At 46.4% G+C, this 255,376-nt stretch overlaps 1 protein-coding gene across 1 annotated transcript; it reads right to left on the bottom strand.

Annotated features, from left to right (window-relative positions):
- Positions 1-26,326: 26,326 nt before the first annotated feature.
- On the bottom strand, positions 26,327-250,218 carry STOM (stomatin). The gene is made up of 7 exons (XM_078641864.1): positions 250,009-250,218; positions 107,788-107,891; positions 85,268-85,340; positions 67,936-68,018; positions 66,944-67,147; positions 34,900-35,034; positions 26,327-27,494 (listed from the first exon to the last, which is right to left on the bottom strand). Exons 1-7 carry the CDS (start codon positions 250,073-250,075, stop codon positions 27,300-27,302), a joined length of 861 nt encoding a protein of 286 aa, XP_078497990.1. The 5' UTR covers positions 250,076-250,218; the 3' UTR covers positions 26,327-27,299.
- Positions 250,219-255,376: the final 5,158 nt, after the last annotated feature.

Raw genomic sequence — 255,376 nt, 5'->3', positions numbered from 1 at the left:
CACTTCCCTACCAAGGCCCTTGAAACCATCTGGTGTTGACAGCAATGTATTACTCTACCAATGGATCTCAATCGATTAATCGTAAGGATAAGCACATAGCTTGACAAATGCACCTTATCCACTTTAGAACAGAGACCACCCTATCTGCTCTGCCAAAGTATGTTTGCACTTCCTGTTCTGGGTACATCATACTACTCCGTGAGTGCACTGTAACACATTTAGGTGTGGAAGTTGGGATCTCCACCTTGCTCTCTCAGTGCACCTCATACCTCTTAAAATTGGAACCTAAATGCTACTCCCTCACTTCACTTCAACCCATGTATCAAGGGTTAGGCATAGCACTCAGCCGCCTCGGATTGGTAACGCGGGCATTCGGGTAATGCCCGAGGGGCCGGTGTCAGAGGGCTGCTGTGGGCTGTTTTTTTGAGCAGTCTGGGGGGCTATTTGGGCGCTGTCTCTGTTCTTCTGATAGTCAGCGGCCCAGTGGGTGTCTGAGTGGCCTTTCTAGGTGCAGATGGACGCTCATTACCTCAGTTTAGCACCAGGCAGAGGTGTCAGTCCCTTTGTCTCGCAAGCCGGCCCATTAATGTGTGCACATACTGAGCGGGGCAGGGGGCCTGAGTAGAAGTGGCCTCACTTGTTGGCTCAATGGTTAGAGCGGCAGACCCTGATGCAGAAGTCTAGCCCGGGACCAGGGTTCAATTCCCCGCCTCGGCGGGTCTTGGGCTCAAAATTCCACGGACCTGAGAATTCTCGCCTCGGTGCCTATTCCAATCATGGGTCCCACTCTGCAACTCTGGGCAATAGCTTGCTTAATCTCCTCAACGGCCCCCACAACGCTAAGGATGCCTGGCCTCCACCTTGGGGGTGCCCAGGAGTGGACACCTCACAGGGAAAGCCAGGACGGGTTCCACAGCGGTATTCGTACAAGCGCCTTGACCCTTGCGGGTGAGTAGTGTGCTATACAAGTATCAATTTTACTTGTTTCACCAGTCTAAACTAACGTGTGCATTTTTTTTACCCCCCCTTAAAGTTTTTTTTATACGATTACACCAATGCAGTGATATGAGGAGTGATTATGCAAATGTGGGCCGATTTTTTTTTTTTTTTTTTTTGTCTTGCCCGGGCCGAATTTCATTCCCAATCCAACCCTGGCATTCAGCCAATGCACTTGAACCCATCAAGGTCCAGGGATCTCCACAATGATCCGCCATTACAGAATGCACTACTTTACAAATACACATCAACATATACAGTGCTAGGCACCCTATACAGGTCTGCCAGTACTTTTCAACCCTTCCAGGTCGGGGATCATTTTACAACTCACTGCATCATATCAACCAACTGAACTTTTACAATAGTGTAAAAGAAAGCAGGTCTCCCTGAGCAGAAAGCTTCCCAAAAACAACAAATACAATTGCTTTTCAGCATCAGGTAGGCAGTGCCCAGCACAAAACCTTGTCTGATGCTGCTAAGTCAGAGAAATTCAGATAAACATCCTGTGGTTCAATACAAAATGTGCGATGAGGAAAACTGAGATCTTATCCCTGGACTCAAAGAAGCCAGCTAGTGTCTCAGCTCTACCTTTCATTCTCTTTGCTTATCTGTATCGATAAATAGCCCCTGTGTTGGAGCTGTTGCGGTCCCGGTGTCCACCCAACACAGACCAAAAGCAAGGGGATAAGAAGTGCTTCGGATGTAAATAGGACCCCGGAGAAGAGCTTTCAAAGTTGCAAAACCTCTACACTTTATTACAGTAGCTGCAAACGTTATTAAGGTGTATAATGTATTGCATATGCTCCCTCACTTATGCTACAGCTTTACTTTGCATTTTCTCAAAAGCGAAGTTAATCACCTCACAGCCTGATATTGTAATTTCACATACCTTGGCTTTAGCACTTTTAACAGGACTCTTCTCTGCTGCTGAAAATGTCACAACAGTGCACATGTGCTTACTGTAATGATTCCAGTCTTGAACAATGTTACTCCTTTCCTATTAGAGCCATCAATTGCACGCGCCTCCCACTTCAGCCACCCCAGCACAGCTGAGGCCTTTAATGTAACAATACTTTTCTTGAGGCGTGCGTGTTCACTTGTTGCATACCATCAGAGGGAAAGGCACCCATCACAAAACACATCCCGTCTGCAGTCGCGGGGGCAGGGGTGGTCACGCGGGTCGGGAGCGGGGAGTTAAAGTTAAATATAACAAGCATTAGAAATGCAATCGGGCTCGGATTTATTTGAGTTTGAGCTAATGGCATTGTAAATGCCAATGTATTGTTGCTATGTGTTATGGAGTGTGTTCATGTGGTGTGTACTGCCAGTGATTTCATTGTGAGTGTGAGAATATTGCACCGTTACTGCCTGTGTTGTCCTTCTTGTGAGTGTGAGAAGCTTGCACCTCTGCTGCCTGTGGTCTCCTTGTGAGTGTAAGAAGCTTGAACTGCTGCTGCCTGTGATGTCCTTCTTGTGAGTGTAAGAAGCTTGCACTGCTGTTGCCTGTGATGTCGTTCTTGTGAGTGTGAGAAGCTTGCACAGCTGCTGCCTGTGAGTATGAGAAGATTGCATTGTGCATCTCTGTGCTGTGCCTGTTCTTTATAAGGGACTCTTGCTCTGTTGCTGCTGCTGCCTTGGCACAGTACCTGCTGTGAGTGTGTGAGGGAATCTTGCACCGCTGCTGCTTGTGATGTCCTTCTTGTGAGTGGGAGAAGCTTGCACCTCAGCTGCCTGTGGTATCCTTGTGAGTGTAACAAGCTTGCACAGCTGCTGCCTGTGATGTCCTTCGTGTAAGTGTGCACTGTCATCGGTAGCATGTAGAAATGCGCTGTCATCGCTAACATGTAGATATGCTCTGTCAATGCTAGCCTGTAAATATGCACTGTCATCGCTAGCCTGTAGATATGCATTGGCTTCAGTAGCCTGTAGTTATGCACTGTCATCGCTAGCCTGTAGATATCCTCTGTCATCGGTAGCTTGTAGATATGCACTGTCATCGCTAGCCTGTAGATATGCATTGGCTTCAAAAGCCTGTAGATATGCACTGTCATCGCTAGCCTGTAGATATGCTCTGGCATCGGTAGCCTGTAGATATGCATTGTCATTGCTGGTCTGTAGATATGCACTGTCATTGCTAGCCTGTAGATATGCACTGTCATCGCTAGCCGGTAGATATGCCTGTTATCGCTAGCCTGTAGATATGCAGTCATCGCTAGCCTGTAGATATGCATTGGCTTCACTAGCCTGTAGATATGCACTGTCATCGCTAGCCTGTAGATATGCACTGTCATCGCTAGCCTGTAGATATGCACTGTCATCGCTAGCCTGTAGATATGCACTGTCATCGCTAGCCTGTAGATATGCTCTGTTATCGCTAGCCTGTAGATATGCATGGTTATCGCTAGCCTGTAGATATGCATGGTTATCGCTAGCCTGTAGATATGCATTGGCTTGGCTAGCCTGTAGATATGCACTGTCACCGCTAGCCTGTAGATATGCTCTTGAATTGCTAGTCGTAGATATGCACTGTCATCGCTAGCCTGTAGATATGCATTGGCTTCACAAGCCTGTAGATATGCACTGTCATCGCTAGCCTGTAGATATGCTCCGTCATCGCTAGCCTGTAGATATGCACTGTCATCGCTAGCCTGTGGATATGCTCTGTCATCGCTAGCATGTAGAAATGCACTGTCATCGCTAACCTGTAGATATGCACTGTCATTGCTATCCTGTAGATATGCACTGTCATCGCTAGCTTGTACATATGCTGTCATCGCTAGCCTGTAGATATGCATTGGCTTCACTAGCCTGTAGATATGCACCGTCATCGCTAGCTTGTAGATATGCACTGTCATCGCCAGCCTGTAGATATGCATTGGCTTCACTAGCCTGTAGTTATGCACTGTCATCGCTAGCTTGTAGATATGCTCTGTCATCGCTAGCCTGTAGATATGCACTGTCATCGCTAGCCTGTAGAGATGCAGTGGCTTAAAAAGCCTGTAGATATGCACTGTCATCGCTAGCCTGTAGATAGATATGCATTGTCATTGCAAGACTGTAGTTATGCAATTTCATCGCTAGCCTGTAGATATGCACTGTCATCGCTAGCCTGTAGATATGCTCTGAGCTAGCATTTAGATATGCAGTGATCGCTAGCCTGTAGATATGCATTGGCTTCACTAGCCTGTAGATATGCACTGTCATCGCTGTCATTATTTCAGCCACTCTAGGGCATCACCTCTAGAATTCACTGCATTACAGCCACTGTAGTGCAACTCATTGTGGGTCACTCTCTTAGTGCTGCGCTGAGAAGCAGCGCTTGTTAAATCAATGCAGTAGTTCCACCCTTAGGAAGCACCTCATGTAAAGTGGTAGTGGAGAGTGGAGAGTGTTAGTGGAGAGTGTTAGTGGAGAGTGTTAGTGGAGAGTGTTAGTGGAGAGTGTTAGTGGAGAGTGTTAGTGGAGAGTGTTAGTGGAGAGTGTTAGTGGAGAGTAGAGTGCAAAGTGCAGAGTGTTAGTGGAGAGTAGAGTGCAAAGTGCAGAGTGGTAGTGGAGAGTAGAGTGCAAAGTGCAGAGTGGTAGTGGAGAGTAGAGTGCAAAGTGCAGAGTGGTAGTGGAGAGTAGAGTGCAAAGTGCAGAGTGGTAGTGGAGAGTAGAGTGCAAAGTGCAGAGTGGTAGTGGAGAGTAGAGTGCAAAGTGCAGAGTGGTAGTGCAGAGTAGTTCCAGAGTGCTAGCACTTGACAGATGTATGTGCTGTCTAAGGCGGGAGCAGTTTGAAATCTGGCTCAGCCTTTCATCATTCTGTGTGACATATCAATGGAAATTCCAAAACGCGTGCCCTGAGCTCCACTACTCTCATGTCCACAGTTCAAGTGTTTTCGTGTCTGTGCTTAAATGACGCCCCCCCCCCCCTTTATTTTCCAGTTGTACTCGGAACCGTCTATGCTTCCGATGAACTTCCACTATGATGTGTGACCCTGGGCATATACGTACGGCCACCACGTCTGACATTAAAATAGTGCAGAGTTTGCATAGCGCTTACTAAGGCAGATTTCAGTGCTGTAATTAAAAGGTGCTATTTTCATCCCAAACAACTATAAATACAAACCGCTGCGCCTATTTTATGGAAGGCAGAGACGCTTGGTTCTACAATAGCAGAGAGAACGTGCAGCATGCTCTTTCACCCACTGAGCTATATTGTGACGGTGTTTGCTTTGTGAGGCCTCGTGCACACTGTGGTAGTCGGGTGGTTTGATGGGATTGACCACAGCGTTTGTTAATTCATGTGGTTCTGTTTTTAGGTGTATTATTTGCTGTGTGACTGTATTTGCTGATGAATGTTTTTGTTAAGGAGACGACTGCTTTCGACACAAGTTTTGGTAGGTTAGAATTTGGCCAGTCTTGCCTCGGCAGTAAATATTCTGTGCTTATTCTCATAAAGTGCACGCAGTGCTATGAAATTCCAGAAAAAAGCTTTGCACATGGGTGTGGGGGGTGGGGGGGGGGGGGAGTTGTGAGTATTTGCAAATGTGTTATGGTGGTCACAGAAACAGATTAGTGGTTAACCAAGAGCAGCTTTGGTTGGGTGATTGAAAGACTCCTTGTAGTCAGGTGATTGGCAGCAGGGTTATTGGAGAGCAAGTAATACTGGTTTCCTTAACAAAGGACACATTATGTTAAGCACAATGCTTTTGAATGTGCCTATTTTAAATTCGTCTTGTCTTTGTTGGTGCAAATTGCTTGACATTGCATTTTAGGAACGTACTTGCTTGTCTCGAAGTTCGTCTGTGACTCAATTACGAAACGAAAAAAAAAAACAATATAGCTTGGAGTTGCAGTTCGGTTTACATTACCTGAACTTTGAAATAAGAGTTGCGTCTGGAAGCCCAGTCTGAACTGGAACAGTTTAGATCAGCAAGGGGTGTGTTCCATCATGGTGAGGATCCGAGTTTGTGATCCGGATGAGTGAGGCTGATGAAGCCCTTTCCCGGCCTGGCATGCAGCAGCTGCGCGCTGAGCGCTGCTGAATGGTGAACGCGCCCGGCCATCTGGATTCACTTACGGAGGCACCCTGACAGCTCCTAATTATAATTAATGTACTTCTTTGCGCGAGCACGAACGAAATATGCCCAAGATGGCGGAACAAAACTAAATTTACCCTATCACTTCAAGCCTATTAAAACGACAACACAACGAAGACGAATCACTGGCCAGATGACAGAACACGCTAAGGAATGTGTGGAATTTGTCTCGGCCAAAGCCCTAGGAGATACTTCTTTTTTTTCTTCTTTAACATTAGTTCTCGAAACTCCTCCCACTTTCAGTGGGGAGGAGTCCGAGCCCTAAAAAGGAAAACTTACTTACCTCACAGCCGGTCAGCGCCACCTCTGCTCCCCTTAGCGCCCTCACGTCTGCCCTGGAAGGGACTGGCAGCCCCTCTCAGGCTTAGAGCATGGTTATTCTTCGCCCGCTGCCTGCCCATTAGGAGACCGAAGGGCTTTATAAGCACTTTCTCAACATACCTATCCATCACTCTTTTGCCATCTTCATGTAGAAATGCCCTGACTGGTCCTTACCACATCCCTCCTCTGGTAACTTTCACATGTTCTCGCCAGACCTTTCTGACCTGACCGGCCCCCCAGAGTTCACTCACTCTCCTGTCTCTTACTGATCCACCTTGCTACACTGGGCCTTATAATCAGAAAATTATCCATTCTCAGATCCTTGTATGCCTTTGCCCATGCTGCCCTGAATGCCTCCTAGAGTATTACTGAATATTACTCTGAACTACAGTTTCGCAGGCCAATGTGTCCACAACTTTCTTCCATGTTGATTATTCGTAACGTTCCAACTAAACGACTCTTTGGCTATTCAGACTCAGTCCCCTTCACCCCGCCTCCGCGCTCCATTCCCATGCCATCAATATCCGCAACATAACCTGACCCCACTCTGCTTTTCTCCACACAAAAACATGCTCAAAAAAGGCTATTATCACCAATTTTCCTGCAGTTGTGACACATGATAGCCTCTTGGAACTTCACTAAATGCACTGCCTCCTCTCTGGTCTTCCAACCCAGCCCTATCCTCCTTTCTCCTCATGCCTCTAATGAATTCTGTCCATGCCTGCTACCTGTCTGTCCCCAAGGACCCTTCCTCCCCCAGATTCCACACACTCGTCCTCCTCTACCGCCAATTGATTCTATGGTACCTTCTCCCCTGCAGGTCTGACTCCAGATGCAAACCTCAGAACTGCGACTACTGGAAATAAGACCAAGCTTCGGCAAACAAAACATCTAGGCATGGGATGTGCCAGATGCAGAATATTAAGCTCAAGAACTTAAGCACCAGTTCTCTTAAGCACCCATGAGTCCTTTGCAGGAAACTTATCAATCGCACTGGGCTCAGGTCAGCGCACAGTGCGACACACCAACTGTACTCACGCAGTCCCATTATTACCAGGCACGTCTTGCGATGCAGTTATTACTAGATCATGCCCTGGCAGAACCAGCTCTCACATTTAGGCTGCTGGTTGTGGGATTTAAGATTCTCTCTGTTCGGTGTGGTTGGAATATGAGGCAAAACCAGTCCTTAACTCTTCAATTTCATGACTTTTTAGTTTTAGTTGAGAACCCACTATTGACACTTAAGTCAACCATTAATTTTCAAAAGTAGTATTTTTTTAAAAGGAATTTCACTGTATTTTTTTGGGTGCATTTTTGGTTTTGGCATGTGACTGTGGGTGTGTATTTATAATGTTGGCTTTGTCAATGAAGGATTGTGCTGCTGTACTATGGCAATTTTGTGTAAGAGGACTGGATGTATGATAGTTGGTGAGCCATCCTTTAATACTGGGTTTGGTTGCGGTAATGGAGTATGTGGTGGTAATGTGGTTCACGGTGGTACTGGTGTAATTGGTGGTTATGGCTGCTAAAGTTCATTGTGGTGATGTGGTAATTATGATGGTGGTGGTAATGGATATTGTAATGCTTTTGGTAATGGTAATGGTGATAATTGTGGTGTGAACTATGTTGATGGGAATCACAGTAATGGTGCAATGGTTGTGGTGCTTGTCTTGGGTAAACCATAGAAAGTAAGGCATCACACCCCTAAATATGTGGAAGGGTTTTTAAAATTGAGACTGGGGCTCAGTGTGGCATTTCTTTCACCAACCAAATAGCCAATCTGTTTCTTTTTCTTTTTTTGTCCTCCATGTTTGCTGAGGAACGTTTTGGATGGGGGAATAGCTAATATAAACTCTTAGAAGATGCAGTAAAAGCCTCTATTGGTGGCATGGGGATTTGAATTTCTTGTCACATCTTGTCCAAGGGTGAAGGTAGAGTGTGCCCCATTCTGCCTTGTTTGACCATTGGATTGTGTAGTGTGTTCCTCTATTTCTTTCTCGCCTTCGGGAAGGGAGCAATGTTTCTAAATTGAAAGAATCCATGTTTTCCCCAAGAGCGGTGTATTATAGTATTCGCTCTCAGCTGAGCCGGGAGAGCCTGCACCTTGAGGAATGTTTTGATATTGGATACTATAATATTCACTGCACTCTAGAATCTCGTCCCATAATGCTTTGCAGGGCCTTTGGTGGGGATTGTATTTCTGCCCATAACTGTGCTTGGGGTGGTCCTAGGAGGATGGGACCACCACCACCAATCATTCAGCATGATGTGCTATTTGTGTTCAAGGCATCTGCTTGGTTCTCTCCCTAGGTTAGTGAGGACCCCAAAATCATCACCTCTCTCACTGCTTGCTGTATTTTTCTTTTCCTTTTGTGAGAGGACTATATTATCAAAGGTATGTGAGGTTTCTGTTTTAATTGGCATGAGACGAACGGAATGTGGAGCGGAGTTCACGGAGGTTTTGTTCAACTCCGCAGAATTCCTGTAGTGGTACTCCGACAACTACGCCCACCCTTAAAAATATGAAACTCATATGGTGAAGACATTGTCTCACAATAACATTTCAATAACACAAAAGTAGTGTGCAGTGTAAGTTGAGCGCTACTTGTTTGAACATTTACCGAGTACAATATGTCAAGAGTTGTATCGGAGATGCTGAATAATTGTTCAATTTTCCTGCAGACACTGAAACGGACACTTCCCAAAACTCCAATCTCATTGCATAGCACCAGATCCAGACATCACACAGGTGTTCCCTCCCGGAGTCACTCATCACTTCACAAGGAGGGAACCGCACTACACTAAGCACAAGGAGCAACACAGGGTTTGTTGAGATCGGAGTATTACTGAATCCCAACGCGTCTCATGCAGGCTCCTCCCTTGAAAGTATTCATTTTTATTTTGGAGTTGTAAGGGAGGCTTTTCTTGTGATGAGTGTATTGTCCACTTTATTTATTGAGGGTGGTGTGCCAACTTTCAAGAAACTGCCATCAGAGTACACTTAAGCAGATGGATAACTACTAGTTTATTCACATTTGTGTAGAACAATTCTACCATTTGTATGACGTTGTGGTGTTTTGGGGAACTTGCTGTGGAGTCCACATGCTTGTGGGGTGTCTCGTTGCTGCAGTCGGTGTGCGCTGGATTTCTTCTGTTTGCCAGTGAGAACACGATGGCGCTGCTTGATTAATTTCTTGGGGACAATGAATTAAGAGTGTGAGTCGCTGAAGTAGGGTTTTAATGTTCAATTCATACCATCCGGTTGGGTGATTGACCGTTGCCCAACCTTAAGTTTAAGATTGTTGATTGATCACTTATTTGCTGTGTGTTGCTGTGGTGTTTTTAGATTGCATAGCCTACGGTTTGTGTTGTGGAGCAGTTGCGTGAGGGAGTGCTGTTGAAGTAGAAACTCTTTGTCGAACACATTACTGGTGTTTCTATTGCAAGGGTGTGCTGTGGTTTGACTCTTACGCTCTCTTGCTTATTCAGGAACGGTTGTAAGGGATTGCTGCTGGGAGATTAGATAACATTTATGGAAGCCTCGTCACCGCTTGGCTTACAGGTGGCAACACACGCACGCTCTAGAGTAAGGCTCTTGGAGGTAATCTGCAGGCGTCCCAACAGGCATGAGGGCAGAAGTGCATTCTAAAGTCCACTGATCACGTGACTCGGCCTCCTAAACCTTGTTCAATGACAACTGTGTAAATGATTTAAAGGGAAAGCCATTGCCTTGGGTCATTCAGAAACAAATTGTCTATTAGCAGCTGCAGTAATCTGACGGGCAGATGTTAGTCATTTACTAGCTGTTTTGTCCTTCGGTCACAAGCGCCTTGAGACCTGCCGGTGAGTTGGCGCTATATAAACCGAAGCTAACAATAACAATAAATTACACCAATGAGCCAATGCCCAGAAGGATCATATATTGTGGTTTTTAGGGCACTGTGTAATTACCTTATTTTTAACATGAGTATGTCTAAACTCAAGACATTTAAATTATTAACAGGAACGAGTAGAAGCGAGCTCCCTAGGGCGAGGCCTCTCTGAATGTAGGTACTCTCTAAAGTAGAAGGGCGAACCGTAAGGTTTTGTGATAGTTGGTGCTGCTGTCTCCCCTCTTCCCTGCCTGCCCCCCTTAAGTTTTCTTCCCCCCCCTTTCCCTGTAGAGTCTACTGTGTAAGCAAGAGCATGTCTACTTTTTAACACCTTTGCTTCGGTGCGAATTCCGCCGCAGTGTTAGACATTGCATTCTTGGGTGTGGTTCGGACGGCCCCCTGCCGTCGTGTGCACACGCCCACCGTGACTCATGATGGCCGGGGGCTGTCATGAGCACCGAAGGGGTTAATTCACAATCTGAATGCAGCAGAAAACACTCCCTTAACTTGTCTGTAATGGGCCAAAACAGTTTCAGCCAAACAACCTGTCACCAGAGAGGTAAATACTTAAATCAAGACACTGGCACACAGCATGGCCGCAAACGTTACACTTGCAACAAAAATATCGCCGTCCTGTTCTGTTGAGAGACCAGAGAACATTCTAACTCATATATGTTGATTAAAGTGATTAGGTGCGTTATGCGACATGCCTGTATGAAGAAAGTCATTGCCTCCACTTATACGGTTAGTGCATTTGAGAATGATGAAAATAGTGATAATGAAGAAATTAAAACTGAAATCATACACTTATTTGCCAATGAATTGTAGGGATTAAGGGCCGAATTTACATAGGTTTGGTTTTGCGAATCTCAAATAGTGAATTTTTGCGATTCCCGATTTGGGAATCGCAAACGCCCAGGTACCACTGCCACTAAGGCAGTTTGCGACCCATTATGAATCGGGATGGTGGCCTACTAGGGTCAGCAGCCCACCATGTCTGTAATTAAGGCTGCATTCAAAAAGGTTTATTTAATTTGGAAGCAAAGAAAATGGGACGCATTTCAATAACAAAAATGAAAAGTTTTCTTTCTATTTTTGACCACTCCCTGCTCTTAAAAAAAACATTTTCACAACTATTCACAAAGGGGAAGGGGTCCCTTGGGGCCCCCATCTCATTTGCAAATGGGTTACCATCTACTTTAAGTAGGTGGTAAATTGTGAATGTTTTGCAACCGCATTTTTGTCGCAAAACATTTACACATACCACTCCAATTCGCTATTAGGAAGGGACACGCTTAACACACTCCTTCCTAATACCGAATCGCAAAGCCGTTTTCATGGTGTTATTTTATTTCCCTGCTGCCACTGTTTTTTAGGTGAGTGTGTTGCAGTGTTTGTTAGTGGCTATATGTGGTGCTTGACTTACTCCAAGGAAGGGCTGCAGTAACTCTCAAGCCTGTTTTGGAAATCTTCCGGACTGTAGTAACTTTAAGAGGTATAGTTTCTGAATATCTATGGTCTTATTCTTATGATTGCATTAGCATATTCTGCAAATTTCCCATAATACTTTCCCCCCCTGGTCCCTCCCACATGTACTACTAACCATATACCTGTGTGGAGATATCAACCACTGTGGTGGTGATCTCTGTACAGAACAGATAGGAGGTGCAGAGGCCTCTGGCCATAGATTTATAATTAGAATTGTGTACTGTGAGTAGTACTATTTTATGTGCTACAAAATACACTTTGCAAATAGGCTCCTAAAAGTAATGGAGCTAATATATAGGTATGTTTATCCTACATTCACATTATGTCTCTTTCCCGTGGGCAGCCTAGGTAAAGTGTCTGACATTCAGAATTTGACATTGAGAGGAGATGTCTGACTTCTATAATAGTCTCAAGTCATTCTTAGATCTGCTGGTTGTCCAGACCAAGCCACAAAGCCTGGCCATGTATACTTCTGCCTGCAGATTAAGCTTGGGCAAGGAAGCGAAGCAGCTGCCATGTTGTCCATAGGCACTATCACACTAGGGCTGCCCCCTGCCACATCTCCATAGCATCTGTATTTCAAGAAAACCGTGACTGCCCACTTTGTTAGTTTTTCATAGATTCACCCCTTATTAAGTTTATGGCTGTTTTATTTCCCATTGAAATATGGCTGCCTGGTCATAATATTTTCCTTAACACTCAATGTGACTTCCTAGTGGGGAGTCCTAAAGCATATACATCCCGTCACTGGTGATTAGATGCGCTTAACAATCGACATAACACTAAAGAATGGAGACCAAACATTTTTACAGATGCCACAGAAAGGGAATTCTGGATTTGCTAATTTTCCTTGGGAAGAAAGATTAGATGACTTAGGATGGGTCAATGAAAGCTCAGTGTATGAGGGACTCAATACCAGAATTTCTGTTCCGCATTCCCCTCATTCCCACTGTTAGACCTGGTACCTTTTGGCATGGTTCCCCCTGAGTTTTTGCCTTCTGGCCTACTGTTTTTGATTGTGTGCTGAACCTAGTTTTGGGGCTTTTTGGAATCTGTGTGCTTTTTCACTGCTGACCAGTACGAACGTTCAGGTTTTCTGTGTCTAAAATGTAATGGCATTTAGTTTTGTTTTCTCCATGATTGGCATATTTGATTTACTAACAAATCCCCAATACAGTGCCCAACATGTGCCCAGGGCCTATAAAGGAATTGCTAATAGTGGGCCTGCAGCACTGGTTGTGCCACCCACATGTGTAGCCCTTCAAACATGTCTCAGGCTTCCCACTGTAGAGCCTGTGTGTGCAGTTTTAATTAAATTGATATTTCGGCCTTCCTTTTTATTACACATAGGCCACCCCTAGAGTAGGCCCTGGACAGCCCATGGGCAGGGTGCAGTGTACTTAAATGGTAGTACATGTACCTTTTATGTTTTACATGTCCGAGTAGTGACATTCGTTTTTCACTACTGCAAGGCCATTGATCCCACAGGTAAACATTGGAACTGCCTCATAACATTTTACAAGTGTACCTTTCAATTGGGAAAAGATAGGAAAAGTAAGTTTGGTGTCTCTGGACCCACAATTTAAAAACACATCTTTTAATGAAGTTGATTTTTAAATTGCAGGTCTGAAAAGGCACTTTTTAGAAAGATGTAATTTTCTTACTTTAACCATTCTGTGCCGTCTGCCTGTCTCTGGAATACACATCTCAACAGGCTGGGCTTTGTGCATTCCCTCTAGACAGTCACACACAAAGAGTTGAGGTGTGCCACTCGCATCCTGATGGCCCATCTCCAGGCTGATGGACCTTCCTGAGCTAAAGTGAGAGCGAGGAGCTGACACTTGCTCCTGAATAACGCTGTGCCTGCCCACATTTTGCATACCCTCTGCAGTGAGTCTGAAGCCGGAGCAGGAAAGGGCAGGGTATTGTGTACAACAAAGATCTTTCTTTGAAGTGTCTACTTCAAAGGCTAAAATGTGTATATGTAATGGATCTCTGACATCATATGCTCAGAACACTTCTGGAATTGAGATCATTCTGAAGAAGAGGTGTTGTGCTGCCAGGCCGGACTGCCACTTTGCTGCTTGCTTTGCTGCGTTGACCTGCTTCCTGCTGCTTCTTGTCTGTTAGTAAGAGGATTGGACTTGACTCTCTACAGCTAAAGGTTCTCCAAGGGCTTGTTGGGCATGCCTTCAGTTTCCGAAGTCTCAGGGATATTAAAGACTTCAACTGCATTGTTAAAAATGGGGTTTCTGGTTGGCCAGGGTATGCACCTAAGCCAGGCAGAAACCACCACTCTAGTCAAGGTAAGGGAGTTACACTCCAAAGATAATCGCTGCTCACCCCCTTGGTAGCTTGGCAGAGCAGTCATGCTTATCCCAGAGGTAATGTGTGAATCATTGGCGCAACACCCTCACACAGCAGTGACACACAAGGCACACCACAAAAGAAACTCCACACAAGTTTATATAAAAATATCCTTTGTATTACTGACAAAACACAGAACACAATCACATGAAGCACTGTGGTACTTGTCATGATGTCACGGAGATTATGTACATCGATTGGCCAATCGGGCCACTTTCATAAACATTACATAAATCACAAATCGCTTTGCATTAGATGAGGCCATTGGCACATAAGTCACCCAAAAATGCAGACAATCACTTTAGGCAGCAGTCCCATAGGTCACTGTGCCACTAGGCACATACCCCAAACACAATTGGGGCTTCAACCACAATTCTGTGCCTAAATCACACCACTGCGTAGACAGGCACAGCTTCACTCCCAATGAAAGATTCTCAGTATCTTTCAGGAATGCGGGCCCCCGGCATCAGAAAATAGGGAGTGCAGGACCCCCTGCACTCCTGTTAGGGCCAATCCTGGTAATTTCCAAAAACAAAGATGCCCCAGTTGGTGGAGAGACCTCATGTGGTCCCCCCAAAATCCACCTGCCGACGAATATCCGTGGCAGCTGCTGCCAGCTGGGATATTTGAATCCCCAAAGGAATATCCCCATGGCACCACAACTCTTCGTGGGCCTATGAGAGCTCACGGTAAGACCATCAACTCCCATTGGATCAGGGAACACGATGCACCAGGGCTCCTAGGAGCCTGCTAGTTCCAAGCTTGCCGGGGCTTGCCCCCAGCTCCTAGCTACTTCTCACAATGGTGGCCCCCGAGGGAGTGGGAACCCGCCCGCTCACCGCAAGACCCAAACAAAAGCTCCTGGGCCGCTGTCGACTGTGATACGCGGGACCAGCAAGGATTCCTACCTCTCGACTGCTTCCCTCTCTCCTTGGTGGCTGCTGTCTCATTGGGCAGCTCTGTTGTAGGCCTCCGGCCTTCTGCTGCCTCACCCCCGAGGACTCCTCTGGGCGGGGCCGGCCACTTCTGATTAAGCCGCGCTTTTCCTGGCTTCGGGGAAGTTGCTGGGCAACCAGTGTTGATGCTGCAGGTTGCCTGGCGTTGGCCGAGCGAGGCATTGATTCTTCCAGATCTAGGGCCCAAGGCGGTGAGTTGGGATGCACCCTAGGCAGGCTGCTCCCTCCTGATGGCCGGCAATGAGAGCACCTCCTGATCTCTCAGTAAACTCCTGGCACACAGCAGTCCACGCTGTGTCTTCTCTCCTTACATATGGGGTCACAGCCCCTTTACTTATAGTTCACAATGTCTTTGTTCTGGGGGCACTTAAAATACAATTACAAGTACACAACACCCCCCATTCACAGTGTAAGCCTTGGAACCAGACACACCATAGTGGAGCGGAGCCAGCATTGTTGAAGGCGGGCACAGCCCTATTCAGGTGCAACTCCTCCCACCACTCCAAATGCAGACCAGGCCTATTCAGGTGCAAGGGACAACTACTCCTGCTACTCTAAATTCAGTCAAGGTCTATTCAACCTAGAACGGAGTTACCCACGCAGGGCAGGACACACCTCAAACCCTCCCGGGGCATGGCTGGAGTAAATGCACATCCCCTTCTACCCTGTCTGTCAGAACCAGACGGTCAATACACATCCAGGCAGGGCACAAAGAAATGCCCACTTCTAAAAGTGGCATTTCTAAAATAGTAATAATAAATCTGCTTTCACCAATAAGCAGGATTTATCACTACTATTCCAAACATGTCGAACATGGTTGCACTACCCCTCTCAGGTCAGGAATTACCACTGAAGCACATATCAGGGAATTCCCCATGCAAACCTATGAGAGGGCAGCCTCACAGAAGTGAGAAAGCAAATAGGCTTTTTGTCACTACCAAGACATTCCACACAATTAAGGCATATGTCCGACCTTTTGCCTACACCACACCCTGCCCACAGGGCTAACTAGGGCCTACCTTAGGGGTGACTGATGTGTAGTAAAAGGGGAGTTGCAGATGTGGCAACCACTTTATATGCCACGTCACAGTGGCAGTAAACCGCACGCAGGCCCTGCAGTGGCAGAGGCCTGAGACAGGTTTGAAAGGCTACTGAGGTTGGTGGCGCAAGCAGTGCTGCAAGCCCACCAGTAGCATTTCATTTACTGGGTATATGGGATACCACTGTACAAGGGACTCACAGGTAAATTAAGTATACCAAACAGGTGTAGATCAATCTTACCAAGGTTACAAGAGAGAGCACATGCACTCTAGCACTGATCAGCAGTGATAAAGTGACCAGAGTCATAAAACCACCAACAATAGGTCTGAAAAACATACAGGAGGAAGGCAAAATGTTCTGGGATGACACTGCAAAAAGGCCTACTAGCACCTAGGCTCCTCTGCTGTGAGTGCTGCACTGCCAAGGGTGCCAAATCCAGCACTGGGCCCTTGGACGTGAGTGGTTGGTGCTGCAACCCGAGGAACCAATGCATCAACACTGACGCATCGATCGGAACTGCCTCATTGCTCTTTGATATCGATGCAACGCCGCTGGTCTGCAGAGAAACTGAACACTGCTCACTGACTGCGCAACGCAACCACCACGAATTACAACGCAGCGCATCCGCATCACTTCAGTCAGCAGCCCTCTTCCACGGAGTTCGGCCACGCCCCCTGTCAAAATTCTTTTTTGAATTATTAGAGTTTTAATGATGCATGGAGTCATAGCTGATAAACTGATGAAATTGCACCTGAAATGAGTTACCTAGGTCATTTAAAAGGACAATAAATGCTATGAATAGTTATGCCACATTTCCACGTAGAACACCATTATTATAAAATGGATGAAGTTTCTAGTCTTCTGTTCGGCGTCTCCTGCACATTCCCCTCATAATCAGTGCCCCACTGCAAATTCGTCTCTTCTTTTATCTGCAGAGCATCAAGTGGATGACATCAACTTCATAGCGGTGTATAACATTTGTTAGAAAGTGTGTATTGTGTTTGAGTCTTTCATGATGTACCCAAGGTATCATTTTTAAGGCCTTCCGCTGGAAGTTCTTCTGGAGACATTCTGCTGTTACTTCTATGAGCCATTGTTTAGGAAATGTTTCATTTGTTTTATACATCTCCGGGATGCAGTTGCTGAGGAAGCAAGTGGAAGATTTCTCTTACTTTAGTCTTAAATAATTGCTTAGTCAAATAGTATGTTGTTGTGTCTGATTTGCCGAATGCGACCCTACTAACCATGATCATACCATTCAGAATTTGCAGAATGTATTAACAGTTTGTGTGATTTCTCTATAAAACGTCTAAGATTCTGTCTTTTGTGGAGATGTTGGGATTTTTGTGAGATTATTTTCCGTGAGATTTTTCGGGATTCTTTTGCCATTTCCCTTGTAGGCGACTTGTCATGCTGTTTCTCTTTATCAGTTAACACTTCGGCATAATCTAATCAAAAGAAAATTCTAACTGGGGATGATATAGTTTTATGAATTTGTACTAGTCTGTACTTCTGTAATTTAGGCCTACATGGCGATTCATGCATTTCTTTCTCTGTACAGCATTTTCATTATTCTGAAATAAATACCCTTTTTGCTCTAGAACTCAGGTCTTTATGCGTCTAATGTTTTATTCTATTTTACTCTGCTAAATTGTGTTTTCCTGATGAGGAGTGAAGTCTCTAACTGCTAGATCAACTGGAGACTCTGGAGCCAAATTATACTTGTAATGTTTTTGAAATTATCAATTATTGGCCTTTAGGTACTTATTGGGATTCAGCGACCACGGTGACCTTTACAATGTGGGCTTCACAGACGATTACCAGTGCAATATTTACATCTTCTTGTACTGAATATTTACATTTTCAATATTTACATCTTCAAAAAGGACAGTTCAATATGGAGGGCAAACAGTGCCCACAAAGAATAACCACATCCCCGTATCTTCTTTCTCACTATTCTTTGTGTGCAAGGCAGTTTGGCAGGAAACCTTGTGCATTCCTTCCAAAGCATATCCATAGTAGGTGTGCCTTGCTTCTGCATGCGGGCAATCTGTGGAGGCAGCTTTCCAGTCTCCTCTCAGAGAATGAACCAGTCTGGTTGGCTGCACCCTTTGATCAAGCCATACCGGGCATTTTCCCAGGAGGCTGGAAGGGTGAGTGGTCAGTTTTGTAAGTGGGGACTAGTTTGGTAGCAGTGAATCAGTTTTAAAATCTTTGTAAAGTTCCTTGTATATCCAGCAGTTTTCAGGCAACAATAAAAGTGTCAAGATAACTCTGGAGAATAATGTGCCTGATGGAGAGAGATGGGAGCTTATTCTAGTGGCAGTTTTGGGTCATCTAAGGTAGCACAGAGGATTAATATGCCTGCTGTAAAGAACGTGTACCATGTGTACAAAAGGACAGCATTTTAGGTGCATAGCTCAGTAGGTTACTGTGTGTGTTATAGAGATTAGTTTGTTACTGTGCAGTTCATAAGTTATAATTGTAATATAGCGCTATGAACTGCCATCAAAGAGCTGAATGCAAACTGCATGGTAAAGGTAAAAAGATTATGGTTTTCCCAGTCTTTCATAATCCTGATGTTGCTAAAAGGTTTATTTGGGTAGAAATAAGTGCCCTTTGTTAAAGTAAATCCTAACCACTGTGTTATGTTCTGAATCCTGAGTTAATGCTTCTAAAAACCAAGCACTCTTAAAAAATGCCTACCAGTATGGATGACCTGTGAATGCTACACCTGGTAATCCCCTTTGCCATATGTAACATTTTCCATACACTGATTTACACACAATTCATCGTCTCTGTTTGTGTGTGATGTAAAGTGCTCTGACACCCTGCACTGGAAGGAGAGGTGCTCTAAAACAGATGAAGTACAAGTGAGAGAGGGTATATGGAAAGATAAGAGGCACTGTTGGAGGGTGATAGTGAGGGAATCATTGAAGTGCCCCAAAAAGACTGTTGTATGGAAAGGTAATCATTTACTATGCTTTAAAAGCTAATAAAATTGAATATATGATGACAAATGTGATGTAGAATGCACATTTTTTTCTAAAATTGTCTTGGTGGGAGAACCCACCTAACTTCCCCTTTATAGTGGTCAGACTCGCTCGCTATGTATCGTACGGGGGCTGGCCTGACCAAATATTCCAGGGCCGATTTGGGTTCCCAGTCTGGCCCTGCCTTTAAATCTGGAGGATGAAATAACTGAGTGGTGGAGGGCAATGGTCCATCTGACCAACATTCTTTCCACCTTGATGAACCTGTGTGGTTTGCTGCTATTGGAGCTTCGAGATTCTGGTGTGGAGTGCGGCTTATTTCCTCATGTCGAGGCACAACTCGAAGCTCTTTTGGCATGGCTGCTGTCTCACCTGCAGGGAAGCTCCTAGTCTAGAGCAGTGGTGGCTGCTGTGGCATTAAAGTGGTGGGGTAGCGTGGGGAGGCAGTGCTGGGGGGGGGGGGGGGGCTGCTCCGAGAAAAGATTTTTAAAAATGTTTACCTGCCATCTGCAGTGTTAGTGCTCTTCTGGCCTCTGCTGCTGTATTTTCTGCATGCCACAGGCTCCCCTATGCCAATCCAGATGCTGATCTCATGCTGGTTTTACCCAGTATGAGAGCAGAGCTGTGATAGCCTAACTAGGGCCCTTACACCACTCACTGAGGGACTTCAACCCTATGCTTGCTCTCCACTGGACTGTACAGCACAGCTCAGGTGGAGATCGAAGTGCGCATGACTGTTTGTCTGGCCGTCTAATTGTCATGCGCACTTGAAGCAGTGCCACCACTACTCCTGCTTCCTGCAGCTGTGCCGTGTAAGAATGGACAGCCCCACCCTCGGCTGCAGGAAGTGAGCGAGGAAAAATATAATGATAATAACCTTGCTATCATTTTATTTTTCGTTTTTCTCTGATGAAAAGCAGTGGGGCAACGCTCCTCCGCCTCAGCAGAGGAGCCGCCGCTGGACTAGAGATATGGACAGTGCCCTGAAGCCCATTCGATCCAAGAAATCTATTGCTTACTACACCACCTTTTGCTAGTTTTATTCTTCATTGATCTTGCTGCTGTTGCAGAAGTCTGGCACCTGGTTGGCCTGTCAGCTAGCTATATCAAGGGCGGCCTCAGCAGTTGTAAGGTACCAACTGTTTCTGAAGGTCAAACAGCGGTCTGTTAATGCATATTATTAAGGCCCTTTCCCTCCGACTGACCCGGAGCCTTTAGGTTGCAAGATATCATCATGTTCGGAGACCATCACAGCTAACCCTAATCCCAGGATGTAGGCTCACCTTCCTATAGCCAGGCAACTCCCTTTTCACCCTCTGAGGCACTGGCCCACTCTTTTGCAACTGATTAGGTACATGCTCTGCAATTGCTTTTGTTTTGCACGACAGTGTTTTAGGTGTTGGCAAACAAAATGACTGCGAAAAGTAAATGCTATCATCCTGCATTGTTGTGGTACCGATCTTTGCCATGATGTAATGATCATGGACAGTATATAGTATTTATAGCCAGTAGCCCTATACCTGCAGCTAAATTATGTGATATTGTGATGCGTATCTTCTATCATTGGAGTAACCATTTGTGTGTGTGTATATGTATTCGTATGTGTGTGTATATATATATATATTACCTACTGGCGGTCGCCAGTAGGTATATATAGTTAGGATTTTTTCCCTATGGGATTTTTGAAAATTCTATGTCTAATAACTTTGGCGTTTGTGGACGGAATTGGCTGAAATTTTCAGCAAAATGGAACATTTTGTTTCTGAGCAGCCACTGGAAATTTGGGGGGAGTTGGTCCAGGGGGGGCCGAGAAAAAAGGGGGGTCCCAAAACGTGTTTTTAACATTGAGTTTTCCATAGGGCGGTTAGCCTCATTTTTAGCCCGAACGGCTGAATGGATTTGCACGAAACTTGGCAAATTTGTAGGGACTGGTAGCCCGATGTGCCTTTTGTAGGTCTCAATGTATGTGCTCCAGTGGATTTTGAGAAATTAACGTTCAAAAAAAGATATATATCTAGATCCGCGCCTGGAGCGCTCCCGGATACGCGTACGGGAGAGCGCTCCAGGCGCGCCACGCGACTTGCGCACGGCAAGCTGATTGGTTCTCGGGTGTCTATAAACATTCGAAACAGTCCGCAGCGGCCGCCATCTTGTGTCTCGGTAGGATTGAGACACAAGAGGTGGCAAAAATCAAAGGGGGAAATGAGCAAGAGGGGGCAGGGTACACACCCCCTGACCCCCTAGGTTTCATGTGGGGGCCATAAAAGGCTCCCGCGGGTGAAAAAAATAAATAAAAAAAAAATCGATTTTCGCGGGGGTGAGCGCCCGGTACGCGCACCGGGGAGCGTACGGGGGAGCGTACCATGGAGATTAAAAATGACAGACTTTAAAAAAAATAAAGCTTCTTTTTAAAAATTGGAGGTAGTTCTGAAAAGAACTTTTTTTTTCATTTTGTTGTTTTATATATATTTTTTTTTTGTTTTTTTTGTTTTATATTTTTTTAGACTTTTTAAAACAATTTTATATTTTTTTTGTATTTTTTTCAAGGGAAAAACAAAAACAAGGATTGCAAAACTGCTCAACAGGAGCAAAAAAAATTGAAAATTTAGGGACTGGAAGAGCAGCGGTGTTGCTGTTTCTTTAGAGCAATCAGTTCAACACTCTGCTCCCCATAGCAGAGCAGTTCGTCACACTCTGCGCACAAAAATTTGATGCCCGCAAACACCGGCTGAATGTTAGGGATCATTCTTCCACGGGGTGGTCCCGAAGGTGTTGCTCCACCAGTGGAGGTGCTGCCGCCATCTGTTGGTACATTCCGTGCCAGCTCTCTGACACTCTCCCTGGCAAAGTTGTTAGGGTGTCTTCTTTTGACATGCCGGATCAAATTGGCATTGCCAAAACTATATTTTTTCAGAGGATTGCCTCTGGATAAACTACTCCCACATATTTTGCATGTTACTTTGGGAGCGTTCACTTTTTTCTGTCCTTCTGGGATGTCGTAAAATTTCCAAATGAAATGGGTTTTTTTCTTTTGCTGAGGAGGGTCCTCATCCAAAAATCCCTCTGAATCACTGCTGGATGACTCTCTTGCAGCCATTGCTGGAGATCAGAAAAGTAGGAGATAGAGTAGACACAACAGCTCTTGCTCTCTCCAAGTACAAAGCAATAGTGAGAGAAATGGGTGGGTTTCACACAATTTGGAAAAAAAAAAGTTCTGAACCAATGAAAAGTGTTATTTTAAAGTCACATGGTTTGACGCGCTTACGCTACGCGCCCGGGGCGCGTCCCGGGCGTGTATCGTAAGCGCATCGGGGCGCTTACGTTGCGCGATCGTATGCGCTTCCGGGTGCGCTTACGCGGTGCGTCATAAGACGCATCTCGCGGCTACGCGATACGTGTCTTATGACGCAAGGCGTGGCGGCTACGCGATACGTCACGATGTTGTTTTCGTTCTCGACAATAGCGCTTCCGGGACGCGCATTAGTACGCGCCTCGGGGCGCGCCGCCAGATTGCGCTTACCCGTGCGTTCACCTGTCCGCGCCCCGGGAGCGCACTAAAAATAATATTAAAAAAAAATAAAAAAATTATAAAATATAAAATTAGATTTAAAATGTATTATTTTTATAAAGATTTGCTATTAAAAAACCTATGAAATTCACTGAAAAAACCATAGGTTATAGACCATATATAGTTAGGAATTAGCATTTACAAAACCTTGAAAATTCACTGAAAAAACCATAGGTTATAGACCATATATAGTTAGGAATTAGCATTTAAAAAACCTTATTTTACTCACACAAAACCATTGAAATTCCATATATAGTTAGTTGCAGTAACTATATATCGCGCACCCGCAATCCACTGCTGATCATGTCACATATTACATCATTCATGACATGGTCAGTGACATCACTGATGACATCACTGATGACATCTCAAATGACATCACTGATGACATCACTGATGACATCTCAAATGACATCAGTGATGACATCATGACACACCAATACCAGTTACTACATACGCACTCACTGATTCCTACGTCTACACACACATTCACTCATTCACCCATACAATCACTCATAAATACAGTCACTCATTATTACAACACTATCATATGCACTCATACACCTAGTCAGTCCTGTGAAGAATCAATCACACTTCGATTTCCTCATCTATACAGTTAAACACAGAACACCATACTTTTCACACATAAACTAACACATACTTACTCTCTTGTACAATCACTGATACAAGTACACATTGATATGCACAGTCACACACCTCCCAGCCAGCCACACACACACTCAGTCTTCCATACATCCACTCATTCTTCAATATGTAAAACATATTTAAACTTTACAAAAACACACAGACACTAGATGATGTCATCAGTGATGTCACTGACCATGTCATGAATGATGTAATATGTGACATGATCAGCAGTGGATTGCGGGTGCGCGATATATAGTTACTGCAACTAACTATATATGGAATTTCAATGGTTTTGTGTGAGTAAAATAAGGTTTTTTAAATGCTAATTCCTAACTATATATGGTCTATAACCTATGGTTTTTTCAGTGAATATATATATATTTCATTCACTATTTGGCTGGCCCTTCACATCGTTATTGCCGCTGGGATAGTTGTGTTCTAGTTTACCTAGATCCACTCTGCACCACCTCCTTTGAGCCAAGCCTTGACTGATCATCTTCAAGTAGCCGGCGAATCAAGGAGGCCTACTCAGGATACCTTTTCATCGCAGTCTGAGTACCCCAAGCCCTGGGACATAGGGTGCACTAGTATTCTCACTGTTTGACTGCTAGGCGGCCCGAAAGTTGTGAAACATGGGGTACAGCCTGACAAAATGCATGTACTCAACCATCACAGACATGCTATTGTGAAAACCACACGTTATGGGAGAATTTATACACAGACTTTCCTTGGGGGATAAAAACGATACACTAGGTGTAAATGGGGGCTACTAATTGCACATCAGATGAAAGTAGGGATGACCAAACTAGTCTTCCCACACGAACGTACGCCTAATCCAGGATCACTGTGTACGATATGCACACACACACCACCTCTCTCTATTATTCCACATAGGCAGCAGCAGTCAAGTACAATTGTCAAGTAGCAATTATGATCTTTCACCACTGCATCCTTGATGTCTGACTGGGCGCGAGACTGGGCATTTCTTTGCACATTTCTATAAATATAACAGTTGGAGCCCAATAGTAATAACATATGGCATATAGCATGTTACATAGAGGTACTAAGGCCTCTGAAAAAATAAGGACCAAGAGATGCATTTTTATAACACGTTATTTATTTGCTAAAACAATTATATGAAAAAGCAAGATAACATTTTAACATAAAAAACTTGCTAGATATTATTCAATTTAGTTACAGTAGAAAGTGCACCACAGTGCTGCGGAAGGCAACTTGATTAAATACAAAACTAAGGTTTCCGTCAGTTAGATAAGCATAGTTGTGAATACAACTCAGCACACATAGAAAGGCCTAGCAATGGCAGTCCCTTAGGCTAGGACTCTGGAGCCACACTTATAGCTACAAGAGACAATGGCCACCACTCTTGCATGCCAAGATTGTGAAGACATGGGCAATTCAGCAGAAATATATATCACCCACAGAACCCACCTGTGTCACAGAACTTGTTATTGTCAGCACTCAAAGTTTTGTTTGATTGTGTCTTCTGGTAATGCTAAGAGATGTACAGTTTAACTTGCACACTCAATATAAAAACCATATGACCTTCAAAACCCCTGAGAGAGAAAATAGAACACGGGTATCAAACATTGATTCATTTGGGCTTCAGCCACCACAGATTTTTAGGAGAGCTCCACCCGATAAATTTGCTAATTCTTGTGAATCTTATATTAATTGGTTAGCTATCTAAAAAATCTGAAATAGCTCCAGGACTCATGAACCAATGTTGGCCACCCCTAAAGTTGAAGGAGGTTTCCAATATCTAATGATCTTCACAGGACAAGGTAGCAGTGCGTTTACCAAAAAGATTTGGGAAAAAAGGCTATTAGAAGTATCAACTCAAAAGATATTCATGCAACATCAAAATCGCATGACCACAAAATAATCTGTGAGTAAACGTATTAGGATTGTTCCATGTTCCACTTGTATTCATGGAACAAGGAATCAGCTAGCCCTATGAACAACTTCCAATTGATAATAGCAGGAACAGACCAACTCCTACTCGGGATGTGAAAGCTCTGTGCCCTTGGGACAATTTCTAAGTAAAAGTCATAGGAAAGATCCAAGAATCACTGATCTTATTTGAGGAAGAAGCCATTTGAGTGCAGAAGAGCTTCATATAAAGTCATAACAACTATTCAAGGGATATTCCTATTTATGGGACATGGAGGCAACATGTTCTTGGAATTGGTTCAAAATAAAATTCAAATGCAGAACCTAAAGTTAAAGGCAATGCCTAAGCTTCACAGACTTTGTTGGACATCGAAGCAGTTTGACAGCTGTACAACTTGAAAGAAAATCAAAAGCAGCAGCCAAGCGACACTTATATCTTGGATGGGAGTATCCTCTGAAATCCTTCAAAGTCAAACATTTTTTTAAAATCTCTATTTTAGGAGGCTATCCTCAGGTTAGGGTGGGCCTTAGCGCGCACATACCGCTGAGGTATTGCTTTCAGGTCCTGATGAGTGCCTGGTAAATTATACCACCAGGGCAGAAACATGTCGACCCCACTCCATGGGAAATAGCTGAACAATTTACTCAGCTCCCTTTTACCCCACACTCTGTTTTTAGTGTGTCTGATTGGCCATTTAATAAAGTTTCTTTGGACACAATCCAGACATTTTTAAAACACCTTAGTACACCTTCACATCAAAGTAGAAGAAACTGGAGGTGTCCAAGCACCAATGATATGGATGGAACATGCTAGAATTGTAGTTGGGAGACCCTTGCAGAATGGTAACTTTCAGGTCCATCTTGGAGTATTGGGGTGTGTCAGTGGAGCAGTGACAAACAAATTCCAAGCATTGCAAAGAACACATAGTTGCGAATGTTCATGGGTATTAGACGCACAGTGAACTCCAAAAAGCTAAGTGGATCTGGCGAATGGTAGGATATTTCTAGGGTGTTGGAGAGAAACAGCGCACATATTTTGTGTTTGGAGTCAGTGGGTTAACAAGTGGGAAACTGTTGCAAGTCATTTAAAAAATCTGTAGAAATTGCATTTATTTACAAAAAAATAGAAATTGTGAAGGACGCAAGTATGTAATTTTAACAGTGCATATAAATATAAAGATTTGTAAATGTAAGCACCCAGGCAGGGTGCAAAGGATCAGGACACGTTTCATTAAAGTTTACAAAAAAAATAAAATGATATGTAAAAACTTTCATGTAAATCCAGATATGGATGGAAAACATTTTAAAATCATTTTTTCTTACTGTATAAGCCCTATCTTGTCACTGAGGCATTATGGCTAAAATAAAACATTTCAGAAAGTTCAATTTTCCTTCTTTACAGTCTTGTGAAGGAAAATAATTATTTTGTGTAGCTTTAATGTGGCTTTTGCCAACATTAACTTTTTTGAGGCAAAGTTCGGTCTCTCACGTGAGGCTTGACTTTGCTTGACTGAAATCATACAAACATACCAATTTATAACGTTTTAATGACTTTTAGAAAAGGTTGGTGTAGGCTCACCACCTCTTTCCACGTCAGTATAGACGCTGAGTCCTGGACTTTTATGTGATAGCCCAATGAATTATGGGTGTTGTAGTCTTCTTTTGCACCCACGAAATTAACTACATTAACATACCTTAAATCAATGATTTGTAAGTGAAACATTCAGGACAGCGTCTGTAATGACCTGGAGTGATGTAGTCACCGTATGCTGATATGTTGGAATACCCCCAAAAAATGCAAATGATTTCGGACATCAGAATCCTTATTTCATACAAATTACAAAAACAGTGGTTTAAATATTATCTCAAAGAATTTGAAGTGAAATTACATTGGATACTTTGCAATACATATTCTTGATTCACAGCCTGTACCTTCCTAGGGCTCAGAAAAAACAACAAAAACATAAAAAGACTCCACAATTATTGGCTCTAAAATTCTCTGATGTTAGGCCTTTGTTTAAAAAAATCAAGTCCTGTCACTCAGTTTGAAATCCCGCCTACTTCCTTCCAGCCATGATGCCTTGCAGCATGTCGATGGGAAGCGGGAAAATGATGGTCGAGTTCTTTTCCGCTGCAATGGTGGTCAGAGTCTGTAGGTAGCGCAGCTGAAGGGCGGCTGGCGACTCCGATATCACTATTGCAGCTTCTTTCAGCGCCCTGGAGGCGTTCATCTCCCCCTCTGCCGCAATCACCTGAAAAGGAGATAACACAGAGGAATGTCTTAAGAATCTTAGGGTGAGACAATTTAACAAGTGCTAACCCTCTGCCCTAAAACCGGGGTCACCTTTGTTACAATTGCACTCTGCCTGCTGGTGAACCAGCATATCTTGTAAGGAGTTAGACCCTTGCATCTTCTCTGTAGGAACCTCCATCACCCACCCAGAAATGGACAATAAGACAGTGCCGCAAGACATGACAGAGGACCAAACTGAAAGTGACCGGGAGACGAGGCAGCACGAAGGCTGTCGCTACGCTGCTCTTACTTGACGCAGAGCTGATCTTACTTCATGCTATCTCATTGTTTTGCTCAGGTCTGAAGCAAGCATGGTAATCATAGACAAATACAAGCTCCTCCAAATAACTTTTTAGTTTCAGGGTGGCAATCCTTGCTCGGGCTAGAAGGGGAAGATTGGTTAAAGCCACAGGTGAAAGATTTTTCAGGGACAAACAAAGGATGGGTTAAACTCAGTGTGACACTGAATGCTTCTTATCTTCAGTGCCACAGTGGACAAGAAGCGAAGCGGCTAGGCAAACATATAGCCCTGTAGGGACTGATTCAGAGTTTTGCCTGTAAAAGTGCTAACTGGCAAAATGGTGGATGTTTGACTTCCACCAAACCGGCCCTGGCTATTTCTCCTTATTTTTCTATCTCCAGCATGGCGACGGATGTTTTTCCCTCAAAGTGAGGGCCACTCTCCTGGGGGAGACACTACAGTAAGGAAGAAATCTTTTGTGGAAATTCTGTGGCTGCCTGTGTTGGATGGTATCACTTACTCTCCACCAACGTAGACACTGGAAGCGCTTTCAAGTGGGAGTATATCGCCAGCGTCCACATATCGTGCCGTACTAAGCCATGCTCCTCAATTTGTTAGATAAACAACACTCAACGTTTTGAGAAAGCCTGCCACTGGTGAAGTTAGTACCCTCACGTGGCAGATATGGTATGGTAAGGAAAAGGAGACCGCCACCATGGAAACATTTCCCAATCTATTGATTGCCATCCACTGCTGTGGCAGACAAGATTGGCAGATCCTCTGGTACCCTGCTCCAATTGATCAGGCGAAAGTGTCTGCTCAGTGTCTTATTAGTGTAATTGGAACATAGCCCATAAGAGGTTATTCCTCAGTCAAGAAATTAAGTGCACCCATTTCATATCCAGGAGCAGCTGGCTGCCTGGACAAGAAGGTCTGAGCCAACCTGACGGGGGATATTCCTGCCAAAAGCCTTGTACAACAAGATCACTGCTGAAGGGGGACAGGTAAGCGACTATAATGGTGGTGCAAGTTATCCGCGTGGATAACTCTCAGAAAAGTATAATCTATGGAGATGCACAAGGCTTTATTTGTAAAAGATTTAGTGCCGGGGACCACTATCAGAGGCCCAAGGCCGGCACTATCGAAGTTTGTGGTGCAAAAGACCAAGGTTGCGTATTCTTGGTTCCATCACACGCCCCTTTAAGTCAACACCAGACACTCCCTGCCCTTTATCGCAACACCACAAGCTCTTTTCATCCCTGCTTTCTCCCTTTGTCACAGTTTTTAACTTTTATGTTCCTCCCCTTTTTCTGTGTTTCTCTCTCTAGCTAGGGCCACAGCTCTCATGATGAGAAATAAGTGCTGCCCCCCAAAATGAGTGCTGGTGGACCCTGCAATGGTCCTGATAATCTCAACAGGAGCTACTATTAAGTCAGCTCACATTATCAGGAAACTAATACCAAAACCAGATGTGCACCAAACAGTCTTTTCAATACAGTTTCTCAAAAGAGGGCATATATTTTATTTTACATATGTATGTATAATACAATAAAAAATCATCTTTTGATTCTTTCAGACACCGGGAGTGATCGGGTCTTCAAATAACTAACATAAAATGATTTCTTAGCATGTAAAATGATTCGAGGATAAACTCTATTGGTGGTGATTGGCTTTTCCTATATATTCTGCGTGAATTGTTTAGCTTTAGGTTTGGGTTTTTTCTTACAAAAGATATTTTTTGAGGTAGCCGATTTGTTTTTAAGCCATTTTGTAGCCATCTCTGTGATTTGAAATGAAATTACATATAATTGCGCACCCTGCTTCCAGTTATGCGTCAGTACTGTGATACTACTCTGATGCTGCAGACATTCGCAAACCAGTTGAATATTGAAAGTTTCTTGCTTCATGATGAGAATGTATACATATTTTGGATTGACCAAAGCTGGGAGTCAATGATGGTATTTATTTATTTATAAGAGACCTTAAAATATTTGAAATTTGTCGCGAGCTAGAACATTGCCATCTGGATGGGGCGCTGTACCAAGATAAGTCTAGGCACTACTGGCCAAGTTCATAGGGCTATTTACACAGGTACGTTCCGCTTACCTGTGAAAATAACCTTTTCTATGAGTGAGCAACCACTTTCAGAACTCCAAAAAGCTGGTTTTGCAATCAAAATGGATTTATTCACATGTAGAGTTTTGTGTGACAACAGCTACACATAGGACTAGACAGTGGGCGTGCAAAGGTTTGAATGTCCTGTCAGTTTGCCCACACTCACAAACTTACACTTTTGTGGGTATTCCCAAACACCTCTCAGACCCATCCAACCATAGGAAAAGTCAGCAATACTCCTGATGCCAGCAGGAGTAAATCAATTTTGAATAGTGGAAAGGAACGCCCCAAAATGAATGGGGCCGCAGGAGTAAAAGGTGTGTATCACCTTTCTCAGTGGAGATAAAAGAAAAAGAATGTAAGAACTACGGGGCATATTATCAAGGGATTTATCGCTGCTTTTTTGGCTTTAAAAGCCAAGAACGCGGAGATAAAATTATCTCCCTATCAGCAACAGGGTGCTAACACGCAAATTCGCATGTTCGCACCCTTTTTCTCTACGCTTCCCCTTGCATCTCTAATGAGATGCAAAGGGGGCGTTCCAGAGAAAAATAATAGGAGAAATGTTGTTAAGCGACATTTCTCCTATTATCAAGGATTTCGCTAACACTGTTAGTGATAAAAAAAAGCAGCTCTAACCGCGGTTAGCACTGCTTTTTTTACACCTGGTATTTTCCCGACTTAGCCATGATATCCTATGGAAGGTGGATATCATGGCTTAGTTTGTGAGCCCCTATCATCAAGCTAACGCCAAACTTCGAGAGATTATCGTTGGTTTTCCAGCGATAATCTCTCATTTGGCAGTTAGCGCGAGGATTTTTATCACTTCTGAGATAAACCTTGCTAATAGCAAGTTATCTCTGCGATAATTTCCGGCGATGCTTAGGGTTAAAAACTTAGTTGCTAAGCATCGTTAGCGATAAATATCGCTCATCGTTGGTAATATGCCCCTTCATTTATAATTGTAATTTCTAGATGTATTTTATCTTGCGACAATGGAATTTACAAAAGCATTCCACGAGTTTTGCAGCCATCAAATATATTTTTGGAAACTTTTGTAAATTCCTGACAATCATAAATCTACACCCATGCAAGGCCAAAAAACCAGAGGGTGCAGATTTAAAATGTTAGGACTCAGTATCTCACAATTGGTAATGGTTATCTATGTTCTTGGTGGTTGTTGCCACAAATTATTAAGTGTAAATTAAATATACCTTATAAAAGAATGCTACTAAGTGAAGTAAGAGAGGAAACATTGATGTGGTCAAATACTCTGAAGCGCTATTGTACATCTTGAGAAAACAAATCTCTGCATTGTAATGGTTCAAATTACTGCAAAGAGACTGAACCACAGCTCTAGTAAAACAAGCATTAGGAATGCATTAGGGCTCGGGTTTGTTTGAGTTAAAGATAATGGCATTGTAAATGGCAATGTGTTTTAGGCATGTGTTTTGGAGTGGAAGCATGTGGTGTGTGTTGGAGATATGTGTGTTGGATTGGAATGTTATCAATGGTGGCATGCTGCACTTTAACGCATTATCTTTAAAAGGTAAAGTGCAGCATAGTGCGATAGGTACAATATTAATTAGTGGATGCGTTATCAATTGGTGTGTGCATTGATGGGTGGTGGATGTGTGTGCCTGTAGGAATTGTGCAGTGATGGCTGTTGGTGTGTGTGTTTGGTGGAAGCGTGTAGTGGTGGCTTGAGGTGTGTATGACTGGTGGTAGCGTGCAGTAAGAGCTGTTACTGAGTGTGGCTGTCAAGCGTACAGAGCTGGATGGTAATGCGTGTGGTTGGTGAAAGGGTGCACTGACAGCTGTTGATGATTGTGCCAATTGAAAGAGTGGCTGGTGCACTGTCAGCTGTTGGTGTGTGTGTGTGTTTGGTGAAAGTTGCACTGACATTGTTTGTTGTGTGCGTGGGTGTTTAGCGGCACTGATGCATGGTCGTGTTTGTTTTTGGTGAAAGCGTACATTGATGGTTGTTGGTGTTTGTGCCTGGTGAAAGCATTCATTGACAGCTGGGGGTGTGTTGTTGTGTGTGTTGTTTTGTGTGTAGTGGTGAGTGTGTGGTGGTGAGTCTGTGGGGGTGAGCCTGGGGGGGTGAGTGTGTGGTGGTGAGTGTGTTGTGGGGAGTGGTGACGAGTGTGTGGTGTTGAGAGAGTGAGGTGTGTGTGGTTTGTGTGTGTGTTATGTGTGTGTGGTGTATGTGTGTGTGTGTGTGGTGTGTGTGTGGTGTATGTGTGTGTGGTGTATGTGTGTGTGGTGTGTGTATGGTGTGTGTGGTCTTACGTGTGTGGTGTTATGTATGTGTGTGGTGGACTTACTTTGAGTGTTCGTTTCCTACACATTCACACACTGCTCACCCTGCACACTCACACTGTTCACCCTGCATAGTCACACACTGTTCATCCTGCACACTCACACACTGTCGCCCTGCACACTTACACACTGTTCACCCTGCACACTCACTGTTTACCCTGCACACTCACACTGTTTACCCTGCACACTCACATACTGCAGTCACTGTCACTCTGCAGTCACTGTTACTCTGCAGTCACACTCACTCTGCAGTCAGTCTGCCCTCACTCTGCACTCACTGTCACTCTGCACTTTCACTGTCACTCTCGCACTCACTCTGCACTCACTATCATCTCGCACTCACTGTCACTCTCGCACTCACTCTGCACTCACTATATACTGTTCACCCTGCACACTCGCACTGTTTACCCTGCACACTCACACACTGCAGTCACTGTCACTCTGCAGTCACTGTTACTCTGCAGTCACACTCATTCTGCAGTCAGTCTGCACTCACTGTCACTCTGCACTCACTGTCACTCTGCACTCACTGTCACTCTGCACTCACTGTCACTCTCGCACTCACTTTGCACTCACTGTCACTCTCGCACTCACTCTGCACTCACTGTCACTCTCGCACTCACTCTGCACTCACTGTCACTCTCGCACTCACTCTGCACTCACTACACACTGTTCACCCTGCACACTCACACTGTTTACCCTGCACACTCACACACTGCAGTCACTGTGACCAGTGCCTATGTGTGCGCGCAGTGCCGGTGTGTGTGAGCAGCCTGTGTGTGTATGTAGTGCCTGTGTGTGTGAACAGTGCCTGTGTGTGTGAGCAGTGTCTGTGTGTGTGAGCAGTGTCTGTGTGCGTAAACAGTGCCTGTGTGTGGACAGTGCCTGTGTGTGGACAGTGCCTGTGTGTGGACAGTGCCTGTGTGTGATCAGTGCCTGTGTGTGATCAGTGCCTGTGTGTGATCAGTGCCTGTGTGTGACCAGTGCCTGTGTGTGATCAGTGCGCCTGTGTGTGATCAGTGCGCCTGTGTGTGATCAGTGCGCCTGTGTGTGATCAGTGCGCCTGTGTGTGATCAGTGCGCCTGTGTGTGTGCGCAGTGCCGGTGTGTGTATGTAGTGCCTGTGTGTGTCAACAGTGCCTATGTGTGCGCGCAGTGCCGGTGTGTGTGATTAGCCTGTGTGTGTATGTACTGCCTGTGTGTGAACAGTGCCTATGTGTGCGCGCAGTGCCAGTATCTGTGAGAAGTGCCTGTGTGTGTGAGCAGTGTCCGTGTGTGTCAACAGTGTTTGTGTGTGTGAGCAGTGCTGTGTATCCCTGCACCTGAAATCAACCTACTTGTCATGAGGCCCATGGTTAGACACACAAGCACAACTGTTGCAACATGGCTGCTCGGACCCTCCATGCAGAAACACATTCCTGCTCTCTGAGGTTTTTGTTTTTTTGCTGAACAAGACATGAGCCCCTTTGATGAGATGAGGAGAATGCGGCAAAATGTGGGACTGTTCGTAAGCCAGTGAAAAGAATTCCGTTTCGTACCTGGACGTTACTGTCTCCAATACAAACGCACTTACATACTTTGTGGGGTAATGAAGACTGTGTGTCTCATTGTCGGCGCACGACCAAGCCAGCTCTTCAAAGGCCAACACTTACACATGAAAGGATGCAGACGAACGCGCGCCCACCAAACTCACTGCAGACTGGTGAACGCGCCCCGAACATCTGGGTTCAATTACCTCGGCACCCTGACAGCTCGTAATTGACAATTTATTGCACTCCCCTGCGCGTAACCGCACAGAAAATGCAGGAAGTGCACAAACTAAAATCCATATGGCCTATTGCGTGAAGGCTACTAGAAACACAGCACTGCGAGGACCAATTAGCATGCAGATGCCAAAATAAACTACGGAAAAATCTCGCACAGTGAGGAATTTTTACTTCACTATTCTGAGCCCCGTAACAATACGGCTCGGAGCTCCGCCCCACTTCTGACGAAGTGGTGACGTAGGCCGAGCCCTAAAAAAAAATTCTTGTGACTTCTGGGGCATAATATTCAAGACTGTTTCTACAGAATATATTTGGTTCATGTTTTAATAAGCCATTTTCTGTCAATACATTTTTTTATTAGCGGGTGCAATAATCAAAATATTTAATGCAATAGATGGCATTTTAGAAAAAAATGCACAGAATGTAAACACTAACCCATAAAGAGTGGCATTCTGTGCCCTTAGTTAACGTTTATGACACAATTTCTTGACTTTTTGAGGATTTTAAACGAATAAAACCACTGTTATAAAGGAATGACCACCTTTTCCATAAGCAAATTATAAATTAAAATGCTATCTGTCTAGAAAAATTGGTAGACATGTAGAGTTTTAGTTCTCTCTAGGAACACAATCTATACAGCACCATACTGCGAGGACTTTAAGGAAGATTTAATAACTGGTAAAGTTGAAACCATCAAGTTGGGATACCAGTGGTTTCCAGAGGATGTAGGGTTGTGTGCGTATTTCTGGGATGTTTGGCTTTGAATGAGAATCTGAGACCATATATGAATTGAAAGGCAAGTGAAGGTCCTAAATGAGATTCAAGATGGCAGATGCCAGGATATTGTGCAATGAAGCCGACATTTGGCATGGCGGTAAAAAATTGAGGAAAGACCTACGTCTTCTGTATCGGAAGCATTACCTTTGCTCTCGCCTCCCGAGAGGCCTCCGCTTCTGCAGCCATAGCGCGCTGTAGCTGGACGGGCAGCTTCACGTCCTTGATCTCCACTCGTTCAACCTTTATTCCCCAGTCATCAGTGGCGACATCCAAGGTGGACTGTGAAGAGAAAGGTAAGGTAAGGTTTGAGTGAACCACAAATACGTCGGTTCATAGCACTATCTCATGAGTGAGCAGAAAATACGTGTGTAGGGTTGTTCATTCCTTTTTCTGGTGCCAGAATTAAAAGATGTCCAGAGTCTTGGCACCTATGCTCCTCAAAGGTGAGCAAAAGCAAGGGTGTGGTTATGCTTCAGATTTAGAATAAACCCTCGTGAATACCAACTTCCTGTTAGGCAGAATGATGCATCCCCAGCTGATAGCATGAGGTGAGAAAGTAATACTATTTTGGTTGGGACCGAGCCAAAGCCCACTCTAATCATACTTTAAAGAATTGCAAACAAAATGCCATCTAGACAGCTAAACATTCAAGCAAGACTTAAAAGGAAGTTCAAACAAGCCATTATTAGGAAAAAGTTAGAAAAGTCATCCGCTAATATTTGCTGTATTTTGTCATTCACGGACATACTCTGTGGGAAGGAAAATAGGTACATTTGGCGAAATGTGTGGAAAGTGATTTTCTGTGTAGTTAATGCTACTTTTGCGTTAAGAGAAAAGTACTGTGCCTCTTAGTACCAGAGCAAAAGCAAAAATGTTTTTTACACCAATATTTGCGGAGAAGATACAGAAACCATGCCTGTATTTTTTTCTCACAATTTTTGGTAATGTCAAGGAAACTGGTAGTGGTAACAGTATTATGGTATGCCATAAAATCATCTGAAATTCAGTAAAAGACTCCATTAATGGATGTGGTGAACATTTTTTCCCCAAATGGTAATGCAGTAGAGCTCTAATGTACATAAACACCGGAATATAGTCCTGAAAGTGCTTCCACTATAGCCCTAAATTTATTCTTCACTAAAGTGAACCAGATTTGCCGGGACAGTCCCGGATGTCAACAACTGTCTGTTCCAGCAGATTTCAGCATATTAGGCTCATGTCCCGTTTTTTAGAGCGGGTCAACTAAAAACCGTGAGAGGCACTTTTTTGGGTGTTCCAAGCAGGGCTGTTATAAACAAGCACTTTTATTACCCCTTATGATGCTGGTTTTAAAAATTACATTTTATTTATTTTCTTAGTACCCCTTCTGCGTGTTTATGTCAATGAGGGCTGTTATTCTTTGCCACTTGGTTGATGTAAAATTGTAGTCCTTCCTCTATTTTTGCGAAATGGCCCGGCTTTTGGGTCACAAGATCTGGTCACCCTATCCTTCACTCCTCCTCAGAGCAGCAGCGGTGCGTCCATTGGGGCGTAGGGGCGTAGCCCCACTAAGCTCCATGGACGCACCGCATCGTCACTAAAATTATTTGTATTTTACTAAAAGAAAAAAATTCGCGAGCGCTACCACTGGTCGGGAATCCGGGAGACACCTGATGTTTCCGGAGTGCGCTGGGGGGGCGGGGTGCTGGGCCTGCTGCAGCTTGAGTGACAGTCCACTCAGCTGCAGCAGTACTGCGCAAGTAAATTTCAGGCTAGCACCTAGCGCAAGCATGCGCAGATGCAGCCCCTGCTGAAGATCCCCATGAGAGAGTACCAGGGGGCGGGCCGCAGCCCCCGGGGTTTCAGAGGGAGAAAGGGCGAGCAGTCATGGTGCCCCCCCTAGCGCCAGGATTGGCTGGTCCCGTGTGCAGGCCAATCACTGTCTCACTTCGGGATGCCCACCGCTGTGACGTCTAGTAGCCTGGAGTGCGTAGGCAGCAGACCGTGTGTAACTCCCGCCTCACCGTCACCGGCGTCACGGTGCAGGTAAGGCACAGTGTGCATTCAAAGCTTATATTTTACAGCAGGGCAAGCTTTCTGGGCCGCGGTGTACCGTCACTGCCAGAGAGCACCCTGGTCCGACTCCTGTGTAATGCTTACGTAACGTTGTATATTTTTAGAAATAGTTTCACAATGAATCTCCCAATGTTTGCGCTGGTGCACACATCTGTCTGTGACAAACTGGAGCCACCTTTAAATTCGGCATTGTGTGGCACCACACCTGCACCAATATGGTGTGTAAACAAATTCGCCGTTTTTCACCAAAAGTGAATGTTGGTTGCAGTTTGTTTTTCTGAATCCTCCCCGGGACCCCAAAGTTGACTCCTGTTATTACCCAAAACCTTGTGATTGACAGCATGTCAGTAAAACAGGCGGCAACATTATCTATGAGAAAAGGACGGCTGAGGAGGGTGTGAGAAATGAATATGCTACTTACCAGTATGCATCTGTTCTTGGCATGTAGGGCTGCTAACATTCATATCTTAGCATTAGATCGCCGCCTAGTGTTGGGTCCGGATGATCGCACATTGTTGTCCTGGAAGAGTCTTCGAAGTATCCTGAGATAGGTGGCTCCTCCCCTGGACTACAGTGCGCATGGGCATCGGCTCCATCCCCAGATTGTTTTTCGCCATTGTGGCAGAAGATGGAGTGAAAAGTGTAAAGGATGTCCATGCTAATGACTGAATACAATAGTATATCTGCAGCTGCGACAGGCACCGGGGAGGAGGGTGGGCGATATGAATGTTAGCAGCCCTACATGCCAAGAACAGATGCATACTGGTAAGTAGCATATTCAGTTCGAGGCATGTGGGCTGCTAAATTCATATCTTAGCATAGAATACATAGCAGTCCCTCCATCAGCGGCGGTTGCCCGTGCCAGCTGCAGAAACCTGAAAGAGAGTTTTGAGAACAGCCTGTCCTACAGCAGCTTGCTGCTTGGAATGCACATCAACACAGTAGTGTTTTGTAAAGGTATGTGGTGTAACCCACGTGGCTGCTCTGCAAATGTCCTCTAAAGGAATGTTCCCTAGGAAAGCCATGGATGCCCCCAATTTGCGTGTGGAGTGCGCCCTTGGGGGTATAGTTAGAGTGCGTTTGGCCTTTTGATAACATATTTGGATGCACTTAACAATCCACCTGGCTATTCCTGCTTTGGAAATAGGGTTGCCTTTGTGTTGTGGTGCGAAGGCAACAAAAAGTTGTTTTGTCTTTCTAAAGGGTTGTGTCCTGTCTATGTAGTACATCAACGCCGTCCGTACATCTAAGGTATGGAGCATTCTTTCCGCCACCGTTTGTGGGTTTTGAAAGAATGCCGGCAAGTCAATAGTTTGGTTGAGATGAAACTGTGACACCACCTTCGGAAGGAATTTGGGGTTAGTGCGTAGCACTACCCTATTTGGATGAATCTGAATGAAAGGCTCTTGGATTGTGAGCGCTTGTAGCTCACTAACACGCCTCAGTGACGTAATAGCTATTAGGAAAGCTACTTTCCACGTTAGGAACTGGAGTTCACACGAGTGCAGTGGCTCAAAAAGTGGTCCCATCAGTCTGGTGAGGACCACATTGAGGTTCCACACCGGAGCTGGTGGTGTTCTTGGGGGAATGACTCGTTTCAGACCTTCAAGGAAAGCTTTAATGGCAGGCACTCTGAAGACAGAGAGATGCTGCCTGTTCTGAAGATAAGCCGCTATGGCGGATAGATGTATCCGAATGGAAGTGTACGCTAGATTGCACTTGTACAGATGTAGCAGATAACAAATGATGTTAGGGATAGATGCATCTAGCGGGGTGATGTCATTAGCCGTACAGTAAATGACAAAACGCTTCCATTTTGCAGCATAGCATGCTCTGGTAGTTGGCTTCCTTGCCTCCTTGATGATGTTCATGCATTCTGGAGGTAAGTTAAGGTATCCGAACTCTAGGACTTCAGGAGCCAGATCGCCAGGTTGAGCTGTTGCGGATCTGGATGCTGAATTTCTCCATGGTTCTGCGTCAAAAGTCTGGGCGTGAGGCGCAGTCTTTGATGCGGCACCACTGAGAGTTCGAGGAACGTGGTGTACCATGCTTGGCGCGCCCACGTTGGAGCAACTAGGATGAGAGTCATCGCGTGCTGCCTTAGCTTTCTTGCCACCAGCGGTATCAGAGGGGCTGGCGGAAAAGCGTACGCAAATTTGCCTGACCAGTTCATCCATATCGCATTCCCCTGCGACTGTGGGTGAGGGAACCTGGCGGCAAAGTGTTGGCATTTTGCGTTTTCTCTTGTTGCAAACAGGTCTATCTCCGGATGACCCCACTGCTGGAAGTACGGGTGGAGTACAGATGGGTGCAACTCCCACTCGTGCATTTGATGGCTGTGTCTGCTGAGCAGATCCGCCATTAGATTGTCCTTGCCCGGGAGGTGTTCTGCCATGAGGAAGATGTTCCTTTGAATGGCCCACTTCCATATGCCCTGAGCCAGATGAGACAGCTGTGGCGAGTGGGTGCCCCCCTGCTTTTGAATGTAGTACATCGCGGTCATGTTGTCCGTCCGGACCAACACTACCTTGTTGCACAGATGTACAATGAAGGACTTGAGTGCCATGAAGATTGCCATCAGTTCCAGATAGTTGATGTGCATCTTCTGTTGCTGCGTCGTCCATAGTCCCTGCACAGTGTAATTGAGCAGATGAGCTCCCCATCCCTGGAGAGATGCGTCCGTTGTCAGGGTAATCTGTGGCACTGGCTCCTGGAACAGTCGGCCCTTGCAAAGGTTGTGTGGAGTCCACCAATGCAGAGAGTCGTATGCCCGACTGGTAACCAACACTAGGTCTGTTAATTGTCCTTGAGCCTGTGTCAACTGATTTGCTAAGCACTCCTGGAGCGGGCGCATATGTAGCCGTGCGTGAGGGACTATGAAGATGCAGGAGGCCATCATGCCTATCAACTGCATGAACACTCTCGCTGGAAGTGAGTGTTGTGATCTGAACTTCAGGATCAGAGACTGCATGCTGTCTATCCTGACTTGGTTTGGTTGAGCCACGGCTGTCAGGGTATTGATCGTCGCGCCTAGAAACTGCCGGACATGCGCCGGTTAAAGGTGCGACTTTGGGTAGTTCAACGAGAAACCTAGATCGTGAAGGAGGTGAATGGTAGTCGACATGTCCGCGGCACACTGTTGTTCTGACTTGGCTTGAACGAGCCAGTCGTCCAGGTAGGGGTAGACATGGATGCCCTGCCTCCTGAGGTGCGCCGCTACTGTCGCCAGACACTTTGTAAACACCCTTGGGGCTGTGGTGACTCCGAAGGGTAGGACTTTGAACTGATAATGTTTGCCTTGGATAGTGAACCTGAGGTATTTTCTGTGGGACGGGTGTAGTGGTATGTGGAAATAAGCATCCTTGAGGTCTAAGGTTGCTAAGAAGTCCCCCTGGTTTAATAAGGGAAGAATCTGTTGCAGTGTGAGCATATGGAAATGTTCTGACAGTATATACAGGTTTAGGGGACGTAGATCCAGGATGGGTCTGAGAGATCCGTCCTTCTTTGGGATAAGGAAGTACAGGGAATACACCCCTGTGCCTTCCTCCTCCACTGGCACGAGCTCGATTGCGCCTTTTTGCAGCATCACCACTACCTCCTGCTGCAATAAGTGCAAGTGCTCTGCGGACATAGGCCTTTGCCTTGGCGGGATGTTGGGTGGAGTGGATTTCACTCTAGGCAATAACCATACTGGACTAGTTGACGCACCCACCTGTCTGTGGTGATGTTTCTCCAGACGGGCAGGAACTGCTGCAGTCTCCCCCCGACAGGTGTTAAGTGGTCGGGGGGCAGTGACAGAGAGTCACTGTTTGCTTGGGGTAGAGGAGCGGGAGCTGTTGTTTCCTCTGCCGCGACCTCTGTTGCTGTTATTTCTGTAACCTCCCTTGTTCTGTTTTGTGAACGAGGATTGTGCTCCACCTTTTGAGAATTGAGATTGTTGACCCATTTGTCCTCTGGTGACTCCACGTGCACCTGAGCGACGAAAATTGTTGCCACGAAACTGTTGTGACTGTAGGGCCCCCATGGACTTAGCAGTTTCTGTGTCCTTTTTTATCTTTTCGAGGGTGGTGTCAACATCTGGACCAAACAGTCGATCAGGATTGACTGGCTGATTAAGGATGGTTGTCTGAATATCAGGTTTAAACCCAGATATGCGGAGCCAAGCCTGTCGTCTCAGCATGACGCTAGTGTTGATCGCCCTAGCTGCTGTGTCTGCGGCGTCAAGTGCACACTTGATGGCTGCGTTGGAGATCAACTTTCCTTCCTCTATAAGCAGTTTTGTGCCCTCTTGAAACTTTGGAGGCAGGTGTTGTACAATCTGTTCTAGGGTGTCATAATGCGCCCTATCGTAACGTGCTAAGAGTGCTTGTGTATTAGAAATACGCCAAAAGTTGGCAGCTTGTGCAGCTACTCTTTTGCCCCCTGCCTCTAGCACTTTGGACTCCTTATCCGGTGGAGGAGCTTCACCCGTTGTTTGGGAGTTGGCCCGTTTGCGGGCATTGGCGACCACCAGGGAGTCTAGCGGCAACTGTCCCCGAATGTATGCAGGGTCTGCAGGTGCTGGTCTGTACTTTTTTTCAATACGTGGATTGACCACTCTCGCCCTAGTGGGTTCCTTAAAGATGTCCGCAGCATGTTTGAGGACTCCCTTGAGCATAGGCAGTGTCTTTACAGTCCTCTCAGAGACTGAAAACGTGTCAAAGAGAAAGTCTTCTTCAACCGGGTCAGCATGCATGTCCACATCATGATTAGCAGCTGCCCTCTCAATTAGTGCATGAAAACCTGCAGAATCTTCTGTTGGGGATGCACGTGCACTGAAAGGCTGTGGGTCTTGCCCCACACCTTGGGTGCCTTGGTCACCAATGTCATCATATGCATCTGTGTGTGCATCTGGTTCATTTACTGGGAAGGTGTATTGGTCCTCCTCATTGTAACCCTCACCATCAGAATGGTCTGGTGAGGGAGTAGGGCTTCTTCTTGGAGGAGGCTGGATAGGCTCTATGAGGTTAGAAGCGTCCAGAGGAACTTTTTTCTTCTTTAGTGGGATAACATAGGAGTCTAGAGGCTCTGATGTGATCCTTCTTTTGTATATTGTCAATTTGCCTGTGTTGGCGTCGATGAAGTGCTCAGAATCGTCCTCGGATCCGAGTTCTCGACTTGAAGGTACCCCTGCCGTAGAAGAATCCGCCTTCTTTGGTGTCGATTTTGTAGAAAAAGCCTTCGGAGCCTCTTTCGGCGGCAGAAGGAAGAGAAGCTTGCTTTTAGGCTTGGCCGGAGCATCCTTCGGCGTCTGAGGCGACGGTAACGGAGCCGACGTAGCAGCGGCCTTTTCCCTGATTCTCTGCAGCGAAGCGGCGATGGGAGACGCTTCATCCACAGTGGCTTTTGGCGCTGACGAGGACGTCTTGACCTCCCCCTCGGATCCGACGTGATGGTGGCCCTTCTGAGGTTTGGGCGCCGATGCCGTTGACGCCGACCCAGAGTCCTTGGACCGATGCGCAGACGTGCCAGCAGTTGATCCGTGCGCTTGAGTCGGTTCCGTATCCACTACGCTGCTGGCCTTGGCGTGCTTGGACGGTGTCGCAGCGGTTGATCCGTGCCGACCACCCTTTTTAGAGGATCCCTCCTCCTGCGCCGATTTCGTTCCAGCGGAATCGATCGACTTCTTAGGCTTCTGCGGACCAGAGCCCGACGGAGCCGATGCGGCAGCGGGTGCAGTATGTTTTTGTGGGCCGGCCGCCATTTTAGGGACGCTCGAGTCCATAAGTTTCGGTTTCGTTTTCGGGTCGGCCATTTTAGGTGTCGTCGACACCGCAGGTTTCGGTTTCGGTTTCGATCCGGCTTGCCCAGCAAGTACGTCCGTGGCCGGGCCTGATGGCGGGGCCGTGGCTTGCGGCACTGGGTCTTGGGTAAGGCCACTTGGCGATCCCGTGACCCGATCTTGTTTTTCGAAACCTTCGGGGCATAGCTCGTCTCCAGAGCTATCTGCCGCGGCCCCATAAATCTCTTCGACGTCCCCTACCTCGTCGACGTATTGAAGGTCTTGACCCGCGACTCCGTCGTCGTCCTCCGGATCCGCCTCGACCTCCGTTTCGGGTGGGGAGATTTGGAGAAGATGACCCTGTTCATCTTCTTCCTGGTCGCCGAAGATGTTTTCTGGATCGGGGGCCGCTTGTCTGGCCTCCAGGCACACCGCGCGCCGAAGCTTGAGAGTCTTTTTCGACCTGAATTGAGCGCAAGCCTTACACTTGCCGTCGTCATGGTCCGGTGAAAGGCATTTGTTACAGACCGGGTGGAGGTCTATATGTGGGTACTTGGACCCACAGAGCGGACAGTACTTAAACGGACTCCGCTCCATGCTGTAAAGTTGTAGTCGTGTCGCGATGAGAATGCCTCGATGTTCGAAGAGTGTAGACTCCGTTGAATCCGACTTCAAGAGTTGGAAGAACCCGAGACCGTGCGCGAACAATACCGACGCTAGAAAATACAAGGCCTTTTGGCCTGAAAAAGTTAGTTTTTCTCGGTTCCGACAAAGAGAAGTCGGGACCACATCCGAACCCAATGGCGGAAAAAAACAATCTGGGGATGGAGCCGATGCCCATGCGCACTGTAGTCCAGGGGAGGAGCCACCTATCTCAGGATACTTCGAAGACTCTTCCAGGACAACAATGTGCGATCATCCGGACCCAACACTAGGCGGCGATCTAATGCTAAGATATGAATTTAGCAGCCCACATGCCTCGAACAGTACCGCACACGCGGCCAGAGGAGGTAAAAGTACTCACCGCAAACGTGGCAAGCAGGGGTAAAAGTACTCACCGCACACAACGAAGTACCTACCCATCGCACTTGGGAGAAGTACTTGTAGTGCGAGATAAAGAAAGCAGTACTCACCAGTCACCACACATGTAGAGAGCAGAGTAGTACTCGCCACATACATTGAGAGAAGTTCTACTCACAACGCAAACGGAGAGAAGTACTCACCACACAAGAGAAGTACCCACCGCATTTGGAAGACGTGGTAGGGGTGGTTGGAGGGCTGCCACTCACATGGTGTGTCAGTAACAAGAGCTTATACCCTGTGCGCGGTCTGTTTCTTGTCTCTTTCCATATTGTGTACTGTAAATACTTCACCTGCCAGCCTGGGGTTTCAGGACAAACACCCATGCCCTCCGTCCTAGCTACACCGAGCAGAGAGGGGAGAGCACAGACTCTGAATGGGGTGGGCTGCGCGGCCGCCTTGTGGGAAAGGATGAGGTTTCAAGGTTATGTTTGTGTTTGAATATAATTTGTAGGGTAAGTTAAGTATAAGATTTACAGTGTGCAGCGCGCACAATGTTTTATTTATACTGCAAAAGTTTATGAATTAAAGCAACATCTGAAACTGATCTTTTGAAACCATACTGCACAGGAAATCTGGCATAATTTATTTAATACTGATTTAATTGTCCTTAATTGCACCGCTCCGTCTGTTTATGTGCCGGTCCTGTTTCTAGCTACAGCTTACAGCAGTGGTGGTTTTGGCTGTTACTGGTGGCGCGCAGCTTGCCCCCACTGTTAGTGGTCTGGCCTGCACATTATGCTAAGTGACCTGTTGGCTTACGTTGTATTTACAGACCAAGGCAGTTTGAATACTGTAAGGAATGCATCAAAAAAAGGATTGGTTCAATGTCATTTGCGAAACCATGCATCCAACTGCATTGTCACGCACGTCAGACTTGGAAACGAATGTCCAATTCAAATTGACATGGTTTGCGTTCAGAAGTCCTCGGTGTTCTGCATGTTTTTTCAAGGGAAATATCGTTGCTTATATTTCCGAGTGTTAATACAAAGAATGACACGAGCGGCGAGCACCCATGAGTATTGGGTAAATATGCACGCACGAGCTGTGATGGTATTGAAAATGATTTGTCCTTTTTTTTCTGCAACTACTCTACTTCTGCAGTTTCACATACTGGTGTTTTTCATTGCCTCACATCACGATTCACTTCATGCTGAGGAGTGCACTACATCATGCTCACTCATGCAACCAGGCAGACGCATTCTGAACACTTCCCATCTGCAGAATGGATTTGCATTTGTGTTTGGACGTCTGCGGGCTATTGGTGAATCTTTCAGCTATTGATCGCTTTATTTGTGTGTGTTGGTTGCTACTGTCTTTCAGCTGGAAAGTAAATAGCAGCCGCAGCTTGCATCAATTATCTGCGCAGATTGTTTACTCTCCATAGAGCACAGGGTTATGGGAACAGCTTTGAACTTCCCTTTAATCTACATCAGTGGTTCCCAAACTTTTGACGCCTGTGGACCTCCATTAAGTCACCACTGAAAGCCGGGGACCCCCAAGCAATTTGTAGGATTTAAATTTCAAACATTAATTTGAGCAAAGTAAACACACATGTGCACACATATTTACAAGCCCCTATCTTCAAGGGAATGTCACTTTTTGTGATGTTTCCATGGCAATAGGGGCTTCTCCTTATTTACAAGGCAGCGTCGAGGCACTTACCGTGGCTTAATGCTGCCTTGCAAATAACGTCTCCTTTCATGCAATACTTAGCGTGAAAGAGGTGGGCAGTGGGTGTTGCGGTGGGCGTTCCACTGCAACTCCCAGTGATTTTTACGCTGCCTCCTATTTACAAGGGCAGCGTAAATAGAAGACCGTGCCAAAATGAAAACCAGGAAACACCTGGTTTTAACTTGGGGAAACAAGGAGAAATGCTTTATTTCTCCTCAATTTTGCTTTTTTCACGTGTGCTGCCTTATGCAGTACACATGGAAAAAGCAAAACGCCTTGGTTTGTTTATGTTCAGGAAGGCGACCCTTCCTGCACATAAACAATCTTTAAAAAAATTACATTTTGTAACTTCCATGTGTGCTGCATTAAGCAGAACACATAGAAGTGACAAAACAGCATTTCAAGATTGTTTATGTGCAGGAAGGAGGACCTTACTGTACATAAACTATTTTCCCCTGCACGCAGATGCCCTTGCACTATGGTGCAAGAGTGCCTGCATTGGCGCTACCCTGCTAAATGTAGCACCAGCACAGGGGGGGAAACGCATGGCTGCACCATATTCTTGTGTAAATATGGTGCAGCCATGCATTTCAGAAGTGGCGGAGCATGTCAAGCCAAGAAGGCTAACGACACACGCTCCTCCGCTTCTGTTGTAAATATCCCTCATAATATTTTATATTGAAAGAATTGGCAAAAAACAAAAGAATTTAAACGGAAGATTGGTGCTGCATCCCAGTGACTAACTTTAAAATGGCTGGTTTTATTTTACAGTACGAGGCTCCTGCTCCTGCCAGGGCCAAACTGGAAACCAAAAGCAGCCCTAGAAATTTTTTTCAGACCAGTCCCCATACGGTGTATACCAAGTGCAGTAAGTGAGCCTGGCGACTGCCGAGGGGGCTTTGTAAGGCTCTCCCCTAAAATATTTTGGGAAACAATGGTGCAGTCTACAACACATTTACCATTATGTATTTAATTGTATTATCGTTTAAAGAATAGTAAATGAAAACCTTACTATGCACCAGGGTATGACAATCTGGGAAGATTGCACATGAAATAAAAACATTTTTAAATGCATGGTACACGTTCTTTGCAGTAGGCATGTTAACCTTCTGTGCTACATTAGATAAGTTAAAGCTGCCACTGGACAAAACTCTCATCTCTCTCCTGCAGGTACATTAAACACTGATGTTATCTTGACACTTTTATTGTTGCTTGAAAACTGCTAATGATAAAGGAAACTTTCCAGTGCTTTTAAGACTACTGCCTGCGGACCCACTGGAAATGTGTCAAGGACCCCTGGGGGTCTGCGGACCACAGTTTGGGAAACACTGATCTACATTATACCTCTGGCTGTGTGTGTGAATGCGTGTATGCATGTGAGTGTAGATTCTGTTTTCTATTTTTATATATTTGTATGTGCCTGTATGCATATGCGTTATGTAACTCAACTGTAAGGCAATGTTTCCCGTTTTCCTTGCCCGGCCTCTTTTCATTCATTTTCCTAATTTCCAATCCTTGCCCTGGCCTCTTTTCTTTAGTTTTCCTTGCCGTCTGTTCTTCTGTTTGCCTTGCCCTCTGTTCTCCCGCCGATTTCCTTGCCCTCTGTTCCGTGTGTGGTTCATTTGTCTTGAGCCACAGAAACAAATTATTCCACCATAATTTGAAAACCATCGGACATTCCAAACCTTAAATCAAATAATCAATTAAGGCCTCACTTCATCTGAAAAGCTAAATTAAACAGCTGTGATTAACGGTTGCAGGACATCAATTCCCTCACTCAGCTTGGTGGAAGCCTGTGAGGAAATAGCGCGCGATGCAATTAGGGTATTTAAAGGCACAGTGGCCTCCATAAGTGGCCTAAAGAAATTATGGGAGTGGATGGGGATGGTGACTTTTTTCCTTCTAGTGACCTCTAAATGATGTCTTCAGAGTCTGGTCACGCCTTTATACTCAGTGAACCTTGTTGGGGCTTTGTGTGTGTGTGTGTGGGGGGGGGGGGGTTCTGTGTGTGTGTGTGTTGGGCTCTCTGAAGGATGCTCTTGTACTATGGCCGGTGCTAGTGTCAACAATGGGACCCTGCGGATGGATGCAACCACATACCACATTGTTATTTGTTTATGCTGAAACTGTTTTAATGGGATACTTCTTAATGCAGAACACAGCTGAGTTAATTTAAGTAACTGATTATGATGCCTTTGCATATCATTAGGGACCTAGTGGCCACAGCTCCAGCTGCCACCAATGCAGCTCTACTTTATCATTTATCTACTGTCACAGAGGAGTGAGGATATAGACACTGTCTATATCCTCACTCCTCTGTGACAGGTCTCTTTCCTTTGTGCTCCCAGGTCTGTCACCTCCCTCCCACTATTTCTAATTTGCTTTGTCCCAATTCAGAATTCTGTCCGTTCCTGGCCCCTTCTAACCATGCCCTTCTCCCTCTCCCCTCTACCATAGCTCTTGTCTGTCTATTCTTCAGCCCTTATCAGCTCTGTCTCCACTTTATCTATACACTTTTCTTTATCAGCTGTTTTTTTGCTCTCCTCTCCATACAAAGTCCCAGCTCTGTCTAGTCAAACAAAAAGCAGAGGCCCACAGACACCTTGTGGATGATTTTCTGACTTGGTTCCATATACCCATCACAGGTACTAGGTCTGTCTTATGACATTGACCAGGGTGACACACTGCTCATGAAGGATAAAGAGACTGAGGCTTAATGACAATGCTCATGTCCGTGAATAGAATAAATAAATACAAATAGTTTTTTTAAACCTATTTTTAAGCTTGTTACTAAACTAAGATGCAATCTTGTACATGGCAAATATCCTAAACCAAATCAGCGCTGGCTATTTTGCCAACGTGGGCATAGTGTGACAAGAAAACGTATGTATTCATGGATTTTGAGTAGCATTACGAATTTCAAATGCAGTTTGAGTAGGTTGCAGTGATACTGAATAAGCAGGTACCTATGTTAGGACCACTATTAATGTAATAACTGCACTTTTACAATTGCTTTATTAACCTTCCTGCTTTCTCAAATTTGCTTGAAAATGCATGATTTTTCTTCTTTTTTTTCAAAATTTTCTTGGGGGGGTAATCCCCCCAAACACCCCATTTGGGGTTCAGGCTCGCTCGCTGCGCTCGCTACGGTGCTGTATGCAAATCACTTTGCGCCCCACCACTTTCAAATCTCACCCACCGCCCCTGCCTCAGAGTTCCCAATACTCTCTTGTGCACACATTTCCTTTTGAAGAAACCCCGAGTCTTAAACTCCTCTTTCTTTCCTTTTTACCGCCAGCAGCCTTTGTTAACGTGTGTGAGATCCACAGAGGGAAGGGGGCTGCCTTCTGTGAGCAGGCTTTGGCGGGGTTTGCTGCGTGCACAGCAGTTGGTGTTGTCCAGGCCTCCCCAATGCTATTGAGCATGTGCGACCTTTTAAACGCCTAGACAATGTTACTGTAACATAGGCACTCTTCAAGTTTTACAATTCTTTTGTCTAAGGACATTTTGGAGTCATTCCATTGTTCCATTGATTCAATGAGCTATGGGGCCAGCTTACACAAACCAAAATGTAAACATTTAGGGGCAGATTTACAAGCCCCTTGCAACACTTTTATGCCGCCGTTGCAGCGGCGGCATAAACCATGCGCCACGTTGCAACTTATTTACAACGTGACCAATGTAGGCAGATGCGTCACGTTGTAAAGCCCTGCACCACATGAAACTTGCATCAGGTTTCATGTGGGCGTTCTGTCGCAGGGTGGGCGTTCCTTCGCAGGACAGCCCCATAAAACTGACGCAGTGAAATCTACAAGATTTCACTGGGTCAGTTTTACGACGGTGCTGCGTCAAACCCTTACACCCGCTTGAAGCAGGCGTAAGGAGTGACGCACCACATTAAGTATGGGCGGCCCCTGTGCATTGCAGGAGTTGCGTCGCGCTTGCGACGCGACTCCAGCAATGCGCCGCCCGTACGCCACAAGATGCGCCGCACGTCTGCTCCTCCTTGCACCATGGTGCGCCTCATTGTAAATGCGAAGCATCCGTGGTGGCGCAAGGGGGAATTGCGTGACGCATCTGTTCTGGCGCATCCCTGCTGATTTGCAGAGATGCGCCAGACATTGTAAATATGCCCCTATATTTTCAAGAATATCTTTAAATCCTGGCGACTGCTGAAGTTGCTGCCCCAATCTTTCCCTAACCTCAATGGATGGATGTTAATGTATGTTTTTAAACTGCGTACATGGCTTGTATATTCACAAATAAAATACACATCACCCCTACTTCAATGGAACAGCAGATGGAAGCAGTATGTTAGTTTGTGTAACTAGCTGCATCCTTCATACCAACCCGTTCGATCTAGAGCAGGGCCAAGTAATCTTTTCACTCTTGCGAAGTCGCTCAACTGGTTACCAATGATATTAACAGCTCCCATTTACTGCGCTTCTAAGTGGAATACTCGAGTAGTAAGCGCTATTTAAAACAAAATATAGCGTGTAATTTAAATAAACTGATCACCTCCTTCGTTGACAATACATTTGTCTTAGGGGAGACCTGAGGTCATGGGTCCAACTGCACTGGGCAGCAATGCTCAGCTGTTTCACTGGAGAGTGAGCCAAGCAGTCCATCCTGCCAGATGCAGTTCCAACTTTGGCATCTGAATTAAGACGTGTAGCGCCAAGGATTATGTGCTGGTTCTCTGATCATATGATCCGCTTGGGCAGCTAAACCTCCTACGAAGCCCAGATTCTTTGAGAGTCAGAGCACTGTTCGACATTCCAGATTCACAGCCTCTTCTGTGCATCCAAGTGTGAATTAGATGGGAAGTTGTATTTAGGATTCCAAATTCTGCATCCAGATTCACAAAGTGAAGAATATTAGAGTTTTAAAGTGATGGCAATCTACTAGCAGGACAAGTGTGTTTCTGTTAAAATTAGGGGTAGGAAATTGGGAGTGTGGGGCAGGAGGTAGGCCATACAAAATGCTGGGAACACGAGCAAAGTTGTTGCTTTGTGGATATTCAGAAATAATTTACATGGGCATCCTCACCCTGGAAACACTTTTTGTTGCTGTAGGTGTAGAGGCAGGGTCTGCCCTTCAGAGAAAAAAAAATCCCTTTGTGAAAAAGAAAAAAGTAATAACTTTAAATGTCCTAACACACATTTCCATCATACTCTTATGTAAACTCTAACTAGCGGAGAATGCACTTGGCTAGGGATAGAGGCTCTACAGTTAGGAATCAAAACCTAAAGGAGCAGATCCCGGCTTTTTTTGTTTTTTTTAACAAATCTGTTTTGTGTATTGAGGTCCAATTGTCTGAGGCATGGGGAAGCATGGGTGTTTTTTCCCCATGGTTATAGATAACTATGGGCCTTATTATGAGTTTGGACCGCCAAACCCATGGTGACTGTGCAGCTACCGCAGCACCCGTGTTCCAACCACCCTATTACAAGTAGGGCAGTCGGACCGCTAATCTCTGGCCGTCTTACAGCAGTCTGAGGCCCCTAATATACTGCACCGCCAAGCACATTAGGAGTTTCCTCACCGCCACAGTTTTCATGGCGGTGAGCCCGCCATGAAAAGTGTGGAATGAGGAAACAAAAGGGGAACACATGGCCCCCGGTTGCCTCTGCGCCATAGGATGCATGCGGGGGGGGAGGGGGGCACATGGAGGGCCCCGCTGGATGCCTTTACTTCCAGTTCCTGCATGGCATGAACTTGACAGTCCATGCCCTCCCGGAACAGCCTTTGACGCTCCCATTGCTATGCCTTTTTCATAGGCACCGCAGTGGGATCGCCAAAGAACCGCCCGCCAGAGGCAAAGAAAGTTGCCATCTGGCTGGCTGTTTCTTATGGCTATGGAGGTCTTGGAGCAGGGCAGCGGCGTGGCGGGCCTGCTCCAAGACCAACAAAGTCATAATAAGGCCCTATGCTGTAGAACCTCTCTAGCTTTACTTCTGGCCTAGAAACAGCAGCTTTAGCTATCTGTAGACACTTATTTTCTATATATAAAATATATATATATATCATAATATATAATAGACATAGAGAAAAAAGTATTTGGGTAAGTCTTCTTTTGACACCGGGTAGCAGGACTGTCAATATAAAGTTAGGTCTGCCTACAGCATACCATACATAGACTGTGGGAGTTACTGGCTTTCTTGGTGTGTTTAACATTTTCCCAGCGATATATGGAAATCTCCTCACTAGAGGATGTACACTGGCTCAAGGTTATCCTCAAAAAGTACAACAATGGCTATCTTGCAACATCCTAAAACTCAACCAAGTTATGAGAGACATTTTTCTCATATCAAAGACAGAGCAGTAACCCCAGATGCAAGACTGGATAAGTTCCATAGAAGTTCTTAACTGCAATCTAACCCTAGCTGATTCCATCAAATCTCTAGGAATCACAATGGACTCCAAACTGATCATGAAAGATCATATAAAGAACACTGCGAAGAGTGCCTTCTACAACCTGAAACTTCTGAACAAAATCAAACCCTACCTGCCGTCAAAGGATCTTAAACATGCTTTGCAAGCACTGGTGCTGCCCAGATTAGACTACGGGAGTGCCACCCTCACAGGCACTGCGAAAGCACTTCGTGTACCCTTTAGATCCACTCTCAAAACAGCAGCCAGAATGGTCACAGGAATCAATATATATAACCGCATCACTCCTGCCCTGAAAGAACTGATTTGGCTCCCAATGGAAGCTCGGTTCTGATCTGCTTGTCTCACTCACAAAGCCCTTCATACTGGGTAACCAGCTTACCTTGCCTCTAAACTCGAAAAGGCAAGGCAGACAAGAAAATTAAAAAGCTCAAACATCCTACTCCTTATTCCGCCTAATGCCGACAAACAATAAACCCTGGCACGCACCTTCTCAAGCAATGTCCCTAAAATCTAGAACCCCATACCAGTACGGATCAGGACCAACCCCTCCTTCTTGAGCTTCAAGAGGCAGCTAAAGGATCGCCTCCTTAACCGACATCTCAACTAGCAGAACAACCATCGCCCAAGAGACCTATTCCACCCCACTGCTATTTTTCGTCCTAATTCGTGCACATACTTTGATTTGTTTCAATTCAGCTGTATTGATTATATGAGTGATCTGTTATGAACATGTATTGATGTAAGGCGCTCGGATACCCTCAGGTCTTGCCAGCACTATAAAAAACTCCTAAATAAATTCATTTGTTAAAAAGATGTTCATTAGATGATTACCGTGTCACTTAAGTTGAGTCACAGCAATGAAAGCATTTGGACTATATACACTAGAGTAGTTTTTGATTGGCTAAAATCAATGTTTTGTTGCCTGTAGACCTGCTTTTGTCATTGTTTTTGTTTTGTTAAAATAGAATCAAAACTTCTAATCAAATGTTTTGTCTAAGCTGTTGACCACAGAAGCATTTTGTCTAGGCTGTGTTTCTGTAGTAACATTTACCTGTAAGTTTGACTGTCTTGGGCGTTGCTGCTACTCTGAGTGGTTTGTATCCTACTCTTCCATACCCTGATTATGAGTACTTCACTACTACCACAATCACCACAATTACAATACCACAATTACTGCCATAGCAACCACTGTTATTACTACAACCGATACTATTATCGCCACCATTACTACCACCACCAACATAACAACGACCATTAATCCGGAGAAGCCGGATCTATTGCTCTTGACCGAGACCTGGTTTTGTGACTCGTCCCTCCCCGTCCTCCTGGCCACCCTCCCCTCTTCCTATGTTGCCCTACGCGCTGACCGCCCGGCGGGCAGGACAGGCGGTGGTGTGGCATTGATTGCTCGAGCGGACTTAAATTTTCAAATCCTTTCATCCCCCTCTATCCCTCCCTCTGAATTCCTTGTTGCCCGATCCCTTTATTTCTCTCCCCCCATCACTTGTCTCTTGATGTATCGCCCACCCCAGTCCTCGCCCCCATTCCTACCTGCGTTCCAGGACTTACTGGCCACCCTGGTGGTCAACTACGCTTCGGTCCTGGTCCTCGGTGATTTTAATTATTGGCCTTTCGACCCTTCCGAGTGCGCCACCTCGAAAGAATTCACAGAATCCCTTCTCTCCTTGAACTTTGTGTCCCATATTTCGGTTCCCACCCATTCTCACGGTCACATTCTCGACCAGGTATGGTCCCTCAACCTCCCAATTTCCCCGGTGACTGTCTCTCCCTGCCCCTGGTCAGATCATGCCCTCATTTCCTTTTTCATCTTTACCGAACCAGCGCCTAAGATCCCACGCGCCAAAAACACATGGGCCCGAAATTGGAATAGAGTTGACTTTCCTGCTTTGACCTCCCTGCTTCGGAATTCCACCCCGACCCTCGCTGACCTTTCGTCAAACTCTCAAGCCGAGGCAATCAATGCCTGGCTAGCCAGAGGCTGTGACTCTGAAGCTCCCTTGCGCCGTATCTCCATCCGTCGACCCAAGGATTCAAATAGATGGTTTGATGGCAATTTAAAAAAACTCAAATTGACCGTCCGTCAAGCAGAGAGACATTGGAGGAAGGACTACTGTCCTTCATTAAAAACCCTCTACCTCTCTGCACTTGCCAAATATAAAACGGCAATCCTTGATGCTAAAACCGCCTATTTTTCTACCAAAATCACCTCAGCTGAAAACAAGCCCAGGGAGATCTTCAGCATAGTGAATGATCTAGCCTTCTCTGACAGAGCCTCACCCCAAATTCCTCCATCCCAGTCTTTATGTGCCCAACTCAATTCATATTTCCAAGACAAGATTGATACCATCAAGGCTAATATCCCTCCCCCCTCATCTGCCTTCGTCGATCCTCCCCCCCCCGACCGTCTCATGTTGTCTTACCTCTATCCCCCCCCTTACCCAGGAAGCCTTCTTGGAGATTCTCCCTAAGGTTAAATCGGGCTCCCCCGCAGATGTCTGTCCTGCACGCATTCTGCAACAAATCTTTTCCTTCTGCCCTGAACCCCCGTCACTTTCCTGAATAACTCTCTGACCCAGGGAGTCGTGACACCTGCACTCAAATCTGCCACCATAGTGCCCATACTGAAGAAGCCTGGCGCGGACCCATCCATCTCAGCCAATTACCGCCCCATTTCCCTACTGCCCTACTTGGCCAAGGTGCTAGAGCGCCACGTCACCGCGGTACTCAGCGCCCACGTAGAGGCAAATGGGGGACTGGCTTCCCGCCAGGCTGGCTTTCGTCCCAGGCACTCAACCAAATCAGTCGTGGTATCGGTCCTAGATAAACTCAGGAAGGGAATGGATCATAACCAACACCAGGCGCTGGAGCTCCTGGATCTCTCCGCCGCTTTTGACACGGTTGACCACAACATCCTTCTGTCCCGTGTCAGGGCGGCCGGAATCCAGGGAACAGCCCTGGTTTGGCTTTCCTCCTTTCTGAGGGACCGTACCCAGGCGGTTCGGCTGGGAGCCTTCACGACCACCCCACTCCCCGTCACCTGTGGTGTCCCCCAGGGCTCTTCTCTTTCTCCTTTACTATTTAACCTTTATATCTCCCCTCTTATTTTCGCTCTTCAGCAGCTGGAGGTCACTGTATTTAATTATGCAGATGACCTCCAGCTCATCTTCGATCTTTCTTCTTCCTCTCTTTCTGTCTCTAATTTTCAGTCCATTATGATTTTCATCAGGGATTGGATGAACCACAACCACCTCAAATTGAACCCGGAGAAGACCGAGTTGGTTCTCACTGGTGGTTCATCCAGTCCCTGGAACCCCCACTTTTGGCCCCCTACTCTTGGTCCCGCCCCCACCCCTTCAGTCACAGTAAAAACACTGGGAGTGAAAATGAACAGTCACCTCACTCTTCACTCCCAAATCAGTTCCGTAGTCTCCTCCTGCTTCCTCACCCTTCGAACAATCCGTACCGTTTCTCGTTTTTTTTCCCCCCAAGCTCTCAAATTGATCATGGCCGCACTGGTAATCTCGCGGCTGGATTATGCTAATGCCCTCTATAATGGCATTCCGGCATACAGCTTACGGAGGCTCCAGGTGGTGCAGAACCACGCGGCCCGGCTTATTTATGGTCTCCCACGCTACCATCATTCCTCCCCCCTTCTTAGGGAGCTCCACTGGCTGCCTATCAGGGAGCGCTCCCTTTTCAAGACCGCCTGTATGACCTTCCAGGCCCGGCAAGGCACTGCCCCGGCCTTCATTTCCTCGCTGATAAGCGAATATGTTCCCTCCAGAGAGCTCCGGTCCTCCTCTAAAGCCTTCCTCCAAACCCCACGCTTTAAGCGAAAAAAGTGGGGTGGTGCAAATTTCTCTACCTTGGCCCCCACATTTTGGAATTCTCTGCCTGATCACCTACGTTTTGCCACCCACTATGCCTCTTTTCGAAAAGATCTCAAAACGTTTCTGTTTAGACAGGCCTTCCCTTCATAAACTCGCTCACCCCTGCAATCCTCAGTAATTCGGACCTTGTTAGCGCCAAGAAGCCGCTCGGTGGACGTTGCGCTCTATAAATGTTTTAAATTAGAAATTAGAATTACCACCGCCACATCTTTACTCTAGCACTGCGTTCTTGCCACTGACATTCAGCATTCCGTCCATCATTTGTTTGCGTAGCACTTTTCGCCTACGTGGGATGTGTATGCCAGACATGGTACCCTTGCTCACTGTTCCACTGGATTCAAGCTAGCCTGGCTGAAGGGTGACATACCCTGAAACCGGTACAGGATGCCCATTTCCGGTCCAGGAGAGACATCGCTTGGCAGCTCGGGCTGGACTGTTCCCATGAGGCACAGGGTCAAGGCTGATTTGCATATGGCCATGTCTGAACTGGGGTGGCATGGTGAGCAAAAGAACGATGGATTTAACCCATAACTCTTGAGAATGTATGATTCATTCAGCATTCCGTCCATCATTTGTTTGCGTGGCAATTATCGCCACTCACATTACCACCACCACCATTACTACCACCGTGAATGCCATTACCACCATCACCACAGCCTCTACAACCCTGATCACCACCACTAAGACTACTGACATGCTTACCACGAAGGCCATTAACACCATCATTATTACCACCACTATAATAATTGCCACAACCCTTACACAATTATTACACCATCAGCATTACCACTACAATCACTCCAACACCATCATTGCTGCCTCATCACCACATTTACTACTGACATTACCACCCCAACATTACAACCACCATCATTACTACCACTATCACATACCCATCCCCATGAACACCATCACTTTCAAATCACTCTCACACTACTGTGATCTGTGACTATCAACACCACCATCCCTACCCCCTGTCACCACCCTCCTATCACAATCATTCACCACCATCCTCATCATTGCTACTTCAATCACCACTGCCACGATCTCACTACAACCACCCACACAATCACCAACATGACAACTACTACATTAATCAATACTACTGGTATCACCGTTACTACTAACACTTCCACAACATTCTTGTGTGTTTGTATGTGTGGAGAGCATGCATGTGTGACATTGCTGTGCGTGTAAACAAGTGGGTGACGTGGCCATGCAAGTGAGACATCGCGTGTTTGCGATCAGTAATAAAAGGCCAGACCTGTTGGTCGTTACTCTGTGACTTTATGCACTTCTCTCTGCCTACAGCATGGTCTTCTGTGCTGCACTCCAGTCACTCTTGGATACATGGTTCCTAGGTGCATCCCTGTATATAGGTGATAGCTGGAGGGATTTGAGGCAATGAGGTGGCCAGTGGCTGGTGAAGGGCCCTTGCACTGCTGGAAGCCTGGACCAAGTACTGTGGTTTACGTGCTTGCACACTTTCGCTGCTGATAACTCTGGCTTGAGCACTGCACGGAGTAGTGGGGTTCCTGGTGATGCTGTGTGGCGAGATGTAGGTTCTCGAGTGATTTAGAACTCGAGGGGATGGGAAGTGCCAAATTCACCCGCCAAAGATACTGCGCGGGATCAGCCACTGCCACCCCCTAAAAACATCTGCTGTCTGTCTATTAAGTTTCTTTAGTATTGGTTGGGGGTTCTTGCTACGTTTCACAAAGAGAAGGGTTTAAAATTAAACTTAAATAAAAACAGAGGTAATTATATATTAGTGGCAAATAAATGCCTTGGTTTTGAAATCTGAAGGAATCAAGGTAGAAGTTCTAAAGACATTTGCTCATGTGGGCGTTACCTTTCATAGCAACATAAAAATAGAATCTGAAATTCCCCACCCCCTGGGAAAGTGATTACGAAGCGACGGAATTATTTCAACCAGGCCTCTTCTATCGATGTGCAGTTCGAAAATGTGCACCATGCAAGTTGGCAGATTGCGTACTGTGAAAGGCACAATACGGCATGTCAGGGGGGCAACTATCAATAGTGCTGCTGCTGCAGCTTCAGTGGCACAGGGGTGCCAGGGTCCCTCTACTCTCCAGTAGTATTTCATTAGCAAACTAGCAGAGGGGCGCTTTCTTTGTTTGCACCAGGGTTCAATGGCACACGCACTACGCCACGGCTGAATGTATTTCCACCACGGTGGATGCCCAACCACCTTCTGTTGGTGACACTGGCAAAATCATCACCTGTCACAATTTTGTTCACTTTGAGCACTACCACTGAGGACCAGCAGCTCTGAAGCAGTTATAGCTTGATCCCATTCCGCTACTGACAAATATGTTTTGTTTTGCTGCTGACGTTTGCATACTTCAACAAACCTGCAGGAAACGTCACTAAATAAAATGTACTGCGCTTCGCTTTGCCTCTGTTAAGCTTTTCTCAGATTGGTCAAGTGGGCTCTAGAAGACACACGAGTGTTAACAACATTCTTTTTTTTTGTTTACTTTTAAAGGCTCCCATAAAAATAGCTTAACCTGTATGTCACCGAATTAAAAAAGGCAATCAATGCATATTTAAAAATGCTCTACATGTACGAAAGGCATTTGGACAATAGGGGGGTGTTCAACAGGAGAGGGTTTCATACTACAAGTGGGTTCGGGCAGGAAGGAGAGAAGGGCACGTGATAGTTGGGGACCTTCTTTTATCCAGAGGGGTGAAGGCACGTGGGACATAGGTCGTGGGACTGCACTTCTGAGAAAAGTATTACTCATAATAGCAGTTTAAATAGCACAAAACATTCAACATAATGCCATGTAGAAACTTCTCCACACAGGTGACTGGCTGATCCCTGCCTCCATTGGAAAGGTAATCTCTGGGTTATAAGTGACCTTTTCACTGGTCTGTTATCTACAAACTCAAAGTTTACTCTGTGGAAATGGAAAGAAATGAGAGCAAACACTTGGGAGTGCTTGAAAGTCACACAAACAGTTACTCAGTATGGGAGGCTGCCTCGTCATGTGGGCTGCACAAACATCTCAGGGCAGTGGTTCTTCCAGGACCGAAGGAGGCCTAAAGACCCCACTCCTGTAGGCTGGAGCGTATAAAACACAATGGTCCAACACTCAACTCAAAGTAAGCAACAATCAAATTCAACAAGATTGAAATCCATTCAGCTGGTCTGTGTATAAAGGTTCTTTATTCTTAACCTTCTTAAAAAGCACACAACCGTAGCCAACGCGTTTCGTCCCCAAGGTCTTCTTCAGGGCGAATATAATGTCAGGGAATATTTCTAAGTATTTCTCCGGATTAATACCGTGGATCAATCACTCTCTCCAGGAACAGCCAACCGAAACCTCTATAATTTCAGATATCGTGCTCCCTACATGTGGGGAATCCAATTATAGTAAGTGCTCACCGAGAGAGTTTTCGGCATTAGCCAGTTTCAGTTAGTAAAGTGGAATCCGTCTGCACCCGTCACGCAATTCTTCAAAAGTGCTGTCCTTAACCCGTCTACTGAATCTTTACAGATCTTAAGGAATGTCCCATGAAGATGGTACCATCTATAGTGCTTTTAATGTTGTTGTATAGGTTTATTATGGCACAGTTTTGCTTTATTAATGTGATGACCCCCTAACAAAGCCAGCAGGTGTGCCTTTTGATAACTACATCTTACTGTATTCTTTTTACTGCTCGTGGGGGGTATTGTTGCTGTTAGGTTCAGGGTTCGCTAGGGGTGCAAACTATTAAGAGGGTGCACCATAGGTACTTCCTCCTCCCATCATGTATGAATTCGTATATTAATAAGTCATATTGAGCAGTGTTTGAAAAATAAAATACTTTTCCTTTTTATAAGTAAAAGCACTGACTGGACCCGATTTATTGAGTGTTGTTCGTGGAGTGCCTGCGGACTAGGAGTCGGGCTTGGACTGCTCTGCCTCGCTACCCTGAGAGAGTCGAGTACCGTCACACGGTACCTGGGTCCCAGTAGATGGAATGTTGCAGACTTGTTATTTTAGAAGGACCGATCTGCTTCCCAACTAATAACCCACTTTCTTACAATGGTGGTTTGTCGTACGGCAGTATTACAGTTCATCGTGTGGCTGGCATGTTTGAAGGTCTCCCCCTATGATCTCTGAAGTCAGTGTGGGGGCTAGAAGGCGAGAGATCGCTCATATACTGATATTTGCAAACTTCCGTACAACAAAGAAATTGAGAAAGTACTGACTTGGGCACAAAGAAGCAAATTTGGATTCACACCAAATTAGCACCTTTGCGAGGGTTTTATTTGCTTTATTTAATGTGAAATATGTTACTGAGAATATCAGCAGAGCCGATGGATGAAGGTGGGGCCCATCGGCACTCATTTTTGGGTACCAGCACTTAGTTTCCTAAAATGAAGAGCAAGGGAGAGAAAAACAAACAAAAGTGGGAAAGAAGGAGAAAGAGAAGGAAAGAAAAAACAATGACTAATAAGGAAAGAAGGGACAAAAAGAATAAGAAAGAGTGAGATGAGGAGGAAGAGGCAATGCCTGGAAATGGAATAAAGAGGCAAGGCTGTGGGGTTCGGAACAAAACTTTGGACCCCGGCTATTATTCTGTTACAATCTGAGCACAGGGGGCGGGTTCGGTACTTCATCCCCAGAAGTGGGCTTCCTATTATTGCTCTCCGGATTTTAGCAATGCTGGGAACTACAAATGAATCTACTTTTTTTGGATGTTCCACATACATCTATTTTTGGATAGACTGCATCCTTCTTGCAGTTAGACCTTACTACATGTTTCTGGTCCCTCTGAAAAGTCCACAAGTGCAAGAAATTAGTAACTTTGGCAGACGTCTGTGCTTTTTCCATTAATTTACAAGTGCTATACCACAAGTAGACAAAAATAGACAAAAATAAATAAGACCTAAATTGTTGTTAATGAGCTACAAGTGTTGGCATCCTGCTTGGCATCCTGCTTTCCATATCCTATTAAAGCCATTAGAAGGTTGCTGATCAGAGGAGGATACAAACGTGTGTATATTTTGCTACCCTTGAGCTACACAGTCATGCACCTTGTCCCCCGAATCTCTTTGGCCACTAAACCAGTTTCAAATCTAATTTTAAAAAGTGTTTTTGGTGTGTTTATTTAGCAATGAAGTATGTAGGCATGCTGTGTTACAGCACTTTACATGCGCTAATTCTGATAAACATTTCCTTGTTTATGATATGATTTGTACACAATGTTAGTAGTATTGCATGATTAAGCTATAGACAGAAACCAAAAGGAACTAAATGTGACTGATTTAAAAGTAAACTATTGCATTCAGTAAACAAGGAAAATGTTAAGAATTACATTGTGCGTATTTCCGATTACACCAGTGCAAACGCGTTCACAGTATAAAGTCCCCTCTAGCACAACTGTAGAGTGCGAAGCTCTAATGCACAGTCAGTACTTGTTAAAGCGCGTGACCATCTCCAGCACTTAACATGTTGAAAATAACAAGCCAAAGTGCAAACTGCAGCCATCCATGGCCTGAACTAGGTCAAGAGACAAGTACACCAATCAGTAATGTTTGATGTTTTAACAGCCTTAGCATTATCAGTGTAACCCTTGGTACCTCATGGGCTCCCACAATCATTGAGGATTGCGTGATGTGGTTGGAGGGCTTTACCACTCAGGTCTATATATATATGAAGAGAGAGGAGGTGGCCAAGCCACTCACTCAATTAGAGATGCTGTGATCAACCCTACGTTTAGGTTTGACATGTAACACTGGCAGTGCCGTTCATGGCAAACATACTGTGCTCGATAATTACTCGAAGGGCTTTTGGGTAATTCTCCTCAGCTATTGCTTCCTTTTGTACCAGAACTTTCAGCCATGGGCTTGAGACATTGTCAATCACACCCTGGATCTTCCCCCAGGACTTTTTTCACCTGATCGTTTTTAGGTCTCGGCCTGATCCAGCACATGCGCTGGTCTGGCCGAGACATTTAGTAGCTGGCTTTTGAAAGTGCTGCCAAAGGCCATCAGCGTGCAATTACGCGCCACCATCTGTCTTTCCTCCGTCGCCAAGGGTCATTAAAACGCAGTGCTCTCACTTTTGCCGCGGCGCTCTTACTTTCGCCGCGGTTGGTGCTCACGCGTGCACCACTTTTGAGGCCCGGCTGGTTTCCTTATAATGTGCACTATTGGCAGTTCAAGTGCTCTGTGTTTTATTGGCATTAATGGCACGGAGACTTACAGGAGTGCATGTAAAGCTACTTCACAGAACCGCTTAGTTGTTTGTGTGTTTGTAATCGAGCGGCCAATGTTTTTAGTGTCATGTTGGACAAAATCTATTTTTCCATCCGGTAGTTGCTGCAGAGTGTGATTTTTGGCCGGTGCTGACCGTAGTCTTTTACCCTTCTTTGTGCTACACATGACGCATCCTCTCCGGAAACCATTGACAATTATCTTTCCTTTGTTTAACCAGAATCTAAGCAAAGGTTACTGTACACACTTGCCAGCTTTGTGTTCGTGAACCTTTTGTGAGGGGAAAGTAACAACGGGCTCTCAGTTTCCCACAGTATGCCGGAGAAGTACAGTCGCAATGTTGCCTTTTTATGGGCTTGCTGATAGTGGCGCGCTTGGCTGCAGGGGTTGGGCTGTTGACAGGAGCACACCAGTTTCCTTCACGACTCCTTAATAGAGCATCAACAAAGAGGCACGTTCCCATGAAGTTAATAGAACCTGCCAACAAAGATTTGTAATTAGGCCAGCAGAGGGCACTATGTCTGTTGACTGGCAACCAACCTAGCCCTTTCCAACTGTAATCCTCCAAATGGACTCCTAATTTAAGTGTGCTAAATTCCTGAAAGACCCCTTTGTTTAAAATTACTTTTATGTCTCCTGTGCTGCTTCCTGGGGAGACATTGCACGGACTCCATTCCCCACTGGATACAGGAACGTATTTGACTTGGAGACCGTTGACAAGGAGACAACTTGTTAATATACAGAGGAGTGGCACACTTTCCTAACCCTACTGTAATTCGTTCAAGGGGATTTTTAGAAACTGCGACAAAGCAGAAAGATAAGCGAGCAACTATCTGATCCGGAATCCATTCAGTTTTAAGAATATTTACTTTCATAGGTTCTTACATGTTACTCCTCCTCAACTAAGTGCTATTACGTTTTATTTATTTATAATGATGACCTGTAATAGCATGGCATGTGATACGCATGAAATACGATGACATTGTTTTTGGTGCAGAAAAGTAGAAGACAGAAGACAGTACTGAATAACTTGGTAGACAACTTGCTTGAATCTATTGCGAGGACTATGATAGGACAGTTTTTCAGAGCCCCAATAGGAGAGGCTGGTATTTAGTGTGTTTGAAAGTGAACCCGCGCTTTACTTTTAACACTAAAAATGAAGCGCGGGTGCCGCGATTATAGCAAAAGTAAGGAAATAGAAGTTTTTTTCTATTTCTTTACTTTTGCTATATTCGCGGCACCGGCACTTTACTTTTAATATTAAAAGTAAAAGGCGTGTGCCGCGATTATAGCAAAAGTAAAGAAATAGAAAAAAAGTTCTATTTCTTTACTTTTGCTAAAAGTGATCGAAGGGTGCATTGGCATAGCCAATAGGTCTCGCCTTTGGGACCTTATAAGTGTTTAGCCATGCAAGCATATTGTGCTGCATAACTAAATACTTATAAGGTCCCAAAACCGAGACCTATTCGCTATGCCAATGCTTGTTCTATTGGCTATTTGGATGTGTCCTTCCACCTGGTTTGAAATGCATCACCATATATTTTGGATCCTCAATCACTGGTTAAGCAGCCGAGAAGCAACAGGGGACAAGCATTGATACAAGCATCTGGAAACTGGGTGTTATAGAAAAAGAAGTTGCTTTACTTTCTGTGGCATTTTCAAAGCTCACTTCCCAGTGCGGCAGCGCAGATTGACAACTGTTTATAATAATGGTGGCCATGAAAAGACGGCATTCTATATACTTTATTTTTTTCCATGATGGCTGCTACATGCTGCTTTACTTTGTCTGAGCAAGTTTTGAAACTATTGACTAAGAAGCCCTCATCTATATCCTTTTAACACGTATGAAATTGATGACACCATCATGGATTTGTTTTATTCCCATCTCTACAACTGACACCAACTTGCCCAGATGTGAACACTTTTATCCACACCCTCATGAGTGCCTTGAGGAACACATCAAGTACCCAATCATCATGCATGTGCTCTTTAACCATCACAGGGAGGCCATCATGGTCTACCAGAAAACAGTACTCCATCTAAAAGTCTTATTAGTGAAGACTAACTCAAGTTCATCCAGGATTGGACATCGCAAGGAGGCCTTCAACTGAACCCAATAGAAACCAGAGGCGTCCTCATTCCCAAAAGAAATAAACAGGCATTCTGTGAGAAACTGGAAGTATCACACTTCAACTTGGCAAAACAATCATTGTCATTAGGCTTCTCCTCGGCCGCTGTATCTCCTTCCAAACTAATATCATAATGGAACCTCAGTCTGCCGAACATCACATAACCTTCCTAGGCAGAATAAAACAATATCACTGCATTTCTTCCTAGATATATCTGCATATTAGAAGTCCCAACCTGTTATACAGTGTTATTGGCATCTCTATAGAATACACTTCCATCAGATATAATAAATTATGATGCTAGATTTCAAGAACACTTTCCATTTAACTAATCAAAACCTAGTTCTTATGTCCAAAACACAGCACAGTTGAAAAGGTGGATTAAGACCTAAGAGACTCAAGAGCTTGAGGATTTTCAAGCTCTCCAACAACCAACCTTAGGCAAACTATCTAGTTTTCAGACAGAAGATGTACATGCATCTCCTTCAATCTGTGTCCTAACTCCATTATGGAAGGTTGCTATGGTTTCCACATTGCTCTTCTTCGCTCTAAATCAGAGTGGGTCACCACTGAATATTTTTAGGTTGAAGCCTACCAGATAGCACAGCTTGAGATATCAGAAAACATCCCATGGAATGCATTCTGTACCATTGCCTTTGTGGTTTATAACTACCATTTGCTTGCTTTTCATTTGCTGGCTTTATTTGTTTTAGGCTGTCCAGCATGTCTTTGTACCTCCTGTGTAGCATAGTCTATTTACCAGCTCTCAGACTTATACCTTGTACTCTTCCACCAGTGCTCGCTTTCTGTAATAAGGCCTTTAAATTTTGTTCTCATCTTGTCACATTTGCTGAGCATTCAAAGACAATGGTCAAATGTCAGGCTCTGTCTTCAGAGGGAGCTTGGTGTTTACCTTCTCTGACTTCAAAGTGAGAGGATTTGTGTGACAATGTGGGGGGTGGGTAAGGAAAGGTTTTTTCTAGCACACAAAAAAATTATATGTCTGTAAATGTACTGTGCACATATTTCAGAATATATCAGACCTAGGAAAGCACAAATTAACACTTTTTTGTAATTCTTAAGAGTGTTGGAAGCAAATATTTGAATATGACCAAAACAAATGAGTACACATGGTGATGCCATGTCCACACATTATAGTTTGTGCGCTGTATAGTTTTATCACTAAAACTGTATTTCTGTGCAAATGTAATGATCATTTCAATTGAAAACGTGTTGTCTGTAATGGCAGTGCACTACCACACCATGCATTCTCCACTCTACGACACTCTATGTCCCTCCACTCTATGACAGTCTCCTTTACGCCACTAACTTTTATGCATGCTCAAAAGAAGCCACGCTGGTGTACAACACAGCTAAAACACATTGGCAAAGCCAGTAGTTCTTGCATTGGCGAGACCTGTTGACTTTGGCAATTCTTGCTCTAATAAGGATGCAGAAAATGTGTGGAACAATATAAGCATTAGATATGAAGTACAGCATAGCAAATAGAATGTAAACATAAGTATTATGTTATTTTGTATGTAGTAAAATATGTAAAGAGCTAAGCTACGCTGTATCGTCCAAGCTACATGTATGGGTGTGCCAAGGTTATTTTTGATAACCTTCATCAACTTCAATGGGAAACTTTGAAGCTTCAAAAAGTTTTACACTTTTCCAACATTTGTGTGCGAATCAGCTGTTTTGTAATTATTTATGTTTTATGCGTTTTCCATCTGACTCAATATGAATAGAGTGAAATTTGTATTGCAATACAATGAAAATGATCTTGCAGTGTGCAGAACAGCTTTAAAAGGAGAGATGGATTTACTTAAACTAGTAAATCAGAAAGATTGGGACCATTGAAAAAGTTACAAGGCATAAAAGGAAAATGTTGCACTCACCAAACTACGGGCCTCATTATGATGGCAGGTGGACCGCCACCGACAGGACATAGGTGGCGGTTCACCCAACATCCAAGGTAATGACCCGACCGCCGTATTACAATACCAGCGGTCAGACCGCAGAGTGCAGGGGGAAAGATATCCGCCTCCGACACCCCCATGGGGGCAGCAGTCGGATAGTAGTCCCTACAATGAAGGTGGTGCCTGCAAAGGCACCGCCGTAGGGATTACGATGTCCATTTCCGACTGCCATTTCACCGCCATAGAAAGGCTGTCAGAAAGGGACTTTGGAAATTGTTATGTGGTCAGTGGTGCCCCCTCAAACATCCATGCACTATGTGCCAGACACCACATGGTGCCTGGCATACAATGCATGAATGTTTACAAACATGCCTTTATCTACTGCGGCTTGTGCTGCTGCCCTTTTCCAGCTCGCAGCACAAACCGCAATAGAAAAATGCATGTTTCCGCCGCCTTTACACTGGTCGTATCATAATATGGCGGGTTGAACCACCCACTACTTGTTGGGTACTCTCCATGCTTGTCCGACCGCCATTGTAATGAGGCCCTATATGTTTGTTGCTCGGTTTTCTTTCAAGAGATTTTTTACTCCCAATGAATTTGATGAGTTTCTGGTTCTATACTAAACCTGCTAGTCAGTTTGGCTTAAGCTCACAGTAAGAAGAATGCCTCAGCAGCAACCTGTTGATGTAGCACTGGCCATGACAAATGCTACTGTTTAGCATTACGTTACCAATGTGAGACATAACATTTCGGTCAATTAAAGGGAACACTCTCTTAAACTACATCAGGCAATCTAAACCTGACCCTGGCTCAGACTGACTCCATGCCATGCAGAGATTCAGCCCAAGCAAGGGGGTGCCTGGCAAAGGTGGGCAACCTCCTGTCACAACACAGCCTTCGGGTGTCATGCCGAAGGTTTCTAGCACTCTAGACAATGCTTCATTCACTCTCAGCCCTGACAATGACCACATTGGACAGCACCAGAGTTCTCCTGGTGCCCCCTACTATGCTAAAGTGTCACATACCTGCATGTTGTGGGCAATCTCTTCCCTGTCGGACAGTATCTGGGAGAGGTTCTTGGTTCCCAGAACATTCCTCAGCGTGGTCTGTGCCAGCAGCCGGGTGGCAGAGTCTGCATTGGTGATGTTGGCTACAGCCAAGGTGGCATTTTGGACTCGGTAGTAAACCACGCCATCCACACTGACCGTGACAGAGTCTTTAGTGAGAATCTGGAGGGGGAAAAGGAAATATTCAGTACTTCAGCAGGTTCTGTCCATCAAAAATACCTGGAGAGGTCAGTTACACCATCAAATAAACAGGACAACTTCAAATGTAGCCTAGTAAGGTACATTAAAGCATCTTAGGAACAAAGGGAGCATTCAAGAACTCTGGAGATTCATCATGCAGAGTAAATGCAAATGTTGATACAGTGCTCTATACATAGAGCTTAACATCAGCATCAAACCTCTGAAAGTGCTCTTAACAGCTGCAGGTATGAAGAGAGAGGCCCTGGCACACTGGGAGGTTTGCACAGGAACACACAGTGTGAACACGTGGGCAGCCAGGCTTTGATCTCAAATCCACAACATAAGCAACACTATGCCATACAGGAAGCACATCCATTTTTTGGCGGGAAGCATTGTTGTCATTGGCCCGTACAGACTAATTAAATCCAGGAACTGTGCAGGAGAAGGTAACAGGGCAAATAAATTGGCAAATGAAGAATGCCAAGCCTGCAATGTTCAGCATTTACTCTATACGTGCACAATAACTCACTCTAGACACAAGGGGCTGCAGAGTTTATAGTGAATAGTGTGAAAGGATTCTAAAACAGTTTGTGGTGCTCATACACTGCAGTCTTGTACAAGTCAGACCTGCCTCTAGAAAGGGGACCTGTGCAGACTGTATTAATAGTTTGCCAGTGGTAATCAGTTGAACCCGGTGAATATCATGGGCAGCATTTTATAAACCCCCTGTGCATAGCGCCCACAGTAGTCGAGTCTAGGCTCATCTGTACCTCTTGAGGCGGAATATCAAACGAAATTGTTCTCATGTCCACTTTGATGAAGTTGTCGGTGCAGGGCAGGACGAAGAACAGACCTGGGGATGGGAGAAAGAAAGAGGATGGTAAAAGATGGTGCGGTGTTATGTACGCTCATGTCTGGTGTTAATTTACAGGGGTAGTAAGCGAAGCGCTATATAAATGTAATTACAATACAATACAATATTGTGATGTATTCCTATAGGTTCTGTATCGATCCCCCTATTCCTGACCCTATTCTGGTTAACAAGTTAACTAGCAGCCATCCCATGATGCAGAAACCGTTATCTGATTACGCCAGACCACGGCACAGGAGCGCGTTATCTGATTAGGTCATAACGCTTGCCATCTAATTAGGCAAAGCAATATTCCTCCAGCCCCTGATAAGGCATACGGAGTTCTCAAAACAAATCAAACCTATGACAACCTGGGAAAAACCCTGCGGCCATTGTTTTGATTTCACCGAGAACTTCAGCAAAAGAATGTGCTAACGACCAGTTCGTATGACATCCTTATTGACGTATCTATGTCCATCCTTACGTCAATCTCGGCACCTTACAGGTATAAATATTACCGGTATTGCCTTAAGCAAACACACGCGGTGGTGACGAGATCGGAGCAGCCAGACTTGCCGAAGCCCAGAGCAGAGCAGACCCCGCTGGCGCAGCCCCGCCTTCCTGACGCGCTGAGAATGAGACGCTGCTTTCTCCTGCCGAGAAATCCAGCTCTGGCGCTTCCGGGCAGCCCTTGCAGGCAGCCTGGAATATCGAGACCAAAGACGAGAGATACCATCCCTCAACCATCCTAAATTCCAGGTACAGAACTGAATAACCCCTTGCAGAGAATTCTTGAGTCAGTCACTTGGCAAAACAAACTTAACTTAAACTGCTACTTTCTATTCCCGCCCACGTATTAGGCTTAGGTCAGGTACACCGGGGTAGGCGTAGTTAGAAACACCAGTTGAGTACGATTAGTCAAATGTATATGTGTATGTATCCATTTCAAACCACCATATGGCTTAGAAACCATATAAATGTTTTTACAGTATTATTTTATACTTCTGCTTTTATTGTATGCACTTTACTTAACCATAAGTATTGCGATAATATCGATTCATTTCTCTTGTATGAGAAAAGAGACTGATCAATAAATACCATGTTTTATTGAACACGCCCGTCTCTTCCTTTCCTCTACAATCTGGTGAGACTAAGAATGCACGTACTGACTGAGTAAAATAAGTTGTCTTTTGTTTTCACACGACTCTAGAGATACACTCTTGATTAGGGGAGAGCAAAGTTGTCATGTTCTATGGTTGTCAGAAACTAAATCCCTTCTTGTCTATCCAGGGAGGTTCAACTCCTCCTTGCCTATTCGAGAAAGTTTCTAGTGAACTCTGAGCTAGCTGGCAAACCCAAAACTTTAAGTCTAATATCGACAATAGAAGACCTAGTTAACGTCTGGTCTAGGCCTATACTATTGAAGGTATTATTCCAATGCGCAGAGCCTATTGGGATAATAGGAACTACACTACATGGCGCCCAAACGTTTGGAAAGGCGATAAAACTAACGCAAGACATTAGAGTAACTCAGTCGTGCTTTTTCACTCAGACCCCTTTTTTTCCCATAATACTCCAAAGACGTCTGGAGTGGGTGAAAGGTCATATCCGCCAAACCTCGCAGGAGGGAACTCCTATGTATGGTTCTTGGTTCAATCAACGTTGAAGGATACACTGTTCCAAAATATTGTGCATCTAATCTTTGTTTCCATAAGAAACCTGATCTGCAAACAAACGGAATAACCTTCTGGACAGTACAATGTCAGACAGCGAAGGAGAAAGAGAGGCAGCTAGAATAGCAGCTGAACTCGTAGCAGCTGATAATACTATGCAAGAAACAGACCCGGATATAATACTCATCCCGGTCAACATAAGAAAATCTATAACTTTAAAACTTATAGAAAATGGACTGACACCTAGAGGTGGCACAGTCATATTCGTAATAGAGGCACACGAATATCGGCAGACAGAGGTATTCTATTCATGGATACAATTTCCAGCAGCAAACGCTGTAACAAAGCACTTCCACTATTACAAAACAGAGGAACCTCCTAATGAATTCACTCCTTTCGAGGAGGTGGAAGTACCACTTAAATTTCAAGAGCACCTGCTCTTGTTTAAAGGCGCCCTAAAACATAATAATCACATCACCAGGCTCGGTCCATTAGGTAGACCAGGAGCAACGTGGCCGGTCCTAGCCGGATACACACCACATCCAGACATTGAAAGAATGTCTGCAGCAGATCTTTTAATACAACTAAAACAATTAACAAAAGTACATAGACAATTAGTCCAATATGTAATGCGGACTTCAACAATCCAACCAGCCATTAAAATTCCACAGCTGACCCCTCATCAGGGGAACACAAATAAAATTACACCACAGAACATACAGTCCTGCCTAGGTAAAGTACCAGCTAAACGGGAACAAATACCATTCTGGTTAGCACAAAAAATCACCCAAATAGAGGCGGTGTTTCCAGACACCACCCCGTTAGAAAAACACAGGATTCTGACTATCTGTCTTCCAATGGGAATCGCACCACACGTGGAGGACTGTGACACTTGGGGTACAGTCTTTGCTTCCATTTACACAAAAACGCATGGTGTTCCATTCATCTCGGTAATAGCAGATGTGCTAAAACAAATTCAAGATGAATACGGTCCAGAACCCGCTTTAACTCTTGGTATGAAATTACTAAAAGAATTCAAGCAGGTCTCGGCAATACTACTAGCCAACATAAAAGGAGAAGCAGCGAATGTGGCGATCCGCCAGAGGTTAAAAGAGACAGATTTAGCAGACCAACCAGCTGAAATTGCCAGAATTATAGAAAAATCCTATGAGGAACTAGGTAGAGATAGTTTAGGTGGAATACCAGTAAAACCCCGACTGATTGAAAGTCCTGAAAAAGAATTTTTTAATAATAATTTAATATCACAAAAAAAGAGCTGGGATGGAAACAAACAATCCAATCCTAAAGAAAAGAAATTCCAGTCCAGAGGAAGGTCTCCTCGGCGGAGAGAAATATCTCCGAACCAAGGACGCAAGTCTCCCCAAAGGGAGCCCTCTGTGAAAAAATACAACCTTAGAAATAGGGATAACATAAAGAAACCGGATAGATATCAAGATTTTGATACACGTCCCTCTCAATCTTTTCAGACTTCCTTGCAGAAATCCGAAAGAAGAGGACGATCGGAACCCAGGGAAGGGCACGTCAAGTCCAAAGACAAGGAACCTGCTCATCCAAATAAAAAATTACAGTTTCCCAAGAAGAAGGTAGCCAGCATTAAAGTATTCAACAATGCCGAGAATACTGAGGACACAGCTGAAAAACGGAGAGTGGGCTCAGACAATGCTAGACAGCGCAGCAGAAGTGAGCATAGCTCGCAAAGTCCTTATGAATCATCTGGAGACAGTGGACACGAATGAATACCTTCAAGTGGAAACTGCAGACACCAGAGTTAGCAAACCTCACAAAATATATGAAATAACTTTACGTATAGAAGGGGATAAGACTAGAAAAATAAGGGGACTATTTTGGGATAATCTCTCCAAGGGCTATGACATCCTTCTAGCTGAAAAAGACTGGCCACCAGAGTTTGTCAGGGACTGCCCTCATGGCGAAGAAATAATTATGCCTGCCTTCTCAAATCATATCCCAATTCATAAAAAATACACACTTGCTAGAAAGTGGGCAGTAGCTCAAGCTCCTGCTTTATATAAAAATCATGTAGGATGGGATGAGGACTCTCCTCCTCACAAAATCCAGTTAAAATCACAACCTACTGCACAAAGACAGTACCCAATTAAGCAAGAAGCTAAAAAACAGGTAAAAGAAATCCTAGATCAACTAGAATACCAGGGGGTGATTGAAACTTGCACCTAACAAATGAACAACCCTTTGTCTCCAAACCAGACAATTCATATCGTCTAGTTTTGGATTACAGACACCTTAACTCATGTTGCAAAACTTTTGCAGTGCAAAACTCGCATAGTGCAGCACTAATGAATAACAGTGCGCAAAAAATACAAAACAACATTAGACATCTCTAATGGATTCTTTTGTCAAAATATAGCACCAGAGAGCAGATATTTGTCCGCGTTCTCAATAAATGGCGCTCAAAAACAATTCTGTCGGTTACCCCAGGGGTACAAGAACAGCCCAGGGTTATTCTCAGCGAGAGTAACAGAGTTACTGCAAACATATGATGACGAAGCATTATCGTATGTCGACGACATATACCTAACAGACGATGACTTGGATACTCACTTGAAGAGAGTGAACACCATAATACTTGGGTTCGCAGCAGAGGGTTACAAATTCAACTTTAAAAAATCTAGAATAGCCCATCTAACAGTCCTGTTCTTAGGATATGAATTATCAAGTGAAGGCAAAAGCCTGGCTGACAATTTCCTAGAGAAATGTGCCGTACTCCAAGCACCTAGAACACTAAAAAACTTACAGTCAATTCTAGGCTTCCTAAATTTCGGAAGAACATACATTGCAAATTACGCAGAAAGGGTCAAACCCCTTTATGATCTAATAAAACCAGATTTTAAAAGAACGAATTGGACTCAAATACACACAGAAATTCTGAGATCCTTACAAACAGACATGTTAATTAAAACAAAATTAGAAACACGTGATAACACACGCAATCTTGTGATTCGAGTCATCCCAGGAAGATGCGGATTCACATACCTGACCTCTAATGAGGGAGAAAAGGTACCAATTGCATTCAAAACACACTTGTACACAGAAGCTGAAAAGAAATTCAGCATTAAAGAAAACATTGTTCATGCAGTTCAAACAGCAATAACTAGAGAAAAAGATAAAGCTGACGGTAGACGTATCACAGTCAGAACAGCAGAATCAGCTTTTGAGGCATTAACAACCCCATGTAATTTACCAACAACAGCATTGAATCCTAAATGGATACAATGGGTGAATTCAATTACAACGGACAGAGTAAAATACTACTTTGATCCAGAATTAAAAGAATTAAAAAATCTAGAATATGAAAGAACATTCCCTCTGCCAATCGACATTCTGCCATTACGACAGTACGCTTGTGTAATCTATACAGACGGACATGCTCAACCCTCCGTTTGGGGAGAACAAGCATACAACCCCACATGTGAGATTACAAAAGAAGTGTGGCGCGGAGGTAAACTAAGACCTCTATTAACAAAAACACACTCAGTAGAAACTAATTCAGAACAACAGACTGAAATAATAGCATTGAAAATGGCGCTAGATAATGCAGATCGCGAATTCCCGACACTTATAGTGTCCGATTCGTATTACTGCGTCAAATCATATAACAGCGATTTACAGAAATGGATTCAAAACGGTTACAAAGATGACACAGGTGCAACAATACAGCAAAAACTGCTTTGGGAACAAGTAGCTCTTTTACAAAAAGAACTACCAAAGACTCACGTGACACACTCACTGAGTCATCAGCGTGATGGCGTTCACGTTGCAGGGAATTCATTGGCTGAGACAGCCACAGCGGTAGCAACTAAATCGGCTTCCGTAGCTAGAAAAAAGCGTACAGTGAAATACATTGACGGTGAAACAGTGCTGGCGGTGAAAACGTCATCAAAAGGCGACTGCTCAGCGCTACCGATCAACTATCCACTCAATTATACATACATAATCGATGCAAACTCCGTCCCTTTTGCTCGAATCCCTGGAGTGGGGGATAGAGTAATTCCAAACATGGACAGGAGAACTTTGTTAATTGTAGACGCACATATAGGTGAGGGTCTTAGTCACCTCAAACTAAAAGATTCTCTGGAAGAACTACAATCAGTGTACTGGTGGCCAGGCATGAGCCTGCAGCATCACATTTTTGTAAATAAATGCCCGGACTGCAACAGAGATCGCAGTGGCGAGAGAAACGGTATACTACCGTGGCGTTTCACTCCAGAAAGGATCAACAGTAAAAAGCATAGCGTCCGATTAACATATACAGGCTAGTTTCCACTTATAATGTAGATCCCCAGCACTCGGCTGACGTCTGAACTGTTATAAAAAGATTTGCGAGTCTAAATGGCATATACGCTAGGAGCATGCTACGTTTGACCAATGTTTTCACTTTAGCCCTCAAGCCTGTGGGGAAGCATGGCCAAATGAGCATAGCATAGCGGGATTCTTCTCACTTCCTTCCTGAGGGATACGGGATGGTGTAAAGAAAAAAACCAAGGCATAAAGCAATCTATAACAGAAAGGATATTAGGTTTGGGAGCTGGGTGGGTCAAACATCTAATAAGTGTCCAACGTAGTCTAAACAACATGCCAAGAAATTCTCTGAAGGGATTCAGTCCGTACGAATTATTGTTTGGAACTAGGATGTTGGTCTTAGATCTTGACAGTCAGACTTCATTGGTGAAGGAAAAAAGCTTTGATATCAAAGATCGTTTGGCTATTTTGCAGGACTTAAACGAAACAAGAAAAGACCTGAGCAACATAAAGTTGAAACAACAGCCAACAACCACTGAAGAACCACCACCTGTCCCAGCAAGACCTGTCTGGATTCCAAAAGTCGGGGATCTAGTCAGAGAAAAGATCGCGGTAAAGAAGGAATTTGGGCCTTCTTACAGAAAAGCAGTTCCTGTCTTGTCTATCAACGGGACAAGATCAGTTGTACTACCGCCGCTTGCTGGTAAAAAGGAGAACCGAGTTGTATCCATCGACCTGGTAAAACCACAATCATGTGGCCGATAACAAACAGTAGGCCAAGTGGACTCCCAATAAGTAGCAGAACACCAAGATTTCCTACCAATACAGAGGTCCTAACTAAAAGGCTAATCACATTCGAAACGCCTACAGAACAACAACAAGGACTATGCAACAATGCAATGGAACTCACACCTCTGAAAACCCAAATAAAAACATTTAGTAGAGACACACCAACCTACAATGAAGTAACAAATGAATATGCTGAAGCTGCAAGAAACAGTAATCCTGAAGCAATTGGAACAATTGACAGAACGGCATCCGGCTACTTCATAAACTTCGATGATTCCTCTGAAGACCTCAGTGAATCAAAGACACAGCCATCAACAAAAACCTTTAAAGATAAAGCTAAAGAACTTTTGAAACAACTGAAAGAAACCTATCTGATTTCTCCATGGATTGAATTTTGGGTGGCCTTTGGTGCATTTATCCTCATACTTTGGCTCATCATGATACTATGCTTGGGACGCTTCATTGAGGGAAAATATGCTAAAATGGACACAGCAAGCCAGAAAATCAACTTGATCCTCAAGCCACACACATCTTCACACGTCGAGAAAAGAGAACTTTCTTCAGTCAACTTCACAGCCAATCCTATACCGGGTGGGGTAGCATGGGACAACACTGACTATGAAATTTAGGGTCCGGTTGAAATCCTGAAATATCCACACCAAATCAAGATCTCGTTGAGTGACTTTGTAAAACCAAGCTCATTTGCTGATGATTGGGACTTTGAAAGTATAAATAATATGATGTCTGACTTAGTGATGTCTGCTAAATTTACCAAACATGATTATTTGCAGGGTTCGTCTAATTATGATAGTATGTACTGTTACAACCACTATGGTAACCATTTTTTACATAAATCTGCACAACCTAGAAATGTTTTAAATTATAATCAATGGGAACATTGTGCAACCCCTCCAAAAGGAAGCTCAAGAACCTTTTATGACAAATATTCATACTTTTCAGGGTTCAACACAAGTAATGCTGAAACATTTTATTTCAAATTGTCAAATAAGACAGGAACAAAAACCATGCTTACAAACACGAAATTGATATATTCAGACTCATTTTTTGAACAAATGAATACCTTTGGTTTTGATTATTGGGACAAAAATGTTGAAGTAAAAAGTGTTTGGGGTACAAAAGAATGGCAAGTACAAGGTATAGAATCATTGTTTAGAGCCTGCATGATCCCAGAACAAATTATATTTTTGAATGACACTGTTCAACAAACTACCTGTCTTGGCCTAGCCAAAATCAAAGACTTAAATAAACCGTCTATTCCAAAGCCAACTATAAACAGCAATAGCTCTACAGATGAAGAGATAGACGTAAACTATGTATTAAACCAAAACAGAACACATCCTGATTGGAAACAATGGTTAATCTGGCCCACAGATACTAATAACTGTCAAGACAGATTCCTGAACAAAATACAGGGGTTCACATTGACCAGGCCAGATCCTAGATATTCCCAAAGACAACACCCAGGGATAATAACCACCTACAGTGTGGGCAAACTCTGCCTTCAATGGCTACAAACTTCCACACTGACAGAAATTAAGCAACACCTAACTTTACTTACTGATGGTGCTGACTTGCGTGATTTCATTATGGGACCACGCAAACAGCGTCAAAAACGCTTCATAGCAGCCTCTGTATATGCAGCTTACAACGAGGCCTGGAAGGTAACTCAAATTGAGACAGCAGAAAGTATACGGGAAATTGACCGTATTAATTTGGAAAAATCACTTTCTGTAGTGGACAATGGGTTAATGACTCTGTCCTCAAGAATTTTTTCTTTGGACAGCATTGTGTCTTCAGCAATCGACATAATATCGCAAGACTTACTGTTGTTACAACACGGTCAGTCTCAATTGCGTTCTATTGTACAGCTTGGCTGGGCGTTACAAAACCTGCGTTCAGGCTATGTGCCTTGGCGTTTAATCAACACAACGTCACTATTCAATATCTTTAACCTTACTGATAAACAAATCAGTATGGCACAAAAGGGTGCTGATTATACAATCCTGAGCATTGAGAAACTCGAGAGATTACCAGTGACAATGTCAGAACGACCTGTCAGTGAATGGATAATACATGGGATAATTAATATTCCAATATCAACCTTCAGGTTTCAATACTGCCAAAAATATATACAGGCTGGCATGTACGAAAAATTGGGAAAAGGGTACATTAAGACAACATGGAACTTGCCCTATTCACATGCATGTGTCAGTAATAAAGGACAGAAAGTGTTTCTTAGTGGCAATAATTGTGCGATGTCACTAAGCGGTACACTTCTGTGTAATGGAATTAGTTTGCATGGAGCCTGTGAAGGGAACTCAAATAACCTTTCATGTCACCAGCTAGGCGCACCTGCAACAGAGATAGAACCATTCTTTAAAAGACTCTATAACGGGAGTTACATTCTAATTGTGGATCGCAGATGTTGTAGTTTACTGCCCGGGGTTCCTTATCTCATAAGTACGACTGCGAAGGTCATGTGCTGTGGACGCTTATTGTTCCCCAGCTCCTTTCCAGACAGGGAGGCAAGGGCATGGCCTAACTTGAAAATTACTTCTATTCGAATAGATACTTTAAGCAGAATGAAAACAGTGCTTCTTCAGACGCCGACCAGGCTCACGTCATAAAAAGAAACGTATGATCTCCTAGTCGCAAGGACGACTGCAGAGATTCACTCTTTGTTATCAACTAATTCCCCCATACATTTCGCAGAAATCCTGAATGAAATCTTAAATATTTCTGATACCAGTGGAGTCTCAAAAGTATTTAAGACAGTATTTTCGATGGCATTAACACCATTCAAAGCCATACTGGGTATTTTTCCAGACTTCGTCCATTCGATTTTTGGCGGACTTCCCCTCATTTTGGGACTAATTGCAGGAATCCTATTCTTGGTCCTTATATTTCGTTATGGCAAAACATGTCACAGACAAAACACCTGCGACAAGGGAAGAAACAATCCGAGCCATTGGATACCGGGACCGGATATCAAAAATCCTGGGACTTTCCCGGCTTAGAGACCTAAACATGACTTGGTTTCTTTCATTTCGACCAATGTGGCATCGATGTGTTTTACCTGTATTAAGGTGCTTGCTGTGCGGAGAAGAATGCGTGTTGGACACCTGTCTGACGCTACAATCGGATGCGCCAATGGATGCAGAAGCATTGTTGGGTCCGGTAACGGCCCATGCATTGTGCTGCCCTCAACGGCTGCCAATCCTGATGACGGCATTCGTGGAAACTTCACCACTACGATTAAGGGGTAGTGAAGTTCAAGATGAAAGCAGCATCGATCAGGTACGACCTTCTGTCAGCAATACTAATCAAAACGTCAATGGAGACAATCATGCACATGAATGCATGGTTACACCTTTTTCCGAGTTAGTGGAACTTTCACAGGAAGCTGTTGACAGCTTTTTCGACAGTCTCAATGATATGATGTTCTCACCAGAGCAGAAATAACGACTTTGGAGCAAGCTAGCACACGGCGTTCCCAACACCCTGAATTTGGCCTTCAACTTTAATAACAAAATAGCATGAACAATTTTCCCTCCAGTTCACGGACAGCAATTTTTCAGCAGCCCCAAAATATTTTTACGATTTTTCGGGACACTTATCTTCTGCTTAAAGTAAGAACTATTCTTAGAGAACTGAATTTCTATTTTTAGAAACTTTATAGACATTAGCTGCCCGCTGGTATGTTCATAATTATTTTTATTCTGTGATGAAGTGGTCTCGAACTTTTCTTCTGTATTAAGAGCCATTTCATGTGTAATTCTCATATTCAAATTAGTAATAATGTATACATATGCGTGATTAATTTAGCATTATTCTACAGCTTGAGTGCATATAGTACATGTGACTATTTTTTTCCGTATATTACATAATTTCGAAATGCATTATATGTATTTTGGGGTGGTAAGGTATACACGATACTCTACAGTATGTTTTACTATGCCTAGATTCGTAAATATGGCCATAGTTAGCGTGGAGTGGGTGTGATGTATTCCTATAGGTTCTGTATCGATCCCCCTATTCCTGACCCTATTCTGGTTAACAAGTTAACTAGCAGCCATCCCATGATGCAGAAACCGTTATCTGATTACGCCAGACCACGGCACAGGAGCGCGTTATCTGATTAGGTCATAACGCTTGCCATCTAATTAGGCAAAGCAATATTCCTCCAGCCCCTGATAAGGCATACAGAGTTCTCAAAACAAATCAAACCTATGACAACCTGGGAAAAACCCTGCGGCCATTGTTTTGATTTCACCGAGAACTTCAGCAAAAGAATGTGCTAACGACCAGTTCGTATGACATCCTTATTGATGTATCTATGTCCATCCTTACGTCAATCTCGGCACCTTACAGGTATAAATATTACCGGTATTGCCTTAAGCAAACACACGCGGTGGTGACGAGATCGGAGCAGCCAGACTTGCCGAAGCCCAGAGCAGAGCAGACCCCGCTGGCGCAGCCCCGCCTTCCTGACGCGCTGAGAACGAGACACTGCTTTCTCCTGCCGAGAAATCCAGCTCCGGCGCTTCCAGGCAGCCCTTGCAGGCAGCCTGGAATATCGAGACCAAAGACGAGAGATACCATCCCTCAACCATCCTAAATTCCAGGTACAGAACTGAATAACCCCTTGCAGAGAATTCTTGAGTCAGTCACTTGGCAAAACAAACTTAACTTAAACTGCTACTTTCTATTCCCGCCCACGTATTAGGCTTAGGTCAGGTACACCGGGGTAGGCGTAGTTAGAAACACCAGTTGAGTACGATTAGTCAAATGTATATGTGTATGTATCTATTTCATCCATTTTAAACCACCATATGGCTTAGAAACCATATAAATGTTTTTACAGTATTATTTTATACTTCTGCTTTTATTGTATGCACTTTACTTAACCATAAGTATTGCGATAATATCGATTCATTTCTCTTGTATGAGAAAAGAGACTGATCAATAAATACCATCTTTTATTGAACACGCCCGTCTCTTCCTTTTCTCTACAATCTGGTGAGACTAAGAATGCACGTACTGACTGAGTAAAATAAGTTGTCTTTTGTTTTCACACGACTCTAGAGATACACTCTTGATTAGGGGAGAGCAAAGTTGTCATGTTCTATGGTTGTCAGAAACTAAATCCCTTCTTGTCTATCCAGGGAGGTTCAACTCCTCCTTGCCTATTCAAGAAAGTTTCTAGTGAACTCTGAGCTAGCTGGCAAACCCAAAACTTTAAGTCTAATATCGACAATAGAAGACCTAGTTAACGTCTGGTCTAGGCCTATACTATTGAAGGTATTATTCCAATGCGCAGAGCCTATTGGGATAATAGGAACTACACTACAATATATGCTATACTTGCTTATAGGGGCGTTCAGCCAGTTGTCTCCGCCCACTGGTCTGCTTGAGTGTCAATCATATATTAGTTAGTAGTGCCAATCATATTTTCGTTAGGTGTGTTAATCATATTTTTGTTAGGTGTGTCAATCATATTTTTGACAGGTCCACCACAGCAAACAGCACGGGACACAAGTTCAGCACAGATTTCGAACAGTGGCTTTCTTTTCTGTGAGCTGGCCTTGTTCTGCTCTTGCACAATGCACACCTCCACAGAAAAACAAGCCCCTTATACAGTTTTACCTAAAATATTTCACAGACATTGGTAGAGCCAAAAGTCGCCAGCCAACGCCAGAAGTATTGGCTTTGCTAATGCTGGTTTCTTTTGGGAGCTCGCTTGGGAGGCCACTTGATGCTTTCTGCCTACAATGGCCTTAAAGCATGGACTCTCAACAATAGCGACTTTGGTACAATAGGGGGGACAGAGCTTTAAGTGGCACTAGATGATAAAATGTTTTTCCATCACTGCTTTTTAGTCCATTCTCTTCTATATCAACATTCAAACAGGATAGAGGAGATCTCGCCAATGAAATGTTCGAGGACATGACTATCTGCGCCAACATAGTGGTAGTAAGCGCTATATAAATGTTACTCTAGAATACATACAGCAAAAGGGGCTCCTGAGATCTAAAATAACGTTGTGGAACTTCTGGTGGAACAGAGGGGAGGAGGATATAAGAGCGCGAGGGATTACCCTGGATCAGGCAAGGGAAACGCTAAAAGTGCACATAAAATGTTGCATAAATGCTGCCCATATGTCACCATCCGGATTACAGGGCTTGTTGTTTTCATGTATGCAGAATGCTCCTTAGCACATCTGGCTATTAATGTACAATATAAAAGCCTACATTCAACGGAGCCATCCAAACACCTGCCACAAACCTCTACGACACAGATGGCAGTGCCTCTCTATACAAGGCAGCAAACACAACAGAACACCAGAAACACTTTCCTACAAACACCACAACAGGAAAGGCCACGAACAAGGTATCCTGTTGCTAGGTAGCAAACAAAATGCAAATTGTCAACAGAAGGGTTCAACTATATAATCAAGGACAAGGGTGATGGGTCGCCTCACTGCCACTAATCTAAAACCCAGCAAACTCTCCCTCCCATGCTACACATGATGTACAAATACATGAATCACTGGCGCAGAACAGATCCGAATGAGAAGACAGGATGAACCAAGATAAAGTGCCATAAGGTGAACGCGGACGGCACTTACGTGCTCTAGAACCGATTAATATACACCATTGCACCATACTTTATGTCAGGATCGGGCCAACCAGAGCGCTCATGTGTCTGACATCACTCCAAAGGATGCAGTCTAGTCTGATCTGCCAACCAACAACCACCCACATGAAACACACAGCCCTAGGTCTGCAGGACTGACCTTGCTCTTCTGTGTGGGAAGGGCAAATCAAACAGTGCCAGGAGCCTCAATGTAAGACTTTTTGATGGTGCCTAGAAAAGGTGGTCACGCTTCTAAGGTTGCTTGTCATCCATGGTTTGACCAAGCTTTGGGCTGCACATTTGAGCGTGGTGGTTAGGCTAATTCGGTGATCTGTGGATAACCTCGACTGTATCAGAACGAAACATGATGGAACTAGGATGGATAATGGAACGCTAATTACAGACGAAACATGATGGAACTAGGATGGATGATGGAACGCTAATTACAGATGAAACATGATGGAACTAGGATGGATGATGGAGTGCTAATTACAGATGAAACAGGGTGGCACTAGGACGGATAATGGAACGCTAATTACAGACGAAACATGGTAGAACTAGGATGGATAATGGAATGCTAATTACAGACGAAACATGATGCAACTAGGATGGATGATGGAACGCTAATTACAGATGAAACATGATGGAACTAGGATGGATGATGGAGTGCTAATTACAGATGAAACAGGGTGGAACTAGGACGGATAATGGAACGCTAATTACAGACGAAACATGGTAGAACTAGGATGGATAATGGAATGCTAATTACAGACGAAACATGATGCAACTAGGATGGATGATGGAGTGCTAATTACAGATGAAACAGGGTGGAACTAGGACGGATAATGGAACGCTAATTACAGACGAAACATGGTAGAACTAGGATGGATAATGGAATGCTAATTACAGACGAAACATGATGCAACTAGGATGGATGATGGAGTACTAATTACAGATGAAACATGATAGAACTAGGATGGATGATGGAACGCTAATTACAGATGAAACATGGTAGAACTAGGATGGATGATGGAACGCTAATTACAGATGAAACATGGTAGAACTAGGATGGATGATGGAGTGCTAATTACAGATGAAACATGGTAGAACTAGGATGGATGATGGAACGCTAATTACAGACGAACCATGATGGAACTAGGATGCATAATAGAACACTAATTACAGCATATATCCTCAGTAGTTCACAAGAAAGAACCGAAAGCAGTATCCTCATCACCTTGTTAAAGGTACCAGAGCCATAAATTATGCTAATACTGTTAAATCCCTGACTGCACAGAAGCATAAGTGCCTTTATAAAGTAACACAATGATGAATTGCACTCTATCTACAAACGCCTGCAAATGTACCTCATGCAGAACACCTTCTACCAAGACCACTATGCTAACAAATCAGGTGCAATAACCTGCTGATGCCACCACCGGCACAGCGTAAACACATTAAAAAAAATTAATCCTGGCTTTACAGAGTTGGGGCCTGATAACCTACGCAAACTTGACAAATCTTCCCCCATTTGGGATTTCCACACAAGGTCCAGGTTACCATCTCGCTTGTTCTGTCTAAACTCAATTACGCCAATAGCCTCTACCACGGATCACCTTTAACGACAATGAAAAGACTACAACGGATTCAGAACTCAGCTGTCTGAATACTCTTACATAGAAAACAGCAATACCACAACTCCCCTGCATTGGTTAGCGGTCGGCGGCAGATCCAGGTATAAGCTGCGTTATATCACCCACAAAGTGATACATGGAACAGGACTGCTCTTCATCAGGAATAAAATCACCAAACGCATTCAAGAAAGGAATCTCTGCTCTAGAGTGGCACCTCACCTCAAAATCCCAAGGTACAAGAAAAAAACCATGGGTGACACATCCTTCTCTGTTCAAGCAGCCAAACTATGGAACTATTTACTCCCAACATAAGATCCACGGATAACCACATTATCTTCAGAAAACTACTCAAGAATTGGCCCTTCCCCACATAACCACCATACGCAAACAGAAATATACAGCATATCTCTGTGTAAATAAGCATTTAATTGTACTATAGTTATATACCTAAATATGTGTATTGCTTTGAATAAACATGTAGAATAATTATGTTTAAAAAAAAAATAGAAATTCATTAGTTCTGCTTAACAAATGTACATATTACTATCTATTACATTATTCTATGTTTTTAACATGTATATAAATGACTGCATAAATAGGTACGTCTTTTATCATAACTATTTATCTACAATTGCTTCACTATTGAATTACAAATAAATAAATAAAATTAATTTAAAGTACAACACTTGAAAGCTGAGGTTTATTTAATGCATCTTTAATCTACATATACTACCGTACTTTATGCATTTATATACCTTCCATGTACTTATGGATCTATATATTTATTTCTTTTCTTCTAATTCAGCATATCCAATGCACTACCCTAAACCGCTCTCAATATATCCTTTACCTCAAATCGGACTCCTCTCAAACCTCTTTCTACTACGCTTTCCAATGCACCATCCTACTTCTCACCCTATACCTCTTATCAATATATACTCTACCTCCACTCACTCATTCTTCCATCCCAAACCCCATACCACTAAAATGATTCCCAAAATAACTCTTTCTAGACTTTTCCTGACTCTACCCCTCCTTGCATCATCTCATACATCTTTTACTATTCCGATCTCCCAAAACAAGCCTTTCTAAACCCTTTCCTCCTACTCTTCCCCCTCCACCTCCCGTTTACTCATCCCAAGCTTCCTCCTACTGGTATGAGTTCCAAAACAAAACAAAAAATATATAAAGTTCTAAACCCTTCCCTCTTCTAACCCTCCCCTACCCAATCCAAATAACTGACTAACATATCCAAAATTGCTTTCATATTTCACTATACTAATTCTCCACTAATCCTTTATAGGTTCCGGAGTAGCGTGCTACTCACTGAAAATGTGCTTTGACGCCTCGTCAGGGGTAGTAAGTGCTATATAAATGCAATAACAATACAATACATGAACTATTCCTGTGTGACTCCATCAGACACACATGTGGATTGACACAGAGACCCCCAAACCCCAACCCAAACAATTGTGGCCACCTTTGAGCATGCCCATTGTGTTGGGTAGGTGGACAGCCGCTCTCCGGGTCAGGAGTGTGGAGTCATTGAGTACACAAACAGGGCCAAGGCGTTGGTTATGTTGTGCTATGTCTTCTACAAGCGGGGATAAGAGGGATGTTACGCCACTTTCCGAAACAATACTCACCCCTTTCATGCATGGATATTAATTTTAAGAAAGAATGCACAGACTTTTGAAGAAAAATCGACTTCCAGAGTTATGCAAAGTGTGGATTTATTACAAAAATGGTCTTTCCGAATCTGTGCACCATGTTGGCTAGAGTAATTGACATGAGTAGGTAGTTGAAGGTCCAAGAAAAGAAACGGAAATACTGCACTACAGACAAATCTTTTATTCCGCCAACAATTTCCGCTTCCTAGCACTTCCCATATAATTTTCTTGCACGACCGACATTACAAAATGGTTACCCTGGGGAGAATGGAGGTAAATTATGTATGACCCGACAGAGCAGTGACAATGATGTGCAGCGACTGCAAACGAATGTATCCGCATCTTTTACTGAGTGTGTCCACCTCACGCTCTGCCTTTTAAAAAATGTTTTCCCATCAATCTTCCCTGTTTTGTATTAAGTGGACCAAAGAATCTCATTTGAAGCCTGCTCCACTAACACTGGTTGACCAATGAGCAATCAGGAAGGACGGAAGCCATCTTGCCCGTCTGAGGATGGCGCGCGCTGCACTCACCGGGTCCCTTGGCGCCTCCCCGCAGGATGCGGCCCAGCCTGAAGATAATGGCTCGTTCATACTCCTTGACAATCTGCAAAGAGAAGTCATTTCATGAAGGTCGGCGAAAGCCACAGAGAGCTCACAGCATGGATTTTGTGTGTTTGTGACACTTCAGAGAACATTGCTTCCTAACTGTGGCAGCTATAAACACATCATCAATCAGAGGCGGTACATTTGTCAGCAACAGCAGCATATTCTGAAATGACTGATGTGCCAAAACTGAATAATTTAACAAAACATGGATGCATGCATTTGTCTATGCAGTGGTGTTTATACAGTGCAAGCATAGCTGAGCAGCAATGGATCCCAGTATAATGGTGCTTGGAAACAATGCACGATTGGGTACAGCAACGAGGGAATTACACAATTGAACAGCACAATGAGATTACATTTCACAATACAAAAGCATTATATTTCGTACATATTTACAAATTACAGCTGTAGGCAGGGGCAGCTCCTCCGCTATGGCAAGAAGTGTCACCCCCACTGCTGAAATGCAGCAGGCAGAAGAAAAATAAAATGACAATAAAACTATTTTATTCCAATCCACGAGTTTAGGGTGGGGCGGGCCATGTCGCTTCACTACCAGGGGGAGGAGGAGTGGTAGGCACTGAAAGTACACGTAGATTTGGCCAGCCGCCCACGGCCGGCCAAACAGACATGCGCACTTGGATAGCTCCAAGCTTTTCCTTGGAGATACCCGCAGTCCCCAGGGCACAGGCTCCCACTCCCTGCTGGAGAATGAGACCGGCCCGCTCCGCCCAATCCCAGAGCTACTCTCATGCTGGGAGTAATAGCATGAGAGCAGCGTTGAGAATGTGTGGAGAGTCGGTACTCCTGGGGATTGGAGTGCCGGGATCAGATGAGCAGCGTGGCGAGGGAGCAGAAGATCGCGGCAGCCGGCAGCGAAAGGTAAGTGTAGTCCCCCCACCCCCCTTCTGCCCCTTCCCCCCAGGTCAGATTGGCAGTAGCTGCCACTGGTTGCAGGCACCATGTGTGAAAGAATCAGCTTGTTGGCATGATGGCGCACATGTTTTCTAGCTCTTTCCCTCATGTCTTTCATCATGCCTCACACTGGCAAATCCCTTCCCGTTGCTGTCCCCCTTCTGTTGCAAGGTCTCTTTCATGTGCTCCCTATGTCCCCAATGTTCTATGTTGCTTTCTAGCTTGAATGCTTCTCCTCAGGCTCCCATGTTGTTCGGCCTGACGTGCAGCTTTTACCCTCCCCCAGCTACTCTTCGTAGCTTCACCCACCCCTCCTCCTTTGGCCCACATGCCCATCCTTTCTTTAAAATTATTTTTCCTAGGGAGGAGCAGGCATCAACCTGCTCTTGGCCTCTCATCCTTAAGAAGGAGCTCTGGAATCACAATTTAAAATCTTAACTTATGGTGAAGTCATATTTTAAATTGCCATTCTGAAAAAGCCACTTTTATAAAGTTGAAGTTTTTCTGCCTTATCCATTTAGTGCCTATAGCAGGTCTCTGGTCACATGCCTGGGTATGGGTCACAATTGGGTTTAGCAATTCCTCTTAGACAGCCACAAACAATAGGGAGCTTAGGTATGTCTAGATGTAAATGTATTGCGACTTATATAGCGCACGTATCACCCGAAGGCATAGATGGGCCATCCTGGCAGGATAGGAGAGAAGAGCTGGGCACATCCCCACTTACACTTGAATGGGCTGTGCCCTGCCTTCACACAAAGGGCCTAACGACCCTGCATTGTCACCTTAGCCAGCTTGTAGCCAGGGGAGGAGGGAGAGGGTATTCCATGCACTTTAAAAACACTGCCTAGAAGCTTATTCCACATTCCAGAAACAGGGCACCAGGGTATAAAAGAAGCACCACAGACACCAATTCTTCAGTACACTTCTGGACTTGTGGATGCTCTGCTAGGAAGGACTGCTGGGCTGCTGAAGGACTGCCACTCTGCTGAACTGCATTCTGCTTGACTCCTGATTTGCTCACCTGCTGCCCTCTTACCTGGGTGAGAAGGACTGAGCCTCCATCTCTTGAACCTAGTGTGACTTCAAGGGCTAGTTAGCTGTTCTCCTGACCTGAAGCCTCTGCACCTGGACTGTGCCATTTGATAGTCTACTCTCCCAAGTGGCACCACCCCACTTCTGGACACTTGGAAGTGAGCCTAAGGTCCATGCCAACCTCCGTGAACCCAGTGGAAACAAAACATGTTCTCTCCTGCACAGCGCATCCCAGAGTAGAACTCATGCATTGCTGCCGGTGCATGGCTTTGACCTGTCCCAAAGACCTGCATCACTGCCGCAGTTGCGACGCAGGCCCCCACATCTCCATTTGACAGCAGCCTTGACGACAAACTGAATTCTGGCCCACAGCCTCATAGCTCTTCGGAACTGGCGCTTCGCCCCAACCACGCACTGCCTCCTTGATGCCAGACTTCCCATCGCAAGCCCCCGACAACAGGATCTTCTATTGCAGCGCATGACCTTGTATTCTAGCTTTACTGCATCTCAGACGTGATTCTTTGGTTCATCTGTGCAATGCCTGTTTGACAAGGATCTTCACAAAACTCCACAATCAGGATTTAAGGTACTTTGTTTAGCGGACCTAATTTGGTCCCTGTAGCAGTTGGCCTGAACTTTTGACTTTGTTCCACTTGGCGCAACCAGATCTCCACAGCTGGCACTTTGTGCTTTTGACACTTCTATTCACTGAAATCTTTAAAAACTCATAACTCTGGTTCTACTGATTGGATTTTTGCCATTTTGGTCTAGTTTCATTTATTATAAATAACACTAGTTTTCTAATACTGTGGCGCATTTTCACTGTGCCACTGTTTGAAGAGTTGCCCCAAATACTTTATACATTGCCTCTAAGTTATGCCTGACTACTCTGTGCCAAGCTACCAGGGGGTTGAGCACAGGTTAATTTGAAGTTTGCTTTTGCCTTACCCCGACGAGGATTGTGGTAGCTGCTTGACCAGGGCTTACTCCCCAGTCAACCAGTAATCCAATGTTTTACACTAAGCATCTTCATAGCACACCGTAAAGATAATAAGACTATTTATTTAACATGGTTGGATTTTAATTCCTTGGTACAGCACAAGAGTACTCTCTAAAATAAGCTTTCGTGTTCCTTTGAATCGCGCGAGTGCCCATCCAACCTTTGTAACCATTGGGTACTGGAAAACTCAGTCACCTTTATTCCTAAGTAGACATTTAACTTACAATACAGAAATAAAGTGTCCTGTGTTAACTTGCCTGAGAGGGAGTCATCTGCACATAGCACAAACGAGATGTCATTCGTGAAAATGAGGAAACCAGAGTGAGCTCCATTTGAAGGCACATAGCTTCACCCGCCATCACCTGTTGAGTCAGCCTAGGATTCTCCTGGTCCTGCCCCTTTTTATGTGGCCGCCTACCAAGAGAAGTGACCTCATACGCGGATGAGCATGCCGTATCGCTTGGTGCAACTTCTAACGTTTGGGGACTATGTTGACTCTTTTTGAAACAGACTCCCCTTTGCTAGTTCCCGCCTCCTTTTCACACCCAGGGTGTGGGGTTGAGGAAAGGTGGAGAGAGAGTGCACATGGGCACATGTGTGAGCTTGACTTTGCACATGAGCATGTATAATTGTGACATTGTAAGCTCATGTGCAAAGCAGCCACTCATAGTCAGCCTCAGGTAAGGCTGCCCTCTACAATTCCTCAGATTGAAACCTGCACATTTCATTGGAGGACACTGCGTGGATGGCAGAATACAGCGCCCTGCACAATTCTCAAACATTAACAAAATGAATGCAGGTAAACCTGCACCATGTAGGTGCACGTATGTGTGCATGTTGATGTTTGCGTTTATGGATACACGTTGGACTACTGGGGTGATAAGTGCACACAAATATGCAATATTGGGGTTACACTGAGCCTGTAAGGCATGTCTCCTTTTTGGGTCTTGCCTAAGACAGGGCATGCGCTGTTTGTTGTGAGATATTTTGTTAGCTTGTAGTGGATTTAGAGCCCGCCTGTTACGGGTCATTGGCTGGCTTCATTGTTACTCTCATTTGCTTGCCGCTACTTTGTTGGTGCATGTGGGCTTCATTTCCCCTTGTTGTGCTTGTTCCAACCTAGGAGCATGGACCCATTTCTTGCAACTTTCCGCTGCTCTGCTTTCAAGCGGAACTTTTAAAAAAAAGTACTTTACAAGAGTGCATGTGTTTTCCAGCTGTCTTATTGATGTATGTATCCCCCTCCACCGCACTCGCTCATTTTGCATTTTTTCTGCCCATGTGCTTCACCCATGCCCTCCTCCGTGACCCCCTAAGGTGTTTTCCCACTTCCCACATTGCTTCTACGCCCATGTACTTCTACCCCCACACTGCGCTCGCTATTGCCCCATTGGTCCCTCTAAATTTCTCTCTCCCTCTTCGTTTGCTTCTCGCTGCAGTCCGTGTTTTTTCCCCGCACCCTCTGTGCTGCTTTACCCCACCCCCACCCACTCCTGTGTTGCTCCCTCCTTGGCGTTGCAACCCCGCTCTGTGGTTCTCCATCCTCCAAGTTACTTCCTTCTACCCAAACTACATTTTGTTTACCTATCCACCTATCCAACTCGGATTGGCAAACAAAAAGAAAAAAGCATGTGTCATTTTTGTAGGCGCGTGCCAGTGTGGCGTGTGCACCTATAAAATTATGCTGCCGGCGACATATAGGCTTTTTTTTTTTTTCTGAAAGCCATGCTGCAGAGCATGGTTTCTTGCTTACATGGTGATGTGGGGAGGAAGGAGGATATGGGGAAGGTATATGAATTAATCTTGCTAAGTGACTTGGGGCCATATGTATCATGCAAATTCGCAATCAGATAGGCTGAAATTTGCAGAATTTCGGCCTTTGCGAATGCGAATTTGCTAAATGGAATCTATGAAGCAAAACTGGTGCAAAATAAGGAATACATGACAACAAAAGAGTTCCAGAGGGTCAAGGACAAGGTGTGAGTCTATAGTGAGCAAAAAACAATCAGGAACTTAATTACCCCAAACCGACCGCTGAGGCGGTTCACAGTGACAACCCAGTGAATCATCAAGAATATAGTGGATGCTCAAAAGTACCCATCAGTCACCACTCGAGACCGCCCTTCATCATTTGGGATTTTCTGAAACCATCCATATAAATTGGCAGTATACAAACGTGAGGAGACTAGATGGTAAATAGTTCTCCCCCGCTGAATAGTAAAGGCATGGTTTGCCACTTCCTAAGACTGGTAAGTGGTAAGGCGTGGTGTGGCTGAGGGTGTGCAGTGCAAAATAACAAAAATAACGTGAGAAAATTAGAAAAATGTGTCTAAAATTGGATAAGGGAGCATGGAACAGACTTTATTGAGATAATGCTCGCTTTGCCAAATTTAAAAGTTATTATGTGAAGACAGTTTGAAAAATGCGCTGTCAAGAGATGGAACCAGGCCAACATGTTTCAGCAATTAACGGACATAGTTGTCCTTGCTTTCATCAGGACCTCATAACAATCAAATGCTACTGCACAAAATAAGGAATCACATAAATTGCGATTCCTTATTTTGCAATTGTATTTAAGGAATCGCAAATTTTGCGATTCCTTAAATGCAATGTATGTAGCAAAAAAAAATTGCAAAATGCCCTTAAGGAATCGCAAATTACCACCAACTTCTAGTTGGTGGTAAGTTGCGAATTCCTTGAAAAATGCACATTTTTGCATTTTTCAAAGTGCCATGTGACGCACATACATGCCCTTAGGGCATGTATGTGCGCCACATGTGCACCCATGCATATTTCAGGGGTGCAACAGGGTGTCCATCCTTGAAATTATTCTCAATTTGCGATTAGCAAATTGAGAATCGCAAATTGAGAATAACTTCCCATTCATTCCTATGGGCCTTCCTTAATTGCGATTCGCAATTTGCTAATTGCAATAAAGGAATTCTAAGGAATCGCAAAAAAAGTGCGATTTTGTACATACATACCCATTTGCGATTCTCAAATAGCGATTTCTTAAAAATCGCTATTTGAGAATCGCAAATGGGTATCTTGATACATATGGCCCTTGGTTCTTATTGCACACCTGCTGGCATGGTGCACTGTAAAAGATGCATGTGTGCTTTACAAGAAAGAAAACGCTCAGCACCAAGTTCCCAAAGTCTTTGCTCACGTTGTATTTTAATGTATTTACCTAAAGTACCTAAAGCGTTGTAGAAGTGCAAATTGAATAAAATACTAGACCGAATGATGTTTGTGCAGAGGCGTAACGCAAACGATGCACCCCCCTCCTCGCCAGGACTATTTCCAGAGCAGGCTTGGTAAACAGAAACACGAACGATGAATTGCAGGGATTACCCAGCATGAACAGGGAGCTTTGTTGTGTGTTGCTTGGGAACCAATAGACACAGCAAAGAGAATGCAGAGTCAATGGCAGAAGTGGAGCAGGCAACCAATCACTCCTCTGAGCAGTTCTTTAAAGGGGCTGCTGCTAAGTGCTTACAAACATGCTCCACTTGCTTTAGGAGATGCCAAATCCGGAGCAGAACACACAGGAGACATGTCCTCCACCAGAGAGATAGTCCTGTGAAGGAGGTTCAGCTTGTCAATCCTCTGGTTCAACATGTCCTGCAGAAAACTGCAGCAACCAGCTGTAAATAATAGGGACAATCAGCCTACGGGGTCTGTCACAAACGAAGCAGACATTTAAAGCTGGTTGTTATGGCATCCAGGGAATTTCGAAAACTGTCCTAGAATACCTCTGGTCTGTATGAGGCTTCTTAAATATGTGCATGATGGGGGTGGGAGCAGGAAGGGGCAAAAGTCACTTCCGATCCAAACCATACTTTTTCCCAGATCTTGAAAACATAAAAATTGTGCAATCTCATATCCTCCTCTAGACTTTTTATGACATCTGTCGTGTGGGGTTGGGTTTACTTCATGGAGTAGTATGTTAGCATTGGTACACCTTTATGTACCACCTATGCCATGTGTATTGTCTGGAACATTGAGCAGGTTCTGAGGGCTGCCGGTTGAGTCAATTACCAGCAATACTCTCTGACCTGTCTAGATGGCTCGGCTGCTGTGGGCTCTTTTTATTGGCAATTCAACAAGGACTTCTTCCAAGATGGTAGGTGTCCTCTCTGGATTATTTCTTAAACCGTTCTCCATCCACTATAAATTGGTCCCAAGAGTGGGATGCCTTCAGGAAGTTTCTACTGAGGAGGAATGGAAAGAAAATCAAAGGAGGAAAGATAAAGAAACCTGCTGGCAGGACAGAACTTGAGCCCACTGACAGCAATCAGCAAAATACTCGGGGAGCACTGGCACGCTTTGCCAAATTTGTTTGAGGCCTGAACTTTTTTTTTTTTTCTGTCACCGTTAACAACTTTTAGGCTGCACGAGGCATTGCTGGATCTGAAGCAGCGTTAACTGGCTGTGCGCCACGCCCCCACCTGCTTTGCTGATTTTTAGGTCGAGCCTAAACAGCGTTATCTTTACTTTGTAGGGTCTGACTCCTCCCACACTCTGGATTGGCTTTTCGGCTTATCTTTTAAAAAGCATACAGCCCAAATACAAAGACCTGTTCATCCAAGGCTCCTCTTTTTGAGGAGATTATATATATATATATATATATATATATATATATATATATATATATATATATATATATATATATATATATATATATATATATATATATACATACATACAGGGGTGTACCTTTAATAGTGTATCAAACACAGGTTACACCAATCTATGTGTTACCCTTACAAAAAATATGTGAAATGACAAGATGACACCTCACATGCGCACCACCACTCGAGCTTGCTGATTGGTACTCACCAGCTATGCTCACTTTTCTCATCATTGGTAATCATCTTGCCTTAAAAAATAAAGATCTGTCCCAAAAAATGTGTGCCAAAAATTATTCCACTGTGATGTGTATCTCACAATGGGGCTTTGCGGGGGGTGGCTGACCGGAGGGAGGCTCGCCCCCCCGGTGATTTTGGGGCCCCGGGAGGAAGGGGAGGGGAGGAATTTTAGCGGACACAGGAAGGGACTTTTGGGCTGGTTGGGCTGGTCGGCGGTTTTTGGGCTCCTTTTGGGCTGGGAGGGTTGATAAGCGGCCATTTTGGGTCACTGTGCACCATTTCATGGGACAGTGACCCAGCAGCCGGGGGCTCTGTTAATTTTGTGCGTAGTTTAGTTCTTAGGGTTGGTTTTGTGAGGGCAATTGTGTTTTTTAGAGCTCCTGAGGATAGCGGTAGGGATAGGGGGCGATAGCACGGGCTGTGGTGTAGAGGAGGTGGCGGGCTGACGGCGAGGTAACTGACGGATGGCGGCTGACGCGCTGTCTGATCCCCGGGTTCGGGAAGCGCTTCGACTTCTCGGCGAGGCGGGCAGGACGGACCTCCTGCGCAGCGACCTTAGGGTAAGGCCACTGCGGCGCGCTGCAGATGGCGCCGCGGCGGCAGTGGCGGCTTGCGAGCCGCCTAGGTCACGGGCGCGGAAGGGGGAGGGGGCGGGAGCGCCGAAGAGAGCAGCGCGCGGTGGCGGCGAAGAGGGGAGGGGGTCCGGGGCAACAACGCGGCGGCCGCAAGAAGGCGCCTTTGATGTTTGTGGCTGGCGCGGAGGGCCTGGGAGGGGCGGGGGGAGGCGGGGGGGTGCAGGGAGGAGCGCTGGGGAATAATGTAGAGGGTGAGGGAGTTGACGGGGGTGCAGGTAGGGAAATGGCGGCCCGCGGGGCGAAGCGCAGCAACAGGAGAGGGGGGGTGGGAGGGGGACAGGCGCTGAGAGAGGGAGAAGGAGGGGTGCATGGTCAGATGGAGGACGCGGAGGGGGCCGGGAAGGGGCCGGAGGGGGAGGAGGGAGGGGTGCCTGGGGGTGGGGCCGGCGGGGCAATGGGAGAGGGGGAGACAGGGGGGCGGGGAGTGACAGGGGGGGAATCGCCGCTTATGATTGAAGATTCGGAGGGGGGGAAGAGGATGGAGAAGGAGGTGCGGGCGAGCTGGGGGGGTGGGGATTCCGCAGATGAGGACATAGTTCCTCCCAGCAGGGGGGGGCTCTCCGCCGGGCGGGGGGCGGGGTGTGCGGCAAGGAGGGGGTGCGAGGGGTGGCAGAGGGGGGTCGACCGGGGGTCCGGGGATGCATCAGGGGTTGGGGGCGGACGGTGGATGGGGGAGAGTGCGGGGGGGGGTTCGGCGGGGGGGAATACGGGGCAGGTGGAGCGGCAGGGGGTAGCGGGGGGGAGATGCTGGGATGGGGTGAGTGTGGGGGTTCAGGGGGGGCGCGTGGGACGGGCAGGGCGGGGCGGGGAGCTGGGGGTGGGGGGGCGTCCAGCGCGGCGAGGAGGGCATTCCGCGGCGGGGGGAGAGGTGGCTGGGGAGGTAGCGGAGAGGGTTTTGCCCCGGCATGCTGGACTTCCCCGTTTTTCTCTTGGCAGGAGCAGTGGGGTAGGGGCTCGGGTGAGCAGCATGCGGCTCCACCCCGCCGAGTGGATGGGCCGGCTCTGCCTAGTACGGGCGGTCGCGCTCCAACGAGGGACCTTGTGTGGACAGATGACAGATGGCTGGGCCATAACTCTCCGACGCCCCCCTCCCGATGGGTCGATCCGGCCGCCGGGGGACGGGGATGGAGCAACGATGTGGCGGGTTACTCAGCTTACCACCAGGAGAGTAGGAGGAGAGTGAGTGTGGACTTAGGTACATTGATGACGGAGTGTAGGGACAAGGCAGGTCTAAGCAGGGTGTCCACAGGAAGGGTTTTGGATGACGGTGAAGGGAGTGTGGAGATGGAGTCAGAAGAGGAGGGGGAGCTCAGGGAGGCCGGGGGGGAGGTCAGTAATGTTGTTGGCAGTGTTTTGCAGGAATGCCCCCGGCAAGTGGTGCCGCGAGTGACGGCCCCCCCAGCGGAAATGGTTAGGCGGCGGGATCCGGTGCGGACGCCAGCCTTGACGCCAGGTAAGACCAGTACGGGGTCGGGGAGTGGCTTGGGCGCGCCTCATGGAGGCAAGGCGGGTGGAGGTAGGGCTGGCAGTTGCCAAGTGTCGGTGGGGACGGATGCTGTGGGAGGGGATGACGTGAGACTGGTGAAGGGTAGGTATGTGATAGATGCCGGGGTGTGTACAGAGGCGGACGGCGCGGCGTCGGTGAGTACGGGGCCGGGCGTGGTGTCTGGCGGGTCGGCGGCGGCGGGCGCAGGAGAGCTGCGAGGTTCCAGTCAAGAAGCTGCCGTACATGGGGGTGGCGAAGCCATTGGGGGCGCATTTGTCGATGGCAACTAGGGAGAAGATCTGGAAGGGGGAGTACGTGGAGATTTTAAAGTTGCTACACCGGGAATTGATGGCCAAGGAAGGTTCGAAGGAGGAGGAGCAGGAATTGGCGAGGCGGCCGAAAGTGCCGGTTACTATCGAGAATTGGTCGGCGGCTTTCTTGATATATGCGAGCGTGTACTGTGAGAAGTACCCGGACAGGGCAGTCGCGTTGTTTAAATACATGGATGTGGTGCAGCGGGCGCAAGTGACCTACGGGGGCAATGCTTGGTCGCATTACGATGAGGAGTTCCGGGCGCGCATGGCGTCCGACCCGGAGGCTAAGTGGGGGGAGTTGGACGCGGACCTGTATCAGCAGACGATGAGTGGGGCGAAATTTGGCCGCACTATCTACACGGCCAGTGGCTTGCCGCTGGCTCCTCCCCCCTTTTCGGCCCGCCCCACCCGTGGGGGGGTGGGGACGGGGGGAGCCGGGAGCAGTCCCGGCGTTGGGACCTGCTGGGATTTTAACAGGGGTTCCTGTCTCCGGCAGACGTGCCGCTTTAGGCATGAGTGCTCCGCTTGTGGAAAACGTCACCCGGAGGCGCGATGCTGGGGGCTTTGGGGAGGCCCCTCACAGGCTCCCGTGCCCGGCAGGGGGAGGGGGGGGAAGGGGGTGAGCGAGTACCCTGGGGAAAGGCTCATACACTGGTTAGGCTGGAACCTTTTTTGGAGGCGTATCCGCGGGCGGACGATGCGTCGGTGCTGCGTCGGGGTTTCAGGGAGGGTTTCCGTTTGGGGTACGAGGGTCCACGGATCGCTCGATGGGCTGAGAACCTGAAGTCCGTGAACGCACACATGGGTATCGTCCGGGAGAAGCTCTTCAAGGAAGTGAAAGAGGGGAGGATGGTGGGACCTTTCGAGGAAGCGCCGTTGACAGATTTGATCATTTCACCCATTGGAGTGGTCCCAAAGAAAGAGCAGGGTCAATTTCGCCTGATTCAGCATCTCTCATGGCCGGAGGGCGCGTTGGTGAACGACTTTATCTCGGCGGATTTGGCGTCGGTGTCATACTCGTCCGTGGACGTCGCGAGGAAGTTGGTGACGACGGCAGGTCGGGGGGCGCTCATGGCAAAATGCGATGTAAAATCGGCATTTCGGTTGCTGCCGGTTCATCCAGCTGATCATCAGTTGCTGGGGATCCAGCTTGATGGGCTCATTTTTGTCGATAGAGCGCTTCCAATGGGGTGCTCCGTGTCATGTGCTTTGTTCGAGCGTTTCAGCTCTTTTTTGCAGTGGGCTTTTTCCTGGCGCACAGGCTCTGAGGCGATAACGCATTACCTGGACGACTTCTTCCTGGTGGGTCGACCCGGTTCGACGGACTGCCAGCAACATCTGAGCAGTTTTACGGACCTGATGGGTTACCTGGGGGTTCCTTTGGCGCCAGAGAAGACGCAGGGGCCCAGCACGGTGCTGTCGTTCCTCGGGATTGAGCTCGATTCAGCGGCCATGGAAGCACGCCTACCGGAGGACAAGCGGGCGGCGATGGTGGAGTTGGTGAGGAGCATGTTGGCTAAGCCGAAGGTTTTGGTGCGAGAGGTTCAGGTGTTGCTGGGGCATTTGAACTTCGCGTGTCGCGTTGTGCGGGCGGGGCGGACCTTTTGTCGGCGGTTGGGATTGGCTTTGTCCGGTTTGTCGCTGCCACATCATCATGTGCGACTATCGGGGGGCGCGAGAGAAGATCTGAGCATGTGGTTGGCGTTTTTGGAGCGCTTTAACGGTGTTCCCATGGCGCCCCCGGAGGACTGGGATGTGACGATGTCATCGGACGCGGCGGGAGTCGGAGGTTTCGGACTCTCCTGGGCGGGCAGGTGGTGCGCGGAACAATGGCCGGAGCGGTGGCAGGCGGGGGGTAGGAGCATTGCCTTCTTGGAGTTGTTCCCGTTGGTGGTGGCTGTGACAGTGTGGGCGCGTGAGTTGGCGCACAGGCGTGTGTTGTTCAAGGTGGACAATATGTCGGTGGTGCAGGTGGTGAACCGGCAGTCTGCGAGGGAGCCCCAAGTGCTGAAGCTGATGCGCGTGTTCGTGTTGAGGTGCTTGGAACACAATATCTTGTTTCGGGCTCAGCATGTGCCGGGAGTGGACAATGACATTGCGGACGCTTTGTCTCGTTCACAGTGGCAGAGGTTCCATGGGCTAGCCACGGAGGCGGCGGCAGTCAAGAAGAAGGTGCCGGACGAGCTGTGGTTGGTGGGAGAGCGCGGGTCGTTCAGTTGGTGAGGTCGTCTATAGCAGCGTCCACGTGGAGGAGTTACGGACACGCCTGGCTGGAGTTTCTGCGTTTTGGAGCGGTAAGGCAGCGGGGAAAGTGGCGTCGGGAAGAGCAGGTGGTGCAATTCATGCTGGGGTTAATGGATTAATGGACAAAGGTCTGGCGAGGGTGACAATTGCGGGCAAACTGGCAGGTTTGGCGTTAATGGGCAAGCTTTGGTGGGGTTATGCCCCTTCGGCGGGAGAATTGGGAGGGCGTCTTTTAGAGGGTTGGGAGCGAGAGAGAGGGGCTCGGGCGCGGAGGAGACGACCGATTACAGAGGCGATGTTGGTGGGACTGGTGGGCTGTTTACCGGCAGTGTGCAGGGATCGGGAGGAGACGGTGCGGTTTTCCACATTGATGTCGTGGATGTATTTCGGGGCCTTTCGGGTGTCAGAGTTGGTGGGTTTGAAGGGGCGTACGGGGCTGACGTGGGGGGAAGTGGAGTTCCGAGGCAGGGAGGTCGCAGTGCGGCTTCAACGTTCCAAGACTGATCAGCGAGGGAGGGGTACTTGGGTGTTGCTGGGTCCTGGGGGATCGGAGGCGGTGTGTCCGGTGGCGTGGGGGAGACGGCTGGCGGACGGAGGGGTGCAGGTTGGGGCCGAAGTGTTCGGCAGGAGAGAGGCGGGGCGGGTGACGGCTGCGCAGTTGTTATGGGTCCTGCGGCACGCCCTGCGGTCTATGGGTGAGGATCCAAAAGACTTCGGGACGCATTCCTTTCGCATCGGGGCGGCGACGGAGGCGGCGCGAAAGGGTTGGGGGAAGGAAGAAATTAAACAGCTGGGGCGCTGGAAATCAGACTGTTATAAGACGTATGTCAGGTTGCGTGGGGTAGTGGTGGACTAAGCTGGATTTTGGATTTTCTGCTGACATATGTCTCTTTGCAGGTGCGGTGGCGGGGCCTACAGCGGCAGCAGTGTCTATATACGTGGTGGGCCATTCTTTTGTAAAGAGAGCGGAGAAGGCGGAGTGGGAAAAATACAGGAACCTTAACCTTGAATTAGATGAGCAGTTGTTTAGGTGTCATTGGAGGGGAAAAGGGGGCATGCGTTGGCACGAGTTGGTGCCGGTTTTGAATAACGTTGTGCGGGGAGGGGTGTGCCCGGATGTTTTGGTGGTTCATCTGGGGGAAAACGACCTGGTTCAGTGTAAGGGACTGGCACTGGTGAAACAGATGAGGAGGGATTTACTGGAGATCAAGAGGCAGTGGGCAGGGTGTTACGTCATATGGTCGGAATTTATACCCAGGAGATGTTGGAGGGGGGCAGAGAGACCAGGGGCTATTGACAGGACTAGGAGGAAGATTAACAGGGAGATGAGGGCCTTTTGTGAGAAGGAAGGGGTGGGTAGAATGGAGCACCCGGAACTGAGGTATGGGGCAGTATACTTTTTCATGGAGGATGGGGTACATTTGTCAAGATATGGGATGGAGCTGTATATTGTACAGCTGAAGGAGGCGTTGGACCGGGCAATAGGGGTGCAAAGGTATCCGAGGGAGCAGGGGTCCTAAGGGGGGGGTCGAAAGCGGTAAGGGGCTTTCGAGTGGCGCTTTTCCCTAGTTATAATGGGGGTGTAGGATAGGAGGAAGGAGCTTTACTGGTTGAAGGGGAGGGAGTGTACATATGGCAGATGTTAAAACAGTTGAGGCAGGCGTTTGGGTAACTGATGTTTATGATGTTGTCGGGGAACTGTTTAGGGGTGGGGGGATTGTTCAGGTATATGTATAATTAGTTAGGCCTAGTTTTGTACGGCAAAGGCCAAGGTTGGGGTATGTTTTCAGGATGCACCTGTTTTCCAATAAAAGCGGCCTTTATCACACCTTACATCTGTGTCCGGTCGGTTCTTCCCCTCCCCGTCTCCTGATGGGCCCCAATGGGGCTTTGCGGGGGGTGGCCGACCGGAGGGAGGCTCGCCCCCCCGGGGATTTTGGGGCCCCGGGAGGAAGGGGAGGGGAGGAATTTTAGCGGACACAGGAAGGGACTTTTGGGCTGGTTGGGCTGGTCGGCGGTTTTTGGGCTCCTTTTGGGCTGGGAGGGTTGATAAGCGGCCATTTTGGGTCACTGTGCACCATTTCATGGGACAGTGACCCAGCAGCCGGGGGCTCTGTTAATTTTGCCCACCCGCCCTCCCTTGAGATGGGGGGGGGGTTCTTTTTCTTCTCTTCAGGGTTGGGAAATAAGGGGTTTTTGTTGGTCGCAGGTGCTTTCTGTGTTAGGGTTGAAAATGTTGTCGCTGGGAGCAGGTGCTGGAGAGTTTTATGTAGGATGGCGCTTTTCCCTAGTTATAATGGCGGGGGGGTAGGATAGGAGGAAGGAGCTTTACTGGTTGAAGGGGAGGGAGTGTACATATGGCAGATGTTAAAACAGTTGAGGCAGGCGTTTGGGTAACTGATAAGGATGTTTATGATGTTGTCGGGGAACTGTTTAGGGGTGGGGGTGGGGGGATTGTTCAGGTATATGTATAATTAGTTAGGCCTAGTTTTGTACGGCAAAGGCCAAGGTTGGGGTATGTTTTCAGGATGCACCTGTTTTCCAATAAAAGCGGCCTTTATCACACCTTACATCTGTGTCCGGTCGGTTCTTCCCCTCCCCGTCTCCTGATGGGCCCCAACTACCACAAAGACAAGACCTAGTGAAAATAAAATTGAAATAAGTAGCACAATTACCAACTTTATTCTCTGATAGCATGCAAAAACAGATGTGTTTCTTAGGCAAACACGTCCAGCATGTTGTCCTAGGGCAATAACGACTCTTAAACGCATTTGTGAGAGAGTAGCCCATGACGCTGTACCTCGGGCACCAGAGTCATACAAAGAGGTGTCCGAGAAAGTGAAAGCACGGAATCAAAAGCAGCAGAAAGCGAGTCACTACGACAGCAGTCCGATATTTGACTTTCACTTTACTATAGTACAACCAAAAGCGCACGAGATCGCCTGGGTTCTAAGAATAAGCAGCGCCTTTCATCAGTGTGCTTGCTGCCATCATAAGAATGGAGATTCTCCCCCACAGAGTACTGTTATTTCATAGTAATATTTCCAGGACTGCCACTTCCTGCAGCCTTGTCACAGCCACCAGGATAATGTGCTGCATGGCTGAACACTTAGAAGGTGCCAAAGGAGAGACATATTGGCTATGACAATGCTTGTTTAATGAGGTGCTTGTGTTGTGTCTGGAGGAATTGTTTCTGGTGGCCCAACTCGTCCATTGTCCAGAGGCGAAGGGAGACCCGCCTTTATGACGTTTGCCTTTCTTTGGGGGCTTCACCTAGGGTTCTATATGAGGCTTCACCACATGACATTTGACGCAGCGTCAGGTCTCCAGGGGCCATATTGTATCAGGCTCAACTTGGTTTTGTGCACTGGAAATGCGTCTTTGCATGCAACTGCAACCCGTTTTTTTTCTTCTCTTCGTGGTGCTGCCATTTCAAAGCGTCTCAAAGCAAGTGCTTGCTATTTATTCCAGCATTAGGGAGAGAATTATTTAGCCTCTACCGCTTTAAAAAAATCCTGGCAAGCCTGACATTAAATGGAAAAAATGGTTGCGCATTTTTAAAAATTACATCACAGCCATTGCTGCTCTTGGTTTTTCACCCACCAGGAAAACTGCTTTGCTTTTCAAACTTAGCGACTACTGCAACACACTCTACACTGGCGTCACCCAAAAACAGCTGAGGAAAATTCCGAACGTACAAAAAGCCACAGCCAGACTGGTCTTCGACATTCCCCGCCGCAGCCACATAACACAACACCTCCAACAACTCCACTGGCTCCCAGTCAAGAAGAGAATCACCTTCAAGCACCTCACACATGCCTACAAACCACTCCATGACGCAGGACCAGCCTATCCGAACCACCGCCTCTCATTCCATGTACCCGCCAGGCAACTTCGCTACGCCCAACTTGTCCTGGCCACCATCCCACAGATTCACAAGACCAGAACCGGAGGAAGAACCTACTTCCTACCTCACCGCCAAGACCTGGAACACGATGTCCCTCCACCTCAGGCAATCCTCGTCGCTGACCGATTCAGGAAGGATCTCAAGACCTGGCTTTTCGACTGCCCCTCTACGTCCGGACGGATCAGCAGATCGCCTCCCCCCCAGCGCCTTGAGACCCTCACGGCTGAGTGGTCACGCTTTACAAACACCAGATTGATTGATCGAATCTTCTAGGGATTTATGGATAGGGTGTCTGATAATTTGTTTGTGGTTCCTGCTCCGAAAGCAGAGGGGACACCCTGGAATGAGCATTTGGAGGCCAAGGAGAGGCTGTGCAAACAGTATTCAGAGGAGCAGAGTGTCCTTCTTGAAAGACATAATTACTTTAAGTGCAAGTAGTCGTGCGAAAAGACAGTTGAGGAATACGTTGCTACATTGAGAGTTGTAGCGTCCAAATGCGAGTTTGAAAATTGTATTAACATTTACATAAGGGACCAGTGTGTGTTTAACCCCCTGGCTGCGGCCGGAATTCTGCGCCTGTGCGGCACATTCCGATCGCGGGCGTGCTCATGACGGCTCCCGGCCGTCATCAGCACACGCCCACCGTAACTGATGACGACCGGGAGCCGTCATCAGCACCGAAGGGGTTAACCCTTTCTCCAAAAAGGTGTAGGAAACTCTATTAACCTGTAGGAATCCCTCCCTTAAAGAAACTATTGATAATGCAAAGAGTATAGAGCGATCTATTTAAGAATGCAAGTTATATCATGTCAGAGGAGCAATCAGGGCGGTCTGTCACCAGTTAATTGCATATCTGAAGAGTCTTTGATTGGTGTTGTCAATAGAGGTAGCAAATTCAGGAGGGGATTCAGTTCTTGTTATAGGTGTGGTTTTAGGAACTACATCTGAAATAATCCTACACTTCCCCATATTGGTAAGAGGTGTAATCGCTGCAGGAAAATGGGTAATTTTCAGGGGGCTTGCAAGTGTTTTGGTCCTACATCTGACAAAATTAAAATGAGTAATGTGACTGTGAAGGACGCTTCAGCAGAAGCTCAAAAGTGTGTTAATAGATTTTCTAATCTGCTGCAACTATAAAAGCACCTGACTTTCAACTGCAAAAAGGGTTAAGGGACCTTTCTGTCTGGAGATGACAAATGATAAGACGCTCACAGTTATGGCAGATTCTGGTGTGCTGGTTACCATTCTAGCAGATTACACATTTTTCAAACTTTGGCCTCAAGTTACAATTCTCATTCAACCTGATATCAATCCCAAGGCGTTTGGTTAACAGGATGTGGATTTGTTGGACTATTTCTTATCCTCAGTTGAGTGTTAGGGTAGAGAAATTTGCACCAAGGTCTATGTGGCTGTGAAAGGACGGGGCATTATTGGTTGGATGGATTTAGCAAGAGTGGGCATTTATTTACGTCCTATGCATGAAGTACTTATTGTCTTGGGGCAAGTACCAATTTTGTTTATGGACATTCATTATTAAGTCTTTTGTGAAAACATTTCCAAGTGTCTTTAGCAATGCTATTGGTGCAGTGAGTGGTTTTGAACAGGTTATAAAGCTTAAGAAGAATGCTGTGCCGGTCAAACACAAAGTGTCACCTGTGTCCATGAGTGTAAGGGAGGATTTGAAGAAACTTCTGGAGAAACTCGCTTCTGAGGAGATCATCAGCTCCACGGATTCCTCAGAGTTGGTGTCCCCAGTCGTTCTCGCGCAGAAACAGTCCGCTGACTTAACTTGAGGTTATGTGTTGATCTCAGGTCACTTAACCAAAACATACTTGTGGATTGCCATCTCCTACCATGTATATGTGAAATGATTGCTTACATTGGTGATGCTAAGTTTTTCTCCACTATTGATCTTCATTCAGCGTACCACCAGATTGCTCTCGGTCTAGATTCTCAGCCTTTGACTACTTTTGTAACAACATATGGGGCTTACAAATATCTCAGACTGCCCTTCAGCCTTGCATCAGCAGCAAGTGTCTTCCAGAAAGTGATGGAATCACTTTTTAGTACTGAGACAGGTTCAAGCCTTCCAGTACGATGGATTAGTCTTCACTAAAATAGAGGGAGAACGTATGGTCGTTATGGACAGGGTTTTAAAAACTTTGGAGAACTGTGGTATGTATGATGGTTAAGTTGGAGAAATGCAATGAATACTTGGGTCACGTAATTTCACAATCTGGTATTCAACCTAAAGTTTGCTACATAGAGGCCATAACAAAATCACTCCCAGCCATGGATAAAGAGGCTTTGAGTTCCTTCCCGGGCCCTTGCGAGTATTACGCTTATTTTGCTCTTGGGTATGCCCTTTTAGTTCAACCTTTGTGACTGTTACTCAAAATAGGGACTACGTTTGAGTGGTTTGTGGAGATTAATGAGGCTTTTGAAAACAATAAGGAACCAGTCCTAAGTGCTTCCACAGTACAGCCATTTTAACCTGCTAGTAAATCGTTTATTGCCGTAGATGTAAAACTGAAAGGAATTGGAGCTCTATTTGGACAGTGGGTCTATGGAAAGGAAACCACAGTACCTTTTGCCTCCCGCACTCTGTCAGAGGCGGAGTTAAACTACAGTACAATTGAAAGGGAAGCACTTGCCTGTGTTTGGGCAGTGGACAAATTCAAGACTTAAATTGCGGGTACATCTTTTGATCTGTACACTGACCATAAACCCCTGATGTACCTGTTGAGTGGCAATGGGTTAGGTAAGGATTCTGCATGCCTAGTGAAGTTACTGTCAAAACTCCAAGAATATAATGTAAATGTCAAATATGTACAAGGGGGAGGAGACATTTTCAGGTGGACTGTTTGTCACGCTTACCGCTGCCCACTTCTAATGACCATATTCTGACTGATGAGGAATGTGTTGTGGCTGTGGTGGATGCAGTTGCCATGTATAACAGCATTATTTTTTAGTGTGAATGGGTTTCTGCTACTGCAGATGATGATGTTCTACATAACGTTTTTGATTTCAAGTGCGTTGATCAGCCGTAAGGAAAGTTGCCATCTGAGGAATTACGCAACTTTGAGCAAATTGCATCTGAATTATCTTGTGAAAATCAATTTACTTACAAGGTGATCAGGTTGTTCCTCCATGTGGTCTACGAGAACGCATAGTCTTGTTAGCTGATAATGGGCAGCTATGCATCGTGTAAAAAAGTTAAACCAGTGCTTTTGGTGGCTAGGGCTTGATAGATCTGTTTCAGCTCTAATCGATAAATGCCCACAATGAATTGTACTTCCCAGCAGTGGCTTAGCTATGGGGGAGGGGGCACTGGGGGCAGACCGCATGAGTTTTGGGGCTGGCAGCGGAACTACCCTACCCCAGCTTGTACCTGCAGCCGTATGAATAGCCAGCACCATCCGCTCTTTGATCAGGCCGCCTCGCAAACGCAGGGGCCGCCACGGGAGGCCTAAGTCCTAGCTACGCCACTGCTTCCCAGTCATAAATAGTTCCCCAAAGGGAGCTATTCAGGACTGGAAAGTCATCTTAGGAGCCCTGTCCCATTGTTTCCAGTGCCACTCCCTGCAGGTCCATGGGTCAAACTTGCAATGGATTATCCTCGGGACCCTTCAGCTTATTACTTACCGACCAGACATTCCCCATTGTGTTAGTAAACTACTTCTCGAAGTGGATCTATTATTATTTTGTGGACTCTCCCAGCACCAAGTCAGCTATACATTTTTTGAGGATAGTGTTTCTCATTGAAGGGTGTCCGCAATATCTTGTGACAGATAATGACAAGCATTTCGTGTTAAGGAAAATGTATAATTTAATTACTGATTTGGACATTAAACACTTGCAACTAGCATTGTTCTGTCCGTCCTTCAATGGTCTTGTTGAGAGTGTGAAGCACATTTTTAAAGAAGACATACAAATTGCCATTTCTGCTCACTTGGATGTAGGTACAAAGATTTGGGCGTACTTAACCACACCACACTCCACTACTGAAAAGTCACCTTTCAAAAGTTGAGGGGCAGAGAAGCTAGAACTAAACTTACACCAGGGTGCTTCTGGAAATGATGGCCAGACCTTGAGGGGAAGTAAAAAGGACCATTCCCTGAGAGCTAGGGTTTTGATGAAACTGAGCAAACAAAGAGTTGTATAATTGTAAGAAAGGTACACGTAATGTCGAAATTATTGTTAATAGTTGGGTTTTCATCAAAAGACCCACAAAGGTGATGAAAGGGGAGTATACATTTAGATATGGATACAGAGTGGTGAGTTGCACACGTGTGTAATCAGGTTTCTCCAAGTAAACCAAATTTCATGTACTCTCTCAATTAAACCTGCTCGGTGTGCTAGCTTCCTCTGCGCTCTGTCCACTTGCGCTGCAAACATGATAAGAACACAAGGGAACCGCATTTCGATTCCCATCAAGCTGCACAACCATTCGGAACGAATCCAATTAATTAAATCCATAAGACACCTTCTCCACAATTTTATCCTTTTCTGTTTATCCTTTGTACTCCTTAGTTTCCTTTAATTCATTTTACTCATTTCTGTTGTATTTCATCATTCTTCAAAAAAGCACAAGAACGCAGTATGCTTCCACGTTTCACGCTTTATTTTAAAAACACCCAATGCATTTCGGGTTATGAAACCCTTCTTCGGGGGTATCTCTATAAATTTACTCCACTTTTCAAAGTAGTCAGAACCAGTAAAGCCTCACTGCTTTTACAAAGCAGGGGGTGGTGGAACAGGGATAGTGTGGTTCCCATTTCTGATGCTCAAGGTGAGATTCACCATTACTTTGGCATGCGCGTTGGTGTATGTGACTCTATGCTGCCTACTGACGTGTGTGGTCCCGTCAAGGACATGGCTCAAGGTGTGAATGATCTTCCTAGATATTTGGAAGGTCATCCTGATCTAGCCCAAGGCCAAGTTTCTAACAGAACTTCTTTGGGAAAGAAGTTCGACTGTGGAAGAACTCGTAGTTCTAGAGCTGTGAAGTTATCTGTAAGGATACAGGATTTTGAATTGTTCCGATCTACACCATAAGTACTGCATGTTTCCAGGACTTTAGCATTGTTCACCAGTTAGGTTAACTTTTGCCTTTCAAGATGTGTTTTTAGTATTATGGTTTTAGCTCTTCATTTGTACATGAGAATTTTTCTCAATCTTCTTCTCTTCTTTCTTTGTGTATGGAAAGAGGAAGATGTAGTGTGGGTGGAGTTTACTACCTGGAGTTGTATGTTGGTACACCTATAAGTACCACCTATGTCATGTGTATTCTATGGAACACTGAGCTGGTTGAGGGCTGCTGGTTTAGTCATTGCCGAGCAGTTCTCTGACCCACCAGTTGGGCTCTTTTTTTTTGGCAATTAAACAAGGACCTGTTCCAAGCTGGTTGGGGTCTTCTCTGGATTACTTCTTAAACCTTTTTCCGCCCACTACAACATCCCACCAAAAATCTCTTAAAATCTTCTTTACATTTGCTGTCAATCAATCACTTCCACACCCATGCTATAATGTCCACATACATGAACTCTTGAGCTTATGGGTCTGATGTTGCATCAAGAAGATGTGTTTGAGCGTCCTTTTATTTTGAGGACTGATCTAGAGGCTATTGGAAAAGTGTCATTAAGCTAAGCCTCTGCTGTGGAGTTACAGGTGCACTTACCGTATTTACTGGCGTATAAGACGACTTTTTAACCCTTGAAAATCTTTTCAAAAGTCGGAGGTCGTCTTATACGCCGGGGTCATTTTATAAGCTGGCGAATATAGCCCAAACCCTATATTTCAACAGGGAAAGTAGGGGGTCGTCTTATACGCCCAGACGTCGTATACGCCAGAAAATACGGTACAGACTCCTCGTGCGATTTTGTGAGTTCCGCTGGTTTCCGTGTCTTGGAGAAGTCAACTATAATTTTCACAAATATCAGTCTTCAAAGGCAGATAATGAGGTCTTTTATGAGAAGAAGCACAATTCAAGCATATTTTTTCATAGCCAGTTCTGTGTAGGTGCAAATGATTATAATTACCTTAATGCACATCCAGATAGAGATAGGAAATGTAATCAACGTGAAGAAAAACGATATAATGACCAACATCCATCCGCAGCAGCCAAGCCCAGGATCAGGTTCATCTGGAGAGAAGAGACAAGCACAAGCTTAATCTTAGAGAGTGACTCAAAATTAAGGATTGCATTAAACAATGAGCTTCAGCAGTCGGTGAAGATCTTCACCCCTGGTACTTTTATCTTTCTACTTTGAGAATATTTAGCTTTTTTGAGACATAAAGATTAAAGATAAAGGCCAAATCGTCCAAATTTGGGAATTGCAAATTCCATATTGCATAGCTTACAGATTTACAGTTAGGAAATCACAATTACAATTTGGAATGTAAGAAAACGTAAAACTTTTTAAATAGAGATTCCTAATGGGTCGCAAATCGACCTACTTCGTGAATATTAATGAGGTAGGTCGCAATTTGTGACCCATTAGGAATGATCGCCATCATAGGGATGGTGGTCAGTTGGGGTCAGCAGACTACCATGCCTGTTATTGATTTTTGATAGACCAAACTTAATGGAAAATCGGCTGTGTTTAAAAAGAAGATATGAAACTTTGAAGTTTCAGTTTTTAAGAGTAGGCAGTAATTTTTTTTACATTCTCAAAGGGGAAGGGGTCCCATAGGGACTCCTTCCTAGTTGGGAATGGTTACCACTACCTTTTAGCAGTCAGTAAAAAATTAATGTTTTGCAACCATAATTCACTTGCAAAACATACATACATAGTACTGGAATTCGGTTTTAGAAAGGGATGCCCTAAACACTCCCCTTCTAAATACCAAATTGCTAAACCAAAGTGCGCAAAATCTTAATTTTGCATTTGTATATATGAAAAAGCATTTTTGCAGTCAGAAATGGCCAGAATGGGCCGTGTCGGACTGAAGAAATGTTTTGTACCTATAGCTCCTAGAGTGTATCCACCCTTCCAAAATGAGAGAAGAAGTGTTGGAAAAATGAAAACAATTTTGAACGAGTTGCATTAAAGAAAGTATTTACATTAAATGTATTTGATGTAGGTCCAGCTCGGCAAAGGAGCAACTAAAGATATTCAGGGGCTCCTACTCAACACCAGAAGGACTGTCACCCAGGCCCTTGTCACCAGCAGGCTGAACTACAGGAACACACTATGTAGGAATTACCGCAGACTACAAAACTCAGAGGCCAGACTCATCCTCGACCTTTCCAGATGAACCGGAATTACACCCCTTCCCAAGAAGCTACAGTGGCTCCCGATTGAGAAGAAATGCCAGTTCAAGATGTTAACCTACGCATACAAAGCCCTGCATAACAAGGAACCAGCATACATCAACAAACACATGGCCTTCCACCAACCGATCAGACACCTACAATCCGCCTCCCTCTTCTTTGCAGACACCCCCCAGATCTGCGGAGGCAACAGCGGAGAACACTCCTTCTCACACCAGGCAGCCAAAGCTTGGAACAACCTTCCCCGGCACCTCAGGAATACCCCATCGCTCCAGCAAATCAGGAAAGGATTCAAGACCTGGATGATCACCAAGAAGCAGCTAGCAACTCCAGTGCCTTGAGAATCTCACAGGTGATTTGCTGTGCTTTACAAATCCCCTATTGACTGATGGAATGACTGTACACCCTGTGGTTGGCAGCTGGTTTCCATCTCTTGAAGAAACAGCTTTTTTTTTACCTGGAGGTCCTTAATTACCTCAAAATAAACACAGAGTCTAGAAGAAAGGTTGGTTGAACTAGGCTTGTGTATATACAGTGAATTTAAAAAAGACAACCACTATCCTGCACCAGACGTGACTGTCACCTAAAACTCCCCACTCAGTGCCCGTGATCAGAAGTCCGACAGTACCACCCGGTCTCTTGTTTTTGAAAATCTCTCCCTTTCAGGTTCCATTTCTGTATGATAATACGGATGCACCTATTTTTACACATATCAAACTAGTTGTGACTATTGCAACAAATACAAGAAAAATCATAAACTTTTACAGCACAATCTTCACTGGCTGTCGGGAGGTTACAAGATACATTGTACAATCCTATATATGATACATGTTTATATGTAAAATATAAGCGTAGCATATCATAGCGAAATATTCATAAGTAATAAGCTTAACTCAAACAAACTTATCACAACGGCCTGCAACAATTGTGAAGCAAAAAAAACTATGACGACAGTTCAACATGGACATGTACCGATGTAATGAATATATACCATAAATACTGCTATATATTTAGGAACAACATACATCCCATTACATCCATTAAACATCTACGTTATATATGAATTTCCAAATGAAAGCGGGGCTTTTTCTTATGCGTTGTGATGAACAGATTGGCTACTACACTGATAAACAAGCATTAGCTAACGCAAAAGGTCTAGAGTCGGCTGACAACCTTTTGGGGTGGTCAATAGTAGTTTAGTTTTGACCAGGTTACTGTATGCCTTTACTGTTAGGGCATCTGCCGGCCTCAAGAAGAAAAACATTGCCCAAAAGCAAACAAGCATACATTGCCATAGAAGTCCCAGTCACTGAAAGAAACTACTTTGTGTTTGCATGCAGCTTTTTGTGAAAGGGAAGACTGCTATCACTCAGGGAGAAGTTAGCCAGTGGCAGAAGTGGGCTGACCCACTGACCATTGCTGTATGCTGTAGTGGGAAAATGTGAATGATACAACAGGCCAATGGTTGAAGAAGGTTGACTGAAAGCCCCTGTATGTTAGATGTATAATGTTTTTCTACAAACAAAATGCCCTAAAATACTCAAAGAAAAAGATGTTGGGAGAAGGGCTTTAAAGTTCTATGCATAAATGCTCAACTGGTCAGGCTCTTAAATATTATACCAGCATTTATGGCTATATTTAGTGACCCGGAGGTGTTTGGCACCACCACAAATGTCACCAAGGATCTAAACACTTTCTTGTTTGAAGTGAATAACACAGAGTTCTACTCCTCATAACTTCATGGTAGAATCAGTTTTCTGGCTAGGTTGTGATCTGTATATTAGGTATGTCTGGCTAGGTTGTGGTTTGTAGCTTGACTATCTCTGGTTAGGTGGTGGTCTTAGGTCTCTGGTTAGATGGTGGTCTGTAAATTCGGTATCTCTGGCTAGGTTTTGGTCTGTAGATGTGGTTTTGTAGTTAGGTTGTGGATTGCATCTTAGGTACCTTGGGTTAGGTTGAGGTCTGTGGGTTGAGTATCCCTGGTTAGTTGGTGGTCTTAGGGTTGGGTATCTCCGATTAGGTGGTGGTCTGTAGATTCGGTGTCTTTGCTTAGGTTGTGAGTGCAAGACTTTAACCACCACCACGAATTACCTGGCAGTGACCCATCACAAGATATGCTACACCTACATAAATGAGGCCACCCACAACCTTTAGATCCTAACACACACCTATCCAAGGTGCGAAGAGACAGATACATTGACGTATGTTTAGTTGCGGTGTGCACAAACAACACACCATGACTTGTCAACACACCATAGTTGATACGCCCAGTTTGCAAGGGCATCACACATGGCAGCTGTCAGGTTCTCCATACAGACATGGTAGCTAGAGCATCTGTTTTTTTCCTATGCAAACTTCCCCTATTTATTACGGAAACCGGTTCTCTTTTGGTCATTACTAACTAATACATAAAGCAAGGTTGCTTTAATATTCTCTCCCCTGTATGTTTGTAAAATGAATATCCATGCACCCATCTTGTATGCACGTTATGGACGTTAACTCTTTAATAAAAAAAACTTCTGAACTAAAAGGATACTGCTACCCCGGACATGGCTGGTGTTGAACTGCGCCTTCAATAAAGCTGTTTTAACGTAAATAAAAGGGCTTCGACTCAAATACTGCCATCACTTCCTGTTCTGTCGTCACGTTGTGTGCGATGTAACTTCCGTTTTGGAGCAGCGATGCTTATTGCTTATTCTGAATGCTATAAATGTCCTCCCCCGCTCACTGCTTGAGAATGCTGGACACATGCCGGCTCCTGGCAGTCACTGCGCAGTGCACAGGCAGCAGCTGTCGGAGGCCGGGCAGCAGGAACTGTTTATAACCCGGCGGCTCCCTCTCTCGTGCCCGCGGCAGGTCCCTCTGCCAGGGCTTTCTCATCTCCAGCACGGGCTCTTTTACCGTGCCACAACCGGTCCGGCACTGGCGCGGGGCAGCCTCGGCGCTGGGACAGGCGACCTTGGCACAGTGCGGCCTCAGCACTGGCACAAGCAAGCCTTAGCACTGGCACAGGGCGGCCTCAGCACTGGCACAAGCAAGCCTTAGCACTGGCACAAGCTTACCTCAGAAACGGCACAAGCAAGCCTTAGCACTGGCACAAGCTTACCTCAGAAATGGCACAAGCAAGCCTTAGCACTGGCACAGGGCAGCCTCAGCACTGGCACAAGCAAGCCTTAGCACTGGCACAGGGCGGACTCAGCACTGGCACAAGCAAGCCTTAGCACTGGCACAAGCTTACCTCAGAAATGGCACAAGCAAGCCTTAGCACTGGCACAAGCTTACCTCAGAAATGGCACAAGCAAGCCTTAGCACTGGCACAAGCTTACCTCAGAAATGGCACAAGCAAGCCTTAGCACTGGCACAAGCTTACCTCAGAAACGGCACAAGCAAGCCTTAGCACTGGCACAAGCTTACCTCAGAAATGGCACAAGCAAGCCTTAGCACTGGCACAGGGCAGCCTCAGCACTGGCACAAGCAAGCCTTAGCACTGGCACAGGGCGGACTCAGCACTGGCACAAGCAAGCCTTAGCACTGGCACAAGCTTACCTCAGAAATGGCACAAGCAAGCCTTAGCACTGGCACAAGCTTACCTCAGAAATGGCACAAGCAAGCCTTAGCACTGGCACAGGCTTACCTCAGAAATGGCACAAGCAAGCCTTAGCACTGGCACAAGCTTACCTCAGAAATGGCACAAGCAAGCCTTAGCACTGGCACAAGCTTGCCTCAGAAATGGCACAAGCAAGCCTTAGCACTGGCACAAGCTTGCCTCAGAAATGGCACAAGCAAGCCTTAGCACTGGCACAAGCTTACCTCAGAAATGGCAAAAGCAAGCATTAGCACTGGCACAAGCTTGCCTCAGAAATGGCACAAGCAGGCCTTAGCACTGGCACAAGCTTACCTCAGAAATGGCAAAAGCAAGCATTAGCACTGGCACAAGCTTGCCTCAGAAATGGCACAAGCAAGCCTTAGCACTGGCACAAGCTTGGCACAAGCAAGCCTTAGCACTGGCACAAGTTTGCCTCAGAAATGGCACAAGCAAGCCTTAGCAATGGCACAAGCTTGCCTCAGAAATGGCACAAGCAAGCCTTAGCACTGGCACAAGCTTGGCACAAGCAAGCCTTAGCACTGGCACAAGCTTGGCTCAGAAATGGCACAAGCAAGCCTTAGCACTGGCACAAGCTTGCCTTAGAAATGGCACAAGCACGCCTTAGCACTGGCACAAGCTTGCCTCAGAAATGGCACAAGCAAGCCTCAGCAGGGGCACAAGCTTACTTCAGAAATGGCACAAGCAAGCCTTAGCACTGGCACAAGCTTGCCTCAGAAATGGCACAAGCAAGCCTTAGCACTGGCACAAGCTTGCCTCGGAAATGGCACAAGCAAGCCTCAGCAGGGGCACAAGCTTACCTCAGAAATGGCACAAGCAAGCCTTAGCACTGGCACAAGCTTGCCTCAGAAATGGCACAAGCAAGCCTTAGCACTGGCACAAGCTCACCTCAGAAATGGCACAAGCAAGCCTTAGCACTGGCACAAGCTTGCCTCAGAAATGGCACAAGCAAGCCTTAGCACTGGCACAAGCTTACCTCAGAAATGGCACAAGCAAGCCTCAGCAGGGGCACAAGCTTGCCTCGGAAATGGCACAAGCAAGCCTCAGCAGGGGCACAAGCCTGTCGGTCTCAAAATAGCTCCGGGGTATGTAATTGTTCGCACAGGGAGTTGTTTTTATCTCAAGCCGAGCACATAAGCTGGGACGAGCAAAACAGTACTTAGTAGATGCCATGCCTGACGTCAGCGAACCAGCCTCAAACATACACAGCGCGCGCACCAGGGGCCCAGAACCGAAGGGGCAAGGAAGGCGCGCAATACTGTCCGCGGTGATGGGAAATGTGATAAAAGTAAATGTGTTTATTACACTGGTTGAACAAACGTGGCCACTAAGAACATTAGTGTGCATATAGCGCACAAGCGTCATGTCTCTTGGCACTGAAAGGGTGTGAGTGTTGAGCAATTCAGTGGCATCCTGAAAGCCTGTGAAAAGGCCCTCGCTCCGGGTGACCATCTGTCTAGTGGGGGAGGGGGCGGTGGTCCGCGCGCTTGTATGCATTATAGTCATGGAGTTCAGGGCTCCCACGCGTGTCCTTCAGACCGGGCAGCATCCACGGGGGTCCACCCAGGGGCAGGTCGGGGGGTTTAGGGGGCTTTGAAGAGGGGTGTGCTCCATCGAGGGACTTTGTAGGGACCACTCTGTACACCCAGCTGAAGCTGCACCCACCCTTCCCCACAGCGCAAGGACATTCCATGTCATCAAGCATTGGCAAAAACCCACAACGGATGATGGCAAAGCACTTTCTCCATACACCAGGTGAAAACATACTCTGTGTATGTTCCCATTTCACCCTCAGGTCCCCATGTGATGAAGTCTGTTCACCTGTTCACCCGGTACCGTGTGACACGCAGTGACGCAGGCTTGCTGGTCTGAAATGTGTTCCTGTTTACATTAGAAGTGATAATTCTAAACTCTTCTATAAAAACAAAGCTTGTGGATAACCTTATGAGTTCTGCACGGATGCAGCCAGCAGGAGCTCACCACGAGCTCTCTTTCCTATTGGATAATGAACCCTGGTACTTTGCTCACTGTGGGATGCTCTTGGCTTTCGAGAGTCACTGCAAACACACACGACATGCAGAAGGACACCACACCTTAGCGACAACGCACACATAGCGTAACCAGGTGTCCCAGATTTGCCCAGAAAGTCTTGGAATTTCACGAGCTGTCCCAGCAAATTTCACGAATTTAAGCTCATGTCCCGGTTTTAGCGCCATATGTATCAAGGCCAAATGGGTTAACAAACGCCGAAATTCTGCGAATTTCGGCGTTTGCTAACCCATTTTCGCAAAATGTTATGTATCAAACAATTTGGGTGCCAAATAAGGAATCGCAAAATTTGCCATTCCTTATTTTGCGATTGCATTTAAGGAATCGCAAATTTTGCGATTCCTTAAATGCAATGTAGCAAGGAAAAAAAATTCCAAAATGCCCTTAAGGAATCGCAAGTTGCGAATTCTTTTAAAAAAGCATTTTTTTTTTAAATCCAATGGTGCCATGTGACGCTCATACATGCCCTTTAGGGCATGTATGTGCGCCATATGCGCACACATGTAATTTTCAGGGGTGCAGCAGGGTGTTCTTGAGACACCGCTGCACCCTTGAAATTATTCTCAATTTGCGATTAGCAAATTGAGAATAATTTCCCATTCATTCCTATGGGCCTCCTGGCCGATAGAAATTAATGGGAAATATTCCTTAATTGCGATTAGCAATGTGCTAATCACAATTAAGGAATTTTAAGGAATCGCTAAAAAATAGCGAATTTCTTCATACATACCATTTTGCGATTTCTAAATAGCGATTCCTTAAAAATCGCTATTAAGGAATCGCAAAAGGGTATGTTGATACATATGGCCCTTAGAGAGGGTCAGCTGAACACGCTGGGAGGTATCTTTTTCAGTTTTGCAAAGCAGTGATAGTTAGCTGCTGTTATAAGAAGTCAATTTAATTCTCTGCCAAGGAGCACTGTCATTCTGTGCGCTGTGTGGAAGTAAAATTGTAGTCCTTCTTCTATTTTTGGGAAATGTCCCGGTCTTTGGCAAAAAAATTCTGGTCACCCTATACACACGTGACACGACCCTCCGAAAACACGCACCACCTTATTCAAGCACAGCCGAGCGGCCTGGTAAAGCAAAGCAAGATGGTGTGAGGGGGGCGACAGGAGGGGAGGAAGGGGTTCTTCTGCCCTGCAGAAAATGTCATGAAGGTCCTCTCCCTACCAAGGGCACCAGAGTGTGTTTGCACATTTCAGGGATTCTGATGTGCCTACTTTCAGAGTAGTGGCAGCTAGCTGATAGTGCGCACCCGTCTCCAAAACTCTTCAAGCACTCGCAGCAGTAAGAGGGTTATGCAAAGTTCAGAACAGCATGACGTGTAAAACAAGCACTGACAAAGTCAAAAGGTCTGGCTTGCATTTCAGGTCTTGACTAAAATATATATTTTTTAAAAACCTGCTGCGTTAAAAAACAAAAAAGTTCTTTCAGTGTACAATGAATGCGCCTGTGAGACAAAGAAGATAATGTGTGATGCTTCGGTGTGTATGTTTGAGATGTTAAATAGTCCCCTCATGCATTGAATGTAAACGGCTTAGGAGGCAAAATGATACACCTACTGCCAGTAGCATGTGGTATGAGAGTAATTTTCTTGGGGGGCAAAGGCAAAGTCCACTTTATGTGTGTATGTTTAAAGAATTGATAAAGATAATAGCTGCAACACGTAGGCCTAGGCCTTCCTGGAGAGCTGGGTTAAGGGGTTTGAACGCGTAGACAAGACACAGTGCCCTATGACCACCCTTTGGAGTTCCTTCACACCTGGCCACTGGAAGGAGGCAGGCTTTGCTTTTTAGGTCTCGCATAGACCGTGCATGCGCTGTCTCCTCGAGACATGTTTTTTACTGTTGGTGGGCTGTGAGGCCGCCCATTACTTATGTTGTTGATTTTGTTGAGTCGTAATCGCACTCGAGGTTGAATGTTGTTGCTGTATGTTAGCTTGTGTGGGTGGTGCTATCGAAGTACAGCCCAGTGTGCTCTGGGCGTGGTAATGGTTCAAAAAGCGGCAATTCCCTTAGGAGTGACGTCCCTTCGATGCACACTGAAATCAATTATTCATCTAATTTATTCAATAATGTTTCTTCAAAGGTATTTTTGTTGAGCCACTCCACAGAGTGTATCTTTCGTAGCTGGCACGGTCATCTATTCCATTCTGTTGGACATTCCCCCTCCTTCTCATTCCTGTGCCCCCACCCAGCACAATAGATGAGCTGGGAGACCAGATGCCTTTGTCCCATCCTTTGACTTTCATTTTTGTTGCAGCTTTTATATAGCGCAACCTCGACCCGAAGGTGTTGGAGCGCTCTACGCACAGACACACTCATTTTGTGCAGGGCACCCAGCTCCAAAGTTGGTAGCTATAGCCATTATGCCACATCCTCTCCCCTGGCCTGCTTGCAGATATCAGATGGTAAATAAATATGTTTATATTGCGGACAGTATTTTTTTGGCACCGGGAAACTTGCATGTGCATCCATCCCCTTCTGCTGTCCCTCATTCTTCTTCTGCCACACACCAGCCAGTCCCTGTCCACCCCACATAATTCCACTCCATGTAAAAAACAATGCCAATAGACTTACTTCAACCCCACTCCATGCCACATAATTACATACCACATAATTAAACTCTACATAATGCAATACAATGCCAGAAAGTTAAGTGACCTGCAATTCCATCCAACACAAATTCCCATCGCATAATTCCGCTACACATAACACATTTCAACAACTCACAATTCCACACCACACAATTCAGTTTCATACAACTCCACTACACATCATTCCACTCCATGCCACATAATTACAATCCAACTCCACATATTTCCACTCCATGCCACATAAATCCACTTCACACAACACAATTAAACTCTAGATAATTCCACTACACATTACACTCCACGCTACATAATTGCATTCCACATATATCCGCTTAGCACCAAACACAATCCTCAAAATTCAACTACACACCATGTCACCTAATTCCACTCCCCATATTTCCACCCCATACCAGGACACATAATTCCACACCATGCAACAGAATACCACACCACATAAGTACATTCCAGACCATACCACATAATTAGACTTCACATAAATCCACTCCATGTCACATAGCAACACAACACATAAATACACTCCACACAATGCCACATAATTCAGCTAAACACAATTCAATGCCACAAACTTTAATGCCACATACTTTCAATCCACAACACATAATTTGCCCTACACACCACATACATCCAATCCACACCACATAATTACTAATGCCAAATAATTCTACTCCACTCATGCTACTTCACCACACAATACCTCCCCACATAACTCCACTCCCTGACACACAATACCACTCGACGTAATTCCACTACACTCAATACCACATATTCCACTGTACACAATGCCACATAATTCCACTACACACAACTCCACTCACCGAACACTACACAATTTCACTAAACACAATTCCACTCAACACCACATAATTGTGCAGCATAGATTTGTGTTGTGTCAAGTTGAATTATGTGGTGTGGAACTGTGTGGCATTGAGTGGAATTATGTGGTATTGAGCAGAGTTGAATTTTGTGGAGTGCAATCATGTACTGTGGTGTGGAATTATGTGGAGTTCAATTATGTGGTATGAAGGGGAGTGGAATAATATGTTATGAAGTGGATGTATGGAGTGTGGAGTTGACATCTGTAGTGTAAATATGTGGCATTGTGCAGAGTAATGATGTTGATTGTGGAGTGTAATTATATTGCATGGTGTGGATTTACATTGAGTGGCATTGTGTGGTATGTAGTGCCATTAAATTATGTGGCATCATATTGAATTATATTGTGTGGATTGCAATTCCACACCACATAATTCTACTACACACCATATATTTCCACCCCACCCAATGTAATTCCACCCTACAGAACATAATTCAATCTCTTAAAACATAATTCCAATCCATGCCACTCCACAAAACCACTACACATCATTCCACTCCATGCCACATACTTACAGACCACATACTTTCCCTCTACACTATTCAACATAATGTCACTCCACAAAATCCCACTCCACATATTTCCACTCACCGCAAAAATTCCATGCCACACAAATGCACCCCACACCTCATAATTTCACTACACACCAAATAATGCCTCTCCATAGGAACAAAAGGAAAAGATAGTGGCAATAGTCTCGAGGCGGGACCTATTGGCTTTGACAATGCTCGTTTGCCCTCCCAGCAGAGAAGGGTTAGTAGACTGGAATGGGAGAGGTGGTGTGGGGAAAAGTTGTCAGAGGGCGAGTGCTGGCACGAGGAAGAAGACTCGGGTGTTGGGTTACCGGTGAGTAATCAAACACATGGTTAGGGGGGGGGCAGTGGGGGGGGGGGAGGGGCGTGGCTGAGCAGTTAAACCGTGGTATACGCTTTGTTGATGAACTCGGGCTGGAGACATTGTGCGAAGCGGCGCCCGGCCCCGGTTTCAGCAGGACTGCAGCTTTCGAGCAGTCAATAGTTAATGCAGGGACTGTATTTTATGGTTGTTTACATTATTCTATTTTATATTCGGCAGGGCTATCAGATGATCTGTGGAGAGTTTATGCGAGCTGTGTACACAGAATAAACTGCAACTAAACACACATAACTAGACAGGGAGCCTGGACCGAGAGAAAGGGGGCGGAGACTGTGACGGAAGCGAGAGGAAAAGCAGAGAGGAGTGGGTGAAGGGCAGAGAGGCGCAGTACTGTGGCGAGAGCACACTGAAGCAGTGTAAGGCCTTCTGCCAGGACCACACACCAAGGATTGTGCATCCTTGTCTTCTACAGCATCAGAAAAAATTCGCCCGGGCGCCCTGTGGGGCCGTGAACAACTACAACATTACTAGCAGTGTAGGGTGGCTCAGTGAGCTGAACTGACAACGGTTCTGCTCTGGAAGTCATGAGACCGACACCAACAGGGCACACTTCTCCCTTCATCTTTTCGTAAATTCAGTACTATAAACTAATTATTACTAAATGTTATTTACAGTGCTTGGAAACGCGAGGAGAGTTCTATGACACACTATATAAACATCGAGTTAGCATTCACGTCCAGACTCTTATTTGAGGACTTCCTGGGACCCCCTCTCTGCCACCTCGTTCACACGTCATCAGCCTACTCTCAGACCTCCAAGGCCAAGGCGTTGGTAAAAGATACTTAAACAGGGTTTGCACACAATGAAAAGCTGAAGAATTCACACAATTTTTCAACACCAATTCCGAATAATGCTGCAAGAATTATTTTTAATATTCAGCAAAATGTTTTAGGTGTATACATGTTTTATATATTACATTACTATTAGCTCGACTTTACAATCCATATATACGGCAGCTAAATACTTCTCTACAATATAGTTCCACAGCTAAAGCAATGCAAGGAAGGGCCTTTAATAAAAAAAAAATCACTGCTGCTTCAGTAGTTCTGGTGGACTTAACAATAAAACCAGCTGTAAGATATGCATATTTGTGACATATGAACAGTACATGCCATGGATTATAAACCGCCTCAAGTACACAATGATAGCAGCAGGCTCTGAATGTGTCCCAGCTCCTGAAGTCTCCTCTGGAGCAACCCTTTTTAAGTCTCGCCTGAGCCAGCGTGCATGTACTGCTCTGCGAGGCTTCTAGTAAGGGCTTTTTAACACGCACCACACGCTTGTGCGCATGCTTTTTTTTCCCATCACATCTATTGGCCTTTGCGTGCTTCTTTCTAAGAAAGACAGCACCCAATTGGCCAAAGGCCGGTGCATGTCCCACCTTCTCTCTCCCCTGGCATAGGGAGCGAGCAGCGGCCCCGCACTGTGCCTGCTGCATTCCTCATATTCCTTTTAGCGCGTGCACCACTACTGGGCTTGTTTAGGTTGAGCTTATACAGAGCTTGCGGGTCTGACTCTTCCCACACTTGGTTTAGGGCTTGTGCCCTGAAACAACTGATAGTAACAAAGAAATATCCCGTTCTGGTGATGGTCCAGAAAACGAGGACGCAATGTTTATTTTTTCTGATGCGCAGGGCTTTATGGTGTTAACGTGTTCGTTGAAGCCGTAACAGTTAGCCAGTTGTTGTGGTGCGCGTGGACAGAAGTGCAAAGCATCTTCAAGATGAAGTATCTTTGTAACGCCGCTTGTTAGCGCCCGATGTTGTCTTTTGTCCAGCTTTAAATATGCATGAAACACAAACAAGCAGACAATAATTGATAGGGTTTCCTTCATTGTTTTACACAGGGCTTTATCATTTCCTAGTAAGCCAGGAGAAATGAGAGGCGCGTTACTGCCACATGCAAGAAATACAGCCGAACCTGGGGATAGAAAGAGGTCAGCTCTTTTTTTTCCTTTTCTTTTCCATTTTCTTCCCCCAGCAGAAGTCTCCTGTTGAGACAGATAAGACGCCAATCCTATTAATGCTGTTATCAAAATACGGAAGGTAACTTTAGCTGCCAATGTATTGACTTTGATATATTGTCCTTGTAGGACAGCTGTGGCAGGCTGCGTGTGTCCTCGCACCCTGTAAAGGGGGCAGATGGTGGAGACGCTGGCTGCCAAGGGCACAGCTGGGCTCTCCATTTCTCTTGCAATCAAGAGCTGAACAAGGCAGAGGTATGCAGCCCATTCACGTGAGTGCAATCGTTAGATCCTAAAGGGCCTTTGCTTAGCTTTTACGATTGGAGTAGCTGAACGATCTGAAGGTCTGTTTAATCCTGATATAATGGTCACACAAGGGGGATTTGTAAGCGGTAGCGCATGGCCCCTAGAAATGTACAGAGACTCAGTCAACAACTGGAATATAGAGGCAGACCAGGACAAATGGTAGTTCCCTTTCTACACATTCACGTGACCTTCCCTCTTCTTTACCATTGTTAGATCTTGCATACAGAAAGATTTAGCTGTTGGCGAGAGCTACTGACACATTACACATCATCCACATACATACAGATTCATATACAGAATGGGCTTTTAGAAAGCTCTTTTTCAGCCATTGGTAGTTTGGTAAGGTGGCTTTAGGCATGGGCGAACATGAACATGGTTGTCTATCATCATTGATATCAGCCGGCAACATTTTGTTGATGTTAACATCCTAAAAAGTAGTTTCACTAGCATTAATTATTGCTATATCTCCAAGGGTCCCCGCCTCATCTCTCTCTCACCAACTCACTAAATGTATCACTCTCACTAACTAACAAACTAACTAAATAACTAACTAACCTTCCTTTTCCTATTATTTATACCACCCCCTTTAGTTCCCAAAGGCGAGACCTATTGGCTATGCCAAGGCTTGTTTTCTGTGGCATGCATTTTTAAATTCCTGCTCCTGAGTGCTACTGGGTTGCCTACTGACTGCAAAGTGGTGGTACATGCATTACAATGAATGTGGGACAAAAAAAATTATGTTTTGTGCAGTTTCAACATCAAATTCTGCGATCCACACATAAGAAAAGAAAAGCGGGGTTGCCAATATTGCAGCTGAAGCCCAAAAAAATAAGATACAGCATGGTGTGCATCGCGCTGGAATAAAAAATAAAAGCAATTCCTAGAGAGCATGTCTTGCAGGAGAAAGTCATTTAAGGAAATAGTGCTCACAGACTGTAATTAAAACATACTGAGTAACAACACATGTAACAGGGGCAGTCTTTATGGGAGGTTACAACGGGAGAAAAGGCAGTACTAAGGAGGGACTATTGAGCCTATTAATGAATCAAAAGCAATCATTTACAAAGGACAGTAACAAGAGCCAATTGAAAAGATGGAGAGGAAATGGGTGGAGCTTAAAGTCCATACCTGAATACAGCATATCTCGAAGAGACAGTGCAATTGCTGCCTAGGCGAGACCTAAAGAGTGAGACTGAAATACTCCTATTGGCTGAGCTGCACATGATTCACAATGTCTCAAGCTAATAGATAAAGGTTCTGGAGTAAGCCAATGCTTGAGAAATGCTAACTCAAAGTCCCAGAGAATAAGTATAGAACACATTCTTGTCTCAAGTGGCTTATGATGCCACCCCGCCCTCCACTCCCTCAGCAGTAGTAATAATTATCATGTTATACCCAGCACAACTGCATATATAGTGCCATGGCTTTTTGTGTTTTTGTTTTAACAAAAAATACTTAACCAAATTCAGGATGCAATGGGCTAAAGTTGTTCAGTAAAGTATAACCACATTAAAGCAGCCATGACTAGAAGTAGAGTTGTTTACTTTTAAGTAATTGTTACAATCGCCGAGTCAGTCAAATGCATTTTTCTCAAATCAATTCTGCTGTACTGAGGTAATAAACTTGAATTTCACCTTTGCACTTATTAATGCGCATTTATTAGTATACGCGCCCTAATTAAGATGCTATTGGTCCACATGTATGTTCGCTGCCAAGGCTTCAGGGTCATTCACACTTTTTTCCGCAAGTTTAGTTGGTCAGCTCATTTCAGGCATGGATTCTCTACACTGTGAATGAAAATTTCACTTGCACGTTCTCCTGAAAAGTAGTCCAATTCAATGCCAGTGCCGAGAGGCTAATCTCTGCTTTTGTATGCGTTTTGTGACGAGTAATTTCTTCATTTTTTTTTAAAACATATGCATGCATCCTTTCGACATCAGCATTTTTACTTTTATTATTTCTAAATATTAATGCCTTTTTCAGATGTTCACAAAAATGTAAAAACTTCAAAGGTTTGCGAAGACCTAAACTTCTGGCTTTGCCACAGCTTATTTTCACAAGTTTGCTGCTTCTTGTTCTTGTAGAACACACACAAGCACTTTTTGATGTCTATAATTTCACAATTTATTTACGGTATATTTTGTAAATGGCAAAGCAGACTATGCAGGTGGTGGCTGGCTTCTAGGCCAGGCTTTGCTTTAAGGAGAAACTCAGGGGACTATGTAGGTGATGGTTGACCACTGATCCAGGCCCTTCTCTCAGGAGAGACTCAGGGGACTATGCAGGTGATGTTTTATTTATTTATTTACAAAGTTTTATATAGCGCGATCTTGATCCCGAAGGATATCAGAGCGCTTTACAATTTGAAGGCAAGGAAGGTAACAGTTCAGTACATGAGTCAAGTGGTGAATCTACATAAGCATTGAATCAAATAGGGCTCACGTAACAGGCCGTTTACAAATCTGGGGTAAGCAAAGAATGGGCTACTCGATGAAACATAATGACATAAGGGGAGCAAATACAATAATAATATACAAGATTAACAACAAATTCTAGAGTATGTCCGATGCAATTAGAGCGTACAGTCATACAACTTATTAAGGTAAGAGCTTATTCATGAGGAATCTTTTTACTTCCAGTTTGAAAGCAACCTTGGAGGAGATTCTACGAATTTCTGGTGAAAGAGAGTTCCAGATTTTTGGTGCAGAGCCAGAGAAAGCTGGTTGGCATGTTCTCTATTTGCGAAAGATCTGAGATTTCAGGAGGAGGGAATTAGCACTCTTAGGATGTCTAGGAGTGCTAGAGAGACGATGGTTGACAACTGATCCAGGTTCTGCTCTCAGGCGAGACTCAGGGGACTATGCAGGAAATGGTTGACCACTGAGCCAGGTCCGGCTATCAGGGGAGACTCATAGGACTATGCAGGTGATGGCTGACCACTTGTCCAGGTCCTTCTCTCAGGAGAGACTCAGAGGACTATGCAGGTGGTGGCTGGTACCGGAGCCAGGGCCTGCTTTCAGGAGATGATCTAAAGAGCAAACAGGCCATACCTGCTAAATAACAGGAACCCGGGCAAGATAAATAGTAACAGAAACAATGGTTTCTTCTGAAACAAACAATCAGAACTTTCTAATTCGCTGCAGGTATGAGAGATCCACTCCTTTGTGTATATTACATTCATAGAAAGGTAAACTTGTCTAGTGACTGCGGTCGAAGGATGCACAACCTTTTTGTGTTATAGATTTGGCCAAAGTCGAAAGTAATTCAGAAGGCAACATAGCTCTGCTGCCCTTCACAGTGAGAAGCTCAGCTTCATTTGTGAAGCTCAAAGCGTCACAACCCTCTGCAGTCAACAATCTTGAAAGTGTATGCAACCCGAAGAAGCCTTCAACTCTGTGAGGCAAGGAAGACCCTTCAAAAACAACAATTGATGGACAGAATACAGAACAATGTCATACATTCACCCCAGTACAGAGATCTGGGCCTAAATCCAGCGTTTTTTTGCTCACCATGCCATTCCAGTTTGAACCCAGTCATATGTAAATCAGGCTTGACCCTGTGCCTCATGGGAACAGTCCCTTCCAACACAGGAAAGGGAGGACCAACCCCTCTTGGAGCTCCAGTAAGTGCCTTTCTACATTTTTGTAGGAACAGGTCAAGTTAAATTTCAGGTGTCACTCAACACATTTTGCACTGGGCCCCCATCATTTTTTCGGTACTAACACATTTACTTGATCACATAGTGACTCACCAGGAGAGTACTGGTGTGTGTGGAGAGTTGTGTTGAACCCCCTCTCAAACTCCACCGAAAAGGAGTAGGGCAGGGGCACAGGTTGCCTGGATGAAGACGGGACCAGGTAAGCTCACAGCTTACTCAACGTGGTCTCGTACACCGTAGCGCTGTTGGGGGCTTCTGGCTTACACATCATTACAGAAGAGCTATCCAAAATATATTTTACCGCGCCCGCCATCAGAATGAGGGCTACAGGTGAGACCTTCCTCAATCCAGGGATATTTGAGAGTGGCGCAGTATTGTACATTATCGAGACGCCAGAGCGAGGAGTGGTACTCCTTCAATCTACAGTGAATTCCGTCTCCTCGCCAGGAAGGCGTTCAGTCTTCAGCAGAACAGACCAGAAAGACACAATTTGAGACCAAGCATGGAATGGGTGGAGCTACAGACGGAAGCCCTCTGATTGGGTTTGAGAATTCTGGTAGTGGTGCTCGCGAGGCACTCAAAGAGGTGTGGTGCAGCGGCCAGGATGGCTGACTCCGGAACACAGAGGCTCACGGTTCGATCCCCGGTGCCAGCGGCAGGTTATCCCATCACCTTGAGACTCTGGGCAATAGCTCGCTTAATCTTCCGGAGGGCCCCCAGCGCCGGGACACCTCTCCGGAGGTAGCTGTGCGCTTTACAATTGCTGGTATTTAATTATTTATTTAGAGCAAACAAGAAGGATAAGAAGGTATAGAGAAGCAATTTCACCTCAATAATGCCGTGATCCCAAGTGAGATGTTCACTTTATGGGGTGTGAGAGCACATGTACCAGCCATACACAGAATATTATTGCTTCGAAGTGTTCAAAAATCGAAGCAAATGGTCGCCATTGCTTTTGCAAACATTTATTTTTGTGAGGGAATAAAAGTTTGATTAATGTTTGTTCACGACAAACACAGACAGGTGTGACTTGTTTCTTACCTGAGCTGGAAAAATCTCTCCTCTTTAGGTAAAGGGTGCGGTCTTAGCTGGACTGCAGGTACCTTGGAATGCATTTTACCGATAGTATGACACAGACATTGCCACGCAGGTCACGTGACCTCTTTCTAGGCGGATATCTCGGCCACCCAGTGGAAAAACTTCAGTGCGGGTAGGTGAAAGAACATGACACCCAACACAAACTGTGTAATGACTGCGAAACATTGTCCTGCTCCACACCCAACCAGAGACTACGTTACGTAATCTTGCGGTGCAGTTTTCTGTGAGATATACACAGAAGCTCTACAATTAAATAGACAAGTCTTGCACAATTAGTTGGATTTCACAGTGAGGACTTCTGTTATTTCAAAATTCAAAATAGCAATTTTGCGGTATCACTCTGTTTTTGCCAATGTGTTTCGTAATATTTAAAATCACTTCCTCAGGGCAAAAAAACCTGTTCAATTAGACACTACAATATATTCATGTCGCATACTTCAGCCAGGTCTTAATTCAGTGCGGGAAACCGGCGTGACTCTCAATCCAGCGGTTCACTTGGCAGTGCCATAGACTTCCTGTTGGCTTAATGTCGTTCAAGAATTGAACTTGGAATGCCAGAAACAGGGTGGGATCACGGACAAACTCATGACTGGGTTTGCTCTTCAGCGTCAGAGGGGGCGCGGCCGTCTCTATGCAGGTACCTCGTGAGCGCGCGCCCATCCTTGCACGCCACCTTAGGTTTCTTGACTTCCTGCTTGGTTGGGTAACCCGGGGCTTTTTCTCGTTCCTTAGAGCCACGAGGCAGTGTACACAATCACAAGTTACTGTTTACCGTAAAGCCGTGTCAATGCACCGCTCGTTACCTAACACAGCCAATGGCAAGCGCCCAGTAACGTGGCCGGACGGGAAAAGTACACCAGCCCACGTAAAAAAAAAACAACAAAAAAAACTACCTGTCCAACGACTATGGCAGTTTAAACAGTTTAAACATTTTTTTTTATGGGAAACAACACACCCTAATCATTTAGGATTAGACAGTGCTATCCATGCCGAGACAGGAGCTGCTAGAGTGTCTGCTGATCATGTCACATATTACATCATTCATGACATGGTCAGTGACATCACTGATGACATCACTGATGACATCTCAAATGACATCACTGATGACATCACTGATGACATCTCATTTGACATCATTCTTGTGCTAATACGATAAACCTCTTCAGACTCTAATATAACCTTAGATACACTCAGTGTATACAGACACTCACACACTGCCACTCATCCATGGAGTTACTCACACACCCAGTCAGTCATGCAAAGAAACAATCTCACCTCCATTTCTTCAACTATACAGTTAAACACACCTTACTTATTGAAACATATACTAACACATATTTACTCTCTTATACAATCCCTGATACAAGTTCACAATGATCGATACAACCACTCACTCATTCAGTGGCTCTCATGCACAGTTATTTATATATGCCAACTCTCACATGTACTGTGTTTTACATATGTACTTACTATGACATGTAGCATTGAGATATCCATTCACTCATCAATACACTCATGCACACAGTCAACTGCCCATGTAGCTGTTTCCACATGCACTCTTGAACTCATACACCTAGTGAATAAACTGCTCACACATCTATGCATAGAGTCACACACCTTCCAGCCACCCCCACACAAACTCAATCTCCCATAGAAATACTTGCGCAACCAATTAATAACACATATAGCCTCTCGTATAGCTAATGATCAACACATGCAGCAGTTTACAGAACAACAGACATAATGATGCACAAATTAAGACAGTTTAGTCACTAACCCATGCATTCAGTGAGACACATTTAATCACTCACTCATACAGTCAGTCATGCACCTACTAAATCCTTCATCCAGACACTTATACATCCACTCAAGACATATTTTAACTTTACAGAAAAATACAGTCACTGGATGTTGTCATCAGTGATGTCATCAGTGATGTCATTTGAGATGTCATCAGTGATGTCATCAGTGATGTCACTGACCATGTCATGAATGATGTAATATGTGACATGATCAGCAGTGGATTGCGGGTGCGCGATATATAGTTAGTGCAACTAACTATATATGGAATTTCAATGGTTTTGTGTGAGTAAAATAAGGTTTTTTAAATGCTAATTCCTAACTATATATGGTCTATAACCTATGTTTTTTTCAGTGAATTTTCAAGGTTTTGTAAATGCTAATTCCTAACTATATATGGTCTATAACCTATGGTTTTTTCAGTGAATATATATATATATATATTACCTACTGGCGGTCGCCAGTAGGTATATATAGTTAGGTTTTTTTCTCTATGGGATTTTTGAAAATTCTATGTCTAATAACTTTGGCGTTTGTGGACGGAATTGGCTGAAATTTTCAGGAAAATGGCACATTTTGTTTCTGAGTAGCCCTTGAAAATTTGGGGGGGGGTTCGTCAAGGGGGGGCCGAGAAAAAAGGGGGGTCCCAAAACGTGTTTTTAACATTGAGTTTTCCATAGGGCGGTTGGCCTCACTTTTAGCCCGAACGGCTGAATGGATTTGCACGAAACTTGGCAAAATTGTAGGGACTGGTAGCCCGATGTGCCTTTTGTAGGTCTCAATATATGTGCTACAGTGGATTTTGAGAAATTAACGTTTAAAAAAAGATATATATCTGTAACAGCGGACCGGGCAGCGCTCCAGGACGCGTACTTTTCGCGCAACGGAGCTTTGTGAAGCAAAGCCGATTGGTTCTCCGGCGTCTGTAAACATTCCAAACAGTCCGTAGCGGCCGCCATCTTGTCTCTCGGTAGGATCGAGAGACAAGCGGAGGCCAAACCGAAGGGGCAAATGACCATAAGGGGGCATAGTAGATCCTCCCTGACCGTTTAGGTTTGATGTGGAGGTTTTAAAAGGGCCCCGCGGGGCAAAAAAATAAAAAAATAATAATAATCGAACAGCTGAATGGATTTGCACGAAACTTGGCAAAATTGTAGGGACTGGTAGCCCGATGTGCCTTTGCTAGGTCTCAATATATGTGCTTCAGTGCATTTTGAGAAATTAACGTTCAAAAACAAGATATATATCTGTAACAGCGCTCCGCTTCGCGGAGATAAAATTATATGTGTATTACCTAGCTGTTGCTAACACCAGTTAGCGACGGCTAGTAGAAGATAGCGACCATCTTGGGCCCCACTTTGCATGTGAGTGATATTTATCACTAATGACATGCAAAGTGGGCATGCCAAGATGTTAGCGACTGGAAACAGTCGCTAACATCGCTATCTGCTATTATCAACTTTTGGAAATATTCGAGATAAGCGCGAATATCTCCAAAAGCTACCACCTGCCCTGAGCAGTTCTTAGCCATGTTATCCAATGGGAGGTGGATAACATGGCTAAGAGCATTAGCTCGGTAATGCATGAATATCGCTGAGTTTTCAGCGATATTAATGCATTGCGGTCGTTTTTTATCGTATTTGCGATAAACCTTGATAATAGCAAGGTTTATCTGCGATAATTTCTGACGGTAAAAAAATCGTTGCTAAGCATCGTTAGGGATAAATATCGCTTAACTTTGGTAATATGCCCCAACGTCTGTTAACGTTCGATTCGAAGGAAATCAGGAAGTGTTGAAAAACATTGTCTGCGCCATCTTGTCTTTTTTCAAATGCCACACTTTTGTCGTGCACGGCAGCCATTTTAGATGCCTTGACCAGACCCACTCTGTGCACGCTGTCGATCCTTAGCATGGCTCCCCACCCTCGCAAGCATCTCCCCCAGGCAGTGGTCACGCCCGCTCTCTGTCTTATGCATGGGTAATAAACCTCCCCCCATCTGCGCTGCTCTTCCCTGAGAATCACACCCTGTGCCCGCCCGACACCTGCCTTTCGCCCTATTCACTACCGCACCCTCTGACACTCCTTTTCCTCTGTGTCCGATTGTCCAGGCTGGTCCTAGGGTATCAGCTAGCCCTGCAGATGTAGTTTATGGCCACAGCTGTAAAGAATCACCCCTCTTCAAAGGAGTTATAGTAGATCAAGGCCCACACTCGATGAGATCCGTCACAGCAGAAGCGTTGCTATTATCTGAAAACCATCCTGTATTGTGATTGGGGAGGGGACCGAGCCTGAAGCGGAAGATTCCAGGGATGACTCTTTGTACATCAAAGTTTTTACAATTATGTGTCACATTAAAAATATATAGCACTCCGACAAAGTAGTAAGATTATAAAACTTTAATAATTTATAAATATATACAAGAAAACAAAAATAGTAATAACATATAAACATTTTTAGGGAAAAACAACGAAGTAGCGGTCGGCTGTGCGAATAGTCCCAACGCAGCACAACGTCCAGATTTCCGGCGTGGGGCGTCGTGGGGGGTGGGTCATCAGTAGCAAACTGTTGTGCGAATAGTTCCAAGGCAGCAGAACGCGCTGAAATCTAGATGACACGAAAGTGATGTCTAGTAAGTTGCCACCCAGCAAATAACGGCGTGGGGCGTCGCGGGGGGTGGGTCATCAGTAGCAAACTGTTGTGCGAATAGTTCCAAGGCAGCAGAACGATGGTACCAAGGTGATGTCCAGTAAGTTGCCGCACTGGTTTTGGTATCCTACAATGCTGCTCCGAATAACGGCGTGGGGCGCCCCGGGGGAGGCGGCGTGAACGGGCCTCTCCAGGTGGAGTGTCATCTGTTGTAGTGGGGCGCCCCTTTACCGTTTCAGTTGCCATTCCGTCCGTTTTTGGTCCACTGTGTCAAAAGCCGCAATTCAGCTGAGTTGCGCCCACTCTTGCGGTGCAGCGATAGGCGGCTGTCACAGGACTCTCAAAATGGCGGCAGGCTGTTTCCTTTTTGGGCCTGGTCCACTGAAATGGCCCTGGGACACCTTGGAAATCGGACGCTTGTCTGCTAGGTCTTGGACCCCATTCTCGAAAGCGTCCCCTCCGCCTTGAGAATTCATCAAAAGTTTTGGGGGCCCCGACTCCTGCAGGCTTCTGGTGGAGAGCGGCTGCCATGATTGCTCGCGGAATGACCACGACTGAGCTACGAGATGGTGGTGCTCTCATGCTGACGCCAGCTTCAGTCTGAAACATCCAGAAACAAGGTGGGGCTTTCATCGTTTGGGAAAAAAAAAAAGTTTTCATCCAATGAAAAGTGTTGTTTTTAGGTCATATGATCAAGCCTTCCATCATTAGGAAACCAAAAGTAAAATGAACCAATGAAAAGTTTTATAAACAAGTCACATGACCTGTTATGCGGCATAGGGTATAAAATGTGGAGAAAATACGTTGGCACGTGAGGCGGCGTCAGTAGCGGACTGATGTGCGAATAGGCCGAAGGCAATACAACGCGCCAAGATCCGGATGGCACCGAGGTGGTGTCATAGTTGAGAGTTCTGAGCAGCGGTTGTAACACTGTCTGAAGCTTATTTGCAGCTGCTGCAGCTTCACTACACGCCAAGATCCGGATGGCACCGAGGTGGTGTCTAGTAAGGTGCACTGGTGTGGCCATCCTACAATGCTGAAAGTCGGCGTGGGGCGCCCCGTTGGCCTGTGAGTTTGCGTCAGTAGCGGACCGATGTGCGAATAGGCCGAAGGCAGCACAACGCGCCAAGATCCGGATGGCACCGAGGTGGTGTCTAGTAAGTTGCCGCACTGGTGTGGCCATCCAACAATGCTGAAAGTCGGCGTGGAGCGCCCCGTTGGCCTGTGAGTTTGCGTCAGTAGCGGACCGATGTGCGAATAGGCCGAAGGCAGCACAACGCGCCAAGATCCGGATGGCACCGAGGTGGTGTCTAGTAAGTTGCCGCACTGGTGTGGCCATCCTACAATGCTGAAAGTCGGCGTGGGGCGCCCCGTTGGCCTGTGAGATGGCGTCAGTAGCGGACCGATGTGTGAATGGGGCCGAAGGCAGCGCAACAATATTTTCGGAATAGAAGACACCACTAGGCGCTGAGATGCCAAGATCCGGATGGCACCGAGGTGGTGTGTAGCAAGTTGCCGCACTTCTGTGGCCATCCTACAATGTTGAAAGTCGGCGTGGGGCGCCCCGTTGGCCTGTGAGATGGCGTCAGTAGCGGACCGATGTGCGAATGGGGCCAAAGGCAGCGCAACAATATTTTCTGATTTGAAGACACCACAAGGCGCTGAGATGCCAAGATCCGGATGGCACCGAGGTGGTGTCTAGCAAGTTGTGGCACTGGTGTGGCCATCCTACAATGGTAAAAGTCGGCGTGGGGCGCCCTGTTGGCCTGTGAGATGGTGTCAGTAGCGGACTGATGTGCGAATGGGGCCAAAGGCAGCGCAACAATATTTTCTACAATATTTTCGGAGTAGAAGACACCACAAGGCGCTGAGATGCCAAGATCCGGATGGCACCGAGGTGATGTCTAAGTTGCGGACCGATGTGCGAATGGGGCCAAAGGCAGCGCAACAATATTTTCTGAAGAGAATACACCACAAGGCGCTGAGATGCCAAGATCCGGATGGCACCGAGGTGATGTCTAAGTTGCGGACCGATGTGCGAATGGGGCCAAAGGCAGCGTAACAATATTTTCTGTATGGAAGATACCAGTAGGCGTTGAGATGCCAAGATTCGGATGGCACCGAGGTGATGTCTAGCAAGTTGCTGTACTGGTGTGGTCATCCTACAATGCTGAAACTCGGCGTGGGTCGCCCCATTAGCCTGTGAGATGGCGTCAGTAGCGGACCGATGTGCGAATAGGCCGAAGGCAGCACAACGCGCCAAGATCCGGATGTCACCGTGGTGGTTTCATAGTTGAGAGGCACTTCATCTGCAGTGGGGCGCCGAGATCCGGATGGCACCGAGGTGATGTCTAGCAAGTTGCTGTACTGGTGTGGCTATCCTACAATGCTGATAGTCGGCGTGGGGCGCCCCGTTGGCCTGTGAGATGGCGTCAGTAGCGGACCGATGTGCGAATGGGGCCAAAGGCAGCGCAACAATATATTCTGAATTGAAGACACCACAAGGCGCTGAGATGCCAAGTTCCAGATGGCACCGAGGTGGTGTCTAGCAAGTTGTGGCACTGGTGTGGCCATCCTACAATGGTAAAAGTCGGCGTGGGGCGCCCTGTTGGCCTGTGAGATGGTGTCAGTAGCGGACTGATGTGCGAATGGGGCCAAAGGCAGCGCAACAATATTTTCTGACTGACACCACAAGGCGCTGAGATGCCAAGATCCGGATGGCACCGAGGTGATGTCTAAGTTGCGGACCGATGTGCGAATGGGGCCAAAGGCAGCGCAACAATATTTTCTGAAGAGAAGACACCAAAAGGCGCTGACATTCCAAGATCCGGATGGCACCGAGGTGGTGTGTAGCAAGCTATGCAGTTGAGTTGTGTGCGCACTTGCGGCGAATAGGTCGAAGGCAGCATAACAATGTTTTCTGAATAGAAGACACCACAAGGCGTTGAGATTCGGTTACCACCGGGGTGATGTCTAGCAAGTTGCCGCACTGGTGTGGCCATCCTACAATACTGCTCCGAATAACGGCGTGGGGTGCCCGAAGGGGGGGGGGAGCCGGTGTGAATGGGCCTTCCTAGGTGGAGGCTCGTCTGCTGTAGTGGGGCGCCCCTTTACCGTTTCAGTTGCCATTCAGCTGAGTTTCGGCTGCTGTTGATGCTACAGCGACAGGCGGCTGCAAGAGGACTCTCAAAATGGCGGCCTGTTCTTTGGATTTGGGCCTGGTCCACTAAAATGGCCCTGGGACACCTTAGAACTCGGACGCTCGATTTTTTTTTCCTTTCCTGTACATGCAAAAAAAGGTAAATGCCCGGTACGTTACACACTTCATCTGCCACGATGAACTCTCCAGAGGAACCGAAAAAAAATATAGTTGTGGTAACTATACCATGCATCGTCATATGGAGAGGTGGCACCAATTAATTATAGTGCTGCATAAAAGAGAGATTTGGAGGAGAACCCCTGACCTGCTAGTACATTCATCAAAGAAGTGGCACTGAGAGCTTCAGAGGCAAGGGAAACGGTCCCAAATATTTAGAAGAACTTTGGAAAGATTAAAATGACATGTTTAGATTGTGGTAAATTAATTTCATGTGGACAGATGAGTGTTACTCTAATAAATACAGCATATGAACGTCATCATAGTCGATGGTTGGTAGAGACATTTTGACTATATCCTGGACCTGCCCGTCCTCGCCCAAAATGGCGCCGGAATAAATGGGACTCGTAACTCCTTGTTGTGTACTGGTTGCAGAACCTTGAAATCACGAGATACGTATGCAGTTTTGAAGGACATGGCGGGCGGGGACGAGAATTGATTGAATATTTCGACATCCCTATTGATATTAAGTTCTGATGTGTTATTGATTACTGTACTGTTGAAAGTTCGAATTAACGTCACCCATGGTACTTGCCAGCAAATGTATATCTAGATAATTTTATTGTAACTGGCCCTGTCATATTTTAATTATAAAATGTACGTCCACCGATTCCGTAACTGTTAGACACCTTAGTTCTTGCAACCTAATGGCCCGCCCGTTACGTTCCTCTACAGTATAAATGTCTATTCATCATATACGATTACAGTTTGCTCCGTGGCAGGCCCACGTGGTTATAGGCTCATATTTGTATAATGAAATTTTCACAATAAAGGTTTTTAAAAGAAAACATGGTAGTAGTATATACATTGGTAAAGTTTTTAATAATAGTCACTGTTTTAGAATCATTAAAAGGCAAGTGAAATAAAGCAGACCAATTACATGAAGGGTAAAAGGTATAATACGAAGGAACGCAGTAAAGATAAATGGTCAAGGGCTGTTGTGTTTTCTATTCCTGCAACATAAAGTGATCGATAAGAATCTCATATTCAGGCGTATCGGCGACTAAGACAGCAGGTCGACCCTCTTTTGCTCAACGGCTCCGTCATGGGACGAAGAAACGCTCTTTTTCTCGAAAAAAGAATATATTTTACTTGCAGGACAGTTGTAAAATTTCCGGGAAAGTACATTAGCCTGGAACATTATAACATATATTTAAGAAAAAATAATGTTCGGAAGTAATGAAAAGCGTAATTTTTAGGTGATATGACCAAGCCTTTCATCATTACAATAAGAAAAGTAAAATGAACCAATGAAAAGTTTTATTAACAAGTCACATGACTTGTTATGCTTACGTTACGCGCTGCGCGCCCCGGGTGACTGCCGGATGCGCTAACGCGGCGCGTCATATGACGCATTACGCGACAACGCAGGTCCAGAATATAGTCAAAATGTCTCCACCAACCAGCGGTCGGAACACAATCCCTTTCAGCAGGCTAAATAGTTCTGTTAAATGACAACAGAAGGGACAGGCAACAAGAACCATCAGTCAAAGAGGGGAGGGCTAGTTCTTCTCTACCAGGTTACATTGGGGCGCTACCGGAACTGATCGAATTGGTAGTCTACAGTGTTTCTGGATGTTTCAGACTGAAGCTGGGGTTAGCATGAGAGCAGCACCATTTCGTAGCTCCGTTGTGGCCATTCCGCAACCAATCATGGCAGCCGCTCTTTATCGTTATTTTGGGCGGGGTGGGTGGCGGAGCCGAGCTGTTTTGCAGCCATCATTGTGTGGAGTTCAGTTCATCTCACTAGTTTTGTATTTGTCATGAGGGGTTGTTCCTAATGTTTCTATTTTAGCGAGGTCAAAAAGAGATCCCATTAGTGGCCTACTGATTTTGCTCGATTCCTTTTCTTTTTTTTACACGATTTTTCGTTATCTGCAAAGACTAAACAGAGTATTGCGACTCTGTGTTTGTTTGTAAATAGAGAATGAACCAAAGAGAACTAATTCTAAAACAGTAAATACTTGGATAACAATCAATCAAATGGAGAGAGAAGCAGGCACGACGGATTACAACGGGGGCAAAGGCCTGCGTTAACTACCTTTCACTATCTGCAAAGAGAGAGTACTCCTAATAGAAATGAGGGGGGGGCACCATTCAAAGCAGATCAGTGTGCATAAACACGAAAATGTTTTCACTTACCACGTACTTGACATTCAACAGCTTATGATATTTGCTATTAAAAAACCATTGAAATTCACTGAAAAAACCATAGGTTATAGACCATATATAGTTAGGAATTAGCATTTACAAAACCTTGAAAATTCACTGAAAAAACCATAGGTTATAGACCATATATAGTTAGGAATTAGCATTTAAAAAACCTTATTTTACTCACACAAAACCATTGAAATTCCATATATAGTTAGTTGCACTAACTATATATCGCGCACCCGCAATCCACTGCTGATCATGTCACATATTACATCATTCATGACATGGTCAGTGACATCACTGATGACATCACTGATGACATCACTGATGACATCTCAAATGACATCACTGATGACATCACTGATGACATCTCAAATGACATCACTGATGACATCACTGATGACATCTCAAATGACATCACTGATGACATCACTGATGACATCACTGATGACATCACTGATCACATCACTGATGACATCATTCATGTGATAATACGATGAACCTCTTCAGACTCTAATATAACCTTAGATACACTCAGTGTAAACAGACACTCACAGACTGTCACTCATCCATGGAGTTACTCACACACCTAGTCAGTCATGCAAAGAATCAATCACACCTCCATTTCCTCAACTATACAGTTATACACACCTTACTTATTCAAACATATACTAACACATATTTACTCTATTATACAATCCCTGATACAAGTTCACAGTGATCCATACAGCCACTCACACATTCACTGGCTCTTATGCACAGTTATTTATATATGTCAACTCTCACATGTACTGTGTTTTACATATGTACTTACTTTGACATGCAGCACTGAGATATCCATTCACTCACCAATACACTCATGCACACAGTCAACCGCCCATACAGCTGTTTCCACATGCACTTTTGAACCCATACATCTAGTGAATCAACTGCTCACACATCTATGCACAGAGTCATACACCTCCCAGCCACCCACACACACACTCAGTCTCCCATACAAATACTTGGGCAACCAATCAATAACCCATATAGTTACTCATATAGCTACTGATCAACACATGCAGCAGTTTACAGAACAACAGACATAATGATGCACAAATTAAGACAGTTTAGTCACTAACCCATGCACTCAGTGAGACACATTTAATCACTCACTCATACAGTCAGGCATGCACCTACTAAATCCTTCATCCAGACACTTATACATCCACTCATTCTTCAATATGTAAGACATATTTTAACTTTACAGAAACATAGTCACTGGATGTTGTCATCAGTGATGTCATCAGTGATGTCATTTGAGATGTCATCAGTGATGTCATCAGTGATGTCACTGACCATGTCATGAATGATGTAATATGTGACATGATCAGCAGTGGATTGCGGGTGCGCGATATATAGTTAGTGCAACTAACTATATATGGAATTTCAATGGTTTTGTGTGAGTAAAATAAGGTTTTTTAAATGCTAATTCCTAACTATATATGGTCTATAACCTATGGTTTTTTCAGTGAATTTTCAAGGTTTTGTAAATGCTAATTCCTAACTATATATGGTCTATAACCTATGGTTTTTTCAGTGAATATATATATATATATATATATATTACCTACTGGCGGTCGCCAGTAGGTATATATAGTTAGGATTTTTTCTCTATGGGATTTTTGAAAATTCTATGTCTAATAACTTTGGCGTTTGTGGACGGAATTGGCTGAAATTTTCAGGAAAATGGCACATTTTGTTTCTGAGCAGCCCTTGAAAATTTGGGGGGGGTTCGTCAAGGGGGGGCCGAGAAAAAAGGGGGGTCCCAAAACGTGTTTTTAACATTGAGTTTTCCACAGGGCGGTTGCCCTCACTTTTAGCCCGAACGGCTGAATGGATTTGCACGAAACTTGGCAAAATTGTAGGGACTGGTAGCCCGATGTGCCTTTTGTAGGTCTCAATATATGTGCTTCAGTAGATTTTGAGAAATTAACGTTCAAAAAAAGATATATATCTGTAACAGCGGACCGGGCAGCGCTCCAGTTCGCGTACTTTTCGCGCAACGGAGCTTTGTGAAGCGAAGCTGATTGGTTCTCCGGCGTCTGTAAACATTCCAAACAGTCCGTAGCGGCCGCCATCTTGTCTCTCGGTAGGATCGAGAGACAAGAGGAGGCCAAAGCGAAGGGGCAAATGACCATAAGGGGGCATAGTAGATCCTCGCTGACCCCCTAGGTTTGATGTGGAGGTTTTAAAAGGGCCCCGCGGGGCAAAAAAATAAAATAATAATAATAATCGAACGGCTGAATGGATTTGCACGAAACTTGGTAAAATATTAGGGACTGGTAGCCCGATGTGCCTTTGCTAGGTCTCAATATATGTGCTCCAGTGGATTTTGAGAAATTAACGTTCAAAAAAAGATATATATCTGTAACAGCGCTCCGCTTCGCGTAACGGAGGTTTGCGAAGCTGATTGGTTCTCCGGCGTCTGTAAACATTGCAAACAGTCCGTAGCGGCCGCCATCTTGTCTCTCGGTAGGATCGAGAGACAAGAGGAGGCCAAAGCGAAGGGGCAAATGACCATAAGGGGGCATAGTAGATCCTCCTTGACCTCTTAGGTTTGATGTGGAGGTTTTAAAAGGGCCCCGCAAGGCAAAAAAAAAAAAAATAATAATAATCGAACGGCTGAATGGATTTGCACGAAACTTGGCAAAATTGTAGGGACTGGTAGTCCGATGTGCCTTTGCTAGGTCTCAATATATGTGCTCCAGTGGATTTTGAGAAATTAACGTTCAAAAAAAGATATATATCTGTAACAGCGCTCCACGGAGATAAAATTATATCTGTATTACCTAGCTGTTGCTAACACCAGTTAGCGACGGCTAGTAGGAGATAGCGACCATCTTGGGCCCCACTTTGCATGTGAGTGATATTTATCACTAATGACATGCAAAGTGGGCATGCCAAGATGTTAGCGACTGGAAACAGTCGCTAACATCGCTATCTCCTATTATCAACTTTTGGAAATATTCGCGATAAGCGCGAATATCTCCAAAAGCTAGCACCTGCCCTGAGCAGTTCTAAGGCATGTTATCCAATGGGAGGTGGATAACATGGCTAAGAGCATTAGCTCGGTAATGCATGAATATCGCTGAGTTTTCAGCGATATTAATGCATTGCGGTCGTTTTTTATCGTATTTGCGATAAACCTTGATAATAGCAAGGTTTATCTGCGATAATTTCTGACGATGCTTAGCGGTAAAAAAATCGTTGCTAAGCATCGTTAGGGATAAATATCGCTTAACTTTGGTAATATGCCCCAACGTCTGTTAACGTTCGATTCGAAGGAAATCAGGAAGTGTTGAAAAACATTGTCTGCGCCATCTTGCCTTTTTTCAAATGCCACACTTTTGTCGTGCACGGCAGTCATTTTAGATGCCTTGACCAGACCCACTCTGTGCACGCTGTCGATCCTTAGCATGACTCCCCACCCTCGCAAGCATCTCCCCCAGGCAGTGGTCACCCCCGCTCTCTGTCTTATGCATGGGTAATAAACCACCCCCCATCTGCGCTGCTCTTCCCTGAGAATCACACCCTGTGCCCGCCCGACACCTCCCTTTCGCCCTATTCACTACCGCACCCTCTGACACTCCTTTTCTTCTGTGTCCGATTGTCCAGGCTGGTCCTAGGGTATCAGCTAGCCCTGCAGATGTAGTTTATGGCCCCAGCTGTAAAGAATCCCCCCTCTTCAAAGGAGTTATAGTAGATCAAGGCCCACACTCGATGAGATCCGTCACAGCAGACGCGTTCCTATTATCTGACAACCATCCTGTATTGTGATTGGGGAGGGGACCGAGCCTGAAGCGGAAGATTCCAGGGATGACTCTTTGTACATCAAAGTTTTTACAATTATGTGTCACATTAAAAATATATAGCACTCCAACAAAGTAGTAAGATTATAAAACTTTAATAACTTATAAATATATACAAGAAAACAAAAACAGTAATAACATATAAAAATTTTAGGGAAAAACAACGAAGTAGCGGTCGGCTGTGCGAATAGTCCCAACGCAGCACAACGTCCAGATTTCTGGCGTGGGGCGTCGCGGGGGGTGGGTCATCAGTAGCAAACTGTTGTGCGAATAGTTCCAAGGCAGCAGAACGATGGCACCAAGGTGATGTCCAGTAAGTTGCCGCACTGGTTTTGGTATCCTACAATGCTGCTCCGAATAACGGCGTGGGGCGCCCCGGGGGAGGCGGCGTGAACGGGCCTCTCCAGGTGGAGTGTCATCTGTTGTAGTGGGGCGCCCCTTTACCGTTTCAGTTGCCATTCCGTCCGTTTTTGGTCCACTGTGTCAAAAGCCGCAATTCAGCTGAGTTGCGCCCACTCTTGCGGTGCAGCGATAGGCGGCTGTCACAGGACTCTCAAAATGGCGGCAGGCTCTTTCCTTTTTGGGCCTGGTCCACTGAAATGGCCCTGGGACACCTTGGAAATCGGACGCTTGTCTGCTAGGTCTTGGACCCCATTCTCGAAAGCGTCCCCTCCGCCTTGAGGATTTATCAAAAGTTTTGGGGGCCCCCGACTCCTGTAGGCTTCTGGTGGGGAGAGGTTGCCATGATTGCTCGCGGAATGACCACGACGGAGCTACGAGATGGTGGTGCTCTCATGCTGAAGCCAGCTTCAGTCTGAAACATCCAGAAACAAGGTGGGGCTTTCATCGTTTGGGAAAAAAAAAAAGTTTTCATCCAATGAAAAGTGTTGTTTTTAGGTCATATGATCAAGCCTTCCATCATTAGGAAACCAAAAGTAAAATGAACCAATGAAAAGTTTTATAAACAAGTCACATGACCTGTTATGCGGCATAGGGTATAAAATGCGGAGAAAATACGTTGGCACGTGAGGCGGCGTCAGTAGCGGACCGATGTGCGAATAGGCCGAAGGCAACACAACGCGCCAAGATCCGGATGGCACCGAGGTGGTGTCCAGCAAGTTGCAGCACTGGTGTGGCCATCCTACAATGCTGAAAGTCGGCGTGGGGCGCCCCGTTGGCCTGTGAGTTTGCGTCCGTAGCGGACCGATGTGCGAATAGGCCGAAGGCAGCACAACGCGCCAAGATCCGGATGGCACCGAGGTGGTGTCTAGTAAGTTGCCGCACTGGTGTGGCCATCCTACAATGTTGAAAGTCGGCGTGGGGCGCCCCGTTGGCCTGTGAGATGGCGTCAGTAGCGGACCGATGTGCGAATGGGGCCAAAGGCAGCGCAACAATATTTTCTGACTAGAAGACACCACAAGGCGCTGAGATGCCAAGATTCGGATGGCACCGAGGTGGTGTCTAGCAAGTTGTGGTACTGGTGTGGCCATCCTACAATGGTAAAAGTCGGCGTGGGGCGCCCCGTTGGCCTGTGAGATGGCGTCAGTAGCGGACCGATGTGCGAATGGGGCCAAAGGCAGCGCAACAATATTTTCTGTATGGAAGATACCACTAGGCGTTGAGATGCCAAGATCCGGATGGCACCGAGGTGATGTCTAGCAAGTTGCTGTACTGGTGTGGTCATCCTACAATGCTGAAACTCGGCGTGGGGCGCCCTATTAGCCTGTGAGATGGCGTCAGTAGCGGACCGATGTGTGAATGGGGCAAAGGTAGCGCAAGAATATTTTCTGAATAGAAGACACCACAAGGCGCTGAGATGCCAAGATCCGGATGGCACCGAGGTGGTGTCTAGCAAGTTGTGGCACTGGTGTGGCCATCCTACAATGGTAAAAGTCGGCGTGGGGCGCCCTGTTGGCCTGTGAGATGGTGTCAGTAGCGGACCGATGTGCGAATGGGGCCAAAGGCAGCGCAACAATATTTTCTGACTAGAAGACACCACAAGGCGCTGAGATGCCAAGATCCGGATGGCACCGAGGTGATGTCTAGCAAGTTGCTGTACTGGTGTGGCCATCCTACAATGCTGAAACTCGGCGTGGGGCGCTCCATTAGCCTGTGAGATGGCGTCAGTAGCGGACCGATGTGCGAATGGGGCCAAAGGCAGCGCAACAATATTTTCTGAATAGAAGACACCACAAGGCGCTGAGATGCCAAGATCCGGATGGCACCGAGGTGGTGTCTAGTAAGGTGCACTGGTGTGGCCATCCTACAATGCTGAAAGTCGGCGTGGGGCGCCCCGTTGGCCTGTGAGATGGCGGCAGTAGCGGACCGATGTGCGAATGGGGCCAAAGACAGCGCAACAATATTTTTGGAATAGAAGAGACCACAAGGCGCTGAGATTCAGTTAGCACCGAGGTGGTGTCTAGCAAGCTATGCAGCTGAGTTGCGTGCGCACTTGCGGCGAATAGGTCGAAGGCAGCACAACAATGTTTTCTGAATAGAAGACACCACAAGGCGCTGAGATTCGGTTACCACCGAGGTGATGTCTAGCAAGTTGCCGCACTGGTGTGGCCATCCTACAATACTGCTCCGAATAACGGCGTGGGGTGCCCGAAGGGGGGGGGGAGGCGGCGTGAACGGGCCTTCCTAGGTGGAGGCTCGTCTGCTGTAGTGGGGCGCCCCTTTACCGTTTCAGTTGCCATTCAGCTGAGTTTCGGCTGCTCTTGATGGTACAGCGACAGGCGGCTGCAACAGGACTCTCAAAATGGCGGCCTGTTCTTTGGATTTGGGCCTGGTCCACTAAAATGGCCCTGGGACACCTTAGAACTCGGACGCTCGATTTTTTTTTCCTTTCCTGTACATGCAAAAAAAGGTAAATGCCCGGTACGTTACACGCTTCATCTGCCACGATGAACTCTCCAGAGGAACCGAAAAAATATATAGTTATGGTAACTATACCATGCATCGTCATATGGAGAGGTGGCACCAATTAATTATAGTGCTGCATAAAAGAGAGATTTGGAGGAGAACCCCTGACCTGCTAGTACATTCATCAAAGAAGTGGCACTGACAGCATCAGAGGCAAGGGAAACGGTCCCAAATATTTAGAAGAACTTTGGAAAGATTAAAATGACATGTTTAGATTGTGGCAAATTAATTTCATGTGGACAGATGAGTGTTACTCTAATAAATACAGCATATGAACATCATCATAGTCGATGGTTGGTAGAGACATTTTGACTATATCCTGGACCTGCCCGTCCTCGCCCAAAATGGCGCCGGAATAAATGGGACTCGTAACTCCTTGTTGTGTAATGGTTGCAGAACCTTGAAATCACGAGATACGTATGCAGTTTTGAAGCACATGGCGGGCGGGGACGAGAATTGATTGAATATTTCGACATCCCTATTGATATTAAGTTCTGATGTGTTATTGATTACTGTACTATTGAAAGTTCGAATTAACGTCACCCATGGTACTTGCCCGCAAATGTATATCTAGATAATTTTATTGTAACTGGCCCTGTCGTATTTCAATTATAAAATGTACGTCCACCGATTCCGTAACTGTTAGACACCTTAGTTCTTGCAACCTAATGGCCCGCCCGTTACGTTCCTCTACAGTGTAAATGTCTACTCATCATATACGATTACAGTTTGCTCCGTGGCCGGCCCACATGGTTATAGGCTCGTATTTGTATAATGAAATTTTCACAATAAAGGTTTTTAAAAGAAAACATGGTAGTAGTATATACATTGGTAAAGTTTTTAATAATAGTCACTGTTTTAGAATCATTAAAAGGCAAGTGAAATAAAGCAGACCAATTACATGAAGGGTAAAAGGTATAATACGAAGGAACGCAGTAAAGATAAATGGTCAAGGGCTGTTGTGTTTTCTACTCCTGCAACATAAAGTGATCGATAAGAATCTCATATTCAGGCGTATCGGCGACTAAGACAGCAGGTCGACCCTCTTTTGCTCAACGGCTCCGTCATGGGACGAAGAAACGCTCTTTTTCTCGAAAAAAGAATATATTTTACTTGCAGGACAGTTGTAAATTTTCCGGGAAAGTACATTAGCCTGGAACATTATAACATATATTTAAGAAAAAATAATGTTCGGAAGTAATAAAAAGCGTAATTTTTAGGTCATATGACCAAGCCTTTCATCATTAGAATAAGAAAAGTAAAATGAACCAATGAAAAGTTTTATTAACAAGTCACATGACTTGTTATGCTTACGTTACGCGCTGCGCGCCCCGGATGACTTCCGGATGCGCTAACGCGGCGCGTCATATGACGCATTACGCGACAACGCAGGTCCAGAATATAGTCAAAATGTCTCCACCAACCAGCGGTCGGAACACAACCCCTTTCAGCAGGCTAAATAGTTCTGTTAAATGACAACAGAAGGGACAGGCAACAAGAACCATCAGTCAAAGAGGGGAGGGCTAGTTCTTCTCTACCGGGTTACATTGGGGCGCTACCGGAACTGATCGAATTGGTAGTCTACAGTGTTTCTGGATGTTTCAGACTGAAGCTGGGGTTAGCATGAGAGCAGCACCATTTCGTAGCTCCGTCGTGGCCATTCCGCAACCAATCATGGCAGCCGCTCTTTATCGTTATTTTGGGCGGGGTGGGTGGCGGAGCCGAGCTGTTTTGCAGCCATCATTGTGTGGAGTTCAGTTCATCTCACTAGTTTTGTATTTGTCATGAGGGGTTGTTCCTAATGTTTCTATTTTAGCGAGGTCAAAAAGAGATCCCATTAGTGGCCTACTGATTTTGCTCGATTCCTTTTCTTTTTTTTTTTACACGATTTTTCGTTATCTGCAAAGACTAAACAGAGTATTGCGACTCTGTGTTTGTTTGTAAATAGAGAATGAACCAAAGAGAACCAATTCTCAAACAGTAAATACTTGGATAACAATCAATCAAATGGAGAGAGAAGCAGGCACGACGTATTACAACGGGGGCAAAGGCCTGCGTTAACTACCCTTCACTATGTGCAAAGAGAGAGTACTCCTAATAGAAATGAGGGGGGGGGCACCATTCAAAGCAGATCAGTGTGCATAAACACGAAAATGTTTTCACTTACCACGTACTTGACATTCGACAGCTTATGATATTTGCTATTAAAAAACCATTGAAATTCACTGAAAAAACCATAGGTTATAGACCATATATAGTTAGGAATTAGCATTTACAAAACCTTGAAAATTCACTGAAAAAACCATAGGTTATAGACCATATATAGTTAGGAATTAGCATTTAAAAAACCTTATTTTACTCACACAAAACCATTGAAATTCCATATATAGTTAGTTGCACTAACTATATATCGCGCACCCGCAATCCACTGCTGATGATGTCACATATTACATCATTCATGACATGGTCAGTGACATCACTGATGACATCACTGATGACATCTCAAATGACATCACTGATGACATCACTGATGACATCTCAAATGACATCACTGATAACATCTCAAATGACATCACTGATGACATCTCAAATGACATCACTGATGACATCACTGATGACATCTCATTTGACATCAATGACCACATCACTGATGATATCATTCATGTGACAATACAATGCATCTCCTCACACTTTAATATAACCTCTGTTACACCCAGTGTTAAATACAGAGTATAATTTTTGAAACCATTGACACACCAATACTAGTTACTACATACGCACTCAGTGATTCCTTGTTTACACACACATTCACTCATTTACCCATACAATCATTCATACATACAATCACTCATCTTTACAACACTATCACATGCACTCATACACCTATACAGACTCTCACACTCTGTCACTCATCCATGGAGTTACTCACACACCTAGTCAGTCCTGTAAATAATCAATCACACTTCCATTTTCTAATCTATACAGTTAAACATAGAGCACCTTACATTTTGAAACATATACTAACACATACTTACTCTCTTATACAATCATTGATACAAGTACACATTGATCTGCACAGAGTCACACACCTCCCAGCCAGCCACACACACACTCAGTCTCCCATACAAACACTTGGGCAATCAATCAATAACCCATATAGTTACTCATATAGCTACTGACCAACACATGCAGCAGTTTACAGAACAACAGACATAATGATGCACAAATTAAGACAGTTTAGTCACTAACCCATGCACTCAGTGAGACACATTTAATCACTCACTCATACAGTCAGTCACGCACCTACTAAATCCTTCATCCAGACACTTCTACATCTACTCATTCTTCAATATGTAAAACATATTTAAACTTTTCAGAAACACACAGTCACTGGATGATGTCATCAGTGATGTCATTTGAGATGTCATCAGTGATGTCATCAGTGATGTCACTGACCATGTCATGAATGATGTAATATGTGACATCATCAGCAGTGGATTGCGGGTGCGCGATATATAGTTAGTGCAACTAACTATATATGGAATTTCAATGGTTTTGTGTGAGTAAAATAAGGTTTTTTAAATGCTAATTCCTAACTATATATGGTCTATAACCTATGGTTTTTTCAGTGAATTATATATATATATTATATATATATATATATATATATATATATATATATATATATATATATCAAAAATGTTCCACAAAACAGTTTATATGATTTTTACATTTTTACACAAGAGAATAAATGCATTTGTTACTTTTTCCTTATCATGAACTGGACCTCCTCTATCTTCTCCGCAGAAATGATGAATGATTTAATCTTGTATAAAATTATATGAACTATTTTGTGAAAATCGATGTTGCTGTTTGATGTATATAAGAATTACGAGAAATTATTAAATGTGTGACGTTGTATCTCCTAAAAAGTGATTTTTTTTTACAATATATGGTGAGGGGAAGGGGTTCTGCCCTCAAGGGGTTGCACTTACATCCTTTTCGGAGGTACTTAGAGAAGGCATTATTTGAATCTTAGGTCCTGAAGACCCTACCACATTTGTCGCAACAACAATAATATGGCCACCAAGGCTTTCATGGTTGGATTGCCGGCAGAAAATTCAGCTCTTAAAGCAACGTCCTACTATGCAGCCGTAGTAAATAAAAGAGTGGTAGAATGGCCATCCCGGCCAGGCCCGGTCAGTCTGCCAAAGCAGAAACCAACAGATTTACAATAGGGATCTTTGCGAGCCTTATCATTCTCAGACAAATACACCTGGAGGTTAATAATGTGGTGAATAGTCTGGGGGTCCTAGGCCTGGCATTTAATTTTTTGTAATACTTTTGTAGCATTGTTTGAGGAAAATCTGCTTATTTTTTCTTTTTAAATGGGGAGAATTTTTCACTCTTTTCTATTTCTAATCCTAAATATCTGCTTTTCTCTTTCGTTTACGATTTTCCTAACTTCCCTATGTTTTCCTTATTCTCTCCAGAATTCTTGACCTGACGCAATCTCTTTCCCTGCACTATCCTTTCCTTACACTAGCCCTAAACTTATACCCTAAAATGATTGCTTACCTCATTTTTAGGGCTCGGCCTACGCCCATGAAGTGGGTGGAGTTTCGAGCTCCTAATGTTAAAGAGGAAAAAAAAGTATCTCTAGGGCTTTGGCCAGACACATTCCTTAGTGTTTTTTTCATCTGCCCAGTGATTCGTCTTCGCTGTGGTGTCTTTGTAGTAGCCTTGACGTGATAGGGTAAATGTAGTTTTCGTCCGCCATGTTTGGCATATGTTGTGCTTGTGCGCGCACAGAAGTACATTAATTATAATTAGGAGCTGTCAGGGTGCCTCCGTAAGTGAATCCAGATGGCCGGGCGCGTTCACCATTCAGCAGCGCTCAGCGCGCAGCTGCTGCATGCCAGAAATATTTCATACATTTTAATTCGTGCCGTCTGCATTTTAAAACGCTTCCACACTGAAAGCACAATTACATCTTACTTACAATCTGTATTAAGCAGCAGTGGCTACATATTTCAGCGCGCGCAAGGGATGCCGAACACATAAATCGCTAGCTGTGTATAAATCGCTAGCTGTGTATTGTGTTTATTTTTATAGCGGACATACATCACTAGCTGTGTATTGTGTTTCTTTTTAGAGCGCACATGATAAACTTTTTATAAACAAAGATTTAAGCGCCCCATACCTTTGCCCTTTATCTTTGGGGACCCCCCCCCACTTCCTCCTTTTCAAATTCCTTTCGAGCTGAGCGGAGCCTGCGACTACGGACTGCGAGCCTGAGCTGCTCCTCCCGGCCCCAGCCCCTCCTCTCCTGTGAACTCTGCAGTCTGCAGATTGCACCGGCGGCCGTCCCCAGCAACTTTAAAGGTGAGTGTTGTGTCCTCATGTAACGTAACTGGTGCTCTGTAAAGCGCTCTGATACCCGATTCCGGTCAAGTTTGCGCTACGTAAAACTCGGCAAAAAAAAACGGACCTCAGTGATTTCTTGTAGAGAAGCGAAGACTTCACACTAAAACCTACAAGCCACTGCAGAACTCCAGTCCTGGTGGAGAAACTCTGCACCCTCCTCCCCACAACAGACACACACGGTCTTCCTTCAGCCCCGGTTTATGTATTAGGGAGTCTAATATACACTATGAGTGTGGCCGTAGTGGATTAGACGCCACTGACTGCTTGGGCGGGAGCTCATCCGTTTGTGGACAGCAATGGGCCCATATTTCATCTGTCAAGGGACCTAAACCTGCCCCCACGCTGATGCTGCGGAGTTACCTCTAAATGCATGTTGGGTTTTGCCGCCTTGTATAATAGGGTAATACACTTTCTGTGGAATGCGTTGTTTACATCAATTTTTAAAGGTTCCTGTGAGGTTCGGTGTCAGTTGTGTGCTCGCTGTGTGGAGCGAGTGAAGGGAGCACGCCCAACTCCTATATTTCGAGGGGCCGAATGAAATCCATTGCAGCGCTATCTCTACCTCTATTATTCCCCGAACTCGTGCCAACCGAGAGTGTCGTACCTCTTGGGGTTCCATTACAGCGCAGCAAGAATCTACTAAATGCAGTATTCTCTCATGACTCGAGGCGTGCATTCCTCCCCGGGCCCAAGGTAATTAATTTTATAGAACCTTGTTACGCTATAACGCTTTAATAACATGCCGGTAGTTTCATGCATTTGGGGGGCCCTGGGCAAATGTATTTATGGGGTCCTTGTGCGGAAAGTTGGAGTTCTGATAGTTTCGGCTCGTTCGTGACCTCTTTGACTGGGTCACTGACAGTGCAAGAAAATTCCCCTCTAAGTCCTACATGTGTTTATATCTCCTATTCAGGGATAGTTAAGTGTATGAGCAACGATCGTTCCTTTATTGCACGCATCACCAGTTCTCCCTAAGCTGCTGAACCCGAGGCAGTCAGGTTAGCAGGATTGGCCGGCCCTGCTAAACTGATATCGTGACTCTCACTTTAAAAGCAGATCGCTTCAGGCAGTGCATAAGCCAACTGAGCTGCCTTATCAGAAAGGAGCCAAAGACTGAGAACAGGCCCCTGTATTGATAGCTGTACCCCAGAGCTTGGATGCCATTCTCCACGAAGACCACTTCCTCCAGCCTACTGACCACCACCTGCACAGGGCACTAGGGATTACTGTCCATGCCACGCGCGCCGCGCCTCGAGGCACTCTCAGCTGCCCATGAACGCTAGTTTAGAAGAGTCATCAGCCCGAGGGTGCGGGAGCATGAGGGGGTGCAGTAGGCTGCATCGTGAGCCACAGGTCCTGGACACAGAGCCTTTAAGCGCAGAAGGTCAAGGTTCTCAGCAAACGAGTACCCCAAAGACTGGCCCAGGGACAGTGCCTCGAGGTGCAAAATGTCTAGGAGGGAAGGGCAGGAGTAGTTTGTAGCGCCTAATACCAGTATTTGCCCAGTATTTGCAGGAGCGGGAGAGACACAGAGGGATGGGATAGAGAGAAATACAGAGAGTCTAGAATAGATAGAGAACCTGAATGTGCCTCAGAAAAGTAAGGGAAGTGAAAGTGGTTGTGAATAAGGTGAAAGCCCTAAAGCGCTATGATGTGACTGACATAATAATGTGACTTCAAGCGGCCCATGGGTATGTTTGGCTCTTGAGAGTGCAGTTTGATAGTGCAGATTGAGAGTGCAGTTTGAGAGTGCAGTTTGAGAGTTGAGAGTGCAGTTTGAGAGTTGAGAGTGCAGTTTGAGAGTGCAGAATCAGAGTGCAGAGTGCAGATTGCAGTTTGAGAGTGCAGTTTGAAAGTGCAGATTGAGAGTGCAGATTGAGAGTGGAGAGTGCAGATTGAGAGTGCAGTTTGAGAGTGCAGTTTGAGAGTGCAGTTTGAGAGTGCAGATTGAGAGTGCAGATTGAGAGTGCAGAGTGACAGTGAGTGCAGACTGAGTGCAGAGTGACAGTGAGTGCAGAGTGAGTGCAGAGTGACAGTGAGTGCAGAGTGACAGTGAGTGCAGAGTGACAGTGAGTGCAGAGTGACAGTGAGTGCAGAGTGACAGTGAGTGCAGAGTGACAGTGAGTGCAGAGTGACTGTAGAGTGACTGTGGAGTGAGTGCAGAGTGACAGTGAGTGACAGTGAGTGCAGAGTGACAGTGAGTGCAGAGTGACAGTGAGTGCAGAGTGACAGCAGAGTGACAGTGAGTGCAGAGTGACAGTGAGTGCAGAGTGACAGTGAGTGCAGAGTGACTGCAGAGACAGTGTGTCAGGGTGCACATTGTGTGAGTGTGCAGAATGAGTGTGCAGGGTAAACAGTGTGTGACTATGCAGGGTGACATTGGGAGTGTGCGGGTGAGCAGTGTGTGAATGTGTAGGGGCAGTGTGTGAGTGTGCAGAAAACACCACACACACATACACCACACACACATAACGCACACACAAACCACACACCTCAGTCTCTCAACACCACACACTTGTCACCACTCAACACAACACACTCACCATCACACTCACTCCCCAGGCTCACCCCCACAGACTCACCACCACACACTCACCAGCACACAGAAAACAACACACACAACAACACACCCCCAGCCGTCAATGAATGCTTTCACCATGCACAAACACCAACAACCATCATCCATCTGTGCACGCTTTTACCAAGCACACACCCACCAGCCGTCAGTGCACCCTTCCACCAGGCACACACACCTCCAGCCGGCAGTGCACTTTTCCACCAAGCAATCGCAGTATGGTACACTTTACTTTTAAACATATTCATATAAAGCAGAGCATGCCACCATTGGTAAAATTACAATTCAACCAACATACTTTTACTACACACCACATGCACACACTCCATAACACATGGCAAAAAGACATTGGCATTTACAATGCCATTAGCTCAAACTCAAATAAATCCGAGCCCGATTGCATTTCTAATGCTTGTTTCAATTGCCGTTACCCCTAACCCAAACGTTAAACAACTCGAACCCTAACATTGTCACTTCCTGTTCAATCTACCAAGGTTTCTGTCTTCAGTGCTTTGGAAGTTCCATGTCTTTCACCAGAATTTGTGTCACTCAAGATTAATGTCAAATACCCAAACTCCTAAAGAACAGTACACAACTCATCTGTGGGATGGCCAGCTCTGGGAAACGCAAGTATTCTCGCAACGATCTCATGAAACTTGCCTCCCCCAGTAAAGGACTGCCGTGTGTACGTGCAGACCCAGACTGTGCTTGGGTTAAGTGCCCCAGTTGTGGCTTTCTCCCCCAACCTGCATTACCCCCACGCTCAGTCAGTAACGCCGATGCTACAACCATTAGGGCGGGTCTGATTAATGCCAGATCTTTGGTGAGACATACTGCAGATGTCTTTGAACTACTGGTGGATGGCCAGGTGGATGTGCTGTTCGTCACGGAGACGTGGATGACCAGCACATCCGCTCCGAGCGTGGAACTTGCTGTCCCTAGGGGCTTTAAGATTGCTAGGGTAGACAGACCACTGGGGAGAGGGGGTGGATTAGCCGTTATTTTTAGGGATGGGTGGCGCTTCGCTTCTGAGCCACCGACTGCGGATGCTGGCGGCGAGGTCCTTCACTTCTCCATAATAATTTCCCCCCATTTCACCTTAGGTGGTTCCCTGATTTACAGGCCTCCGGGCCAGGCTAATCATTTTCTTGACTCCCTAGAAGAATATATAGTGCCGCGGGCCTTAAGTTTTCCAAAGTTTCTTTTGGTCGGCGACCTAAATATTCACGTTGATGCTCCTGATTCACCGGAAGCCCGTAGGCTCGGTGAAATTCTTAGCCTGGCGCAGCTCAAGCAATGGGTTACTGCTCCGACTCATGCGGGAGGTCATCTGCTTGACCTGGTTTGCTCTAATTTTCCAATTCAGTCTGTGACCGTGGAAAAAACAACCTGGTCTGACCACGATCCGGTCAGGTTCGCGTGGGTAATGGTGGAATCTGGTTTTACACCCCCCCATATGTCACACTCAAAAGATCAATTTGCCCGCGTTCAGACAGGCCCTGTCCAGAGCCCGCCCTAAATCTATGATGCTTCTGGATGAGGCGGTCTGCGAGTTCAACGAGTGGGTGCGGCAGGCGGCCTCCGCTTCCACGAAACACACTACTGTGTCCAGATCACGACGCTCTCCCTCTCAACCCTGGTTCTCTCCTGAGTTGAGGGTGATGAAACTTGGCTGCAAAAAATTAGAACGAGTGTGGAGGCTTAGTTATAGTTCTGAGGCTAAATCCGCCCTACGTTTTGCACAAAAGGACTATTATGCAGCCATTAAGGTAGCGAAAGGGAACTATTACGCAGGGCGTATTGCGAAAGCAGATAACAATAGCAGAGAGATCTTCGCTATTGTCAAAAGCTTTGTCACGCCGGTTGCTGATGCAGCTACTCTCCCATCCTCTGCGCAATGGTGCGAGGATCTATCCACCTTTTTCATCAGCAAAATAGCGAAGATCCAGCAGGACCTACTAGCGGCTTTGCCCGCTGACGGCTCAGTGGCCGACATGTGTTCCACACTATGTCCTGGTTCTGGACAACAGCTTTCGAACTTTGTGCAAGTTGGTGAGTGCGTTATTCTGCCTCTCCTTCAATCCCTGAAATCTGGCTCTCCCGCCGATCCGTGCCCAGCCCGTGTGCTTTCGGAAGTGGCAGAAACGGTCTGCACCGAGATCACGCAGATAGTGAATCTCTCCCTGGCCTCAGGTGAGGTGCCTCTAGGCTGGAAACGAGCCAAACTCTTGCCGCTCCTGAAAAAACCAGGACTGGACGCTACGGTCCCCGGGAACTATCGTCCCATATTCCTTTTGCCAGCACTCACGAAAATCTGTGAGAAAGTGGTTTTTCAACAATTGGAGAACTTCGTAGAAACCTCCAATGCCCTCCACCCTGCCCAATCGGGCTTCAGGGCCGCATATAGCACTGAGACAGCACTGGTGGAGATGACTGAGGCGATTCGGGACTGTCTAGACGGAGGCGGCAGAGCGGTCCTAATTTTATTGGACCTCTCTGCCGCGTTCGATACCGTTCCCTATGAGCTTCTCCTCGCCAGGCTGTCTGCTATTGGTATTGGGGGAGTTGTGCTGGCCTGGCTGTCTTCTTTCCTTTCCGACAGGTCTCAGCAGGTTTGGATGCCCCCATATGCATCTGAGCCCAAACCACTTCTCACGGGGGTCCCCCAGGGATCCACTCTTAGTCCCCTACTGTTTAATGTTTACATCACCCCCCTGGTTTATCTAGCGGAACAGTATGGGGCTAAGATTATAGGGTATGCAGATGACACCCAACTGCTGTTTACCTGGCCAGACAACAATCTGGATGTATCAGCAGTGCATCTGTGTTTGTCCTCTGTATTTCGCTGGCTTACCCAGGCCCAGCTGAAATGCAATGAGGACAAATCCGAGGTGCTTTTTTATGGTTCCTTTTCCTCCTCGTTTAAGAACACATTGTGGCCCCCCAACATTCCTAGCCCGAAAGAGATGGGGAGACCGGCAAAAAACCTTGGCATCTGGTTTGCAGAGGATCTTAGATTTGAGGACCATATTAAAAAATTGACAGGCACCTGCTTTGCCACGCTGAGAATGCTCCGCACATTTTTCCCACTGTTCCCTAGGGAGGCTAAGGAGACAGTTGCTCTGGCTCTCATACTGGCAAGGCTGGACTACGCGAATGCACTGTTCAGTGGCATTCCGGCCTACCTGGTGAAACGCTTGCAAATCATTCAGAATGCGGCTGTCCGTCTGCTACTCAACATCCCTAGATGGAAGAGTGTACGCACTGAGATGCGCACCCTCCATTGGCTTCCTGTTGCGCAGCGCATTCTGTTCAAGTCTCTGGTGCTTGCGTTCAGAGCTATCCATGATCAAGGCCCCCACTATCTAAGAAAGAGATTCACTTGCTATACCCCCGCTCGTACCCTTAGATCATCCACTCTGTTCAAATTGTCTCTTCCCCGTTTTAAACGAGCCAGGCTCGGTGGTCAATCGATCTCTGTGACCGTGGCTCGGGCCTGGAACGCTCTCCCTCTCCACTTGCGTTCTACGCAAACTGTGGCCCTATTTAAGAAAAATCTAAAAACACACTTATTCATGAGTACAATTTAAAATGCCCTCCTGCTGTTCTGTTTTCTGTTTTTCCCTTATCGCGCCAGGATACTCTCAAGTAACGGAGCGCGCTATAAAATGGTTTATACATACATACATACATACATACATCTGGTCTCTTCTGGCTTTGGTCATCTGTCCCCCAAGATTGACCCCACGTATTCAAGCTCTTACACAACTCGCCTTGTCTCTTCTGGCTTTGGTTCTTATGTCCCCCAAGATTCACGCCACATATCCAAGCTCTTACACAGCTCGTCTGGTCTCTTCTGGCATTTGAGGTGCTGCCCTACTTCAGTACTAATGGCCTGCGTTCCAGAAAGCAGCACCTCCTTCCCCTACCTTCCTTCCTCCATTACAACTAGTCCATGAGTGATGCGATTTGCATCTGTTGGCCATCGGTCCCATCTCTGGTTGTTCAAACAAAGCAGTTCAATTGCCTGTTCAGAGGTGCAGTTATTCATGAACCCCAATAAATAAATAATTTAGTCTTTCAGCCACACCAACTGGTCCTAAAACCATCATGTTGGCTTCTCATCAGAAACAGGATTCAGGGATGCGGTTCTACAAATCAGCCACTAAGGTGTTCAACCTAAACATGGAACTAGTGGGAGAAATTTCAACCAACAATATAACTATCGAGCACTGTGCTGAAATCACTCAACTGCACCTTAAAGTGTTGTCAGCTAAAGAGATATTGAAACTCAACGTTAGCTGAATACAATAAAACAAGAAACCTTCAGTGTATAATTAACAGAGATTGGAACAGTTATCCAAGAGTGAATCAACAACATGAATTTAATATGTCATCTACCACTAAATCCCTAGGATTTCACGGTGAAATAGCATTACTTCAAAAAGAAAAAAACACAAACTGCATGTTCCAGCTTATGTAACTACACAAACTCCAGTCCCTCCTCCCTCCTGTGAACTTCTGGACTACAGTCGAGACCTTTTCAGTGAAAAAATAAAGAAGATCTGACAGCATATCAAGAACACCAAGCCTTCTTCTCTTAGACCTACCCCTTCTTGTAGCATCCTACAATGCTGCATAAATCTTTTGCAAATCAGCTCCTTTAAAACATTCTCGGATGATGATGATGATGATGATGATGTACCCTCATATTTCACCAATGCTATCTCAACCTTACTAATCATTGTCAACGCATCCCTTACTTTAGACGTCTTCCCAGAAGCTCTCAAGACAGGTCAGATCCTCCAACTCTAGAGGAAACCGCACTAGACCCAGATTACCTCGCCACCTTCCAGTCCAAAATTCACTTACCCTTCCTTGGCATGATCACCAAGAAAAACAGTTAATGGTCAACTCCAAGATCATATCAACACCAGTCTTCTTCTGCACAACTATTAATATGGCTTATGTTGTCACTCTCTAGCAAAACTACAGCTACCTTGCACATCATTGATGATGGCTCCTGACCACTGCCTCCCGATATTGATGGATTACTGTCTGAGCCGCCTTTGACACAGTTGACCATCCCACCCTCGTCCACAGCCTTAAGTCTCAAATTGGATTCACTGCCAATGTCCTTTACTGGTTCTCCTCCTACCTAGGTAACCAACAAAGGTTCATTGACATGGGCACCTCCAGGTACCAGAAGATGGGGATCAACTGCAGTCACCCACGGTTCCATCTTGTCCACCGTAATCGTCAACCTCTACATGGAGCTGCTAGTGACTCTAGAGACAGATAATAGCAGCACATTTCTCAAATCCAGATATCCAGTGCTTGAAATTCTACCTGCACCTCATCCATACCTGGATGTCCACCACCTACCCCACACTCAACCCCACCAAGTCAGAATTCCTGTTATATTCCAAGAACACAAGAACAACAGTCAATAACTAGCCCAAACATGGCTTAATAACATGAGCCCTGGAAGCTTTGAATCCCAACTTTCAAATTATGAGTCACTTGGATTCACCGTGGACATAGGGCGTAAGGAAATTCCTCATTATGCAGGATCACCCCGAAAGTTTTGGACAGATGCAGCTGGTATTACCCCTCAGTGTCCCCTGCCCATCCTCCAGTCTGATTTTGTTGCCCAAGGTGGGCCAGAATAGCTGAACATAACTCTTTAAAAGATTTCCAAACTTTGCGGTTACCAATGCTTGTTCACGTTTGAGTAAAAAAATGTGATTTACGATTCACTTATAAGTCATTATTTCTAGAACCCTCCAGTGGATTTTGGGGCCTAAAAATAAGATGTATTTTAATTGTCGTATTCCTTTCATGTGCGGGACTTTCTCATTCTGTTGCTTTGATACTTCTAGATGCTTTACACTTGTTCCTTTGTTTCAGCCTGACTGCTTGAACCCACGGCTACCCAGGGCTGAGGTGAGGTGTAACAAACAAGCCTGACTGGACCCAAATAGGTAATGTGAATGTATTCCACAGTGAAGTCCTACAACCACACCATATAACACCACATTTCCTCCAGGGCCGGACTGGGAACCAAAACCGGCCTCGGCAAAGTGCTTGGCCGGCCCCCTGGGGATGCGACCGAGCTCTTTGCCGGGGCCGGTTTTCGGCCGATTTTGTTACAAGGCCGATTTTGCAGCTATGCTGCATAAACGGCCCTGTAACAAAAACGGCCCCAGAGGCTCAAAACCGGCCCCCACCCTTGCGGCGCACCGGGGGATTGCCCGGTGCCCGCAATGGTCAGTCCGGGCCTGATTTCCTCACACAGGGCATCCTGCAAAGAACACAGTCAAGAAAAAAGCCAAGCATTAGCAATGCAATAGGTCGCACATTTACAAGAGTTTAAGCTATTGTCATTTACAAAGGCGATAGCCACGATCCATAACTATAAATAACACAACACAACATAACAAAGACTTAAATTAGTAGATTTTGACGGCCCCGTGATTTATACACAACCAGACAGCCGTCACTCGGGAAAGAGAGGTGACACTCAGCAAAGAGAGGCGGCACTCGGCAAGGAGAGGCGGCACTCGGCAAGGAGAAGTTACCAAGGAGAGGTGACATTCACCAGGGAGAGATGACACTCAGCAAGGAGGCCACACTCGGCAAGGAGAGGTGAGAGTAATTACTAAGCATAGGGGAGAGGGGTTGGCCTAACGGCTAGGGCGCTCGACCTCGGACCTGGGGATCTGTGTTCGAGTCTCAGTAACGACGTCAAAAAACCTCCTGTGATTCTGGGCAAATCACTTAATCTCCCCGTGCCTAAAATGAATGTGTGTCTGTCCTCATGTAACGTAACTGGTGCTACGTAAAGCGGTCTGATACCTGATTCGGTTCGGGTCTAGTTCGCGCTATATAAAACTCAACAAAAAAAATAAAAAATGACAAAGGTGTTACAGTGCTCCATTCTGCTCTTGACAAGGCCATTGGCAGGCACTTTGGTGGTGGGGGAAGAGGAGGTTGGATTATCCAAATGTTCTAACGTGCAGTCATATCTATGGTACAAAAAGTAGTATGGTGGCATTGCGTATTGCAAAATCCACTACTGAAGACTGGATTAATATTGCCATTGCAAAATATTTGGGGTGGGCATGGGTATCAAGGCTGAGACTGTTGGCAAACTAATTACCCTCTACCAAATCGCCTACGGACTGCAAGACAAATGTCTATTCTCTGTATCTGTTTAATAATAGTCCAGAGATTGCTAAACTATTGTTTACTCTCTGTAACTGTTGATCAGAGACTGCTAGATCTTTGTCTATTTTATGCTAAGGATTATTTAATGTATCATCGGTTAGAACTTTTAATGTTATGGATGTTAGAGGATTCTCACATTGTCATTATGATTGTTACTTCTCTGGTTTTTGATGGAAATGATTTTTTGCACCTGTATATATGATGTGTCAGAATTTTTATAACTGTTTAATTTTTGGTAGGTGTTACGTTTTTTAAATGTTTATATTGTATATGTGCTTTGTCTAAATTGACTTTGTAAATTTAATCGTTTTTTATTATATGTTTGTATGTCTTGCTTTTATGAGTAAAACTCGAATAAAGCACTTTGAACTGAACTGGTACATATCCACTGATCTACTTCAAGTAGATTATCTCTGCATGTGTGAGCAGAGAAAGTCATAGTCCGTGCTGGAATTGTAATCACCTTCTATCAACTAGTTAACAATCAAATCATAGAAACTAAAATCTTTGAGAAGACATTTTGGGCTGGGTTACATGAAATACAGCTAAGCCCACCAACCGGAGTATACCAATCTGATCGTCACCTATTAGCGGTCTGTGTCTGTGTGCCGTCTGAATGGCCACTGCCCGCGGATACACCAGAGCAATGCTGGAGATAGAAGGAGAGGGCAAAGTGGGCCTCACAGCGGTCCTCCAAAGATGATTGACAGGTTTCAACCCACCTTAAATCTGGCAGTTCACGTCTCACAGGTTTGGTATCTATCTGGCAAAGGACAACTACGGCAACAGTAGTTTGCATTGTGACAACCACAGAAGTATGGCATGCCTGGTGGTTAAGCTAGCTTTCCAATATGTATCAGTTGTAGGGGAGCATGAAAACCCTCAGCCCTCACTAGCTGCAAGCCTATCTTTAATATCTAGAGAGCTCCATAATGCTTCTATTTGAGTGTACCCAGAGGAACAACAGGATGTGTTCTGTACCTGCCACCATGTTTCTAATCTATCCTCATGCTGCCGTAGGGACAATGCATGCCTCGGGTTGCAGATATCTAGGGACATCACTTGTGCATATGGTAGGGGTTGTTCAACATTCGTCAATATGGGAGATCTAAGCCAGATTTTCACACTATCAAACAACAAGGTGATAAAAGGAATGCTTGACTGCACTGGACATATTCCGGTCCAATATTTTTACTCACTATTCCACACTAGTTAAAGACCCGCCACATGCAAATCAGTTGTATTCCTACTCCAATAGCAATAGTTCATCCCATACTACCAGACCAGGATCCTTCCAGATGAGAATAAAAACAACCCCAGACGTTTTTTGTCCTACTTATGCCTCATCACTGATATATTGCTCGAGTCCTGTTGCACAGTGAGTCAGGACCCATGGATTGGCATGCTCGTTGCATTCAGGGCATCTAGTGCAACAAACAACAAAGTGTTTGGATAAATCAATGCCACTGGCAATCCCTCACGTCACATTCCAATCCATCGTTTTTTTTTTTACCCACGATGCCACTTTATATAGCTAACTGCCATATGCAAATCAGTCTTTGTCTTTCTGTAATAGGAACAGTCCAACAGATTTTCAGAATTATTGCAACTATTCAAATTACTTCCATTCGGGTTCTTTAAGTAATGTAAATTCATTTTGTAATGATCTTGAAAAGCAAGTCAATGATAGTCTCCCTCAAGACTGACATTGGACAAATCTTGGTCCTAGGGATCCAAAAACCTTCTCCGACAGAGACAAATAAGCACACACACATGCATGCATGCATGAGACGTGAGGCATTTTGTGCATTGGGGTGGGAATTCTTCGCCAAGCCAGCACCTGCCTGGATGTGCAATGTCACTGGTTTAGATAAAACAAAAAGTGCAATTGGAGGTAACTGAGGAAGGGATCGTTCAATACCCGAAATTTTGTTTACCTGCAGTATTTTGCTGAGTCAACCCGCTTCAGAAACACGAAATTCTGAAGATCGTAAATCCCTTGTTCGTTTTATTCCCTTCATTCAACTTTGGTCGAATAATGGAGCTTTAATTATGGTCTTCTTTTGGGATGCTGGTTTCCTGCAGCATCTTTGAGTGCGGAGGCTGATCTGCAGCACTGCTTACTCACGACAATCGACTGGGTCCTTAGTGATCCTGATTAACGTTTATGGAGGGATAAAAAAAAGGTCACGATCCCTTATTCAGAAACAGGATCATGCTACACAGGATCATGTCATTGCAAAGTTGTTTTGAAAGACAGTCCAGCATGCTTTGCAATAGAATAACCTTAAGTACATGGTGTACAAACACAACTGGTCAGGAGTCCGAGTGATTATCTTCGCGGCTTATCGGTTTTCCATTGCAGGAGCAAGTGGGTTATCTTTCCAAAGGTATTTTACAACAGGGTGCAGCTGCCATTGCTCAACCGTAGAGTTATAGCACCTCCTCGAGATCTTTGAAACCAACCTGCTTCATCCTGGCAAAACATCTCTTAAATATATACTGCTTGGGCTTGAAGTCAATTGTCCAATCAACGGAGTCACAGATCTCACCGCTTGGGACATGCACAAACTCGGTTACTCCTTCTACTCGGGTAGCAATGCTGGAATCAGGAACCCAGAAGGAGCTTTTGCTTCTGGTTGGGGAAAGCTCAGGAAGTTGTTACTGACGTCATCACGCATTAGATGAATTAATATTGTCTGTTATTTCCTGGAACGTGGCATATTCACTCAAGTGCAACCCGTGGAGAGGGTGTGCCTTGAACCATAAAGTTATACCATGAAATGGCACTGCCCTTGAACATCAATACACCCTCCACAGCTGTCACAGCTGTATGTGGGTGGATACGTTGAGTGAGAAGTACTCTGAGACTTTGCTCTTCTGCTCACATAGGTCCCAGATTAACAGATGCTTATCTGCCTGGGATCCAATCATCCGCCTACAAGGCTGTTAAAGGAATGAGTAATAACCACTAGGACCCTACACCTTCTGAACAAACAGTCACATTGTGACCCCAGAAACTCATTACCTAATGGTATAATGGTGCAGTCCCTGATCTCTCCACGACCTTCGACAAGCCTCTGTACCCCAAAAATGGCCTGAACATGGGGGGGGAGCTGAGCTAACCAACACGGTGGCCCTCTGGGAAAAGTCTTCTGGTACCCAGGCAGGTACTATGTCCTCAGGTGTGTTAGGAGACATCACAGGACAAAGGAGAAACCAGTAACTAACCAGGCATACTGAGCCCCAATAAGCTGTACAAAAGTTCAATATGGATTACTAAACATCAATACTGTGTGAAAAAATAAAATAAAAACAAAAGTATTTAAATAAAAAAAAAAAAAAAACGACAGTCCGCAGAAAATGTGCAGTAAAACAATACTTAGATGAAATTAAATTTAAGGTATTCACATATTTTGATTAATCTAACACAAAAGTTTAAACTTCTGAAGTAATTCCTAAATTCACATAAATTTCGGCGACTTGTGCCATAACAGCTAAAATTGTATGTTGTATGTGCACAAAGCGAACCTACCCAAAGACCATGTGAAAACAGAAGAAAGTGCGAGTATTAAAACGTCAAAATATAGCAACCGCAGCTTTAAACGTTTATGGCCCAATCGCCACAGCCCACATTGGACACACTGGAGCCGTGGGTGCAAAGTGCCGAGTAAAGCCGCCACTCCACGGAGTTTCAATGTGGCCTGTGAAGCTTAATGTCTGGAAACGGACACGTGGTGGTGGCGGTAGTGGTTCTGGCACCAGGGGCCGGGCAGTCGCACTGGGTTCCCCTAAGCAATTTCTAGGATTTCAATGTCAACCTCAAAACAATCCAATTAAAAAACAAAAAAAAAAAAAACAGGTCGTCACCAAACAAATGGCCAAATATGAGTTTCATTCACAAACAAATTTAGAAAGTTTTTCAAATTTCCAATCTTTATTTGTATATACTGTAGTAATTTTCATTTATATGTTTTATATTGTTTCACTTTGTAAAACATACGCGGACCCCTGAAGAGGCTCCCCCCCAGGTGTCTCCGGCCCACAGAACAAGAACCACTTAAAGCGTTTCCTGTCTCCCATGTTTTCCTGCGACCATACGGCTTATTATCTCCCCCCCCCTCCTTCGGGTTTCCTCTGTTCTCTTTAATCTTTGAGAGCACCGGGTGACTAGCCTCAGATCACCTCGTATTCCTTCAGCTGCTAGCCTGGTCACCGAGGCGCCGACACACCTGCCAGTCACAGTGATTCGGGGGAGGGGCTGAGGTCGTAGACCCCACCAGGCTGTAGCCCAAGGTAAATTATGTTAAAGATAGTTTTTTTTGTATACATCGCTTCCTTAAATGAGAATCGGCCTTAGCAGGGATCAAACCTGTGATGCCAAAAACAGGTCTTTGAAACAGCAGCATTTTTTTTTTAACCCACTGAACTTGTTTGTGCACATAGTCGAAATCGAGTGATATTTTTAATGGCTCGTCACCCCTTCCTCTTAGAACCCATCGAAGGGCTTTGACCTGGTAAAACGTTCTGAATGACAAGTCGCCCAGCATCATATTTAGTGAGTGAATATTGCAAAGGGTGTGTCTGCAAATCGAATTTCAGACAGAGCAGATCTAATGCGGAATGATTCTGCGCAAGCGTGCAATGACACGTCCTGCAACAGCGGAACAGGAAGTCCCTCATAAGGACGTCATTAAGCATTGGCAAAGCCAACAGGTCTCGCCCTGGGGACCTATCGGCCATGCCAATTGCTTTAGGCAGTGCTATACTGCCTTGAGCACTGTGCAGCATTGTAACATAAAAAAAAAGACTGGATGGTGGTCGCGTCGGGCCAGGACTGGGCGGTGAACTCCACTCCACTCCGTTCGGAGAGTTTGCTGAGTTTTCCGCACGCGGAGTGCTGAAAAACACAGAGCGGAGTTTTTTCCTCACTCGCCAATGTCAAGTTGGCAAGTGAGAGTGAGGAAAACCCACCTCCCGGCAAGATTTCTCAATGCAGGTGGGTTTCTCGACGTGTGCAGTCGTGGATGGTAGCGACCGTTCGCATTGAGAAGCCTTCCGTTCGCGTTGAGAAAGCTGCCGCTTGAGTGAAAAACCTAATCGAGTAGCAGAAACGAAGCAGCGTCTTCTTGCGCTGCGCATGGTGTAATTTGCGCTGGTTTTACAGCATGGGACAAACACCTGCCGCTGAAAATTAACTTTGAACGGTGTGACTAAACGTACTCCAATGCTTGCGGAACTCAGCTTAGAGCGGCGGAGTTTTTTGGTCACTCTGCAAACTCCGACCAGGCCTAACGAGGTCCCCAACGCAATCACAGGGGTGCCATTTGCTTTTTTTTTTAACGTATAAATCCATGTTGGCAGATGCCACTTGGGTTAGTAAATAAAAAAGTTTTTTTACGGGAAAGTCAAATAAAAAATAAAAAAAAGAAGAGGACAGTATGTCTTTTTAATGGAGGAAGTTGAAGAGCAGTCCATGGAGGGCATGGGGAAAAACCCAACAAGGGCATCACACAACAGAAGCACGTGGTCTAAAGAGAGCTATTGGGAGTACCGGGTGGAGAGAGAGAGAAGCACACAATGAGAGAGAGCAGCATGGGCAGGGAGGGATAAGAAGCACATGGATGAGAGTGAGCAACACAGAGACCAGAGAGCAGCACACAAGGGAGACACCTGGAAAACATATGCACTCTTGAGGAGTGCTTAAGCAAAAATAAAAAAGTAGTTCCTTGAAAGTGAGCAGTGGAAGGACACAAGTAAAGAGGTTTATTTCCTGGGTAAGGATAAAGCCGAGATGGACAAGGCAAGCCATCCAATAAGTAGCAAGAAAATGAGAGCGACAATAAGGCCAAGCAATGATAAGTAATGGAGGGCCTTTAAGCCCACTGTAAGATCCTGGTAAACTGACAATAGGTATTTTGCAGCCAGAGAGTTTGCACAGCCTTGTAGGTCCAACGTAATAAAATGGGGACATCAAACTCCGTGCTCCTTTTCTACGCAAAATAAATCTCTCTCCTGGCGAATCGCAAAAAAATGCATGAAATATAGGTGGGGTTGGGTAGAAACGAGAGCTTCCCTGAGGTAACGTTGTTTTGATTGTCATGACAATAAACACAAGTATAATCCCTCAAGTACCCGCCTCCGCCCTCTCCAAATATATATGTTGTACAATGCACAGCCTCGGGTCAGATTCAGAGTTGATCAATAAGAAATGCCTGCAAACCAAAAGAATGAGCCTAGGATTCATGACATTGAGCTGGCGAGTATATTCTCTACTGCGTAAATTAAATATAAGTGGCTGAAATCTCTCTGGGGATCAGAAATATTCTGCAGCTCCCAACAGAAAACACAAGAGCTTAAAAAGACCCCTCATAACCAGGCCAGTAACAGGCCAGAGTGTTTGTGCACCCACTCCAGAGACCTACTTATAACCTGCAGGTCACATGCTTGAATCTTGGCAGCACAGACATAGCCATTCATCCTTCAGAAATAAAGAAAATGATAGCCAATGAGGTGGGTAATTGCAATGCCAGCTATTAAAAAGTGCCAAGTGGCCATTCAGTTTGAGGTGGGCAGTGTATTCATGGCAATACGGTTATTGTTATTCTTTTCTGTCCATAAAGGAGCAGGAAGCCATGCCACCCTCATTATCGCCACAAGAGTGTGGTTTCACTATCACATCAAGAAATCACCAATAATGGATTATAAAACCTCGAAGAGATTGTAAGATGGCTCTCAGGTGCCACACGCAGGTGCTGGGCAAACAGTCACAGCTAAAACACCACGACGGCTGCTCTACTGTAAGCGGTCAGCAGCAACACAAACCACCCACCCCTCATGCAGCAGAGACACAAGGAGGCACTGGAGGCCAACAACATGGGGAGAGGTGCTTGCAATGGGTGGCCTGGGACTGGTGACTCAACATGGGCACTATGGAGACCACAGCAGGCACAACCAACTCCAGGCCACCATGGAAGCGCGCAAACACCGCACGGTAACCAAACACAACAAGCCTGGGTTTCCATGCTGGGCTCAACGGAGGTGCACACCCGGGACTCCTCGGTTCTGTGGTGGAATACTGTTGTCAATTAGCAATCACATCTCACAGGAAGTCAATTTAAAATGGTTTAATTAGCAGTAAAACTGGTCGAATGAAACAAATTAGAAAAGCAAAGACCTGCAATAACCCCTCCGCCCCCAACAAACCCGAATTTCAAGCCAGAAATAGATGCATTAGGTGCATCTGCTCTTACCAGAGTCCTACCAGGGCACAATTCTTTTGGTAAAATATTTGCATGTTCTCCTCCAGTGTATAGTCGGGATTTAATGTTTCCTTCTCCCCCGTGGTCTTTTCAGGTGCTGTACCTACTTTATTTAAACTTCTACTGCTATTGCGCTGCCATTTACAACACAAATACGGACAATCGCAGTTCTTAATTTGTAATTAAATAAGCGCCAGGGCTCTCGTCATTAGGCCACTGCAGCTTGCACCACACGTTGCCCCTGCAAGTGCTGCCAAAGATAGTAACAACACAACTACTAAACACCACAGTCCTACAACTGTGACAATAAGGGCTATTTCAGGCCCCCAAAGCTATAAGAATGGCTTGGGTGGCAGGTAATAGTATTTTTTTTATGTATATTGAATTAATAATTGACTGTTGTTGTGGTCATCTCTAAATTAGCCAGAGAGCGCCACCATGTGGCAGACTGTTACAAGCGCCCGTGTTGACAATTAAGTGCCGGTGCCAAGCCCCAGAAACCACAGGCTCAAATTAAGCACTAACACGGTCATGCGCAGCCATAATTGCGCCCACATTGAGAAACAACGTCAGATTGATGATGACTGGACCACTTCCTTACCTCTGCGCGTGCACACAAGGCACTACAGCACTGGTGTCCTAGCCATTCCACAATAGCTGCAGCTCGTTAGCGCACTGACCTCGTGAAGTACTCCCAAATTGATCCAATGTACGTAAACGTGACCTACATGAGGCCTTTTAAATACCCAGACTAGGTTTAAAAAAAATGCTTTAGAAATGTTTGGTCCAGGCATGGAGATACATGTTTCTAGAGGCCAAGTGTGCCCAACCCACTGAACTTGTAACCTGTGTAGAATCTAATCGCAGTGTAAGCCCTCAACCAACAAACCCTGTTATTTTGGGCATGTACTTTCAACTCCTTAAGCCTAAAATTGGAAATATGTGTAAAGGAATAAGTAAAACTGTTCGGTTCGCGGTCTCATACTGCCCCATTTCCATTACATCCTGACTCCAGTAATCTGGCCCTAACCAACCCCTCCCTCCCCAAAACACAAACACAGGCACTCTGTTTCACCCTTAGGTGCAGCATTTCATGATGGACATGCTACTATTACGACAAGCATTTGCAATCCAATAGGTCTCACATTTACAAGAGTTTGAGCTATTGGCATTGTAAATGATAATGCCTTTTAATTATGTGTCGTTTTTAAAACCAATAAATGAAAGGCATTGTAATTTACAATGCCAATAGTTTAATAGAGACCTATTGCATTGCAAATGCGTTCAGCGTCTGCAAAATAAAGGTTAAAAAAAAAAAAAACCTTTGGCGAGAGCGTGTCCTGCCTGGCAGGGCAAAGTTATTTGCAAAAATAGTGCTCAGAGGATGTAATTAAAGCCTCCCGAGGAACAACACACATAACAGGGGGTGTCCTTATGGGAGGTTACAAAAGAAGACAAGGCAGTACTAAGGAGGGATTACTAAGCCTATTGACCAATGAAAAGCCACAGTTTACAGTGGACAATGACACAAGCCAATGAAAAATATGGGTGGACAGTGGGTGGAGCTTCAAGTCCATACCTGAATACAGCATGCCTCACAGAGCAGCACATGCGCTGCACAGGCTCGACCTAAAAATCATGGGCTCTAATCCAGGTTTAGGCACTTGATCAAAAAGTCCAATGATTTTAGGCGCTTCACCCGCTCTCACCGAGCTTGAAATTGTAAAAGAGTGCATTGTACATGTGTAACAACATTTATGTGTCCTGCCCCAGGCCCTCTCCTTTATAATCGGGTGTATAAAACACAACAGCAAAACAAACATACTATCTCTAAAGTGCTCTAATGCCCCTTGAGGCAATATCAACTCACCAGCTATCCCTCTGTCTCCCAAAGCTCTCACTTGCATCAGGAGACAGAGAAAGGCTGCCAGCATGTGGGTGTGGCCACTGAGGTCTCTGCATTATGAAAGGCTCTAGGGTCTTTCCTTGTGCCTTTCAGAAGTGGAAAGATCCGAGCTCGTTTCTGGCTCAAAATTTTCCATTAAGTGCAACCACATCAATCTATCTCAGCAGCCCGCATTCAAAGCTGAAAGGTCATTTGCATGGGAAAGTGTAACACTACCAGGCCCGCTGTGGAGGCAAACACCTGCATGAAAAGCCAATACTCTAGGGGCCTTGCTCAAAACCAAAGATCACTTCAGGACAACAAGCACTGGCAAAGCCAATAGGCTTTGCTTTTGGGACCCATTGGATTTGGTCAATGGTTTTAGTCAAGCTGCACAGCATCCTCCATACTGTGAAGCAGAACTATAGAATAAAAGAATTTAAAAAGCCTGTGACGTGGCCTGTCTCGTGGACAGCAGGTGAAGGGAAGCAACATGAGTGAAAGCTACCGAGGGAGTGGGGTTGGAAATAATACAGATGCGCAGCGAAGCAACAGTCTAGAGAGAAATGTGGAGCAAGCAATGGAGAGCTTGCATACGGACAAGCGCGCAAAGGGTGAATACAGTCATGGAGGGGAAGCAATGGGTGAGAGGAGGGCGGAGCTGAGGTAAGGAACGTGGAAGGGGGTGAGGAGGACAAGCAGCAGGTGGAGTGGGAGGGGGCAGTGGCGTAACAAAACTTGAGGGTGCCCCCCTGCAAATTACACTGAGGTCCACCACCTACCACTTTTGCTGAGGGGGCCCCCTGGAGCTCAGCTCCCCCGCCCCCACCGTGGGAGCTCATCTTATGCCACTGTGAGGGAGAGAAACCCACAAGTGAGAAAGTAACAGGGTTAAGGCACATACTTGAGGGCAAGCGCAACACAAAAAGTGCATTGGAGAAGCACTCACATGACAAACTAACAGAGTGCGGGGGAGAGAAGTATATGAGGGAGACGCATGGAAAAAACAAGCACTGTCATTTAGTGTTTGACTGAAAAGAGAACAAGCATTTGCAATGCAATAGGTCTCGCATTAGGAAAGTTTGAGCTATTGGTCTTGTAAATGACAAATGTTTTATTTATGTGTTGGTTTTGAAAATAGCGAAATTAATAGCTTTGTCATTTACAATGCTAATAGTTTTAACTTTCGCAAATGTGATACCTATAGCATTTGTAATGCAATGTGTTGTATTTACGTGACTTAGATGTATTGATATTAAAAATAACAATGGCTTTTAATTTTTTTTATTAATACTTAAATAAAAGTTATTGTAATTTATAATGGCAATAGATTAAACTTTTGTAAATAACTTTTGTGAAGATTATGTTCAGTGTATTTGAACAGCCTATTAAATGGGAAGAGAAGTAAGGCATGCCTTCAGGATACTAAATCATATATATTTGTCAATAATGCGGCAAATAATGGTATAAATAAAACTCAAATATAAAAGACATCTTAGATATACACACTTTAGGAAACTGGAAAGAGATACCCTAGACAGCCTGGCATAGCTGCTCCGGAAGGGCAAGAGTAGAAGCAGATCGCTCCTGATCACCAGCCAATATTATGTTTATTAGGATACCCCTGTAATCTCAATATTGTGAAGATAACACTCCTTTTGGGGGAGTTTCACTTTAAGAGACTGTAACATTCATATGGTGTATGACTAACTAAAACTAGCACTCAGTAATTGCTGCAGCACTCTCACTAGAGCACTCGCAGTGCCGCAGCACTCCCTCTCACTAGAGCACTCGCAGTGCCGCAGCACTCCCTCTCACTGGAGCAATCATTCACTGCTGTAGCACTCTCTCTCACTGTAGCACTCATTCACTGCTGTAGCACTCTCTCTCACTATAGCACTCACAGTGCTGCATCACTCTCTCTCACTGGAGCACTCAGTCACTGCTGCAGCACTCTCACAAGAGCACTCGCAGTGCCGCAGCACTCCCTCTCACTGGAGCACTCATTCACTGCTGTAGCACTCTCTCTCACGTTAGCACTCATTCACTGCTGTAGCACTCTCTCTCACTGTAGCACTCATTCACTGCTGTAGCACTCCCTCTCACTGTAGCACGCAGTTACTGCTGCAGCACTCACTAGAGCACTCACAGTGCTGCATCCCTCTCTCTCACTGGAGCACACAGTCACTGCTGCAGCACTCTCACAAGAGCACTCGCAGTGCCGCAGCACTCTCTCTCACTGGAGCAATCATTCACTGCTGCATCACTCTCTCTCACTGTAGCACGCAGTCGCTGCTGCAGCACTCTCTCTCACTGTAGCACGCAGTCACTGCTGCAGCACTCACTAGAGCACTCACAGTGCTGCATCCCTCTCTCTCACTGGTGCACTCAGTCACTGCTGCAGCACTCTCACTAGAGGACTCGCAGTGCCGCAGCACTGTCTCTCACTAGAGAACCCACAGTCACTGTGCGTGAGGACGGCTAACCCCACTACTAAGGCTGTGTCCGAGAGGCCGGGTAACCCCACCACAGAGGCCGTGTTTGACTCTGTCTGAGAGGCTAGACTCTGGGCGTAGAGTAACTCCACCACCACCAGCCAGTGTGTGTCTGAGAGGCCGGTCCCCGGAGCCTTCTCTGGGGAAGACTTTCCACCTAGCCCACGAGATAAAGCTGAGCCTCTATCTCTGAGAAAAAGTGAGGTAAGAGCACCGCAGCCACCATTGTTCCCTCTTCCTCCCCCTGAAACACAGGAAGCCGCATGCCAGGAGGATTCAAAGGTCATTAAAAAAACACTGGATGAATCTGAGGGAAGTACACAACTCAAGCTCGGCTATTTTTTGGCCTGGCCCAGGCCCACCACCACAGTCAGTGCAGCACCCTCGGTGCCCGCAGCAGTGCAAGCGCTGCGTCAGTGTGTGACCCTGGGAGCCTGCTCCAGTGAAGGGCGCCCACACGTCACTGAGGCTGGAGGACCCCAACACAAGCTGCAGGAAACCCCCGAGTTGTGTGACCATGTTTTCAAAGTAAACCGGAGAGTAGCACTCACTGATAGTACCATCTCTTACCTTCTCTTATTTCATGGGCTTAGATATGGCAGCGGCGCTTTATGAAGCGCTATGTAATGCAGGAGTTATTATTACCTGAGGAAGGAGGCGAAAAGGCGCGGTGAATGGAGCTGGGAGTAGCAGGCATTGGGGCTGAGGTACAAAAGGGAGTAGGTCAGGACAGCACAGGGTAGAGGTGAAGGGGGGAAAGGAGGAGGAGGGAAGAAAGGGCAGAACCGGCTGGGAAAATGTATGGCGATGTGTGGGCAGGAAGAGCAATGGGCTGCGAAGGTTGATGGAGCGGAGCAGCCGGGGAGAGGTACAGGCATGGAGGGGTGCAGACCGAGACATGTGGGCAGAAACAGGGAAAGGGAACTGTGCGGCCAGGAAACGGTATGGGCTCGGAGAGCTGTGCGCTGGGAGAAGGGCTGACAGATAACTACGGGTTGGGAACAGGCTGGGAGACCTGCTGGCAGGAAGATGTGTTGCAGGCTTCGCCGTGAAATGGATCCCCCAAAAAATATTTTTGTTACCCATGTTCTGAAGTACTTCCTTCGTTTTCATATGACTGTGATTGTGTTTGCTATCCGGTTGCTTTAATACTTGCACATGTGGAGTGAGACATTTAGATTCAGGCACCCGATTGTGGAACTTTTGTCTTCACAGCCTGCATTTCATCACAAATACAACTACCTTTAAAAACGAGTCCTCACCGCCTTCCCTCGGACGGTCCTGGTGGGCAAAATCCAAGTCACAGGGGCAGTCCGAGCCTGGAGAAGCGAGCTCCGTGTGCCGGCGCCGCTGAAAGCTGATCTTGCGGCGACCCGGAAGCTCTTGCCCGGCCGGCCAATCCGCTCGCGGCCGACCGGAAGTCCCGCCTCCCGAGGTCCGCGAGCTGCGAGCTACCGGCGCATGGAGCGCCCTGACGTCCGGGGTAGCCCGGGTCCCCAGGAGGGGGCCGGGGAAAAGGAGGAGTGTGGCGCCTGTTGCGGGGCTCCTCTGACCTGAGGGAGCCCCGATTTAGAGGATGAGATGCGCCGCGCCGTGAGGAGCCCCGCCGGAAGAGCGCAGTCGGTGAGTGGGGCCCAGGGCTGATGTGAAGTGCGTGCGTGCCTGTGTGTATGCCTGGGGGGGTGGGAGGTGGGAGTGTGTGCGCGCGTGTGTGCGTGTGTGCGTGTGTGCGCGAAGGAAAGTGTGTGCGCATGCGTGACTGTGTGTGATTGAGAGAGAACGCGAGGTAGGGGATAGTGTGCCTGTATGTGTGCCTGTATGTGTGCCGTATGCCTGCGTGTGCATGCGCGCGCCTGTGTGTGTGTGTGTGTGTGCGTGCGTGCATGCAGAGGGGTGGGGGCTGTCTGTGTCTGTGTGAGAGCCAGGGCTTGCACCACGCATGCGCAGCTATCAGACGCTCGCTCCCGAGGTGAAATCCGACCTCGTCAAAGCGCGCGTCTGGTAGCTGTCCACTCTCCTAAATACGGGCAGCATAAGTTGTCGAGCTGATGCATTCATGCTTCGCATGAATGCAACATCAGCTCGACCTAAAAAGTAGCACTTGGAAAGCAAGCAGTGGAAGCAAAGAAGCCAGTCAATCAATCAATTTTGATGGTAAAGAGGCGAATCTTCATGGGAGGAACAAATGCAAGATTGACACGACTAAGAAGCAGGTAAATGAGAATGACAGGAAAGCCAACCAATAGTAAGCAACGGGCAGGCTCCAAGTCACTATAAGTTCTTGGAAAGCTGCAATATATCTCGCAACAGAGTGCATGCATTGTCTAATACAAAATCTAAAAAACGCAGCTTCGACGTTAAAGACAGACCTGCAAGAAAGTCAGCCAATATGATAAGCCATCACGTCACCCTCCCACTTCTGTAAGATTGGCAACACCCCAGTGGATTTAGCGTAGCTGCAGCTATCGGATTTTAATCTGCATGTAATAGCAGTGCTTAATTTGAACTGGTGGTTTCCGGTGCTCGGCACCAGCACTTAATTGTCAGTACCGGCACTTATGACAGCTGCCACATGGTGGCGCTGTTTGTATAATATAGAGATGAGCACACCAACAGTTGTTTATTAATCAAGCAGACATTAAAACAACTAATACCTGCCTCCCAAGCCATTCTTATAGCCTTGGGAGGTTTCGAACAGTGGGAATTGTCACGCTTGTAGTAGTGCGTTGGCTAGTTGTTGTGTTTGTACTTTAGTTGACAGTGCTGGAAGTGGTAATGGGTGGTGCAAGCTGGGGTCGTTTACTGACAAGGGCCCTGGCACTTATTGTTTTACAAATGAAGCGTAGGTTAAAAAAACCTAAGGGACAGCTCAGGCCTTCATCCTTCTATGGTCACTCAAGTGCTATTACATAGGATGCTAAAATATAAAATAATGTGCACCACCTGTGCGCTGTATGTATTTTATCAATCACTTGCATGCTGAGTGTTTAAAACGAACACAGAATTCCAAAGTGACTTACAAAATTCCTCTAATGGACCGGATGGGGTTCTTTATGCTACGCAATACCCATATGACATTGGTGTCTGATCTGAAGGAGCCCATAGGTGCAATAAGGAGAGGTAAAAACATTGCAGCATTTACAAAGCTTTGTTTTGGACACTGTTCTTGGTAAGCCTGTTGATGGACTGAACTGCATTGAACAGGTATACCGGTTGAGGCCAGATTATGCGTTGGGTGGTAATTCTATTTACAACAAAACAAAGTTTTTGGCTGAAATGGACATACAAGTTGGTCTTACTGAGTACGGTAAAACCCAGACACAGATCTACTTGCTAATAGCAGGTATTTGACCCAATAATGGTGGGAAAACAGCAGCAAGGGGTGCTGTAATTTCGCACTCAATCAATCAATCAATCAATCAATCAATCAATCACGGCATTTATATAGCGCACTACTCACCCGGCGGGTCTCAAGGCGCTGGGGGGGAGGGGGGGGGGTCTGCTACTGCTCGAACAGCCAGGTCTTGTGCTGCTTCCTGAAGGCGAGGTGGTCCTGGGTCAGGCGGAGGTGAGTCGGAAGGGAGTTCCACGTCTTGGCGGCCAGGTGGGAGAAGGACCTTACTCCTGTGGTGGCTCTTCGGATGCGGAGGACGGCGGCGAGGGCGTGGTTGGTCGATCGAAGCTGGCGTTTGGGAACGTAGAAGTTGAGGCGGCTGTTGAGGTATCCTGGGCCTTGGTTGTGTAGGGCTTTGTGTGCGTGGGTGAGGAGCCGGAAGGTGATTCTCTTGTTGACCGGGAGCCGGGCCAGATGTAGGTAATTTTATTTTATCACCTCTTAAATACCGAATCATACCGATTCGGTATTTACGAAGTGGTAAAATAGAAGTACTGAGATGTAGGTAAATCCAGATGTGCATTTACCGAATCGGTAATATTCGGTATTTACCGATTCGGTAAATACCGACCGGTAATGCCCATTCATTCCTATGGGCTTTGAAGCCCATAGGAATGAATGGGCATTACCGATTCGGTATTTACCGAATCGGTAAATACCGAATTTCACATGGGTGCAGGGGGTGTCACTTTGACACCCTCTAGCACCCCCAAAACGGGTTCGGGTGCCATGTGGCAGGCATACATGTCCTAAGGGCAGGTCTGCCTGTCATATGGCACAGGTGTGCATGCACACATGTGCATGCACACCGGAATCGGTATTTTACCATCAAATTGAATTTGATGGTAAAATACCGATTCGGTAAGGCTTGTGGGACTCAGAAGAGTCCCACCTACATATCAAATTTACCGAATCGGTAAAAATACTGAATCGGTATTTTACAGAATCGGTAAATTTACGGATTCTGTAAAAATATGCCCCCTACATCTCAAATTCCATTTACCGGTCGGTAACGGCCGAATTCGGCCGTTACCGACCGGTAAAAGCCTACCTACATCTGGCCCTCAGTATGTTATTCCCCATTGTGAGCCAAAAACCGGTATTAGCACAGAAGTCACAGGTGATACACACTGTAACTGTAATTTCAGAAGGGGGGGATCCCCCCACCCGCCACCATTACACGAAAGTCCTAATTAGGCCCATATTTTTCTATATCTGAGCGCAAAATAACACTAACCCCATGATATGCACATACTAACAACCATCAGAACACATCAGAGACACCCCCACCCTTCCTGTGCAGCAGCAAACAGCGAAACATCCACAATGACAAAAACAAGCATTTACAATGCAATGGTTTTGCCTTTGTTAAAGTTAGAGCTATTGGCATTGCTCTTGACATTATTTTTATTTATGTTTTTTTTAACATAAATAAATGGCATTGTCATTTACAATAGCAGGGCAAGGCCCAGGGGAGGGGGGGCGAGGAGAGACGAAGGAGAGCTGCGGGCTCAGGGAAGGGGGGGGCGAGGAGAGACGAAGGAGAGCTGCGGGCTCAGGGAAGGGGGGGCGAGGAGAGATGAAGGAGAGCTGCGGGCTCAGGGAAGGGGGGGGCGAGGAGAGACGAAGGAGAGCTGCGGGCTCAGGGAAGGGGGGGGCGAGGAGAGACGAAGGAGAGCTGCGGGCTCAGGGAAGGGGGGGGCGAGGAGAGACGAAGGAGAGCTGCGGGCTCAGGGAAGGGGGGGCGAGGAGAGACGAAGGAGAGCTGCGGGCTCTTGTTGTAATGCTTGCATGGATGAGTTGGTGGATGCATGGATGGGTGCATGCATGGATGGGTGTATGGATGGGTGTATGGATAGATGCATGGATGGGTGGATGGATAGATGCATATATACAGCCAATCCCTCAACAATTTATGCAATCCACCAACCCATCCAACCAACAACCCATCCATGCATCCACCCATGCATCATGCATACATCCATCATGCATCCCCAAGCCCTCTTCCTATTTTGGGATCCGAGGTGCACAAAGGGGTGTCTGTGAACCCCGAAGAGTCTGTTTATGAAGGCAGAGATAGCAGGATGTGAAGCTCATGTTGGGTCCAATGGCGGGGGTCAGGGCCCAGCCACAGAGGCGTCATCTGTCCCAGAGCCCCCGCCAGGCCCAGATATGCCGAGATATATCGTTTATTTGGGCTGCCCGCGGTTTCATGAACATCACGCCCAGCGCTTCCTCAAACTGTTTGTGGTGTCCAAATAACAGCTCAATTTAGCGCCTAGCCGGGGGAAATGTTGAAACATTTTCCAAGGGGAATAGGCAATAAATAGTGCTAATAATACGACACAAATGCCTCTCGCTACCAACCCGGGGGAGTTCACCTCTGGGAGGCCTCCAATAACACCAGCCCCCGGGCTGGCCCTGGGACGGGATAATTTTTAATATGTATGCAATAAATGTTCACTTTGTTAGAGTGAATGACACTTTTGTGGCCGCGAAAGACCCCATGTCAGGTCCAGCCCCCTGCTTTGGAAGTCCAGAGGACAGAGCAGCACAGTTCTGTCCCCTTTCAGACTTCAAAAGTCATGGAAAATTTGTAATTGGTTCGAGAAAAGCTGCACTACTGTGGCCAAAAAGGATGCTTGCCAGGACACGGGTGTGCTAAATATAATAGTAATAACAATGATAAACGAGTACAACCTATTTACCTGAATATGTAACATATTATCATTATTGACAGTACTAAAATACATTTAATAATAATGCATTATTACTTTGAATAGGGTTATTTCTATTCCGATGTGTGCATCACCCCGGAAGATAATTATTGCTGTTTTTACTATTATCAACGTTAATACTGACGGCAATAATTATTATTATTTTACAAGTGTATGTAATTATTAGAGACGGCGATAATTATTAAAATGGACAAATAACATGCTGAGAAGGTGTGCTGCCTTCATGATTGTGCAGCCTTTGTATCTCTGGTGTTCTTCTACTGAGAGTTCCGGGTGGAATCCAGTGATTTCACCTCTAACTGGTTGTGGTTCTGAAAAATATGGATCCGTAATAGTACCGGACTCGAGAATAAAAAACTTCGTCGAAATAGGAATTTGGCATCAAAAGACCGGAAATGACGAGTACATCAAGTACATGTATTTTCGGCATATTCGAGTGACAATTTCACCTCGAAATCGTCATTTACCTTCTGAACCCTTAGTTGCATGTTGCCCTCTACATAGGCCTTAATCCAGTCGAATTTGATTCCACAAGGACACATACTCCTTAATCGACTTCTTCCTGACCCCAGTACAAGTTAGAACCATTGCCCCAGGCCGAGCTCGTTAGGTCAGTTCCCTCCCAGTGGCCAAGCAAGATAATATCTAGGCCCAACCGGCCATAAAGCCATTTCAGCACGCACACCTGCCATATCTCGCTCACATCTTTCTTCACTCCTTTTTCTCTCTTATTTTATGGTGGGGAGGTGACCATTTTTATTAGGGGTCCAGCGATATCTGATGAAATGTTGGGCCTTGCCGGATGATTTGTTATGGGCAGCACGACGTGAAATATGTACAGGTCATCATGACTCTGCTTTCTTTTTGTAATCAGTAACCATAAATGAAATACCACGCACCCAAGGAATGTTTCGCCAAAGGGTAAATATTGTGTATAAGAAGAGAAGCCTAACTTTGTGAAAGTGTGCAGTCTCCTGAATATACTTGTATCGTACTTCTAGGACCCTGTCACCTTGGTTGCAGCCAATAAACGAATCTTTGACTTCACCTGGAAGACTCTGAAGTTTCTGTGGGTCTGACTCAGGAGAACCCGAGGTCTTTGGTGTGTTGATCCCCTGGCACCGCTGGGTTACCGGTTCGGTACCGGTTCCTAAAAACCCAGTACCTCATTTGGCGCCCAGCGTTGGGGCGATTCCAGTGGTACCAATCAGCCTGAAGATCGTGAGGAGCTTCGTGTGAAAATTCCGGAGGAGGGCCCACCACCTCATCGACCCCTGCATGTCGACGTGGTCCGAAGGTCTTTACTGCGAGGTTCCCTGCTTCTCGACGGCTACAAGGACTGCTGCCCTGGCTATCGCCCTGATGTTGGACCCTTGAAATTTTCGGTAGAGCGAAACGCTGAGACGAGTCTTCTGGTGAAGCCATCGATAATTTTCAGTTAAGTATAAGTGGAGCGTCTCCTAGTCCTTAGTTGGACTTACTTTGTGATATCTTAGAGATACATAAAGGTTTTTATTGGTTCTTGCAAGCACCATAACCGAAGGACTCGTGTTTTCACGAGCAATATCGTAATCGATAAACTCCTTTGAAGTTTTGGAACTAGACTAGAGAAGAAGGATGCCTAGTCTTAGACTCGGAAATTTGTTTTGTCTTGGTAGTAATAATAGGGACTCCCGATTGGAGGACTCATGTCCGGTTCCTCCAGTTGGAACTCCGACTTACGAGCTGTACGCTAAACATGGGGTAGGCCCCATCGTTTACAACGAGGTATGGATTAAATACACTAGGAAAGACGGTGTTTTGAAATGGCCCCAATATGGTAGTTTTGATTCTGAAATCTTAGACAACCTTGAAGTTAAACTCTTCAAAAAGAAAGCCCGGCCGGCGATGTTTGACTCTTTCCGCATATGGCGCAAAGAAGCCAAACAAAAAGAAATTAAATTAGCTAAGAAAAATAAGAGAGAAGAGGGACTTTCAGTAATGCAAGCTGCCGTACAGTTTAAAGATAATGAGGAAGAGCAGATAAATGAACAATTGCACAGGCAACGTAAAATGGCAATAGATAGGTGCTATCCAGTTTTGCCGTCTCTTCAGCAAGGGACAGCAAAAGAACGTGAAAAAGACCAATTAATGTCGCAATTGTTAACTTCACCACCGCCCTATGCGCAGAATGCTACAGCACCCCCGCAACCTTTAGTTGCACAAGCTGCGCCTCTGGCTCTTCCACAGCACCCACCAGCTGTTCTTCAGCTGGCTCCTACTTCTTCGGTGCAGCCTCCTCCAGGCCCACCGACCACTTCTGTTGCCCCTGTGTTTTCTACGATCTTGCCTACTGTACTTTCTACAAATGCCCCTTCTATGATTTTGCCTAGTACCACATCTATTATTCCTCATACCTCTTCTGCCATCTCTGCACCCGCTTTACCTCACCCCGTTCTTTCATCTGTTTGTTCTTCCGTTTCACCTTCCTTTCGGCAGAAAATGGCCAGTACTGTTACTAATCTTCTTTTACCACTTTTCGGGTCGCCTGCTACGACCCCTAACATAGGAAGAAGACAGTTGCGAAGTCAACTGCCCGATTATCAGGAGAGAGATTCCCTGAATAGTTTAGCTCGGAAATGGGTCTTGGACACTGCAAAATATGATTTACAGTCTGTCATGGAAGTTTTCCATCAATGGGAAACAGCGACACAGAGATATGTGTTCGAACAGATGTGTGTTTTTCTTTGCGAGGATTTAGAAGACAATGATCAGGATTGCCTCCCACAAGAGATGTGTTGTATAAGGTTTAAGTTTAGTCTGGGTATGATTGTAGGTCCCGATGTAGAAGAAGCAATTGAAATGCTATTATCACATCGAAGTAAGGGAAGTAGTTCTGGGTCACCATCAGAATCTAGTGCATCTAGTAGGAAAAAGGCACGACAATACCCTATGAGAGAAGTTCCCCCACAATGGAGAGAGGGTGACGCGACAGCTGTCCCACCTGTCCTGCCCCACTTTCACCGAGTATGGGTACATGTTCCATGGAAGCGAGCAGAAGTTTTAGCACTCAAACAAACACTACCAGACCCGCGTAAAAATCCTGCAGGCTACTATAAAGAATTGTCGCAAACTGCTGGATCATGTATTATGAATTTAGCCGATATCGATATGTTATTCGGGAACGTCGTTCCACAGCCTTTATGGGGAAAAATTCGTCATGAAGATCATGACCAGGAATTAGGTGACACGTGGGCTAATATTACTGTTGCAGACGCACGACAAGTTGGTGGTGCCAAGCCTGAGCCCCTGATAGCGGAACTACCTGGTAGGATAGTAGATTACATGAAGACAATAATGCCTGCGATACGTGTAAATTGGGATAAGTTATCTGCATGCAAGCAAAAGAAAGAAGAAACTGTGTCAGATTTCTTCACCAGATTTGAAGAAACATTCATTGACCACAGCGGTCAAGATATGACCACAGAAGGTGGCCAGAGATTGTTTGTCGATAAATTTGTGCACAATCTGCTTCCAGACTTGTGTAGAAAATTGAAAGATTCAGAAAGCTCTTGGGCAGTCTCATCTTCAGCCCAGATATTAGCTACCGCACAGTACTACGAGAATAGAGACAAGGATGAGAAAGATAAAGTAGAGAAGAAAACTAGAGAACTCAAAACGAAGGTTTTGCTACAGCAAGCCTATCCTCCACGTGGTGGTGGTAATAAAAATAATAATGGTCCGAATCACTACCGGAACACTTTTCAGCAGCCTCAGAGAAACTTGCAGAGATTCGATTACAATCAAAACCGCGTAGGTCCCAATCAGTGTTTATACTGCAAACAAGAAGGTCATTACAAATATGACTGTCCTGCCCTGCCACAACGAACAAACAAATTTTCTGGTGTAAGAGGTCGTGGTAGTCAGCAAGCGCCTAGAGGTAGAGGGCGTGGAAACACCCCTCAGGACGCACGTCCCCTTCCACCACAAAACTCTATGAACAGGTTTGACCAGCAAAATAACGTATCTGACAGGACAGCTCAATACTACGTCGATGAGTATTACACAGAAAATGAGCAGTGGGAGAATAACGATTGCTAGGACAGCCTTAGACGAAGAGAGGGAGTTGTTTCAGTTCCAGTAGATCAGAGTGGACCTTACGTTGAGGTGATTACATCGGGTGTGTCAGAACCTTTTCTGTTGGATACTGGTGCTACAAAGAGTTCTATTATGCACTCCAAACTCCCTGGCGCACCTTTGTCTGGCGAAATGAACGTTTCCGTAGGTTTTTCTGGCGCCCCGGTTAGAAATCCGATTTCTGACCCTTTATCTCTTTCTGTTGGTCCTTGTGAATTCGAAGCACCCCTTATTTTGACAACAGGTTGTGGTGAAAATTCGCTAGGATTAGATTTGCTAAAAAGATTGTATGCGACTTTGTACTGTTCTCCCTCAGGAGTACAACTGACTTTGGGAAAGAAAGTGGTTTCTCCCATGTATTTGTCGAGAAATACGCTTCCAACAGAATTGGTACTTCTTCCGGATATTCTTTGGGCTACTGGTCCAAATGATGTAGGTCTTTTAGAAACTCCACCATATGTTGTAACATTGAAGCCGAATGTCAAAATGCCACGAATTCCCCAATACAGAATATCCAATGAGGGCGAAAAAGCTTTGCTAGCGATTGTTTACGAGTTAATTGAGAAAGACGTAATTGAAGAAACACGAGGCAATGTTTGCAATAGTCCTGTTCTGCCTGTTTTAAAACGAACTGACCCTTCTCAGCCACCTGTGTATAGATTTGTGATTGATCTTAGGGAAGTAAATAAGATAGTGGTGCCACAATTCCCAGTTGTCCCCGACATTACAACATTATTGACTATGATTCCAGCATCCGCATCCTGGTTTTCGGTGATTGACCTGAAGACTGCTTTCTTCAGTATCCCGATTGCTGAGGAAAGCAGGGATATTTTTTCCTTTAGTTTAGGTGGTCGCAGTTTCCGCTTTAAACGCGCTCCTCAAGGCTACTGTGAAAGCCCCTCAATATACAGTCAAGCTCTGAAAAGTCAGCTCGACGCAATGGTTTTGCCCAAAGGTTCCACTCTCGTACAGTACGTGGACGATTTGCTCATAGCCGCGGATACTGAGAAAATATGTAAAATGGCCACATTGGCACTACTGCGTCATCTATGTGATCTACATCACAAGGTGTCACTTTCCAAGCTCCAATATTGCCGACAAGAAGTGACCTACTTAGGTCATCTCTTTTTGAAGGAGGGAAGGAAACTGACCCCAGAAAGAATTCAGGCAATAGCGAAATTAAATGTGCCAAGAACGCAGAGAGAAGTACGCGCTTTCTTGGGCATTACATCGTACTGTAGACAGTGGATTCCAAATTTTTCGTTATTAGCCAAACCCTTGGTGGCATTAACGTGTACAAATACATCCAATCCCATTCCTTGGTCCGATGAGTGTCAGAAAAGTTTTCTCGAATTACGCACAGCATTATGTTCGGCCCCTGTGTTAGGTAACCCCAACTACAGTAAGCCTTTCACATTATATGTCCACGAGAAGGAGGGCTGTGCATTGTCTGTGCTGACTCAGTTATACGGAGATAGACAACGGCCATGCGCCTATTTTTCGTCAACTTTGGATCCGGTAGCACGAGCATTGCCAAGTTGTCTAAGGGCCACAGCAGCAGCAGCTGTTTCTATTCGACAGTCTGCAGGTCTAGTAATGAATAATACACTAATCGTGATGGTTCCGCATGCAGTAGACACATTGTTAAATAGGACTAAGACACAGCACTTAACTAGTGCTCGACTGTCCAGTTATGAATTGACGCTACTAGCAAGCCATGTGCACATCAAAAGATGCAGTACTCTGAACATAGCCACATTGTTACCAATTGCTGAGGAATCGGATGTTTCAGAACAGCACGATTGTTTCCTCAGAACGGAGGAGGAAACCAAAGGGAGAGTTGATCTATTCGATACTCCTCTCGCTGAATGTGATGGTACATTATGGGTGGATGGGTCATGCTTTAAACTCCCAAATGGTAACGTGACTACAGCATATGCTGTCACAACTCTGCACACAATCGTTGAAACTGCGCGAATACCACATGGTTCGGCTCAAGCCGCCGAACTCGTGGCGTTAACAAGAGCATGTGTGTTATCGAAAGGAATGAAAGTGACTGTCTATACCGACAGTCAGTATGCTTTTGGAGTGGCTCATAGTTTTGGTCGATTATGGAGAGAGCGTGGGTTCCTGACTTCGCATGGAGCTAAAATTCAGCATGGTCAGTTGGTGAATGAGCTTCTTGAATCACTGACGTTGCCCCTGAAAGTAGCAGTTGTAAAATGTAGTGCACACAAGAAAGTGATCGATGATGTTGGTCGTGGAAATGCATTTGCTGATGAAACTGCTAAAGAAACGGCAAAGAATGTGATGAGCCGAATGTATGTTGCGAGCCCAGAAAGATGGACTGGTGATGTTGGAATATGTGAAGACACAATAGAAAGTGTGAAGTCCATCCAAGCTGAGGCCACGGAGAAAGAGTTAAGCATGTGGAGAGAAAGTACAGGGAGAATGGATGCAAATGGTTGTTGGATTGAATCGACAGAGCAACAGAGATGGTTGTTACCCGATGCATATGTGCCTGCAGTGGTTACAATGGCTCATGGGATGGCCCATATCAGCGCGAAAGGGATTTGCGAGTTGTTGGCCCCAGTGTGGAAGAATTCAGGGATTCCCAAGTGTGCAGAGAACGTCGTCAAGAATTGCATGGTATGTCTGAAACACAATCCTGGTAGGGGAACCCCAACTCCAGCTGGTCATTTCGCACCTCCTACGTATCCGTTCGAGGTTTTGCAGCTAGATTTCATACACATGGAGAGGTGCAACAACTTAAAATATGTGCTCGTGGTTGTTTGCGCCTTCTCAAGGTGGGTAGAAGCCTATCCCCTAAGGGACAATACTGCCTTGTCCACAGCGAAAGCCCTTGTGAAAGAGTTCTTCCCCAGATTCGGAATGCCTAGAATGGTCTGGTCGGACAACGGAAGTGAATTTGTGGGTTGTGTGATGAAACGAGTGTGTGAAGGGCTAGGCATTAGTCAGAAGTTCCACGCTGCAAATCACCCCCAATCAGCTGGATTAGTGGAATGTTACAATGGCACGCTTAAACTTAAATTGGCCAAAATCCAAGCGAGCACGGGTCTTAAATGGCCCGACGCTCTACCCTTAGCACTCCTATCCACCAGAATGACTGTGCATTCGCGAATGAAACTCAGCCCCTATTAAATAATCTTTGGTCGGCCAGCCAACATATGGGGAGTGCCTAGGCCCACGAAGTTTAGCGAGCTGCAACACCCCATTTTGCTCGACTATCTGTATGAATTGACGGCTAAATTGCGTGTTTTATATCAACAGGTCCACAACACCTTGCCTCCGGTTTCCGAGACACCGGGTCACTCCATTGACCCTGGCTCCTGGGTTCTGGTCAAGAATTTCCAGAGGACAAGAAACGACCAGCCCAGAAGGACCGGACCGCACCTCGTCCTCCTGTCTACAAGGTCGACTGTTAAAGTGGAGGGAAAGGCCAATTGGGTCCACGGGATCCACTGTAAGAGAATACCTTTCCCTCTGCCACATGACCAATGGGTCCGGACAGGAGGCACTGACTCAAAGCGTACAACTGATGAACGTGTCAAAGAAGTTAAACGTGATTGTGACAGTAAGGACATTTTTCAAGAAACTACGCCGCCATCAGAACAATTGAACTCTGTGGAACCTGAGCTACTATTTCCGGACCAGACAGCACCCGGAAAAAGACGCTATCATTTCCGACCGAGAAAAACAGACTAAAGTAAAAGTGATTTATTTTTTTGATCCGAGAGAAAAACCTGTGGACTAATAAAATAATAAGTTTTTTCTTCCAAAATGCTATTTTGAAAATGCAGATTCTCCCATCTAGGTAACTTGCTTATTTTTGTTTTTTTTCGAACCGCCATCCGGGTTCAGCTGCTAGGGTCGCGGTTGATTAAAGACTTTTGGGTGCAGCTGACAACAATAGGTTGCTGGTTCCAGTTGGTCGAAGGGAGCCACCCTAGACTGACGGAAGCATCCTTTAGCAGAAACAACCTACCGCCGCGGGCAGCACCTTAGAGAGGATGGAGTTTCCTGATGTGGAGAGAGCTGCCAAACAAATGAACTTTAAGCAGAGACTTTTGAAAGCAATGAGAAAGAAAATTTTTATAATAATGTGTATTTTTATGCTATTTAGCGTAATGGTGTTTTTGATAAGCTATGTTTTATTCTCTTCTCATATGACATTCACGCCTACTACATCGCCCATACCTCCCCCTACTGTTTCCTCTCATTCTTTCCACTCTTTGCCTGACCACGAATCAAATAGGAGATTAGAGTTCATTAATAACTCCTTCGTTCAGCTATTACACCAACACCAACTTGTAATGAACACAACCAACTGTTGGGTGTGTGGTCTCATGCCCCACACCACGGACAGAGGTATCCCCTATTTGGTCCTGCCATTTAGTCGCAATGGGTCAGTATGGGCATATAGGACAATGTTCATATATGCACGAGAAATCCAACCCCTACGTTCTGTAAAAGACAACCTCAAGACTAGCGCCCTAGTGAAGGGTATAGTTGACATGATCAAGGAAGTGACTTCTTACGAAGATACCCCAGATGATGAGATACTTGCATATGTAGGTTGGAATGTGACCGGATATGGCGCTACATCGAGTGAGAAACAGCAAGCCAAGAGATCGTCCCCTATCTGGATCGTACCCCATCAAGGTCACCTGTGTCTGCAAGGTATTGGTAGGAATACCAGAGCTCAGCTAGGGAAGAGTGTCTGCACAGAAACATATGTTTTTGGATCTCAGACTTCCCCTGCCTTCTTAGCCGCAAAGGGTACTTATTTCATCTGCCACGATAGAGCCTATACATGGTTGCCCCCTGACTTCTCGGGCTCATGTTTTGTTTCATTCCTGTTACCCCCCACCTACACAGCAGCGGCGGATTACCATCGGACAAGGGTAGTTAGAGGTGTTTTGAGTAAAGAAGACACTGCGGGTCAAGAATTTGGTGACTTTGCAATGGGTATTCTGCCGTTCTGGGGAGCCATGGTTAACAGCAGAAACATAAGGCAATTGACAAGGGTAGTTGAATCCACCGTGATTGAAACTGCCGGTGCCCTTAGTAACCTGACTGCTGAGCTCCAGTCGGATCGACTGATGACCCTTCAGAACCGGGTCGCTTTGGATGTAATACTTGCGGACCGGGGTGGAGTATGCAAATTGATCCAGTCCAGTTGTTGCATTTTTATTCCAGATAATGCTCCAACAGTGTACAGGGCCATCTCCAAACTACATAAGATTTCCGAATCTATCCATGTGGACAAAGGAGATTGGTCATTAATGGGATGGTTCTGGGGGCTGATATCTGCCTGGGGATGGAAAATTCTGATGGTCATTGGGATGGTCTTAGCCATTCTTTTCCTGTTCTGTCTATGTATACAGTGTGCTCCTGCAATATGTGGCCTCTGTGCTACATCATGTGTAAGGAAGCCTGTGTCAAGACACGAACTCAGCACTAGAATGATGTTGCAGCAACATCTCAATGACTTTAGGAATATAGATCTGGACTCAGATTAACATGAGGATAGATTAATTGCCTATGTAAGGGCAAAAGGAGGGTCTGTGGTTCTGAAAAATATGGATCCGTAATAGTACCGGACTCGAGAATAAAAAACTTCGTCGAAATAGGACGAATTTGGTATCAAAAGACCGGAAATGACGAGTACATCAAGTACATGTATTTTCGGCATATTCGAGTGACAATTTCACCTCGAAATCGTCATTTACCTTCTGAACCCTTAGTTGCATGTTGCCCTCTACATAGGCCTTAATCCAGTCGAATTTGATTCCACAAGGACACATACTCCTTAATCGACTTCTTCCTGACCCCAGTACAAGTTAGAACCATTGCCCCAGGCCGAGCTCGTTAGGTCAGTTCCCTCCCAGTGGCCAAGCAAGATAATATCTAGGCCCAACCGGCCATAAAGCCATTTCAGCACGCACACCTGCCATATCTCGCTCACATCTTTCTTCACTCCTTTTTCTCTCTTATTTTATGGTGGGGAGGTGACCATTTTTATTAGGGGTCCAGCGATATCTGATGAAATGTTGGGCCTTGCCGGATGATTTGTTATGGGCAGCACGACGTGAAATATGTACATGTCATCATGACTCTGCTTTCTTTTTGTAATCAGTAACCATAAATGAAATACCACGCACCCAAGGAATGTTTCGCCAAAGGGTAAATATTGTGTATAAGAAGAGAAGCCTAACTTTGTGAAAGTGTGCAGTCTCCTGAATATACTTGTATCGTACTTCTAGGACCCTGTCACCTTGGTTGCAGCCAATAAACAAATCTTTGACTTCACCTGGAAGACTCTGAAGTTTCTGTGGGTCTGACTCAGGAGAACCCGAGGTTTTTGGTGTGTTGATCCCCTGGCACCGCTGGGTTACCGGTTCGGTACCGGTTCCTAAAAACCCAGTACCTCATGGTTGATTGCTTGTCTTTTACACATGGACTGCTGTCACCTCTACAAGGCGCCTTGAGGTATCCGAGAAGTCGCCCACAGTGCTTTACTAAAACACAAACACATACAATGTGTCTCGGCGCTATAATAAATACAGGGGAGAAATAGACTCACTAGGTCGAGAACTAACAATAATAGGGACATGTTTTTCACTTATCGACCTCGAGAAGATGATAGGCTATGCAGGCTCCACCGGTATTTATTTACGTGACGCACAGGTGCACTAGGATTCCAGGAGCAGGTGAAATAACCCGGAAGTATCTCACCATAAAAGACATGACTGGATGAACGGCTCGCACCTGACAGGGGGAAACCTCAGATATATCCAGTAATTGCAATTGTATGGGGGGGAGACGATCCTTTTACAGCATATGCCAATGACAATTTACAAAGGAAAAATAAAAAAATTTTATAACCCCAAAATAATAGAGACAATGATAAAAACACGTGCATTTACAGAGCCCAAGAGGGAGGGACGCACATTCTTCACGCCGGTACCACACAAGGGGAGGGGGCTTTAATAGGGCGCTTGCTAGGGCAAAACCTAAAAAAATGGAGGGGATACAGGCACATAGAAGAGTTTAGTTTGCCTCTTTCTTGGTTAACTTGAAGAGAACAGGATTAGCAAGTGCCAGTGTGAGTGGGGCACTATTATACAGGCTTGATGTTTCAATAGCCCTCCCACTTCGAAGTGCTACGAGCCTTAAATTATATAGCGCTACTGTTGGAAATGGGATCCCTGGCCGGCCAGGGCTTTCGCCAAAGTCAGTCAGAGACCACCACACCCAAGTCAGGGCAAGGGAGTTACACGCCAAGATAACCCCTACTCACCCTCTAGGTAACGTGGCGCGAGCAGCAAGGCTAAACTTGGAGGCGATGTAGGTTAAGTATTTGCGCACGCACCCCAGCAACAACAACCAAAGGCCCACCACAAAGGAAACTCCACACAAGGTTATATAAAAATAGCCTTTGTATTACACCAAAACACATTAGATAAAACACACACTTTACAATGTGCCAGAGGCACGGGCAGAATTTACAAGGGATATGTACAAGACAGGGCCACCTGGACCACTGTCAGGAATCAGAAGTAGCACTTTCAGAAATAGCACTTAGTACATAGAATATAGCACAAAATAGCACACAACCAGTAATCACTGGTAACCAGGACCTCACTAGCACCACCTGTACTAGGGAGAAAACAACCACCTACACATCACAATACCTGTGGGGGTGGAAGCACATAACACATGATGCAATGCATAACATTCATTCAGAGGTGTAAAGGCACATGACGCATAAACAATACATTCAGAGGTGCATAGAAAGTACAATTGCGCCAAACTCACGTAAGTCACCACCTGTGACTGTCCCTAGGCCAACTGGCCTTGTTGGGGCTAGGACGCCCTGTGTCCAAAGTCAGGGTCCTAAACGTAGCAGTTGCCCACAAAGTGCTGGGCAACTGGTGCAATTGAGGGGGCCACGTGGGGAGCCTTGTGGGCTCAAGCACACTGGTGGGCCAAAGGAAATGCCACCTGGAGCCTCCTCTGGGCTCTAAACACATATGGCACCCAAAGAGCCTCTCTGGACTCAAAACACATGGACTGCCCCTGAGCCTCCCTGGGCTCTGAACAAAGAACTGGCCCTCCTGAACCTCTCAGGGCTCGGGATCAACAAAATGGGCCACGTGGTGCCTCTCAGGGCTCCCAACACTAAGCAAGGTCCCAAGAGCCTCGGGGTTGGAGCCTCGCAGGTTCTGAATATAAAATGGCCCCCAACGTTGGAGTCTCCCCTCCTGGGGACTCGAAGTGCAATTGGGGCACCTAGAACAATGCTGGAGCGGCCCTCTGATCAGGCGGGGCCGCTCGACAGTCAGGTTGCACAAAGCTAGCACAGCCCTGGGGGGCGGGACCGCGCTCCACCCTTCCGCTCCCTCAGCCGGTTTTCCACTTACCGGCTCTCGGTGGGAAGGTGCTGCAGCTCCTCTTGTGTGCCTGCGATGGTGGGGCGGCTCCTCTCTCCCCTGCACGCCGGGCCCCTCTGCAGGCGGGCCCTTCCTCAACCGGTCCCGCTTCTGGGGGCCGGGGGCGGCAGGCGGGGGAACCAGCACGCTCTCTCTCTGCTCCGGGCTTCCTCTTCTCCTCGCGCTGGAAATGCGGAGGCGGGACTTCCGGTTGCTTCCCCCCGGGGCCGCGCACGGATTGGCCGGTCGGCCCTTCACTTCCGGGTCACCGCGGGCAGCGCGGCGGCCCGATTTAGGCAGGCAGGCGGCTTCCCAGATGATCCGAGGAGTGGGCTCCCTCGTAGATCGATAACCACGCAAATATGCGGCGTGGGCAGCCGCTAGAGCAGGCAAAATGCAGGGTGGGCACCTGCCTTACAAAAGCGCTCCCAAGCGCCTCGTGGTCTATATAAAGCGCTCTCAAGCGCTAGGGGGCACAAACCACAGCGCTCCCAGCGCTAGGACGAAACAAAGCGCTTCCAAGCGCTAGGAGGAAAAGCCAAGCGCTCCTAGCGCTATAAATCAGGAAAAGACCCAGCAAAGTCCTTGTAGGCAGGCAAAGGGGCAAAGCTGGGCCCAGAGCCAGCACACTGGGTCTCCAGGCAGGGAGACACCCCAAGTGGCGGTCCTCTGGCCCAGCAGCAACAGCCCCCTCAGGATCCTGGAAGAGAACAACTTCTGTGGGGACACAGCCCCATTTTTATACAGTGCATTCCTTTGTTCAAGGGTGTAGAGTGGGGGCGGAACCAGTCGCAGCTGGTTCTTGAGTACCCTGTTTACCTCAACCACCCTCTCTATTCACTGGCAGGGCTTGGGTCATTAGACACACCACAGGGGGGCGGAGCCAGCATTGTGTGGGGAAAACCCAGCCCATCCAGGACACAGGTACACTCCTCCCACACATCACTCATGCTAATCTCCCACTCACCACCGGGCAGACCCATCCAGACTTCCTGGAGCCTGGCATGCCAGCCAGCTCCAGCCAATCACACGCCAGCACCCTCACAGCACACGTACAGCCATGTCTAGAAATGGCGCTTCGCTACTAGACACATACATGCTGCATACACCATCTCGCAGCATTCACTCTCACGAGTTCACACATACCAGACTCAAGCCTGTACACCCCACGCATCAGGAACTACCAGGGACACATACATTCCCCATGCATTCCTATGGGCGGGCAGGCCTAGCTCAGCACATGCACTCAGAGTGCGCACGCACTTTCCACTGGGACACAGTGAAAGTGCGCAGAATCCAAAAATCACCATCTCCAGGTCACCATTTCAAGCAAAAAGTCTAGGGGTGAACCTGCCCTAAGGGCCAAAGTCCAACATAACCCCCTTCCAGCCAAAACGCAGGGGAGACCAATCACCACCGTGATGGACTTCCCTGCTTGGGGCGATAGAACACGGACGCGGGCCCACAACTGCAGGGACACCCTCCTGTTCTACGCCACGGTGAACCCATGGGATTCCCTCTAAACACACTGTCTGGACCAACTGGGCTACCCCACTGGTACTCCCAAGTTGTCCGCGGCCAGGACCAGGCCCTGGGCCACCCAGGTGCCACTGGTCCATGCCAATTCGCAGAGCGGGGGGTAGTAACCCCTGGCACATAGGAGCCATTCTCCACTCTTCCTGTCTGCAAGACAGGACTAGACTGCCACTGGTACTCCAGCCTAGGGCCTACAACCTCAGGCGGACCAGGAGTCTCAGGGAAGGCTCTCCTCCCCCTACCTCTTCTCCTAGGGTTCCTCCTCCCTCTGCGAGGGGTACCCCTAGAACGCCATTCCAACCCAGGACTTATCCACTCAGGTTGCACCGGGGTCAGAGGTGGGCTCTCCCACCCTCTGCACCCCCTTCCAGAGGTCTGCCCTCTCCCACCTGGAGAAGTTCCTCTGGAAGAAGAACCGGTCAGGACACTGGTTACAGTCGTCCTACCCTTCAGGTCAGGCCGATCCTGAACCTGGCCTTCCAACCTCTGGTCTAAAACCTTCGGTGGAACAATTGCCTGGCACTCCAGGACTTCTGGGGACTCACACACAATCCCCCTGAGGCTAACAAATGACACATCTGTTGTGTGACTGTCTGTCTGGCGCAGATCTCCCGCCCTCTGTCCACCTGACAGTGCGTGAAGATCCCCCAGACCAGAAGGGTTGTTACCATGGTCACTACACGGGAACCTAGCCCAACTGGGTAGTCCCTGACCCACTGGTCCTTCCACTGGGGAACTCCCCCAATCACTCCTCACTCTGGACTCCTGTACCCTCCCTACCGGAGCGGTACTGCCAGACTCTAGAACCACAGGAGCTCTGGTTACAGACACTCCAGGTCCTCTACTCACTAGGAGATCCTCCTCAAATGGGCTAACAGGACAGCCTAGGTCCCCAACCTGGTGTTCCCTCAAGAAACCACCCAGGTTCTGAGACAGGGCTTCGGGCCTCTGGGGGCTCTCAGCCACCCACTGACTCCTGCTCCACTGAGCCAGGCAGTCAGCCCCTCCACCCTTCTCACTAACCAGGGACCTAGCTGTGCTACACTGAGCCTCTTCCACCACGCTGGGCTGGAAGATCCCTGACCCACTACTTTTGGAGTCACTCACCAATGACTCTACAGAACCTCTGGTCCCTTCCCAGCGGTCTGCTTCCTCTGCCAGCTCACATGGTTCAGACAATCCACACCCTAACAGGTGTTGGCGCAACCCTGGTGAACAACAACTGAGCAACTGCTCTCTGAGAACCATATCGAACAATAGGTCCCAATCACATTTCGTGGGCTCCCGTACCCAATCACACAGGGCTTCACAACAGTCATCCTCAAAGTCTTCCCAAGACTGATGAGACGGTTTCCTAAGGTTCCTAAACCTCAACCTATTCTCCTCCTCTGGGGAAACAGGAACCATACTCTGGGAACTGGGACTTTCTAGACTGAGATTTAAATAGCTGCCACCACTGGACCCAACCCTCCCTGGGGGATCCAGACACTCAACACTGCGCGCAGGGGATAGTCTACCCTCCAGAGCTACTTCGCCTCTGGTGGAGGCCCTCTCAGCCTCCTCTATCCTTTCCTGCGCTAAGACCCTCTCGGTCTCTAGCTGTTGCTTCTTAACCTCCAGCTGTTGCTTTCTAATGCCCAGCTGTGCCATAGCCTGGGCATGCTCCAACCTGAGCCTCTCTAAAGCCAGCTGGTGCTCCCTTTCTCTCCTCCTATCTTCCAGCTCCTCTGGGGACAGGTAAAGGGATGAGGCGCTGCCTCCTAAACTGGACCCAGCAAGGGACTCCCTATCTATGGGGTCCTCACTATCTGCTGGCGTCCCTGTGCTATCATCTTCTTCCTCCTCAGACTCTTCAGGGCTCCCCTCAGACCCACCACCCTCATGGTGTGAGACCCGGGCCCTTTCCTCACTGTGCTCACGCTCCCAGTCATCCTTCTGCCATTGGATCAGGTTACCCCTAAGTTGGGACTGGGTGTCTGACTCATTCACTGCAATGTCTCTCTCTTCGCAAAACTCTCTCAGTTCATGCAAAAACAGACCCCAGACATTAAAAGCAGACTCCATCTTGGCAAGATGCTCACAGACACGTGCAACACAGGGGACTTAACAATCTGAAGTAAGAGTACACAATTCCAAAATTTCAACAATCTCCTTATCAAAGAGAACTCATACTCATGCGTCCAGGAAAACACACCATTCATCCACACACACCCTCCCCTCGGATCGGTAAGGCAGTTTCTACCACCCCTGACTTCTCAACCTGACCACACGTGACACAGGTACCAAACTCTGGAAGCAGGGCGGGGGACAAATGTACTGAACACAATTATAAAATGACACTCTTCAGGAGAAGAAACAATGGAATTTTACCAACACAATAATCCCCAAAAATGTGGTCATCTAAAATGCAGAGTTTTGTGGTGCAGCCAGCCGCTACTAAGGTACAAGGCAAACACAAATCCTTATCCCGCCGCTTGCCGCCAATGTTGGAAATGGGATCCCTGGCTGGCCAGGGCTTTCGCCAAAGTCAGTCAGAGACCACCACACCCAAGTCAGGGCAAGGGAGTTAAACGCCAAGATAACCCCTACTCACCCTCTAGGTAACGTGGCGCGAGCAGCAAGGCTAAACTTGGAGGCGATGTAGGTTAAGTATTTGCGCACGCACCCCAGCAACAACAACCAAAGGCCCACCACAAAGGAAACTCCACACAAGGTTATATAAAAATAGCCTTTGTATTACACCAAAACACATAAGATAAAACACACACTTTACAATGTGCCAGAGGCACGGGCAGAATTTACAAGGGATATGTACAAGACAGGGCCACCTGGACCACTGTCAGGAATCAGAAGTAGCACTTTCAGAAATAGCACTTAGTACATAGAATATAGCACAAAATAGCACACAACCAGTAATCACTGGTAACCAGGACCTCACTAGCACCACCTGTACTAGGGAGAAAACAACCACCTACACATCACAATACCTGTGGGGGTGGAAGCACATAACACATGATGCAATGCATAACATTCATTCAGAGGTGTAAAGGCACATGACGCATAAACAATACATTCAGAGGTGCATAGAAAGTACAATTGCGCCAAACTCACGTAAGTCACCACCTGTGACTGTCCCTAGGCCAACTGGCCTTGTTGGGGCTAGGACGCCCTGTGTCCAAAGTCAGGGTCCTAAACGTAGCAGTTGCCCACAAAGTGCTGGGCAACTGGTGCAATTGAGGGGGCCACGTGGGGAGCCTTGTGGGCTCAAGCACACTGGTGGGCCAAAGGAAATGCCACCTGGAGCCTCCTCTGGGCTCTAAACACATATGGCACCCAAAGAGCCTCTCTGGACTCAAAACACATGGACTGCCCCTGAGCCTCCCTGGGCTCTGAACAAAGAACTGGCCCTCCTGAACCTCTCAGGGCTCGGGATCAACAAAATGGGCCACGTGGTGCCTCTCAGGGCTCCCAACACTAAGCAAGGTCCCAAGAGCCTCGGGGTTGGAGCCTCGCAGGTTCTGAATATAAAATGGCCCCCAACGTTGGAGTCTCCCCTCCTGGGGACTCGAAGTGCAATTGGGGCACCTAGAACAATGCTGGAGCGGCCCTCTGATCAGGCGGGGCCGCTCGACAGTCAGGTTGCACAAAGCTAGCACAGCCCTGGGGGGCGGGACCGCGCTCCACCCTTCCGCTCCCTCAGCCGGTTTTCCACTTACCGGCTCTCGGTGGGAAGGTGCTGCAGCTCCTCTTGTGTGCCTGCGATGGTGGGGCGGCTCCTCTCTCCCCTGCACGCCGGGCCCCTCTGCAGGCGGGCCCTTCCTCAACCGGTCCCGCTTCTGGGGGCCGGGGGCGGCAGGCGGGGGAACCAGCACGCTCTCTCTCTGCTCCGGGCTTCCTCTTCTCCTCGCGCTGGAAATGCGGAGGCGGGACTTCCGGTTGCTTCCCCCCGGGGCCGCGCACGGATTGGCCGGTCGGCCCTTCACTTCCGGGTCACCGCGGGCAGCGCGGCGGCCCGATTTAGGCAGGCAGGCGGCTTCCCAGATGATCCGAGGAGTGGGCTCCCTCGTAGATCGATAACCACGCAAATATGCGGCGTGGGCAGCCGCTAGAGCAGGCAAAATGCAGGGTGGGCACCTGCCTTACAAAAGCGCTCCCAAGCGCCTCGTGGTCTATATAAAGCGCTCTCAAGCGCTAGGGGGCACAAACCACAGCGCTCCCAGCGCTAGGACGAAACAAAGCGCTTCCAAGCGCTAGGAGGAAAAGCCAAGCGCTCCTAGCGCTATAAATCAGGAAAAGACCCAGCAAAGTCCTTGTAGGCAGGCAAAGGGGCAAAGCTGGGCCCAGAGCCAGCACACTGGGTCTCCAGGCAGGGAGACACCCCAAGTGGAGGTCCTCTGGCCCAGCAGCAACAGCCCCCTCAGGATCCTGGAAGAGAACAACTTCTGTGGGGACACAGCCCCATTTTTATACAGTGCATTCCTTTGTTCAAGGGTGTAGAGTGGGGGCGGAACCAGTCGCAGCTGGTTCTTGAGTACCCTGTTTACCTCAACCACCCTCTCTATTCACTGGCAGGGCTTGGGTCATTAGACACACCACAGGGGGGCGGAGCCAGCATTGTGTGGGGAAAACCCAGCCCATCCAGGACACAGGTACACTCCTCCCACACATCACTCATGCTAATCTCCCACTCACCACCGGGCAGACCCATCCAGACTTCCTGGAGCCTGGCATGCCAGCCAGCTCCAGCCAATCACACGCCAGCACCCTCACAGCACACGTACAGCCATGTCTAGAAATGGCGCTTCGCTACTAGACACATACATGCTGCATACACCATCTCGCAGCATTCACTCTCACGAGTTCACACATACCAGACTCAAGCCTGTACACCCCACGCATCAGGAACTACCAGGGACACATACATTCCCCATGCATTCCTATGGGCGGGCAGGCCTAGCTCAGCACATGCACTCAGAGTGCGCACGCACTTTCCACTGGGACACAGTGAAAGTGCGCAGAATCCAAAAATCACCATCTCCAGGTCACCATTTCAAGCAAAAAGTCTAGGGGTGAACCTGCCCTAAGGGCCAAAGTCCAACAGCTACATACCTCCAAAGAGCGCCGAGAAGTATGTTTTGCCTCCCTCTGCCACAATTATACAACTGCCAATATCGGAGGATTCGCGATGCAAAATAAGTAACTATGAAATGTAGGTAAAAAGAAAAACACGTGTTCCGCTGAGAAGCGCCTAGAAGCGACCCGAGATGCATCCAAGTGTCGAATGCATTCCCTAAGGGCTGCTGTGGTAGCACTGGGCCCTTCAGTAGAGTACGGTAACTACGATACTACGTGCTAAAGCAGGAGCAGGGGAAAGGAAATATATTGAAATGTTTGGGAACCTGCGTTGGAAAAACGAACTTCCGGTGACCCGCTCCCTCCCCCCAAAAAGTCCTCATAAACAGTCCAAGAGCCCCCGCCATCTATCGGGGAGGCTGTGGTGTGTTATTGTGAACCCCGGACAGCCCCTCTGCTTTCTTTGTGAAGCCACTCATGCGTGCACGGAGTTCGCCGCTTTGAGGTAGGCAGACAAGCCGCCTTTCATCGCCCCAGATTTCAAAAGTTTAGATTTAATAGCACTAAAGACACGCAAAAAGAATACATAAAATCAATTTCACTTCTCCGCGGGCGCTATGTTTGCATGCATTATGCGGAGGGCGGAATCTTAAACTTGTTAAACTTCCCTCAACTTGTGGGCAGGCCGGGGCTGAGTTTACTGAACTCGACAGCACTCCACAGCTCCGAACACGAGGGCACAACAGCTCCAGGCTGCGAGCCGTGCATGCTGCTGCATGCGTGTCCGTAGTCAACACATGTCAGAGATCAAGTGTACACATCAGGGCACCTTTAAAAACACAAGTAGAACTCGAGCCGTGAAACAAACATTTTATGACCACTCCTAGGAGGTGGGGGAGAGCGGGTTGGGGGTATGCTGGCGGGACACGTGAATTTGTTACACTTTCATTCTCCAAAGCAAAGGAGCGGATAATTATTTCAACATGGTGAAACCGCTTCCACGAGGCGAGGTGCCCCCTGTAAGAACGCGTTCTACTCCGGAGTCGGGAGTGCAGAAATCCGCGTTATTTTAACAAAGCACTGGGGTGCGATATACCCTGGGGGTGGGTGGCTCTGGTAGTAGAAGGGGATGGAAATCCGCTTCAGAAAATGAGGCGACCAATATTTTCTGCCGTTTGGGTTCAAATCAGAGTTAAAAGATATTTTCTGGTCAATGTGCACAGCATAATTAAAAATATTTGAATTAATTCGAGATCCCCAGACTGAGATGGAGACAAATAAAATAAAACTCCTTGCAGCATATAATTAGCACCCGGGCCCGAGCAGGAAGGCGGGTGCCGGCAATGCCGGACCAGATTCGGGGTCGTTCCCGAGAACAGGCTTTCGGCTGACGTCACCAAAAGGGAAAAATTCTCGGGAACGCCCCCCGAATCTGGTCCGGGATTGACGGACAGAGCCGTCTCCCAATGGCTAGCCTCCATTTATGGAGCTAGCCAATGGGAGGAGGGGGCGGATACCCGACCCCACAGAGAAATTACATTAGATTTTGCTAGCGCATGCGTACTTCGTACGCATTGCCAAGCAAAACCTAACAATGTTCTATATTATTGCCGGACCATTTATCCTCAAAATCCTGCATCTCGTCTCAATCAATCTCATTTTGGAAAAGTGTCCTGACATCATCCCGAGCTCTGTATGACTGTACCAACAAATAAAATAAAGGAAAGGAAGCTTTGTGAAACAAGTCATGAAGGAATACACGATTACTTTGGATCCGGCCATATAGCTCAGCGAGTTAAACACTCGCCAACGAATACAACTTTATTTTCTGTTAAGTTCTTCTGTTTTTTTCTGCGTCGGAAAATTGAATTAAAATTAAATTGCATAAAAAATAACACCTGTTATTTACAGCGCTTAGAAATGCAGAAGTGCGGTTTGAAGTGCTAATTAAAGACAAGTTATCTTTCCTATAGGTCTAATCTGGATGTCCAACAGTTATTGCCTGTTCTGCATCAGTGTAATGCTAATATGAGACCTCTTCTGTAAGTGTTTTTATCAGCTCGGCTCCCTCCTAAGAAAGGCCACGCTTCGGTTGCATCTATAAACAAACCCTCGGTTCCTGGCAGCGAACTGGTGGCTGCCAATGGCTTCCACGCTACAATTCCCTCCGGTCCCGGGTGTGCTTTGTTGACGAGAGAGAGCTCTGCTAATTCCCATTAGCTGTAACAACTCCGGCTAAAGGAGGGAGGCGAAAACATTGGTTCCTTTAAAGAGATTTACTTGAGATGCTGAGTCTGGTGGCTCAGCGGGTTAATGCATCCTCTCCAGGGACCTGTGTGGGGCCTCACGGTCACAGGTTCAAATCTCTGACAGGGCCACTCACCCTTTCATCCTTCCTAGGGCGATAAAACGAGCACCACTGAGTTGGGTAACAAGCATTGGTTATTTAGTGACAAGGGGTGAACCCGTTCTTTACAAATGCACATTAAAGCAGGGATAGTCACTGTATGGTCCAAGGACGGCAGGGCCCCCTGATCTTGACTTGTGGCCCCTGGTGAACATAAGATGTTAAAGTGCAAGCATTAGCTGAGGCAAAAAAGGGAAGGAAGCACAGAAGGTGTCCTCTACCACGTATATTTAGGAATAGTTTCATGTAAAGACATTGTACAACAATTATGTTAAATTATAACATTTAAAACATGCTAAAAGTGTATTTTTCAATGTTTTAAGTGTTTTTTTCAAATAAGTGGAAGCTTTACACCTCAGTAAATCAGATTACATCACTGCATTGAGAAGCATTTATTAGAATCTGAACTTAGAAATGTTCGTGCCCGCCTCTCCCTCTGATGGAAATGCCATTAGTGAACAAGGAGGTACGTCAGGTGCACCCTCTATGCAGCCTTGGGTGCTATAATATATAACAATATTACAGTCTATTAAATGAAACAGAAGAGATGTTTTTGTGCCGCGGTAATCATGAGCTCATGTATTTCAAAGTGCTCTCATGTGTGATAATGAAGCAAAGGGAGACAATGGGAAATAAAACATGTGCCCAAGATCACACAATGTAGTAAATAAAGTGTAGAAGTCGGGACCGAACCCTGGTTTTCAGGTTTGGCTGCTTAACTCAGCCACCAGATGGGCATCTCCACCCCTTTCTCGTTATACGGAAAAGCGAGTGCTTTGTCTTTAGATTTTGGCAGATGAGTTTAGAGGGTGGGTGGCAGAAAAAAAGACTCATGGAGGGTCAGCTTGTTTTAGGTCAAGGATCTAGACCCGAGGGACCTCAGGTTGGGCCAGAACCAACCAAGTTGCTTGCGTGTGGCTTCAGCCTTTAGTGGCTCACTCACCTGCATCACATAATGGTAAGTGAGGGAACAGAGCCACAGGAAGGTTTACTTATGGGAACAGAGGCACTGCAGGCACAGGAATGCTTACTTATGGGAACAGAGGCAATGGAAGGTTTACTTATGGGAACAGAGGCACAGGAATGCTTACTTATGGGAACAGAGGCACTGCAGGCACAGGAATGCTTACTTATGGGAACAGAGGCAATGGAAGGTTTACTTATGGGAACAGAGGCACAGGAATGCTTACTTATGGGAACAGAGGCACTGCAGGCACAGGAATGCTTACTTATGGGAACAGAGGCAATGGAAGGTTTACTTATGGGAACAGAAGCACAGGAATGCTTACTTATGGGAACAGAGGCAATGGAAGGTTTACTTATGGGAACAGAGGCACGGGAATGCTTACTTATGGGAACAGAGGCAATGGAAGGTTTACTTATGGGAACAGAGGCACAGGAATGCTTACTTATGGGAACAGAGGCAATGGAAGGTTTACTTATGGGAACAGAGGCACAGGAATGCCTACTTATGCGAACAGAGGCAATGGAAGGTTTGCTTATGGGAACAGAGGCACAGGAATGCTTACTTATGGGAACAGAGGCAATGGAAGGTTTACTTACGGTAACAGAGGCACAGGAATGCTTACTTATGGGAACAGAGGCAATGGAAGGTTTACTTACGGGAACAGAGGCACAGGAATGCTTACTTATGGGAACAGAGGCAATGGAAGGTTTACTTAAGGGAACACAGGCACAGGACAGTACTTCATGTTTGAAGGTCTCGGACTTTCTCACTACACCACATCTTAGTGAGTGGGATACGAGGCTGGGTGTTCTCTCTCACGTGAATAAAACCAAATGATAGTTCATTTTATAGCCTCTTTTATTATCATATATATACTTATAGTGTTTAGTTTGATTTAAGTTCTTTCTATCTCTGTAAAAAATGGAGCAGATAAATATGCTCAAACAGGGACTGCCCAAGAGCACACACTTTGTCACAAGGGGTAGCCAGGAATAATATAAACTATGTCTTCTAGCGTCATAGCTCATTACACAACAACTCGGGTGTGAACGGTTCCAATGGTGTGCCTCAGGACTACCCGTGCCAAAGAAATGCTCCTGTATTGTGCAACCTGCCCAGACTTTTATAAATGCAGAGTTTACAAGCAGCATATTTTGGAAAAAGTGGTAAAGCCAGGATTAAACTTCAAGTCTCCCAGTGTCACGGCTAAGCCTTTCTATCCTTATTCGGCTAGCAGTGGAGGCTGAGTGTTTGTGCCTGTCACAGTGAAATGCACAACTCTGTGGAGGGGGGAGGGGAATCTTTGCCAATAATTGTTTATAGTGCTCGCTATCTTAACTGAGCCTGAGCCTAAACCGACCTAATGTTTACGGATGATAGATTGTGAGGTTTAAGATTGTCATGTATTCCAATTCAAATAATCAACTTGCTTCTTTCCTGCTCCTGAGTCGCCAAAGGTAGGAACAGCAAACAGAGAAGGCTGGCTCCAGGATTGGCAGAGGGATAGGATAACAAGTCAACTAGAAGATAATACAATATGGTCTGTGTCTCTTCCAGAGACCAGGGGCTTAATTTAGAGAACAGTATGGAATGAAACCCTCAAAATAACTCAATGACTCACAGTCCACACAATGTCCATGCTCGCTCCTCCTGCGCCAAACATACACCCCACTGGCATCAGCGGGACCCTCTGTGACATTACAGACCATACTGTTTGGCCCCTGGGAAAATGTTTACAAGCACCCATGTGTCAAGTTGTACATAACATAACAGGTTAATGGACAAAGAAAACAAAATCTACACCATAATAAAAAGTCATACATTACTGCTTGTGAAAACAGCAGCAGAAGCACGGAACGCATATGATGCGCACATTCATGCATGTTTTATTTATTTACTGGTATTAGTGGCCCTGAACTGAGCTGAACATATTGGCAGTGGGGAGGTGGGAATGTGGGAATGTGAGAGAGACCCCTGTGCTCTATACATGTAATTACATTCAAATTTAAAGAAGGTTTATGATCAGGCTGATTTTTTTTGTGTTGCTGTGCAGTACACACAACAAACAACTGCTGCTGTGAGGTGATTTTTTGCCATGTACAATTCACAACATATCACCTTTCAAGGTTTCCAGAATAAAAAACTACAAGTTAAACACACACTGTCTGAGCTAATAGGTCAGGCGTTAATGCAGCAAAGCTCGAAAACACAAGGCATGTGCAAATGCTGTGGTGGTGGAGGTACGGATAATGGTAACAGTACTGAAGGAGGTAATGGTGGTAGTGGAATGTTTGGTGGTGGTAATGGTCGTGGATGTAAGGGGGTGGTGATAATGGCTTGAACTCGGCAAAAACATAAAATAATGGATTTCTTTCTGTATAGAATGCATGTATGAGAGAAATAATTAAATTTGTGAAGATTGAGTGTATTTTTCAGATATTAAATAGTGCTTCATGCATTGAAGCACTTCATTTGAGGCGGAATGTTTCATCACGCAACCAACAGAATGATGTGAGAGAGTAATATTTCTCTCGACCGGGGTGCATAGCATATTTTTGTTAAAAATTGGTAAGAATACATCGTGCAGACAGTTGCCCTGCCAAGTCAAGCCTAGAAAAGGCGTGGAGCCATGGTAAATATGATATATCACGTGCAATAGCTATTCAAGGCGGAGAATCATAGCATACCAAAGATGCTGAGAGAATATTATACGTTTCAGGTCACAAGCCCACTGGTGCTGCCAGTTCATTTCTCCCTACTGGCCATAAATTCAAAAACAACTCTGTCTAGTACACACAGGCTTTTAATCAAGATGTATGAATATATTACTTTTTGATGTTCTGCACATCAACAGAGTTTCGACCCCCTGAAAGTAGAAGACAATCTTAGAAAGAGCTCTTCTTCAGGGTGATAACCTGTTTTCATGGTAGGGCACCAGTAAAGTCTTTGCAAAGAGCTTGCATTCTGATTTAGTTGTATCATTTACTGAATTACTGTTTTGCTGCAGTGTGCATGGATATACAGAATTGGGGAGGCCCAGTCTGGGTCCCTCTTGCAGTTGTTCCCCTTCCATCTCATTGTGGCAGAGATAGCAGGTGTTCTATTGATCTGTTGTAACGTTGCGTAGAAGTTTCCTCTCCCAGCACTCGTCTTCCACACAGTGAGGGTTTACTTCTGTGCTGCGCATTTCATTTATTCATGCATGGTGGTGACAAGCGATAGTGCGGCAATTTACTTTTCACTCTACATGGGCTGAATCATCTGTGCATGGGGACGCTTTTTGTCTCGCCTTCAGGTTGAAACGCGTCAGAGTGTATTGTTTTTTGAAGAAAATATCACCACTATTGGATATTTTACTCCTATAAAAGCAAAAACCAATTGTACTAAAGGACTGTGAGGCTTTTTAAATGGAAAAAAACATACTTTGGGAATTCATGAAGTGCAAATTTAGTGTGCTTGATTAAGTGTAAAATCTGTCTGTAATCAGTTAAACACTATTATTTACTGTGTGTTTCTTTAATGTCTTATGTCAATTGTTTAATGTATGTTCCGTTGTATGAATTTAATCATTCATGTTAGGTGCTGAGAGACTTTTCCCATTAGAACACCAAAAAGTAAGGGTATTCATACACACCGATTAACGCCTTTCTGTATTAGACTACGCTGTTGTTGTATTTATGGCAATGTGTGTTTGGGGAGGTCTTTTTGTATGTATTTATGACCTTTATCCCTCTCCCGTTGGCCCAAGGATCTGACCCAGTTTAGTACATGATAGCAGTCCATTTCCCAGGTGTGTCTCATGACATCTTGTGTGAGTGTTTACATGTGTGGTTAAGCCACCTCAGAACTGTTCTCCCTATAATTAAATTTCCGCCCACAGTGGCCTAATTACACTATTGCACAGACACAATGAAAACTTCCCCCAGTGAAGCTATTTCTTATGTTATTTAAATAAAACATTGACAAATTCATTGTAAATGTACAGGCGTTTACGTTTTCCTAACAACAGTGGGTTTCTCTTTTTCTAAGGGATAACAATTACCTCAGATATAGAAAGGGACACACAGAAAAAGTAGCCCAGGATCACACAAATAAACCATGCACAGAAGCTGGTGTTAAAAATACAATATTCGGGTTACACTTTCCAGAAATTTACTGTTTAAAAATAATATTTCCAGTAAATTGGTTTCACAGTCCTGTTGCTTCGTAGCGCTGTGAGTCAGAGGCGCTGCTCAGTTTGGTGCTCGCTTGATGTATTTTGAAAGAATTAAAGATCCCACCCGGGATTGGCACCTGTGATATGTAGGCGGGGCCTAACCGCGAGGTGTCACCCACCTCCAGATATAAATGATTGTGACGGGTGTCCGGTACAAGCCTTAGATTCTGATGTGTCTGTGTCCCTGCTCAAGCTTCACTTCGGATCAGAAGCACTCAATGCACAGCTGCGCGTGGAGTGGACTAATGCACCCGATGCATTGACCCCTGGTCTGACCCCTATAGGGTCCACCACTCCTTCCAGAGGTCAATAATGTGACTTCCACTGGGTTGGGCACGAATAGACATATGTTATCAGTCTATAGCGCCAAGATGTTCCCTTTGGGTAGAATATGCGCATTGTGAGGATGCCTAATTTGTTACGCCCCTCCACCAATCATCAAAGTGCTAATGTTGACTCCTTCTCCCCTCCCACACACATTCAGTTGTTAAACTCAGCTTCCCAAAGACTTTTTCACTGTTTAACACTTGATCAGCTACCCGAAGGTTCTCAGATTCACAAGGCCGATATATATTTTTTGCCAAATATTTATATATGTTTTATCTCAAAACCTGTTTTCATGAAGGTTAGAAAGCACCTAATTGTGTTGCTGGAGAATGGAGGGGGGAAGAGGCAGCATGTTAATTGCCCACCGGCTCCCATGCCTTAGCTCCAATGGCTTCTGTTATTACTGTCATATTCACATATAACTATTCTCAATTTGGAACCTGCAGACGTGGGTTCTAATCCCAGCTGTGATAAGTGACCAATCAGCATATGATTTAGGATAAATCAGTGTATTGCCCTTTAATTCAACCTATACATATGAATAAAAAAAACGAAACTGTGAAAAGTAACTTTATAGGTGCTAGGGCCGTTTCTACCATTAGGCCACACTAGGCGGCCGCCTAGGGCGGCAAAAAACTAAACATGGGTACATGCACGTAAGGCAGTCCCAGGATGCAGAAGGCCCCAACCCTTCAGGACTAAGTGCCCCATTTTGTCAGGAGTATATTAATATCTGTGTTGTACGGCAGAGTCAGGGGCCCCTCATCACTATCTGCAGGAGGTAGGGGCTGAGCATCACTTTCTGTCAAGCTACTGAACCGAGGCCAGAAAGCGAGAAATAGGCGGATTCCGTCGATGTGGGCCCTTTTTAGGGCTCGGCTGAACGCGCGGAAGCGCGTCTCCGCCGAAGCTCTTTTGTCGGCATGTGTGCTTCCCAGAAGACAATCCTGGCCGCGCGCATCGCCTTTGAGGCGATTTGAAACTGGCACGCACCGACTGGCACGCGCCGCGCTCGGCCAGGCTGTCTCCTGGGAAGCGCAAACATACCCAGGCACACCTCCCCCTGCACGCATGCGGCCACACATACACGAGCGCACATACACGCACGCAGACAGAGACACTCCCCCCTCCCCCCGCCGTCGCACACAGAGACACACACACAGGAGCGCACATACACGCACACATACAGAGACACATGTACACACATCCACACCGTGATGCCTTTGAAATGTGACGCGCATGGCCCTTGCGGTGCAGTTTACCCTATTTCCAGACGTGGCTCGCACCCATCCATGCCCGGTCGCCCGGCGCCCTCTCCCGGTCCCTCCTCCGGGTCTTGCTCTGCTTCCCGCGGGTCTCCGGCTGCAGCGCGCCCAGGTCTCCCCTTTGCGGGTCCCCGCCATCCGTAGCTCTCCAGAGCGACCCCTGGCGGAGAGTGTGTGTCCGTGGCTGCTACCTCCGGCTTAGCTGGGCAGCCCCGCACTCCTCGTTGCTGCTTGATCTGGGAGTCCTTGGGGCCGCCCCGACCCCCTGTTGGTCCTGAGTTCTCTGCCTCGCTCCAGGCTCCTCTCTGCGGCTGCAGCCCTCTGCTCTCTGCCCCTGACCTCGGCCTCCCTCGGCTCGCACACTCCCCGATCCCTCTCTCAGACCCCGGAGGTCTCCGCTCCTCCACCTTCTCCCGGCCCGCACTTCCCTCCTCCACAACTCATCCCCCTCCCCTGATTTGGACGTCCTTTTCCAGGACACCCCTCCCCTGCACCTCCTCCTCCTTCTCTCGGTCTCACCACCCCACCGGCGTAGCTAGGGGGGGGGGGGGGGGGGCGGTCCGCCCCAGGTGGCACTATATTGAGGGCGGCGGCATCACTGCAGTGGTGGCCCGTAGCGGCGGTGTTTATTATTTAATTGGGACAGTAGTGTCAGTGTCCCAGTGTCCTGCGACGTCACAGACTCGACCCCCGTGGCCTTTTGCTTCCCTGCAGTGGCACACACTTGGCAAAGAGCTGCTGGCACGCAGTATTCATAACTGGACCTGACCCTCCACTGCCCGCACCCGAGACTGTGTGTTTGTTATGGGGTGAGTGAGAAAGAATCATGCAGCTGCAGCGTGGGCAATATTAATGAATGGTTCCCTCTGCAGTCGTGCAAGTGTACCTCATGCACAAAGAACATGTACAGTATGCACAGTATCAGTGCCCGCCTCCGTCAGCATTAGTGCAAAATAATGCCGAGACCATTGCATTGTAAATGCTTGTTCTGTTGAACCCGCCTGTGCTCCTGGGAGTGTGCCGACAGCAGGACACGAGAAAAGTGCTGCATATAGTCTCACATGCGTTCAGTATGTGCTGTACCATGAGCTTCAGGCTGGGGGTCGGGAAAGTGATAATGGGATACACCGTCCCCCCTGTCCACCCCTTCCCACCGTCACTCACATTTAAAGGGCCTCACTTGGAGCATACATGCATTTTTCCACCCTAGATGGAACATGTGCATAAAAACACCACTGGGCTGCAGCCTTATCGCGCCACAGGGACTGCTGGACCAGAGCTGGCTCTTAGAAGCCACATCTCAAGTTTCACAGCACTATATTCCTGTTTCTATTTATGCCTTCCTTTACAGTCCACTGTTGAGGTATCGTGACGGCAGGTGTGCCGTGAGTGCTGCCTGCTCTGTGAACCTTTACAGATGTTACACTGCCTTCTGCTGATAGTGTCTGCCACTGTGAGCCTGTATTACTGTCTTCTGGCCTCCGTACTCTGGGAATGCTCACTGCAGCTGTGCTTCCCCGAATCCCGTCACCTGCTGTCCCTGTGTTAACATTTCTGTCACCATGGGGTCCCGCCAGCTCTTCAGGATATTTAATGCGGATTGAAAACCATGCAGCAGAAACGTGTACATAATATATTGGCACAAAACTCGACAAGTGACGTCCCCGTCTGTGTAATTAAAAAACCCAGAGATCACTTTTAAAACAGTTTTTCAGGGCTAATGCTTCCATGTTTCATTATAAAAGAATTTCTTGAAATTAGTTAGTTTATTTCCTACTTTCTTCCACTCCTTAAGGAAGGCAGTATATACATTCACTACCCTTTCCATGATAACAGTTACTAATCACTCTATTGTGGCTCACCTCGGGTCCACCGTGTGTTGTCTAATGTTGAGATAAATAGAGCAAAAATAGTTTCTAATCATGCATGCTAAGATCTGGCAGAGTGAGAAATTACTCATGGAAGCATAGATTTGTTAACACATATAGTGCCTCATTTAAAGTGTGGCAGGCAGCCCACCTTCCTATGACGTCAGGAGAGATGTTGGCTTCTGGCCCTCTCCTAAATGACTGCCTCCCACATTTCGAAATCCATGTCTGTCGGTGATCTTAATGCCTTGTATGCATCACCAGTGCAGCAGATGCACTGAAGTTGGTTGGAGCAGAAGGCAAGGGGCACCATATTTTCTTTGTCCACTGGACATACCTTTTTTTTCTTACTTAAACAAACTCCCACAGTAGGAGTGTGTTTCAATTAACTAAGCAAACACAAAAGCAATGGTTCTCACATGGAGGAAGATTAATGCTGTGTATCTAGGCAATGCAATTTTTTTCCCTATTACATTGAAAATGCTTGAGCTCACATGAGGTCTTCCACCCGTTAAGTACCAATAGTCCTGTGTGCCTGTGTTATTATTGTACAGCTGGTACTGGGCCCGGCCCGAAAAAGATTATTCTGGCATTGCTTGATATCTTGTCTAAGATAAAGCTTGCTCTGTCTCGAGAATCTCGCCACATAAACCAGCATACTATGGGTTGATTTGATTCTGCGTGGGTCTGTGTATCTGCCTTTGTTGGGTGTGATTGGAGGTGGTAGAGGCCAGTAGCACTACTGTTCTCCTCACTCAAGCCTATGATAACATAACTGAGTCAATACCCGTCAGAACAGGGCAATAACTTACATAGCCACAACAATTAGACACAGATGGCTTACTTTAATACGGATTTGACAGTCCAGACAAGATAGAAAGGCACCTAAGCAGGCCTCTATCCCCCAACACCGGGATGACAGGGGGAGGAGCGATGGTAGTAAAAGGGAGGGGGCAGCATTTTTCAATTCAAAACACCTAGAAACGGCTGGGTGCTGTCTAGGAATGTAATGATACAATGTTTCTGTTTCTCACCCACTGACCAATGCTGGTTTTGGTCCTATGCTCTTCTATCTGGAAACATCGAGAAAGGCCGGTTGCATTCGTCACGGCGTCACCGAGCGGCGTGAACCAAGCGCAGGTTCTGCTGCAGGATTCCATGGTAGAACGGGGCATTCCATTTTTGGAAGGAACGCCCTGCCTGTTAATGTAAATAGTCGCGACACCGCCTTTAAATAGGGTCGAGATACTAAAGGACTTGAAGGCCCCAGCGATGCTGAGAGAGGCGAGAGCATCCTTACAAGGTAGTGCCCACGCTGGGTGGTACCCTGTCTAAACACACTGGACTGGTGACTGGTCTGAGTATTGGCTGTGAGCCATGCGCCCCCCACATGTAATGCACTGCACAAAGCGGTGAGGCGTGGGTTGCCAGTTCCCAGGGTACGGAAGTACCCTTGGACTTGGTTTTAAAATGTTGCGTACCCAAGAATGCCCCTGCGCCCCTAAGAGTTGTGTGCCCGGGGCAACCGCCCATGTGGCCCTGCCAACTTTACGCCAATTTGTACACAAATTCTGTAGCAGATGCCTTAACCAGCAGGGCTATCAGGCCGAAAAAATAATTTGTTATAGAGCAAGAAACCCTGGCTCTTAACAGTCCTAAACTGCACGAATGAAGCTTGCAGCCTCAAATTAGGCATACAGGACCTAGGTGTAGGTGTGTTTGTGTGTGTGTGTGTATGTGTGTGTGTGTGTGTATGTACACAGCCAGCGCTGGGACGCCCTGGTGTTGGGGCAGCCATGCGCTATACCAAATATATATAACATAAAGTGAAGGGACTGCGATGGCATCACAAAGGAAGAAATTACCCAGAAAAAAATGGTCTCAACCAGCACTGCACACAATTTTGAAACTGTCCTCTACAGAATGGACTCAGTGTGCTCTGGTGTGTCAAACATGTGATCCAAGGGGCTGACACAGATGGACGAGCAATGAAGCTCTTTGGGAGAGCCCAACCAGGGCTCTAGTGTGGCTCCAACAGTCCTAACTCGAGCCGAGCCATCAAAAGTCACCTAATCAATGATACAGCAAATGTCAAGTAACAATATGAAAAAAGACACTTTCAGATTAAAAATGGGCTATTTATTGAATGATGTGGTTAGCTACAGTACTCTGACAACAGTTAAAAGAAGTTTTTTTAAATGGACACTTTCCCCCCTACATGTTTAGACAATGCTGTAAGGAATAAACCTGTTTGTCACGTGCGCTGCACATATGGCCTTCACTTTTGCATGTGGAGCAACATTATTGTACTTTAAACCTTACATGCAAGGTTTTGATATTGCACACAGCCTGATCTGAATTTCTTCACAAACCACTGCGTCTTCTTAAAACAAACACAATTTAAAAAAAACAAAAAACTTTTCTTTTTAAACAAATCTTGTTTATCTTTAGGGTAAACAGGTTGCATTAAAAATGTGCTTTATTTAAAAGCAGTCACAGACATGGTGGTCTGCTGACCTTAGCTGGCCACCTTCCCTGTGAGGACGTTAATTTTGAATAGGTCGCAAATTGCGACCTACCTCATTAATATTTATGAGGTAGGTCAATTTCTGATCTGCTAGGAATCGCTAAATGAAACTTTAGGCGTTTCATACATTAGGAAGAGCGATTTCCAAATTGTGATTCGCAGAAAATGGCAATTTGGTAATTGCTATTCCTAAAATTGATACATCTGACCCTTGGTCTTTATAACTCCAAGTCAATGGTGTGGTACTCACTTGCTTTTTAGTCTACTGACCTGCACTTGATCTTCCTCCTAATTTGTTTTTTTCATCACATTGTGTATATAGTAGGTGCAGTTCTCTTTAAACAATCCTGATCGGCTAACAATGATCAACAGCCATTCTAGAATGCAGCTTTTTTGGATGAAGTCTGCTGCTCTTTTTAGTGATATTGTGACATCATTCAAAAATTGGATCCGCTGAAGACTGTCTGACATACGCCAGACACCGACTCGCAGCGTGTATTCCTTGCTGACAAGTTAAGTCTGCCAACCTCGGCCTCTTTGTCATCCCACCCATCCAGTGCACTGGTGGTATGTCTTTCTTAATACTTGGATCCTAGCAGTGGACCACTCTCTCTCTTGGAATATTCTGTGTCACTGAAGACAAGCAGTTTAGAAAACAAGTCAAGATCTGAAACAGGTGACATAGGGCCCTTATGAGTCTAGTGCAGCACTCTGCAGGTGATCCTAAAATCAAATTCCTAGGCAAAAGTGGCAAGAAAAGAAACATTCCTCAAATACTTGCAATTCTCCTAATGTTGTAGGAATTCTGGTAAAACCAGATGCTAAGTTTGGTGGCCAGGTGTAACAAAAGGTGATAACGTGTTTGTCTTTTTTTCTGGAATCACTTTCTATTTAGCTTGGTATCTGTTTAAAATGTGCTGAACATGAACGCAGGAAGTGTAGTGATGTAATACATATAACTAGACCAAACTTAAGGGATGTGTAAAGGGGAAAATTTATGATTTTTATTTTTGCCGTACAATCACAAAGTTGGACTTGGCTGACAAAAATGTATTAAAGTCATTGATGGCTGCTAAACTAACCATTCTATTTTTTTTAAAGTTGTGAATGGTTGGTTAAAACATACCTGTAATTAATAGTTTTTAATAAAAGCAATAACACATTTTTAGATGAAAACGTGTATACATTTTACAAGAACAAGTTTTGAAAAACGTTGAAAATGAGTTCAAGCCTTTCAACAAAGTCTCTGAAACATAATTGTTTTATTATTACTGTTATATTATGCTAACAAGGGTCATTGTATAAAATATATGAATATTTAAAAGTAGCTATATGGTTGGTTTTTTTAGTGTTAAAATGCTGGTCACACAAAAACACTCCTGGTGCAAGTGTTCAGCTTGGGATTTGTACTTGCATAAATCCTCTTCTCTAGATTTCTATGTTTAGGTAGATCACTGGTCAGTTGTGTATAATGCTCTACCCAGCATGAGAAATAAATACTTCTCTAAATATCAAAAGTGTGTTCTTCAACAGAACATTAGATAGGAGTCCTCTGAAAAGTCCTACTTTTATTCCAGATATCAAGCTCATAGTAATGGACTCCTTTGCATCAGTGTTTGAAATGAAAACTCCGATGTGAAGGGCCAATGATTTATCTAAATGTAGAAATCTAGAGTGGATAATTTATGAAAGTAAGAACTCCATACATAAAGAGAGGAGAAACCCAGAAGCACTCCAGCAACATGTTTTGTCCTGAGGAAGGTAGCAGAAATGACAGAATCACCGAAACGTTGCACCAAGGTCCACTGTATTAGCTTCATGAGCATTAGATTAGAGAAAGTTGCCCAAGGTCCTTTTTATGACAAACTACAGTTCTGTTTGTTCAATGATGGAACTTTAAAATTAATTTTTGTAGCAGGAGTAAATGAATTTGAGGGTAAAAAGGTGTCAATGCTTATTAATAGCTATTATTCTATCATTTTTCACGAGATTTTTGTACAGCAACGTAAACAAATTGCAGCAGACTGGTTACCTTTCTTAAAATGCTAATAGGGACAGTGCCAAATCTTATTATACTGTAAATTATATTTCTCTTGCTAGTATTGAGCATGTTGGTGTTGATTAAAGCACTAATAAATCCTCACTTAATATGGAATTTAAAGCCTTATATGGTGGGTAATGGGCAGCTTTATGTGCTCAAAAGCAAATTTATAGTACAAATTTCATGGATTTGGACTGGAACAACATGGGGATCTCCAATACAAGCAGGGGTCAATTCTGTTCCCTGGTTGCACTGCAACATCGCTGCAGTAAAGGACAGTAGGGGGCAGGAGATGCGCGAGGAGCACATTTCGGTGCACCCCCTCTTTATACAAGTGAGGCTATGGAAACTGCGCTTTAAACACTTCCTAGAACTACCGCATGTGGAAGCTTTGCACGAGAGCCAGATACGGTAAACTGCAAGTACATCGCACATTATGCTCACCCGCAACGTGCATTGGGAAATGTTGAATGAAATAAATGAGCAGCGCCCTATACTTCTATAGTCCACATATCGAAGCAACCGGAAGGAATCACGTTGAAAAAACACTAAATAAGTGCATAAATAAATAATGATAACTCAATGCTTTCTTGGGGGTGAAGCTTTGCTTTACCTCAATGGAACTACGCACAGAACACTACCAGCGTACAATGGTTTGTAAAAGAGAAGCCGGGAGATGGAGCCATGGCATCCCCAGTGACATGGCACCATAAATGGACTACTTGCTTACGCCTTGAACCAATTCAGTGCTACCGACAGTATCCACCTGTAACTGGATTTCCCCAAAGGCCGGCCAATTAGTAATGGCCCAGTCCGATCACCATCCCACGGGGGTGCTGCGTCCTCACCAGGCTAACACCCCTGTGTCCTCCTCTATCCATAAACTGGCTGTAGTTTACTCTGTCTTGGGACTTCAGGAGCCTGGTAGTTGGTCTCTTACCCACAATAGATGGATAGAATTAGAGGTTTTCTTTTTAATCAACAGAATAAGGAGTTTAGAAAGTCTCGACCTGGTCAGACAAAACTTGGCCCACGGCTGACATCATCTGTTTCCAGGCTTGCTTTTCCAGCATTGTTATAGAGATAATGCAGGGACGACGAAGCATATGTACTCTAAGGGTAAAATGTGCTAGCTACATCTAAGCCACATGTTTTGTCACCCCTGTATAGACGACTAAAGTGTCTTAAAAAAGAATGCTGTAACACACGTTTCAGACATTTTTCCTAGTGCTTGCTGTTCAGCGCTTCCGTGCATAAAAGCATTGGCACAAACAAAAGGTTTGACATTTGGATGGAGTGTGTATGATTGCTGATCTTCACGCCACAGAAACGTCAAAGTTACAGGCTTTGCAATGCTTGTTCTGATTTTGGGATTATTTTTAGTTGGCGGGGTTTATTTAAAAACAGCCAGAACTGAATGTTAGTTAGGCTTTTTTGTCTTTGATCGGATCATACAAGATTTCTTATGACACCCACTGTTAGCAAATGTATTTACAGCTAGTTTGCATATAGTTTCTTTTTTCATGTTATCATTTAACTTGGTGCTTTGAGTTTCTTTAGTGACTGGGTGGTTCTTAATTATATATTTCTATTTCCATTTCTTCCACTTACACCAAAGCTCTTACCTTTGAAAGTCTCTACTTTTTTACATACATTATCCCCGGGTCTCAACTGTTTCTGTAACCGAGCTACTTATGTTCACTGAAAATCATCCCGAGCTATTAACCCCTTGGCTGCGGCGGTCATTCCGCCGGAGCGCTAGGGGAGAGGGGGGGCCGCGCGGCGCCGCCATGCTCGTGTTGGAACCACTCCGTCACGAGCCTCGGGCGCGCTGTGCTTGTGACGGAGTGGTTCCGTCACAGCCCCGCCCGCTCAATAGAACGCGCCGCGCAGGCGCAAAATCCGTGCAGCGCAGGCGCAAAATCCGTGCAGCGCAGGCGCGGCTGCCGGGCCGTGATGGAACCGCTCCGTCATCAGCACAGCGCGTCAAAGGCTGGTGACCGAGTGGTTCTGTCACCAGCATGGATGTGGTTAATATTATTAGTGTTGCGATAGGGACCACAGGACCAGATTTCATTAGTGGCCACCATATACAAGATTACTAGCAGTGATCACCTCAGTACCTCAGGCCGGATTGCCAGCAGTAATGTAAGAAAGGCTTTAACAATTTCTAAGGCCTCAGTGGGGTATTACAGAGCAGCAGTAACTGCATAACCCGGGGCACCAAGGTTCTGATATTAGCAAGTCTGCCCAACGCCACAGGATTTATCACTCAAATATCACCTTTAAATATGTTAATATAGATTGAGCCATTTTTCTCAAAGCATTAGATACGGAGTACTGAAAATACACATTTTTTATCTCAACTACACACTCTTAATTTTGCTATACGTATGCTAATTCAATCAAGTAAAAATGTGAAATTTAGTAGAGTGGACGTACACAGGAGAGCTACTCACAGAAGGAGGACAGCTACCCGTAGCTCAAGAGCTACTCGTTGGAGAAGGTTGTATTATACTTACTGAAAAGGAATACATACCATCAGCAAAGGAAAAAGTCCTGTAGCTTAAACACTGATGTTCAATCTTGTAGAATCAAGTTGTTGGTCACACTTCAGGCCTAGAGTAGAAAGCTGCACCTGCCCCTGTGCAACAAATGTAGAAGCACATTGTGGTGCAGAGCAGATACTGTAGGTGGTATTTTGATGCCAAGACATTATTTGGCGTATTTGATGCCCTTTAGAAATATACAACTAATGTTCAGGTCAAGATGAATTGCAGGGCTCAGTCTTGCCAAAACTTAACACCAAAAATTGACACCCTCTAACCAGGCCATGGAGAGCGCAGTAGGCTCCTTGACCATTTGTTGCACCTCCAGGGTGCATCCACATTGGAGTTACTGATTTATTTATTAGCAGTTTTGTACAGCAAGTAACCTAGACCTAATGATTGGCAGAGCACTTTTCAGTAGAACAATTTTGAACAAACAGTAAAATGTAATGCAATGTGTAATGTGATTTTAAAAACAAAAAATACTAGGGTATATTATGTAGTAATAATCCCATGGCAAACCGTAGGATCAAAGAATTGTCAAATATAGTGCCTACTTCAAAATAAGAAAATTCTTTTCACAGTTGCGTTGGGGGGTGGGGGGGCAACTGAGAGCAGCTTTTTTTTTCAAAGCTTCATGGGACAGGTTTGGCCTAATGCCCAGTGGGATGAGTGCCATACCCTAGATGCACATCATTAGAACAAATGATTTGGAGATTATGTCTTCTTAATTCCTGGAATTTTAAGGAGCAAATTTAGGGGGACGTTTGGATCCAGAGCATTTGAAAATTACAAATCAAGAACTTCTTGGCCGCAACCCGTGGAATAAGATTCATCTGTCTGAAATCCACAGAGTGGGAGGTGGATCCATGGGTGGCCGGGGGAGAGGCCAAGTGAACTAACTGAGGTACAGTAAAGAAGATCCATAATTATGAATTTACAGAATAACTCTGCCGGAATACCTTAACGTCGTAGCATTCCATTTCAAACTGGAGTTGTACCACTGCACTCACCAGTCCAGTTTCTGGGTAGCTTTGTGAGCCCTGTGACAACGGGGAAGAGAACCTACTAGGAGCTTAATATTCACCCACTGTTAAGGATCTCACAAGCAGAACTGCTTCTAGGTGTCGGGAAACCTTCTTCTAACCTGCTTCTAGGCGCCGGGAAACCTTCGGGTAGCTGCGCGCTCAATAAATGTAATTATAAATAAATAAATAGGTGTGTTGAACTCTTCCACGAGCGTCAGATTATTATTTTTTGCAGATTTATATAGCGCGTACTTGACCCAAAGGTATTGGAGCGCTTTACATGAGCACCAGTTACGTTAAACAAGGACGCATTAATATTTTTGGTATGCACGGGAGATTAAGTGATTTGCCCAGAATCACAGGATGTGGAGTCAACCCAGAGGCTCGAACCTTGGTTTCTCATTTCCAAAGTCGGCTGTCTAGCCGTGAGACCACATCCTATCCCCAGATTAAGGGTCCTTGAGGCTACAGACCTCCATGTTAGAACAAGCCCCTCTCAGTGCCTATCTATAGGCCACAAGCTCACTGTATGGGGATAAGGTATTGAGAGTGATGGAATCCAAGAAGGAGTTTCCCCCCTCAGGTGGGAAAGTGGAAGCCATCATACTATTTGCCATCTTGCGAAACACTGAGGTCCCATCGCCTTAGAAGGGCCCGGGCCCTCTCTACAGTAACAGAAACTCACGCAGAATCCTCTGTGCACCCTTAGGGAATCCTGCTCCAAGTGCACCTCTTCAGCTACCTCTGGCACAAGCCTGTGACAACTAACACATCTGGGGCTCTCCGCCTTACTGGTTCAGACAGTCAAAGCGAGCCAAAGCGAGCTCCAGCAGGGCAAATGTAGGCTCTGGAAGCAGCATTCGTGTGTTGATGGACCCAAGGTAGGGGCAGTCAATGTTTTATGTGCAACCAGTAAACAAAAGAGAATGAAATACCTAAAGACATATGAACATTCCCTCAAGAGTGCCGGTTATTAACTTTGTCTCAGAGCTCTGTAGGGAAAATCTGTAAAAGCAAAAAAGGTGGCAGCACTCAGTGAAAACTCTTCATACCACGTATATTTGTAAAGTACAGGTTCACCTAGAAAAGTATCTGGGCTTTGAATGTTTACTGTTGCCCAATTCAAGGCTACTCTGTTACAGACCTCGGAGGAATGAAAGGCTAAGTGGACCTGCCGGATTTGAACCTGTGATCATGAGGTCAAACAGAGGTGCCTGCAGTTGATGCATTAGAGCACAGAGGTCAAACACAGGTCCCTGTAGAGATGCGATAATCCACAGAGATCAAACCCAGGCACCTGTAGAGATACATTAATCCACAGAGCTCAAACCCAGGCACCTGTAGAGATACATTAACTCACAGAGGTCAAACACAGGTCCCTGTAGTGAAGAAGGAGTCCACTGAGGTCAAACACAGGTCCCTGCAGAGATGCATTAGCCACTGAGGTCAAACACAGGTCCCTGCAGAGATGCATTAGCCACTGAGGTCAAACACAGGTCCCTGCAGTGATGCATTAGCTACTGAGGTCAAACACAGGTCCTTGCAGAGATGCAGTAGCCACTGAGGTCAAACACAGGTCCCTGCAGAGATGCATTAGCCACTGAGGTCAAACACAGGTCCTTGCAGAGATGCAGTAGCCACTGAGGTCAAACACAGGTCCCTGCAGTGATGCATTAGCTACTGAGGTCAAACACAGTTCCTGCAGGGATGCAGTAGCCACCGAGGTCAAACACAGGTCCCTGCAGAGATGCATTAGCCACTGAGGTCAAACACAGGTCCCTGCAGGGATGCAGTAGCCACTGAGGTCAAACACAGGTCCCTGCAGTGATGCATTAGCTACTGAGGTCAAACACAGGTCCCTGCAGGGATGCAGTAGCCACCGAGGTCAAACACAGGTCCCTGCAGAGATGCATTAGCCACTGAGGTCAAACACAGGTCCCTGCAGGGATGCAGTAGCCACTGAGGTCAAACACAGGTCCCTTCAGAGATGCAGTAGCCACTGAGGTCGAACACAGGTCCCTGCAGAGATGCATTAGCTACTGAGGTCAAACACAGATCCTTGCAGAGATGTAGTAGCCAATGAGGTCAAACACAGGTCCCTGCAGAGATGCATTAGCCACTGAGGTCAAACACAGGTCCCTGCAGAGATGCATTAACCACTGAGGTCAAACACAGGTCCCTGCAGAGATGCATTAGCCACTGAGGTCAAACACAGGTCCCTGTAGAGATGCGATAATCCACAGAGATCAAACCCAGGCACCTGTAGAGATACATTAATCCACAGAGCTCAAACCCAGGCACCTGTAGAGATACATTAACTCACAGAGGTCAAACACAGGTCCCTGTAGTGAAGAAGGAGTCCACTGAGGTCAAACACAGGTCCCTGCAGAGATGCATTAGCCACTGAGGTCAAACACAGGTCCCTGCAGAGATGCATTAGCCACTGAGGTCAAACACAGGTCCCTGCAGTGATGCATTAGCTACTGAGGTCAAACACAGGTCCTTGCAGAGATGCAGTAGCCACTGAGGTCAAACACAGGTCCCTGCAGAGATGCATTAGCCACTGAGGTCAAACACAGGTCCTTGCAGAGATGCAGTAGCCACTGAGGTCAAACACAGGTCCCTGCAGTGATGCATTAGCTACTGAGGTCAAACACAGGTCCCTGCAGGGATGCAGTAGCCACCGAGGTCAAACACAGGTCCCTGCAGAGATGCATTAGCCACTGAGGTCAAACACAGGTCCCTGCAGGGATGCAGTAGCCACTGAGGTCAAACACAGGTCCCTGCAGTGATGCATTAGCTACTGAGGTCAAACACAGGTCCCTGCAGGGATGCAGTAGCCACCGAGGTCAAACACAGGTCCCTGCAGAGATGCATTAGCCACTGAGGTCAAACACAGGTCCCTGCAGGGATGCAGTAGCCACTGAGGTCAAACACAGGTCCCTTCAGAGATGCAGTAGCCACTGAGGTCGAACACAGGTCCCTGCAGAGATGCATTAGCTACTGAGGTCAAACACAGATCCTTGCAGAGATGTAGTAGCCACTGAGGTCAAACACAGGTCCCTGCAGTGATGCATTAGCTACTGAGGTCAAACACAGGTCCCTGCAGGGATGCAGTAGCCACCGAGGTCAAACACAGGTCCCTGCAGAGATGCATTAGCCACTGAGGTCAAACACAGGTCCCTGCAGGGATGCAGTAGCCACTGAGGTCAAACACAGGTCCCTGCAGTGATGCATTAGCTACTGAGGTCAAACACAGGTCCCTGCAGGGATGCAGTAGCCACCGAGGTCAAACACAGGTCCCTGCAGAGATGCATTAGCCACTGAGGTCAAACACAGGTCCCTGCAGGGATGCAGTAGCCACTGAGGTCAAACACAGGTCCCTTCAGAGATGCAGTAGCCACTGAGGTCGAACACAGGTCCCTGCAGAGATGCATTAGCTACTGAGGTCAAACACAGATCCTTGCAGAGATGTAGTAGCCAATGAGGTCAAACACAGGTCCCTGCAGAGATGCATTAGCCACTGAGGTCAAACACAGGTCCCTGCAGAGATGCATTAACCACTGAGGTCAAACACAGGTCCCTTCAGAGATGCATTAGCCACTGAGGTCAAACACAGGTCCCTGCAGGGATGCAGTAGCCACCGAGGTCAAACACAGGTCCCTGTAGTGATGGATTAGCTACTGAGGTCAAACACAGATCCTTGCAGAGATGTAGTAGCCAATGAGGTCAAACACAGGTCCCTGCAGTGATGCATTAGCTACTGAGGTCAAACACAGGTCCCTGCAGAGATGCAGTAGCCACTGAGGTCAAACACAGGTCCCTGCAGAGATGCATTAACCACTGAGGTCAAACACAGGTCCCTTCAGAGATGCATTAGCCACTGAGGTCAAACACAGGTCCCTGCAGGGATGCAGTAGCCACTGAGGTCAAACACAGGTCCCTGCAGAGATGCATTAACCACTGAGGTCAAACACAGGTCCCTTCAGAGATGCATTAGCCACTGAGGTCAAACACAGGTCCCTGCAGGGATGCAGTAGCCACTGAGGTCAAACACAGGTCCCTTCAGAGATGCAGTAGCCACTGAGGTCAAACACAGGTCCCTGCAGGGATGCAGTAGCCACGGAGGTCAAACACAGGTCCCTGCAGAGATGCATTAGCCACTGAGGTCAAACACAGGTCCCTGCAGGGATGCAGTAGCCACTGAGGTCAAACACAGGTCCCTTCAGAGATGCATTAGCCACTGAGGTCAAACACAGGTCCCTTCAGAGATGCAGTAGCCACTGAGGTCGAACACAGGTCCCTGCAGAGATGCATTAGCTACTGAGGTCAAACACAGATCCTTGCAGAGATGCATTAGCCACTGAGGTCAAACACAGGTCCCTTCAGAGATGCATTAGCCACTGAGGTCAAACACAGGTCCTTGCAGAGATGCAGTAGCCACTGAGGTCAAACACAGGTCCTTGCAGAGATGCATTAGCCACTGAGGTCAAACACAGGTCCCTGCAGAGATGCATTAGCTACTGAGGTCAAACACAGATCCTTGCAGAGATGCATTAGCCACCGAGGTCAAACACAGGTCCCTGCAGAGATGCAGTAGCCACTGAGGTCGAACACAGGTCCCTGCAGAGATGCATTAGCTACTGAGGTCAAACACAGATCCTTGCAGAGATGCATTAGCCACTGAGGTCAAACACAGGTCCCTTCAGAGATGCATTAGCCACTGAGGTCAAACACAGGTCCCTGCAGGGATGCAGTAGCCACTGAGGTCAAACACAGGTCCCTGCAGTGATGCATTAGCTACTGAGGTCAAACACAGGTCCCTGCAGAGATGCATTAATCACTGAAGTCAAACATAGGTCCCTGCAGAGATGCATTAGCCACTGAGGTCAAACACAGGTCCCTGCAGAGATGCATTAGCCACGGAGGTCAGACACAGGTCCCTGCAGAGATGCATTAACCACGGAGGTCAAACACAGGTCCCTTCAGAGATGCATTAGCCACGGAGGTCAAACACAGGTCCCTGCAGTGATGCATTAGCTACTGAGGTCAAACACAGGTCCCTTCAGAGATGCATTAGCCACGGAGGTCAAACACAGGTCCCTGCAGAGATGCATTAGCCACTGAGGTCAAACACAGGTCCCTGCAGAGATGCATTAATCACTGAAGTCAAACATAGGTCCCTGCAGAGATGCATTAGCCACTGAGGTCAAACACAGGTCCCTGCAGAGATGCATTAGCCACGGAGGTCAGACACAGGTCCCTGCAGAGATGCATTAACCACGGAGGTCAAACACAGGTCCCTGCAGAGATGCATTAGCCACTGAGGTCAAACACAGGTCCCTGCAGAGATGCATTAGCCACTGAGGTCAAACACAGGTCCCTGCAGAGATGCATTAGCCACGGAGGTCAGACACAGGTCCCTGCAGAGATGCATTAACCACGGAGGTCAAACACAGGTCCCTGTAGTGATGGATTAGACCACTGAGGTAAAACACAGGTCCCTGCAGAGATGCATTAGCCACTGAGGTCAAACACAGGTCCCTGCAGAGATGCATTAGCCACTGAGGTCGAACACAGGTCCCTGCAGAGATGCATTAACCACGGAGGTCAAACACAGGTCCCTGTAGTGATGGATTAGACCACTGAGGTAAAACACAGGTCCCTGCAGAGATGCATTAGCCACTGAGGTCAAACACAGGTCCCTGCAGGGATGCATTAGCCACTGAGGTCGAACACAGGTCCCTGCAGAGATGCATTAACCACGGAGGTCAGACACAGGTCCCTGCAGAGATGCATTAACCACTGAGGTCAAACACAGGTCCCTGCAGAGATGCATTAACCACTGAGGTCAAACACAGGTCCCTGCAGAGATGCATTAACCACTGAGGTCAGACACAGGTCCCTGCAGAGATGCATTAACCACGGAGGTCAAACACAGGTCCCTGTAGTGATGGATTAGACCACTGAGGTAAAACACAGGTCCTTGCAGAGATGCAGTAGCCAATGAGGTCAAACACAGGTCCCTGCAGAGATGCACGAGTCAACTGTGCCACTAGACCTGGCTCATGTTTACTTTTGGATTTCTCTGTTCTTAAGTAAATGGGTCTCTAATGGCACACTGTTGTCTGTCGCGCTATACAGATATTACATAACATAGGCATATACACCTTTGTTTCTTGTCAAATGTGATTTCACACAGTTATTTGCTGTTTCAGCCCATCATCCTTCTTCCACCGATGCAAGAATTAACCAAAGGATGATGATGGAAAATCAACTGTAAACCAGCTTATCCCACGGTGATCATCAGAGATTCATTTTAAAAGGTAAATAAAATAGAGCATTGGCACTGCCAAAACAAACATATCATTTGCTGGCATCAAATGGAGAATTGCCAATGGATTTAGAGCTGGCACTCCCGTGGGTCTAATGTGTGTTTTGTTGACAAGCGCGAGTTGTGATAATTAGCTGTATGAACTCATGTAAAGGGCAGAAGGCAGGGTTTGCTGTACGAGACAGTGGTTCTCAGTGGCCGACTTGAAAAGTAGGTGCACAGTAAAAAATAAAAAAAACATCTTCAACAAAAAGTAGAAGTAGGTGGAAAGAAAACAATAAAACCAGAAGTCAAACTACCTACCTCTACAAAAACTAGTCACAAAAATATCCTTCTGGTAAGAAATTGGAACATTGGTTCATCAAATCTTGGAATAGACAAGCCTAGCAAGTGGTCGTAACCCGGAATTCCCTGGACTAACAGGGCTAATCTTCAGCCCTACTCACAAAGCCTACGACACCCAGACCTTATATGCACACATATAGTGCTTTATTTATGAATTATACAGGCAAAGGGCAGCCCAGTGGCTGCTGAACAGCAAGGCTGCCTAGTCTTGATTCCACCATTTATTCTTCTTTTAGAAGACGACGCTAAAGCTGAACGCTTGCTCGACCACCATTTATGAAAGAACGACAACTGCTGGTCACCACCATCCAGTGGGCGGGCAATTTTCACCACCTCCTTGCTCTTTATTTCACTCTTGCAGATTCTTTGTCATTCATGTTTTCATCTTTTGACAATGTTTTTTCTGTCTATTCCTTCTTTGCTCTCCCTTTTCTGCCGCTCTCTCTCTCTTCCTCGGAGTCAAAGTCTGCTGATGATAAATAAGACACCATCGCCATAAGCATAAGCAGCCCGTGGCACAAATTAAGCACTGTCACATGTCTTGCAGACCTGGGATATTATCATCCCACTAAACTCCTGAGGATTTCTAAAGAAAGCGCCCCTTGGGCTCAACGTACATGTGAGCTTGTTTCTTACACCCCTGGGGTCTTCAGTGATTGCAGAAAGAGCAGCAGACCCTTGCGCAGCCCCTTCTGTAATCCCACCTCTGCCCATCTCAAAAATTGGAGAGTGCTCACCTGGAACAGCTCCTGAGAAATGAAATACCAAAACAGGACAACAATAGCTCCAGCATGAAGACCAGGATTCAACAGTGAACAATGCTGGAGAAAACTTTGGATATTTCATTCAGAGACAACTGTAGGCCACCCCTTGAGCAGATATCGCACAGCACATAAAGGGTTCCAAAAACATACTACACACCATGGACTGACCACGTTCAAAGTCAGCGAATGCATTTTTCAAAACCTTCATAGGAAGGAGTGAAGCAGAATCAACCAAGAATGTACTATGCACATTACTCCAACACTTAATAACACTCTGACTTTCTTTGAATCAAAGATTAAGAAAATAGGTAACAATAGCCAACAAAACTCCCCGTTTGAATGATCACACACCCCAGAATTCAAATATGGCTAACCACCACCTTCACGCTAAGGAACCCTTGCAAACTGATGCATGTGGATGTAAAGATGAAAGCATGTAATATACCAACTGAGCCCTGTTCTGCATCAACTACCAAGGACCACATCACATACTTGATACACAACATAGTCAGTCTGATAACACCACCTTACAACAAGGTTCAATCCCCATCTCACTCTCAAAAATCTACATGTCGCACTTGTAACTTACAACACAAAATCAACTATGATTTAACATTTATGTGGATTTTGCCCAACCCTATGTGGTCGATTATGATGGTGGACGGACCTGCGTCCGTCCGCCACCCCCGAGGTGGAGGGACCGTTCGCAGGGGCAGCGGCGTTCCCTCCATACCAATTAGGATGTGACCGCCACCCTTACAGTCACATCCCGTATCTTTAACATTGCGGCGGGTGCTGCTTCAAGCAGCACCCGCCGCAAGGTTAGAAATGCATGCTTTGCATTTACATGCACAAAGCGGCAGGCACCGCGCGGTGCCTGCGGCTTTGTGCATGCAAATGCAGGAGGGTATCATAGGTACCCCCCATGTGCACCCCCACCCCCTTCACCCTGGGGCCCGCGAAGCGAAGGTCCACATGCTTTTCCACGGTGGAAAAGCCGCCGCGGAAAAGCATGTTTACACACACATCCTAATTTGGCTGACGGTGTCTTGCAGACACCGTCACCAAATAGCGGTCAACACCCCGCGGATCAGCGGCTGTTCCCACCGCCATCCTGATCTGCCGGTGGGTGTTTTCTCTGACCGCGGTGGTGAATCCGCATCCTCCGGGCCGGCGGTGGCTTCCACCGGCCCGGAGGATGCGGATTCACCGCAATCATAATCGACCCCTTAATTCGAATGCAAAACACCCCAAAATTCAAGAGTTAAAATACCAAATGCCTTCGGTGTATCTACTACTGGGAGAAAAACCTCTTGAGCTTAAAGGGTACCATAGATGAAATCATGGCAATTGGTAGGCCAGCCTACTCCCCCCACTTTGGACTCAAAACCTAAGACCACTTCTACCGCCACAGAAGATGAAGGCTTTGAGAACATGATTGTAGCTTACAGAGGTCTGGACAAACAGCATTGTTCAACTAATGATGCTGTCCTCCAGCTGAAATATCACATTGAACTCATCAGGGATATGATTTCATCTTTTCTGGAGTACCTTGACGCCAAATGGAATAAAAACAGAGCTGCAAGCCTAACCGAGAACCTGAGGTAATTGGGGCCCATCGTCCAGCCCAGAAAGAGCTCTATTGGCTTGTGGAGGAACACAAACTTCAAACTCCTGTTTGACCTTGACAGTGCTTTCAAAAGAAGAGGCCAAGAACACCTGCATGAGGTAATATTTAAAAAAATCTATGGTGCATCCTGAGGTGTAGGATCTCATAAGGCTAAAACAGTTCTCAAAACGCAACTCAAGTGTAAAAACATGGAGGAAAAAGTCTCACGGTGCTGGAACAGACAGAATCTTCCTTGGTAATCTTCCCCACGCCTCAATCCTTTATGTAAGCCCTGTAGGCACAACTAGTCATGGAATTATTTGTACACCACCCTACACCCATAGGGACTCCTCCTCCTATTGAAGGCACCAGACCCCACAGAACAGCCACAAGCGTTAGGTCTTCTGAACTTCAAAGCGGCAGAACCCAGAAGCCGCGCCCCAAAGCACCTCGCTCCCTAGCAATCAAATGTTGATCAGGTACTCATTTAAACACTTCGATTATCAGCAGGTGCAAGGCAGTATGCTGGCACTATCCAAATATAAATATTACAAAATAAACACTCTGAACACAAAACACAAGGTAGAAATAATGTGTCTGCATGCAACAGCGGGTGATAATGAAATGTTCTCATTTTCAGGTCAGAGCAAACCCACGGAATGCTTGGTTGGAGACAGGATGTTGTGAGTTCAATTCCCAGCACATCTCTTGCCACAATGAGTGAATATATATTTTGCTTCAGTGTGTGGTTAAGAGTCCTAGATAAGCAGAGTTCATGGCCTACTTACAAAGGGGTTCTCAGACTGATGTTAATTTTAAATTAAGTTGTAGGGTGCTTGAATCACCCCGGAAGGGGTATCTCAGCACAGAAGTGAACACGAGAAAGGCAGAGCTAGTATGGGAATAGCTTGGGTTTGAGAAGCTTTCTGAAAAGAAGGCGGTCCGTGCATTCCGAATGTGAATGGGTAGTTTATTCCTGTAGTAGGGGGCCAAGTAAGAGAATGCTCTACCCCCTGAACGTGTTTCCACCCCCCCCTCCCCAAAGAAAAGGAATAGTAAGGAGATGGAACATGTCAATGGCCATGTGATGCCCCCTATTCTTTTAATTAAATGTATTAATGATAGAGGAGTCGGAGGAGGGGGCAGGTGGGGGGGGGGGAAGAGAGTGAGCTGGACTGGGGGTCATCCTCAGAGGGGGAAGGGGGCATGGTGGGGCCTAGCAGGCCGGTGTCGCCGTGGGGGGGGGGGGAGGGTGGATGGGAGAGGGGGAAGGGGGGGGCGGCCGGGGGGTCGGGGAGGGGCGAGGCGTGGCCGTGGGGGCCGGGAGCTGAGAGGGGGTGGGAGATGAGAGGGGGTAGGGGGGGTGCGGGGTGTGGGGTACGGGGGGCAGAGGGGTGGCGGGGGGTAGCGGGGGTGGGCCGCGGGGATGTGGGGCGTGTGAGGGTCTGGGGGTGGGCGTGGGAGGGGACTGGGGGGGCGCGGGGGTGTGGGGTGGGGACGGGGGGACATCCGGTGCGTCGGGGTTGGCATTCAGCGGCATGGGGGAGAGGCGCACCAGGAGATTGGGGGGGGCGTAGGAGGTGAGTTTACATCAGCATGCTGGACTTCCCCGCTTTTTTCTTGGCAGGAGCAGTTGGCTCGGGTGAGCAGCATGCGGCTCCAACCCGCCGAGAGGATGGGCCCGCTCTGCCTTGTACGGGCGGTCGCGCTCCACCGAGGGACCATGCACGTGAGGACAGTGGATGGCAGGGCCAAAGGTGTCCGCCGCCCCCCTCACGATGGGTCGAGACGGCCGCCGGGGGACGGGTATGGGGTGAACATGTGTTAGGCTACTCGGATTACCAAACGGAGAGTGGGAGACAGGAGAGTGTAGACTTGGGGGCGCTGATGCAGGCGTGCAGGGACAAGGCAGGCTTGAGCAGGGTGAGCGGGAAGTTGAAGCCAGAAGAGGAAGGGGAGATTCGGGAGGGGGGCACGAGTAATGCTGTTGGCAGTGTTTTGCAGGTACGCCCCCGGCAGACGGTGCCGCGAGTGACGGCCCCCCCAGCGGAACTGGTTAGGCGGCGGGATCCGGTGCGGACGCCAGCCTTGACGCCAGGTAAGATCGGAGCAAGGATGGGGAGTGGCTTGGGCGGGCCTCATGGAGGCCGGGTGACTGGAGGTGCGGATGTCGGGGGGGGCGACTCGGGTGCGCCTCGGAGAGGCCAGGTGTCTGTGGGTACGGATGCGGAAGGAGGGGAGTTGGTGAGACTGGTGAAGGGCAGGTATGTGGTGGATGCGGGGGTGGGTATGGGGACGGAGGGGGCGGCGGGAGTCGCGGCATCGGCGAACGCGGGGTCGGGGGATGCGGCGAAGTCCGGTGGAGCGGTGGCGTCGGGGCGAAGGAGAGTTGTCACGTGCCGGTAAAGAAGATACCGTATATGGGGGTGGCGAAACCACTGGGGGCGCACTTGTCACTGGCAACCAAGGAGAAGATCTGGAGGGGGAGTATGTGGAGATTTTGAAGTTGCTTCACAGGGAGTTGATGGCCAAGGAGGGTTTGAAGGAAGAGGAACAGGAGTTAGCTAGACGCCCCAGGGTACCAGTGACCATTGAGAATTGGTCGGCGGCCTTCCTGATTTACGCTAGTGTCTATTGCGAAAAGTATCCCGACAGGTCGGTTGCTTTATTCAAGTATATGGATGTGGTGCGGCGGGCACACGTGACATACGGAGGGTATGCGTGGTCGCATTACGACGAGGAGTTCCGGGCGCGCATGGCTTCGGACCCGGAGGCGCAGTGGGGAGAGCTGGATGCGGACTTGTATCAGCAGACGATGAGTGGGGCAAAGTTTGGCGCACCATCTACACGGCCAGTGGGCTTCCGCTGGCGTCGCCTCCCTTTACGGCCCGCCCAACCTGTGGGGGGGTGGGGGCGGGGGACACCGGACGTACAAACAGCGTCGGGGTCTGCTGGGACTTCAATAGGGGTTCCTGTCTCCGGCAAGTGTGCCGTTTCCGGCATGAATGCTCCAAGTGCGGCAGGAGACACCCCGCGGTGCGCTGCTGGGGGCCCGGCGGAGGGCCCGCACAGGGGCAGCAGTCAGCGCCAGCTCACGCTGGCGGGAGAGGGGGCGGCCGGGGCGGTGCCATGGGAAAAGGCTCGTACACCGGTTAGGCTGGACAGGCTCAAACCTCTCTTGGTGGCTTATCCGCGGGCGGACGATGCGGCCGTGCTGCGTCGGGGTTTCAGGGAGGGTTTTCGGTTGGGGTACGAGGGTCCGCGGATCGCTCGGTGGGCGGAGAACCTGAAGTCCGTGAACGCGCACAGAGGTATCGTCTGGGAGAAGCTGTTCAAGGAGGTGAAGGAAGGGAGGATGGTGGGGCCCTTTCAGGAGCTGCCCTTGCCGGGCTTGATCATTTCCCCGATTGGAGTGGTTCCAAAGAAGGAGCCGGGTCAGTTCCGTGTGATTCAGCATCTATCGTGGCCAGAGGGCACGTCGGTGAATGATTATATCTCGGCGGACTTGGCGTCGGTGTCGTACTCGTCCGTGGACGTGGCGAGGAGGCTGGTGACGGCGGCGGGGCGGGGTGCACTCATGGCTAAATGTGATGTAAAATCTGCATTCAGGTTGTTGCCGGTGCATCCGGCGGATCATCAGTTGCTGTGGATCCAGTTTGACTGCCTCATTTTCGTGGATAGAGCGCTTCCCATGGGGTGCTCCGTGTCGTGTGCATTGTTTGAGAGGTTCAGCTCCTTCTTGCAGTGGGCTTTTTCCTGGCGCACAGGCTCTGAGGCGGTGACGCACTACCTGGACGACTTCTTCCTGGTGGGTCGGCCCGGTTCGACGGACTGCCAGCGGCAGCTGGACAGTTTTACGGACTTGATGGGTTACCTGGGGGTTCCCTTGGCGTCGGAGAAGACTCAGGGTCCTGGCACACTGCGGTCCTTCCTCGGGATAGAGCTCGACTCAGCGGCCACGGAAGCACGCCTACCGGAGGATAAGCGGGTGGTGATGATGGACTTGGTGAGTGGCATGTTGGCCAGGCCGAAGGTGAAGGTGCGGGATGTGCAGGTTTTGCTTGGGCATTTGAACTTTGCGTGGTGCGGGCGGGGCGGACGTTCTGCCGTCGGCTGGGGTTGGCAATGTCCGGGCTGACGTTGCCACATCATCACATACGCCTGTCGGCGGGTTCGAGAGAGGATTTGAGCATGTGGCCGACTTTTCTGGGGCGTTTTAATGGAGTGCCCATGGCGCCCCCGGAGGACTGGCAGTGGGACGTCACGATGTCGTCGGACGCGGCGGGAGTCTGCGGCTTCGGCCTCTACTGGGCAGGGGGATGGTGTGCAGAGCAGTGGCCGGCTCAGTGGCAGGCGGGGGGAAGGAGTATTGCGTTCCTGGAGCTTTTCCCGTTGGTGGTGGCTGTGACGGTGTGGGCGCAGGAGCTGGCGCACAAGCGAGTCTTGTTCAGGGTGGACAATATGTCGGTGGTGCAGGTGGTGAATCGGCAGTCCGCAAGGGAGCCACAGGTGCTGAAGCTGATGCGCGTTTTCGTCTTGAAGTGCCTGGAGCATGACATTCTGTTTCAAGCTCAGCATGTGCCGGGGGTGGACAATGACATTGCGGATGCTTTGTCTTGTTCACAGTGGCAGAGGTTCCAGGGGCTAGCCACGGAGGCGGCCGCAGTCAAGACGCAGGTGCCGGAGGAGCTTTGGTTGGTGGGAGAGCGCGGGTCGTTCAGTTGGTGAAGACGTCTTTGGCGGCGTCCACGTGGAAGTCTTATGAGCAGGCTTGGTTGGAGTTTCGACGTTTTGGAGCGGTAAGGCAGCGTGGCAAGTGGCGGCGGAAGGAGCAGGTGGTGCATTTCATGCTCAGTTTGATGGACAAAGGGCTGGCGAGGGTGACGACTGCGGGGAAGTTGGCAGGGGTGGCGTTCATGGGGAAGCTCTGGTGGGGTTATGCGCCGTCGGCAGGGGAGTTGGGGGGGCGTCATTTGGAGGGTTGGGAGAGGGAGAGGGGGGCGGGGTGTGGCAGCGACGTCCGATTACGGAAGTGATGCTGGAAGGCCTGGTGCGCCGTCTACCGGGAGTGTGCAGGGATCAAGCGGAGACGGTTTTGTTTTCTACGCTTATGTCGTGGATGTTTTTTGGAGCGTTCCGGGTGTCGGAATTGGTGGGGTTGCAGGGACGGCCGGGAGTGATGTGGGGGGAAGTGGAGTTGCGAGGCCGGGAGGGGGCGGTGCGTTTGCGTCGGTCGAAGACGGATTAGCGTGGCAAGGGTACCTGGGTGGTGCTGGGTCCTGGAGGATCGGAGGCGGTGTGTCCGGCGGAGTGGGGGAGGCGACTGAAGAGGGGGCAGGCGCAGGACGGTGCGGAGGTATTTCACCGGGGAGAGGCCGGTCGGGTGACGGCGGCTCAGTTGCTCTGGGTCTTGCGGCACGCTCTACGGTCTATGGGTGAGGACCTGAAGGATTTCGGGACGCATTCTTTCCGCATTGGCGCGGGGACGGAGGCGGCGTGAAAGGGTTGGGGCAAAGAAGAGATCAAACGACTGGGACGTTGGAAATCGGACTGTTCTAGGACATACGTCAGGATGCGGGGGGCGGCAATGGAGTGAGGTTGACTTGTTTGGCCCATTACTTACACATGTCTCTTTGCAGGTGCGGTGGCAGGGCCTACGGTGGCGGCGATGAGCATTTACGTGGTGGGCCATTCCTTTGTTAAGAGAGCGGAGAGGGCTGAATGGGAGAGGCACAAGAACCTAAATTTGGAGTTAGATGACCAGTTGTTTCGGTGTCATTGGAGTGGAAAAGGGGGCATGCGTTGGCACGAGTTGGTGCTGGTTTTAAACAATGTTGTGCGGGGAGGGGTCTGTCTGGATGTGGTAGTCATCCAATTGGGGGAGAATGACCTGGTACAGTGTAAGGGACTGGCACTGGTGAAACAGATGAAGAGGGACTTGCTGGAAATTCGTAGGCAGTGGGCGGGGTGTGAGGTCATTTGGTCGGAGTTCATTCCTAGACGATGCTGGAGGGGGCCGGAGAGGCCTGCAGCTATTGACAGGACACGGAGGAAAATTAACAGGGAAATGCGGGCTTTCTGTGAGAAGGAAGGCTTGGGTAGGATGGAGCACCCGGAGTTGAGGTATGGGGCTGTGTATTTTTTCATGGAGGATGGCATTTGTCACGATATGGAATGGAGGTCTATATTGTGCAGCTGAAGAAGCAGTGGATAGGGCGCTGGGGGTGCGCAGGTATCCAAAGGTGCAGGATCCTAGAGGGGGGGTCGAAAGCCGTATGGGGCTTTCGATTGGCGCTTTTTCCTAGTTAAAGGGGGGGTAGGATAGGAGGAAGGAGGTTTTCTGGACAGAGGGGGAGGGAGTGTACATATGGCAAGTGTTTAAACAGTTGAGGCAGGCGTTTGGGTAGTTGGTAATTATTTATATGCTGTTTGTGGGGGAACATCTTAGGGGTGGGGGCGGGGGTTGTGGCAGGTATGTATATATTTAGTTAGGCCTAGTTTTGTACGGCAAAGGCCAAGGATTTGGTATTGTGGTAAGATGCACCTGTTCCCAATAAAGCGGCCTTTATCACACACCTTATATTGTCTCCGGTCGGTCTCCCCCCCCCCCCCCCTGTCTCCCAATGGGCCCCAATGGGGCTTTGCGGGGCGGCCAACCGGAGGGAGGCTTGCCCCCCCCGGGGAATTTTGGGGCCCCGGGAGGAAGGGGGGGGGAGAGATAGGCAGGGGACAGAAAGTAGTTTTTGGGCTGGTTGGGCTGCCTGGGGGGATTTGGGCTTCCTTGGGCTAGTGTTGGGCTGGTGGTAGGTTTGGGCTCCTTTTGGGCTGCTTTGTACAAGACCGGCCATGTTGGGTCACTGTCCACCATTTTAGGGACAGTGACCCAGCAGTCGAGTTGTAGGCAGGGAAGTTTTTGTCCCGCCCTCCCGCCCTATGGTGGCAGGGTAAGTAGGAGGTTGAGCGGGGTCTGTTGGTCATGGGGGGCGGGGGGGTTGTTTACGGAAGGGGTTTCGTTGGGAGCAGGTGCTTTCTTGGTTAGGATGGCTGGGGTTCGATGTCGCGGGGGCAGGTGCCGGTGAGATGTTGTTGGGATGGCGCTTTTTCCTAGTTAAAGGGGGGGGGGGTAGGATAGGAGGAAGGAGGTTTTCTGGACAGAGGGGGAGGGAGTGTACATATGGCAAGTGTTTAAACAGTTGAGGCAGGCGTTTGGGTAGTTGGTAATTATTTATATGCTGTTTGTGGGGGAACATCTTAGGGGTGGGGGCGGGGGTTGTGGCAGGTATGTATATATTTAGTTAGGCCTAGTTTTGTACGGCAAAGGCCAAGGATTTGGTATTGTGGCAGGATGCACCTGTTCCCAATAAAGCGGCCTTTATCACACACCTTATATTGTCTCCGGTCGGTCTTCCTTCCCCCCCCCCCCCCCGTCTCCCGATGGGCCCCAATAATAAGTTCCACTGTCAGAATTCTCACTTAAACTGAACGCCAAGCCAGCAGAGCCTAATGAGGAGACGCTAGGTAAGAGATTTAGGATTGAGAGGAATGACAAGTTGGCAGGTGACAATACCACTGGATTATTTGAATATATCAAATAATTAAAAAGAATAAAATGAATAAGGAGCCAACAGAAGAAAAATTTGTGATAAGATTCTATATGACCAAATAGCGGATGATTTTTATCAAGCCTATTGGCTACCGCATACTACTTAAAATCCCACACACAATCCACCCTGTAAGAAAAGACAAGCCCTTGGCTGAAAACATGCATAATGGATAGTGTTCGAAGACAATATAAAAAGAGTGCAAGTGTACACAACTAGGTCTAAAACTTTGAAGACCTTGTTTTAGTTTTGTAGCCTACACTTTAACTTTGTTTTTCTATGAGTTTCTTCGATGGGTGTTTATATCTTATAATCAAAGTTAACCATAGCTTCACTTTTACCTTTTGTTTTTTTCAATACATTTCCAAGTTTTCTTTATCATATATCACATCCTCCAACTGTTCTTTGCTGCTAACATTCTACTTGTGACCAGTCCCCCTCCCCTGTGCGCAGCTGGGTTTGGGTGCCGGCCTGGGTAGACCCCTATGCCAAACCCACCAAGGGTGGCCAAACAACGATGAATCAAAGAATGAAGACCATGCAGGTGGGGAGAGGGGGGTGTTGGCCATGCCCGACTCTAATGCTCAAAATTCTATTTAATAAAATAAAAAAACTATTACAGGATTCACAAATTTACCGTCCGGTGTCATGAATCTGAAGACCCAGGGAGCTCAGCAGGACCCAGAGAGGGTTAAAGATTTTCAAATGCGTGGAGGTGTAATTACTCACAAAAGGCATATATTGTACATGCCAACAGACTCGATTCAACGTGGTCACTCCCAATTTTTAAAGCCAAAAATGACTTTCTTTTAGCTGCCTCCTACCTAAAATTCCCTCCATTTCATTATTAGTCAATGGGGAAAAGTAATTCTACAGATTATTTTCCAATATCTCCCATTTCCTGTTTCGAAATGTGGTCGTGTATGCTATATGTATATGGAAGTTATAGCATTTGCGACTGTGTAGTTATGGTTAGATCTGACTTTCTATTGAAAAGGCCTTTTTGCTTTGCCTTATTATCTTTGCATGGTTAGATGAATCTGAACAAACTTTCCTAACAAATAGCATGAAATTTGCTGTGACTGACATCGTCTGCCTATCAGGATCCAAAGAAAACAAGGAGTTCCAGCGCCCCTCTAAACACAGAACTGTATTTCCATGGGTAATAGTGGCGTTTGCCACATTGTACATTACCCGACAAGAATGGCTAACATATGTACACAAACAACGCCCAGATTCACATCAAAGGTGCACGCGCGACGGATCTTGGGACAGTCGTCGTGGTGAACTGCCTACCATTTCTATTGAAATAGATGTGTTAAAACTGTCTGTATTACAACAGATGACATCAATTGATGGTACCCATCGCTCCAATCGGTCTCACAACATGATCTACTGATTGGCAAAAGTCCCTATGTCCCTTCTTCAAAACTGTTGCAAAAAAAGTGACTAATGCTTTACCCCCCTTATGAAAGTAGTTGTAAAATATGCTTTTTACGATCTACGCAAACTGCACGAAGACCTTTGCTGCTCTTACCACAGAGGATAGCTAGGTCTGTGTTGTGCTAATGTTCTACTTGTCCTACTGCAACACTACGTAAAGCAGTCCTTGCCACTCAATCCATATGCAAAAGATAACAGCAAAGACCTGGAGCTTGCCCAAGCAAGGGCTTTCATCACAATATACATAGTTCAATAGTTCACCTGTCCCGAAATATGTGCACTGGCGCCTGAAAAGGGACAGGCAGCAATTTGAGGCCACGGAATACACAACGGCCTGTACAGCCGGGCCATGGGCTTTTCACCATGGTATCACTATTCCATCCAACCAGTTCCTTGTGGTCAGCCTCGTGCATCCTACTGGCTTCACGCAAGACCCAGTATGGACCTTCTGGTGGGATATCTCCCAATTTCTCAAACTTCCAACTTCTCAAACTCCTTCTCTCTCCATCTAAGACATAACGTGGACAGCACCAAGGTTTGTGAAGTGCCGGCAACACACGTGGCCCTCTTTGCCCCTAGACTGAAACCCACCAAAGAAAGCCCACAGACTCTCCTTAACGCCAGCGTCTCTTTATCCCCCAACTGCAAAAGATCTCAGAAGTGACTTTAAAGGGTCATGAGCACTTATGCAACAAATGGAAGCCATTTCAGAATGATTCACTGAGTCCGCGCAAGAGACCGATCAGCTGCTGAGGAACCACAAGAAGCTAATGACATGGTGCAGATATCACATGATTCAGACTAGCACATAACAAGTGATGTCAGATAATTGGAGGGAACTAGGCATTTTGTTAATAAATGCTGATGGTAGAGGAGAACCGCACCAAGGCAGATCTCTGGCACGCGGTTGTTTATGCTGCTGGTGGTAACGGGACACTCCTTAATTAATATGATGTATTTGCACTTAGCACTTCTTTTCAAAAACATTCAAAGATCGCCCAACTAATAGTGTAATGAGCTTTGCATAAGCACTTAAAAAAATCAACCAGCCTGTTTGCTTCTCTCTTTAACACAAATTTAATCAAATTAGAAATTGAAATTTTCTGACATTTATATGATAGTTACTATTTTAAAGCCTCTGTGAAGCCACATTTGCTTTTGCAGATGTAGATTTGTCAAATCAACTGATCAATTGTATCTTATATTTAACAGCTCAGTCATGAAATAGGAGCATTGTTTAGGGCGCCCATATAATTGAAGCATATGAGTGTTTTGCTTTTCTTATTTCAAGTGTTAGTCTCATTGACATTTTTTTAGGGTTGTTTATAGGTCTACTTTAAAGCACTATACTGCTTCTGGCCAAGGTTTTCAACTTAAAAACACTGAGAAATACTAATAGACAATGTTAAATTCAAAACTGTGGAATAGGTCCCGTTAAAAAACATTAAAATCAATATTTGCATTTGACATTACTTTAGGGAAAGGATTGGAACAGCCGACTGTTTTTAACTGGGCGTCACACCGGGTCAGCTAAAACTGAAATCCTATTTCTGGACTTTACGTCATTGACTTCGGCTACATCGACAACCTTGTTCCATTCATTTCGCTGTTTACAATTCCAAATGTGCGCCCTGCGCTACAGTTTATATGGACTATAATCTAATCAAATAGGCAATAAAACATTTAAATCATGTTTGCAGAATTACAAACGACCTGCGGCGTTTTTAAAGGTCACAGTGAACTGATACAACCACATTAAATTAGGATCACAAAGCAAACAGGATTAAGTACAAAATAAAATTCTCTTCAAATCACAACGGTCATCGTACTCGCTGAACATAAACGAACAAGGGGCCTCCTGTATAAAGCGCTGTTGTGGCCGCAAACTCTGTGAAGTGCAAAATCAGAGACTTCTGACAATGTACTAAATACCTTTTGTGATTTGGGGGCAAACCCTTTCTGGACCACAAAGAGTGTCCTGCAGGTCATTTCGAATAGCGACTGGCAAAGGTAGTGAAAGATGCTGCCTCCTAATTCTGGTTCGCAACAGTGTGCACCAATGGTTTCCAACCATAGTCGCTGTTGCAAGCCATTGAAAAGTTCCAACACCTCAAAGCAGGTGGTTACTGTTCACATAGGGGAGGCTGTCTCAGTTGGACAGCTTGCTACTTGGAAATTGTTTTGGGCAGCTGCTGGGAAAATGTAGGTAAACCCCATATGTGACCCTGAAGTCTTCCCATTCAGGAAGCATTTTTATTTTATTTTAAAGTGACTTTCCTTTAAGGAACACAAGCTGCTTTAAAAAAAAGGTTGAGGGATTGAGGGATGGTAGTCAGAGCTCCCTTGTAGGCCACTACCCCTGCGTTCATAATCAATCACAAGGGATCGCAAATGGTGGTCTGCTTAGCCAATAATTTGTAGGGAATTGCTGTACGACTTCCTGCGAATGTGACTCTGCAACACAACCTATTTGTACACAGGCTGCATCACAACATTTCAGACAGGTTGCAAAAAGTCGCTGTGTAATTTGCACCTACAATTTGCGATCTGCCTGTACGTGCATGAGGCTCCATGATCCTAAATTTGAAAACAAATTGTATATTTTTTTCCATGATAGTGCAGTGCACTGGGTACCGGCATGCAGGCTGACTGGCGACATTTTGGTGCATATTAAACAGAAGGCTACAGCAAGCAAATAAAATACACTACATATATACAATACACGCCACTAAATATTTATTTCATAATGGAATATATTTCATAAGGAACTTCAAAACATCATAGGATTTCGAAAACTGCACATCCTGGGGGAATTCTAACATTGCACAACCACACACTTGTTACGTAAGCCGTGCTGGGAATATGCCTGCCGCGCAAGCTTCCCGTTTAGCAATGGATCTGGGAAATTGGCCAAAACCCAGTGCCAAGGAAGTGGTCTTGTGAATGTGTCACCAGCAGCTGTGGAGGGCAGCCAGGAAGAAACCTGCAAACAGCCTTGGGATTTTAGAAAGTGTAGAAAGGTGGGACATCTTCAGATGGGTAGGAATAAATACACTGAAGAAGGAAAAGGTAAATTCAGAGATGTGGAAACAGAGAAGAAACTGGAAACAAAGCATCATGACTGCTGCTCTCTTCGGTGCGGAGCAGCGCTGGCTTCACTGTATTAATTCCGCCAGTATGAAGGTTTCCCACCTGCATCTTAGCCCGGTGTCTCCTTCCCTTAAAGTCCAGCAGGCACCTACGATGGTGGGCGCTGTAGGATATGGATCGAAGGCAATGATATGATCTCACCTACGCAAGAAATTGGATCAAATAAGCACCAGTAACTCAGCACAGTGTTTGAGGTTAATACTATAAATTAGGAAATATGTCGAACTTAGAGGAAGGGTCTGGAGGCTGTGAGCTGGTGGACTCAGGACTGATTTTGATTCTGGTGATATAAAAATTGCTGGAAAGCTCTGAACAAACAGAATTGGCACCAGTCTCAGAACATCTTTGTTCAAAGACTGCATCAAGACAATCATGAAAGACTTAAGCCATGGATCAGGTTAGGATGGGGCGGTGTCAGTAACTTGGTGGTAATTGATAAATCTGGATGACTATGTTGCAAATTACCCCATAGGCTTTCAATCTGCTCCTAATCTGAATTACTCTAACCACGGATGCTGATGCACAGGAACTGAGCCCAGCTTCTTTCACCGATGCAAGACGCAGTGGAAACTGAAGATCTGCTGAGGCAACTCTAAGGGAGTAGGATGGAGCTATTTCATGAATGGCCCTATGATAAAGATGACCAAAAGTAAAGTGCCTGAATCCCAGGGACTGAGGACTTGAAAACCTGACCCTCATTGACGAGCTACTGTATGGGGTTGTATCAAACATCCGACTATTTGGCAGCTCGATTCTTCGCCAACACTGGATGGAATCAACAAATTCGTGGAAATAAATCACTGGCAGGTATTCAAAGTTAGCTGAAGAGATGGTGACACTTCAATACCTGCACTTTTCAAGTCAATGGAGCCACAGCAATGATAGGTGCACTTTACAGAATAAAATGTAGGGATTGTCGCGTGTTCACAACTACCAAAGCAGATAATACGTTTTTCAGGGTCTGCCAAGGACTCCCCTTTGGGACCAAATATATCCCCTACATTTAGAAAGTGGGTAAGAAAGACCAGAAGGGTAGTCCATGCAGACTCCCAACTTGGGTTTTACTTGTTACTCAATTGTTGGCCATACACCATTCTAGCCTTCCACCCACCCGTTCCCCTTTCATGTATGTATTGGTATTTATATAGCACAAACCTAGCTAGGAAGCATTGCTTGGTGGAATGGGATTACGCACATATAATTCATACATTCCATTCCATAATTTTAGGCAGAGGGAGATTAAGCATTTTGCCCAGAAACACAGGATTTGGAGACACGCAGAAAGAACGGGATTCGAACCTGGGTACCCAGGTTCCAAAGCTCAAGTCACTAGGCCACATCTATGCCCTTACTTTTTCAAAATGGCTGTGGTGCAGAGTTCAAAAGAAATACTGAAATCAGGTATACTGCACTTTCTGTAGACTGAAAATGTTTTTTAAACGATTATACGTGTGGGTTAAAAGCTACGTTAAGGTGAGTGCTAAGGAACATGCCTCTCCCTACCAGCTCTAGGCCAGGCTAGCTCATATTGTTGTGTTTTCATTGCTAGGAGGGATGTGATCAGGCTCGATTGCGGTTAGCTCACCCTGATTAAAGACGTCAATCTATAAACTTGCAAATACCCCACCCACAGTGTGAAGAAATATTAGACAAAATATATATAATTTGCTTTATCATTTTTATTCAATGCATCCAATTGGTTTGTTAAAAAATATTTGGTAACAGTGTCCGATCACTTCTAACGTTTGCGTGGTATCTATTAAAAAACATAGCAGTGGTCTTTCCACCAAACAAAGGATGTGCTCTGTTCTTCAATGCTGAGTGAATACCCACTTTTGCAGACCAAGAAAATAGATTTTGAGTGAGAATCGAAGTCAACTAACATCGCTAACTGCACATCTAGTGCTGGAGGCCAGAGCCTTATGACTCTGGGAGCTGGTTTATGGATTTTCTACAAGGCCAGTGCTGGCTAGAGCCCTGCTATGCAAAGTGCTAAACTGTACTAAAATCTAATTTGGTTTTGCTATCCCATGTTGGTGCTCCTTCACGCGTGATAAAGAAAAGCACCACCGATTCTAGAGACCTGTCTTGTCAGTCTTGATAAGCAACTATCACCCCTATCAACCAGCTATGGTTTTGCATGGCCCAAGGTTCCTCAACTGAAAGCTCTGGTGTGTGGGCAAACAAAGAAGAAGCCCTGAAGAATGGGACTTCAAGTGTAAACACTATAAAATGTATAATTATGGTGTCCAAACACCAGAAAAATGTTTTTAAAAAATACAGAGCCATCTTGAGACGGGATGGTTTACATCAACATTTATTACACACTTTCCCAGCCCAGAATGGCAAATCGGTTTGCTAAATATTTGTTTGGGGATATTGCCAACAGCAACATTGGCAGGAAGGTGAAAGGGTCTGGAGAAGCATGTGGTAGAACATTAACTTCCTTGCAGCAATCATACAACACTCCATCTCCCCACAAAGGTCATACTTTTAAGGCTCAAAACACAAATGTCTATCTTGTAAGAGACTTAAGCAATCACTGGGCAAACAGAAACAACGTAACATCTAAAACTATTAAATAATTTTTGGAAGGAAGAGAATAATTTCATTAAGTACTTATTTCGAGTTTATCTTCACCGGAAAAGGCAAACACTGATAAGAAAACTATAGTTTAGTTTATTTGTCAGCCTAACTACACACAGTTCTACATCCCTTTCTTCACCTCAACTATTAAAGGCCAACACAAACAGCCCTTCCAATATCATTTACACACAAAAGGTGGGTGAGGATATAGCAAGGTAATTAGTATGGAAAGCAAGTAACAACAATGTGAAGCACTGAGCTACGAATGACTACCACATTGCAACATCTTCCTTGTATTACATAATACCAGTAGTCCTAAAAAGACAAAAACAATTTGCATTGTGGTTCTCTAAAGACTTCAATGAAGGGAGAAAGTCAGTGAGGCAGCAAGTAAGGTTATGGTGAGAAAATCAATTGTGTGCCAACTTAAAACACCCTAAAAGCAGTTAAGAACAAAATAAAGTTTTACAAAAAAAACATAAAATGTATAATTTAGCTAAAAAAATCACACTTTCATTAATTAATTTAGCAAATAGAGACTATTGACATAGTCAGTGACTTTATTAAAAAACACCCAAGCCCTCTCAACCAGCTAAGCAGAAAACCTCTACGGGTTCAATTACGATGTCGGTCGGAGTTGTCTCCGACTGATACCGTTGAGGTCTTGGGACAGACAGACCTCCGGCCGTCAGACCAGACACCGCAATTATAATGTGATTGCACATGTTGCGGTCGCATACTCCCATTTCTCAGTGGGAGCTTGTGCTGCAGCTTTAAACCGGAAATGCCAACTTTACCGCTAATAGAGGACGCAATAAAGTTCCTAGACAAGAGAATCTTGGCTACTAGTCCTGCCGGATCTTGCAGCCTCATTCAGCAGTGCCAACTACTAGATCCTCCTATCAACTCTCCATGAAAGGATGGACTACTTCCTAAAGTACATATCCTACACAGTGAAAATGAGTAAACAAACATCAAAATCCACTATGTGACCACAAGGATCAATTTTGGCCTGGACAGTTTTCAACCAACATGTTGGACCATTAAATGAAAATATTAAAGAACAAGGGCTAACAACATGCACTAGTAGGCTGACTTATACTAAGCTATATTTTAATATTAATACTGAACAAGAAGGGCGTGGTTATGTCAAATACTTAATAACATTGAATAAAACAGAATACCTTCTTATCACCTCTAATTACAACCGAGCCCTCGCTCACAAGTGGAAAATTAACTTGAACTTACTAAGAATAAGACTGACTCTTTATAAGCTTTCTATGTTTCACCTTTGACAACACATTGTGTCTGCAAGGAATTATCAACAACAATACTGCAAAAAAAAGCCAATTGGTAACTGTGTATCATTGAAACTTTAAACACCTATCCACTGAACTAAACCTAATAACACTGGTCCAATTCTTTGTTGTCTTAATTTGGGATTGTGGAATTGCCCAGGTCACATCCCTTGCTGAAGCTAGCTTGGCTCCCCTAAAAGCAGCCCTTACTCATCTACAAGCTTAATCATTAACAATAAAAAATACTGACAAAATGTAACCAGCACTAAGCTTTCAGAATGGGCTACTAATAGAAACCTTCAGCATTCTGTAGACGGCCGGCATCACATATAAGGCTGTACACAATAATTCTACTGACTTAGCTCAGAAACTCAAATTCCTGGGGGAGAAAATAATTCCAAGAGCACAGACACGGTAATTCTAAAAAAAAAAAAACAACAATAAAAAAAAATACTAAAAAAAACAACAACAAAAAAAACACTTCTATGGGGCGGGTGCCAAACTTTGGAACATCATCCCTCCAAAAATGAGAAAGACCCATTCTACATCCGATTCAAGAAAAGAATAAAAGAACTGATGTTGAAGCGACTGAGACCCCTCCAACTAAGAATGTGATGACAGTTCCTCAAACGAATAGGCCCTGCGACAAAGAATACAACTCATAAGAAGCTTTGTTGGGAGGCCCTTTCTCTCTCAAATGTAAATGCTGTAAAATAATCTGCAAACATGTATTAGTAAAGTGTCATACCTGCCCTTTTTCTTACAATTCAGGTATGGTCTCCTCTCGTAAAGCGCTCTGTGGTTAAACTGACGAGTCAACACGATTAAAAAACACACACACAAAAAAAAATTTCAATCCATGCCACAATCACTAAAAACTTCACCCCAAGGGGTAGACCTATAGTGATGTTGCTGTATGGTCAAACATAATATCGTATTACTGAGACTTGGGGGGCCCATTAGGATCTCAGGCAGATCGCCACCGCCCGCATGGCGGTGGCGATCCGCCCGAGATCTGTCCCGCCCGCCAACCATTTCCCCGCGACCGCTGCTGACGGAAAGACCGTCCGCTGGTTTTCCACCCGGTCAACAAATTGACCGGGCGGAAAAGAGTTTAATATGGTGGCGGTGTCTGTCAGACACCCGCCAGCCATATTATCATGGGGGTGGAAACATGCCTTTCCGTGGTGGCATTGCCGCCACGGAAAGGCATGCGGTAATTGCTTGTGGGGACCCGTTGCGGGCACCCAGGAACTCTGGGGGGTGCACAGGTGGGGTACCTATGGTACCCTCCTGCAGTTCCATGCACAACATGCCTTCCTGGCATTGTGGCGGGCGGTGCTGAGTGCACCGCCCGCCACAATGACAGGAATGCAGGAAACATCCGCCACTGTGGCGGATGCATCCTAATGGCCCCCACAGGACCCCCGTCCTGATGGCGGGCTATCCCATTTCCCAATAGGATAGTGGGCGGACTTATCCTAATGACCCCCAAAGTTCCTAGTGCCTTCTCCAGGCAGATAGGTCTATGTTTGGATGCTGGACAAAAAACTCTTGCTTCAAGTGGCTGGCTCCAGAGGTCCTTTCTCCCCAAAGCTATGGTGCTTTATCCCAATTACTGGGGCACTGCTTTGCTCTTCCTGTGAACAGACCCCTTGCAGGGTTGCAAGTTTAAGATTAATCACGTGTCACTTGATATGTGATACATTTCGCTGCTGTGTGCTCGGGAAATGAGATGGCCCTGGAACTAGTTTTAAAAGAACTGATGGATATTCAAAGCAAAGGGACACTGCAAGGAATAGTTTTATGAATTGCTGTATTGTACATAATGTTGCAGAACGTTGTGAGGTATACATTTGTAATCTATGATTTAGTAACATAAAGTGCGGTCTGATAAATTCAGAAATGTGCTGAGATACTACATACATGTTTATGAATAAATATGCGGGTTATCTCGGTATTTTGACTGCTGCTGGCACGCCATGCCCTGTAAGACCTTATCTTTTTTGTCAGAATTCTTTTCTGGACACATTGCCTGAAATAAACCATTTAAGCTTGGATCCCGTGCGCCTGCTCCCCGTGGCGCTTCCCACATCTGCCCCATAGGACTGGCTCTATTCTTCCTTCGCCCTGGCCCTGGACAAGTTCATGCTGTGACTTGGTCCCAACCCCTGTCCCTCTCTATGCTTTTTGGGTTGCTTCTCAGTTCAGCTGGTTACTTCAGTGCCCCCTTGGGGTGGTCTGCCTTTGTGCTGCCCTTTTCTCCATGGTACTCTGATCCTGCTTAGACCCTTCCGAGCTGCCTCGAGATGTCTCCGGCATCCTCTCCTCCCCCCGCCTTCCCCACAGCCCGGTTGGAACTTTTTACACCCCTGAACTCCGATCTCCCTGGGGCCCTCCCCTGTGCAGACCCCCACGTGCGCCTCACCTCTCTCCGCCGGATACAGTACAACAATTGCCAAAGTTTGATTGAAAACAGATCTTTTTGTACAGTCTTTGCATGCTTTGTACTCATTCCAGACTCCCCCGGGGTCTCCCCACCCCACGGGCTTTCCGAACCCTTCCCTTCAATAACCTCGAGCTCCCTTTAAGTGCCACCATCCCCTCTTGAAATGCCAGTACCACGCCCACCTCACCAAATCCCCACCAAACATAACTTCCCAGTTCAGGGTGAGGGATTCTGCGTCCGTACACCACAGTCCTCGTGCCCGTCACACCCCCACTTATCCACTCTCTGTGGGACTTTCACTAGACACTCGACCCTGAGTGGTCGACACTCCTCCTGCCGCCCCCTCCACACCGAACACTTCTTCAGTGTACACACTTGTATACCCCGGAACACCAAACAAACCTTCCCCAATCCAGACCCGCTCTCCTCCCCTAACCCCAGCCACAATCTAGTCCAGTCCTTCTACCAGTGGCGGTTTTCTTATTAGGGCGGCAGGGCTCCGCCCCGCTTAGATTTCTGCTTCAATTGGTGTTTCCCTTTTATTTCGAAGAATTCCGAATCCATTACACCTGCGTCCCTCGCTCTGCGTAATGATCAGGCAAAACCAGGCACATGTGGTGTTAGAGCGCATGTGCCGGGCGTCGCAGGATTTTAAGAGCTGGCCTTATTTCAGCCCCGTCCCCCAGGTGGCTTCCAACAATAGAAGTCGCTGCCCTCTGATGACGTAATGCAGCCTCGCTGATTGCAAGCAGCCTGGGCGCTTTAAGCAGAAGCCCTGGGTTTCCAAGTCTGCTTGTCAATCAGCGAGGGTGCACTACGTACGTCACTGCACCCTACCCATTTTCTACCACGTCAGCATGGGGTGGGAGCAAGACTCCATGGCCCCACCCCCTGGGAAGAGCTGGGAAAGGCCTGTGGTGCTCACGACACGAGGCTGTCTGAGGCGACCTGATCTGCAGCACTCGTGCTCATCTTAAAAGCAAGCAGCAAAGTTGCTCGCACCAGAGAGGCTGGCAGTTAGTATCCCAGGCAAGTGCGGGTGGGGACCTAAGAACAGAAGGAAAAAGCGGGTCTTGAAATGTGTCCTTACCAGGCCCATATTTATAATATCCAAAGGGGACCAACCAATTATATCACGCCAGGTTTTGTTGCTCGGCAGGCAGTGTGTGAATCATCAGTTCTTTGACTGAAAGTTATTTCTTGAAGTCTGTTAATTGGAAAACGTCACATTGTGCTCATTTGGGTAATAACAGGTCACGGGCTACTCGTCATGGGGAATATGGAAATGTAACGTAAAAGTAAAACTGACAGTATTCAGTAAATAATTGTGCATCATTCATTAAAAGGCCTAAGCATCTGATGGTTTATTAAACTTTTGCAGTGAGTACCTTGCTCCTAGATGAGCAAAGACAGAAGTCCGTCATAAATCAGCAGCTTGTGATGATGGGGCAGGTTTTCAGGAACTTGATTAGTCTTGTGGATGGTTTGTGAGGATTATTTCCTTATCCTGGGGGGTCTAGATTGAGGGGTGTAGTTAGAAGATAGAAACATTTCATTGTTTAGTGGTGGTGACCTTCATTTCCTGCGATTTCACTTTAGATGATGTTTTTTTCTGTAAAGATAAGACACATCTAGCACGTAAAAAAAGGACTTAATACACCTTTCTGAATTCAACACACTTGGTAACTGCATCACTGTGAAAAATGTATTTAGTGTCATTCAACTGCAGCAAATGTATGAGTATACGTTTAAGTTCGGGGAAGAATTGCCTTTATCTTAAGTGAATCCCACCAATTCATTAACGTGTAGTGGTTTCGCTGCAGTCTTCAACAGTTCATTAATTTACAGACTGTTGAAGACTGCAGCAAAACCACTACAGATGATGCCATCAAGCTGTCTTTTCAGTTTTCCACTGTGCTCTTCATAGATCACTGAGCTGAATGTCTGAGCTCTAGATTTTAGTATTACAAATAAATCTGCAAGTCCTTTTTCTATGAATAGACCTTTGGTTGCTATCATTTTAAATGATTCACTGTTCACTGGTTCCTTCTCTTTGCTAAACATCATCTTGACTTGGGGTTCACTGTTTCTCGCAACTTAACTACAATGTACATTTCAAAGAATCAAAACTAAAGGTTTAATCTTCCTAGTGTGAGGTAAACGCAAGCCTAATGCCAGCAGGGCTGTACAGAAGGGCCTTGCTACTCACTTTTAGGCATGCTTTGTAGCTTGAGATCACATACTAGTTTGCACACTTTATGGTAAATATTGACAGACCTCATTCACTTACTTATTAATAGTACTTAATTTAAGCCAGTGGTTGTAGGTGGGGCCCGCCATTCAGTAGCACCAGTCGCTAGGTTCTGAGCAAAACGTTGTGCCTGCCACTTATTTTTTTACAAATTAATCACTGCTAGTTAGCCAAAAGTTTAGCACAAGACATTCATAGAGTAGGTGTGTTGATATGAAAAATACTCATTCTGAGGTGCTGTGTCTTTGACCATTTTGTGTTCACACCCTGAACATAGTCTCTTTGCCAGAAACCATTTTTTAAAGGTAGTTAATAAGATCTTTTTTAACTGAAGCAAACCCTTGGATGATATTCTAATAGTATATCTGCTAAGCTTTTATGACACAAAAATTACTCTTTGTCACAGTGAACAATGGAGGTTGGTAGATGATGTTGCTTCTGTTTGTGCAGGGCTGATGCTGTAGACCATATGAACCCCAAAGAGGAGGAATTTGGATCATATGCTCTATCCATGAGATACATTTCTTCCTTTAACGTTTGATTTCACTCTTTGCTGATCTTATCCACCAATATCTGGTTTGGTGTGTGCTGCCTTGGGATGGCATGAAAAGTGACAGATGTCTGCAATGACTTGTTAAGTCTTCTTCTGTGGTACTGGGTAGTGACTTGCTACAACCAAAAAAGCACTGCAACACCCCATCAGGGGTAACAAGCGCTCTATAAATGCAGACCTATTTCCCTCTTCTATCCCTTTGCTATCCTTCTCATTCCAAATAACTGACTAACCTATCCACCACTCAAATTACTTTCATATTGCACTATACTAATTCAACACTAATCCTTTATGGATTCCGGAGTAGCATGCTACTCGCTGAAAAAGGGCTTCAACGCTTCATCATGGGTAGTAAGCGCTATATAAATGCAATTACAATACAAAACATGCGCATAAAGGAATAATTTCCTTAGTTACGTTGCCGAACTTACAAGCTCCTCTGCTTTTGTCTATCAAGGGTTGATGGGCATTGTGTGGTCAGAATGTATAATTATAATAAGCATCTAGTTCCAGGTCTAGGACCTCTCCTCTCAAGTCTAGTGAAAACAGATGCCAAAATAACTAGGTTTATTGTGCTGACCCTATTGTGTCACGCTCTAGCAACCCATCTGTTTATCAGAAAAAAGCCTGTTCCGGTTTGTGAAAATGAGGGGGGGGACGGTGGATGGAGGTGTCCACTGGACCGATGTTGACATGTACAGTACCAGTTTCTCTGACTTACTTCCATCTCCTTGCTTAGCAGCTTGGCTTGGTAGTGTGGAGCAGAGTCAACTGGAATCCAGCCTAATCCAAAGTCTGGTGCCAATGGGATTGGTCATTCGTTAATGCTCGAGCCAGTAAATCCATCGCTATCCATCAGCTGCAGCTTTATTGAAGAGAGCAGATGAACATACCAGAGGGCAGGGTGGTGTTGTCTGTAGACTGGTATTTACTTCTTTCAGCCTTGTAAATTGGGTGGGAAGACAAATAATCCCTCCCTTGAAGTTGGCACTTCAATGGGCACACATGCTACCATACCCCTGAATTCCGTGCACCCGGACAGTGTAAATTATGAGCTTCATCATGGGTAGTAAGCGCTATATAAATGCAATTACAATACAAAACATGCGCATAAAGGAATAATTTCCTTAGTTACGTTGCCGAACTTACAAGCTCCTCTGCTTTTGTCTATCAAGGGTTGATGGGCATTGTGTGGTCAGAATGTATAATTATAATAAGCATCTAGTTCCAGGTCTAGGACCTCTCCTCTCAAGTCTAGTGAAAACAGATGCCAAAATAACTAGGTTTATTGTGCTGACCCTATTGTGTCACTCTCTAGCAACCCATCTGTTTATCAGAAAAAAGCCTGTTCCGGTTTGTGAAAATGAGGGGCCGACGGTGGATGGAGGTGTCCACTGGACCGATGTTGACATGCACAGTACCAGTTTCTCTGACTTACTTCCATCTCCTTGCTTAGCAGCTTGGCTTGGTAGTGGGGAGCAGAGTCAACTGGAATCCAGCCTAATCCCAAGTCTGGTGCCAATGGGATTGGTCATTCGTTAATGCTCGAGCCAGTAAATCCATCGCTATCCATCAGCTGCAGCTTTATTGAAGAGAGCAGATGAACATACCAGAGGGCAGGGTGGTGTTGTCTGTAGACTGGTATTTACTTCTTTCAGCCTTGTAAATTGGGTGGGAAGACAAATAATCCCTCCCTTGAAGTTAGCACTTCAATGGGCACACATGCTACCATACCCCTGAATTCCGTGCACCCGGACAGCGTAAATTATGAGCTTTGGAGGCTCCAACGGTCAGCAGGTACGCTGAAGAAAATGAAGCTTTTAAATTGCATGAACAAGTTTATTTTGAATGAGGTTAATTTTATGGTGGTGTTTTCTTGTACTGAATAAGATGTATTTCTTTGTGTGCTTTAGGTGGAAGACATATTGAGATTTTTTTATATGTTGTAATATTTGAGGCTGCTGATGACCGAGCCACAACCGTATTTGTATTCATTCTCAAAAGGCATATTTCTTAGTGTGCTTTAAGAGTGCATTAGTGCAATGGCATTTTCAATGCTTGATTTGAAAAATATTACATCCCACTCCGCTTCTCCTAACAGTTCCCATTCTAAAGTTAAACAGGCATAACATAATATGTACTCAAGCCTAAATTATTTATTATGTCACTATTGTTTCCAGGATCATCCACTTAGAAATGGGAAGCAGGTTACTAAACTTTCCTACATGCTTGTGCACTATAGCTGTTTTAAGATTGTCTCTGGCAAATTATATCGTGTAAAGCAGGATCATTTGTGAAGTCTTTCTCATGCATTAACATTACTGCTTTGATCTATTCAAAGTAAGGTGTCACTCAAAGTGTTGCACCAAAAAGTTGACATGTTACACGTAAACATACCAGAAATGTCACACATAAGCAAATTGAAAACTTGGCAGCTATGGAAGCAATAGGATCTCTGGGAAATATCTGTGCCCAGAAGTACGATTTTAACACAGTGTGCAGTGCACTGCAAAGTGTTGTTTTATATCACCTGAATATGGAATAAACTAACATCCAGTGAAGATCTGCTTTGCGTACTAATCTTAGAGAGAGAGAGAGAGAGAAACAAAACATGCTGAGAAACGCAAGCTCTTCAGTAGTGTCGCTTAGTTCCCCGCCTGCTGCTGCAAGTCTCATGCAAATGCTGCACTCTCTCCTTCCAGATTCCAGATATTTCTGAGAGTGTCATGCAGATGGCGCTGGCAGGTTCCTGCTAGCAGCCTGCTGCAGATAGTGATGACGGTCTCTTCATCTTGTTTCCTGCTGAGATTCTCCGTCAGATGCTGCAGCTGCTAGCAGTCTAGCAGTCTCTTGTCTACGGTGGATGTGGCTGAGTGTCTCGTACTCTGCTGACAGTCCCAGCTTGCACTACTGTGAGTCCAATTCAGATTCTGCTGCCAGCCTATTATGTCCAGCCGATGTGACTCAGTTGCTTGTACCCAGCTGGGAGCCTTGGCAGACACTTCTATATGTCTCGGGAAGACTCTGCCGACAGCCTCTTGCCTTTTGGTGGGCCTGAGACACTTGCTGTGTACTGAGACCGAAACGCCTATGCAGTGTGTCCCTCGCATGGACCTGTCAATGAACCTTGCCGTCTGCACACACACCCTGGTGCGATCCCCTCCTCTGCCAGGGCTGGGCATATATCTCCTAGCACAGTTCTTCACAATGCAGGGCCTGACATGGAACTGACACTGCCCCAGCACTGCTGACCATTGAAAGGCACCTGACTGACGTGACTGACACCACCTCAGTCCAGCTGCTCATTAAGGCACAAGACAAACATGTGACTGACACTGTCGCACCCTTCTAACCTTTCATGGGATCAACCTGACAAGTGACGAACAGTGAGCCAGCCCTGCTGACCTTTCAGAGGCACCAGCCTGATAGGCTACTAAGCGACTGACACCAACCCAGTCCAGCTGGTCTGTTGGAGGCATCAGTCATGTGACTGACACACACTGTCACCCCCTGCCCAGCCTTTCAGGGTCAATCAACCTGACAAGTGACTGCCACTGTCACAGCCATGCTGGCTATTCAGAGACCCAGACCTGACATGTGATTGACTTTTCTCCAGCCCTACTATCCTTCAGATGTTGTAGATTAGCATTGCCTCTGTGCCACAGCCCTGCCTTCCTCAATGTACAGGTACCAACAAGAACATGGGTCCTTTGGAATGGACGTCCAGAGCACCCCAGCTTGCCACAGTTTCTGCTGTTAAAGTAATGCCACCCAGAGGCTTTTTATTGATGTCATAGCTACACTTTCACAATTGCTTTATTAACCTTCTTGCTTTCTCATATTTGCTTGAAAATGCACCTTTTTCTCACTCTTTTTTCAAAAAATTCTTGGGGGGAGAACCCCCCCAAACCCCCCTTATAGAAGTTGTGCTCGCTCGCTACGCTCGCTCGCCGTACATTCCGTTGGCCCACACTGTTACGCCCCACCAATTCCAGATGTCACCAGCCGCCACTGCCTTCTACCCTGAACCCTTCCACGAGTGTCACGCCAGACCCTAGGCTCGGCTCTCTCTGTTAATTGATTGGTCATCCACCACTACCCCCGACACACACCGTCCACTTACAATTTTAAAGACAGTGAAAACATCACAGGGTCCATTTAGAGATGGAGAGAGGAAACACCTAACAGGTGCAGCACTTAACAGGTGCAGCACTTAACAGGTGCCTTCTCCACGGCCTCTTGTGCTGTGACTGGATGGGCCAGAGGTCACGTTTCCGAGGATCTGGCCCACCCAGCCCACCTGCTAGAACCGGGCCTGCCCCCAACACGCTCCTTCCCAACTTCAGACCCTCAACCCTCCCCTGATCCCTGCTCCACGCCCCTTCCTTCACCAGCAGGGCACAAGGCATAAAAAACAGAAGCGGGGGGCTGACCTAGTCTGGCAGTATATGCACGTGACATCACGGCGTGTGACATACGGCGCATGACGTGTCATGTGGCACCACAGGAGTTGACACTATAGGAAGTGGCATCACAAGCCACGACTTTAATATGTGCGTGTGATGTAAAGCGCACCGACACAGCTTTGGGATGAATAGCGCTATACAAGAAAAAAACATAGTGGTACTTAAATTATTTCAACGCCTCCTCAGGGGTAGTAAGCTCTATAAAAATTACATTTATTGTGTGTAAATACTGGGAGAGCAACACATCTGCCATTCTTACAGTGCATGCAAATCTAGTAAACAGAGCCTGAACAAAGTGAAAAGAGGCCTCTTGAAGTGCTAACAAGGTGAGCCTTTGTGTCCCCTCCGCTTAATTTGCATCCGGTGTGAGGCTCCTGGCTGCTGCCAGCCAAGAGAATGAACATAAGGGCGCGCGCCAGATGACCCCAGCCTTTGTTATGACCAGCCTTTGTTATGGGCCCAGCAGGAGTCTGCACTGAGGAAGCCCCGTCCCGACCCCGCGTGCACTTTGTAGCTTATCAAAAGCAGAGTAAAGTGTCCGGGTGTTTGGAAATGACACCTGGACGAGTTCAGCACATTATTTAGTAGGGCCCAACATCGTGGCAGGGTGGACGGTGTTCACCCCGACTCGTGCCCCTGTTCACCAGTCATGACTGGTCTCCAAGAGTATCCCCTTCCACCCCCCGCCCCCTCTCAAACCCTACCAACTCTGGCCGTTCTCGCCCTCTGGGTCCTGCTGCAAACATCACACGCCCCTTTACCACAGATCCCTCATCTCCACATCTTCACCACTTCAGACCCTGTCTGCTCCTCTGATCTCCCCCCCGCCAGCCGAGGCGCCTCTCCGCGCCTCTGCTGTCTCCACAACACACACCTCCCCTGCCAGGCCCCCTCTCCCTCACAGATCGCCCTTACTCTCGAAGTGGCCCACGCCTTCGGTCGCCCTGCGGACCTTGGGCTGTTCGGGGTCCTTGTCCGCCATGCTCTCGGTGCTGCCTCCCTCCGAGTCCCGGCTCCGCGTCAGGGGGTGTGTGACTGTGAGCAGCTCCAGCACGGACAGCGCCACGAGCAATGCAGAGCGAGCGGGCCGAGCCTGGGTGTCAGTGCTGAGCCCGCCCTGGGCAGCGGCCGCGGCCCGCCCACCGCTACAGGGGCGTGCCTCACCCACGCCCACCGCTAAAGGGGCGTGCCTCACTCGAGCCCACGACCACAGGGGCGTGCCTCAACTCTCCTCCGTGCCTCACCACACCCACTGCTGCACTGGTACTTCAACCATCCTCCGTGCGTGCCTCACTAGGCCAACAGGGGCGTACCTCAACCCTCCTCTGTGCGTGCCTTCAACACGCCCACAGGGGCGTGCCTCAAGCCTCCTCTGTGCGTGCCTTCAACACGCCCACAGGGACGTACCTCAACCCTCTCCTGGGCGTGCCTCACCAGGCCAACAGGGGCGTACCTCAACACTCCTCTGTGCCTGCCTCACCACGCCCATCGTTACAGGGGCGTGCCTCAACACTCTCAGGCGTGACTCACAACTATAGGGGCGTCCCTCAAACCTCTCCTGGGCGTGCCTCACCCACCCACAGCAACGGGGGCGTACCTCAACCCTCTATCCGCATCCACTGCCACAGGGAGCACTTCAACCCTGTCTCAGGTCCTGCCTCACCCCGCCCACAGCCCTGCCCACACCCAAGGGGGTGCCCCAACAACCTCTCGGCGCTACCTCACCCTGCACGTTTATTTTATTTATTTATTTATGCATTTTTATATAGCGCGGACTTTACCCGAAGGTGTCAGAGCGCTTCACAAAAGGAACAGAAATGGAACATAATGAGAAACATTACAAAAGCATACGTTACGTTACATAAAGTAATAGTGACATTTGTGATCAAACAATATACATGAGGTGTTAAACATTGTGAGCAACCAAAAATACATGAGGTAGTAACGGTAATAATGACAATTGTGAGCAAACAGAATACATGAGGTAGTAAAAATTGTGAGCAACCAAAAATACATGAGGTAGTAAAGGTAATAGTGACAGTTGTGAGCAAACAGAATACATGAGGTAGTGAAAGTTGTGAGCAGCCAAAAATACATGAGGTAGTAAAAAGTGCACAGGAAGAAAAAAGTGACACGTGTGCAGTTACAAGAGAGAACAAAGTATCATTTGAGGTGTAATACTGCAAAAGGTGCTAGACACTCAGGCACACGAACAAGCGTTATGTAGGCAAGGTGGCACTTGTGCAAGTATCAAAGATAAAAACATGTGAGCGGTAGCAAACCGTGTGTTACAAGGGCAAAGTGGAGTGTGCATGTTACACAAGGGCACCAAACACAGGTACATGGAAAAAACTCCAAAGAGGCAGACACTCCAACCCCAGGAGTACCCTGGGAAGGCACTTCCATGGGCATGGAAAATATCAGTAGTGGGAAGTTGGCCTCCCCAAACCCTGGGTGCTACGGCAACCCTTTTTCGCCCCTCTCACCCCGACCCCAGGCATGCCCAGTTCCCCACCCAGGAAGCCTGCAGCAGGGCGCACTCGCCCCTGCCCTCTCGGTCCAATTCGCCACCTGGGGGGTGTCTATCGCCCCCGGCTGTGTCTCTACCCAGACCATGCTTAATTGCCCAATGACTGGCGTCACCCGCCTCTGCCCCCTCCCAGCGACAGAGCTCATCCGCCCCAGATGTCATGAGCAGGAGTGACCCCGCCCTGGGTCCGTCCCACATGTCACCGAGCTGTCCCCTTTCGGCCCCGGGGAGGCCGAGCCCGGCTCTGTGGTGACGCTCTAGTTGTTCCGTCACCGGAACAGGAAAGGGAGTAACAGGAAGCGGAAGGTGGCCATCTTGTATAGGCGCCGACCGCTAGTGTAATGGTCACGGATCCCGGCGCTCCGGTAATAAAAGAAGTTTAAACCAATTAAGCGTGTTGGTGTACACTAATTACATTACTACAATGGCGACGAGGATGGGATCTATGAACCCTGCGCACTGCCAGTATACTGTCGAGGCACCACCAGCGTGCAGAAACGCCGGAGCGTGGCAGAGGTCCCGACCTGCACCAAAAAAAAAAAAAAAAAACGCAAAACGGCGCCAGCGCTCCAGCAAGGCACCACGGGCCTGCAAGTAAGCTGTTTTACACCCTACCTGCGGGGGGAAAGACCTGGAGGAGGAAATAGTGCTATAGAGCACAGTGGGCACGAGTGAATGCCACAGAGCCCTGTTCATTGGTACACGGCGCCCCGGGCTGCAGGAAAGGTCGTAAGAAGGCAAGCTCAGGCAGTGCAGCATAGAGGGCGCAAACAGGAGACGCCTGGCCCTACTCTGTGGAGTGCCCCACCCCAGGCTTTAGCGAAGGTGTGCCTGGCAAGCTGGCGGAGCAGCGATCAGGCAAAGAAGTGCCTGGCTCTTCAAACCCAGCCAAGGGAAGCAACCTACAGGTTTTACCTGGTCCCTCTGAAGTGGAAGGCGGTGAAGATAGCGACGGCGATCGCAGCGAAGGGGACGCAGCCGAGCAACCCACGCCGGGGAGTCCACCCAGTCAGGCGATCCCAGCTGCTACGAACCAGAGAGACGTACCCAGAATGGCTGCCCAGTCCTCCTCCCTCACTCAGCTGGTGCCATTCCTAACGAAGAGCGGAGAACCGGAGATGCAATGGGAAGACTGGAAGAGGTACTTCCTGAACTACCTTGATGCTTTGGAGGAGGAAGGTGATACCCCGTTTTCTAGCAAGAGGAAGAAGAAAATACTGTTACATAACTTGGGCCCTGAAGGGATAAGAGTATACGATACCATAGTCAAAGGCGTAAGGGACGCCACGGATACAGACGTCTTCACAACACCATTGCTGACCTCGACGCACATTACAGGCCGGTGGTGTGCGTCGCCATAGACAGATACAACTTCTTTCAAAGGAAGCAGAAGAGCAGTGAGTCTGTGGACGAGTATGTTGTGGCCCTCCAAAAGTTAGCCCTCTCGTGTAAGTTTGGCGCGCTACACGACGACCTAATCAGGGTCCAAATCATCATGCACACATCCAGCACCCACGTCCAAGAAAAACTGTGGGTAAATGGGGACGCCCCCCTCAAAGAAATCTGGGCGATGGTGAAAAAGGCTGAATTGTCCAAACGATGTGCACAAGCGGCCAAGAAGGAAACTGGAGGAACGCAAACAGTGTGCAAAATTATGACGCCGGGGAGGAGTGAACGGCCGAAGCAAAGAGACCAACCGAAGAATCAAGATGGACGACGCCCAGCCCCAACCAGCCAAACGGACCAGAGAACGAGCAAAGGTGGGCGACTGAGCTGCTACAGGTGTGGGAGTACATCGCATCTCGGTAACGACAAAGCGTGTCCGGCATTCAGGGTAAGATGCTCATACTGCAACATGTTCGGGCACTACGAGAAAGTGTGCCGCCGGAAGCCAAAAGGAGCGATGGTCAGATATGTCGACAAAGAGCAACAAGAGAATGTGGACGATCAAGAGGAAGATGATGACTTAGAAGAAGTCCTCTACATCGACGTGCAGGTGTTAGAGATGGATGGTTCTGAGTCGGACAAGCCGAGGCTGGACATGCACATTGGAGGGATACCCATAGAGATGATTGCGGACAGCGGTGCTCCCATCTCCATCATACAGAGACGAGTGTGGGAGGAAAAATTTGTCTCCTACATTGAGGAGGAACTACGTCCGATGGACCTGAGACCGGTCACATACACTGGACAGAAGATTCCCATGTTGGGATACTGCCCCCTCCAGTTCGAGTTCAGGGGCCGCCTCGCAAATTGCAAGCTATACATCGCAGAGAAAGGCCCCTCAGTGCTAAGCTGGAAGGACCAAGGAGCGTTGGGAATACAACTCAACCCGGGAGGCATTGAGAAAATTCTACTAATGGACAGGGAAGAGAAAGATGAGGCGGAGTCATGGCACAGAGCATACCCCAAAGTCTTCAACGGACAAATCGGTGAACTATCAAAGTACAAACACCTCATCAAACTGATGGAACGAGCAAAACCAGTAGTTCATAAGGTGAGGAACATCCCGTTCCGTTGCAGGGAAGCAGTGCAGAAGGAGCTGGACAGGCTAGAAAAAGAAGGAGTGATCAGAGCCATAGAGAGTGCAGAATGGCTTTCGCCACTGGTGGTAGCCCAGAAACCCAATGGCAAGGTGCGGCTGTGTGTCGATCTCAGGGAACTGAACAAGAATATCGTGATCGACAAATTCCCTCTGCCCCGCATAAATGAGATGCTGGCGAAGACTAAAAACATCAAGTGGTTTTCCACAGTAGATTTATCGTCGGCCTACCACCAAGTGAAACTGCATCCATCATGTTGCCACCTCACGTCTTTCATTACGCCCTTCGGCTGCTACGAGTTCGTGAGAATGCCGTTTGGCCTGGCCTCAGCGGCGGCAGTCTTTCAGAAGATGATGCACAGGATCCTGAGGAACGTTGAAGATGTACAGTTCTTCCAAGATGACATCTTAGTCATGGGAAGAACCAAGCAGGACCACAACGAAAAACTACACAAAGTGCTGCGCACATTACAGGACAACGGGCTAACAGCGGAATGGACAAAATGCAAGTTCGGAGTGCAATCTGTCACCTACCTGGGTCACGAGGTGAGCGAAAAAGGGATAGAACCAAAGAAGGCCAACATGGACGCCATCCTGGATGCCCCCACTCCGAGCAAGAAAGAGGATGTTCGGTCATTCCTGGGAATGGCCGAGTATTACAGCAAGTTCATTCCTCACTTTGCAACAAAAACTCATCTCCTGCGCCAGCTACTGAAAGAAAAGAACAGGTTCATATGGAGCCAGGAGGAACAGACAGAATTCGACACCCTCAAACGGGAAATGGGAGCCGCCATTCCCCTGAAAGGATTTGACCCAACGGCAGCATCAATCCTAACAACAGATGCCAGTGACCGTGGTTTGGGTGCGGTACTGATGCAGCAGTCTGAGAATGGAGACACGTCGACAATCAGCTTTGCCTCAAGGTCACTCGCGCCCAACGAAGAAAAGTTCAGCGTAATAGAAAAAGAAATGCTGGCTGTAGTTTGGGCCATGGAAAGATTCAGGCAGTACTTGTGGGGAGCGAAATTCCTGGTGAGGACAGACCACAAGCCCTTAGTCAAAGTGCTGACCTCCAGTGGCCACGCCCATGCGACCCCTAGAATCGCGAAAATGACACTCAGACTACTGGACTTTGTGTATGAAGTGGAGCACATCCCGGGGCCGCAAAACAAAGTGGCGGACTTCCTTAGCAGAGGGGCAGCCATGGAAGA

The sequence above is a fragment of the Lissotriton helveticus genome, chromosome 5_1, assembly GCF_964261635.1.
Source record: "Lissotriton helveticus chromosome 5_1, aLisHel1.1, whole genome shotgun sequence".
Taxonomy (NCBI): domain Eukaryota; kingdom Metazoa; phylum Chordata; class Amphibia; order Caudata; family Salamandridae; genus Lissotriton; species Lissotriton helveticus.
This window is presented reverse-complemented; position numbering and strand designations above follow the sequence as displayed.

Bases quoted from the DNA above. Each gene is read 5' to 3' on its own strand.
- STOM (XM_078641864.1), bottom strand. From the start codon at position 250,075: ATGGCGGACAAGGACCCCGAACAGCCCAAGGTCCGCAGGGCGACCGAA. The intron at 85,341-107,787 runs GTAATTATAATC...TTCTCTTTGCAG, and splicing joins CTATCTGGATGTGCATTAAG to ATTGTCAAGGAGTATGAACG. The intron at 68,019-85,267 runs GTGAGTGCAGCG...TCCCATCCCCAG, and splicing joins GGGAGGCGCCAAGGGACCCG to GTCTGTTCTTCGTCCTGCCC.